At 33.0% G+C, this 276173-nt stretch overlaps 34 protein-coding genes, 1 long non-coding RNA gene and 6 pseudogenes across 108 annotated transcripts; 16 read left to right on the top strand and 25 right to left on the bottom strand.

Annotated features, from left to right (window-relative positions):
- Window positions 1-2382: 2382 nt before the first annotated feature.
- Window positions 2383-6326, top strand: LOC111286664 (putative glucuronosyltransferase PGSIP8). The gene is made up of 5 exons (XM_022876763.2): window positions 2383-2927; window positions 4771-5029; window positions 5113-5314; window positions 5420-5567; window positions 5657-6326. Exons 1-5 carry the CDS (start codon window positions 2647-2649, stop codon window positions 6195-6197), a joined length of 1431 nt encoding a protein of 476 aa, XP_022732498.1. The 5' UTR covers window positions 2383-2646; the 3' UTR covers window positions 6198-6326.
- Window positions 6327-7762: 1436 nt separating this feature from the next.
- Window positions 7763-10777, top strand: LOC111277181 (putative pectinesterase 68). The gene is made up of 5 exons (XM_022863424.2): window positions 7763-8420; window positions 8628-8817; window positions 9066-9272; window positions 9893-10131; window positions 10452-10777. The coding sequence occupies exons 1-5, from the start codon at window positions 8125-8127 to the stop codon at window positions 10606-10608; spliced, it is 1089 nt and encodes a 362-aa protein (XP_022719159.2). The 5' UTR covers window positions 7763-8124; the 3' UTR covers window positions 10609-10777.
- Window positions 10778-10852: 75 nt separating this feature from the next.
- On the bottom strand, window positions 10853-14200 carry LOC111277187 (peroxisome biogenesis protein 19-2-like). The gene is made up of 5 exons (XM_022863433.2): window positions 13899-14200; window positions 13736-13784; window positions 13211-13496; window positions 11653-11969; window positions 10853-11088 (listed from the first exon to the last, which is right to left on the bottom strand). Exons 1-5 carry the CDS (start codon window positions 13936-13938, stop codon window positions 11043-11045), a joined length of 738 nt encoding a protein of 245 aa, XP_022719168.2. The 5' UTR covers window positions 13939-14200; the 3' UTR covers window positions 10853-11042.
- A 931-nt stretch (window positions 14201-15131) lies between these two features.
- LOC111277172 (asparagine--tRNA ligase, chloroplastic/mitochondrial-like) lies at window positions 15132-20954 on the top strand. Of its 6 annotated transcripts, XM_089746073.1 has the most exons (16): window positions 15132-15629; window positions 15703-15771; window positions 15986-16096; window positions 16495-16599; window positions 16841-16978; window positions 17382-17462; window positions 17833-17910; window positions 17996-18064; window positions 18197-18271; window positions 18411-18494; window positions 18666-18752; window positions 19046-19141; window positions 19237-19311; window positions 19548-19674; window positions 19825-19886; window positions 20641-20954. In XM_089746073.1, exons 1-15 carry the CDS (start codon window positions 15147-15149, stop codon window positions 19845-19847), a joined length of 1701 nt encoding a protein of 566 aa, XP_089602199.1. In that variant the 5' UTR covers window positions 15132-15146; the 3' UTR covers window positions 19848-19886; window positions 20641-20954. The 6 variants fall into 6 exon arrangements, with proteins under 6 accessions (XP_089602199.1, XP_089602198.1, XP_089602202.1 ...); XM_022863410.2 differs by lacking the exon at window positions 19825-19886 and having other exon boundaries at window positions 15133-15629; XM_089746072.1 differs by lacking the exons at window positions 18666-18752; window positions 19825-19886.
- Window positions 20955-21257: 303 nt separating this feature from the next.
- Window positions 21258-28872, bottom strand: LOC111277159 (protein transport protein SEC16A homolog). 2 transcript variants are annotated; one of them, XM_022863399.2, is made up of 15 exons: window positions 28785-28872; window positions 28504-28663; window positions 26758-28415; window positions 26191-26511; window positions 25786-25905; window positions 25579-25701; window positions 25308-25463; window positions 24729-24854; window positions 24480-24614; window positions 23938-24065; window positions 23748-23856; window positions 23347-23670; window positions 23092-23241; window positions 22660-22958; window positions 21258-22273 (listed from the first exon to the last, which is right to left on the bottom strand). In XM_022863399.2, exons 3-15 carry the CDS (start codon window positions 28348-28350, stop codon window positions 21787-21789), a joined length of 4071 nt encoding a protein of 1356 aa, XP_022719134.2. In that variant the 5' UTR covers window positions 28351-28415; window positions 28504-28663; window positions 28785-28872; the 3' UTR covers window positions 21258-21786. The 2 variants fall into 2 exon arrangements, with proteins under 2 accessions (XP_022719134.2, XP_022719129.2); XM_022863394.2 differs by having other exon boundaries at window positions 26758-28663.
- Window positions 28873-35939: 7067 nt separating this feature from the next.
- On the bottom strand, window positions 35940-37467 carry LOC111286659 (zinc finger protein ZAT9-like). Its single transcript, XM_022876749.2, has one exon. The coding sequence runs from the start codon at window positions 37380-37382 to the stop codon at window positions 36405-36407; it is 978 nt and encodes a 325-aa protein (XP_022732484.2). The 5' UTR covers window positions 37383-37467; the 3' UTR covers window positions 35940-36404.
- Window positions 37468-39543: 2076 nt separating this feature from the next.
- Window positions 39544-42779, bottom strand: LOC111286650 (WAT1-related protein At5g47470-like; annotated as a pseudogene). The gene is made up of 8 exons (XR_016328916.1): window positions 42580-42779; window positions 42452-42469; window positions 42111-42326; window positions 41801-42018; window positions 41571-41732; window positions 41006-41157; window positions 40827-40918; window positions 39544-39726 (listed from the first exon to the last, which is right to left on the bottom strand). The product of XR_016328916.1 is annotated as a WAT1-related protein At5g47470-like (transcript).
- Window positions 42780-43336: 557 nt separating this feature from the next.
- On the top strand, window positions 43337-45463 carry LOC111286644 (Pentatricopeptide repeat (PPR) superfamily protein). Its single transcript, XM_022876723.2, has one exon. The coding sequence runs from the start codon at window positions 43337-43339 to the stop codon at window positions 45149-45151; it is 1815 nt and encodes a 604-aa protein (XP_022732458.1). The 3' UTR covers window positions 45152-45463.
- On the top strand, window positions 45397-50550 carry LOC111277141 (O-fucosyltransferase 29-like; annotated as a pseudogene). The gene is made up of 12 exons (XR_016328915.1): window positions 45397-45403; window positions 45522-45595; window positions 46318-46398; window positions 46469-46730; window positions 46855-46945; window positions 47296-47372; window positions 47607-47695; window positions 47791-47980; window positions 48509-48690; window positions 49214-49316; window positions 49434-49762; window positions 50076-50550. The product of XR_016328915.1 is annotated as an O-fucosyltransferase 29-like (transcript).
- Window positions 50551-50743: 193 nt separating this feature from the next.
- LOC111277105 (protein SWOLLEN 1-like) lies at window positions 50744-63878 on the bottom strand. 38 transcript variants are annotated; one of them, XR_016329053.1, is made up of 18 exons: window positions 63741-63878; window positions 63445-63540; window positions 60199-61913; window positions 59721-60086; window positions 59272-59385; window positions 58454-58851; window positions 57931-58255; window positions 57774-57846; window positions 57448-57500; window positions 57267-57374; window positions 55400-57183; window positions 55041-55146; window positions 54467-54647; window positions 53425-53590; window positions 53193-53308; window positions 52237-53103; window positions 51191-51284; window positions 50744-51069 (listed from the first exon to the last, which is right to left on the bottom strand). XR_016329053.1 is itself a non-coding variant. In XM_089746057.1 (18 exons), exons 3-18 carry the CDS (start codon window positions 61901-61903, stop codon window positions 51053-51055), a joined length of 6375 nt encoding a protein of 2124 aa, XP_089602183.1. In that variant the 5' UTR covers window positions 61904-61913; window positions 63445-63553; window positions 63741-63878; the 3' UTR covers window positions 50744-51052. The 38 variants fall into 38 exon arrangements, 35 of the variants coding, with proteins under 35 accessions (XP_089602183.1, XP_089602190.1, XP_089602193.1 ...); XM_089746057.1 differs by having other exon boundaries at window positions 53425-53492; window positions 63445-63553; XM_089746064.1 differs by having other exon boundaries at window positions 53425-53492; window positions 57931-58252; window positions 59739-60086; window positions 63445-63553.
- Window positions 63879-66096: 2218 nt separating this feature from the next.
- On the bottom strand, window positions 66097-71783 carry LOC111318542 (uncharacterized). The gene is made up of 11 exons (XM_089745790.1): window positions 71391-71783; window positions 70231-70303; window positions 69923-70033; window positions 69334-69450; window positions 68780-69127; window positions 68363-68685; window positions 67914-68013; window positions 67775-67834; window positions 67431-67517; window positions 66799-66939; window positions 66097-66695 (listed from the first exon to the last, which is right to left on the bottom strand). Exons 1-11 carry the CDS (start codon window positions 71531-71533, stop codon window positions 66360-66362), a joined length of 1839 nt encoding a protein of 612 aa, XP_089601916.1. The 5' UTR covers window positions 71534-71783; the 3' UTR covers window positions 66097-66359.
- A 4112-nt stretch (window positions 71784-75895) lies between these two features.
- On the top strand, window positions 75896-77124 carry LOC111318532 (putative aquaporin TIP-type pseudogene; annotated as a pseudogene).
- A 1027-nt stretch (window positions 77125-78151) lies between these two features.
- LOC111277097 (3-hydroxyisobutyryl-CoA hydrolase-like protein 1, mitochondrial) lies at window positions 78152-81886 on the top strand. 6 transcript variants are annotated; one of them, XM_089746038.1, is made up of 14 exons: window positions 78154-78530; window positions 78638-78718; window positions 78808-78876; window positions 78952-79015; window positions 79276-79355; window positions 79611-79694; window positions 79840-79924; window positions 80135-80220; window positions 80332-80450; window positions 80547-80607; window positions 80751-80849; window positions 80933-81034; window positions 81111-81152; window positions 81232-81886. In XM_089746038.1, the coding sequence occupies exons 1-14, from the start codon at window positions 78426-78428 to the stop codon at window positions 81349-81351; spliced, it is 1197 nt and encodes a 398-aa protein (XP_089602164.1). In that variant the 5' UTR covers window positions 78154-78425; the 3' UTR covers window positions 81352-81886. The 6 variants fall into 6 exon arrangements, with proteins under 6 accessions (XP_089602168.1, XP_089602164.1, XP_089602163.1 ...); XM_089746037.1 differs by having other exon boundaries at window positions 78161-78530; window positions 80329-80450; XM_089746043.1 differs by having other exon boundaries at window positions 78202-78530; window positions 78645-78718; window positions 80329-80450.
- A 2819-nt stretch (window positions 81887-84705) lies between these two features.
- LOC111286635 (VAN3-binding protein-like) lies at window positions 84706-87814 on the top strand. 2 transcript variants are annotated; one of them, XM_089746044.1, is made up of 7 exons: window positions 84706-85296; window positions 85406-85814; window positions 86202-86583; window positions 86753-86929; window positions 87049-87098; window positions 87174-87231; window positions 87367-87814. In XM_089746044.1, the coding sequence occupies exons 2-7, from the start codon at window positions 85545-85547 to the stop codon at window positions 87603-87605; spliced, it is 1176 nt and encodes a 391-aa protein (XP_089602170.1). In that variant the 5' UTR covers window positions 84706-85296; window positions 85406-85544; the 3' UTR covers window positions 87606-87814. The 2 variants fall into 2 exon arrangements, with proteins under 2 accessions (XP_089602170.1, XP_022732447.2); XM_022876712.2 differs by having other exon boundaries at window positions 84706-85814.
- A 535-nt stretch (window positions 87815-88349) lies between these two features.
- Window positions 88350-89240, top strand: LOC111286625 (uncharacterized). 2 transcript variants are annotated; one of them, XM_022876698.2, is made up of 3 exons: window positions 88350-88524; window positions 88644-88796; window positions 89030-89240. In XM_022876698.2, exons 1-2 carry the CDS (start codon window positions 88519-88521, stop codon window positions 88794-88796), a joined length of 159 nt encoding a protein of 52 aa, XP_022732433.1. In that variant the 5' UTR covers window positions 88350-88518; the 3' UTR covers window positions 89030-89240. The 2 variants fall into 2 exon arrangements, with proteins under 2 accessions (XP_022732433.1, XP_022732424.1); XM_022876689.2 differs by having other exon boundaries at window positions 88351-88524; window positions 88644-88792.
- A 135-nt stretch (window positions 89241-89375) lies between these two features.
- Window positions 89376-101407, top strand: MSH4 (MUTS-like protein 4). The gene is made up of 24 exons (XM_022863249.2): window positions 89376-91650; window positions 92289-92492; window positions 92604-92639; window positions 92737-92849; window positions 93684-93729; window positions 93938-93984; window positions 94138-94245; window positions 94495-94570; window positions 95424-95496; window positions 95631-95776; window positions 95857-95942; window positions 96383-96522; window positions 96635-96774; window positions 96875-96925; window positions 97713-97776; window positions 98470-98613; window positions 98701-98768; window positions 98943-99001; window positions 99476-99632; window positions 100263-100315; window positions 100391-100489; window positions 100597-100711; window positions 100787-100909; window positions 101170-101407. Exons 1-24 carry the CDS (start codon window positions 91585-91587, stop codon window positions 101332-101334), a joined length of 2379 nt encoding a protein of 792 aa, XP_022718984.2. The 5' UTR covers window positions 89376-91584; the 3' UTR covers window positions 101335-101407.
- Window positions 101408-101535: 128 nt separating this feature from the next.
- Window positions 101536-103257, bottom strand: LOC111277083 (large ribosomal subunit protein eL15z-like). The gene is made up of 4 exons (XM_022863236.2): window positions 103201-103257; window positions 102561-102727; window positions 102095-102292; window positions 101536-101992 (listed from the first exon to the last, which is right to left on the bottom strand). The coding sequence occupies exons 1-4, from the start codon at window positions 103202-103204 to the stop codon at window positions 101747-101749; spliced, it is 615 nt and encodes a 204-aa protein (XP_022718971.2). The 5' UTR covers window positions 103205-103257; the 3' UTR covers window positions 101536-101746.
- A 601-nt stretch (window positions 103258-103858) lies between these two features.
- Window positions 103859-111214, bottom strand: LOC111277050 (E3 ubiquitin ligase PARAQUAT TOLERANCE 3-like). Of its 2 annotated transcripts, none has more exons than XM_022863196.2 (15): window positions 110356-111214; window positions 109682-109778; window positions 109415-109496; window positions 109098-109264; window positions 108936-109012; window positions 108468-108524; window positions 108231-108387; window positions 107992-108140; window positions 107724-107888; window positions 107333-107632; window positions 106889-106927; window positions 106531-106780; window positions 106203-106322; window positions 105888-105963; window positions 103859-104684 (listed from the first exon to the last, which is right to left on the bottom strand). In XM_022863196.2, exons 1-15 carry the CDS (start codon window positions 110519-110521, stop codon window positions 104052-104054), a joined length of 2535 nt encoding a protein of 844 aa, XP_022718931.2. In that variant the 5' UTR covers window positions 110522-111214; the 3' UTR covers window positions 103859-104051. The 2 variants fall into 2 exon arrangements, with proteins under 2 accessions (XP_022718931.2, XP_022718924.2); XM_022863189.2 differs by having other exon boundaries at window positions 108468-108533; window positions 110356-111209.
- Window positions 111215-112046: 832 nt separating this feature from the next.
- LOC111277070 (uncharacterized) lies at window positions 112047-115474 on the bottom strand. Of its 2 annotated transcripts, XM_022863214.2 has the most exons (10): window positions 115271-115474; window positions 114764-114823; window positions 114610-114649; window positions 113917-114095; window positions 113731-113769; window positions 113458-113544; window positions 113224-113284; window positions 112725-112849; window positions 112375-112466; window positions 112047-112246 (listed from the first exon to the last, which is right to left on the bottom strand). In XM_022863214.2, the coding sequence occupies exons 1-10, from the start codon at window positions 115316-115318 to the stop codon at window positions 112132-112134; spliced, it is 846 nt and encodes a 281-aa protein (XP_022718949.1). In that variant the 5' UTR covers window positions 115319-115474; the 3' UTR covers window positions 112047-112131. The 2 variants fall into 2 exon arrangements, with proteins under 2 accessions (XP_022718949.1, XP_022718956.1); XM_022863221.2 differs by lacking the exon at window positions 113458-113544.
- A 2068-nt stretch (window positions 115475-117542) lies between these two features.
- On the bottom strand, window positions 117543-119033 carry LOC111286616 (transcription factor MYB114-like). The gene is made up of 3 exons (XM_022876679.2): window positions 118587-119033; window positions 118322-118451; window positions 117543-118226 (listed from the first exon to the last, which is right to left on the bottom strand). The coding sequence occupies exons 1-3, from the start codon at window positions 118720-118722 to the stop codon at window positions 117935-117937; spliced, it is 558 nt and encodes a 185-aa protein (XP_022732414.2). The 5' UTR covers window positions 118723-119033; the 3' UTR covers window positions 117543-117934.
- Window positions 119034-119730: 697 nt separating this feature from the next.
- Window positions 119731-123688, bottom strand: LOC111277047 (uncharacterized). Its single transcript, XM_022863176.2, has 4 exons — window positions 122031-123688; window positions 121068-121214; window positions 120657-120773; window positions 119731-120551 (listed from the first exon to the last, which is right to left on the bottom strand). Exons 1-4 carry the CDS (start codon window positions 123558-123560, stop codon window positions 119946-119948), a joined length of 2400 nt encoding a protein of 799 aa, XP_022718911.2. The 5' UTR covers window positions 123561-123688; the 3' UTR covers window positions 119731-119945.
- Window positions 123689-131425: 7737 nt separating this feature from the next.
- Window positions 131426-132841, bottom strand: LOC111286611 (ethylene-responsive transcription factor ERF039-like). The gene has a single exon (XM_022876666.2). It carries the CDS (start codon window positions 132260-132262, stop codon window positions 131489-131491), a length of 774 nt encoding a protein of 257 aa, XP_022732401.2. The 5' UTR covers window positions 132263-132841; the 3' UTR covers window positions 131426-131488.
- A 2606-nt stretch (window positions 132842-135447) lies between these two features.
- LOC111277031 (peroxisomal acyl-coenzyme A oxidase 1-like) lies at window positions 135448-143241 on the bottom strand. 4 transcript variants are annotated; one of them, XM_089746035.1, is made up of 15 exons: window positions 142900-143241; window positions 141761-141869; window positions 141614-141675; window positions 141173-141382; window positions 140814-140901; window positions 140572-140734; window positions 139953-140151; window positions 139520-139717; window positions 139150-139281; window positions 138743-138863; window positions 138319-138429; window positions 137935-138004; window positions 137493-137676; window positions 137162-137403; window positions 135448-135586 (listed from the first exon to the last, which is right to left on the bottom strand). In XM_089746035.1, exons 1-14 carry the CDS (start codon window positions 143035-143037, stop codon window positions 137194-137196), a joined length of 1995 nt encoding a protein of 664 aa, XP_089602161.1. In that variant the 5' UTR covers window positions 143038-143241; the 3' UTR covers window positions 135448-135586; window positions 137162-137193. The 4 variants fall into 4 exon arrangements, with proteins under 4 accessions (XP_089602161.1, XP_089602162.1, XP_022718881.1 ...); XM_089746036.1 differs by lacking the exon at window positions 135448-135586 and adding an exon at window positions 135624-135642; XM_022863146.2 differs by lacking the exon at window positions 135448-135586 and adding an exon at window positions 136976-137037.
- A 1258-nt stretch (window positions 143242-144499) lies between these two features.
- On the bottom strand, window positions 144500-146919 carry LOC111277025 (transcription factor KUA1-like). Its single transcript, XM_022863125.2, has 3 exons — window positions 146448-146919; window positions 145819-146027; window positions 144500-145286 (listed from the first exon to the last, which is right to left on the bottom strand). The coding sequence occupies exons 1-3, from the start codon at window positions 146716-146718 to the stop codon at window positions 144783-144785; spliced, it is 984 nt and encodes a 327-aa protein (XP_022718860.1). The 5' UTR covers window positions 146719-146919; the 3' UTR covers window positions 144500-144782.
- A 3083-nt stretch (window positions 146920-150002) lies between these two features.
- On the bottom strand, window positions 150003-154876 carry LOC111286587 (kihadalactone A synthase LFS-like). Of its 3 annotated transcripts, none has more exons than XM_022876627.2 (11): window positions 154494-154876; window positions 153601-153793; window positions 153182-153250; window positions 152904-152955; window positions 152397-152518; window positions 151809-151909; window positions 151673-151731; window positions 151206-151262; window positions 151041-151086; window positions 150663-150748; window positions 150003-150261 (listed from the first exon to the last, which is right to left on the bottom strand). In XM_022876627.2, exons 1-11 carry the CDS (start codon window positions 154569-154571, stop codon window positions 150171-150173), a joined length of 954 nt encoding a protein of 317 aa, XP_022732362.1. In that variant the 5' UTR covers window positions 154572-154876; the 3' UTR covers window positions 150003-150170. The 3 variants fall into 3 exon arrangements, with proteins under 3 accessions (XP_022732362.1, XP_022732379.1, XP_022732371.1); XM_022876644.2 differs by having other exon boundaries at window positions 153639-153793; window positions 154494-154811; XM_022876636.2 differs by having other exon boundaries at window positions 150669-150748; window positions 154494-154808.
- Window positions 154877-155968: 1092 nt separating this feature from the next.
- Window positions 155969-160379, bottom strand: LOC111277006 (kihadalactone A synthase LFS-like). 2 transcript variants are annotated; one of them, XM_022863093.2, is made up of 12 exons: window positions 160037-160379; window positions 159173-159292; window positions 158874-159066; window positions 158633-158698; window positions 158429-158480; window positions 157984-158105; window positions 157651-157751; window positions 157517-157575; window positions 157327-157383; window positions 157188-157233; window positions 156895-156974; window positions 155969-156336 (listed from the first exon to the last, which is right to left on the bottom strand). In XM_022863093.2, exons 2-12 carry the CDS (start codon window positions 159248-159250, stop codon window positions 156273-156275), a joined length of 918 nt encoding a protein of 305 aa, XP_022718828.2. In that variant the 5' UTR covers window positions 159251-159292; window positions 160037-160379; the 3' UTR covers window positions 155969-156272. The 2 variants fall into 2 exon arrangements, with proteins under 2 accessions (XP_022718828.2, XP_089602160.1); XM_089746034.1 differs by having other exon boundaries at window positions 159173-159268.
- Window positions 160380-162082: 1703 nt separating this feature from the next.
- LOC111286579 (kihadalactone A synthase LFS-like) lies at window positions 162083-165287 on the bottom strand. 2 transcript variants are annotated; one of them, XM_022876615.2, is made up of 11 exons: window positions 165127-165287; window positions 164738-164930; window positions 164498-164563; window positions 164329-164380; window positions 163882-164003; window positions 163589-163689; window positions 163439-163515; window positions 163255-163311; window positions 163116-163161; window positions 162741-162820; window positions 162083-162354 (listed from the first exon to the last, which is right to left on the bottom strand). In XM_022876615.2, the coding sequence occupies exons 1-11, from the start codon at window positions 165202-165204 to the stop codon at window positions 162291-162293; spliced, it is 936 nt and encodes a 311-aa protein (XP_022732350.2). In that variant the 5' UTR covers window positions 165205-165287; the 3' UTR covers window positions 162083-162290. The 2 variants fall into 2 exon arrangements, with proteins under 2 accessions (XP_022732350.2, XP_089602159.1); XM_089746033.1 differs by lacking the exons at window positions 162083-162354; window positions 163116-163161 and having other exon boundaries at window positions 163224-163311.
- A 1126-nt stretch (window positions 165288-166413) lies between these two features.
- LOC111276981 (E3 ubiquitin-protein ligase HOS1) lies at window positions 166414-172799 on the bottom strand. Of its 2 annotated transcripts, none has more exons than XM_022863024.2 (10): window positions 172562-172799; window positions 171824-172211; window positions 171473-171677; window positions 171269-171365; window positions 170487-170894; window positions 170226-170384; window positions 168689-169186; window positions 168190-168327; window positions 167215-167945; window positions 166414-167059 (listed from the first exon to the last, which is right to left on the bottom strand). In XM_022863024.2, the coding sequence occupies exons 1-10, from the start codon at window positions 172679-172681 to the stop codon at window positions 166903-166905; spliced, it is 2901 nt and encodes a 966-aa protein (XP_022718759.1). In that variant the 5' UTR covers window positions 172682-172799; the 3' UTR covers window positions 166414-166902. The 2 variants fall into 2 exon arrangements, with proteins under 2 accessions (XP_022718759.1, XP_022718749.1); XM_022863014.2 differs by having other exon boundaries at window positions 171269-171444; window positions 171543-171677.
- Window positions 172800-173191: 392 nt separating this feature from the next.
- Window positions 173192-174863, top strand: LOC111276990 (uncharacterized). 2 transcript variants are annotated; one of them, XM_089746031.1, is made up of 4 exons: window positions 173192-174140; window positions 174219-174290; window positions 174381-174425; window positions 174549-174863. In XM_089746031.1, exons 1-3 carry the CDS (start codon window positions 173538-173540, stop codon window positions 174384-174386), a joined length of 681 nt encoding a protein of 226 aa, XP_089602157.1. In that variant the 5' UTR covers window positions 173192-173537; the 3' UTR covers window positions 174387-174425; window positions 174549-174863. The 2 variants fall into 2 exon arrangements, with proteins under 2 accessions (XP_089602157.1, XP_089602158.1); XM_089746032.1 differs by lacking the exons at window positions 174219-174290; window positions 174381-174425 and having other exon boundaries at window positions 174549-174758.
- A 138-nt stretch (window positions 174864-175001) lies between these two features.
- Window positions 175002-176807, top strand: LOC149513961 (uncharacterized). Its single transcript, XR_016329049.1, has 3 exons — window positions 175002-175121; window positions 176439-176511; window positions 176669-176807. It is a non-coding gene; the product is annotated as an uncharacterized LOC149513961 (long non-coding RNA).
- A 10951-nt stretch (window positions 176808-187758) lies between these two features.
- LOC111286562 (homeobox-leucine zipper protein HAT4-like) lies at window positions 187759-189772 on the top strand. Of its 2 annotated transcripts, none has more exons than XM_022876598.2 (4): window positions 187759-188193; window positions 188482-188807; window positions 189025-189104; window positions 189191-189772. In XM_022876598.2, exons 1-4 carry the CDS (start codon window positions 188028-188030, stop codon window positions 189522-189524), a joined length of 906 nt encoding a protein of 301 aa, XP_022732333.1. In that variant the 5' UTR covers window positions 187759-188027; the 3' UTR covers window positions 189525-189772. The 2 variants fall into 2 exon arrangements, with proteins under 2 accessions (XP_022732333.1, XP_022732340.1); XM_022876605.2 differs by having other exon boundaries at window positions 187764-188193; window positions 188500-188807.
- Window positions 189773-199922: 10150 nt separating this feature from the next.
- Window positions 199923-202500, bottom strand: LOC111318523 (uncharacterized). The gene has a single exon (XM_089746030.1). The coding sequence runs from the start codon at window positions 201761-201763 to the stop codon at window positions 200120-200122; it is 1644 nt and encodes a 547-aa protein (XP_089602156.1). The 5' UTR covers window positions 201764-202500; the 3' UTR covers window positions 199923-200119.
- Window positions 202501-203412: 912 nt separating this feature from the next.
- On the top strand, window positions 203413-205978 carry LOC111276958 (pentatricopeptide repeat-containing protein At5g47360 pseudogene; annotated as a pseudogene). 2 transcript variants are annotated; one of them, XR_016329047.1, is made up of 2 exons: window positions 203413-203607; window positions 203954-205978. The product of XR_016329047.1 is annotated as a pentatricopeptide repeat-containing protein At5g47360 pseudogene, transcript variant X2 (transcript). The 2 variants fall into 2 exon arrangements; XR_016329046.1 differs by lacking the exon at window positions 203413-203607 and having other exon boundaries at window positions 203614-205978.
- A 750-nt stretch (window positions 205979-206728) lies between these two features.
- LOC111276978 (phosphatidylglycerophosphate phosphatase PTPMT1-like) lies at window positions 206729-209942 on the top strand (annotated as a pseudogene). Its single transcript, XR_016329048.1, has 6 exons — window positions 206729-207658; window positions 208374-208496; window positions 208731-208824; window positions 208985-209067; window positions 209147-209236; window positions 209366-209942. The product of XR_016329048.1 is annotated as a phosphatidylglycerophosphate phosphatase PTPMT1-like (transcript).
- Window positions 209943-210072: 130 nt separating this feature from the next.
- On the bottom strand, window positions 210073-212802 carry LOC111276969 (uncharacterized). Its single transcript, XM_089746029.1, has 2 exons — window positions 211178-212802; window positions 210073-210668 (listed from the first exon to the last, which is right to left on the bottom strand). The coding sequence occupies exon 1, from the start codon at window positions 212598-212600 to the stop codon at window positions 211374-211376; it is 1227 nt and encodes a 408-aa protein (XP_089602155.1). The 5' UTR covers window positions 212601-212802; the 3' UTR covers window positions 210073-210668; window positions 211178-211373.
- A 1104-nt stretch (window positions 212803-213906) lies between these two features.
- LOC111276906 (RING-H2 finger protein ATL22-like) lies at window positions 213907-216893 on the bottom strand. The gene is made up of 2 exons (XM_022862871.2): window positions 215229-216893; window positions 213907-214333 (listed from the first exon to the last, which is right to left on the bottom strand). Exons 1-2 carry the CDS (start codon window positions 215851-215853, stop codon window positions 214173-214175), a joined length of 786 nt encoding a protein of 261 aa, XP_022718606.2. The 5' UTR covers window positions 215854-216893; the 3' UTR covers window positions 213907-214172.
- A 139-nt stretch (window positions 216894-217032) lies between these two features.
- Window positions 217033-220037, bottom strand: LOC111276913 (deSI-like protein At4g17486). Of its 2 annotated transcripts, none has more exons than XM_022862890.2 (6): window positions 219744-220032; window positions 219574-219617; window positions 219155-219362; window positions 218378-218665; window positions 217981-218061; window positions 217033-217621 (listed from the first exon to the last, which is right to left on the bottom strand). In XM_022862890.2, the coding sequence occupies exons 3-6, from the start codon at window positions 219306-219308 to the stop codon at window positions 217476-217478; spliced, it is 669 nt and encodes a 222-aa protein (XP_022718625.1). In that variant the 5' UTR covers window positions 219309-219362; window positions 219574-219617; window positions 219744-220032; the 3' UTR covers window positions 217033-217475. The 2 variants fall into 2 exon arrangements, with proteins under 2 accessions (XP_022718625.1, XP_089602153.1); XM_089746027.1 differs by lacking the exon at window positions 217033-217621 and adding an exon at window positions 217628-217888 and having other exon boundaries at window positions 219744-220037.
- A 7444-nt stretch (window positions 220038-227481) lies between these two features.
- LOC111276884 (ethylene-responsive transcription factor 5-like) lies at window positions 227482-228769 on the bottom strand. The gene has a single exon (XM_022862824.2). It carries the CDS (start codon window positions 228621-228623, stop codon window positions 227634-227636), a length of 990 nt encoding a protein of 329 aa, XP_022718559.1. The 5' UTR covers window positions 228624-228769; the 3' UTR covers window positions 227482-227633.
- A 12413-nt stretch (window positions 228770-241182) lies between these two features.
- On the top strand, window positions 241183-242422 carry LOC111276899 (ethylene-responsive transcription factor 2-like). The gene has a single exon (XM_022862860.2). The coding sequence runs from the start codon at window positions 241408-241410 to the stop codon at window positions 242218-242220; it is 813 nt and encodes a 270-aa protein (XP_022718595.2). The 5' UTR covers window positions 241183-241407; the 3' UTR covers window positions 242221-242422.
- Window positions 242423-244215: 1793 nt separating this feature from the next.
- On the bottom strand, window positions 244216-247805 carry LOC111276887 (ubiquitin carboxyl-terminal hydrolase 3-like). 5 transcript variants are annotated; one of them, XR_016329044.1, is made up of 10 exons: window positions 247589-247746; window positions 247287-247418; window positions 247123-247161; window positions 246507-246612; window positions 246055-246113; window positions 245852-245926; window positions 245526-245574; window positions 245272-245348; window positions 244469-244746; window positions 244216-244387 (listed from the first exon to the last, which is right to left on the bottom strand). XR_016329044.1 is itself a non-coding variant. In XM_022862837.2 (10 exons), exons 1-10 carry the CDS (start codon window positions 247661-247663, stop codon window positions 244239-244241), a joined length of 849 nt encoding a protein of 282 aa, XP_022718572.2. In that variant the 5' UTR covers window positions 247664-247746; the 3' UTR covers window positions 244216-244238. The 5 variants fall into 5 exon arrangements, 3 of the variants coding, with proteins under 3 accessions (XP_022718572.2, XP_022718580.2, XP_089602152.1); XR_016329045.1 differs by having other exon boundaries at window positions 244216-244375; XM_022862837.2 differs by having other exon boundaries at window positions 244659-244746.
- A 1542-nt stretch (window positions 247806-249347) lies between these two features.
- LOC111276928 (putative enoyl-CoA hydratase 2, mitochondrial) lies at window positions 249348-252591 on the bottom strand (annotated as a pseudogene). The gene is made up of 9 exons (XR_016328914.1): window positions 252498-252591; window positions 251714-251749; window positions 251437-251606; window positions 251118-251192; window positions 250629-250719; window positions 250457-250508; window positions 250231-250326; window positions 250060-250162; window positions 249348-249674 (listed from the first exon to the last, which is right to left on the bottom strand). The product of XR_016328914.1 is annotated as a putative enoyl-CoA hydratase 2, mitochondrial (transcript).
- Between the last annotated feature and the right edge of the window lie 23582 nt (window positions 252592-276173).

The following is a 276173-nucleotide window of genomic DNA, read 5'->3' as shown; positions in this document are numbered from 1 at the left end:
TATCAAATTTTCTTTTACAAAAAATTGTAATTTAGAAAGTGGGAAAAAAATGTCAATGTTGAAATTTAAATTTTATATTTATTGATTATCATCTTTTAAATATAATTATATAAATTAATTGAATTAAGTATCAAATTCAAAATTAAATTCAAAATCGATGAGACCTTAGTTTAATAGCAAGAAAAAGGCCCTATAACCTAAAAATCCTATATTCAAGTTCCACAATGTGTGGGTTTGTTTGTTTAGTTAAATTATGTTTATTAGTTGATTATTTAAAAATGTAATAATTGATTATATGAATGTAATACCTGATTATGAATGTAATTTTAAAAAATATCAAATTTTGTTTTACAATAAAAACTTGTAATTTGGAAATAGAGAAAAAAAATATAAGTGTTGAGATTTGAATTTTATATTTATTAAATATTATTTTTTAAAAATAATTATATAAATTAATTAAATTAAATATTTAATTCAAAACAAATATAAAAAATTTTGTTGATTGTGTTCGAATAAAAAAGGTGGGCAGATTTTTGGTAATTTTATTAATTATGTATCCACTTGGAGTAATGTACACTATATTGATGTTGAAAATATAATCTTTTTTATAAAATCATACATGAGTTTAAAAGAAAAAAGGCAAGGGTGGAGGATAACGAGAGAACATTGTTTTTAATGTTGATATAAGCTTAAGCTTGGCTGATGATACAAGCAACCGAAAGCATAATCCCCCAAAGCATGGGATCTTATTTGGAATATTCTTAATTCATCTATGGTTCGACCGATAAGGGAGAGGCCACTTTTTTTTTTCTTTTAAAAAAGGAAAACCTTTTGTGTAACCAAAATGAGTGGTTATTAATTTTACATATTTTTAATAATTGATTTTAATAAATTTAAAATATGATATTAAATTATATGTTGTTAGTTTTATTTATTTTATTTATTTTTTATATTTATTAAATTTAAAAATAAAAAAATATGTGAAATATTTTTTATTTTATATTGTATAAATAGATATCTTCTTTTATATATTTATATATATATATATGTAATAGTGATATTTAGACTATCTAAATCTTCAAGTTTATATTTTTATTTCTTTCTCTTATTTTTGGAATAATTGCAATAGTTGAAATGATCATTAATAATATAGTATTCAACGAGATGATTATACAACTTTTCAATAGATCTGACTTATATTTAATTTTTTTTAATATTTAAAATTATCAAAAATTAAATTAAATTATTAAAATTAAAAATCTAACATCTTATTTTTTGTATTTAACTTTTGCAAATCACTTGTTCATAATGATAATAATAATTATTAAAAAAATACCTTTGACTTATAGTTCGATTGGCTTTCTAGGTCTTGGAGATAGACTTCTTGTACATGATGCTTGTAAAAATGATCCAAAATTTTAATTTATAGTTTATACTGCCATTGTCATCTTCTTCCATGATTGGATACAATTTGAGTTTGAGAGGAATAGCTAGGAATCAACCAAATGTGACAAGAAACATGAAGCTCGATTAGATTCTCTATTTTAAGAACGGGTAGCAAATAAAGATAAGTCTTAGAATCATATTGAATATATAAAAATTCAATATAAATTTATATTGAATTGTAAAAATTTATAATTTTATATATTATTTAAAAAATTAAATTAAATTAAAATAAATTAAAATTATTATTGCTTTTATTAATTTCGTCACATAATATGATATGTATTTTTTATTTTTATCATTCGTGATTATTTAGTTATTTTTTAAATATAAAATTTGAAAGAAACTCTCCGTATATTTAATTAAAAGATTACAGTAAACCTACCTGAGTATCTATAAATTTGAAAGTAAGATATTGAATAAAAACAGAAAGTCGACCTAATTCCTACATATAAACCTATTTTAATATTTCTAAGAATTAATTATAAATTAAAGGGATATTTGCTTTGATATCATATTAAATATTAAAATTAAAATTAATTAATTATAAATATAATAATTATTTTTATATTTATGTAAAAACTTTTCTAACTTAATAAGTTTTATAATTTTTTGAATTTATTACATAATAAATCTTCGATGTATTCGTGATAGGATTTGTTAAATAACGTAATTTCATGTTTGTTAAATCATTATTTTTTATATTCAAATTATATTTTTTTATTTGAGATTAATTGATTTTTTTATTAGACGTTTAACCGTATGTATCAAGTTGTACTAGTTGTACAACTGAGAAAATCATGACTTTCTCATCTAGTGGTTTCTCATCTAGTGGCGGCAGAAACGTTGAGGTGGACTTACTCCTCAGTTCGACCTAAAAATTGAATATTTAAAAAAAAAGGATCAAATTGAAAACGAAAATTTCCTAGATGCCCACTTGCAGTAAATTAACATTCTTTTAAACACCTCCTCTGCTTCCGTGCTTTATTCTCCCTATTTATCCACAGTTTATATGCTTTGGAAAGCTTAAAGAGTTGCCATTCAATAGAAAAATAATAATAATTTTGCTTAAGTTCCCTGTATTAAATGCTGATTATTTTCCACTTCTAAAGGCAGTTCTTGGCTGTTTTCTTTTTGGGTTTTTTTTTTTAAAATTTATTTCTTCCCTAAAACCTCAGAGATAAGGGAAAGAGAAACGAATTAATGGGTTGGAGCGGGGAGAAGCGAAAAGGGGTTGTTAAATTTTTTAGAGTCTTGTTAGTGTTGCTGGTGGTGGTGCAAACAACGGCGTTTCATGGGGTGAAGTTGAAGAAGAAGGAGCACCGGAACGCTTATGCAACGATGATGTACATGGGGACGCCAAGAGACTACGAGTTCTACGTGGCGATACGTGTCTTGATGAGATCGCTTGTTAGGCTTCAAGTGGACGCTGATCTCATCGTCATTGCCTCCCTCGACGTTCCCCTCCGTTGGGTTCGTGCCCTGTAAGTCTACGTAACATTAAAATGCTTTTCTTTTCTCCTTCCTTCAATCTTTCTTTTCTTTTTTCCAAACAATTGTAAAGGTGATTTCTTTATTCATTAAATCAGTTAAGACAAAGGAAAAAAAAAAAAAAAACAGCGGTTGTGTCTTTGGCTTATTGGTTAGAAAAATGTCATGAAAATGGGTCTCTCTGATTCTTTATGTATAGGTTTCAATCCAAAAACTCTGTCCAAAATGTGATAGGACAGTTTGCTTTTTTTTGTCTTACGAAAAAATGGTGGGTCGGTTCGGTTCAAATGATGGAAGAAATAAAATATAATTTTCTTATATTTATTTGCTTTTATATTTTTCGACTTATTTTTCACGTAACGTCTAAACTTAAAAAAGCGAAAGTTTTAAAAACAGGGATGCATTTCTGTCTTTTCCCTTTCTAATTTGTTTCTAAGAGACCATTCGTCAGCAAAATGAAGTGTATTGATCGGATAAGAAGGTGTTTTGCTTGCCGAAACTAACCCCAATAGGTATCTAAGATGTTTCCTGGTAGCAACGTCATATGGTTTACTTTGGCCGATTAAATAGTCATATTTCATCGTGTTATTTGGCTACCGTGCACTGCATATTAACATTTGAGTTAAGAATATTAAAATTTCAACCACATTAGGTAGAATCGTGCTACCTAGCGTGGTAGCAATAAGATTTTGTGAGTTTTAGGCTTCTATGAATGGAAGCGGATGGTACTAATAGTTTAGCGGGTAAAATTAATTTTGATAAAATTAAAAATAATGATAAAAATTATTATAATTATGATTGAAAATTTTTTTATATTAAACCTAAAAGTTTAAGTTAAAATTTTACGTTGTGATTAATTAACTGTATCTCATTGATTATTCGTTTAGATTTCATTATTAAATTTTTGAATCTCAATAAAAATGTAATTACATCTAAATTCACCTTTAATTTTTATGTGATTTCTTTCTATTTATTGATCAAGTCAAGTTTAATTTTTTGCATCCTTTGATTAGTTAGTGATAGAATCATAGAAACACTATGGGAAAGAGAAGGTAACCCTTCGAGATTCAAAGATAGTAGAGTAAGAATTAGGACTTGGGACTTGGGGCTAGGGGCAAAACTTAAGACATGTTATGGCATTTCACTTTATCTGTGTTTTGAATCACTCCTAAATGGATAAATGCAACAAAAAGAGAGAGAAACTGATCAGAACAGAGTTCCCCCACATAAGACACCGTCCATTATATTTTAATGGGAGGGTGGTAACTTCTCGTCCTAAATATATTTCGGGTGGGATCCAACTGAATTAATTAATCATCATTTCCCACACTCACTTTCAAGCAGCACAAGAAATGGTCTTAGATATTATATTAGTCAACTAAAAGCATGTGGGAGTAGCTTGTTTGGCGGACAATTGAAAATGACGATTATTGTTACATTATGTGGTTTCCTTTTCTTTGATCCTGTCAAAATGATTTGGAAGACTATGCCACACCGTCCACGGCCTGCTGCTAAAAGGAATAGCTGCTGGATTTATGTCACAGAAATAATAAATTAGATTATCACTGTTTATACTGAAAAAAAATAGCTGCTTAATTACCAAGCTAGTTGGTCAAACAAAAAAAAAAAATCCATTGGCTTCATACGGTGAGTGATCATTTGGTCTTTCTGGTGAAAGTATCATTCCTTTCTTTTTGACTCTTTCACAATCAATCAGTTTGCTTTGCAGTGTGTATCCGAGGATACCGGCGATATCTGTGATGCGTGTCTTGGTGAAAACAATGTTCCTTATTATAACGAAGAAAAAAAGTGACCGGTTCTGTTTTTGTGGCATAGGGAACATGAAGACGGAGCGAAGGTGGTGAGGGTGGAGAACATTAATAACCCTTACAAGGGTCAACAAAATTTTGATAAGAGATTCAAGTTAACACTGAACAAACTTTATGCCTGGGGTTTGGTGGACTATGACAGAGTGGTCATGCTTGATGCAGACAATCTCTTCCTCAGGAAAACTGATGAATTGTTCCAATGTGGGCAGTTTTGTGCAGTCTTTATCAACCCCTGTATCTTTCATACTGGCCTCTTTGTGTTGCAGGTAAAGTTTTCTTCTACATATGATTCATTTCAACGATTCACTAGTTGTTATACAACTTGTTCCTAAAAAAATTTTATCTGCAGCCATCATTAGAGGTATTCAAAGACATGATTCATCAACTGGAAACTGGTAAAGAAAACCCTGACGGTGCTGACCAGGGATTTATCGGTGGCTATTTCCCTGACTTGCTCGACCAGCCAATGTTCTATCCACCCCAAAATGGCACCGTACTTGATGGGCAATACAGACTTCCTATGGGCTATCAAATGGATGCCTCTTATTACTGTGAGTAAAATAGTGAGGATCTCATCTATGATGATTCCATTCATTGATTAATTTGAGCTACAAATCTAACTTCAGACTATCTTTGATTTTTCTGCTGGTCTCTAGATCTTAGACTTTGCTGGAGAGTTCCTTGTGGACCTAACAGTGTGATCACTTTCCCTGGTGCACTATGGTTGAAGCCATGGTATTGGTGGTCTTGGCCTGTACTGCCCCTAGGCATTCAATGGCATGAAACTCGTCGTCTAACTCTAGGGTAAGATAAAACAAAGAATAATACAACACTGACAGAGAAAAAATCTAGCCACTTTGTATAATTACTGTGAGTTTCAATTTCTTATACAGGTATGCAGCTGAGATGCCCGTTGTGATAATCCAATCGATTATTTCTCTTGGAATCATCGTGATGACACGTCTAGCACGCCCCAGCGTCACCAAACTATGTTACAGGCACTCAGACAAAAACATATCTTTGATGCAAACCGGCCTAAAGTTTATAGCAATCTGGTCAATTCTTGCAGCCTATATAGTTCCCTTCGCCATTATTCCTCGTACAATTCATCCATTAGTAGGTTGGACGTTGTATTTTCTTGGTTCAATTGCTCTTTCCTCTGTAGCAGTTCACTTATTTTTGCTGCCAGTTATTCCAGTTTTCGTTCCTTTGATTGGGATTTTTGGGTCTCTTTTGGTCATGGCATGTCCTTGGTACCCCAATGGAGTTATAAGAGCTTTAGCCGTTTTTGGCTATGCATTTTGTTGCGCTCCTATTGCTTGGGGGTCATTGGTTAAGGTCATGACACGGCTTCAGGTCTCACTTGAAAGAGAACAATTTTTCCCAAAATTAGGTGAATCTTCACCACCTTCCGGCTCTAACAAGTTGTATTGAGTTTTACCCATGATAAAATGCAAGATTCTTTTTTTTCCTGGAAAAAGAACGATATTTGACAGAATTGGTAGACTTTGGTGAAGACAGAAGGAGGTGATTGGAAAGTTCATTCAACGTTCTACAATTAAACGGATAATAGAATTTTGTGATTATAGGGTGTGCAATATTGAAGGAGAGCTAGATTCTTGTTTTTTTTTTTTTTGTCAATACAAGTTTTTGTCGTTTAATTCGTATCTTTGCCTAAATTGTTACCGGACAATAGACATGTTCTTTTCAACTGGATTTCTCCAACCAAAGCTCCAGTTTTCGTCCAAAAGAAAAATCTAGCAATTACGAAAAAGATCGTAAACATTGAATACGAACGAATAAATGTATATTTATAATTTATTCATTTATTTTTAAAAATATTCGTGTTTAGTTCTTTTTTATTAAAAAAATTATTTTATTCATTTTTATTCAATGTATTTAAATAATAAATCAATTAAATTAAAACAACTCGTTTGAACATTTTTAACTGAGTTTAACCCGCTGAAGCCCATTTGATCCGGAAAAGAAATCCGTTTGACCAATCAAAGCCCATATAGCACACCCATGTTCATCATCTAATACGAGGTGTTTTGTATATGGACGAGCAAGATCAATGTGAGACCAAATATTAAAGCAACGTGAAAAAACACTGGATTATCCCACGTTATCCACAAAGCCAATCTGCATGGCCATGATTTGAGGGCAAACATGTCCGGACCTACAATGTCTTGGAATCACAACCCTGATCAGAACGTTAGCATTTTTTTAAGTGGGTCCCAAACCTATAATCAAGCCAATCATCACCATCATCATAATCAATGACTTTTGTGGCAATTTTTTATTTGTAAGATTTCGTCACCAAATGAAGGAAAGAAAACAAACATGGCCTTACCGGAGTCTGGGCATTTTTGTCTCGAGCCTTAATCGTGGAAATATTTTGCAGTCCCAACGTTCAAAAAGAAAAACAAGTGGACACCATTAGGAACCAGTTCAAAAACAAAAATTATTTTTAGGCCAAAATTGTTAAATAAAAAAATAAATAACATGAGCCATGCCTGGACCATCATTCTTCATGCACGCCAACACCACCGGACGCTGGATAAAAGGTGACCGTTTTCTGGATAAAAGATTAAGCCTAATACTTCACAAAGAATGTTGGATTGGACAAAATTATGCTTTGTGGCGCTTTGTTTTTTTCCTTCATATGTAGTCTTGGATGCTCTTTTGCCATGTTTAAGGCAGCTCACAATTTTAGTGTAAAATTGAAAAATAATAATATTTTAAATTATGATAATTGATTTTTTTTAAAAAATCAATTGTTATATTTAATTTCATCATCATTATTATATTTTTATTTAAACATATATTTACATAATTAATTTTAATTTTATCATTATAATAATAAATATTATACTTATTTTTTATTTATTAAAATTAATTTTATCGTCCGTTCGAATAAATCCAAATCTATGCTAAGATTTATATTCGTTGGTAGGAATCCAAATTAGTAGATATAATGCAAAGCCAAAACAAAACATACGGCCCCCATATTGAGACTTGCGTATAATGCAGCCAAGAGCTACCATAAAAGCTAGCCTAGGACCGTAACAAAGCTAGCTTCAAATGTAATCCACCTCCTTTCCAAGGAACAAAAAAATGACCGTTGCAAACACCCAAATTTCATTCTCTAAACAAAGGATTGAATTCATAAATAAATAGAGATTCTTCAACTCAATTAGTTCATATGATAACCATGTCTCTCTTTCTCTTCCTTGCATTATATATATAAGATCCTGAATGCAAATCATTAATCTCAAAAAAAATCCCACATTAAAACATTCTTTACATTTGTATTTCTCTCTTTCATCGTTTCTATTCTTTTACTATTAATGCTATTTTAATGGAGTCTTTCAGTTTCTTCTTATTCTTTTACTTCTGTTTTTTATTCGTTTTTGCTTCTTTCTTCTGTCCTGCGCCGCCATTATCAGTAGCAACAAGCTTGGTCGTCAATGCAACTGCTTCTACAACTAACTCAACAGGGCACCACCATAAGTGGGTCGGACCCATCGGTTACCTGTGGATTACAGTGGACGTTAACGGGTCAGGTCATTTCCGTTCAGTCCAAGATGCTGTTGATGCAGTCCCAGAGAATAATAGAAAGAACGTTCTGATTCAAATAAGCACTGGATATTACATGTAATACTTCGTTATTTATTGCTCTGCGTTATCTTTAGCCTTCTTATAAGGAGTCTTTAAAGCATCATTATATTCTCAAACATGAAGAAAAAACATTCTTAGAAAATGCTAAACAACAATGTCAAAACATGCTTAGGAGTCTAAGCATAATTATCATTATTTTTTTTTTTTCTGAATGAGACTTGATATAGCGTGGTGGCGTTGCAGAGAGAAGGTGGTGGTGCCAGCGACAAAGCCATACATCACGTTTCAGGGCGCAGGGAGAGACGTGACGTTCATAGAGTGGCATGATCGAGCGTGTGATCGAGGGGCCAACGGCCAACAGTTGCGTACTTATCAAACTGCTTCTGTCACTGTATATGCTAATTATTTCTCCGCTAGAAATATCAGCTTCAAGGTAAATATAAAGCACCGTAGAGCTAAGAATATATACTACTACTTCAAATAATTTCTCTTAAAATTTCCCCAGCAAATCAATAAGCTGAAAGCCAAGGACAAAGTGCAAGTAGCAGAGAACTCCCTAGCAGTGGCTCTAAAAACATTAAATGTGCCCTATATTTCTATTATTAATGCTGTATGTAAATTGTATGTATTGGATTTTCTTTTGTTTTTTGAGAACCATCATTTTTGTGATTGATTCTGCAGAATACAGCACCGGCACCAATGCCAGGAATGCATGGATGGCAAGCAGTGGCGTTTCGCATATCGGGCGACAAGGCTTATTTCTCTGGCTGTGGATTCTATGGTGCACAAGACACTCTTTGTGATGATGCTGGTCGTCATTACTTCAAGGAATGTTACATTGAGGGCTCAATTGACTTCATCTTTGGAAACGGCCGGTCAATGTACAAGGTAAGAACATTTTTGTTTTGTTTCATTTTGTTTTTAGACATCTATATATCATCTACAAAAACAAAGATAAAGGGTTTGATCTCGTGACTTCTGATTGAGATTTGCAATGGAGATGATTCCAATGAACAATATGCAACATGTTCAAGTTGATAAAGGAAAATGAAAAGGACGTTGCATTATTCTATATCAAGTCTGACTCTCGTGTCCATGAAGCTAAAAAAGGAAGAGAGCTTTCTCTATCAACAAACGCTTTTGTCTGTCAGAAAGTAGCGGTATGATAAAACAGGGCTGAGAAATACCAAGTAAACAACCGTAGCAAGACTAAGCACTAAAAAGCTAGCAAATCGGGTTAAAATACTTGAGAGCCTGAATTAAAATAGTGGGGTTTGAGATTTTGTCCTTTTTCTCATTTGGTTGTTTGAAACCTCATGGCTTATGACATATCGCAAATTGACCTCTTAAGCCATCTTCATCGAATCAAAGAGCAAACAGCAGCATAATCTGTTTGAGAACCCTCTCTCTCTCCTCTCCTTTCTTTTTCTTTTATAAATTTTTTTGTCAGTGAGTATTTTAGTACAGTATTTTATGTTCACTCATGTAAGGTTTGGTTGCTTGTTCAGGATTGTGAACTGCATTCAATTGCCACTAGATTCGGATCCATTGCCGCCCACGACAGAAACTCACCTGATGAGAAGACGGGCTTTGCTTTCGTGAGGTGCAAGGTGACAGGTACTGGTCCACTTTATGTGGGCCGAGCCATGGGTCAATACTCGAGGATTGTCTATGCATACACTTACTTTGATGACCTGGTTGCTCATGGTGGCTGGGACGACTGGGACCATGTTAGCAACAAAAATAAGTATGTTCCCCTGATTCCCCTCCTATTTTAAAATGCAGACTCAATTTGATCAAATCATTTGTGGAACTCGCATTAATAGTCAAAGTTAGACAATCATCAACAGTTTCAGAATCAACAGAAAGCTGTCTTTTTTTCTCATTTTTCTGTTAGTAGGACCCAAACAAAAGGGGCAAGTTCAGGATTTGATACTCGTTAGTCAATAATCATGAGTGGATGATCCTATTACATTCAACAGTCAAGCAAACATAAAGGCACACATAACAGTAGAAATGATTGTAGTCATATTGGCCAATGCCTTTTTCTGTTTGATCCCTTTGCAGGACTGTGTTTTTTGGGGTGTATAAATGCTGGGGTCCTGGAGCTGCTGCTGTTCGTGGAGTGTCATGGGCCAGGGAACTAGATTTCGACGCCGCCCATCCGTTTCTAGTCAAAAGTTTTGTCAATGGGAGACACTGGATTGAACCATGGGACGCTTAGCCAAAGACAACATACTCTACATTCCAATTCCTTCGGCAAAATTCAATTTTCAATAAGCAATCATCTTTTTCATATCGTAATAACACAATGTTCTTTCATTCAATTGATTCTTTAAGATTTAACACATGCTTTTGCATATTGGTTCATATCTGAAAATAAAATGGTTTTATGAAGTGTTCAGTATAGTTAGCAGAAAAAATTTCAAAGAATCGCCAAGCAAATTGCACCCTGAACCTTGGTCATATAACTCATAAACCTCTTTTCCCATAATCATGCATAAGCTTAACAAGAAACTAGGTTCAAAACATTGAGCATGTAATTTCTTCAAGGATTGAATAACTTGGAAGTTAAAAGGCAAGTTACTTTATTTCCCCGAAAGGTTAAAAGAATATCCATTAAATAGAAGGAAACATAGTCTGCAACAGGATATCGCCTCACATTATACAACAGTTTTGCTGTGATTCGAGCATTTCTGGGGATCTGCAAGAGTAAAAGTGTTTGTTAGCTAAGAACACCAGGAAAATGCTCTGTATAACAAAACCAATAACAGAAAAAATTCATCCAACATTAGAAAAGGAAACTACGATCTTTAAATAAGTACATCTATGACATTGCCACCGTGAGTAATATCTCAGTCAAGCTAATTTGGAGCAGTGAAAATCCTCAAGTATCAGCTGTCGCTTTGAGGAAGTAAAATCAAGGATTGACCACTTTTTGGCTAGGAGAGCCAACCTAAAACCTAAGGCAGCCCGTTCTACCCCAGTAACATCAGACCTGAGGTCCACAGCACCATCATCATCATCCCAATATTCAGCTGATCAGCAATTCCCAACAATTATTGAACCAAACAATTGATTCCGATTTGAGTTACAGTATGGTGATCCTTTGGAAAACACTTTCCTAGGTCATTTTGTCTTGCCAAATGGCCTTTCACCAAAATTAATTTTCATAAATAAAGGACATGCAGATTAGTAGGTTGGACGAAAACCAGAATATTGCAACTGAATGGTTGGTTTAGATTGCTGCAACAGAAAAAGCACTTACAGCTGGCCAAGATTAGATAAATCAAATTCAGGAGCAATCTCTTGCACAAGATCATTTGGTGGCTGACCACATTCTTGCATTTTTTGCATGAGGTCAACAATCCTGGTGAAGTTATTAGGATCATTTTCATAAACTCCGTTAAGCTCCTTTATCAGTTCATATTGGTGGGAGTATCGTTCATATTCTTCTTTGCTCAAACTGGTTCTATGCTCTTGTAACCACTGTGGGTATCTTTCTCCAATTTCCTTCATGGGTTCATGAAGAATCTCCTTAGACAAAAGTTGTTGCATCATAATCTCCACGATGGATTCCATGTCCTTATCAAAACAAAGAAATAATTAAGTACTTATTCCCTACCATATGCTACTAATGAAACCTAAAACCTAAATAAAGTAAAACATGGCTGGGACTATGACTAACATATTAGATGATAAGATATGTTTATGAATAAAGGTATGCCGTAGATTGTTTATATGTATGTATGTATGTTTGAGACATATGCATGACCATGCAAGAAAGCATACAACAATCAGTAACTTATAATGCTACTACCTTGATGCCTCAATAGGCTATATAACTCAAACAAATTTGCAAGTTTCAGATGCAACTCAAATAGTACATGATAAGTGATAACCAATCAAAGCTATCTATTTTGAGCGTATACAACATGCCAGGCTTCCAGCCATGTCAAATTTTACTTCATCATTGGAGTGATGCATACCAAAACACAATGATTTCCTCCTTAAAACCAACCTTTTTCTTAGGGCTTTTGCAAATGCATCCTCCCTTTCAACAAAGCAACAAATGTTTATACCCCCAAAGCCCTTAAACTGAATCTCATGCAATATGTATCAACACATGCAGCACTTTGTTTCAGGTAAAGTTTCTATGCAGTAAGAGTTGGCTTCAGATGGGGTTGGGGGAGGTTTATTTCAAAGTTTTATAAATTTGAGGTACTTCACTGGTTCACTTGGAGCAGATATAGAGGACAACGACGAAAGCCATAGAATGCACATCTCAAATGCACAGAACAAAGCAGACAAGATTAAATAAAGCTGGCAAAAGCAATCTTACTACTGATCTTGTCATGTGAATTCTAAGTGTTCCTGAGAGATACCAAGCCACATTCCCCCCCCCCCCCCCCCCAAAAAAAAAAAAGAAGAAAGAAAGAAGGGAAAACGATAAACAAACTATCTTGATTATCATCTCACAACTGAAAAACAGTTGATAATTCAATGTTCAAGCCAGTAAATCTAACTAAATTAATTCCAAAACAATTAATTGGATAAAATGTTACAAGTTTGGTTCACAAATACTGGAATACAATCTCCTCCAAATATGTAATAATGTGCAAATTCCAACTTAAGGATCAACAAGCACCTGCTTCACTGGTAAAATTTAAAGCTAACGAGTCAAAACTACAACTACAGCCAAAAAACAAACTGAAGCATACAATATCTACCTGACATTCCACAATATAAAAACTACCAGAACAAACAAGTATAAGAGAGATAAACAAAGCCTTAAAAGGAACAAGAAAACATTTAAGCAAATATACCTGAGACCCAGCAAGCTCCTCAAACTGCTTGACCCAATCCTCAATCATGGCATCCTTACCAAAATCATCTCCTACAGGTTTCGACATTGATTCCAATCCTTTTACAGTCTCTCTGGTCTGTTCTCTCAGTTTATCAAGAGCCTCTGTGACATGGGACTCCCTTGAAACCTTTTGCTTTCCCTTTTTCTTGCTCGTCAAGTCAGGTAATCCCATTCCTAACCCTTGAACCCCACTTGGTAAAGAACCAGATTCTTGCTTCTTTCCTTCACCATCTCCTTCTCCTCCCCTAGTAAGCAAATATAAAGCTAAATACTCGGGAGAAATTGTAAGAAAAACTCAACCTAGGCAAAGCACCAGAATTCCTATCCAAGCTATCTAATCGAATATCTAGCTTTTGACAAAAAAAAAAAAAAGGTCAGAAAAAGGAAGGAATTTTTAGCTACATATAAAGAGAAATTTTTTAAAAAAAAGATGAAATTTGTCCATGTATACATATAAAAGTACATGTAGAGAGAAAGAGGGTACCTTTGAGGAGGAAGGGTAAGGTTGAGATTCTGGAAATCATCCAAAGCACCTGAAAAAAGGTTCAAATTTCAGAGTTTTTTTTTTTGTCCAATAAATTTCAGAGGTTTAAGAAACAGAAGATTAAGAAAAAAATAAGACAAAGATTTTAGACAGAGAAACATACTATCAAGAAGTTGGTCTAAATCATCAGAGTGGTCTGCCATTTTTTCTATCAGAAACTTCTAATCCTCTGCTTTTCTATATATAGTTAACGTTAAAGTAACGATTTTTGGTTTTGTTTTGTTTTGAGAGAATCTGGATTGAGGCGAATAAGAAGGGAAGAGCAATCAGGCGGTGCAAAGTGCAACCGACATGGGTTTTGGGTAGGATCAAGAACCAACGGTACAGATTGCTGGAAACCGTTGACCTGACATTCTGGAGTTTGTCTTTCTTAAGTTTTGTACTATGAAAATGATAAAAAGACAAACACTAGTAAATTCTAAAGTCTATCTCAAAATATCTACTTCCATTCTTTATTTCCGAACTTGGAAGGATGATAATAAATAATGATATCTTCAAAATTATTTGTTTTCTCAAAAATTATATAATTCTTTTTAGAAAATGATATTAATTTAAAATTGATTGATTTAAATTAATATAAAATTCTATATAAATTATACACGCATATTCAAATTGTTTTATGTGAGGAGCTTAATAGAAAACAAATACGTCGAAAGAGCTCAGATTTTTTAAGTAAAATTTTAATTTTAAATTTTATGAATAAAAAAATAAATATAAAATAATTTATTTATTTTAGATCTAATCTAATTTGATTTTAAACTAATCAAAATTTAAAATAATTATCGAACATTAAAAAATCTTAAATTAAAAAATATATCACTCGTCGATACATAAAACAAGTGAAATCATGTTTTGCATTAAATAAGCTTTTCAAGTAAAAAAATTTGGATGTGTATGAATAATTTATGAGATTTTACGTTAATTCAAATCAATTAATTTTAAGTTAATGATTTGTTTTATTTTTAAAAGAAATATACTCGTTTCTTTTCAAAATATTTGAAAATTATTAATTTTTATGGAGTTAAATTTTTTTATTTTAATATATTTAATATTAAAATTAATTATTTAATAAAATTAAAATTTTATGTTTTTTAATGTTAAAAATTAAAAAAAATTATGAAAAATAATTTAAAAACATAAAAAATAAAAATTTTAAATATAAAAAAAAATATAATTATGAGATACCAAAAAAAAATAGCGAAAAGAAATAGGACAAAAGAAATATATAAGTTTTTGAAAGCTCAAATTTATATTTTTAACTTTTTGGCCAATATTTATTTTTTAATTTAATAATATGTACTTATTACATTACGGGTTTTAATTAAGAAAAATAAATAAATAAACGGTCAAGATGAAGATTACGTTAAAGCCACAGCAGCAAATAAACAGCACATTCCAAGCCAAAGAAGGGGTAGCAAAAATGGCGGCGGCTGCTGCTGCTGCTGCAGCGGCTTTAGCACCGGCCGCTCCTCTCCGGTTCAAGCCCTACTCTACTCTCTGTATCCTTTCCTTCTATTCCAAAAACCTAACATCTCCTAGCCTTTTCCCGCCAATTCCTCGCCGGCCGTTCCCCTTCCACTCATCCATTCCTCGGAAACGATGCTTCCTCTCCGTTATTTCCGCAGCGCTACAGTCCGGAGAAAGGACAAAAACGGAATTCCAAGAAAAGAAAGTCGGCGAAATGAGGAATACAGTGGGCGAGTTTAGGAAGAAGCTCAAAATCGCCCACATCAAAGGAGGACCCGACGAAGGTTTGGATCGGGTCGGCCAAACTATGGTGGTTATGGGTTGGGTACGGACTCTTCGGGTTCAAAGCAGCGTTACATTCCTTGAGGTAACAATTAAATTTTTTTTTTCATTTCCTTTTGTTTTCAATTAATTAAAATTGATGATTTTATATTTTATAGGTAAATGATGGTTCATGCCTTTCAAACATGCAATGCGTGATGAATTCGGACGCTGAAGGCTACGATCAAGTACTGCCAAATCGAATAATTATGCTTATCCTTTCTTATCCATGAAATTGAATTAAAAAGTTCTTTCTTTTTTAATTTGTTTCAGTTTCTTAGCACTTTTTTATAAGTATCCAATCCCATTCGATTTACTGTGCAAAGTTAAAATCTCAAATTTTTATTTGGGATATGTCTTTGTTGATATAGTAGCCAATTATTTACGTGTTCAAGCTTGTAGGTGGAATCTGGCTTGATTTCTACTGGTGCATCTATACGGGTGCAAGGGACTTTGGTGGCTAGCCAAGGATCAAAGCAGAAAGTGGAATTGAAGGTTGAAAAGGTTGTTGTGGTATGTTAAACTCCCCCTTTTGTGTTGTTGAAAGTTTATTATTGTGATATGTAGGAGTTTATCCATCCATTTTTCCTTGAGAATTGACTCAAGCGTTCTGCATCTGCAAGCTGTTGAAGTTGCTGTAAGGAATCAGAAAATTTTTTAGTTTTTTTGGACTTAAATTTAGGAGAGAAAAAACAGTTGTTAAGTTAATAAATTTCACCCATCATGCTGCATTATACATTGTATTTCGTGATTCCTCTCCTTTGAGAAATGACAATGAGTGTGTGTATTACATTAATGTTACTGCATGTTCCTCTCTTGGGTCATTATTTGAAACTTCTCTACCAAATTAAACATGAAATTTAAACTTCTAGTAGCATCTTTGTACTAATTGCATGCATTTTTTTTGGCAGGTTGGAAAAAGTGATCCTTCCTATCCCATTCAAAAGAAAAGGGTCAGCCGAGAATTTTTGAGAACTAAAGCTCATCTTCGTCCTAGAACAAACACGTTTGGTGCGGTAGGGTTCTGCTGCTTGTCACAATCATCTCTAGTTACTGTTATATTAATTTATTTATACTGTTGCCATAATATGTGGTAGGCATTTGGTGTGAAATGGTTTGTTTACTGTGTTTCTGGTTTTCTTTTTTTTTTTTTTTTTGGTTAAATGATTGCCTTTCAAATGAGGCTATGGTAATTTTAGTTGCTTGTTTGTTTATCTATTTTGAGTGTTCTCTTTTAATTTTACAACTTCCTTATAGGTTGCACGAGTGAGGAATGCTTTGTCTTATGCAACGCATAAGTTTTTCCAAGAAAACGGTTTTGTGTGGATCTCAAGTCCTATCATTACAGCATCAGATTGTGAAGGAGCTGGTGAACAGTTCTGCGTTACTACTTTGGTATGAACCGTAGCTATAAAGACTTTATTTTCTTTTTTCCTAATAGCGATTTTGTTTTTCTTTTTAGGTTATAGTAGTTTAAATGTAGTCCATGATTCCGTATTACTTTAAACAACTTTGCATGTGTAGAGTTAAGCTCTTATTGTCTATGTATATATTTGGAACATCTAGGCTTGAAGGGAATATGTTCTTATTATATTTTCGGTTATTTTCTGGCTTTCTTATTGTATTGTTGATTCCTATCTCCTTGGAATGGTTTAGACTATACAGGTTCGTTGAGTTAAATATGTAATCTCACAGTGCATGTTAAGGTTTCAGTAAGAACTCATTATCAATTATGGTACAATCATGTTATGGCTTTTCATATATCATTATGATTCATAAAGTTTTTCTTAATTGATAGATTCCAAGCTCCAAAGAAGCCGCTGATTCTCCTCTGAGTGCCATTCCAAATACAAAGGATGGATTAATTGATTGGTCACAGGTGACATAGATTTACTTCACTTTGTTTCCAATACTACTAACTATATCTAATCCCTATTCAAAATTTTTAACCTTTAATAATTGAAAATGCTTACTTTTGCATTTCAAGGCTCTTCAAATGCAGAGAGACAGCCAACTGTATGTGGTTTTATAACTTACTTGGCTCCATCTGTCATCTGTGCAATTACTGAATTGGTTCATAAGACATTTCTCTGGAAATGTACTAGTAAACTTTTCTTGTGCTGCGATTTTGTCATTGTCTATCTGTCTTTATGTCTGAAATTACATTGGATGCTGTTTGCAACTCTAAAAAATCACTAGTGTTTTGAATGCCACTAATGTAATTCTATTGTCCTGTTTTCATGTGTCAGGATTTTTTTGGCAAACCAGCGTTCTTGACAGTTTCAGGCCAACTTAATGCTGAAACATATGCTACCGCTCTTTCGGATGTATACTTCTTCTGCTTGTTCTCATATTAATTCAAAATGGGGAGGTAACCAATTGAGAAATAACACTGTACTAATACTTTGTCAGGTGTATACATTTGGACCCACATTTCGAGCTGAAAACTCGAACACATCTAGGCACTTGGCTGAATTTTGGGTAAGCATTCTTAGTTTAGACTTGTAAATTTGTAACTTTCTATTCAACTTCACATCCTTGTCCTTTTCTTGTGCATTTGACCCTTGCCTTACTAAACATCGTCTCAGAGAACTTATTTTTCTCTTTATTTAGATGATTGAACCAGAACTTGCTTTTGCTGATCTGAATGATGACATGGCTTGTGCAACTGCATATCTCCAGTATGTAGTATGTTACTTTTCACATTTATTTTTGAATTCGTCTCTCTGTTTTCTATACAGTCAGAAGCTCATAGGCACACATTGAAATTCTTTTGTGGTACCTTTCGGAGTGAATTTGCTGTAACATATACTGTTTTCCATGAAAGGTGAGACACGTGCTTGATAATTGCAAGGAAGACATGGAATTTTTCAACACTTGGATCGAGAAAGGGATCATTAATCAACTGAATGTATGAGCTCTATGTGTATCTTAACCTTAACTTTTCTTCTGAACTAAGCTGGGTGGGGTTATTACACATTACATGATCTTCTAGATTTTGACTACCCCTTCTATTGAGTTTAACACCATTACTGGTAATGTTATTGTACTGATATGTGGGTTACTTATATTTGATTAACAGGATGTGGCTGAGAAAGACTTTGTGCAGTTGACTTATACTGATGCCATTGAACTTCTTATAAAAGCAAATAAGAAATTTGAATTTCCGGTATTGCATGTTTATTTTTTGTTCAAACCTTAATAAATATATTTTCTTGTATTACTCTTTTTTTTTTGTTAATTCATTGCTGGTTAGAGGTCAATCCCATAGTTATGATTTGAGGCTTCATTTGTTGTTGTTGTTGTTGCTGGTTAGAGGCCAAGATAACCATTTTCTGGTCATGAATATAACCATGCTTACATTTGTAAGTGTTAGCCATGCCTTTCATACATAATATTGTCATGAGCTTGTATGAATAGTTATGTCTATTGAATATTTCTGACCCTTGGTTTCTTTTGCAGGTGAAATGGGGATGTGATTTGCAAAGTGAGCATGAACGTTACATAACTGAAGAGGCATTTAATGGGTGCCCTGTTATAATCAGGGACTATCCAAAGGCATGCAATTTGTCTCTCATCACTCTTCTCTATGTTGGGATTTTTTTTGTTACCGCTGTGTTTAATGCCTGAAGTTCTTTAATGTAAATTCTCAGGAGATCAAGGCATTCTATATGCGGCAAAATGATGATGGGAAGACTGTAGCAGCGATGGATATGTTGGTACCTCGGGTAATTATTATGTTTCTTCATTTATGGTTGCCAACAAATTTGTTATGAATCATAAGTCCATATTACTATATTTTTGTCACTGTATATTCCAACGGATAAGTTTAGATGCTGTATGTGATGCTCCTTTTTTTTTATACAAACTTATGTGATGCTCTTCTATAAGAATGTTATTGTTATATTCTTTTCCTTAGTTGGCGAGTTCATTGCAGTTACTTTTCTCGTTTACATTTTGTTAGGTTGGTGAGCTCATTGGTGGAAGCCAAAGGGAAGAAAGGCTTGATTATCTGGAAAATCGTTTAGACGAGCTGAAGCTTGATAAGGATAGCTTCTGGTGGTATCTTGATCTGCAGCGTTATGGTTCAGGTTAGAGATCCTTCTCATAAACTGTTACAATAGCTGCTGTGCCCCCGAGAATAGTTCAATTTCCACAATTTACTATCCTTTTCTCTATGTAATTTCTATCTTCTTAGTCTTGTAAGTTTTTTTTTTTTTATGTGCATGAAATTAATACAGGTCACTTATCTTTGGGGTACTAAAAAGTGGTTTTGGATCACCTAGTCAACGTGCCCTTAACGGTATGGGTTAAAGGCCTTTATAAGTGGTAGGGGCAGGTCAAGAATGTCATTTTTTGGTCATGTTTAGGACAGAATACATATAGGGTTTCAACCACTCTGCATCCACATAATCTCAACACTATATTAACAGGAATTTTCGAAGTCTAAGGTGCTTAATTTTTCTTAAATGTTACCTGTTGGTTTCGTTTTCTTTTGTTGAAACAACATTTGCTTAGAATGTGTGCTAACACAGGCCATTCAATTATAGAGAAGGGGAAGGTTCCCCTAAATACTATCAAACAAGATCCAGACATGCAGGATGGTGTACGAATGTACTGTATTATATGCACACTAAGGATTACATTAACTGATGATATAGATTCAACTCTATCATTATTTTCTTGAATGGTCAAGCCCAGCAGTAACTTCACCATTCCAAAGAAAAAAAAAATTGGTAACTAGTTTTAGAATGCACCCTCCACAAAGTGCTTGAGGGCCCAGCCTGGTAATTTCTTCATGGCATTACCCAACTTGAATTTCTTTCACTCTGTCTAGATTCAGTTGCATAGCAAGGCAATATCAACTCCAACCTCTTAGACTTATATTATGGAGGGGTGGTGAACTGATTTGTATGTTGTAGAGGTGAAGTGCGAATGGAGTTGTGGAACAAAAATTATTCTCAGGGTTTTTGTGTAATGACTATTAAATTCCATTTACCATCATAAATCCTCTTTTAGGATATGGCATCATAACCTATTGATTTATCCTTTGCCAGTTCCTCATGCGGGCTTTGGACTTGGCTTTGAAAGACTAGTGCAGTTTGCCACTGGAATTGAGAATATAAGAGATGCAATACCTTTCCCAAGGACTCCTGGTTCAGCCGAATTTTAATGTTGCAGCTAATTTAGAATTTTCTCTTTTTTTTCTTTTTTTTTTTTTTTTTCTCTTTCAGCAGTTTTGAGGTTCTTTCCTTTCCTTACTCGTTACAGTTTTTATACTAAAGTCTGGAGCTCCCATCTCCGTTTGACATATATTTTTGTAAATAAAAAAAAAGGTTATATTGAAGTTTATTATATTTAAAAACTGAAATTAATTTTGTTGTAAAATAAATTGACAATAAAATTAATATATAAGTGCATTCTCATGTTTAAAACTATTATTTTATCTTGGATTATATGGAGTTATAAATGTATTGCACCATATTTTTAGTTTAGATCCAGACACGACATAAATGTGAAACTTGCAATTCGAGTTAGGTATCTTATTTGGCCAACCGCTTCCCACATTCCTCGTAATGTATCTTCTTTAGTTAGCAGAAACTCTTCGGGAAAGTGGGAACAAAAGTACTAGTAATACTCTACTTCCACAAGTTTTCTTAAATCACAAAAGCAATTGAAGGTAAAAATTCAAATTTTAGTTTCATCTGGAAAATCCAACAACTCGTTCATATATAGGCATTGCTAGCAATACAAAAGAGCAAACATCTTATTTTTGCAAATCAGTACACTATCTTTTTCCCCTCGAGGATCCCTTTGCATCTTTCTTCTAATCTTTCACCTCAAGACAATATTTCTGTTCTTCAACAAATGAACAAATGACTGTACAACGGTGCCTGCTCAGGCTTTTTTTTTTTTTTTTTTTTATAGCTTGTTTTTTAAAAAGCTTCTTGAACCCTGTGACATACAGATGAAATCTGATAATACAACTAAATAAGCAACTGAATTTCAAAATACAACTAAAGAAAGGGTAAAGAGTCCAAGAAGTTAAGCGGAAAAGAAGATAATTTTTGTTTCCAAACCAGTTATGGTGCATGCTGCCATTTTGACGTATACTTGAAAGATGCAGGAACTGGAATATCATGAGTACGGAATTTGATTGCTGGTACAAAACTTTGATATTTACATCTTGACTAACTCTTGGCTCAAAGTTCCACCTCATGTAGCTCATCCCCAAAACTACCATTCATTGGACCAGGCATAAACGAAGATGGGAATGCCTCCCCAAAAGGTCTGATTTCAGCCTTATTAGGGGGACTTAATGCATTACCAAAGTTGCTTCCACTCCATGAGGCTGTTCGTCGTGAGTGAGGTGAAAAACCATTGGCATTTGTCATAATGCCTTTCTGAGAAATATTATCCATGCTAGAGAACCTTTGCATAGTCATTGATGATGAAGGCGTGGGAGATTGATAAGACTCATTGGCATTGGATGTTGTAGGATTGTTACTAGTTGTATCTTCTTCTAGTGCATTTTCTGCTATTGCCTCCATTGTTTGTTCACTCGTTGATGCAGGTGTGGGAATAAAGAACTTTGCATTTGCAGCCACTGCAGGTTTAACAGAGGGAACAGCAGGTGATTGAAATAAGTTGGCTTGGCCACCACCACCTTGGTTGAAAGTGTCCACATACCTGTCAAGAGTTCATAATACCATAAAAAAGGGAAAACAAACGAAAAATATAAATATTATTCTCTTGGTTTCAGAAGTAACACAACAAAGACAAATAAAACATTCAAACCAAAAAATTTTTGCTAATTTCACCAATGACAGTGATCTGGGCATTTTTATATGCTTATGAATTCTCAGATGCTTTCATGGTCATTTAAATCATTATTTCTTAGCTAGTTGTTACCCTTTGCCTGGTAGGAAGCTAGTTATTACCTAAGTCTAAATATTTTCTACCTTATCTCACTTTCAACATTCTTTCCTTCTTATCCTTTTTCCACCAAGTTTGCTCCATAGCATCATTTAAATGCAACAGTGGGAATTGCAAAAAAAGTAAAACTTCAGAAGTACCTTGCTCGAACACCCATTCGTCCACGAGCAGAGAATTGATTGGAGCTGGAAGGAATAGGCGGGATCCCAGAAGCATGTTCTATTGGGGTTGGATTTCTGAATGTTGGGCTCCCATTAGGGGGAGACCCCTCCCTCTTCAATGCAGAGTTCAAGTTGTAGTCAGACATTCCATTCTGGAATGCTGCAGTGGTTGGAGGTGGTGGCAAGGCCGCTTCTTCAACTGGAGGTTCAGCACCTTCCTCCACCCATCTCTTAAGTTTTTCATCATAGTAGAATTTGTTCTTTTCACCCAGCTTAGCCTTCAGATAACAATGGAAATTAAATTAAATCAAACAATTTGTGTATCAAGAGTGATTATCCATGCTTCTTCAACAGAAAACTAGGAAAAACTAGAGCAACATGAAAATAATAACATTAAGAAAAAGGAACTACCTGTTTATCTGGGCGAGGCCTTAAGACTAACCCCACAGTCTTCTGTAAAAGCTGTGAGCCAAAACCAAAACGAGCAAAGCGAGACGCCCCAACTGAGCCCGATGATTTGCCTTGAGCAGTGGATGCTCCTGCTTCCTTTGATGAATCAACCTGACCCCATCAAATATCAGGAAGACATCATTAACTTCATTCAAGGTAAGATACACAAGCAGTTAGCAGCAAATATAGGTTCTTCAAGTGGAGATAATTGTGAACCTGTCTTGGAGTTCTGCCGAAGTCTGGCTCTGAAACACTTCTATTATGCATCGTCACTTTGCCATCAGCCCCCCTGCTTGCCCAATCACTTATAGGCTCCATTGAAGCAGAGGACATCAACGATGACATGGCCATTGTTGACTGGCTAGCTGATACTCTTGGCCCAGTTTGTTGGTGGAAAGGATCATTACCTTGAGAATTTCCATTTGATGCTGAAGGAGCAGGCGGTGGTAGACCTCCCACAACACGATGAGCCGTGCTGTCAAAAAAGTTTAGCAATTTACCAACTAATTTTGCTGGAGCCAAATTTGCAGCATATCCCCCCTGCAAGATGAAAACAAGCACGATATGATCAGAGAAAAATATTGATTGGAAGCTAAATTGAGAAGCTAAATAGTTACCTGTTGATGGATTCTTATCCTGTCCTCAAGAGAAAAAACTAATTGTTTCCAAGTTTCTACCTCAGGCGCTCGACCAGTTTTCAGAGATTTTAATACGGCTTGACAGTACCTGAACTACCATTGTCAAGTTAACAAAATTGAAGGTAAAACACGTTCAGAAATCAAATGCAAACAACTTAAATATGCTTACTTCAACGAATCTGAAACCTTTCCGACTTCAGCCAGCATGTGTGCATATATAAGCTTGTATGGCTGAAATGGTAGCAGGATAAACTGAGAGTTTCCCAATACCTTCGAATATTCATATAACTCAGTCCTCTGAGAAAAAAAAAAAAAAAAGAAAAGGTTAAAGGCATAATTGACAGGCAATATCTTAAAAATTACACATTCAGGACAAAATAAGAATCTTGACCATCCATGGACAGCCGAGACTAGGGTATTATATACAACCAGTTAAACAAGAGACACATTTACCATTGAAATAACAAATTTCATGAGGGTAATACATATGTATGTATGCGTCCATGTGTGTGTGTGTGTACTTATAGAAAGAGAGATGCTGAGAATGAATTTTCATTTACCAACCGAGAAAAAGCAACCCTCAACTACATAATGTAAATTAAAACAGTAAAGAAGTGCTTAAACGCCGGTAAACATGATAAATAGTTTTCCAGACTTCTATAAATTAGACAATGACACAATTATTAAGGGTCAAATAAATTTGTAGAGCACCTGGATAGCCTCTGGACTAGCATAGGTTCGGGGAAACTTCCAGTGATCTGCTCCAATAAGACAAAGTCTAGCACTATCTGAATATGACTCAAAGTTTGCTTCCGCAACTAAATAACAGATGTGCGCTGCAGTTATCTGAATTAAAACTCTCAAGTAAGAGCCTAGTTATAAACATCAAGATTAAGCAAATAAGCTAGAGCGTACTATCAAAATGGAAAAAAAATGAAGCTAGAGGAAACAACAATGTACCTCACTTCTTTCTTTCCAAAGACAATCTCCAAGATGAATAATTACAAGCTCATCATCTTTGGTTCTGTTTGCAGTTATTACAGCCAAATTCTCTTCCCAATCATCAAGCATGCGATCAGCCCCTAACTGCCCACAAAAAAAGACAAGCAAGGGAATTCAGTTTCCTATGGCAAAAGTATTCCTATTAAAATTATTCAAACATATGGACATCAAATGAGAAGAAACAAAATGACATATAATAGGGGCAGTAGCTAAATGAAGCATGAGTTCTCCACAACTAAGGTATTCTTCTTGTCAAAAATATTGCATGATCATTCCCAAAAAAAAAAACATACATGTAACAGAAGCATCAAAAGTGTATGAAATACAATCCCTTTAACCTATGTAATTTTTCTCATTGGTAACCACTTCACCATGCTGGCATTTTTTTTCTTAAATCTCTTACTAAAGAATCCTCAAATACACCAGAAAAATGATCAGTCCATATTAGTTGTGTTAATAAAGTAACCCTTTTCGATAGGCTCTTTTCCTTCCTGATAAATAACCATTAGAATTGAATTTCATGCACCAATGTCTCACCTGTGCATACTGTTGAGACATACCCATGCTATTAACTTTGGTGCCCGTGGAAAAAACTTCTGCTGGTTGCCCTGCAATTAGCAGGCATAATGTCCGTAAAGGAGAACCCGCTACCAGCTGATGAAGTGCCATTTGCTTCACAGTATCAACATAGAACTGCAATGAAGACAAAAAGGTTAAGAGAGAGATCACAGCTTCAGCTAAAATCTTCCTTGAACATGAAAATCAGAATAAGTCTGCAACAGACAATTCCATGAAACAGAAAACAAACCTGATCACCAAGTTGTGATGCAAGAACAAGTGCAGGTCCCCACAACTGACCTTCTTGCGCACGCTGTAGAGCCTCTTTCTTTCTACCAGACACCAGAAGATTCTGCACCTCAAAAACGGTTGCCTAAAACATACATTAAAATTAATTTAGAAAATAAGATAAACAGCATGTATTAGTGACAATTGTAAAGTATAATTGATGGCTAACCCGAATTTGTCCTTCAGAAGGCAATTGCTGCAAGCACTGGCTAAGAGCACCATAGGGTGCGTCGTTCCTCTTTGCAGATGCAAAGAGTTTAGCAACTGCTGATTCTGGATTATCAGTCTCCTATCAATATGTACATGCCAATAAGAATGAAATACAATATAACAAGCCAAAAAAACCAAAGAAGAATAACAACATTCTCATTTTGCTCTGTTAAATCTCAATAAACCTCAGAAGATCAGTTATTTCTTCAATTGTGTGCTAGAAAGCCTAAGAAAATCAAACTGAAAAAATTCCAAGACAAGCATCTTCACAAGATACAATTAGAGTTTAAAAAATGAAAAATTTAAGGAAAGTGAAAACTCATTGCTACAAAAAAAAAGTTAAAATGATAATAACAGTATTTACCTTCAACAGAGTGTCAGCACCAAAAGGAGACCGAAGTTTTCCATAATGCTGGCAAGCTATTTTAAGCAATGAGAGAAGCAGCCTCAAAACTTCACCTTTTCTGTAGTCCATGTCAGGTGATTCATAGCTGGCAATTCTGTCATCAATCCACTTGTTCAACTCTTTACTACCTACATTTCCACCAACCAATGGACCAGGGAAGGATTGCTGGCAGAGAGTATGAAAATAATCACAAGCTGCTAGTGCAGCACCAGAAACGTTTGTATTTCCATTGACAACTTCCAATAAATTGAGAACAGAGATAAAGGTGCCTACAGAATCCTTCAAACAAACACAATCATAAAACATTAGCATTTAGAAAAACAAACATTAGAGCAAAAGCATTTCATATTTAGTACCTAAACTAAATAAAGGCTTCCCTTTCTCTCAACCTTCAATCAAGAAAGATTTTCTTTGCTGGAAGTTAAAACAACAGACATAACCACAGAGAATCTATTTCTTACTTTCAATAGCTTCTGCCAAACAAAGTAGATCTTTTTATAAATGAACAAATATATAAAGTCGAACCTGGGTACCATATGACGAGTTTTGCAGAGGACTACTATCTTTCATTACTATGAGTTTTCCACCAAATCCAAAAGTAACAAGTGCATGTGGAGGACGCCCAGCAGATGATCTCCCAGTGTTGGAAGCATAAGGAAACTGCTGGCTACTCTGAAGCGGCTGCTGGGAAACATTTAGAGAATTCTGGCCTCCATAGAAATCATTTGAGAAATGCATCTGTTCATTTTGCTTCAAATTTGTCTGATTAAACTGGTGGTTGAAGTTTTCACCAGGAACAAAGCTTCTTAACCCAGTAACACCATTGGCCTCAGTATGAACCTGATTAGCATTATTGAGTGACTGGACTTCGTGCAGAGAATTATAGGATGAGTTGAAGTGACTTGCATGGTTGTTTACAGGCATATTAGAACCAAAAGATGTATCAAATTGCTGGTTTCCAGCAAAGCTTGAAACTTCATCACTTTTGGCAACAGTCCCAGGTTGCCACATATTCAAACCTGAACTGTTATAATTACCATAGGAGTCTCCCCAATTACCATGTTCACCAGGGCTTCCAAGGCCTTGTGACCCATAATTATCACCTCGTCCATATTCACTATACACACTTGAACTTTTACTTTGAGAATGTCCAACGCTAGAAGCAAATCCATTCTGATTTTGCTGATCATGACCTGGAACCGTTGACTGAACAGAGGCATTGTAGCTCTCCAACGACCTCCATTCTTGAGCAATTGTGTCATAATACCAACCAGGGTATTGAGGGTCAAAAACCATATGTTCTGGATACCCATCATTCACCTGTGAAACCTGATTCCAATTTGCCACACCCTCCGTGGCACCACTCTTCTCAGTTGTCATAGTACCTGCAACAGACTGCACTGACTGCTGCAAATAAGAAACCCCCGCTTTCACATTGGTGGTTCCACTGCCATCAACACCTGAACTCTCATAACTCCCTTGAAGGTTCCCCTCGTAACCATTCAGCTGATACCACTGACCTGTATTTGCATCATACTTCCATCCCGGATACATATTCTCCCAGTACCGAATGCTATTCAGATCTTGCACATTTCCATTATCAGCAGTAGAAGCTCCATAAACTTGGCCACCATCATGATTCTGCCCGTAACTATTAACCAAATTCTGATCTAATACACTTGTTTTCGCATTTTCATCCACATGGAAATCCCCTGTGGAATTCTCCCCTAAATCATTGAAAAAATCGGAGTATGAACCGGACCCATGCACCCCATTCTCGCTAGAATCCGCATAAAACGAATTCCACCCTACTTCCTTAACCCCAGAATTCATAGATCCACTATTCTCACTTAAATTCGGATAGAATCCAACTTCTGATCCCGCACCTTCTTCCCCATGATTATTCGTTTGCATCACACTACTATCAAACCTTGGTGAATCATTACCGTCATCATCTGCGTGTGCATTGGCCGGTGCTGCACCAGCATCCACAGCATCTTTTTCCTTTTCATCATAATTGTCAGCCTTGCCGGAACCTTCTCCGATAGTTAAATTCGCGAAGGCGCTGGCGTCGTCGAATTCGTTACCCTCCCTGGATTTACGGGCGGTAGGGCCCATGTTGTCATCATCATCATCAACTAACTTGTCGAAAAAATCTTCATCCGTCTGATCCTCCACCTGGACTGGAGGATTCGAAGCCATCGACCAAATGAGAAAAAAAAAAAACCTAACGATCTAATAACTAAAAGAAAATGCTTTACTGTAATTTACTCCGGAAAATTTCACGAAAAATAAATTAATTAAGAAATATCTTCTGAATTCGAGCTGAAACGGTTAAGCAGACATCGAGATCCAACAGATAAACGCCCGAATCAGATGAAATACAGGAACCAAACGAGCAAGATCTAGGGTTTTTGAGATCTCTGGAATCCTAAGACCAAAAATTCCGGTAAAAAATTGTTAAAAAAATTCACAAATCGAGGCAAAACATAAACTGTTAAATTAAAAAGAATAAGAGAAACCTAATGACAATAGAAACAGAAAACACTTACAGAATCAGATGGAAATTTGCAGAGATAAAATTAGAAGTGAGAAAGAAAAGCGAAGAGAGAGGGTTCGATTTCGCACCAGCCACCCAACAAGAGAGAGAGAAAAGAGAAAGAGCGAGAGATTTGTTTTTGTTATATTTTTTTTTGTTTAATTTATTATTATTTCTATTTTTCCTGATTTTTGTGTTTTTCTTTTTTAATTTTACCGCCAGATATAAGAAAGATAGTCATTATTTTTACTGCTTCCGCTCGAATTTGTTAATTAATTTTTTTGACCAATCAGTTTGTTAATTAATTACTGCTAATAATTACCGTCTATACAGTAAAAAAATTATGATCGAATCTACTTTTTGTGTTGTCCTTTTTCCTTATCTTCTCCGAAAGAAAACATGCGTGAATTTATTTATTATAAATTGTAAATTAAAAACAAAATTGATATGTAATTGTAATGAAGTGCAATTTTTTTTACCAACGAGTTATCATTGAAAAAGTATATTTATATTATATAAAATATTAAAATTTATATATTTATATTATATTTTATATAAAAAATATATATTATAATTTATATCAATATCAAAATATAAAATATTTTTTTAATTAAATCTTTAAATAATAATTATTAAAATTTTAAATTATATCATTTTTATATTTTATTTTAATATTATATTTATAATATATTATTATATTATATTTTAAATTATCAAATTTAAAAAACAATAACACTGTTATTGAATTGGCATAAAAATAAAAGGACACAAATTTTTTAAACATTTTCCCTCCAAAGTAAAATATTAATAATTAATGGTAATTGATGTTACGATCAAAGTGATTTTTTCTTTACCTTAAAAATGAAAGTTAAAAAAATTTTTTGATAATTTTCAAAAGTAAAAACTGCACTTTCAACGCCACTATAATTTAGTTCATTCTCCTTGGACACTGGTAAAAAATAAGTAAATAAATAAAATGGTTCTTGTATTTTTGCAATAATTAATCATTCGATTTGGATCTAAATTTTTTTTTTTAATCTGAACTGTCTTGGCTTGTCTTATATTGTTTTTGTTTTTTATAGCATACAAATTTGATTTTTGCGCATAAGATTTGAATATCAGTCCAAGCTCATAATTTTCAAGCCCAGTGAGCAAAAGCAATGACCCAAGCCAAAGTCCATTTTCATATTTGTCAACGCGGCAAGCCAAGGTTTACCATTTGTTCTCTGATGTGAGAATGAATAACTGCCAATTTGGCTTACTTTTTCTTGTTTGAGCGGCAGAGCTTTGGCAGTGTAATTACACTAATAAATTCATATTTTTTGATATATCCATACATATATATATATATATATAACTCTGAAATTGAACGAAAAGACTAAAAGATTTGCAAATAACACAATGTAGACATCTTGCTTAAGTAATTATCACTTTAATTTAAGTTTCCGGCATCGGTGCCTTTCATTTTTGCCGGAAATTGTCCGTTTGTCAGCAGCTAAAATGTGGACCAAATCCAATTAAACGATCATCCAAATCAATCTGCTTCACCCAGTTCAAAAACTATCACTTGTCTTTCTAATGGGTTTTTTTTTTTTTAACCTTTTTATTTCTAAATTCCAATTATTCTATCGTCTTAGTTGGGCATTGGGATTGATGAGAGCTATAAGCGTCTCATTCCTGATTCCCATGCATGTGCCTGACCAAAACAGCGGATTACGCCATCCGTTTGCAAAAAAAAATTGAGGGCCTCGAACATTTTTTTATGCACTTGGCGCTCATCTCTCAAGCCAGCATTAAGGTCTAGATTGGAAAGTTGGGCCTTCGTGCATCACATTTTTTTTTAGTTTGGGCTAGCTTCGCTTTGTACTTCCAACATATGGGAAGGGGGGGGGGGGGGGAGGAACAAAAGTTACCAGTAATAATAAATAATACAAATAGGGTCAATGAAAATTGACAAAATTGGTAAGGAGCGAATGCTAATGCATCGATGTTCGAATCTTTTTACGGTCTCTTGTCTCTTGATGATAAATGATTTATAAATTCAAAAAAATTCATAAATAAAAATTCAATAAATTTGTAAATTCTAATTAAATTAGTGATTTATTTTGATTTTACAGACGAGACAACTTTCTCTTTAAAAAGAAAAAAGAATTCATAACTTTTTCTCTTGCCTTTGAAGTGATTCAAGGTGACATTAGGACTTTCAACATCATGTCACTTTTCTATCATTATGAATTTGCTCTGAAGGAGCTATCATGTAGCCATTGTTATTGCAGTATTTATACATGGATAAATTAAATTGTTATACAATTGTTAGAGCATCTTGATTCTTGACTCGATTATATATCAAACTTTTTTCATGCAATGAAGTTGGATTGTTGAAATTTTTTTCCCTCTAGCATAGAATGAGAACCTGAGAGTGGGTTCTAGGCTGTGAAGAGTCCATAATCATGAAATTACGTTGTCAGAAACCTATCATTTGAAATTCAGCTGTCAGAATATAAATTTCTAATCAACATGCTTTAATTTGGAAACAGTGTTCTTCACAAAACCCACAAAAGTAGAATACAATAATAATTACTGCTCACCATGCTCAACCAGAACAATTTTGTTTTCTTTAAATTATAATGAGTTCAGTAATTTTGAACCTTTTATCTATGATTTAACGACCATCAAACTTTGTGGTTCTATTTGTCTAGTTGAAGTCCTATTGTTGTCAAATTGATTACGCTGCTGGAGGACACACCTACTTTTGAAGAGGCAACCACTTCCCACACCTACAAGGCAAGTGGATTGGGAATTTAAGTACTTGTAGTGTGCAAGGATGGTCTATAAACTATCATACTAAAAAGGTTTAACTCTTAATCAATACGATAGAGCAAAAAGAGGAGACCAATTTGTGCAAAACTTCTGCACATTTATTTTGAAGCCATCAATTTGTTATTGCCATGCTTAAAAAGTGGGGGCCGGCTACAAGTACATCTTCCTTCAGCTATTATTTTAGGCTTTGGTTTTAAAGTCCAAGCGGTGGATGAGCAAATAGAAGGCTGCTATGCAAAATTTAAGACTCCCAACATCGACTAACTGGATCACAATTTTGATCAACAATAAAGTCCAGAATTGATAACTAGCTAGTACTAGATAAAGGCATGTGTGGTGGAAGGTGAATAATGGGTGCTGGCTCTTTTAGCTTCTTCAAGCCTCATATCTCACATGTGAGAGGCTCAAACCCTGCTGGCAATGACTAGGTCAACAAAGTCTCTGTTTGTAACCTAAAATGGGGCATGAAATCATGGCATTTGTGGCGTGAAACAAGGTTAAAAATGCCATTAAGTTTTGCAGAAAAAAGAAGGAAAGAAAATAGTACTGCCTGGAAAAAGACTGCTGGTAAAGTTAGCAAAGACATGTTACTTACATTACAATTTACATCACCAGTATTTGTTGAAGAACAAAGGGTGGGGAATAGGAACCATATATTTAGGGTTAAGCCACAAGCTTTGACAGATGTTTCTATGCAGATGCTCTGAATAGTCAGTACAACCAAAAATAAAAGAAACCCACCTCAGTGTGCAGTTCTTTTTTACTGTTCAAAACATACTAGGGCTAAATTTAGATTCTACATAATCTATGGTGTAATATGATTGAATTTATTATATCACTAATTAAATTTAACTATTAATTTTAATAAAATTCATTTAATATAAAATTTTCATTGATTTTTTTTATTTATAATTATAATAACTTTTATTATTATTTTCAATTTTATTTAAACTAATTTTATATTCCATCCAAATATAAATGGAAGAGATCGGAAAGAAACTGTAAACATAACCAAATTCATGTAAAGCCCACATAAGGAGGTGTTTACTCCAAACTCTGGTCAGTTTAAGACTTTTAGATTTTTTTTTAATAATTTTTAATTTACCTTTAATTCTCTTTTGACATGCTCATGGACGAGCTATCTGTTAGAATTCGAAAGATCACTCGAAAATTTAAAAGAGTTTGGACATAAATATTAAATCTGTTAAAAAAATATGGATAACTAAATGAAGTTCAAAAAATAGGATCAGAGTTGGATTTCACCATTTAATACTTGAGTCCGACTTAAAAATTTTAAAAATATTTTTATTATAATATGATAAGGTCTATTTACTTTATTTTTTATAATAGACAAGATGTATTTATTTTATTACTTATAACAGAATAAAACTTAAATTTTTTATGCAAAATATTAAAATAATAATTCAATTTAAATTATATTCAACAAAATTAAATTGAATATAAATCTAAATGACTCATAAATTTAATTAAAATTAATTAAATTAATTACAAAATAAAATACAAAAAAATGAAAAAAATTCTCAATTTTAAATATTAGTGTTTTAAACGAGTTTAGACTTTATTATTACGTATAAGAACGAATTTAAACAAAAAAAAAAACCAAAAAAATCAAGTAGGGTCGGGTTTAAATTTATTTAAAATGCTAAAATACTATGTTAAGCCTAGGGTTGGCAACGGGTCAGAGCGGGGCGAGTTTTTGCTCACTCCGAACCCGACCCGACTTCATATTTGTCAAATCCGACTTTGACCAAAAAAAATTTTTTTTTTTATACTCGAACCCAATCCGACCTAAAATTAATAAAATTTTATTTTTTAAATAAAAAATATTATTTTTTTAAAATATAAAATATTTAAATATATAATTATATAAATATATATAAATAAAAAATTATTTTTATATAATATCAAGTTAAGTCAGGTCAGATTTATCTAAAATCCGAACTCGACCTCTTCTTAGCACTACTTGACGTGACCCGATTATAAACCCGATTTTCAAAAAAAAAAAAAAACTAACCCTATGAGCTCAGGTCAGGTTGAAACTCGTCGGAGATAAATTGAGTTATCCACTCTAATTAAGTTTTATTTAAATCTGACTCGACTTTACCCATAAGCAGCTTTAATTTTCTTATCATTTATCATTATGTCTACTCTACTGTAAAAATAATATGCATATAAACCTTTTTAAATTCATAATTTTTAATTATCAAATTTAATATCATATTAATTAATTTAAAGATCAGTTGACTTTGTCGTATGTAATCCATATTAATCTTATTTAATTAAACCATATGTAAATTAATGTAAACTAATTCCTTAAAACATTAATTGCCGCCAGTTTTCATTTCAGGTTCGGACCTTTGATGTATTCATAAGAACTAACGAAACGGTGGAACTATTTTATAACTCTACACAACAACTAACCTTTATTGCCATTTCTATCAAATTTTCTTTTTTTTTTTTTTAGCTTTTTTATGTAAATAAATATTTTGATAAAAAAAATAAAGCAACATAGTAGATCCCGTGGGGTCCACAGCCCTTTCTACAAGAAAAATATATTAATACGTTGACCAAAAACGTCTGCCACTTCATCCTCAGTTCAGTTATTTGCTCCCAATTTTCGTAAAGAGTGGCACGTCTCACGCTTTGCCTATTCTCAATATCAATTTACTTATTTGCCCTCTCGTGAAGGCTTGTTTACAATTATATCCCCTCTACAACTCTACGTTTGTGAAGTAACATGAATTGTTTAATTAGGTCTACCTTTTATGATTGATTTGTTGTTAAATGGGTATGATTTTTCATCGGACATTCACTTGTGATTGTGAACACGGAATAGAAAAGTTCTCCTTGCGTTACTTTCATGAATAGGAAATTACATTCTGATAATCACATTACATAAAATGGTTCCTTCCAAGAAAAAAAAAATACATAAAATGAGCCTCATGATAATTAAGGGTCAAACTCAAACATGCAATTTGATTGAAGATGCTTTTGTTGTTTTTACTAAAGTTTTGCCTATAACATATCGCCTACAATCAATACATTATAATTAATCAATTACAATTTATATTTACGTAAGTTCATCAAAATTTTATGTTAAAAAATTCATATTTATAATTCATGAGCTCTCACATAATTTTTTTTTATTATGATTAAATAATTATAAATGAAATGCGTTTAATTTAAACTTAAAAATCTAAAATATAATATAATAACATGATACGAATATAATACAAAAATAAGATACGAAAGTTACATACTTAAAATTATAATAATAATTATATATGGATTTAACAAAACAAAAAAAATATATTTTATATTTTTACATTAATAAGAATTATGATACATAATTTTTATATAAAACGTGATATAAATACATAAATTTTAATAGTTTACACAATATAAATACACGAATCATCGGATCTAATTCAAATTAACTTATTCATGTGGCTGTCTTTTTTACCTTAATTTCTTTCTTCAATTGGTCCTTTCCTTTTCATTTTGTCAATTTCTAGAGATTTCTTTTATTTTTTCTTTCGTCTATATTTACATTATAAATTTCAACATTTTTCTTGTGTGATTTTGTCCTCAAATAACATGAAAAATTATTTTTTCACATTGTAGAAAGTAGTAATAATCAGTTAACTACATGTTTGTTAACACCCGCGTATAGTGTTTAGAAGAAATTAAGTAGATGCTTTTGAAGCAAGAAAATCACATGCATGCGTCAAAGAAAGGAACTCGAAAACCATTTTTTATTGACCAAAATGACCTTCGGATTTCTTTTAGGATTTGATTAAAAAAAAAAAGGAAAATTACAGCATCAAACCAAATGCACATCATATGCATTTAATAAATCTGACTGATTCTTCTATAAGAATAGCATGGCTAATGGCACCTTCTTTTCCCTAGATATTTCGTTCATTTCAAGGCAGATGAAAATTTTACATTATCTTTTTCATGCAGGAATTCAATGGATTTTGGATCTCCTGCTGGTCATCTTCAAAGATTGATTGCCAAGACCATGGACCAAGAACTGTAAAACCCAAGTTCCAGTGATGTTCTTTGAGTCAATTCAAAGTTTCTGGTTAATTGATACTCCAAATTGGAGCAGAGAACAAAAGAGATGTAGAAAAGAAGAGCAGAGCCCATAAAATAATTATTAAATACAGTTTTTTAAAGGTATAAACAGTTTTACAGACACAGCTGGAAAACAAGAAACAGGACATGCTCACATAATTGAACACTTTGGTACTTGCAGAGACCAGTGCTTGGTCCACAAGCAAGCAGACCCTAGAAAAAAAAATGCTTTAGGCATTTTTTTTTCTTTCTGACATGGGGTACACTTGAAGTGAAATTTGATTTAAGTCATTGCTATCTGATTCCTCAACAATGGTTGCTTCGGTTAATCTACTGTTTCACCAAACAGTAATGCCATTAATACCATGACAAAATCTTGGAAGAAATGAAAAATGTACTTTAAGGGGGAAAAACACTTGCAATACTCAAAAGAGATTGAAGCGCATAACAAATTTCAGCAATTGCAAGTGTTTGAGACAAAACATTTGCGGAGTATTCAAGAAACGAATTGTGGGTCGGCAACAATGAAGAATAGAAAGAATTTAAGGAAAAAAAAAGCTACAAAAACATTCATGATTCATCTATGAATGAAGAAATATGAGCAACTACAGTAAAAAATAAACCAAGTTTAAAACAATGCGTAAAAACATTGAATGTATAGCATCAGATCCACGTGAATTCTCATAACTGCTCGATAGCCCCATCATTCAAGTTATGCATCTGATACCACACTAAACTCATCGTCTTCCATTGGAGCAGGCAAGTTTAGATCTATCAAATTGTTATTAAATTTAGTAGAATTTGCAGCAACAGCATTTGATGAAGAAGCTGCAGCAAGCAAATGAGATCTCTTGTGACCACCAAGTGCTTGTCCTGAGCCGAACACTCTGTAACAAAATGGGCACTCAAATATCTTGCTGTCTTTAGCAACAGCAGCAGCAACTTTACCTGCATTTTTAGTTTCAGAGCAAACCCTTTTATGTTCATCCAATGTGCCATAAGATCCGAATGCTTTCTTACATTTCCCACATCGATATTTCCCACGAATCTTCTTCTTGCTTAACTCATGACTCTCGTTATTCAACTCGATCTCTTCTGATTCTTCCAACAACTCAACTGATTTTTGTTCCGCAATGTTGCTTTTCCAAACATCTCTTGATAGCATCATAAGACACATAGCAACATTTTCTTCAGGTGAAGTATCCGAAACTGAACTCACAGGTTCTGGCTCTGTCGGTGACTCGACCAAACTGGGTTTCCTCAACAACTTTGGTTTCTTGATTTCGTCTGTTGTTGTATTAGTACCCACCTTCCGATTTCTCTTGGATCGTCGCCGAGTTAGGTTTCTTGACTCTGTCTCGCTTTCTCTATCTTGGACAACGGACCCAGAATCTACTACAAAAGAGAATTCAGGATCTGCAAACCTGAAACTCTTCTTGGGATTCTCTCTTAGCCCGTAAACCAAAGATTTCTCTTCAACTACTTCTCTGCTTTTCTCTTCTCCTAGTTCTTGCTCTTCACCAGATGAAGAAGATGATGAAGAAGATGAGTCAGTACGGTCACCGAGTTGGTGATGGGTCGTCGTCTTTGGGGGCAGTGGATGGTTGGCTAAGTGACCTTTCATGTGACCTCCCAAAGCTCTACCACTAGAGAACGTTCGAGCACAGAGCTTGCATTTGTGGTTCTCCATTGTCACAAAACAGAAGCAAAGCAAAGATCAAAGCTCTTTTTTTTCAAGTGGCTTCTCTCTAAATTCCTCTTTCACTCTCTAAAAAGCACGAGAAAGCAATAGCTAAAAAAAAAAAAAAAGATTGGGAACTTAAAAGAAGTAGGTGACAAGCATTCCTCCACCAAAAGACACACAACCCAAAATTATGATTATTTTAGTTATTTATAAAACATTTAAAATAATATAAAAAAACGATAATGTTGTTAGAATATAATTTTTTAAAAAAATTTTATATTTGATATACTAGTACCGTATAATAAGAGTTTGAAAGAGTTTATAATAAAAAAATGATAATATTCTTAATATATATTTAAAATAATTTATATTTAATATATTATTAATAAATTAAATAATAATAATTTATTAATAAGTAAATATCGACCCTTAAATAATATGTGTAGCAATTATACAATTTCTTGTTTGCTAATTCATTTCATTAATATTTATATGTATTTAATGAATATAATCATATCAATACATGAATTTGGAAAAAAAAAAACTTGTTATTTGACCCATTTAGGTTTTTTTTTTATCATGATATGATATTATTTTATGAATGAATTTTTAAGAGTTTAATCATAAAATGTAAACTTTAATTTCTTTAGCAATTAATGAAAATTTTATTAAAAAAATCTTTCAAATTACTTCAAATATTTAGTAAATCTTGTGGAGGGTTGAACGATCTGCGATTTTCTTTTATTTTTGAAAAAAAAAATAGTATTACCTTTTGTCAATATAGTTTTTGCTTAGTTTAACCATGCCATATGTATCAATAATATGTTAGCTTATTTGGTAAAAATTATTTTTTTAATATAAAAATTTTGATTTCGAATTTAACGGATATTTTATTTTTAAAATCACTTCAAATATAAAATTTATAATCGTTATTTTAAAATTTTTGGATATGATTATTTATCGTGATCTAAAAAGTTATATAACCTATCTATCTTAGATTTTGATTACCAAGAAAAAACTATGCCATATGCACGTTGTAAATGAATTTAATGAATGCAACAATTTTGCGCATAAAAATGGAGGGCAAGCAGCCTGTCAAATATAGATATGGCATTCTTAATTCAGTTTCTTAGGATTAATTTTATTTTTAAATCACATTTTAAGTTGAATAATGAAATAATAAAAACAATCAAGATCGGATCAAGATTAAATTTTAAGTAAACCTATCACGATTTGATTTAATATATATAATTATATTTTAATTAATTAATTAATTTTATATTTATATTAAAAATAATATTTTATATTTTAAAAATTTTTATTAATTATAAATTAAATTGAATCGAATATGATTTTATATAATATTTATTAGATAAAAAAATTAAAAATATCATCGAATTCAAATATTGTTGGCATAAAATTAAATCAAATTCAAAATGAATAAAAATTTATCAATTGTCATCCCTGATCAAATAAGCAACTTGAATTTCTTCCCATTTATTAGTGAGTAGTGACCATAACCTGGTGGTTATTGTTTAAAAGAGGGTTCTTAGCCTTTTTGCATTTAGTCGATTGCACAAGTCAAGGAAAACTGTTGGGTTTGTTGCAACGCCAGCCAGCGACGGATGGTAGCCGTATGAGACATTCATGATAATACCACGAGCCAAGAGAAGTGCCAAACCAGCAACCTCATCATTTTTATCTTTTTATAATTGATAAAAAAAATTATCTCCAAATTTATTTTTCAGATATCATAAATTAAAAATTGACCCCAATTAGACTTTTTAATTTCTCTTGCCACCCTCTCTACTATTTTATATATATTTTTTGAAAATTATGGGTCACTTATCAATTTATTAAATAATTCATTGTATTCCCAAAAAAAATTAATAATAATAAATTTATTTAATTATTCATGGATTGAACAATATCTTAAACTGATTGTTTAGAAAATAATGATATAGTTTTTTTTGGTTAATTATTTGAATAATGGTCAAAAAATGAGAAAATTTAATCTTAGTATTGAAAATATATTATAAAAGCGAAATTCTTCGGATTGAAATTGATATTAAAAGAAACCGAATTCCACTGTGTCCTAACAACTTTTACCAAATAATTTGGACTGTCTCATAGTCCAATAAACAGCTGGACATGGAAGGGCCCAAGAATATTTTACTTCCTTATTTTACCAAATCTTCCCACTGGACTGGCCCCGCTGACAACATTAACAATGGCCTCAAATTGCAAAAAAAAAAAAGAAAAAATGATAATTCTCATGCAACTCATGCATTTTTTTTTTCGCCATCAAACAACGACCGTGTCTTCACTGTCTTGGAGGTGGCCTGGGATCCTGGATATCACATTTTAAATATTAGCATAGTGAACATCAAAATAAACTTTTTTTTTAGTACTCCCTCTATTTCATTTTCTTTATTTTTTTTTTTAATTTTAGAATCATGTCATTTTTTTAAACATATAACATATTTATTTTTTTATATTTTAAAATTATATTAATTTTTTTTTGAATACAATGAATTATTTAATAAATTAAGTATACAAATCAATAAAAGTATATAAGAAGAAAAAAGGAAGCAAAGGGGAGAAGATATTGAGAAAGAAAGCATAAAAGGATCAAAGTCAAAAAAATTTTACATGTCTAGTTTGATTCTTTACATATATATATATTTCATAATTAATAATGCAAGGTGATTATTTATCTTGAAATCATATGCGAGCAATAATAATGTGATAATTAAAATATTATTGACGTAACCACTAAAATATAACATGTATATATTAAAACTCCATTGGAAATGTATTCTCGCGAAGTAGAAATTGCTAACAAAATGTTAATTAGGAATGAATTGGGAAAGGCCAATATTCATGCAAATTCGTTTTGAAAAATAGTATAAATAATTTATAATATCTGTTATTTAAAGAGGACTTCGTGATTCTTAATTTTTTTTTTTAAATAAAAAAACATTCGGAAAGGGAAAAGAAACACGATTTGAGGTTTGACAGTCCAAGACCAAGAAAAGGCAATGTGCTTGAATATGAGATCACACCAAAGTCGAAACCGCAAATAATGGAGCAAAAGTGAAGCAAAGCAAGCAAAGAATCTTTGGTGTAATTGGGTTTTTAGCTGTCTTGCTCACATGGATTAATATATACTTTTTTTCTTTCAGTCTCCAGCCTTTAGTTCACTTGTCATTTATTAGCTTGTTATAAACACGTTATTATTGGTATTAATTAAGTGATTAAAGTCGCCCCCCATTAACCAAAATGAATGATTTAATTATATCTTTCTCTAGGAATTGGTTTTGCAAGAGAATTCCTTTTCTTTGGATAGGCCTAAACTAAAACAAACTTGCTTTCTAGTAATCAAGATCAATGTGGGAACAAAGTAGATAGCATGTTAACTTAATAGAGGCTTCTTTGGAACGAACTTACTTTCCAAGCCATCCTCATCCGAGTAAACTTCTTTTCCTTTAGCCCATAAGAAGAAGTAGAGACCAGTGAACATGAGGAACATTCCAGCAAGGCTGCATTGAAAGAGGGATTCGTAGGACACTGGAAAAATTGTTTTGGAACTTAACAAGCAAATTGGTGAATCTGTAGGACACGTTTACCTTCCTAATGAAATTATTTCCCCTAAAGTAATGAAAGAGATAATGATTGTGATTACTGTTCCAATGGGGCTGAACATTGAGACAAGAACTGGTCCCTTCTTCTTCATTGCCCATCCATTGAAGCTTACACATGCTCCGCCCACAGCATCTCCCTGTGCACATCCCAAATGGGAATGAATAGATCATTGAAAAAAAGCTGCATTCAGGGTTTTCAATGTATAAAATGGTTCTGTACCTCCTGGCTTGAATTTGGTTTCATTTCACCCCCAAAACCTGCTTTTGCTTAAACGAAAATATATAAAAACTGAAAAGTAAAGCAAGAATAGATGTGCTTGCCATCATTTTATATTCAAGAAAGTTTGTTAAATCTTAGATTTCATGTGGTCTTCTATTCAAGTTCTGCCTCTCCATTTATTATCAATTGATTTCAGGTTGAATATGCAATGGGGTAATGAAATAGCAGCTTCACAGTTACTCGGAACATGGAAATTCAGTATTAATTAATTTATGTTTCATAGGAGATCATTGTATATGGGATTATTCAAAAAGGAAGAGAGTTGCATACCAGTAGAGAATAGCCAATTAGATCCCTAACGCTAACAAGGGACCAACCCCATTCCAAATCATGATCTTCGACCAACTGAACCATTGCAGTTATAATCACTCCGATCAAGGATGTTATCGCACACAAGGACATTGGAGCAGGAAAGTCACCCAAAGTTGTCGCCTGTAAAACATGACATATTAGGGAAAGAAAAAGAAAAACACCCTCCTGTATTTGTTTCTCAAGAATACCTGCAATACTACATTGCTTGAAAGAACTAGGACAGCTGCCATGAGGTACATGCAACCGATGATCTTATCTTTGTCGAAAACGACATCTGATCATCCTTGCATCTTTTGATGAGATAGTGCTCTGCATTATGCTTATTGTAAGGGCACCTAAGACACATAAGAATGTGCCTACAATCTGTACTTTACTGTATAGGCAACTTAGGGAAACTTTTTCTAACCTGCATCAGCATTGCAAAATTCATCATTGGGTTTTCATTACTAATTTGATTATGCATCTATTATAGACAAAAAGTTGTATTGAATTTATTACCTGCAAGTCCAAGCAATTATAAAGATGAGCCCTGGAGCAACGTTTGGCATGGCAGTTGCCACTGCTGGTGAAGTTAGATTAATCCCTTTGAGGAATACGGATTGGAACAGAGTTACCCCGAAAGAAAGATTAAATCCCAACATAAATGAAAATGCATTTTGTCCTTTCCAAAAATCCAGAAAACCAAAATTAAAGAACAAAGGAAAGGCATTTTCTCTTAAATATTTCAACCATATATATTAAGCTTGCATGTGTAATCCAAATATAAAAATGTAAATGAAGATTTCCCATACCCTCCAATGGAGATCAAAACCAGCTGAATTATCAACTTCAAGGTTTACTGGTTGGGCCATTTGCTCCTGCAAAATGAACATTCAACCTTCATCAAACTTAATTTCATGGCTAAGCAAACTTTAATGGAGACTCCAGAAAAAGAAAAAAAAAAAAAGATGAAGGGTACAAAAATTACTTCTCAAAATAAACTGACAAAGGGGAGATAATTATGAAGGTGGCAAGGGTGCTGAAAATAACAATGGTGAAAGGGCTAAGGCCAATGGACATAAGATAATCAAGTAAAACTGAGTTCCCTGCATAAACAAATTGCATCCTTATCAATCCTCCAATTATTGCCACATCTTCAAGCACATCTTTCTTCATGTACACCACCATTTTAGTCCCCCACTTTCACTCCTTCCAAACAGAAAAAAACAAAAAGAAAAAAAAAAAAACCCAAAAGGTTATTTGTATATAACCTTCTTTTTTCTTCCCTTTTTTTCCCTCCAAAAAAAAAAAAAAACAGAGGGTCAAACCCTTTCTTTTTTTCCCATTTTTTCTTACTTATTTTTGCATTCATTTTGTTCTTTTCTTTATTTGTTTTTGGTCACCTTTATCTCTCCTTTGGACTTAGCTAACATTAAAGAGGCTTCTCTTACCAGTCTTCTCTAGGTTATTCGGAGGTTCGTAATACAAAGGGTGGATATCTTTGTCTCTCTATTTCTCTCGTTTTATAGCTTTGTTTAATGAAAATTTTGGCTCCCAAAGATTTTATCTTTTTTTTTTTTTCTCCGAAATTCTCATGTTAGATTTTTTAGACTATTTTTAGAGCACGTATCTGGGGATTATTTCTTATTTTTAAGAACCCCATCAAGAAAAAAAAAATTGAACCAATACAATAATAGGTGCATTGAGCTGAGTGAACTCGTGTTTCCGCGTAACATTTTGAAGCTATGCAAAGAACTCTATTGAGGAGAGTACCAAAGTACCAGCCCAAACAAAGGAAGTCATATATTTCCCAATCAAATCACCTTATTAGCACAAATCTCCCCTCTCAAAGCAAAAATGCCGACGGCAAAGTTCCGAAGGAAAATTTTGAATCATGGCTCACTCTTGTTTCAGTCCTTGCCAATGGAGGGGCCGAAATGGACCTTACCTTACATAAGGCCTCGAAGATTCTCCACTCTGGCATTAAACCAAATGCCTACTCCCTAGTTCACATGGTTCGGGTCTCAACCGACCTGGGCTATGATTCCTATTGTCAACAGCTTCATTGCTACATTTTAAAATCTGGGTTTGTCTCCAATGTCTTTCTTTCTAACGCTTTGATGAGGTTTTATAGGCGAATTGACTTGCTATGTGAAGCGGGTAAGATGTTTGTTGAAATTCCTCAACCGAGTGTCATTTCTTGGAACTCTTTGATTTCTTGCTATGTTCAATCTGGGCAGTTTCGTAAAGCTTTGGGGTTGTTTATTGATCTTCAAAGGTCTGAAATTTGTGGCAATGAGTACTCATTTACCGTAGCTTTAGCTGCTTGTGGTCAGCTGGGGTTTTTGCATCTAGGCAAGTCAATTCACTCCAACATTTTGAAATTTGGCTTGGAATGTGGAATTGTTGTTGGGAATTGTTTGATTGATACGTATGGAAAATGTGGGGCTCTGGACGATGCTTTTTTGGTCTTTGATGGTATGATTGATAAGGATATTATTTCATGGAATTCTGTTTTAGCAGCATGTGCTAGAAATGGAAAGCTTGAACAAGCCTTCGATGTTTGGCGCCAAATGCCTATCCGTGATACAATATCTTACAATGAATTGATTAGTGGCATTGCTCAGTTTGGCAACATGGATGATGCAATTGGTATTTTATTTAATATGCCGAACGCAAATTCTTCTTCATGGACTTCAATTATGACGGGATATGTTAATAGAAATCAGGCATGGGAGGCTCTTCAGTTTTTCAGTAAAATGCACTGCAATGATGTTGAAATGGATGAGTTCTCATTTTCAATAATTCTAAGTGGGATTGCAGGTCTTTCAGCTTTAACATGGGGAATGTTGACCCATTGTTGTACAATAAAGTGTGGTTTGGATGCATCTATTGTTGTGGGAAGTGCTCTCATTGACATGTACTCCAAATGTGGCCTGGTTAAGAACGCTGAGTCTATGTTCCAGTCTTTGCCTAAGAAGAATTTGGTAACCTGGAATGCTATGATGTCTGGTTATGCTCACAATGGTGATTCGATGAAAGTGATCCAGCTTTTTGAGCAGCTAAAAACTGAAAAGGATTTGAAACCTGACTGGGTCACATTTCTTAATGTGTTGGCTGCAGGTTCACATAATGAGATACCACTTCAAGAGATGTATCAGCACTTCGAGTCAATGATCAATGATTATGGGATTAAACCCACCGTTGAGCATTGCTGTTCTATGATTCGGCTGATGGGTCAAGGAGGGGAGATCTGGAGAGCAGCGAGGATGATATATGAACTTGGTTTTGGATCACGTGGTGTGGTTTGGAAGGCTTTGCTTGGTGCCTGTGGAGTTTGTAAGGATTTGAAGGTTGCAATGATTGCAGCTGCAAAGATAATTGAATTGGAGGGTTACAATGATTATGTTTATGTAATGATGTCTAACATTTTTGCGCACTATCAGAAATGGACTGAGGTGAGTTTAATGCGAAGGCTCATGACAAATAAAAGAGTAATAAAAGAAGCTGGTTGTAGTTGGATTGAAATGGAAAATGTCAAGCTAAATTCATCTGTATAGAAATAGAATTGGTTTTGAATTGCTGGTTGAGTTGTTCTTAACAGAAATAGAAAAGGCTGGTTGTGTTGAATTCATCTGTATGGAAAATGTTTGTTTTCAACAGCATTAGTTGATAAATGTCGTTATTAATTTCATGATTATATACTTACAAACAGGCCATAGTAGCCCACCCCTTCTTAGGCATGTTTTTAGCTGATTCAAAACACACTTGATGTTGATTAAAAAAAAAAAAAAAAACCCAGAAAATGACTTGTAAAAGAGTCATAAATCATAATAGATTGAGTATAAGACTGGGGATTTGTAGTTTTATACTATTTTTTCTGAATTGTGGGTTCTATATTTCATGTTCCATTTCTTGTTGCCTTTGAAGATAAAGCGTCTGTGCTTATTGTTGACCCTTTTTTTGGGGTTTTCTTGTTTAATAATTCATGGCTTTGTCATATGGTTGGTTTCCTTTGATAAACGGATATTAAATTTTGAGTTACGTGCTTAATCGCATGCTTTTAATAAGGTTTTTTATATTTTTACTTTCTCCGTCTCATATTATTTATTGATTTTTATAAAATTTAAAAAATTTTAATTTTAATATATTTAATAGTAAATTTTAAATTTTTTTATAAAATTAAAGTTTCATTATTTTTAATATCAAAATAAAGAAATCATAAAATTTTTTTTAAATATAAAAAATAAAAATTTTAAATACTAAAAAAAAGACAATTTTGAAAAAAAAAAAAAGAATATAGGATGGGAGTACAATTTTTTAATTCAAATTAAATTCTTCCCGCAAATCTCTCATATGATGAACTTACTCAACTAAGTACATTATTTAATGCTATTACTAAATTGACCCTCCTCTTAACGAAAATTTCCATAACACCCTTAAACTTCCTTAAAAACCGGAATAAAGCGGAGCATCTCTTCCCATCTCTCTCTCTCTCTTATATTCTTCGATTTTTTTAATTTGCATTTATAAATAATAATTCAAAATATTAAAAACAAAAGCTTCACATTCTCTATCTCTTTTTCCTCATCTCTGTTAACGAAAAGAGAAACCGCCAAATCTGGCGCGTTTCGGAAACCTTGATGAGAGCGTTGAGCATTAGAAAGAAAGAAGGGAAACCCTGATTATTCTTCAAATTTAATCACCACATTCGTATTATTTGCAGTCATACCCTTCCCTTTCTTTCGCTCTTAGTCTTTTTTTGCTCTTTGATGATCGTTGTCGTTGGGAAGAGCGGGGGTGGCATGTGGCGTAAATAAGTGATGAAGTCGAGGGCAGAGTCGTTGTTGCTGTTGTTGAGTCCATGATGGGCGTAGCTAAGAGCGTGGAGGTTTAACGCGATATCGGCCAACCTGGCGCTGTTACAGCATCCTAACGGCAGCGTTCTAAGCAACAAGCATGTGTGTTACAGGTGGCGATCCTCTGCGACGCAGCAGAGGAAGCCGATCTCACGGTCGCTCGTCTGTGGCTTGATGCTCTTCTGCTTTGGCATGATGTCGCTCTTTACTGGACACGTGGCTTCTGATCTCGAGTGGTATTCTCAACAACTCATGAAACGAAGCCCCTATTTTCAAATTGGTAAAATGAAAAAAAAAAAAAAGCTCTTAATTTTGATTTTATTTATATGTTTAAAATGCTGAAAGTTTCTTTATTATTATTATTATTTTTTTTTGTTTTGCTGATTTTGATGCAAATGCTGTAGGATGGAAGTAACAGAGGACCGATTGATATATGGAAATCTGAATATGCAGAATACTTCTATGGATGCAGCCAAAGAAGTAGTCAATTTTCTCGTAGGTTTTTATTTTTTATTTTTAATGCATTTTGTTTATTTTTGGAAATTTTGATGTATTTAATTGATGTATAGCGTAAACTGATGCAAAGATTGTTGCTTGAGATGTTTATGTTAGTTTACTTGTTATGCAAAGTTCTCATTTTTATTATTTGGAAGCTCCAAATCAATCTTTAAGCTTTTGATTTTAGATGATGGCTGTAGCTTTAGGTTCTAATTACCTGCTGTCCTGTATCATCTGTTTCTACTTCTTAGAAAAGAAGCCATTCGACACTGTTTTCACTTCAGTTTCTCCAAACCGGTCACATAAGTTCTCTGATTCTTCATTTATGTTGATAATTTGATATCTAGATGCTATACATGAGCGATCATCAAATGGTTATTTGCTTATTGCGGCAAGTGGAGGACTGAATCAACAAAGAACAGGAGTAAGTGGAATTATTTATTCATTATGCTATATTTTTGGGTAAAAATACTAATGGAAGATCTTGCAATTGCATCAATGACAAATGTATCTTATCTATGAGTGTCTACAGAGTGCTGTTACTCCTGCATTATGTATATCGAACCTATAAGCTTTGCTTTGGTTAATTTAATTAAATTGAGTTTCGAAGGTGCCTGTGCTATCGGTTTAGGATTAATAAGTTGCTTCTGTCACCCAGATATCAGATGCTGTAGTTGTTGCACGGATTCTGAATGCAACCTTAGTGGTACCTGAGTTGGATCATAATTCCTACTGGAAGGATGATAGGTGAGTTGAATCAGCTTGTTGGAAGTTCTGCTTAATTGATATCATCCTGCTCCTCTGTTACCTTATTAACTGTATTTTTTTTTTCTGACATGCAGCGACTTTGTCAACATTTTTGATGTCAACTGGTTCATTTCTTACCTTGCAAAAGATGTTACTGTTGTCAAAAGAGTTCCGGATAAATTCATGCGATCAATGGAAAAACCTCCGTACACTATGCGTGTTCCAAGGAAATCGCCTCCAGAATATTATCTAGACCAAGTTCTGCCAATACTTAAGAGAAGGCGTGTAAGACCACTTTCAGATTCTCTAGCACTAATGCTGTATAGTTGATTGTGCATATAATTTCCACAGTTGAACTTTCTGTTTCTTTCACTCCCTCAATTGTCTATATAAATCCATAAATTGTGTATTTCTATGAAATTAAATGCATCTAATTCCACAAGTTGTCAAGACTTACAGTATCTTTGTGTCAATAAGATACTTTAAACGAAAGAGAGATGATAGAAGTTGTTAAAATGAACTTCTATTTCCTTTTAGTTGTCTGGGCCGGGAAGAAGTAATAAGCAAAGAAAATAAGAATGCCACAATTATAGTAGTTTTCATCTTTGTTTTATTTCTCCACTTTTGGAGAATCCGATTAGTAGCTTAGGAGACTTTGTATGTGACAATTTCTTCTCTCTCTCTCTCTCTCTCTCCTGGTTTTGTGGTTCAACGGAGAGAGTTTTAACAATCCTTTTTATCTTCTGATTATATATTTTCTAGGATATGGTTTTCATGTGGGAGTGCGGCAATAACACTCTAAAAATTTTGTAGGTCCTGCAACTGACAAAGTTTGATTACAGACTGGCCAACAACATTGATGAAGAGCTACAAAAGTTGCGTTGCCGGGCTAATTTTCATGCTTTAAGATTTGCAAAACCTATTCAAGAACTTGGACAGAAACTTGTCATGAGAATGCGTGAGATGGCAGAACGTTTTATTGCAGTCCACTTGAGGTTTGTTCCAAATTCTAGAAAGGTAGAATTTACTGTTTAAAAGTTATGTGCATCTTATAAGGAACTTTGACACTGTAACCTGTTGAGATGTGTCTCCTGAAATTGGTTTTTGTCAGTAATCCATGGGCACATATCTGCAATATAACACCTCATACTGGGGAATTGCACAATTACACTTATTTTAAAGTCCCTTCACATTCAGGTGGTGATCTCTAAGACTTTAAACCAGATAAGCTAGTGACAGTGTAGATTACCTTTCCCTTGAGTGCCTAATCCTCAAAATTTTGGAAATGCATCTTAACTTCGGTGAGTTTATATATACATTGTGCTGTTATGTTTGATATTGTATCAAGCAACTAGTTTCTGCATCAATGACTTCTGCAGCACTTCAATATCTGAGTGTATGTGCAATCAATAACAGTACATTGGCTCGTATGCATATGCTTAGACAGACATGTTTAAGTATGATTAAACTCTGCAAATGCATGTTTTCCTTATCTGAGTCAAACTCTTTTAATTACAGATTCGAACCTGATATGTTAGCATTTTCTGGTTGTTACTATGGTGGAGGGGACAAGGAGAGATACGAGCTTGGAGAGATACGAAAACGATGGGAAACATTACCAGTGAGATGTCATTTCTTATGACAATAAGACATGTTTTCGAATGAGAACTAATGGTTTTGTCTTTCACATCCTGTATTTATCTGGTAAAAAATTGCACTCATCCTTGTATTCATGCAGGATTTAAGTGCTGATGGAGAGAGGAGGCGAGGTAAATGTCCACTTACTCCTCATGAAGTAGGATTGTTGCTGCGGGCACTTGGTTTTGCAAATGACACGTACATTTACCTTGCATCTGGAGAAATATATGGTGGGGAAGAGACTCTGAGACCACTGAGAGAACTCTTTCCAAACTTCTATACAAAGGAGATGCTTGCTAATGAAGAGCTGAAACTTTTTCTTCCATTCTCTTCTCGCCTTGCTGCCATTGACTACATTGTTTGCGACGACAGTGATGTTTTCATCACCAATAATAATGGAAATATGGCCAAGATTCTTGCTGGTCGAAGGTGAGAAATCTAGTTATTTCTTGTATCATTGCTTATTTCTGGTACAGTCCCCTTGTCTTGCATGTATGTGCTAACTTTTAAGTTCATCCAGAAATTAATCTGTCGAATTACTTTAATGAAGATGTGATATTTGGACCACACTATGCTCTTAACCTGATCATTTGTTAATTTGCATACTTCTAACAAAGGTGTGGGCTTTTGATGGCTAATATTTACCTCTTTTGTGGGCCCTTGTGCTATTGCATATTTAGCATTGTGTTGTTTCTCTTTGGACTTTCCTCAATTCTTAATGACTGCATGTTGGGATTCAAAGGAGGTACATGGGGCACAAGAGGACCATAAGGCCAAATGCCAAGCGGCTCAGTCCCTTGTTCATGGAAAGGGATCAGATGGATTGGGATACCGTTTCCGGAGAGGTGAAGGCAGTTCAAAGAGGATTCATGGGAGAGCCAGATGAGATGAGACCAGGACGAGGTGAATTTCATGAATATCCATATTCTTGTATCTGCGAAAAACCACTCGCTGCTATTGTAGGCAACAAGAGTGGAGATCCTCAGTCAGAGGAAATCAAGGATTGAGGAAGATGAGCCAGTTTTAGGAAGAAAATTTTCCTAAGTGGAAATAACAATGCTGCATATTCTGATTTCATGACCCCAGAACATGTTTTTCCATTGATTGATGATGATCTAACATATATGCTGCCTCTGCCTGACTATAGTGCCATCTTTGTTTACGGGCGGAAAATTTGACAGAACATGCTATTTGAGTCACAAACTGCTTTTTATTCTTCTCAGTTTCTCCGGTTGGATCCCTTAAAGAATCGAATCTTTATACAGGGAATGGGAAGTTTAAGAAATTCTGACTGTTCTGGTTAAGTACGAAACCGGACGTTTGGTAGACTATATTAATTCAAGACATTGATCACAATTCATAAATCCTGATTCTGGACCCTTGCACTAATTCCATGCTTTGCACTTAAACTAGCCATGATGCAATTGGGTTTTGATCACTCGCAATAAGCCAAACGACATTGAGACGTACGTTCCATATACAAAGTTAGACAGGGTATGGCCTAGAGAGAGAGAGAGAGATCACATTAATGTAATTGTAAAAAAAACTAAAAATCAGTATAAATATCTACTGCTACATCTCAAAAGCCAAAGAAGCAATGTTCGTTCCTAAGCTTTCTCTCTATCAGAATTTACACAACCTAAACTCGTCTATGTTGGTCATATCCAATAATCCCTGAATTTCTTTAGACTGGATTCCATAGTCCCAAAAGAGCTCCACTCAACCTTGGTTATTTCCTGTTATGGTCAGACAGTTAATCGTTAATTGCCATCAGTGCACATTCGGCAGCAAACAAGGCTAAAGCACAGCAACTTCGGCTTCAAGAATACCAAGTGGTAAAAGAAAATTAACGTTCACCTCTAGTACTCCTGCTTTGAGTTTTGTGACTTTTGTCGTGCGAAACAGAAGGAATTTTCGAGATAATCAACGAGCTTTGCAGCCCTTCCAATAGCTGTGGGCAAAATACAAAATCCCATAAGCAGATCAGAGCAAAATATATGGAGCACAAACACAAACACTTCAATATAAAAAAAAATGCATAAAAATACAAGGGGTTAGTGATGATAGCAAGTTTCCTTCTTTTTGATAACATACATTACCATCATCATCATTGCACTCAGACAAGTAAAAGCTAGATAGAATATGAGAGAGGCAGACAGAAAACTCTTAGGGTTAGGGGAAAGCGTTATGATGCAGGCACAGTGAAATCCTAGAGGGAAGCAACATATCCTAGTTGAATACAGTCGGCACCAAGCATAGGTATCTCATTTGAAGAAACAAAAACAGCAAAGCATAACATTCGTAAGTTCCCATTGTCGTCCAACAATATATTCTATAAGGTTTGAAACTACTAAAGTAACATGCCCTACTAGCAGAGTTTAAAAATACCCACTAAAAACATTTAATATTTTTGCTACGTATCTGATTAACCAAATATTTTAATTGTAACTCAATATAGATTTCCTTATTTTCAATCCAATGGAAATATGGCAAAGGTTCTGCTTGTTTAGTCTCTACACTCCACAAGGATAGGATAATAATCCAACAGCTTTGCCAACCATACCACAAATTTCATTTCCTTATTCTCCAGGGGAAATGCTGTCCCTATATTCCAAGCAACCCCTAATTCCCAACTCGTACCCTAGTGAAAGTCTGAAACCAGGAATCTTAAGCAAAACATGTCATCCCCTTTCCCTTGCAAGCAAAAAAAATTTGCAAAGCATAACTCAAAGTTCACAGGTACACATGATATACAAGCAAAGAGTTCAATTAATTTTCCATAACTAAAGCAATATAATTAATATAAGAATTAATTTCATAAACTAGAAATTTGGTACTGCAATATTAAATACATAAATGATATCAACTTATCAAATGAGAAATGGCCATATCTATTTACTTACTCTTGATGTTGGCTGAATCCTCCGAATAGATCTGCGAGGTTCAACAACTTCAGAGATTGTTTTCATTGAATTGCCATTGAAAGCTTTTTCCTCCTCAATTTTAGCTAACTTCCCAGCAGCTGCTGCAAGTTTTCCTTTACTAATCCGTTCTGATTTAGCATTTGATGTAGAAATTTTCTTGGGGGGAGCATCTGATGAGAAAGCCACAGAAGAAAATAAGACAGGGCCCTCAGATGCTCCATCAGAACTTGAAAATGATCTAAACTCCTTTCCCGATATATTCTCAGCATGGCTTAAAGAATCCTTGAATTTTGACACATCTGCAGCCACATTATCATCAGGTTCCGAAACCACAGTGTTTGACAAGTTGTCCTGAGGGATAGTTCTACTAGAAATACTAGGAGGTTTTCCGGACTTGAGAACCTTAGGTTTGGATACAGCCATTCGTTTTCCCTTTGGTTCAATTTTACTTTTTGTTCCATGGAGCTCAGATCCTTGAGGCATAAAAAAATTTGTAAACTTAGCTGAATCACTTGTTTCATGAGTCTTACTTCTCTGATCTGCAACGTAATGTTTGCTTACTTCCATAAACTTTCTCTTCTTTCCTGGCTTAGGAACACCAAAAATCACTCTTGATCCTTCCTTCTTTAAACCAGTACGTATCATTCTGAGTGAAGCAGGCTTAATCTCATCACTGGTGCTTTTACCGATATTAAATATTTTTTCACTCGCAGAAAAATTCATCAATCTTGCGTCATCAGTTGTCCCAGATTCCTTAATGTCAACCCTTTTTGAAAGCTTATCTTTCCCTTTGGTCTCAACCACAGGACCACCTATCCTTGGTCGCTTTTCCTGTGGGGTGTCACCCTGAAGAAGAGATAAATGACTTAGTACAAAGAAGTAATTAAAAGTATTATCAGAGAAACATCAACCACAAGTATAAGTCAACATATCACCTCCTGGGAGGAGCCATTATTATCCCGAGAAGTGGACCACTCAACCCAACTACCATTCTTCCATATCAGAGAAGGACGAAGGAGCCATGATTTGTAAACAGATGTTTCTCCTTGAGCTGCAACAAAAGTAATAACGAAAACCATTATTCTCAAAGCATATGCTACATAGACTTTAATACTAACCACATTACAATCAAGATTGATAATAAATGTTGTACTTGGTCACTCGTACCAGGAAAATTGACAGTAAATGAAGTTTCATCTTTCTTGCTCTTCTCTGTGACAACCCCCTCCCACCAGCTGAAAGACCAATAATCGAATATTATTTCAAACACTGGTTCATTTCTTGACAATTGATGTCGAAAGAACTTCATGCAATGGATGTTGTCTTTCCCCCTCTAAACACAACAAGAAAATACAGGATGCATAGGAAATACAGAGCATTTGATTCAAAAAAGTGGTCCAAAGCCATCCACAAAAACAGGGCTTAAAATTGCCATCTTGTATGCTTATTTGTTAAGACCTTGGCTTAACATCAGTTTCTTAAAAAGTTAAATAACTTGTCAGATTAAAAAATAAATAAATTTTAGGATTCCACAACAAGATCTACATATATTTTCTAAAGGCTGGATTGTTAACTTGTTATTTATAATCACTTTTGTCATAACTAAGCACAAGCTATTTGATGGGTTTCCGAGAAATTTTCCACTGTTAACCTCTGCAAATGAAAATAATGTAGAATTATTAGTTGTATAATTTATCTAACACTAGTTACGAATGATTTTTACACATTTTTTTCACCATTGTTTCCCGTACAGCTAGTGAGACTTTAAATATGCATACAGATTCATCTTGCAGTATTTTTTAGGGCACTATGACAAATCACTAATGTTGCTAGTTTGGCTCTCTCTCTTCTAGGTGAATCATTTTTGAACAATGGCATCTGAAAAATTAAGTGCTAGAAAAATTAACTCCCTATATATATATATATATATATTTTACGATTATTTTGTCTTTGCCTCAATGAACATATCAAATCAGGAATTCATTTCATTTTTCTGGTATTCAATAAGATTAGAATACGAAATATCATAATAATGGTAGAAATTGAATTATTATTATTATTTTGATATTTTATACAAAACTCCATAAGGCTAAATGGCATTAACTCCCACACTACTTCCTCGTAATTCATACAGATTTTTTAATGCTGTCAACAGTACCATTGCTGTCCAATGCACTACAAGAAGATACAGGAAATAACAAACGCATACCTATCTTGCACCCATGCATCAACCCTATCTCCAACAGACCAGTTATATTCCCCCATGGCTGCCCTGCGTCTCTTCCTCGTTCCTTCAAATGGCATGGCCGTAATAGGACGAGCACGGCGTACCCTGGGTGCTCTATCCCCTTCAGCTTCAAGTTCCACCCATTCCTTTAGCCTATCACCATCTATAAGGCGAGCAGTCAAAACAGGTGTGTTAAGAAACCATCATGAGGCAAAACTTCTAATTTTCTCTACCAAGAAAATGATTTGACATAAGAAACCAAAAATTGCAGCATACAAGGTACGTAGACAATTACATTAGAAGAGGAAAAGACCCTCACTGTGGTGCATTTAATCATATTTTCTCTCCACAAAAGCACACATCATACAAGCAGAATTCCTGATTCATCATACAGATAATCATGCAATAATCCCCAAAGAGAAAGTGAAATTGCATACACATCAAGGAGTTTACACAAAATTTAAGTACAAGGATTTTCCAACAGATCTGCTTTACTAGCTATCAACATTCGATTGATTCAACCAAAGCATGAGCTACAATAGGTGAAATAGCTCACCCTCTGATCGAAGTTCATTGTAACACACATAAGCTTTGCCATCTTTCAAATTAATAATATCAGCCAGGAACCATGCTACTTTCAAGCCACCTCCATCTCTCAATACCTAGAAAGAGGAAATGGTAAAATTGTAAGAAAACCATATACAAATTTAGGATCAATCAAACATTTCCAACTGCAAAATTTCCCTACAGTAACTAGGACAAATGCATACAAAATTTTTCAAAAACACCACTATACCAACATATTTCCATCAAATACAAGTGCACACACATTCGAGCTTAGTAAAGTATACTAAGTAAAATATTTCGGCTAAAGATAAAAAATCTCAACCTATATTTCAAGTAAAAATCACAAACCTCAACACGGGAACCCTCCCTTATATTGTTATCCTTTAAAGTTTCCCCTGAATTTTCTTGTTCAGTCTGAGTGATCAAGGAAGGAGATCCAAACCCAATCTCAGACTCAGAAGCGACTCCCTTTGTTTTGACGATATCTGAAGCTTTGCGGCCCTTTTGTCCTTTCTTTTTCTTTCCACTTATTGCAGCAGCACCCAAAATGCCATCGGTCAACCTAGAACGATCCTCCATAGACTCCCTGGCCATCTCCCTAAGAGTAGGTGACATTCCATGGTTATCACTCTGCTTTTCCCTCTTGTCTACTGGAACCTCTTTTGGATGCTTGGCAGATGAACCAGGAAAATCACTACCACATTTGTCTATGCATTCTTTAATAGCACCATCTGGCTCAGCAGATGCTTGGGGTACTTTCCAATATGCTTCTGGACCAGTCTCTAACAATTCAGTCAATGGGAAAGCCTCACCCATAGCAACAATCTTTCCAACATGTGATACTGCTTCAGCTGCCAGCTCAGCAGCTTTAACAATGGCATCCATGTTTTCAGCTTGCTTTGAAGCAGCTGAGGCAGCTTCTACCCTCCTTCTAGCAGCTTCCCTTGCAGCAACGATAACAGAATTCGAACTAGTATTAGCATCTTCAACACTCAAGATGGATACATGAGTAGCCTTGCCAAGCTTCTTCACACCATCAGAAGAGATAGCATTAGTTGGTATAGAATTTCTGTAGCCACTTGAAACCAATGCTTCATCAGCCATCAATTTTGCTTGAAAGGCAGCATTTGAGGCAACATTAGCAGCCGCAGCTGCAGCCTTTGCAACAGCAGCAGCTGCTGCTATTGCAACAGCTGCAGAAGTCAATTTAGTTTCAATATCTGGTGCCAGCCCAGAATTTTTGTGCTTGTCCAATTGGTTCCATATTTCTTGACTGTGACTAACAGCAGCAGCAGCAAGAACAGCAGCATCCTCAGCCTGCTTCTGCGCCTCCTTGAGTTTACTAAGGGCCTCTTCAGACAGGGTAGCCCTATGATCTAAATCTCGGTCACCCTTTTTGAGATGATCAGCTGAGACAGATGTAATGAATTTATCTGTGGATGACTTGGAAATAATGGTAGCAGGTATTGCAATGGCAGCAGATGTAGATGTATGACTAGCCACAACAGTAGCCAAACAGGACTCTGTTTGAGAATGCAGTATAATCTGTCCAGGGTCCTCAGAAACCGTAGACTTTTTTCTTTTTCTTGGCTTCGGATTAGCAGAACGCTGACCAGGTGTTACTGTTTCCTTTTTTGTGTCGAGCAGGGTAGTCCCTGCAAAAACATTAGCAGGACTCCCACTTTGGACCATAGGAGCTGTGGAAACCTGCTTCATGCCAGAAGAATGAGGCACAGATGCTTCTCTCACAGGAGTCAAATTAACTGTTTCTGTGATAGGAAGCACAGGAAAATGAGCATTGCCATCAAATGCAGGTGTCTGTGGTACCCAGGGGCCACGAAAAGGGGATTGGGACATCCAAGGAGCACTATGTCCAACAAAATTCCTTATAGGTGGAGGATGCAATGAAGAAAGTGCCTGCTGATAATCCATAACTGCACCTCTCAGAATGCCACTAGGTTGAAGAGAATCACCAGAAGGTGTGGGAATACTCCACAATGGCGATGAAAGTGGGATCATTGGGTTTACAATTGTTGTTGGAGTACCCTTGCTGGTGGACCGACTAGCAGGTGATGATGTAACCTTACTCTGAAGTGCATTTTGTTTGAGTGATTGATCAGAAGTTTTAGCACCTGAACACTCAACCAAGGCACAAAGTTAACAAACAACAGAATTAGAAGAAAGTCATTCAACAATTTAAAGTCAAGAGAGATACCTATACGTGTCTGCAATGGAGTTTCAGGGGTAACAAGATGAGATTTTTGACCATGCACCCTGTCTATACATGCACGCCAGGCATTCTCCCATATGGTTCTGCCACCATCTGCAGAAAATACAAAATAGTGAGTAAACCTATATAAAAGCCCCAAGATAACATAGAGATAAGAAAACCTAACCAGGTCCTCCAAATGCCGATATCATAAATGCCTCATCTGGTGCTGTTCCTTGACTGCAGCAACATTGTTTAAAACAGTCAGATAGACATTGCTCAAATGATCAAAAGTCCTATAGTGAAATTGAAATACCAGAGCCAACTAGGGTTGAAAAATGATACCAAAGCACATCTAAAAAAATCTCAATACATGCTCCATGTATGCTAGACTGATTGTTGTTAATTTTCAATACCCAGCAGGAAAAAAAAAGAAAAGGACTCAATTTTATGCCAAAACATGTCACTGCAATACAAATACATACTAAAATGAACAAAAATTAGAAAACTTACATCAGAGCTCCATAAACAAAAATCTGAGCACGTAATTGAACTTGTTGTAAATCTGTGAAAGGCTGGTGAAAAACTGCAGATGAAGAAGCTGAGGTGTTCAAGTCTGGCAGACTAGATACTGAAGTAGAAAGAACACCAAATTGTTTCATATTACCACCTTCCATGTGTCCATAGTGCTGCATCTCATTAGATTGCATGACCTGGCCAATCCCAGCTGAACTGAGCGACAGATTACTTGTTTTATCACTTCTTTCAGAATGTCTTGCAGGAGTCGTTTCTTTGGCAGCAAGTCCCTTTTTAGCAGCTTCCTTTCCTGTGCTCTTACCACCTGCTCGCCTTGTTTTACGCTCAGGAGTTCCTTTGGAGCCACCACGCACATTCTCCCTCTCAGAAGCCAGAAGATTTGCATGACTTACCTCTTGAGCAGCCTTGGCACCCACTTTGCTTGAGCCAGAGGTTGATGGAGTTCCCTCCACGACCTTCTTGTTGCATTAACACAAAGAGTGAGAGAACAAGTGCAAGAGAGGTACAGAATAACCAGGATGAAGTAATAAAAAATAGCCCTATTTAAAACTTCTCAAAAATCTTCAGCTAGAAGATAAGAATCAGAAAATCGTTAGAGCACAAAGAGATCCACTTAATATAACCAAAAGCATCAGTTTTGTAAAACAAAATTTTACCAAGGATATTTGGTCATGTTGCATGGTAGAAAAGGGTTGCCAATTCTTGCCAGCTTCTTTTGCAGACAAATCTGGCAATGGAGGCACCTCAAAGGTGAAACTTCTGTCTCCTGGAGATGCATAATTTCCTTTTGTATCCTGAGAAATAGACTGCTCTTTGTTTGCTTCCCCATTTATGACCCCAGACACTGAAGAACTCTGATCTTTGGATCCTTTCACACCCTCCTTTTCAATTTTACTTTGTGACTGCTTGGAAGTTCTAATGACAATCGGAGAACCACAGGAAGGATTGTCAATATCAGCACTACTACTTCCACTTTCCATCATGTGAAACTTAGTTTGAGATTCAGATGAAGGCGCAGAAATAAAGGAACTATTATGAGTCTTTGCAAGATCAACTGCAACAACAAACTAGTCCATCAGAAGAATAACATGAAAAAATTTGGGAGGGGAAAGGATTAACTGATGAAATGGTCTCAAGAAAATAGAGCAATGAAAGATGCTAAGCATGCAATTGGTTTATGGACTGTACATCTCTAGAAACAAATAGACAGTTCATATATTACCCTTAATCAGGATATAACTTCACAAGCGGAAATTACAAGCAAAAGGAAATACATCCCAAGAACCTGGGCGAGAGGGGGGAGAGGTGGGAGGGGCGGCAAAGGAGAAGAAAAAAAACCAACTTTTTACCCACAGGGCAGAGAACAGACTAAGGTACAAGAATGGGGAGGGTGAAGAAGGGATTCCACCATAACAGGCTTAAAAAATCTAATTACAATTACTTAAGAAAAAAATAAAATCATAAAAAAACTCACTGTCAACATGACCACTGATCTTCTCTTCACAAACTAGTTTGGGGTCACACTCATTTGAAGTTGAAGGCACTAAATTTGTCGATGTCTTCTTGTTCTCTTGAATTGATACAGCACCTGAGGGAAATTTTTTGTTTGCTGAATTAGTCTTATGGAGTTTCCAGTATCAGAAATGCAAGGATATATGCTTCACAAAGTATAACAACAGCAGCTCATAGCCAACTGATCATCATCACAAAAATAAAATATTTCAGAAAGATCTAAAACGAGTCAAGGAAACAGCAACATAATGACAAGGTGTCGGCAAACTGTAAAACAGCCATTTACATAATATCTCCAGCTATAGCAGACTACCAAATAGAATTTGCATGCACACCCAACTGGATTAATATATAAGAAATTGCCAACAAGAATGTACTCTATTACATTCAAATTTAGGTTGAGATGATTACTAGGTAAACCAAGATCACCTGCAGCTACAGAAGAACCACTTTGAGAAATAACTTGCGCTTCAGCACCATCAGTCTCCCTCAGTGTTGACTTACAGACAACAGATGATGTTTGCATATCCTTTACAACCTTCAGTGTGACTCTAGGAAGGCCATCAGCATTGACGGTATCCTCCATTGACATAGACTGATCAATTTTCTTACAAGAGAACTGTCCACCAGTCTCACAAGGTGCATCTTTTTGGGTTTTCATTCCAGAAGTCTTCATGATTGAGAAACTTGCTTCTGAAGATGACACTTGAAGCTCTTTCTGATCAAAAACAGCACCAGCAGGAAGACCCTCACCACATGGCAAAGGAACAGAGTCCACTGTACCGCAGGAACACCAAGTTAGCACATGATCCAGGATGGGTAAAAGAAGGCAAAATGAAGGACAAAAAAAAGCTCAGTTATAAGACTTAATGCTTCAAAATATACATACCTGACTTGCTGCTGACAGCAACATCAGATTGTAAATTTGAAGCTAACTCATTTGCTGTGCCAGCTGTGCCAAAGGATGAGGAATCAACTCCCTTTATTACAGGTGGAGATCCAGCATCCCCACAATCTATGTTACTACAATCAGAAGGCAATTTGGTGTTCTGATTTGCAGCAGCTGAAACACTGTGATCACATTTATAATCATCATGTTCAGTTACTACATACTCTTCACATACTCTCATGGGTTCAGCTACCAAAGTATCGTGGGCACCTTCAGCTTCATCTTCAGCATTAGAACCTTTAACATCTCCCACTAACAACAAAGATTTCTCAGACTTGCTGCTCAAGGTTTTCGTGTCAGGGTGGAACTCACTTTCTAACAAATGCTTCTTCTCAACTGCACCACATGCTATCTGCGCCATTGAATCCATCTTTGACTCTAGACTCGTACAAATTCTAGTATCAGTATCACTGACCTCAGTTTCATGCTCCTTGAGGGTAATATCACCAACGAAGGGCATAGGTGATATTTCATGTAATTTTCCTTCAGATAAGAACATGTCTTTGAATATGCCAGTCTGCAGAGGAATTTCTACACCCAAGCCCTCACTGCACCCTTCCACCATATGGAGGTCAGAATTCCCTTTCGATATCCTATCAATATTCTCACATACAGGAGCAGTGCTATTTTCAATAGCATGTCCATCTTCCTTAGATTGCATGTCATGGGGTGAATCTGAGTCTGAGATAACAATTGCAACTGCATTTTCAGTCAAGTTCTCACCATCAATGTGAACTAGTTGGCTCAAATCAACATTTCCCCTCTCAAAACTGTCCACATTTTCATCAATTATATAATTTTTCAAATGTTTGCTATCTTGACTATCCATCAAAGCACGGCCTGCACATGTGTTTTGCACAGAGGAAATCACAGTATCAACTTGTGACCCAGAAGAAGATTTATCTTCCTGTCCCCTGTTACCCACAGATTGATCAACTGAAGCTTCCACTTGATTTTCATTAACAACAATTTGTTCACCATCTTTAGACTCATCTCTGTCAATCATAGGCAAGTCAGTATATCCAGTAATTGGATCTTTGAATGCCCCATCAACAGATGGGTCACATTCATGAGTTTGAGAAACATCTTCAACCAGAAGATCTCCTTCTACATCACCTTTCAATTCAGAAAATTTCCCTGGGATCTCACCTGTCTGTAAGGCAGGCTGTAAATCATCCCCTCCTTTAGAAAAACCACTATCTCCGTGTTTCAAACTAGGCTCCATCTGCTTTATTATGCAGCCCAGTTCATCACAGGCATCTGAATCCTTACTATTATTTTGACAAGGAATAATTTCGTCCTGTCCTACGGATTTTAATAGCATTTCAACAGATTCTGAGGAGGCTGCCTCAGACCAGACATTGTTGCGCCTAGAAATCGAACAAGGTTCTGCTTCACTTGATCTAAATGCAATCCCAGTACTACCCCGTGAAAAATCTTCAATCCACTGAGTATCTTCGCTACTTTCAATGCCGAGAAAAACTTCAGTTTCAACCAAACTATCAAATCTTATATGCCCATGAAGGTTCTCATCAAAATCAAATCTTGGGAGAGCATATGGGCGCAAAACAGGAGGAAATTTATTGTTCCCTTCACCAGCTAAATGAAGATTCTGGCTTTGGAAATCATTGTCATCATAATCCATGAGTGTATCCCTACAACAGAAAGAGTTTAGAAGAAGAAAATGGGTTGTCGAATTGTAGTTCAAATAATAGATAGATAAAGGGATCAAGCCTCTGAGTTTTAAGAGTATCCTGGTATGGTATTAATTGCATAGGAAAGGTGTAAATTTTAGAAACTTTCTCCAAACAGAACAATCCACATTAACCAGCTAACTACTTCCAGTATATTTAATACTAATTTACAGTTCAAAGAACAGTAAATTCAAATCAATTAATTAATTAATGGGAAGCATGGAAAGATGCTAACTGTTCACATTGCATAGCCCGATGTCACCACAAAAAAATGGCAACAAGAATAAATATGCAACAAGAATAAATATGCAACAAGAGTAAAAATAGATAAAACTTGGGTATGAATTCTTTTCTCTTTCCTGGTACAGCATGAAAATCTGATGAACTACATTTACAAATTTCGATGCATTCAAAGTCAATTTAAAAAAGGAAAATATCTTGCAGTAAACATGCACGAAAAAAGGAAAAAACTAACAAGTAAAACTTCATATCACATCAAGAAAGAGAAAGACCCATCTAGGATTAACTAAGTTATATAGAACTATAATTACAAAAAATATATGGGGAAAGAAAACTTATGAATTTCCATAATTCACTCCCTAGGACCCAGGAAGAGGTTAATCTGAACCTAGAATATGCCAGCACCTTGATCTTATAGTTTTTTCCAACAATGAACATGGTTTCTCTAAAAACTATTTAGTACATGGAAGTCCTGGCAACTGCTGATAAAATGTATTCATTGACTAATAAGGCTTGGAGGATTCATCTTTATGAATTACAGAAGCCAGAAAAATGTCAACTTGGTCAATTAATGCAAACTTAATGTGATAATTCAAACACAAATCAATTGAAGTTAACATTGGATCATGCTAAAAACTGAAATCTTTTGACACCAAGCAGTTGTGTTTTATCCTATACATTATGAAGTTTAAAAACTTCACAGGCAGGTGTATATAATTGCCACGTCTCCAATGTAAGGAAGTCAACATGGAAGTATTAGGTAAAGATATTTTATTAAATCGAAACTCTGGCAAGCATAAGCCCATCTGTGGAGTTTGAAAACTCCACTGGAGCATCATAAACTTATTAGTTAGTTGCACTCAGATATCAATACCACTAACTTCCAACAAAACCCTAGCTCAAACCACTAACGAGTCAACTGCGAATTCAATCAAATCACTAACTAGTCCACTGTAATTGAATTAAACACAATCTCTAGCTCAAACACATTAACTATTAGAACATTATATTGCAATAAAAGAAACTGGTATAACATAATGACTACACTCAAACTTGAAAAGTGCACAGAAGAACTTAGTTCCAATCTATTTAAGCAGAAAACCACCAAAAAATATTCTAAACTTTAAATAACACTACACTCACCACTTAAAAAGATAGATAACTGTTTTCAAGCTCTAATTAAACACGAAAAACAAAACCCTAGAAGGTCATTTGTTTTATTAAAAAACTAAGTAGGAATATGAACGGTTACCAGAGCAAGTAAGTCTAGAGACGCTACCTCCCTCCATCCGGTGAAGAAATCCCTGGCCGTTTGATCTCAACTCCTCCGTAATCGTACGTTCATCTACTGCACCACAAAACTCCAATTCATAACAACACCACTTTAACCACACCATAACAACAACAACAAGAAGGAACCAAACTTCGAACAAAGAGGAAACAAAAAAAAAAGATAAAAAGAAAAGGAAAAGGAAATTTTGTTTAAATAAAAACTAAACTAACAGAGGAGCAAACTAATTGAAGAATTAATTAGTAATTGCGACTCACCGGAATCTTGAATTCTCCGGCGGATCGAGTTAGGGTTCCGGTAAATCGAAGTAAAAGGAAGTCAGTGAAGGAATGAGAGGGAAACGTAGAGGGGGAGGACGAGAGAGAAAGAAAGGAGAGATTTTTCTGATGTGTAATAAGGAGAAGCTTTTTGGTACATTTTCCCACTAGGGAAATATAAAAACGAGTGACGGTGATCGTATTTGGAAATGGCCGCGTTCAGTTAACTCGAAAAAATGGCCATCATCTGATGGCCCTCAATGTTTTGGAATATGATACGTGGCTTGTTCTTATACGTACGATAACGAGAAATAATAATGTTATCGAGACGATTACTCTTCTTTTCTTTTGCGACAGACGAGTTCATTGCCGTTCGATTTAGTGCACGTGTATGATAATGACGGTAAAGATGGGAACTGTGACTCGTGAAATTTGAGACTAGGTTGACTGTTCTTTATTTAAAAAGTTGGAAAATCCATCGTCATATCTTGTGAGGAACAGGTGGCGGAAGAAAGTTAGGTCAGGTTAGAGGCCTTTATCTATTATATATCTACGGTCCAAATTTTCTTCTGTATTTTGTTAGCTATAGTTTAGTCCGTTGGATCAGAATACTCAGTCCAACGCTTACGGATTAGGTTATAAAAGCAACGTGACAAATATCGCCAAAGATGGTAAAAGGGGGTAAAAAGTAAAATCCGGACAGGGATGTAATTTTATTTTTAAATATGCGTCTTTTTTTTAATATTATAATTATCAAATAAAAATAAAAATTTATATAAAAGTTTATTTCTGAAAAATATAAATTTCATATAAATTTTGATTCATAGACGATTATAAACAAATTCTTGAGCAAAAGAGATTCGGAGAACAATTTGGAACGAGTAAAACAAATGACTGTTCAATTAATATTTTCGATCCTGATTTTTTTTATTAATTCAAGTGTATTTAAAAATAATAAAATAATTCATACTCAAATTTTGAGCCAGATTTTTTTTTTAAATCAAATTTTAAATTATATCGTCTCATCTCGCTTTGAACATATATAAAATACATATATTTTATACTTATTTATTTATTATATTTATATATATTATATTAATAAAATTATTATTTAATATTTTAATTTAAAATATTAATTTAATAAAAATATTATATTTATATATAATTAAAAATAACTTATATTAAAAATAATATTTTATAAATATTGTATTAAATTAAAATTATTAAATTAATTTTAAACTATATTTTATAAATATTCAAATGAATAAAAATAATATTTTAATATAAAACCAAAATCTAATCGAGTAAAGACAAGCCTGCCCAGACCCATTTGGCATACTGAACCTTCAACGTGAAGCAAATATGCAATGTTCTCCAAGTAAGGAACCCAGATTTCCGACAAAGTAGGCCACGATGGTTCCGTTCCCTGAGCGCAGCACGCAAAAAAATGGTGACCCACTTTCTTCATGAATTGAGACGGTACCTGTTTGGTTCACACCAAGAAAACAGAGTCGTACTTCGTATAATTTCAAACCCAAGAATTTAGACATTAATAAACGAGTCATGCATTTGCAGCTCTATCACACAATTTTAGCATTTTAAACCTGGATTTAGGCTGGTGAAAGTAATTGTGATAAAATTAAAAATAATAATAATTATTATTATAATTATGATTAAAATAAAAATTTTGATAAAACTTTTATATTAAATAAAATTTATTAAAATTAATATTTAAATTTAATTAATAATATAATAAATTTAATCGTATTGTATTAAAAATACAATTAAATTAAAATGAACACTTAATTTTATATATAAAATTGGACAAGTATATCACTAGATGACAATTGAACTAATCGCATCAATTTAAGTAAAAGGTAAATCAAGTTATTTGGTTTTTTTTTTTTTTTTTTTTGTAAAAAGGAATCTAGGGCCAATTAATCTTACTGTGCTACAATGACTCATTTGCGAAGTATTTAGTTGAGAAATATTCAATCTCAAATAAACACTACTACAGTATTTATTAATATAGGGTTTGATAAGAGGTGATAGTTTTAAAAATTATGATGATTTATACAAGATAATTATATCATTGTATTGGATAATGATTTTTGATCATCGAAAATAAAAAATTTATTATCTTGAAATATGATATAATTATCATTAAAAAAATAAAAAAAAATTATTACGAAATAAAATGATATGTAAAATTGACAATAATTAAATATAATAATATTTAATTTTTATAAATTATTAATTGTTAATTAAATAAAATGATTTTAAATCATCAATGATAAAATCATTTTAATGATTAGATTACCGTAATAATCTTAAAAAATAATACTACAATCAAACTCATAACATGTCGGATGCCAAAATTCAAGGGTTATTACTGTCTCAAAGCAGGATCTCACAAGAACAAAAATATAAGAGACTAATAGCTGAACTTGGTAGAACTTTTCCAAAGAAAATATCAACTCTAGATTGAGGAGAATAAGTTAAAAGAAGATCAGGATGTACAATGAAATGAACATGGAATTAAAAGTAAAGATGACCAGAAACCTCACCCCTGGCTAAAAGCTGTGTTTCATAAGCCTCATTAATTGCCTAGACTCAAATTCACACCCACCATGGTTTCTCGGTTAAGTCTTTCGAGAAAATATACCTGAATCTTGAACTATAAGGCAACCATTCAATAACCTGTGATGACTTCTTCTTGGTCTTGGATTTACCATCTATGCATTTCTGTATTGAATTTTGGAGCTTTCTGTCAACATTTTGAATAACCCAGTTCAAGAGGTCATCTGAGCTGATGGAGGCTTCTTTCGCAAACCTTTCTAGCACTCTTGGTAGAAATACTTTCTTTGATTTCTTCACAACTACATTTGCTTGAAGAAACTCTCTTTTTGCAACTTCTAACTCTTCTTTAACATTTGATGCTGTGTAAACTTTTAGCTGCAGACAGTCAGATGAACATTATGTGTAAACCCTACAGAATGGTGGTCTGAATCTTTGAAAGTCAGACTGCATTAACATGTAAAGGAGAAGTAGAAGTTACCATAGGATCAGAAAATGCTCCAGTGCAGAGTGCAAAGCAGGCAAGTGGTTGGGAATATGGAAGACCAAATTTTGAACTGATAAATTGCCTTTCTTCACCAGATTTTTTCCTCAAGGCAGTGGAGATGATGGTCTCTAGCCACTGTTATTTAAAAACAAAAGCAGATAAAATATGTGAATACCTGGAAATTGGCATTTTCCCATGCATCAAAAGAAGCTATGGTAGGTGATTTCCACTATATATGCTATTTACTATTTTTCAAGCAGTTTGAGAAATAAGAGCAAAGCCAAATGACTCTTCCTTTATGATTTTACCATGCAAGTGCTGTTTTGGGGTTCAGTGACTGATATACAAGCCAAGTGAGCAAAGGATAAGGTTACAATGGTAATAAACACCTTACACCATTTGTATCACATTATAGCCAAGAATGAGGAATTAAAAGATCATATGAAGAATGGCCGAGAAGTTGTGAGATGTTTATTAATGAATGGGAATGATGCGAAATGATTGATAGATCAGCCACCAAATTATAGTATATTGAATCAATCATAATGAGATATCAACAGACATTGCAAGATTTTGAAATATTAACCCATTTCTATATAGGCACTCTTAGAAGTGAAAAGTAATACCCTTCCAATTCGAGGTGTACGGAAGCAAAATATTGACTGCTCCATGGCATTTGCACTTATGATATGGCCACCAATGTTGTATGCAGCCTGCGCTATACAGAAAAACCAATCAGTTTGGTCGTCTAATAACCGACTCCATCAAAATGAAAGAACACTGAGATGCATCCACTCCCCCGACACATGCACACATGCATAACGAAAGGATACTGAAGATGCATCTGTGAAACAAATCATAATCTTTTAGGAAATGCCAGAAATCGGCATCACTAGAAGCAAAATGTGGTGAACAATGCCAGTGGAAAACTTGAATTTCCTAACTTCGTCTAGATAAAGAAAAGGATTACCTTGTGAAACAAGGCTAACCGTCTCAAAGAACTGTGGGGAATTCCATATGCTAAATATGCCTGCACAAGGCAAAGAGAGTTGATAAAAGTGAAAAGAAAAAGACAAAATCAATGAGATGTTAAATAAATTGAAGATTACATGCATAACAAGGGCATTGTACACATTGATCCAGAATGCAAGTTGGGCATTATATTCCATCTGACTCACTGCCACTTTTTGTAGTTGTTCCACTAGAGCTCTGAAATTGAACAAATGATGCACAAATTATGTCAGCTTTAAAGAATGTGATGAAATATAAGAGGAAACATACTGTATCTAGGTTAACAAAAATAAGGAATCATTAAACCTGAATTGGATTCGTATGACAAGAAAAAAAAAAGCAGAAGTTTTTCTTAAATTGCCCGAGCTTAGGGGAGACTTTCCACCAGGATTTTGGCTGCAATGTGCACCTTAATTTCCTCAACACACAGCAGATCCCTGTTTTTTTCTTTTCTTTCATCCTTTTCCCCATCTCTCCCTCTATCTCTATCTTATCTCTCTTTACTCAAGTAGTTATATATGTTCCTATGTATCTATAATAAACCAACCTGTATTTACTAATGGCATAAGATGCACGAGAAAATTGGCTCTTATCAGTTGATATCCATGATATTTCAACATTGGACGTGCAAGAGAAATCCTGGTCCTCTCCAACACCGCGTCTTGGAAGTACAACATTAGTTGATGACCTTGACAGTAAAGGTGATCGGTTTTTCTCAGAATTTAAAGATGTTGCAGTACAAAGCCAGCAATATACTGCTGCCATACATCTGACCATCTCCTCAGACAACTTGCTTGGACATTGGTACAGGTGATCTTTCAGTGTTCGCAGTACTGATGTTTTCTCCATCCCCTGGACCTTTTCATGAGCCTGAAAAATAAGTGAGGATAAGAAAGTCTAGACAAAACATGTATGGCATTATTATGTGACGGACCCAGCTATATGAAGCACCCATATTTCTTACCCTAACCAGGTGCGAACATGTCTTATCAAATAGAATGTCATTTTTTCCACAGAACTGTGAAGCATCAATACTTCTTGAGATTCTTTTCCCAGAGTCATTTGTGGCAACTAGAGCTTGCAAAGGTCTAAGAGGAAACTTTTTTGATGAACAAAATGCACTTGAAATGATACTCGGGTGTTTCCTTGATGTATGTTTTGCATGGGCAGGAGAAGCCTTGCCTGCGCTCTGCTCAGATGGGGGCCGACTAACACAATTGTCAAAAATACTCCTGTAGAGAGAGAGTACATGGTACTCTCGGTTGGAAACCTCTTCCTCAAGTAACTCGATCTCCGCAATCAATTCCTTTGTCTGAAATTAACCAATCAATGGTTGTCAAGTTATTTTCAAGCAGAGTGCCCTCTACATAACTCACATATGGATTTAGAAAGATGTGAAACATGTTAAAATTATTTCAAGTTTGATTAATAAAGTATTGGAGGAGAGGCCTCACCATATTTGCGGAGGATCAGTTTTCAGCAATAGCCAAGAAGTCATATTCTCAAAGGTAATGTTACCTGTGTAGCAAAATGCCTGTGTCCGGGAGATAAGGTGCTTGAAGCCCTCCCCATTGCTCTCTCAAGCATAGTTCGCATATATTTTTCTTGTTGTAAACGTAATTGCAGCAGTTCTATCTGTAAATGGGAAAGCCATGGTTATGCTGTTGCTGAAAATTATACAGCAAAGAGAACACAATACAGCCATTCGGCATTAACGAGTCATTGATGCCACTGTTTTATGTGCACATGAAGTCCCTCAGAGAATAAATAAAGGGTCATTAAAAGAGTTCACCTTCACCATACAATATTTACATAAAGTGGCTAACTCAATTCATGAATATGTACTCCCATATACTTTTCAGCCATTCAGCCAGAAACTTGAGAATCTCAAATGGCCCTCTTCCATATATGCATAATACAACACCATAATTGTTTACTGTATTCAGTATGTAGATAATTCATTTCAGTCATCTATATGAAGGAAAGCTGTGAGAACTGAAAAACAGTGTTACATATTGATTCATCCCAGCTACATTTAAATGTGAATGTGCTGTATTTACAGATCCATCATTCTCATCAAAGAAAGCATTCTAATTTCAAGGCTTACATCTTTTTCTAAAGAGGCTCGCTGGTTCAATGAAGTATTGCTGTTGCTATAAGCAGAGAAGTCATGAAGAGGACTCCGAGTCCTATAAGTCCTTGTTGATAATGGAGATGCCTGCAAATGTTCACATTTGAAAAACAATAAAGAGGTAAAACAAAGAAGAAGAAGAAGTATTCATAATTCTCACTCAACACTGCAATACAAAGCTATATATAGCTTCAATATAATGTAAGCATTGGAAAAGCTTGAAGGAAAAAAGATAACATGAAATAGCCACAACTTGGCATTGTTTAGAAATTTTATATTCTCACATGTAGTTCATTCTGCTCTTTCTTTCCAGGATGCAGAACACCACTAGAAACATCCAAATTTCTGTCAGATGCACTGAAAAAAAAGCAAGAATAGAACTTGGACGGTCAGAATGATGTTTAACTGACTGATAGTTACAATCAGTTTGTGAAAAGATTATATGCTAAAAAATTGCACTACTTAAGTTAATCAAACAAAACCTTACTATAACTTATGGCCAATAACAAGAATGGCTAATGACAAGAATTACAATTTATCAAAGCAGTAAGCACTCATTGAGGACTTCATTATTTGTTACTTCACAATCAGAGCAAAGCTCAATGAATCTTTGTAGCTGAAGCAATGGCCTAAGTGTAATTTCTGATGCTATAATTTCTAAATTATTCTGCAAAAAATTACTAAGGTAATTAGATCTAATTTTGAGTTTCATTTGCTCTTTGATGAGACTTAGCAATCAATTAGTCAGTCCCATCAGGGCAAAAAAAAAAAGGGAAATCATTCTTCTGAACCCTGCTTCAATTGTCTTGCCAGCTCAAGTCAATTGAGCCTTAGGCCAAAGTCAAGAGGGTATATCCATGGACCTATTGCACCAAATTCTAACTTATTGGATCCCAAATCTTTTACTTGCTCATCAAGTTAAAGGCAGACTATAATAGTCTAACCTTATTAAAACACCGCATTACAAGAGAAATTTGAAAAAAAAATGCAAACATTATTCAAGTACAAACAAAATAAACCCTTAAAACTCCAGAAAATTTGGCATAGTTGAAATAATTCCCATAATAACAATACTTCCAAGCAAGAAGCAGTGTCCAACATATCTAAAACACATAAACTTGAAAATAGCCCTTTCTAAAACCCAGAGACTAGCTTAGTTGGTTTATGTGGCCACCCTTAAGAGGTAGCGTTCAATAGGTCTGGTTCAAATCATAGTACTTGTAGCCCCTTCTAGTATTCTCAAATTGCGATCTCCTTTGAAAAAAAAAAAAGCCCTTTTTGTGTTTCTTTGAAAAAAAAAAAAAAGCTGCTAACACCTTTTTTTCCTTTACATATGAAGAAAAAAAGAAATCCACAAAATTCCAAGAAACTTGATTCCATTCTCAGTTGATTATTACAAACAAGTTGACATGACAACATAAGAAACTTGTAAGGTGAAGGTCACCTCTTAGAGCGCCTATGTTGAGCCTGAACATGTGAATGCGATGACCAAGAAGAATCTTCAGTCTCTTTCTTTCCTCCTCCTGCTGCTGCAACTGCACCTGCTTCTTCCTGATCTAAACGGAAATCATCCATATCCTGTGTCATCAACTCTACACACTATTCCAAACTTTCACATTCTTTAATTCAACAGCATACAATAATGATTCACTCTCATATATTATTGCTCACAAACAATCAAAGAACAAGTTTAAATGTGACAAAAATAAATAACACTCGACAAAGATTATATGATGTAATAAAAGGGGCAAGACTACAGAGATATAGTTCATCAAAAATGGGTATGTTGAAATTGAATTCAAAGAAAACTTGAATGCTCACATTTGAATATGGAATCAAGTATGAAAGAGAAAAGAATGTGAAGTAAATAGGGCAAAACTTACTCCCTCTAATGGGACCAGGTAGTTGCCTGCCTTGAATTCAATTTGATCACTGGACAGTTGTTGAGAGCATTCAATGTGAGGAGTTATTTCACCTGATCTTTTTTCTCTGTCTTTAATTTCTATCTTCAGAAAAAGTGAATTGGAAAACAAGAACTGTTGGAATTTTTGAAAATGGAAAGCTTGCAAAATCAGTGGGGTTTCTATAGCATTTGGCTACTCTCCATTAATCTTCCAATGACTGACTTCATGCGCCAGAATTCTGTTGCCAGTCAGGAAAGTAATAATAAGGTTAAAAACAACAAAACAAAAACCATGCAATAGAAATTATGTGATTCTGATAAAATTTACAGCAAGGTAATTTAATTCGGTTGCATGCTTTTTATTTATTTTTTTTGGTTTCTTTTCCTTAGCAACCTTCGAACGTTCTTAAAGTTTAAATGCCAAGCACCTAACCTTTTAGGACAAGAGGAAAGCCGGTAGATGTTCATTTCATCTAACGAATTTTGACGTATTTTAACTTTTTGCAGAGCGTGTAATATATATATATATATATAAAGTTTATATTTGATCTACTTTTAGTATATAAATTTTTTATATTGATAATGAATCAGATTATATCATGTTATTAATAATATCAATCAAATGATACTATCTTGAGTATTTTTTTTAAATATTAATTTTTGTATATTTATTTTAAGAATTAATATTTATACATTGATGCATTGGCATCATTTAATTTATTAATACTATATAATATATATATATATAAAGTTTTTTAAGTGAAGTTTGTGAAATTTTTTTATAAAAATAATTTAATAAAAATTTTAATAAAAAATTTAAATTGATAAATTGATACAACTTAATGTGAATATCAATAATATATAAAAAAATTATTAAAAATATTTGTTATAATTCAAATTTTATCGATACTTATTCAACGGTAAAAATTTTATTAACATTTTTACTAAAAATGTCTATCTAAAAATAAATATCAAATTATATTTTTTTTTTAATTTTACATATTTATTTTATATAAAGAGATTTTTCAATTTTTTAATTTTAATTTTTTATTTTAATTTTTTTAATCATTTTAATTATAAACTTAACAAACTTTATTTAAAAAACTTCATCTAAATCTTTATCGTATGTGAAATATACATAATCAAATTGACACAGAAAAGCCATTAATAGTTCAAGTTTTTACACAAGTGTGAAGAAAAAAAATATTTTTTATTATATTATATTTTTCATTTAGCATAAAATAAAAAAGATGAGAAAAGAAAAATAAGTGAATTTGTAAATTTTTTTTGTTCAAATATGAAAAAAAAAACATTAATTCAATTTAAATCAATAATTTTATTTATAATTTTATCTTTAATATTGTTTCAAACACAATGAAAGAAAAAAATTTTTCTTTCCTTTCATTCTTTTTTCTTTCGTCACATATTTCTTCTTTTGATTTTCCTTTCTTCCTACTAAATATAATGTAAAAAACAATTTAATTTGAGTATCATAGATAATGTTTATTATGTATTTGTCTTTTGTTTATATTTAAGATTATGATTAATTAGAGATTGAATATAAATCATTAAAATTAAAAATATAATTTTTAATCAACAATTTACACGATTATTAACACTTAATACATATTTAATTTAGGTACAAAGATGATCACTTATTCAAACATTCAAACTATAACTACCACAATTATAATATTTGGAAATTTAGTGCCATGAAAACATTATGCCCCTCCAATCAAGGCTAAACTCGAGAAAGACTTGGCCCTAACAAAAAATAAATGCTGGGTTTTTGCATAGTTATGACTGGGATTTAATTTATAACTATTAGAAGTGTAAGATATCTGTTTGTATTCTTAAGCTATTTAAATTTAATTTAAATAAAATTTAAATTTGATTTAGTTATTATTGAGTTGAGTTCAAGTTTGAATCGTTAAATTTATCGAGTCGAATTCGAATATTTTTATATCTGATTTGAGTAATTCACGAATTTATTCGAGTTTTTATATTTTAATTAATAAAATATCTCAAACTCAAACTCAAGTTTAAACATAAATAATTAAATTTTTATCGAATATAAGAATCAAGTTTATTTTTACACGTTAATCAAATTTAATCAAGTGAGTTTGAGTAGCTCAATTTTTATCTTGAATCTAGTTTAAATTAAAAAAAATAAAACTTGATTGAATTCAAACTGAATTTCGAATGTCAAATTTTGATTTGACTTCAAACTCGAATTTAATATTATATTAATTTAAACTCGATCGATTACACTCATATGAACCATTTTGTCTTGCTTGATTTTTTTTTTTATATTAAACAATAAATAAGTTGACAAAAGTCGGTCAGTGTTTGAACTAAGTGATTATCAGTTTCTTTTTGGGAGAACACTGTTTCATCTTTTAAAAAAAATTAAATAAATGGTTTTGAGTTTGAGACAATAACTTGAAACTGTTGAATTTGAATGTTTCTCATCTAGTTTGCAAACATTTCTTATACGTAAAATTAATTATTTATTAGTTTATTAAAAATTAAAGTAAATGATAATTTTTTATTAAAAAATTCTAAGATACCCTAACACTTGTGATAAGATTTAGTTTTAGACACAAATTACAACTGATTAAAATTAAAATAAAAAATTCTAAAAGAAAATTAATCTAATATCAAACATGATCCAATCTGAATTTTTTCAAAAACGGTGTCTGCAATGCTGATCTTCATACTTAAGAAGAAACAGACGAGAATGGACAAAAGTCAATGCAATGATATTTATACCAACAGCATTAACAGCAAAGCACCAACTTGCATTTAGTGGTAGCATTATTACAAGAAACTTGGAGTTAGATGCTGTGAATTTCAATGTAGAAAACATCATCCATTTCACCAGGAAAAATTAAGCTGAAATTTCAACAAACTTGAATATATTATTTGCATTACTTAGGTTTTATTTAGATGAATGATGAGATTAATTATGATGAGATAAAAACAGTAATAAAATTTATTATAGTTGTTATTGAAAAAAAATTATTATAATTACGGTTGAAAAAAAAATTATTAAAAAATTTATGTTGATTTTATTTTATTAGAGTTGACATTTAAATTCAACTAAAGATATGATGAACTTAATCGCTTCACACATAAAATATGGTGGGATCAAAACGGTTACTTACTTATTAAGTTTAATTAATATTTGATGCAAAAAAAAAAATGAAAATAATTCTAGCTACTTGAATTAAACAAAAATGGCTAAGCATAAAGATTATTGCATCAATCAACTTCTACAAGTGGAAAAGGATGTTATGTAAGTATTATTTATACTTTGCCATTGAACAAAAAAAAAAATTTCCAAGGAGATTTCACTATGAAAGAGGGCAATAAAAGGCATAATCCTAAAGTGTTTCTACTAGTTACCCACCTTAGACATAAAAATCAGGTTTGATAATTTAAAATATGAAATGGTGGTTTAATATGAATATTGTATATGAAAATGATATTGATTAAAATTTTAATAATTATTATATATAAGTTTATTAAAATATATTTTTTTATATTTTTATATTAATATAAATTATAATAATTAATTTTTATATAAAATATAATATTTAATATTTTACACGAATAACCAGATCACTAATAAAAATGCTGCTTCAAACCAGATTACAATAAAAATGCAATGCCATCAGACCTCTAGCAATAATGTAATGGAGCATACTTTCACGATATTCCATCACAAACCCACTAATCCTTCCTAGTTTTTAAAAGAAACCCATTGTCTATTTGTTCATTAAGTTGTTTGTCTTATTGTCATAATTCCTATAATTTATCAGAAGGCGGTTGGTAGGTTGCCAATCGGACGTGCCACTGTTGTAGGCCATAGTCGGTGCCGGCGATGAGTTTCTTTTCTTGATCTACTAGCTGCTTAGCTTTATATATATGCCTTCTTCATACAATGTAATCTCACCCAGAGAAATTGAAATGTGAGATAGGCACACGTTTCTTAGTCTTGGGCTCAGTTTTTGAGCTTTTCTACGTGTTTTTGTGAGCCAAAAATGGTGAAGTTAGCTTTCGGTAGCTTTGGTGATTCTTTCAGGGTTGGATCTCTCAAGGCATATTTGGCTGATGTCGGATCGGCTATTGCTTATGGTGAGTGTGCAAAATTAATCACCCTGGTTTAATATTGCCTTTAAAAAACTACAAGATTACGAGCAGATAAACTTTCTTAGGATGTTGTTAATCCCTAGCTATACTTTGCTAGCTAGCTAGCTAGCATTGTTGCTGCTTCCTTGTGCCCTCCTTTAAATCAACCTTGTTTGGGGGCAAAAGAATTGGTCGTGTTGACCATCAATTCAATCCCCTTTTTCCATCCATCAATCTAATCTATCCAATTTAACTTAAAGGTGTCACAATTTATTTAAAAATATTAATCTATCATTAAATTTTTAACATTTATTTATTTTATTCATGGATGAATATATTACGTGTTTAAATCACTTCTAGTTTATAACTTTTAAAATTTTAATTAACATACATATTATTTGAATTAATACTCATTTCACATTAATTTTTTACAATTTTATGTTTGCTAAACTTGGATTATTACTACTGTTGCAATATATATATATTTTTTTAATAAAAGAGATCACATATGCCCTCTTTGTTGGGCTATCCATCGCAGCCAACATCTCAGATGGCCATTTGAATCCAGCCATCATGTTTGGGCTGGCCGTTGGAGGCAACATCACCATCTTAACTGGCATTTTCTACTGGATTGCCCAATGCCTTGGCTCCGTTGTGGCTCGCCTTCTTCTCCAGTTTGTTACAAATGGACTGGTAAGGAAGAACTTAATCAAGCAATCAAAAACTTAAAACAGTTTCTAAAAAAAAAAAAATCACTGCTTTTGACTTTTGAAAATGCTTCAAAATTTATTTACTTGAATTCTTCAATGGTTTGCATCTTGCAGAGCGTCCCAGTCCACAGCTTTGCTTCAGGAATAAAGCTGTCGAAGGTCTTGTCATGGAGATTGTGATAACATTTGCCCTGGCCCACACCGTGTCTGCCACAGCAGCTGACCCCAAGAAGGGTTCTCTAGGAATAATCGCACCCATTGCAATTGGTTTCATCGTTGGTGCTAACATATTAGCCGGTGGTCCATTCAGTGGTGGTTCAATGAACCCAGCCCGTTCATTTGGACCAGCTGTCGTCAGTGGGAACTTCCCGATTAATTGGATCTATTGGGTTGGCCCACTCATTGGAGGAGGGTTGGCTGGGCTGATTTAGGTTATCTAGAAAATAAATATATTTATTAATTTATTAATTTAATTATATATTTTTATAACGTAAATAAAATATTATTTTTAAAAAATATTAACATTACTAACTTGCATAACTATTAAAATATGATTCCTAACAAAATCAAACACAATAATTTTTAATTCAAAAAATTAATGATTGGTAATCATGATTTTAAGTTACAAGTTATATAATCATCATAATAATAACATAATTTCAATTATTAAATTATCATGATAATTTAAAGAATGATATAAAAAATTAACTCAATACATTATTTATAACCTTGATTAATATTTGTTTTTGACTTTATTAAGTAATGCATGAAAAATAAAGATAAAAATATGAACTAGGAAGGAACCAAAATTTGACTTTAATGAGCAATTTCATATGTTATAAATAAGATATTCATGATTAATGTTTTGAGGAACGCACACAGATCTTCACCAAGAATGAATAACGGAAAAGGAAAACGTGGATCTAATTAGAAATTATATTCTTTTTTTTTTCTTTTTGTTGCAAAAAATGTCCACACTATATATATTTTTTTATATAAAGGGAGTTAGTTCACATTATAATCAAATTTTAATTTTATAATCACATTATAATAAAAAAATGTTGCAAAAAAATTCACATTATAATCAAAATTTAATTTTTTAAAATCTAAATCACATATTACTTTATATTATTCAAAAGAGGGAGTAATGGTCAACCGTTCGTCAAAGAGAAAATGATTATCCTTTTTCCACGAAAAAATCATTATTCACGTGGCAATTAATTAAATTATTAAAAAACCTATGATTTCAATGAAAAAAAAAAAAAAACAATTGTTTCATGTGGAGGTAGTTGATCGCGTACAAACAGCGCGACAAGTGTCTGATGTTCTAACTTTTTTATTTACTATTCTTTCCCTTTTTTTTTTTTTCATTTATTTTAGATGTTATAAATTTATATTTTATTTTTTTAATGTCTAATTTTTTATATTTTAAAATTAATTTTTATGATTTTTTTCACTTTTGATATTAAAAATTATGAAATTTGAATTTTATAAAAATTTTAAAATTTAATATTAAATATATTCAAATTAATTTTTTAATTTCGTAAAAATTAATAACCTCTAAATAATTTCGGACGCGAGGGAGTACTAATTTATAAAATCCTTGATATGCTTGTATCGCCACTTGCTACATATATCAATATAAACCATGGCGTAGCAGTATCAGAGGCAGAGGCAGAGGCAGGCAAGGCCAATTGCTCGAGAAATTTCAAAGGAAACAACAGCAAGCAAGATGCAAAGCTTCAAAAGATTGAGTCGTTCTTTTAGCAAGCATTTTCCGTCTTTTACCAGAAGCCTGTGCTCTGTCGTCAACAGCTCTAGCAATTATGACAACTTGGTGAGCTTTTGATACAATAATGGCTTTTATTTGTTGCTTACAAATTAAAAGGGAAATTAAAGCAGCAGATAACTGATAACCTACAAATTTTCCAATTTTTTTTCAAGGTATTAGTTGAAGAGAGAGCTAGTTCAAGAACTGTCATACTTAACAGACCCCATGTCCTCAATGCTCTTACTACTCCAATGGTTTTTTTGTTTTTTAACCATTTTCCCTTTTTTTTTTATCATCAAAAGTATTCATACACCATTGATGTCTTAATTTTTAAATTTATCAGGGAATTCTTCTTAATAAATTGTACAAATCCTGGGAAAGGGACCCTAATGTTGATTTTGTTGTAATCAAGGTAAGTTCACTGATTCAAGAAACTTTTTTTTTTTGGTTTTTTTGGATAAATAAACTTTTTTTTTTGTTCTTTAAGGGAAATGGCAGGGCATTTTGTTCAGGGGGAGATGTCGTTAAGCTATATCAATTAATAAATGAAGGTGAGAAAGTTTTGTTGTATGTTGCGTAATGTCTTGCACTATAGTATAATATCCATTCTACAGTAAAAAAAAAATTCTCATTTTGGCATTTGAATTTTTAATACTTCACTATGAAATTGCATGATAAATTGATAATCATATATGTTTTAAATTACTACTTGCATATCAGAATTGAAAATCATTTTCTATGATTGAAATACGGGTAGATTTGATTTTTGCTATCAGCAATCTTGTAACGTAGTTTTTGCTGTATTATTCAGGGAGAGTGGAAGAATGTAAAGAATGTTTCAGGACATTTTACAGTTTTATGTACCTTTTAGGCACATATTTGAAGCCGCATGTGAGTCTGCTATTCTTTCTTATTTAACAAGTAAACAAAGGATAATCATCAAAATCTGCAACAGCTTTCAATTGCCTGATTTTTGTCACTGGATTTTGCCCAGGAAAATTTCATTCATTTTCAGATTTGGTGACACTTAGGTCTCACCCTTCTGTTCTTCAGAAGTTAGTTTGAGGCTTGAATCTTCTCTACAACTGTTTCAGTGACTACTGTTGCTTTGAATGTTTCCTTTTAATCCTTGTTTGATGCAAACAGATAGCTATCTTGGATGGCATTACAATGGGAGGAGGTGCAGGGATTTCAGTTCATGGTTCTTATCGCGTTGCGACAGACAAGACTGTAAGTGCTGTAGATATGCACTTTTTGAATTGAATCAAACCCATTACTTCCACCAAATCAGGGAGACATCAGAGTAGAATTCTACTTTTTGACTAGAATTGGAGAGGCCATGAAAATCATTTTTAACCAGAATAGATAAATGCAGGTTTTTGGTATTCCTGAAGTTCTAATTGGTTTCCATCCGGATGCTGGGGCTTCTTATTATCTCTCACGCCTGCCAGGCTATTTAGGTAGGCTCTTAAGTTAGCACTTTGCCCATTATTGTAGTTTATAAACACTACTTTCGATAAAAAAAAATGCTTATCAGCATTTGAACTTTAGACCAACATTTTGATCCAGAGGCTTTCACACTAATGGAATATCTATACCTGAACAAACATCATAACGATTTCTAGGTAATTATAACAATTCCTTGGCTGCTACTGCATTTTTCATCACAGGGGAATATCTGGCTCTGACTGGTGATACACTTACTGGAGAAGAAATGTTTGCTTGTGGACTTGCAACTCACTATTCATTGAGCATAGTTCGTCCATTATCTTTTGAACCTTTTCCCTTGTCGACGTATAAGTATCAACTCTAATCTAGCCTGTTCATATGTTAATATTTTTCTGCTTCTTTTTGTAATAACTAGAAGCTTCAAGAAATTGAAATGCAACTCAGCAAATTAGCCACAAAAGACTTTTCTGTCGTGGAAACCTTTCTGGCTAGATATAATGATCCCAGGTGTCTAAATTCATCAAGTGTTCTTCACAGGTTTATATGCATACAACCTTTTTTTTTCCATAAATTCTCAATTCTCAACACATAGCCATGTTTCGGTTAACTACTTTGTCTGTACCGTATATTCAGGATGGAGATGCTAAACAAATGTTTTGGCCATGGCACAGTTGAGGAAATTATTAATGCTTTGGTAAGACCAACTTAATTTCCTAATAAAGGATTCCTTTAAGATAAACCTGAATCCAGATCCATAATCATTAAGTACAGCCTGTTCATCCCATCCCCAACTTCGTTTTTTGTTAGTCTAGTAGTAAAATTTTTCAAACTTTTCAGGAGGCTGAAGCAGCTAGATCAAAAGACAAATGGTGTATTTCAACCTTGAAGAAACTGAGATCAGCTCCACCTTTGAGCTTGAAGGTTTCCTTAAGATCTGTAAGCTCTGTTCCAACTCACTCTACACATAGAATTGCTCGAGTCACAGCCTAATAATGGTTGATTAACGGCCCATATAATAGATACGAGAAGGCAGGTTTCAAACTCTGGAGCAATGTCTTGCCCGCGAGTGTCGGATGACTCTTCAAGCTATCACCAGGCAGATCTCTAATGACTTCTCTGAGGTACAAACTAAAACTTTAGTTCCTTCAAAATTGGTACTGTAACTTTCTATTGATCCCCTTTTATGCACAATGTTAGGGAGTTCGGGCACGATTGGTCGATAAATGCTTTGCACCAAAGGTATTTTCCAAACTGGTAATAAATTTTTGACAAAAATTTTGCTAGTGAACAGTGAACTAACATCAGACATTGCATGCAGTGGGATCCATCCTGTCTGGAGAAAGTGTCTGAAGATATGGTTGACGAATATTTTTCTCCCCTTAACGCGTATGAGCCTGAACTAGAATTATCAGTGAACTTCCGAGAAGCTGGTCTGTAGTGTTAGTCATATATCATTTGTTAGCTGCAGTCAAGATGAGCACAGACAGGGCATTTAATTCCAATAATGCAACAGTGACCTGTTTGATCAGCGATTGTGGTTATGTACTTGAAAATTTTCCCGTGTTAAGTTCCTTAGCCTATTAAAAACTTTATTTGTCCCAATTTCCATGCGCTTGCAAATGGGGGAGAACAACTTTCTGTCACATCTTTTGCTTTGGCTATGGTGTGGGCATCGATTCCTTTGATAATGTGTGAAATAGTGGAGTTAGATCTGCTTTAGAATAATGCTGAGCTGGAAGTTGTTTTGGTCATTGGTTAAGACATGGATGGAGGCAAATAAACAGAAAAGGTCTTTGTCAGTGGATCGCTTTTTGAAAGGCGAACAAGTGGTGGATGATGACAACTTTTTTGCATCCAATTACTTTTTCAACCACATGTGCCCATTTTCTTTTCATTGATTCACTTTGACTTAGAATGCCCTATCCTAATGATCATTACTAAGCTATGTAAATTATATCAATCTTTTTAAATCATTGGACGTGTTGCATAAATTGTTATCTCTAAAAATCCTATTTTTCATTCATTTATTCATTCAATTGATAAGTATTTTTTTAATAGATTCATAAAAATTTTATAAGTGAATGAGAGATGAATGATTAAAAAATTAAAATAATAAAATTTTTTAATTCTTCTTATGAATTAAAGTTACAACTATTTATTTTTTTGGCCAAGACAACTAGATAGTTTTGTTACATTATTTTTTCGTCTTGTCATTTTTTTAAGGAGTTTTTTCGTATATCATCCGTAAATGCTTCACTTCAGTTTTATTTTTTTTCGAATTAATATTATTTAAGTTGTTTATTCCTCTTAGAATATTTCCTTTCTAAGCTTTCTTTAACTGTGCATCGGATTGATTTTACGATTTCAAAAATAAGTAATTTAAGAATCCAAAAATACAAAAATTAAATTATGAAAAATAAGATTTTGACAGAACATTTTATGTTGAGCCAATCAAACATCTCTTTAAGCTATGTTTAACTTTATGTACTTAAAATATTTTTAATTACATAATGATTGTGAATGGCAGCTCAAGGAAAACCATAGAAGTTACATGTAAGAGGTAGCTTTCAATAGCAAAAATAGATGATTAATATCTTACTATGTGTTTGTTCATTTTTATTGTTATCATGTGGTTAAAGGTAGCTTTCAAGTGGTTAAACCACCCCAGAACTTTTCCCCTCAATCAAATTGATACATCCACATCTTATATGGTGCTTTAGAAGTGGAAAGGGGAGAAAAAGAACAAAAGAGATATAATTGGCCATATCCTAACATGTTGGTGTCAAATCTATTCGAAACCCCCCCAAAGTCTTTGGGATGGATTTCTTGACAAATTTGGAAATAATAAAAAATGGGGGTCCATAAAAATCCTTCTAATGCATACGTTTTATATACTATGGTACATATTTCTTGCCATACGTGATGATCATGATTTTTATGTACAAAAGGCAAAAAAATATTAATTTCAATTTTGATTTTGTTAAGGACATTTTTAGGTTAAAAGGATAAATTGGTTTTTTTTTTTATAAGAGGTTACGAGTATACACTCAAAAATATTTTTGAATTTTGAGTCACTTGACATATAAAATATCACATCAACTTGATTACATTACTATTCTATCTCACAGATTCTTTACATTTTGCCTATAAGTAGAATTATTCAGGTACTATCAATCCAATATAATTTTTTCTTAGATTTTTATTTTATTTTTTTAAACCTTTCTTATTCTGATTTTTAACTTGAGTATTGAAATGTAAATATAAAGGATGTCCCCTATCTTTATCTTAATCACTTTCTTTATTTTTATATGATTTCGGGTTTCTTATCTTCAACTTGAAATTTAGTATCAACAGATTTATTATAAATTTTAAAAAATGAATAATTTAAATTTAAATATGTACTATTATTATTAAATCACATATTGAAGTGCATAATTTTAATTTTGAATGAATCTAAACTAGTGTTATAGATATGACGATGTGTTATTTAGCATATTTAATTTAGAATTTGCAACCTTTTCAATTATTTGGTTATGGTCTTGAACTTGGGGAGACTTTATACAGTCTGGCCTTAGTCAAATCATGCTATCAGGATAGAATATCTTTGTTCATATATCATGAAATCTTCGGGCCATTCCCCTGCCTTTTTTCAGTTCTAAAGATAAGTATAAAAGATGCCATCATGATCATCTTCACTATCCCAAAGTTTCAAACTTAAAAACAAAACCGTTTGGTAGAAACAGGGAAAGAGTAACTTGGTTATAGTTGTTGTGGTAGAACCCCCGTGAGCAGTTGCCAAAACATTGCTTGAACACATTTTTCCACTGTAAAAAAGCATTTGTTTATAGCTAGGCATATGTTTTATATATCCGAACCATTGTAAACAATTTTTCCTCATATTTTCTTCAATTTGAACTATTTTTAAATTTTTTCGAGTCTCTTTATTTTTTATTTATACTATAACTAATTAAATCTAAGTATTGTTTAGATTTAAACATTTTTTTCTATCACGGCGTACTAAATCTAATCTTTAAAACAACGTGATAAAAATTTCATCGAATCGATCATTCAAATGAATCAAGTATCTCATACAGACGGTAAAAGACAAATACAGTTATGTATATAAGAGAACTACTTAATATCGAACGTCAAAAGTTGCCGAATTTTACTTTATTTATTTGTTAGGTAGCTCTATGAAGTTGATTGACGTTTCGGTCATGATCAGGAATAGCTTGGAAGTAACATTACCACCGACTTCAATTTAGTCCTGATCAAGATGATGTCGCATATTCCAGTGTCTTGATCCTGATTTAGCATCGAAAAATCACGATAATTTGCAGATAAAATACAGATTAAGTACTGAAAAGCTTATCTTTGATTCTTTGTTAATTTCGACTTAGCAAATTGGCAATCAAAAGGAAAGCAGATTGATGAAGAGCCAACCACCGCTAGCTCTTCAAAGACAAAGTTTTGGGACCAGAGCTGAGGTTAAATAATTGGAGCTAGGTCTCGGAAGAGAAACAGACATGAACCAACCCATGTAAAATCCACGTGAACATCGTTTCTTTGTCTGGGATACCAGGTAGGCTGGCTGGGGCAATAATCAAGTTGACACGCCATTCGGTAAATTGAATCATTAATCGAGTTCCATTATTTCTAAATACAACAGATTTTTCCTTGCAAATTCTGGAAAACCAAGTTCCATTTCTAACATGGTCCATTTACGTAGGACCAGATTTGTAATGACAAGAAACCCTAGTTTCTCTCAAGATTGTTATGGCTTCAACCACACATATAACAAATTAATCGGCTCAATATAAAAACTCAAGATTCTCTTCCCAATTTACATCTGGTTTTGGAAAAGAATTTAGAAAACGGATCAAGTTTTGTTTGGTCGTTATTAGATTTAGAAACTAGCAACTATTCTCAACCATCCGATTAAGCAGATAAAACCAATGTGGCAGACATCCATGGAAGCATCAAATCCTTAAACGAACCCACCGTCCAGTCAAAGTTTCATGCAAGGCCATTGGCTACAGTTGGTCAAACACTTGCAAGACTTCCAACAAAAAAAGATGAAAAAAAAATTATTTTCTTAGTACTAAGCATGTGATCATGGATACATGCGTTTAATTGCAGGAGTCTTAAGAAACAGTCCCCCCTTCTCCAGGACAAATGACATTCTTTATGTTCCTTAAGCTAGTACTTTATTAATATATATTTTTGGGTTTCGTGGATTCTGTTTTGACAACTCCCAGTCACCTGAATTCATGGGGGGTTCAAAGCACTAGATTTTGATATCTGTTCCTGCTTACTATTATTTTGTCACTCACTGTTTTAAGGGGATCCTTCTTTATAATTATGAGTTGGCTCCGACAAGACAGTAAGTTTTGTTTATAGGACAGAACCTTTCTGGTTTTAAAAGGCAATGATTTTTTTTTTCAACTTTATATTACCTCTTTAGAATTGTTTTCTTTCATTTCATCTTACAGTCAATCAAGGACAAAAGATATCAAAAGTTTTGAAGGAGTACTATTGCTACAGGAGATTATAGCTAGGAAAATTTAGCTTTTAAATTCATCGAAAAAATGTCAAGTGTTTCCTGTTGGCTGAAAGAATCCTAAGGTAGAAATGCAAAGTGGGTTTTATTCAGCTTGGAAGACTGGTTCTTTGTTTGGGCTAGAGAACGTGGAAGGGGATGGAAAGCTGAAAGCAGCATCGTCTTTGCCATCTATTCCTCAGCCACAAACACCAAAGGAGCCTATGGAGTTTTTGTCTAGATCATGGAGTCTATCTGCATCAGAACTTTCAAAAGCACTTGCTAAGAAACAGAAACGGAAACAGTTTGAATTTGATAATAATCCAAGTTCGTTTCCAGACAACTTTATTGCACCGCAAATTGTAAGTGATCTTAATCTTAGCATCGTTTTTCCCTTTCTAAAAGCTCCATATTATACCCTTTTTCTTTTTTCCTTTTCTTCTCCGTTCCTCAGGATCCTTGAGTTTCAATGGATCAAAACTAAATTTTTGTCCTTCTTGATAGATTGTATTTGCATATTTTGACTTTTTGTTTCTTGGCCTTTCGTTAACATTGCCTTTGATGTGATAGTTCCCTGTAAGAAAGAAAGACTGGTTGTAATAGGCAATTTCTTTGAATGGTTGGCTGACGAAATTATAAGAACCCAACCGACTTCATAGATTTCTATGCTCTAATTTTTCCTTTTAACCTTTTCTTTTCTGTCTGGAAAGTACAATTGTTAAATTTTTTTTTTTCTGCTTATTTTGTAGGCAGGGAAAGTCATAAATACAATCAATGCTCGAAGAACTGGATCAATTGGGAAATGGTTTCATCACCACAAGGAGACAGGTACTAACACAGTGAAGAAGAAAGATAAGATACGAGCAGAAAATGCTCGGGTGCACTCTGCTGTTTCCGTTGCTGGACTAGCTGCAGGCTTGGCAGCAGTAGCCGCAGCTGGAAACTCCAATGGCATAGGTTCACAAATGAGCATGGCATTGGCATCTGCTACTGAACTTTTGGCATCACATTGCATTGAATTAGCTGAACTAGCCGGAGCTGATCATGACCGTGTTGCTTCAGTTGTCAAATCCGCTGTGGATATTCAAACTGCTGGTGATCTGATGACTCTCACAGCAGCAGCTGCAACAGGTATTTGCTTTATGCAGTTCTTCAAGAAATTCAAAAGCAGTTGTGCCTGAATTTCTACACCATTTTTTTTTCATCCCAAATTATTAATAAACTAATGTTATTTTTTCTTGCAATTTTATGAAATGGCTCTGAATCATAATTTGTTAAAATTTTCCTTGATCAAAATTAGCCTTGAGAGGAGAAGCAGCTTTGAGAGCAAGATTGCCAAAAGAAGCAAAGAAAAATGCTGCTATAAGTCCTTATGAGAGGAGCATGACAGAAGCTCATTGGTCTGCTGCGTTTCATTCTCAAATGAAGGAGCGGAATCCTCCTTGTGAGGGTGAACTTTTGCAACACACAAGAAAAGGTAATTCGCGTTCAAAGCTCAAGATGTCTGAAACTCATCTAGAAACAGGTTTTAGAACTATATAGAATTGATTCAGCTACGAATATTACATCTGAATCACTTGTTACTGCAATTCTCAGGTGTGTTTAGATGGAAGCGTGTCTATGTCTACATCAACAATAAATCTCAGGTAACAAAAAAACTAGATGGAAAAACAAGAAAATAATATTCAATTGCAATCTCTTACAAACGTTCCATTTGTCAGGTCAAGATTAAACTCAAAAGCAAGCATGTTGGAGGGGCATTCTCCAAGAAGAATAAATGTAAGCATTGTATTATTCTACTGTCCAATTTCGCATTAATCTAATGAATTCTCATCATTCAACTCAGTTCCTTTGCCCTTTTTCTACATTTTTTCCCTTTGTTCCCTAATATTTAAATGTCCTATCACTTACCAGGTATTGTATATGGAGTTTGCGATGAGACTTCTGCATGGCCATACAGAAAAGAAAGGGAAACTTCTGAGAATCTCTATTTTGGTCTCAAGACTGGACAAGGTCTTCTAGAGTTCAAGTGTAAAAGCAAGATTCATAAGCAGAAATGGGTTGATGGGATTCAAAATCTTCTCCGTCAAGTCAGCTATACTGAAGCAACTGAGCTTTCTCTTGAATCTTTGAGTATCAATGACTGTATATAGGAAAGAGTATAGTTTGTGCATACATACTGAATTTGGCTTTGTGACATTTTGAATTTCATACATAAACTTTCTTTCAATATGTGAGATATGCAACAAGTTCTTCCAATGTATGCTACTGAAAAGAAAACTGACAAAAATAAAATTGATAATCTTAAAATAAAAACAAAAAAAAATGTTTAAACTAGACAAAATCATCATTTTTAATGAAAAAAAGTTCTTTTTTTTGTCAAGAAAATGGTGAACCAATAAGAACTTAAGTGGCAGTTCAATTCAACAATGGGAATATGGGATGGTTAAAGACTAAAGAGAGAGGGAACCTACGGGGCAATAGAAGACGTGGATGCCATGCGCTAGAGAGGGAGAAGAAGAGGGATCTCCGGGTAAATTTGTAAGATTTGAAGGACCTCTTTGCAAATCCAACAAATTGGAGGGAGCTTGATGAGACCCTGCTTGCGAGAGTCATTTCTTAGAATCCCACTTCTTACCCACCTAAACTGGGCTTGGGTGCTTGGCGACCTGGCCTTCCCTTTTTTTGGGTATTGAAGCTCGCAGATAGACCCAAATACGACAGCGTTCGAGAAAGGCTATAGATTCAATGGATTTTATTCTAAGCATTGATTTTTTTATTTAAAAAAACTCACACATATGGACTGACACGTGTGAAAATTCTATTACATTGCAAAATCATTAACCCGCAACTAACCGCAGATGATCTGAACCTTAACTTTGTGGGTCCCCCAGTTTTAGTTCATCATCAAAAACTTACCAGACCAATCTCACAGCAGAGAATCGCGAATCCAAGAGATCCAGATTTCCCAGACTAACCGAAACCTTGTAATCTCTGTTAGTAAGTTCCTTTCTTCGTCCAGATACTTCGAACCGAAGTTACATTCAAAGGAAAGGCCTCTCAAAAATGCCAGTAAGTCTCCCTTCTTCGATTCGATCCGGATCTCAAAATTCTGATGATAAGATTTTTGTTTTTGAATTGTAAGTATCCAATTGATAGTTGATGTTGGGTTACGATTGTGTGCGGTGCAGTTGAAGGGAATGTTAGAGGTGGAACCACCGAGCCCGTTAAGATATATCATCGGAGCAGCAATCATGATGATCGGAGTGGTACTGCCCGTCGGATACATGATGTTCCGTAACAAACGCGTCCCTTCCTCTTCCTCTTACTCCAAACAGACGTAGGTGTGCCTTTACTTGAATGCTCTATTTCCATTCCCTTTAAAAGGAATAACTTTTTTTCCTCGTAATTCTAGAGTTAATTGAGATTTGACAGAAATTAAACCAGGAAATTTATCATTTAATTTTCTGCAAACTTGAATTAACTGAATTTATATAAAATTTCGACTTTGATTGGATTTGAAGAATATTTTATTGATATGGCAAACTAATATTTGTACTTTGTGTTGGCATTTCAGGAACAAAGTTTTGATATAGAGATTTTGGCGGAAGATAGAGATTTTTTTTTTATGCGAAATTGATGGGGTTACATTTTAAAGAAGGCCTTGAATGACCTGCAGATACAACAATGTAAATGAATTGTAAAACCCTCAGTTCTGTTCTATGTTTGTTGTCTTGTTTGGATATTAATTCAAGTTTATAAAAGATTACATGTGTTGTTTTTCTCAATTTTTGAGTTTTTATTAGGTTGGTAATTAGCATCATAATGTATCAATTCTATGATACTGGTTGTTTTGAAGCTAATTTGAGTTTATGAAAACCTGTTCTTTACTTCTTTCATGTGTCTTTGATTAGGTATAAATAGTCAATTAACATCTATCATGTAGCAGCCCTTCTTTTCCAGAACATCTTTCATTTTTTCTCCTTGTAGTTTCCCTCTTTCATATGGTGTATGATGAAAATGGGAGCATATCATCTATAATTACTGCACAACAATTATCCAATCACAATTTAGAATTGTATAGGTTCTAGTATGGAGCTCACATTTGTAAGTGATGAATTCATACATAATTCTTTGTTGTGATTGGACAATTGTAAGATTGTAGTTAAAAAATAGTAAGTGAAATGCTCCTGATGAAAATGGCATTTTGATTTGAATATTTGCTGTCTGTTTCATTGCAGAAAATGGCTTACATCATATTTGTGCTTTGGCTGAAGCAGTGAATATGCTTAGGTTTCTTATATTACTAGTAGTATTTGAGGTTGTGTTGGTCTTCTTATGTCTGCTTGTCTAACCAAAGAGGAATATATTTTTACACCACAGGTTAGAAAAGTACTAGTACGAAAGCAATTTAAATGATGCTTTCTTTCCAATTAATTTTCTTGGTGTTAAACTCAGTTCTGATAAGTTGCATTTATAAGAGATTGCTTGAATGATTGAATTGGCCCTTATTTGGGAGGATGTGTTTCTTGTAAAGAATGAGTAGGATCAAAAGAACATGTTACGTTACCATACTAATCTATATCGGATTATTGGTAGGACATGGTAGCACCTTTGCAGAGAGCAAATTACTTACAATTATTATATTACAATTAAACAATCATAATTTAGAATTGTGTGACAATCACACTTATAAGAGGTAGATTTTTATTTAATTATTTGTTATGATTGAACAATTAAAGGATTGCAGGTGAAATGCTCTTTTTTGTTGTGTGAACTGAATTTTGTAGATTGACAGGTCTGTATAATGGAACTAAAGAATATAGGATTGAAATTAGAATAGCATGTCATGGTTGCCACCACATTGCTTGCATCACCATTTACAATCAGGCAACCAGCATATCCTTCATAAGCTGTTGGTCCTAAGATTATTTTTCATTATTAAGGTGTACATTGCCAATGGTTCTATTTATGAGTTCAGCCCATGGTTCCTCATTGATAGCATAAGCGGACGAACAAGCAGAAAAAAGAAAAAAAGCACCAATTCTGCTCACATACTTGGACTAATCATACAACCTTTCCAGTGCTGCTCCAACTCCAACAATGGCATTCCATCCCCTAGCTTACACAACTAATGCACTTGCAACGCACTCTCATGAATCATGCCATCTTCCCAGTGCTTCTCCAACGCGAATTCTTCCCCCCGTCTAATAGAAAACATAAACTACGAAGCATCACTGTTCTTCGGTGATTTTAACGTCGGGGCTGTCGATCCCATCTTGAAAACAGACACATGGAAGTATCAGAGCAATGGAAAATGCAATCATCATAGTCTAATTAACCATACACCTGGAAGGATCAACGCGAATTCTTTCTATAGTCTCGCATTTTGAACCTGCTATTTCCGAATTCTCCAACATGATCAAGTTCGAGACAAAAACTTACTGTTTATGGCTAGCCTCTCAATTTGATCCAGAACTGCCTTGTTTTCCAGGTATAAAGCACTGCATCACGGCTCCAGCAATTTGGAGTACCTTAACTCTTTGTCTGCAATTAGAGAAAAAAGGTGCAAAGACTCCAGCTGTGGATTGCAAGATGGGTTCATCTCAGTTGCTACGGGAGTTGCAGCACAACTTTCCATCGAGAAGAGCCGGTTTGTTAGCATTGAGGAAGCCTTGGATGAACGTAGCTGTGAAGTTTTTACATAAATCATTCCTTGAAGTCCAAATTTAAGCCTCCATTATCAGAAGCCAAAATCACCATTATTGTTATTTGCTTTCTACTTTTTTATATTTCATTAGCAAACAAAATGTTTTAGTATAATAGGTTAAGCTCCAAATGAATGTGTGCGTATCCTTTTTTCTTTTTTTTTTAAAATAATTAAACAAATTTTCAATTTCTTTTTTTTTTTTTGGAAAGCCTAATTCTCGTGCATAATGATCGGCTTTAATTATAAGCCAAAACCCACCTTGTTTTTAATCTGAAATCCGTATTGCCGCCCGTTAGGTGTGCGCATGTTAACAAGGTTACGCACCGCGGTTAACGTAGTAAGGGCCCCGACCCTGTATAAATGCCACACACTTTAGCGCCCTTTTTCATTTTGGCGTTAATTTTTTTGATGCTTTAATCGAAATGGAAGACGACGCGGGAGAGAGGTCAAGCTTCGTGATCGGTCTTATTGAAAACAGAGCCAAAGAGGTAACTCCGTTTGGTTTCTGAGAAAATGCACGAAAACTGAAAAAATATTTGAGATTCTACTATTAGTGATTTTTTTTTATTACTCGCACCGAGAGATTTAAAATTTTTTTTATTGAAATAAGGTTATTTTACTGTCTTAACTTGGTAAAATATAGTTTCCACTCGGAATTTGAAAATTAAAAATAAAATCAACTTAAATATTCTCTTTCGTTCACTTTTCTGATTAGGCAAACAGGCGTCCCGACTCTTGGCGATCAAGCTTTATTTAATTCGTTTGAAATATGATATAACATGTGTTTCTTTTACGTTTATTTTCTTATTGGGTCTTTTACAAATATGCATGCCTGATTAAAGGTTCACATCACAATGAACGACTAGGTTTTATAAAATTAATGTGAGATAGTACTAAATTAGAGATTAATTAGTTGAAAAAAGAAGTTTTGCCTACAGATAATGGCAACCTTAATGGAATGAAAAGAAAAACATTATAGTAAGCAGAGTGTGATTTTACGAGTGGAAGTCGGCATTGAATCAAATATAAGAATATATTGATTTAATAAAACAATGAACTCTGCAGGATTGGATGATTATATAGCAGTGAAATTCATAATGCCTGACTAACTGCAATCACTGTACAGGTTGGAGTGGCTGCCTTCGACCTAAGATCAGCTACATTGCATCTTTCTCAATACATTGAAACCAGTAGCTCATATCAAAATACCAAAACTTTGCTGCATTTCTATGATCCCATGGTGATCATTGTTCCTCCAAACAAACTAGCTCCTGACAGCATGGTGGGAGTATCAGAACTGGTGGATCGATTTTATGCTTTGGTCAAGAAGGTGATATCACTGGATAATTAGAAAGTCTTGGTGGCGTTGTTAGCCAATTTGTTTCTGTATGGAACTTACCAGTTAATTTGATGACTTAATACCATGTATGATTCTGTGCAGGTTGTAATGGCTCGTGGTTGCTTTGATGACACCAAGGTCATACAGATACATCTCATTCTTCATTAGCATCTTTTAGTATGGGGCTGACAATTATATATCTTTTGTGGGAATTTCACTGTGGCTAAACATTCAGGGTGCAATGTTGATTAAAAATCTAGCAGCCAGAGAGCCTTCGGCTCTTGGTTTGGATACTTACTACAAGCAGTATTATCTTTGCTTGGCTTCTGCTTCTGCTACAATCAAGTGGTACTTTCATAGCTTATGCTATTTTATTTCAAAATCCAGTCATGAGAGTTGGGTTAGAATGGCCACATGTTTTGGAGTGTCTCATTTGTTTTTCAGGGTGATGTCTATGTCGGTATTACAAAAAGTCCAAGTGAGGGGAAAAAACTTGAGACTCAAGATCATTATTTATCTGTTAGTTTCCCAAGACAAAAGCAACGACCTGCATTAGTCATTACAATGCAAACTCTCCATCTTTGCCCTACAATTGAAGAAGGACTGGCATTAAGTAGACGATACCCTAAGGTGTTTTAAGGTCATTATGTTGATTGCATGCTGAAACTGGATGAGATGGATATCTTGCTATGATTAGTTTCAAGATCTGCTTGAAGCCAGAACAACCAGGTTATTTTTGCATGTTGTTGCCCTTTTGATCCAGCTCCCTATCTGTTGTGACTTGTTTAAGGCAATCTTCAATATGGAAAAATTCAGGTTAGATGGAGTTTTTAGATTTACTTGAAAATGGTGTTATTCTTTAGAGTCATGGGTTGCATAAAACTGTGTTAAAAGGGACAATTTTTCTTCATTTAAAACTTTGATTGAAAGCTACAAACTAAACATGATTACATGTTTGAATCTCTATGTAGTTTCTTTTCAGATGTTATTCAGTCATATGCTAGTTCCTGCAACTACCTTACGTGTTCTATTCTTCATGGAGCTATACACTCAGCTTTCATATTTGGAGTCTCCTTTTCTTCAAGTTTCTAATTTCATGGTGCTTCTCATTATTTTTGTATTTACTTTTGTTAAGTAATTTTATACATCTGAAACATAAGTTCAATCTGTGTAATTCCTCAGGATAGAAGCAGAGAAAGGTGTCATTGTCACAAACCATTCATTATTGGTATGTGCTTCATAAATCATAACACATACCATTGGAATGCTAGGGAAAAAACTGAGTGGATGTTCTATTACTGAAGTTAATTTAATCTCTTGGAAATAATATGTGACATCTTGAGGCAAAGTAAGAGTATTTATGATACGTTCATCCTCCTCCTCTTGCTTTGTGAACAACTACAACGTTTACCCTTTTCCTCTTGAATCTTCCCCAGGTTACTTTTAATGGATCATTTGACCACATGAACATTGATGCTACTAGGTATTGGTACTTTCTGCTTCACTTGCACCTATCAGTTGGATCAGGTTCTAGTAAAAATATTTTGCTACTACAACATATTCTAGAGCTTTACAAATATTTATATTTACTGTTTTTCTTTGTTAAAAAAGTCTTATGTTTGATTGTGGATGGCAGTGTCCAAAACTTGGAAATTATTGAACCATTTCATTCTGCACTGTGGGGCACAAGCAACAAGAAAAGAAGTCTGTTCCACATGCTCAAGACAACAAAAACTATTGGAGGGTATGTTGAGAACCGGATGAGTTGACATGTTATCTTGTGAACTGCTTCCTAACTTTTTTCTAAAGTCATCACTCATTACTTTCAGTTCAGCCCTTCCATTTATTTTTAGTCTATCCATGTGTTGGTTCACCACCTAAAAAAGTTACATTGTGGAGTATTTCAAACTTTTAATTGATTATGGGAAGCCTTTTGGATAGCACCTAATCTTTTTATTTTTATATGCAAAAAAATGTGAAACTTCTTCTCCAGGACTAGACTTCTTCGTGCCAATCTTTTGCAGCCTTTAAAAGATATTGAAACTATCCGTACTCGTCTAGATTGCCTGGTAAGTCTTGCTTTGCTTTCCATCATATTTCTCCTGTGGAGCTATGTTAACTTTTGATCTGCTCAAGAAGATTCTTTTAACATCCATAGACTTCTCCAACTTCTCCAAGAGATCTTACGGATTTTAAAATGAGTATTCTACGTAGACTAGCATGTTTTTTGCAGCATCATGGTTTCAACTGTAATCTTTCCCAAGTAGAAGCAATTATCAGGTGATAGCAAAAATACTTCTGTTGTTTGGTTTGGTAATCATTTGTGTTCTGCACAGATAAACATGTGCATGTGAGTGCTTAGATAAAAATAGATGTTATAATCTATGTTTCCAGTGAAGTACGTTAGGTCACCAGAATCTTACACATCAACCACTTGGTTGTGGTGAACGAATCCTTTATTAACCATATGGATCTGCTTGATGATGCTGCCATTATGTTTAAGGGATGTCCACAAGTGTGACGCAAGAAGCCTAAACAAAGAGCTGTATATTATTGTTTATGTTTATTACCCTTATTGTTTTAGTGTGACACTTATTCTGATGCTCAGAACTCTTAGACGTTGTAATGCTTACTTTCTTATGGCCTTCTCTGACTGGTTGATTTCCTCCCTTTGATTAATTGAATAAATTTCCAAGCCTAGAAAATTTTCCTAGTTAGGATCTTTTGAAATTTCATATTTTCTAGTTAGGATCTTTTGAAATTTTATGAAATTAGGATATTCATTTCAGTTTGTGGGACAAGGGACTCATTCTTTGTCACCTCTTGAGCTTTGGTCTTACCCTAATGTTTAAATTCATCAAGGCACAACCTACAGACATATGTTTTGGAGCAAAAGATGATCTCTTCTTTGCTTGATTTCAGGATGAGTTGATGAGCAATGAACAGCTCTTTTTTGGACTCTCTCAGGTCTTGCGTAAGTTCCCAAAGGAGACTGGTAAGCGAAATTCACCAACCCCCCCCCCCCCCCCCCCAGAAAAAAAAGAAAAAGAAAATAGATTAGTCAGTCTTCTGGAATTTTGTAGACTTATGACTACTATCTAAACTGACCTGTTCATGCTCTTCATTCAGATAGGGTACTTTGTCATTTCTGCTTCAAGCCAAAGAAAGTAACAAATGAAGTCTTAGGTGTAGACAATGCTAGAAAGAGCCAAATATTGATATCAAGCATCATTCTTCTCAAGACTGCATTAGATGCCTTGCCTTTACTGTCGAAGGTAAAGTTTCTTTTCTTCCTTTCATCAGTGGACTCCTACCACTTATTTTGATATACTGCTGGTGATTTTAAAAATTTTAGGTGCTTAAGGATGCAAAATGTTTTCTTCTTGCAAATGTTCACAAGTCTATATGTGAAAATGAGAAATATGCTGACATTAGAAAGAGGTATGTGACACATTGCCCGGAGCCGACCGCTTATAAATTCCCTGATAATATTGCTCATGCATCTGTTTTCCCCTGAGTTCTCAAGATGCTAATTAATTAGCCAAAAAAAGAATGGCAAGAATATTTTATGTCTAATGAAAACATTATGTGGGATTTGTGGCAAGTGGCGACATGTTGATCACAGATGCTCCCAAAAACTTTAAGAACTTAACAATGGAATCTTTTATGACATTCTATTCATAAATTGCAGTTTTTCCTTCTTCAGAACTTATGGTAGTTTGTTGTCATATGTCATATGGTAGACATGTTTCAGTATGTTGATGTATAGTGTTATCCTGTGCATATTTCTCATTGATATCTGGTAAATCCCATCTTCAAAGGTTAAAATAATTATATAAGCATAAAATTAAACTAATTTCTAAGGAACTTTCTTCTGTTAGAGTTGGGGAGGTGATTGATGAAGATGTGCTTCACGCACGGGTTCCTTTTGTTGCTCGCACACAGCAGTGTTTTGCTGTCAAGGCTGGAATTGATGGGCTATTGGATATTGCTCGGAGATCTTTTTGTGATACCAGCGAAGGTTCCCCCCCTTCTCTTTTCCAAATCCAATGCTGTTGCTCTCCTTTATTTCTGTCATTTGAAAATGGGTTATTTTGCCTACCACCAAAGACTATTTTATTTTGATTTGACAGCTATACATAACCTTGCAAACAATTATCGGGAAGAATACAAGCTGCCAAATCTGAAACTTCCATTTAACAATAGACAAGGTTTTTACTTTAGCATTCCACAGAAAGACATTCAGGGAAAGCTTCCCAGCAAGTTCATTCAGGTTGCCATAAGAACTTTTCTTTGTTACTTCATGTATTGATGTATATGATGATTTCCTTGGATCATCTCTGAGTTTGGTATGCTTGTGATGGAAAAATCAGGTTGTGAAACACGGGAACAATGTTCATTGCTCAACTTTGGAACTTGCTTCTGTAAGTATTATTTAATGATGCATAGTTGTGGTTTGATATTGATTCATGTTGTGATATTGAATCTGCTCACTTATCCCCCCCCCCCCCCCCCAAAAAAAAAAACCTGATATTGAATTTGCTCATTTTATGAGTAGTGGAGGTACTGCTTTAAAATATTACCTATATGCGAGTAATTTCAAGTTATAATTCTCTAGATATTGTTCTGGAGTAAACTTAGATCAAAATCTGACCTGGGGTTGTTTGAGAGTTGCACAACTACCAAGGGACTAGAGAGGAGATACATTGGGTTGCTGTAAACATCATTGAATTTGACATGCATTTCAATTCTAACTTGCTATCTTTTTCCCAAGGATAGTAATTGAGTACAGCAGTCACATTAGTATGCATAATAATGCAGGTGCGAGGAATATAAGAAAATAAAAACAATTCTTTAATATGATTACTCCAAAATCAAGTGATATCGATACATATTAACTCCACTAAGTGCAACATGTTGTAAAGTTTTTTTTTTTTTTTTTTAATTTGTAGAATAACTGTTCTTATATGATGTTTATCAACTTATCATGGCATGTGGTGTATAGTATGGATATATTCTTTACAAACATTTCTTTATGGGTTGATTGATTAGTCTATTATCAGAATAGAACGAGGGTACTGATTGATTTTGTATACTATGTAGCCAAATACATATTTGTTTGTTGATATCAGCATGCTACTTTGTTTATAATAGTTGTACATTTATCAGCCTGTCTGGGTCTTAAAAATGCTTAAATTGCATAATTTGCAGTTGAATGTCAGAAACAAATCTGCAGCTGGAGAATGCTATGTTAGAACAGAAGTTTGCTTGGAAGGTTTGTGATCAACTGCTTGGTTTCAAGATCTCTGACAAGTCTTACTTGTCAATTTGTCTCTTAATGGGGTTTTCATATGAATTCTCAGGACACCATTGATCTCATGAGCCTTTTAAGTTAAAACATTTTAAGAATTTATCAATCACTTGCTCAATGGGTCTACCTTAAATGAATTAAAACTATCAAAATTGCGTGGCATAGAAAGGTGCTTTACAATCCAACTGGTTACTGAGGGTCGACAGTGTGGATTGATCATGCAATCAAATCTTTGAAAGGCATTTTCATTTTCCAGAATAGGGTTTTTCTTATTTCTTATGCTATCTAAGACTATGCTAAAAGGCTTAAGCTGTTAACAAGTCTTCTTCACAAACTTGCACATTTTAGCATCATATTTCTTGTATTCAAGCAAGGATACAATAACATCTGCCAATTAATGTATTTGACACTGCAAATCTTGTCAGAAATAAGTGCCATTGGAATTAATTATATTGATTAGATAGATTTCATTTAACTTGTAGTCATTATTGTTTTATTGCTATAGCTTTTGAAACTACTGGATGATGATAACACAAAATACTAGAGATACATACTATCTTTTCAAAGTTTGTTTCATTTATGGTGCCTTTTCTTTGTGTTATTCAAATGTTGCAATGGTTTCATTCATTACTTATGGTAACTTTATGTGATTTGTAGCCCTAGTTGATACCATAAGAGAGGACATCTCGGTGCTCACACTTCTTGCTGAAGTTCTGTGCCTCTTGGATATGATTGTTAATTCATTTGCTCATGCAATATCAACCAAGCCTGTTGACCGATATATTAGGCCAGAATTTACTGGTAATTTCTTTGCCAATTTGTAGCATGTATTCTTTTATTCTTCCAAGTATAATTAGGATAATTTTAATGATGACTAATTGCTCACAGATTATGGCCCTCTAGGAATTGATTCTGGAAGACACCCCATCCTAGAAAGCATACACAGTGATTTTGTGGTATGTTGTTTTATATCGCAATTAGGTACTACTTTTACTGCTTATATTAGATTAATAACTTACTTTCTATAGTAATAATTACACTGCTATCATAGATTGATAACCTACTTTCTATGTCATGGATTCTTCTTAAATTTCTTTGGTGCCCTTTAAGATTTTAAACTGTTGTTTCAGCCCAACAGCATCTTTATTTCCGAAGCATCAAACATGGTGATCGTAATGGGACCAAACATGTAAGAAACTCTTTCATGGAAATTGCTCCTCGCAAATAGTTGTAAGTCGTTGTATGTACCATATTTGTTTTCAATATAACCCTTCCTATCTGCAATATAGAAAATGTAATCTTAAAAAAAAAACCTGTACTAGACAACAACTTTGTCCAAGTCATGTTTTTAACTTCAAGTGATACCTTGGAGACTAGAATTTTTTGAGTTTCCTTATACTTGTTTTCTTATCATCGACTTTAAGCCAAGTCTCATGATTGTAGTCCAGGGTAAGTCTTAATTGCACTTCTCTCTAACTATAGGTTAAAGTGTCCGCCTCAGGTCTTTGCTCATTATGTCAGTATTTTTTCTTCTCCGGAGTGCCTTTAGCTGGATATGATCAATAACGATTTCAATTTCCGATTATTATGTTAGGATAACATAGTGATTTAGATAGTACCCTGCCTTTGTTTAAAGTTTAAACGACCTATTTTCTCCATCCAGGAGCGGGAAGAGCACTTATCTTCAACAAGTGTGTCTCATTGTTATTCTTGCTCAGATTGGTTGCTATGTTCCAGCACACTTTGCTACAATTAGAGTAGTTGATCGTATATTTACAAGGATGGGCACAATGGATAATCTTGAATCAAACTCTAGTACGGTACAATTTCTGATCTTCACTGTCAAAAATGTTTAAGTCATTTTTTCATGTCGCTATCTTGTTTCTTTCCTCATGAAAAGCAAAGATATATGTTTATTATAACTGTTAAATAGAAACTTCCCTATTTATTCAGTTTTAACTTTAAAAGTCACTTAACATACTGATAAACTGTTACTATTTCAATTTTAGTCCTTACCAAGTCATATCTAAACACGTGGAAAATAGTTTTCATCTGTCTTCTCTGTTCAAGGTCAAAGAGTGCTTATAGCATGTACACTACACATTTTATCTTGATCCTGGAAATTGCTTCATTGAACTTCCTGGCATATAGATAAATTTCAGGACTGAGATTTTCCAAGAACTTAAAGTGTTTCTGGCTCTCCTAATTATACTTTTATGAATTGACTTGAGGTATGCAAACTATCATTCAGGCTTAAAAAGTTAATAGTATTTCAATGCAAAGGTTGGAAACATCTAATGAAGAGTGGAGGCAAACAAAAATGGTTTTAGAATGCATTAAGATGCTATAAGATGGAGTATCATATGGTCTAATTTATATTTTTCTAGAAATGGGCCCCATGGAGAAAATTACCATGTTATGATTCTCATCTGGTTATTTGGATGTTATAGTTTATGACAGAGATGAAAGAAACTGCTTTTATCATGCAGAATGTCTCCCAAAGGTAAGAATCTGTTCGAGGTCCTTAACACCTTGGCAAATGAACAGTATTGAAAATTATTTGACTCATTTGATATAGGAGTCTAATTGTTATGGATGAACTTGGGAGGGCTACTTCTTCCTCTGATGGATTGGCAATAGCATGGAGCTGCTGCGAACATCTGCTATCAGTCACAGCGTAACTGCACAAACTAACATCTTTTCCTATTTCCTTTCTTCCAGCAACGGTAGCAAAAGATGCTAACTTGCACAAATTAACATCTTTTTTTGCGTTATCTTCTATAGGTATACTATATTTGCTACTCATATGGAAAACTTGTCAGAACTAGCTACCATCTATCCAAATGTGAAAATTCTTCACTTCTATGTAGATATTAGAAACAGCCGCCTAGATTTTAAGGTGATATTTCCATTTTTCTTTTGCTCTAATAGAAACGCTGCTGCTTTTCCTGACTGAAACTCAGATTTTACGCAGTTTCAACTTAAGGATGGACCGAGACATGTAGCACACTATGGCCTCCTATTAGCGGAAGTGGCGGGATTACCAAGTTCAGTGATTGAAACAGCTAGAAACATCACATCAAGGATAACAGAGAAGGTAATTTCGGTCAAGTAGATACAAAAAGGATTCAGAATTTAGTAGATCTTAAGTTCCCACTTCATTTCCACTCTTTCACACAATTGAATGATGTAACAAGTGAAGCTTTAGGGCGCTTTTTGATAGCCTGTACAAGTATTTTTGTCGGCCAGTGCTTCCAAACTATTGACAGAATTTAAGTTTCATTGATTGCAATGTTTTTGTTTTGTTGATCTCTATGGCAAACAGCGCTAATTCGGCATTCTCATACTAATGTCCAGGAAGTGAACCGAATGGAAGTAAACTGCCTGCATTATAATCAAATAAAGATGGCATACCATGTTGCTCAACGACTAATATGCTTAAAGTACTCCAACCAAGACGAGGACTCTATCCGACAGGCTTTGCAAAGTCTCAAAGAGAGCTACATTGATGGAAGACTATAGAGCTGTGATTTTTTTTCAATTACTCATAGCCTAAACAGTAATGGAAAATAAAATTGTATTCCAGGACATGCCCTTCAACGTAAGTTTAGATCCCAAGCCAAAGGCAGAGTTTACGCTTTTCCCAGTTAACAAGTTAATAGGCTATGATTAGCAAAATCACCAATTACTCAAAACAGATCTGAAATCAGAAAGGAGAACATATGGCCACCAAACTAGGCAGTTGATAAGCACGTAGTTATAAATTCATAAATTCAGATCTCAAACAAAAATAAATTTGATGTAAACTTAAAGACTCCATTTTTCAAACTTAAATAAACTTGCAAAAATTTCAGTCTCCAAAATGTCAAACTCAAGATGATGAATTCCAAAATCCACAAGCGAAGCATTAGTAAGTCCAAAAAACCCACTAAAATCAGCGGTAGCGACGAAGGGAAAGGGTGTTGTTTCTCTTCCAGGTAGCCCTGCGAGAAGGCCGATTCTTGTGGTGCAAGTGACCCTTTCCATGCAGGCCCCTGTTTTTCTTACCAGCAGATGTGAGTCCTCGAAGCTCCCTATGCTTGTGAACAGGATTACAGATCCAGTTAATTCTTGGGTCATTGCGGATAGCATTGTGTGCAACATCAACCAGGATAACCTCAAAGTACTTGTAAGTAGAATCCTACAAGACCAAATGCCACAGAAATGGTGAGCCGTTTCCAAATCAGGAAAACCCAATACATATTTAAGTGACAAACCAGAACATTTAGCAAGTCCTACAAACCTCATTGATCCAGTATGAGTTAACAACTCTGAGACCACCCAACTTTCGACCAGCACGCTCCTCTGCAACAGACCGCTTGCTGCGCTGGAACTTCAATTGGGTGACACCCTGGTTTGTGGGCTTACCATAGACAATACCCTTGGGAACAGGCCTCTTACGACCACCCCTTCTAACTCGGACACGATAAACTACATAACCCTGGAAAAGGAGTGCACAAACTTGTGAGATACAAACATTTAAAAAGAAAATACTTGCATATATAAAAAGCAAAATATGGGCAGAAACCATTTTATTTTAGAATAAAAAAACCCCTAGAAATAACAAATGGCACTTGCAAACGATTAATTGTCTTGATTAAAGCAAATCAAGTGTTAACGCTAACATTCTTGCTATATTCTTTGGAATGAAAAGGAAAGAGAACAGCTAACTAAAACAAGCTCTCACAAACTGCCGAATTGGACATTACCTGCTTGGCCTTGTAACCCAAGCGGCGTGCCTTGTCAGGACGAGTAGGGTGGTTGACCCTAACAATTGATGGGTGCTGACGGTATTCCCAGCACCTCACCCTCTGTAAAAACCTCATTACATCCGACTGCTTCTTCCTCCATAGCTCCGACACGTACTTGTAAGCCCCTACATTCAATCATCCCATTAAAGGTAACCCCCAGTATAATTGAAAGCAACAGTTCAGCAAGACGGGCTTTTCTCAACTGCAATGATCCTATTTTTAAGCCATAGAAATCCATATCTTTTCTACAAAATTCACCCCACAAAAAAAAATTTTCTGGCACTTGAAAAACAAAAGCTGAATACTTTGTTCCAAAGAATATGAAAAACTTACAACTTAAAAATCTGAAAAAAAAAAACCTAAAATAAACAAAAAAAATCTGTTGAAGTGTTCAAACAAAGATAATTACTAACAAAAAAATTAAAATCTCAAATGATTCGACTTATTTCAAAAACATAGAAAAAAGAAAAAGAGCCCCTCCGTAGAAATGTGAAAATACTAAGTGAAACCCAGAAGGAAAGTACTTGAGAGAAAAAGAAAGAAACGATCTGTAGCTTAAATCGGTAAAGAGAGAGAGAGAGAGAGTTTGAAAAAGTACCCATTAGCTAGCTGCGTGGAGAGTGGCTAGGGTTTTCACTTACAGAAGAAGAGAGCTGAGGCTAAGGTTTCGGGTAAAATAACCTTATATAAAGGATGAGCCTGATTGGACACTCCAAATCTGGGCGGTCCATTTTCTTGGCGATGCTTGGACTAAGAGAGACAAAATCATCACCAGGCCCATTACTTAAAATATGGGCTGCTTTTGAATAGCCAGTTGGCCCAAACAAGTGCTTAACTAAAATACTTTAGGACTAAGTCAGTTTCTGTTCTTCGTTTCATAATTATGTGTTCTTTTCATATTTTAATAAAAAATTGCGAACAAAGTAAATTATTTTTTAATAAAATAATTTAATGAAATCAGAATTTATTATTATAATTAATCAATAAAAATTAATAAAAATATAAACTTTTACCCCTCAAAAGTTTAACATATATTTGTGCCTCGATATATATTCTAGATATTATAAATAAATTAAATTTATTCTACTAATTATTTTTGAAAGAATTGAAATTATATATTAAGATGAAACTAAGTAATTGATAAGTCTCTTTAAGTTCATTAACATTTTCATTTTACTCTTGGGATTAAGGATTTGGTAAAGTTAAATAGAGAAAGAAAGGTTTCTGATGGTACGTAGGGAAGAATCAAAACAGAATTCGAAAAAAATATTTTTAAATAATTATTATTAAAAATACAAAGTAAAAAAATTTTTTGTATCCTCTCTCCATATAATTACTCACATCAGGCGTATAATTGTGCATAATTGTGCATAATTGTGCAACAGTATGCGATAACTCGTCGAGAGGATATGCCGCTGCAGCAAGCAACGATATAGCCTCTTTTATGCACTATCTATGTTTAATATAGCCGCTACGCTCTTGTTCCCTGGATCTTCTCGAGTGCCGCGGTTCTTCTGCCCACTCGGCTGATGGAGATGGTGACGATGACTCGTACCTTGAGGGCTTCCTTTTGAAATGTCTATCATCATCACTACACTCGTAATCTACAGCATTGCTACTAATTCTCTTCCTACTACCCGCACTAGTAGCAGAAACTGCTTTCCGAGCTGCTGAAGTAGTCTTGTAGTCATCATTGTATCCATTGGTAGACGGCTTGTGATGTCCAGAAGATGCAGGTGCATCAGAAGAGAGCTTGCGTTTCTTGCTGAGTTCTTCTGGAAAGCTAACGCGGGAAAAGACGCTAGCCTTTTGCTTCTTATCCATTGCCGCTGCAGTAGTCGGTGAAGCAACCTTGGTGACAGTTTCAGAGGCAAGCTTGGAAGACTCAAATCGATGGTGATGATGATGGCGGTCACGGTCACGATCATCATAGTCATGATCTCGTTCATAATGCTGGTCAGCTTTTCTCTTTGAAGGAGGTGCTTCATGATCCCATAAGGTGCGGCCTGGTGAGGTCCTCTCTGATCGGTGCCGAAGATGTTCATGGCGATGCTCACCACCAGCGAATTGTGGGATAGGCTTCTGCAACAAACATAATTGAAATGAACGTGTTAAATGTATTCCATTGCATTGGACATCAAATGAGTAACTAAAAAAACTAGTCCTAAAAAGTATATCTCTACTTTTTGAAAAACATATTTCCCGTTATTTAGTTTCTTCCTCTCAATTTTTGACTACCATCTACCCATATCATAAAACGACCGTCTTATTCTTCTCATGTCACTGGCATTGGACACAAGCAAAAGAACTCTTTATTTTTCTTTCCAATAAAACAAGAATCTTCTAGTAGTGTTTAATGAATGGCTACCATAAACATACATCCCTGTTACATTTACATTGATTTTAAGGATAGAAATGGAACAGCAAAATGCCAGAGCTACTTGGTAGATGAAGAAACTAGAGGAGCAGGAGACGGAATAATAGATAGCAAGTACTGAATGATTCCAAATTATTTTTTAGAAATACTTGAAAATCAGCAAAGAATAAACACAGACAAACAGGATGAACTAGAGAACTTCAATCAGCATCTTCATAAGCCAAGCTTACATCTAACTATATGAGAATGAGAATGAATTGGATATTTTCATTTTTTCCCTTTGTTGTCTTTGTGGAGATGATTCGGTTCAAACCCCAATTAAGATTTGGCACCATTAACCAAAGACCTCAGTATGGATTCAAAGTTTCAAGTATATCACTTCATTACAAACTCAATCAAAACAAATGGCAGAAACGGTCTTGAAGAAAAAAAGATGGTACACGTAACATGGTATCACAAGGCTGCAAAATGCCACAAATACAATGCTTAAACTGGTGCAACTCTGACCAACACTAATCGTTTATCCTTTTTCAATGTAAACCACCATAAAATTTTGCAAAAAAATAAAAAAGGTAGAAATTTCAGAACCTTACAACAGGTAGGGAGTAAAAAAGGCTGTCAGAAAATTTCACGTTTATACTCTTCTTTTGACTTATGTCAATAAGTGGAATCATTTATGTGCCTTAATAAAAATAAAAATGTAAGACTTAAGAACATTCACTGAAAATCAATGAATCCCAATTTTTTGAACCTATTGACACTGACAAAATAAAATCTTTACCCTACCAGAAAATGTTGTAATCTACAAATCACTATGCCCTAGCCAAATGGTTGCCAGATATCATGTTGTAGACCTGCCATCATAAACCAAAAGAACAAAAGAAAACTAGGAAAATAAAGATACATACAGATTTTGACTTCAGTGATGAAACATTACCACTGCTGCCCACTTCTCTACCAAATTCCCAATTTCTAGAGAACTCCCTGCAACAATTTTAGAAATAGTAAATGAACCATTTAATCATGTGAAGTCCATATACATAAATAATAGAAACATATTATCTTAATCCCATAGAAAGCCTTTTTCAGGGACCTCAGGACTTTCATGCACTATGACCCAGGGAATAGCCAAATGACTAGAAATGCTTCCCAGGTCAATGGAAAGTAGTCCAATTGAATAATTATTTTCTACTAAGATTAGAATGAGAAAGTAAATTCAGTACCTTTCACCTCGTCTCTCATTTTCACACTTCCTCCTCAAATCAGCTTGCCGAGCCTCAAATTCCTCTCTGCTCATGGTAGGTGGGACAACATTCATACCCATTCCAAAAACAGCAAGATCGCTACAAAGCATTCAATTCAATAATCCAATCAAAGCTAGTGAGACCATGGACGTCCAGGTATCATCAACTTGCATATGAAGTCATAAGCTCATTGATATTGAACCCAATAATACTTTCAAATAAGACAAAAATGCCATGCAAACACTCAAGCAACAGAAATGCCACTGTTATAACATAGCATAAGCTATTTAAGAAATGTTACACATACCTCTGAGGTGGGACAGGAGGAAACATGTAACCTTGAGCACCGAAAGGATCTAGAGGCATGACACCTCCAAATGGCATATCCAATGGACCTAGTCCATAGCCCCCTACATAGGGCATCACACTAGCATAAGGTCCCAAAAACCCATCCATCCCAGGCTGCATACCAGTCCAGTAAGGATTACAGGCCAAGGGACCCATAGACATCATATAGTTGTCAGCTGGAAGATCCTGAGGGGTTTTCCACTGCAAGTCTAGAAGGCAAAAAGAATATGATTCAGGTTAAGCATTCCTAATGATTTTATGAAACTCACATGTAGTTTGCACCAGCGCCAAATACGAAAACAGGACTGTAGACCTACCATTTGCTGGCAAACGAACCGTCTTTTTCTTTTTCTTTCCTGTAGAAGTAAAGCATCAAAATAAACCCTCAATCCATTTTTTTTCCTGATTTCCACTAAAGAAAGAATACTAACATCCATCCAACTCAAGAGTTCAAGATGAAACAGGAAAGAAGATGACATAAAAGTTTACTGACTGAAGAATTTATGTTCTTAATAGACACACCATATTATTACTTTCAAAAAGAACACAGGAAATATCTCCTCGGCACAATCTTCCAAGAACAGGAATGGTACTGAGGCTGACATGGAACAAGATAGCCCCACCCCAAGCATTTTCCACCCAGGTTTGAACCTTAAATGTTACCACTTTTGAGAGGAGATCGGTACCAATATTCTTAAAGGTTGTCTTTCAACCCTACCAAACCAACATAAACAATAAATTAAGAAACAAATAATCATTACCTGCCTCTCCAGAAGCCACCTTCTGTTGCACTTGTTCCTCTGCAAGTGGGGCACTCCCTTGTGATGCGGTTTCTTTCACACTCATTGACTCCAATGTAGCCGCACATGCATCAACTGGTTTAGCAATCTTGACTTTCTCCAAGACTTGTCGTGGGGGAATAGCTACCTTCACTTCATTAGCTTTATCCTTCACATCAGGACTTTCTTCCTTAGCAGATACTGGCTTCTGCTCTCCCTTAGATGCAGAAGATGTAGTAGGAGATGGAATTTTTGGCTGTGGACATCGAGCAGATTCCATATCTAAATTTGAAAGACATGACAAACAAATAATGATTCTTACATCATAGACATCATTGAAAAATTTATATCATTATGTCAATGGTTGATGAACCTTGAACTTGAAAAGTGCTTCCAGCATTGTCAACACTGCTGTTACCAGACTCCAAAATACGATTAATTGTATCTCTTAGGGTCTTATTTGGCAGAAGATCATCGGCGAGTATGTTTGTCGCTCCACATATGCACATTGAGTTTGAGATAATGTGGTCCCTTATGCCTGAGTTACATTTTGTTAAAGTGAGCTTCAACATGCATAAACAAAATCATCAGAAGGGAAAAAGAACCAGAAGATGCATGGAATAAGTAGCTATAAAACTCACATTTATCACAAAAACTCTTAAAACAACATTTGCTAGTTAGAACAGCATCTTTCATCACTTCCTTGCACAATGGGCAATGGAGTTCAGGTGGAAGGTCACCAACAGAACGAGTGGAAGGTAAGCCCTCAATTTCTTTCTCAAAAGCAGCCCTGTTGGAAACAAAAATTTCAATTTTCAAGCATAACAACTAATTCCCCACAAGCATAGACAAAACCAAACTTATAAGACAAAACAGTTACTCATTGGGCTTCAGAACTGCAACTGCTCCACTTGGCAATGCATAAGAGCCATCTGGAGTAGTCATTAGCATCGACTTTGGAATGCCAGTTGGAGGCTTCACCCTTTTAATATCATAGTTTGGATCGCCGTTTGTGGGGCAATGCTGAATAAAATGCCCTACATGACAAATTCCATAATAAGCACAAGTTTGCTAAAAAGTATATCTCTAGGAAATGAAGAAAGTTTTATCAACATACCAGGCACCTTACAGCGGTGACAAACATAACCCTGAGGAGGTGTTTTGCGCTCCAATCCTAATCGACCTCAATGAGAAAAAGATAAACTTCAGCTCCATATACAATTTCTGGAGTACAATTAAAGGAATGAAATGTCCCACAAAATTTCAAATCCCACTGATCTAAAATGAGAATAAATGGCCATCATTCTTTAAAGCACACACGTTTACACAAAAAAAAAAATCATTACATGTTAAAGCAACAAAGAAGTGACAGTTCAAACGTCAATAAATTTACAAGAGCATAGACCACTCACATGCACACATACATAAACACTAAGAAATTACACCACTACCATCAAATGAAAACGCAAAGAGGCACATTTATACTGCAATACTAGGCAGCAGAAAAAGACCAAACTTCAATGATCTAGAGATTTAAACAATGATAAACAACGCAATAAAAACAAAAAGGGCATAAGAGAATCACCAAAACCACGCCCTCCCATCCTTCCACCCATACCCCTTCCAAAGCCTCTACCAGGTCCAAAACCATCCGCACCTTGGCTGTGAATCCAAAATAACTAAAATCATTAAGAATGAAAATTGCATCAATATAACAAAAAAGAAAAGAAAATAGCAGTCATCTCACCGCTGCCAGTCCAAGGCAGGAGTATCAATTAAAGCCTTAATCTTGGTGTCCTCGTCAGCTTTGTTAGTAGGGGGAGCATCAGGAAGTGGATTGCTTGAATGCAGTGGCAGTGTTTCAGGGATTGAATATAAATCATTCCCAAATTCATCCCATTCGGAATCTTCAGGCTACAAGTATAAAATCACGCTTAATATTATGTTTCTATTGTTTCTCTTTACCGATAGATACAACATTCCTCAAATGCACAACAGTGGACACTAGTAGCATGAAGAGAAGCCAATTTTAATCAAGGAAAATATGTCAGGAACAAAGCTTACATATTTTGGGACAGATGAATCAGCATCCAGGAAATCAGTCTTTTCTGGTTGTGCATTTTCAGTCTCATTTTCCACCTTAGGCCTGTGATGCATAACAAAGGCCAAACTCAAAACCATTATCAAAATTCGTCTCACAATAGCAGGCCATACAAGCCAGAACTGATAAAGTTCATGCAGTTAACCGAACCCTTCATACTTCTTTTTTTAACAAGTTCACTAAAATTAAAATATTTGAGCGGTTAGGTATATAAAGGATTGAGATAATACTCTTGAGCAGCAACAATGGGAATGCGAGGCCTTCCAGGAACCCGGCAAATTAATACAGAAGTATTTTTTGGGATTAACATTGCTTCATCAAGATATTCTGAAATTGAAAAGGGAGTGTAAGTCTATAAAACACTACAAAGAGACTAATCCATGAACGACAAACAATCACTAAATTACGAACTTTACTTCCAGTCAAGAAACGAAGTGGACGAATACAGAGGTCAATGAGAATTCCAACAAAAAGTTAGATTTGGCCATACTCCTAACTGACATTTTTATGCTATATTTAATTAAAAATTAGAATCACCTCCCTGAAACAAACAGATTTTTCTGTCAACTTGGTTAGCATCTAAGTATCCAAGTAAACATTTAACTACCCGACTTTTTAAACGTAGAAACCCACCTCTACACACTCAAAAGTACAGAAAGCTAGTCAAGTTTAGAACCACCTATACGAGAGAAGCTACACTCATATAAGACTCTACTGAGGGAACCATTGTCTCAAAAACCCAGTGGAAGGATATATAACAACCAAATTAGAAAGCTTAAAACCCATGAATATTAAGTAGTTAAAAACATTACTAAACGCAACATCTGCTCCCATAAACTTAGTTAAGCCACTTAGCATTTAATTAACATATTACATATCTACCAAACAAAGAGCAAAGACCAACCTTCATTAGTTTGGGCATTAGTAACAATGAGGTCGAAGTCCGTACCCCTGCCCAAGTGCTTTGATTCAAATATTTTTTCTTTCAAAGTACCAACGCTTATAAACGGACCATCCATGGAAATTGAATCAAAATCTCTTGCACTCTTAAACTTGTAATAAACAGCCATTTTTTTCCTTTCTTTTCCACTTAATAATAATAATAATAATGAACACAACAAAAAAAAAAAAAAATACTGTAATGAACTTATTTATTGGCCGTCCAAAAAAATAGGCCAGATATTCACTAAAAAAGAAACCAAATATAAGCAGTACAATTTTTTTTTCTTATTCTAAGAGAAACCGAACCAAACTCGCGATTCTTCTCCGATGCAAAATCCGAAGCTCTCTCTTCAGGAAATTAATTTTGAGAGTTTCTCCAGATGTATTCAAGGAATCAAAGATATTTTCAAATTTATCAGCGAAACCAGATGTTTCGGAATATATTAGGGCAAATCACAAGGAATTATGAAAAAGCCCCTTGGTCAAAGATCATCAAATTCAAGCGAACTCTTCGATTAAAAATTTCGCTCCGAATTAATCAATTCTCCGCCGATCCAGGTCTTCTAAAACTCGAACCAAAAATAAATCTTCAGGAAGCAATCCAACCAATGATCGATCTTTAAAGAAAAACTCGGCAACTTCGAAGGTTGAGATTCTGATATGAAGAAATCGAAAAAAGAATATTAAAATTTGGGAGAACCTCGATCAAAAATTGGAGAGACTTAAAGGATTAGCGATCATCGTGAATCCGTAGGGTTAGGGTTTGGAGAGGTTTCGAAAAGACAGAGCTGTGGGAATTTAGGAAGAGGCTCTAAAAAACCAGTTTGTTACCCGAATTCTGTTTTGCTATCTATAGTACCAGTTCGTTGCACGGGCACCGCCATATGTCCCGCACGTGCGGTCCAGGTTCTGGTCTAATATAATTTTCCACGTAGATTACCAAGAAAAAAAAAGCAATAACATGATCGAATCATAAAAGTCTTTCATCAGTATTAATCTATGAAGCAACGATTGGTGTTAATTGGATAAACAATTTCAATAACCATTAAAATTAAATAATTTGATTACTTGTTTTAATATTCTTAAAAATTAAAGTGAGATTTTATTTTAATTTTATTGAATTTTATGATTATATTTTTAATTTCATTGATTTGTTATCTACGATAACAAAATTAAAGTATTTCACAATATATTCTGTTAATGTAAATGATAAAATATTTTCAAAAGAATTTTACTCTATTAATAAATGACAAACTCCAATTAATTTAGTTATTTTACATTTAAAAAATCAACAAAATTTATGGGAACTAACGACAATGACGAAATTCAACATTGCTTATAATAAACTACAAATATGACTTTAATCCGTATATTATTTATAAATCACTCAACTAATGAAAAAAGGACGATTGTGATAGAACTTTCTATAATTAAAATATCAATTTGTAAAATTAATGGTTAGTTTTTCATTTTTTTTTTAATGCAGGGATTGATACGTACTACACCATTACCCTTGAACAAATTGACGGTACCCAGAATTCCCAGCATCGAGCATTCCCAATCAAAACAAAAGAATTTTTAGATACCCAAAATTTCTTTTCTTTGAAGAACTTAATGTTTAAGTTTCAGAAAAAAACAATAGTACGCAAACACTTTGACCTACTTAAACTAGGTTTAAGAAAAGGAAAAAAAAGAATCGTACATTGGTTAAATAGAAGTTAAAGATGGAAAGGCATTTTCAGACATCGGTCAATATTAATGAAGATACAATCACCACATATGCTAGAAAAAAGAATATGGCTATCTGAACGAAAAACTTTGGATTTTCCCTCATGTTTGGAGATGTAACTGCCCTGCAAGCCAGAATCCATTCATTTTGTTTAAACCTTTGTACTGGAGGAAATGGATAATAGATGACAGTGGAAAGTGAAACAAGATTCAGAAAGTGTTTTGTGGAATTCATGCTGCAGCCAGATATTACCTAGCGATTCGCTGTGAAAATCGATGAAATGGCAAACTCTGGATGAATACAATACCGGGTCCCGTTAGAACAGCTGTCACCAAATTGTCACCCTGCAATTTCACAACCAAGAACCTAAAAAATTACTAGGCCATATGTAAGCAATAAGGCAGTCATCAGCATCAAATTAAGTCTAAGAAGCAATGTAGATGAGATGATAGAAGTAGGATAATCAACCAAGTGCTACTCAGTGTGCTCATAATAGAGTTTCACATGAGGCATCTTAAACAAGCCCCAAATTTTAATCTTAACATACCGCTCAACCACCATTACATCAAGAGAGTACAAAAATCTAACTGAAAGCAACTTACCCCAAAGACCGCTCGTCTCATTGGACCATTATATTTGATTTGGACATCGATGGAAGCAGTAAGGGCCACAATACATGACATATCAACCGCCAATACCTCACCCACCTCGAGATTTTTCTGCACAACTAGCAAAAGAAAGAAACCCACAGAATTCCAATGATCAGTTTACCTAGGGAAATCAATAACATTTTTCTGTAGCCAGCAAATGGAATATGGAACATGTTACCAATGATTGGTTGAGCAATAAGGAAAGAGTTTTTCTTGTTTTAATTTTCCTGGGAGCGAAGGAGAGAACAAAAAGATCATAAAACATGCTCTTATATGACCTCTAAAAACAAGCATTTGGGTTTACATAGAATAACTAAGTATAGCATGGTACTCAGCTTGAGACATATCATGAAACCAGAAGGCAAGAAAAAAGTTCTAAAAAATTTGGTGGTATCCCTTAAATCCAAGTAACTGTAACAAAAGATTAAAGGATGTATAAGACAAAAGATACCAGATCCACCAGCAATAATAAATGCAAGCCCCTGACCAGATAACTTCTGCCTCAGAAATCCCTGTTATGCCAGCACCATGTATATCACATACACAGATAAAACAGCTTAAAGAACATGGAGAAATAAACCAAAGAAACAGAAATATGTATCAGAAAAAGATCTTTGAATGCAAATTGAGTATGAATCTAAGAGAAGAAGGACAAATGAGAAAAATTAAGTTATTATTATGTCACCTCTACACCAGTTACGGCATTCCGTGGCCGCTGATCAACTGTATTATTGACCTTCACATCATTGATGGAGCAAAGAAATGCATCTGGCTACAAACAAGTTTACGAGATGACATAAAGATTCCGGCAAATGGAATGAAAAACAAGTTAATTCTACAGCAAAAATGAATTTCCATGCAGTTATCAGAATTCTCGACTTCAAATGAGCAGTACAAAGAATGGTAACTAATGGTTAAGGGAAAGAAAAGGAGAATGGCCAATGAACAAGTCAGCTACCTGACATAAAAGCTCTCCACCAAACATTGCTAAATCAATCTGTCAAAATAAACATGAACCAGGAACAAGATGAAACTCATGTTTAGTCATAACAAAATAAAAATTCAGGGATCATGAAGTACCCAAACTTGACATACACTATAAATAAATCAATTTATTGATGTTTGGTAAGTTGGAAACACCAACCGGAAGAATCCTTGCAAGAGAAGGTGCAGCAACTCCAACAAATCCATCATTTGGACCAGGATTGCGAAGAGCAATACTAGTTACATTCTTGCCAAAAAGCCACTGCCACATGCCTACCTCGTTTTCAGGGACATAAGTGTTTTCCATTTCAATGGACCCAGACATGAAGCACATAGAGCCTACATTTGTTACATTTCATATCAATTTTGCATGAATAGAAGTCTACAAGATAAAAACCATAACTAACAGAATGCAGCGAGCCAATCATCTTATTGATTAAGCAGTTCTCCTTCAGCAGAGGATCTAATTCATAGAAGTTTAATAATCGCAATGATAAGAAACAACAACAGGATAGGGATAAGTAAAGTAGCTTCTCCATTTTATTGAACTTTAGACACTTCTCGCCACTATTTGTACCACAATATATTCTTGGCAATAGAAAACTGTAGCATTTCAAATTTTAGAATACAGGGCTCAACTTCAAGCAACTAACAATCTACATATCATAGCATCTAGAAAGCCTCATTTCCATTCATATTTTTACCATGAGATATAACTGCATAATCACCAAAACACTAAAACTACAATGAAGGCCTACATCATGGAAGCATCAAGTCCCTAATTCTGACAAAACATAAAATAATAGTAGCATTAACCCAACCAAGGAATATTACAGAGAGCAAATCAACCTACCAGGTTTTGCGATAACCTTTTCTTGAGGCTTCAGCATTATCTGGTAAACGAAAGAATAAATACCAAGATTAAAAAAGAAAAGGTTTCACAATCATAAGCATGGTATCATAGGTGTAAATTCAAAGAAAAAATCTTGATAAAAGCTTGGAAGTACCTGAACTATTTGAGCCTCACCACCCAATATTTGAAATGGGATCAGGGCATCTTGCTGACTCTACACGATTTTATAGCAACAAGAGATTATTATGAAGATATATACACACATTCTGAGACATTTATACTACACAAGATTAACATTCTAATTTCAACTAATTTCCATTGTAAAAGCTGACAAAATATTTGCTGTTTCCTGAATTCGGCACTTACACTAGCTACTCTAACAGTTTGATCACCGCAGTCTCAAGACTATACAATACAAATTGATTATAAACAAATCGATTTCAAGAGAAATTGAGTCAAAGTCAACTCTATAAGAAAATCCCAATTACAATTCGTATTGTAACAGATCAAATGCCAAAGTAAAGACTAAAATCAATTAAAATTTCACGCCAATCGCCAGCAAAAAAGGTTCAATTTCCTTCCAATTTTACCTCAATTTTCTCATGAAACAACAGAAAATCAGTGAAAGAGTGAAAAAAGCTTCGAAAAAAAAAGAAGTTACCTGATAAACGTAAGGTTGAAAAGGTGTAGAAAAAAAAGGGGCGGCCATGGAGAGATCTCGAATTTGAAATTAAATCCTTCGATTTCAACGTTGTAATCAGAGTTCTACGCTTTAATCACTCATTCATAAGGGGAAAATTAAAATAACTAAAAAGATTAAACAGATTGTTGAAAATTGTTTGCTTTTCTTTTGTTCTTATCGTGGTGGGCGGTCTGAGATTAAATAGGTGGAGATTTAAATTACGGAATTAACCTTGACAATCTCTTTTTTGTCTTCGGGTGATTTGGCGAGATCGAGATGTTACTCGGCGGCTTTTTAGTCATTTAAATTTTCGAGGCGTGGAGCTAGCGGTGACATGGCGTTGTGTTATTGGTTGAATTGCAAGTCTCGACGTGTTCGAGAATGGTCAGTCAATTTTATCACAGAGGTGGCGACGTCGTTTCGATGTCCCCGACTAATGAATAAAATAAAGATAGAAGATTACGAATTACGATTTTTTAAGAAAAATTGTTAATAATTTGGTTTTAAATAAATTAATTGATCGAATTAATTTAATTTAATTAATCAATTAATTATGAAATTAAATTGATTTTAAAAAATTATTTAAAAATGTTTTGATTTTTAATTATTTTGATTGAAAATTCAAATTAATTGAATTAATAAAAACTTTAATTAAAATATAATAAAATTTATATTAAAAAATTTAAAATATATAAAATTATTCATGTCATTTCACACTAGCATGATCGTTACCGTCGCCCTCGCTATTTCCCTCCATTCAAACCTTTCCTCTCCCCCCAAACATCGATTAGAAACAAGTCCTGCTTGTATTCAATGTTTTCTTCTGTATTTAGCCATCAAACACCATAACAAGACCCCCTGTATCAATGATAAGCAGCGATTCCAAAGCAAATAGCTAGCAAAACATGGATATCATATCACTATTTTCGGTAACATTCAATTTCAATGACAAGACCATGGATATTTTTCTTTATCCTGAAGGCAACCCCTTGCACTCATTCGGAACAAGTACCAGGGAGACCTGTGAAGTTATGGCGCACAAGTTAAACATGTACATTGTTTGAGTACTTTGGAGCAAGACATTTCTGTTCTCGAATCATACTGTCGGGCTCGGAAGATTGGTTGAAACAGTCTGCAACTTCTGTTTTTCACTCTATGTTTCACCCTGATCTTGCTTCGTTGACTTGAACCGAATTATGAATGCGTACTGTCTTCAAATGATTACAATTTGCTTTCTAATAGATAATGCCCATCAATTCCAAGTATTTGCTTAATGCATTCAACTTGTTGCCATACTCTTCTAAATCCATGCATCTTTATCATTCTTTTCATTAATGTAACAGATTTGGTGTTCATCATATTATAGGTTTTCATAGTTATAAATGCTTCCAATTTCCCAACACATGAACTTCACCATTTTTTTTGGTTCAAAATTTCAACTTGGCACCAAGCTTTCGCATACTCTTGATTCCGAGAGGGAAAAGTTCTTCAGTGAAAAGCATCGTTTATCCGAATAGGGAAGTTTTGGTTTTGGGCAGATAACTGTTTGATTTTAGGTACTGCATTTTGTTTCCTTTCCAATTCGTTTTTCTTCTCCCCTAAAACAACATATATATATATATATATATATATATTCATAGCACTTACTGTGAGAAAAGAGATTTAATAACGTTTTGATTTTTTTTTGGAATTGATATCAGTTGATTTGATATATTATTTAAGATTTTTTAGTTTATAATAAATAAATTTATATATATATGAATTTTTATATAATAATACTATTAATAATATAAAAAATAAATATGTAAGACCTTCAAATATCAAGTAAATAAATTTAAAAGTATAAAAATAATTTTATTAATTTATTATGATATTTTTAAACACTTAATTTAATTATATAATATTTGAATGAGTATTTTTTTAATATAAAAATAAAAATAAAAAGATAAAAAAAAATTAACCTTGGTTTAGAATTATGAGCACAAATTTTTTTTTTTAAAGATTAAAATAAATATGAACCTTTATCTGAAAAATAAGATATAAAAAACAAGAATTATTCTAAAAAAAATAGAGAGATGGTAACTCAAGTCTTAACTTTTAAGAATTTTATTTTATCTTTTAATTTTTATTAGGTTAAAAATATTAAAAATTAAATTAAAAATTAAAAACAATATTTTACATCGCATACTAACAAAAATGATTAATAAACTAAAATTTTTCGAAATCAACTTAAGTCAAAGAAAACAATTGCTATAATCCGATATCAAATCTAATCCAAAATCTTCTTTGAATATACTGCATTTTCACATAATTGAGAGTGTCGGCCGACCATATGGAAATGAGATCAACAGCCTTGAGCTGTTGGCTGTCAAATAGGAAACTGGATTTCTTACACAGTGAATAGAATCTAAGTATCTAACGCTAACTGACCTCGACTATTCGTTTTTTGAATAACTTTGACGTTGACCCATCGGAACCTTGGCCTCAAATTTCTGCTGGCAACCCATGAATGTTACCGAGCAACGCATCCGACAAACATTTGGCTACAGCCAAGAATATGCAGCAAATTAGAGCAATTTTGATTCAAACATCTCTTTATTTATTTTTCAGAGGAAACAGGCTTATTACAAACTTAAATAATTGCTATGGATCGTCATGATCATCAAGTTGAAGAAATTTATTCACCCATTCCAACCCAAAGCAACCTTGAGTTGAAAAGTCAAAGAACTCGTTTTCATCAAAGCTAAGTTCAAAGTTGTCATCACTTCCTCTGGCTACCTCTTCTTCCATCTGGACTGTTTCCCAAGACTTCTGGGGCACAGTTTGTTCTGTTTTTCGTTCCTTCTGGTTTATTTTCTTGCTCAAATGTGAATTCCAGTAGTTCTTGATTTCATTGTCTGTTCGCCCTGGAAGTCTTCCAGCAATCAAAGACCATCTGTACCAACATTTAAATGCTTTGCATCAATGCTCAGCATTCCCTTTTATCACTAAAAAAAATAAAGGAAAAGACCAGTAATATATGATAGAAACCTGTTCCCGAGCAGTTTGTGAAGCCTAAGAATTAAGTCTTCTTCTTCACTTGATATGTTGCCTCTCTTGATGTTGGGTCTCAAGTAGTTCAACCATCTCAATCTGCAACTTTTGCCGCAGCGATTCAAACCTATACAAGGAAGCAGTGAAACCGGTAAATTCCAATGCTCCAAAAAATGGAAGAAAATGAAAATTGTAGCTTCTCTTTGGGTTAAAAGAAACTACAAGCTTAAGAGAGCTATGTAGAATAGAGAACACAATTAACCTGATTTAATTGCGATTGTTTTCCATCTCTTTGCACCATGAATCTCAATATATTCAGCCAATTTTGTATCTTCCTCAGCTGTCCATGCACCTTTGTTCATAACCCTTTTACTCACTCCATCCTTCTTGGGAGCCATTTGCCACAGTGAGAAGAGACAGACAGAGAAAAAGCTAGGGAGTAACGGTGATTGCTCAACAAGGAGAGGTCAAGAGTATTATAAAACATGGAGAGCCTGGCGTTAGTGAAATATAGGTTTAAATTAGAATGGTCAGTATACTGAGTCCATCCATCTACCCTTCCTGAGAAAGCCAAAGACACAAGCCCTCAACTACCAGTTCTATTTAGACTTTATGTTACCATTGGCAGTGCCAACCCTCTCTATTTATTGAAAATGCTCTGCTATTTTTTCCTGATTCATGCCCTTGAAATGAATGAGAAGAATAATAATAATAAAATAAGTTGGATTCTAATATTTATACAAATTCACTTTCACTTGGTCAGCTGATCATGGCTTTCAGATTCCTGCTCACATGTTGATAAAATTAATGCAGTGACTGATGCGTGAAAATGACAGGCACCAAGTGGACCAACACCATAACAAAATCCAGGTCGTGGGGAACTCGGGATTAGTGTTCTTCCCTTGTAAAATAGAGATCTACTGTTATGTCGGCCTCCAAGTGCGACCAACAACAGAATTTTGACCAACCAATCTCCTATAGCAGGCAGTTGCCCAATTCACGAGACACTCAAAAGACTAACGTTCGTCGGCCCTTTTTTTCCCTTACATCATACTCTTCGGTTATAATTACAGTAAAATAAAATTAAGTTTATTTGCATGTAATAAAAAAATTAAAGATTGAAATTTTGTATATTAAAGGTTGATGATATATTTAGTTATTAAGCTTATTTTATTCAAAAATTTGAAAGATTATTCTTTTACAATTTAAATAATAATAATTTATGTATAAAACGTTATCAAACTTAAAAAATATTAAGAAAGTCAAATTCAAGCTCTAATTATGGGACAGATAATAATTCTTTTATTTTTCAAGTAGCACTTTTCATTTTTCCATCTTTTGTGATCTTTATTATTTTCTTGAGTTAAGATACGTTACATGATAACTTTATTTACTAACTATAGATGTAAGATGTAAAAATATATATTATTTACAGTTGTAAGCCTCAAATTCAATTACAATTGTCTTAGTGGGAAAAATAAACTAAACATAAATGAATGGTGAGAAAAGGCAAGGCCAAGGAAACCAACCTTGCGAGGAAAAAGGAAAAAGAAAAAATGAGCTTTTTTTTTTCTCTGGTTTTATGTACCATTTGTCCCTATTCTTGCGATTCATTTACATATCAATGAAACAATCCAAAAGCTTTCTTCAATACACTAAATACAACAGATAGGAATAACACCATCACAACTTTCTTGTAAGCCAACACCCTAAGATTTACCCTTAAACCACGTTTTCTCATTAATCTCGTCGTTGTTGTACCCATCATTAGAAGCCATGAACCAATTAAGCAAAGCAGAGTTTTCATGGTCTCTCTAGCTCCCCTAATGTTTGCTGCATCACCTGGGACATCCACATAGAACCACTTAGAACCCACATCACTAATTTCTCGGCGGTTTAAGCCAAGGCTTTCATTCAACCAACTAGATAACCAGATAAGTAACTTTGCAAGCCATGCCACCTCGTCATTGGAGATTGGGCGCTTCATCCAGTCACCCTTGTATGTGATATTAGCTAATGTTAGGTTGCCAACTCTTCTGGGCTTGAAGATTTCATCACGGAAGTGCAGAGGCTGTCTCAGTTCAGGTGAAATAGGAATTGGCTTCACCGCAGAGCCACCAAACAAACAGCCCAATTTTGCTTTCAATGAATCTATTAACTGAAGGCCGCGTGCGAGATTATAGCCAGAAATTGCTTGCAACTCAGCTTCTGCACGCAATATAAACAACTGCAAGACAGAACCATTGCCAATGAATGAGAACAAATGCTGTGATAGATTAAAAAAAGCACAACCACAAGCTTTTCAATTACAAATACTAAAAGCTACAAAAACCTGAAGTAGTTGTTGTCCCCCATCTTCCCCTTCACCAAAGAGTTGCAGATCTTTGTTCCGGTTGTCATGCAAGAAAGATCCATCGGCATCACTTTCACGTAAGCCACCCTCCCAGTCCTATTGTCACCAACAAAAGAAATCAATGAAGTGCAATGTGATGCTGAGAAAGTTGATCAATCATGCAGATGCTCAGTCTCATCAAATGTTGGAGAGTGGCCAGAGAACCACCTTAGAAACCATTGAGAAACGATAAGTGAAATTTAAAAAAAAAAAAAAAAGAACTTCTACTTAACATTAGGTTCAATGCCGAGCAGCAGTTCATTTCATCAACTTCAGAAAACATTTGAACCCTTATTTGCTTACCCTGATAGACAAAAGCAAGAGAGTAGAGAGATTCAGAACACAATTTACCTGCAACTGTTCACGAATTGAAGGAACATATCTATACAAGCTATTGAGTGTTGATTTGCTTGAAACAGCTTGTTTAGAATGAAAAATAGCGTTCACATTCTTTATCAGCTCAATCAGCTCTTTAGAGGATGTCAACAGGCTTATAACCTGCAAAAACAAGATAAAGAATGAAGAAAATCTTTTAAAAAAAAAAAAAGATAAGTACAGAATATAGAAGACAATATTCTACCATAAAATCAAAGAAAATCCAGGTAAAGGTACCAAATGCACCATGACTACTCTTTCCTCATTTCAGCCCAATACTTCTTCATACCTACACCTTAAGATGCAGTGTTGAAAGCCTATAAAAGGATACTTGACCATGATTGAAAATGATAAAAAAAATCTATGCAGTCACAATAAGCCATGAACCGGATATCCTAACCCTGCATGAAATACCATAACCCTGTCTATAATCTATTGATCTTATATAGATTGTAAATTTCCTCTAAACATGATGAGACCAACACAAAAAATTTATCTTCATCCAGATTACCCTTCTTCAAACACTCATACAATCTCTGGCCCAGTTCTGGAAAAACTGCACCAACCCACATTTAGTTGGCCACTAGAGAGCCCCAATACACCTGCATTCCCCCACAAGTAAAGGCTATAATGTTCCTTTCCAGAAACTCAGAACCAATATATATATATATATATATATTCTAAGTCTTTTAGATAACCTCAAAACAATCCTAATCATGGACTTTACTTGTTAGGATCAGACTGCAAGCAGATTTTTTGGCTATTAAATAAGGAAATTCCATATCTTAGATTTTTTCTTTGCTAGATCATTGATTCCATACCTTAGATTTTTTCTTTGCTAGATCATTGATATTAGATTACAAGTATTTACAACAGCAAGAAAAACACACAGAAAAGTCACTTGACCAAAGTGAAAATAGTCACAGTTAAGAAACAAACCTTCAATAGCATCTGGATTATTACTTCTGGATCTGTATGAAGGAACTTGTGTGCGAATCCAATAAAATGCATAACCAGTGAAGTGTAGTATAGATAATTAGACAAAACATAGCCTTGCCATAATGAAGAATATCCAGAAGCTTGAGACTGTGGTTCCTGCTTCCTCAAATCTTTACTTGATCCATTCATAATCTCACCAAGCTCTGCAAAATCATCCAAGCTGATTGTCCAAGGCTCCATAAAACTAACCCATACAGAGAACACCTGTGATGCATTCTTGATTGACGTTCCCACGGGACAAAACAAGAATGTTCTCAATATAAACCTATACAATGGCCTCTGTATCCACAAGTTCCAAGAACCAACAAAACATGCACAAGGTGACACAGAAACAGCGTCCCTTGACCTACCACTATCAAAACAACCAGAAGCCCTCCTGCATGGACTTCCATCATAATCAATACGGTCAAACCCATCCATGCCTATGACCGAGCTCAAATTCACGTACTTTACAAACAACTTCACCACCTCACCCAACCCGCTTGTTGGTGGGGTCTCTCCCAACATTGACCTAAACGGAATCGACACACCAAACGATTTGCATACATTATCGGGCAAGGGCGAAAAATCATTATCAACCAACCAATAATGCACCAAAACATTGACCAAAAACTCAGCACAAAATATAACCGAACCATCACACTTCAAAGAGTAATTCAAAATTGAACTACGATAAGGTTGGTGAGCACCCAAATCAAATATAGGCACAAATGCACGAAGATACGCATATAAAAGCAGTATATAAAGATTACCCTCAAATTTTTGCTCCATTTCACGCTTATTTGACCCTGAAAAACCCCGAATTGAGTGTGCCCAATTCTCTAACCTAAACTTCTTGCTTCTTTTTACAGAATTCGAGTCCAAGTTCTCGCTGTTTCCTTTACAAATGGGATAATAAGCGAACCAAAACATATAATATTCGAAAACATTCACTTGAATTTGACAAAAAGGGCCCTTAACTGAATCTTCTTTGACTTTACCATTAAACAAAGGGCACAAAACGGATAAAACCCGGCAATCTTTGTAGTTGGATAGCATGAATCGGACCCACTTCGGGAGCCGTTCAACTGGGAACATGAATTTGACGAGGGAATGTCGATCAACAGATGAGATTGAGTTCATTAAAGTTCCATTTGGGGAAAGAAGGCAGAGGATTTTGGAGGATAAATCCGAGCAGTTAGATTGGGAAGCAAGTTCGATCCAGCCGTTGGAGTGGGGATGCTGGGGTTTTTGGGGCGATGGAGGTGGGGGTAGTGACGTGGCGTCATCGAAGCCGAAGAGTTTGCAGATTAGGGTAGGGAATGCGATGGAGAAGAAATGGCGAGATTGATCAGGTGTGTGCGAGTGTAGGAAGGAGTCGACATAGGCGCAGATGGCGGATATTTGGGAGGGAGTGGTGGAGGCGAGTATTGCCGAGGCGAGGTCTTGGGATTGGGAAAGGGAATCGACAGTGTACGAGTGAGGGAGCATCGTAAAGTTTTACGAATGCGATAGCACCAAAAACAAAAGAAAGGGATTAGGGTTTTTGCTTGGAAAGAAGCGAAGAGAGAAACGGGAAGGGTTTTGGCCCCATGAGATGAGAGACAGAGGGGTTTAAATGAAAAGAGAAGCGAATGTGGCGCCTTTTTGACGGGGGAAGGGTGAGGGTTACGTGGCAACGGATTAAGGTTTTTAATCATGAAGATTGCGAGGCCTATTTCCAAATATACGGGCCAGGTGCTTCATGTTTGATGACTATACCTTTTTTTAGATAAAATAATTAAAAAGATTCTAAAATAAAATTTTAATAATTATTTAAAATTTTTAAAATTTTATTATAATTAAATTTAAATTTATTTATTTCCAAGTTAATCCTTTAAATATTTATTTTCATTCAATTAAACCTTTAATTAAATAAAAATAATTAATCATTTTTTTAACAATGACTTATTCGATAAAATAAGTGCTTGAGATTTAATTGAATGAAAAAAATAAAAATTTAAATGATTATTGAAATTTAATTAAATATGTTTTTTTACTCATTTGACTTCTTAATTATAATTTTATATAATTATTTAATTATAATAAAAAATTATTTATAAATATATTATTTATAAATGTAGGTTACACAAAGTTTTAATAGATTTTTGTATGATTATAAATTATAATTAATTAATTATATTGTAATGATCATTAATGATCTGTTTTCATTGCATGATAATATTTTTTATTATTTTATAATTTTGATAAAATGGACAATAATTATGAGGTTTTGCCATATTGATAGTTATTTTTATATAAAATAATTCAAATATCATGCCATGATCTTGTCTCTACTTAAATTTTATTAGTAATCTTTAAAAAAAATTATTTTCAGTAAGCTAAATATTTATAGTTTTCTCTAAAGATATGTGAATTGTGTTAAAATTGGTTTTTGAATAAACCCAATTAATGAAAAAGTTAGGCAATCCAATCATTTTCATCGAAAGTAATTTATTTTTTATTTTTGTTAATTTTTATATAATCAAATGTAATTGATTTTTTTTTTTTATAATTGAGAATCAAGACAGTTAAAAATTAAAATTTTATTATTAAATTAACTTATAAGATGAAAAAAAAGCACGAAATAAAGTTAATTTATTTTGTTATAGAAAATTAAAATGTTTTGGCCAATTAAATTAGGACCTCGTTTAGTATTGTTATTAACCGTTCAAATATTAGTTGTAACTCAAACGTAATATTAAATAATAAAAAATTTTAGTTTTTTTTATTTAAAAGTTTGATTTTTTAATCCAAATAAAAAAATTCTTCAAAAAATGTTTATTAGTAAAAAAATACATTTGAGATAAAAAATAATTTAATGTCTTTATATTTTTAATTTTTTAAAAATATTTTAATTACTCACAACACTATTTTACACTTATATCAAACATTTAAAATTTTTAATTATATCTTTTAAGTATATATTTTTTTCAACCGAAAAAATAATAGTATTAAACTAATATTTTTTTGTCTAAAATTTTTTTGTGTTTGATAGTTACTTTAAATCTTAATTAATTAAAAATTAAATCGAATTAAATCTTATAAAAAAATAAATTATTTCAAACTTATTTTTTCATTCATAAAACTTAAAATTAAAATTTTATTTAAAAAAATTAAAATTTTTTTATCACTCGAACCTAGGGTTGACATCGAGTCGGATTCGGAATAGGTTTTGCTCGCCTCTAATCTGATATTACCCGAAATTTTTTTTTCATACCCAATCTCGATCCGATATTATATAAATTGTACCCACCCGATCCAACCCGAAATTAATAAAATATTATTTTTTAAATATATAATATTATTTTTTAAATATAAATATTTAAAAATATCATTATATAAATATATATAAATAAATAATTAAATAATTAATTAAAAAATAATTTTTTATATAATATCAGATCAGACTTACTTAAAATCCGACCTTGATCCTATCTCGATTGTTTTATAATTTTATCCGATCTAAAATTTGAATTAAAAAAAAATGACCTCGTAAAATCATATCGAATCAAAATACATCGAGAACGGATTAAATTACCGTACCTGCTCGAACCAACTAATACTAAGTTAACGTTCAACAAACTAAAATAAATTCCACGGCCGAATATACTTTGCCCTTTTGCTTTAATCGTTTTTGGGCTCTGAGTTCAAGATTCCAAATGATAGTCAGGTCCCAATAAACAATTTATAGGGCCAACCACTTAATGACATTTTCAGTCTTATTGGGCCACCAAACAATATTATAACCTCGTCCAAATCAAATCTACTACTTTCGTCTCCGGTTTACTCCTTTATTTATTTATTTTTTATAAATATTTTGGGTTAATAACACTTGTCGTACAACGCTGTTAAAGAGTTGCAGTAACAGAAAATACAAAAATAAAATTTTAATATCTAATTAATTTTTTTTAAAAAAATATTATATTAAAAAATAATAATTCAGAAGTCAAATAGGTATTATCCGAAATTTTTTTGTTAAGATAGGTTGTGTTGTTGGAAGTGGTTGGGAAATAGTAAATAAAGGACATTGTTAATCAATTAATTATCCTCTTGTTCTCAAACCTTGGTTTGTGACATTTCTCGTTCTTCACTATATTTGATAAACCCTTGTCCTAATAAAACCACAACATTTGCAACTCAGTTATAAAAATTCTTCTCCAATCAAGAGAATTATTACAAAGCAATATCATGGGATGTTTGGATAGGATTCAAAATCTTAAACGGTTTTTGATTGGACTAAAAGGGTTATCATCAAAAAATATACTAAATGATTAGTTCACTTATGATTTGATGAAAAATGGATTTTTTTAATCGAAATTTTATTCAACTAAAAATATCATATAATTAAATATGATATAATCATATCTCTTATTAAATCGAATATTGTAAGTTTACGTCATTTTTTTATTTAAATTGATTAAAAGATTTTGTGACACTAAAAAATACATTTGGATTAAATTTAATTGTTTAATCGAATTCTCAAATAAATTATTAATCAATTTCGAATCAAGAATCCTTTTATTTTCTTAATTCATATAATATATGATTAAACTTTCTCATGATTCATGAATGAAGGTTAACATAAAATAGCATGTCGACCTCCATTTATAGAATCTCCTATATTTGGCTTTGAAAAAGAAAAGAAAAGAATCTCCTATATTTGGCCTTGAAAAGAAAAGAAAAGAAGAAGAGCGTATATAATAAGTTAAGAACAAGATCAAAATTATAGTTACTTGAGAAATTTCATAGTCATAGGTCAAGATCATGATGCCCCATCGATGCTGTACAATCCGCGTGTATCATCTGCAGTTCCCAAATATTTTACAAAGCAAAAAAACAAAAATAAAAACAAAAACCCCAAAACTTTGAAGAGCACGCGATTGAATTTAATCATCTCATCCATGAAGAAAGTGGTCCAAAAATACATCAGTTGATCATAGAAACTTGAAAAAAGAAAAAAAAAAAAAAAAAAAAAAAAGAGTGCCGGCCCTTTTCTTGCTATCATTGTCACATTGTTAAAATGCTCATTTGTAGTGAAACGGGAAATGAGAAGGACATTGTGGCTGTGCAGAGCTGATGATGTTTTTTTCTATATATATAAATATATATATATATATATTATATACACTTTTTTATTTAAGACTTAAATACAAAATATTTATATTGAATTTTTACGGCCTTTTATTTGTAAATAATTTATAAATTCAAAAAATTTCAAAAAAAAAAAAATCCGTAAATCTTCTCATAAATTGACGAATTATCCTAACTTTGAAGATAATATAATTTTTCCTCCTAAACTTTAATGAAAAAAGAAAAAAAAAAACTACACCCCTTCCATTATTAAGTGTTCCCAGAGCAGCTACTTCTGGCAGCCGCCTGCCTCATTGCATTTGAAAGAAAGGAAGGAGATTTTTTTGTTTGTGGGTATGAGAAAAAGACGAGGGCTCAACTTTTGTTCTTATGGATTTGTAATGGAATATTGGAAGGGGATTTTCTTTCAATATTTTTCTTTTAATTTCCTTTTACAGTTGGTTGATGAGTGATAACATAGAAATCTACAACAAAAAAAAAAAAAAAAAAAAAAAACTTAGGATCTAATTCTAGATGCCATGGCTTAACTACACTAATAACAAAAATGTTGACTCTTATTATTATAGTGGTACCATTTGCCTTGAGCAAATTTTTTTTTAGATATATTTTTTATTGATAAAATTAATAAATTCATCGATAAATTTAATATATATATATATTAAAAAAAAAAAAAAAAAAAACTCCTGAATCGTTGACTACACATATTCTGGCTTGTCTTCCAAGTTTAGGGTTGTGGTAAAGAGAGACCCATCATCATCATCTTTCTCTTTCTTTCTCATTCTTTTCCACTTTTTTTTTTATTTACCTCTGCATATAAATATTTTTTCTTTTCTGATCTTCCCTTGCTTTAATTCCCTTTTTTGTCTGACACCCACTGATCTAAATCTTCAAAAATAAAGAAGAAGAGAAAGAGAAAAATAATGAAAAAAAAAAAAAGAGACGTGCATGTTTAGATTCATGCAATTGATTCCTACTTCTAATCATATTAAAAGTATATATTTTATAATTATCTTTATTCAATCTTATTAGCTAATCATATATTTTCATCTGATTAATTATAATGTAAGATGCTTTATTCCAATCTAACCTTGTCTGTCACTATTATTAGCCAACTGATCAACCACAGGCATAATAATAATAATAAAATTAAAAAAATTAATATATACATATCCCTCAAGTGTGTTAATAAGTGGTAATTACGTAATATTTTATTTTTGATTGTATTAAAATATTTGTTTATAAAATTGCAATTGGTGCACATTTTTATGATTAATTGCATTATTAAAGAGAAAAGAATTCTAAAATTAAAATTGGCATATATATAGAAATTAATAAATGGATATCGAGTTCAACGTCCAATTTTTTTTGTCCAATTTTGCAACTTTGATCCAACTAACATTAATCTTTGAAGCTTTTATAATTAAAGGCCCCATTAAATATAGTTAATTATAATGTGATGATCTGTAAATATTTAATTTTAATTATTTTTTACTTCAAAAAAATTTTAATTATTTCTTTATATGTATGGTAACAAAGTATAGTTTTAAGGTATTCAAAATAGGATGGGCAATGGCAATTTCAATTAATTACGCTTTAATTATCTTTTTTTAAGTCAAAATCATTTGAACCCTTAGAGATTTACATTATCAATAGCCAATGAATTATTTATTTATTTATTTAATTTTCTTTTCAAATGAATTTAATTATGGCTTAGACCTATCAAGAAATTAAACAAATCACAAACTTTTAATTATAAGACAGCCCAATTTACTCAATCACAGTTGTAGTTGATAAACAAACAAAGATCAATGATGAATGATGAAATGCATGTGTCTTTATTTTATGACCTAAGATTAGGGTTTCTATAAGTTTAGGATAATTGAAACCATACACAAAGTTTTTTTTTTTTAAATGTTTTTCAAAAAGAATCTATGTTTCTGAGAAGAAATTAGCTGGAATGTTAAAAAGAGAAGTAAACTATGTGCGTAAGAAGCATAATGATAATAATAAAATGGATAAGTCAATGTCAATCTGAATCTTTACCCAAAAAAAAATCAATTTAAACAATTTAAAACTTTTCCACATTAGAACATTGATTATTTCGACTTGAGAAAGAATTAATTAATTAATTAATTATGTTATGTCACTTTTAAAACATAGCATGCTTTTGTCACACTCCGACAAGTCCCTTTCTCTTGTGCATTTTATTTTTCTACTTTTTTGAACAATACGACGTAGTTTTTGTATATATAATTTTGGTATAATTTAGACAATTTGTATGTTATGTTATCTGCAAAATTTTTATTTCAGTGCACCAAGTCAAGTCATTGTATGGGTCCAATTATTAGAAATTAGAACCATGAATATGTTTATAAAACTATATAAAAAATAATGGGAGTTGTTAAAGTTAGTTGCCTCTTTCTTTAAAGTATAATTTACTCATATTCATGTATTCAAAAAAATAATGTATATTTTAATTCTCAATTACAAATTTAGATATGATTATGTATTTGAAGCTTCCTCTAAAGAAATAATATGATTTTGTTATTAATTTCTCTTGTACTATCTTATACATGTTCAATCCCTCTCTTTGTTGTTCAATGGTCTCCAATTAAATGTGGTCAAGATTCCATGAATGATTATGTTTTAGGTGAATCCATGGAAATATGTGGACTTATTTTTATTGTTAAGATCAATATAAAGCAAATTATTGAATTGGGACCTTGATAATGACTGATTAATCATTTGTATCTCCATTAATTTTTTTTAGTAAAACTTTTTGCTCATTTTTTTTCTTGAATTGTTTTTATTAGAAATCAATGTTGATTTGAGCACCCCTTAATCTTGAAGGAAAATTTTACTTAAATCTATAAAAAATTATATATATATATATTTATCTCAATTATCAAGATCAAAACATTTTTGAAATTAATACAATATAGCCTCATGAGAAAAGAAAAAAGATGTGGTTTTTCTTGACCTTTCTTATAGACAAGAACAAGGCTAAGGCAGATATTGATGGAGATGGAGAAGTGACCCTATGAGTTATGAAAAAGATGATAAAGATAAGACCAAAATTGCCACTTAACCTTTGGTGATACAGCTAATGTAATTATTAAATGGGTTGTTGTTGTTTTTGTCTTCCAATCAAAGAAAAGAAAAAAAAAGAATTAGATTTCTTAGCTCTATGATATTAAAATGGTGGGGGCTAAGGCCAAAGTTGACTGAAGGCTTATTGTAGCAAAGCAAGATTATCAAAATGTAGGCACTTGTTTTTGGAAATCCTTTCTGTAATAACACCATCTTTCTTTCTTATAAAAGTCCCATTTGAGATGAAACAATCGATTTTTTATGTTTTTAAAGCAAGAATTTGTGAGCTTTTGCCCCTTCTTTTCCGAACTTTAAACCCATAAATGGATGTTCCAAATCTGTTCCTTTGATGTCTTTAATCAGGTGAAGAAGGGAAAGATCAATGTTTCTAGATGCGTTTTTCTTTCTCACATGGAGCATCAGCTTTAAATTATTTTAATAATTAGTGTATTTAATAAACAAACAAAAGAATTCATCAGCACATGATGTAATTCTTTGATGCTGTGTCGTATACTTGTTTCTAAATTTAGCATGGTTGGTGAATTCTGACTCAAATATGTCTCATATGTATCCTCTGCATTATGATGCTCAAAAATTGGGAAAAAAAGTACAGTACTGTAAGAACTCCAACCTTATAATCTATACCTTGTTTCTAGCAATTTATGTAGACAATTGTCAAGTTACAACATCAACCGAAAGCCAAGTAAATAGAGAAGATCAGGCCATTTAAAGTGCATAGAACTTGATCGATCTACAATGTTCATTTTGACTTAAAATCACGGAGGGTAAAGCTCCCCTGTTATCTTGAACATGGCGATTTTGGTATGGAGGAACAGTGACCTGTCAGTTAATATAATTCCAGGGTGGGATGTTGGGTAGTAAGATTTCAAATCTAACTTTGAATTCCATCTTGTCTTCAAGCAAATTGATTTTGTTGGTGTAAATTGAAGAAAAGTGGACTTCCTAGTGACTAATGTTCTAAGCCTGGGAAGCTTCAAATATTACAGGCAAGTTGGGATTTGGTCGCTCTTCTCTAACTCTCTCCAGCAGCGTTGTTAGAATTAAAACTCTATTTTTCAAAAAAAAAAAAGAAGAAAATACTGGTTCACTCTTAATATGAGAACTACGTCAGATTGGCAGCAGTTATCAAAATTTTCATTAAGAAAAAAGAGATATTACAAGGTAGATTCACGTATTCATTTTGCATAAAAACAATCAATGTTAGGATAATAATTAGATTCCACACAACTTAACAAGTGTTCCCAAAGGCGAGGCTCCTCGTATCTAAACCCATTTTCAACAGGATCATCAGTTGCAGCCAGCTGCCATGACAATGAGCCCCAGAACTCATCAATCTGATGGTTCATGTCCAGCAAAAGATCTGGAAGGTCAATAAATGCATCATCATTACTGATTGAAGGTGAGCTTGAAGACTCTGGAGTGTCATGAGATGTGACTATGCTTCCTGGAGAACGTGGAACCATTTGATCGATCTGGCTCAACTCTTCTTCAAATTGATGGCTTTTCGTGTTGCTTAAGGCAGCTGCTTTAGCAGCAGCAGCTTGGATATCCTTTGGTGATGCACTAACTGGACGGGGAAGCTCATGAGCTATCTCAGGGAAATTAAGATAAGCTGACTTGCCTTTAATCGCAAGTGCTGCTACATCATGCGCTCGAGCTGCCATTTCAGCTGTAGGAAATGTGCCTAGCCAAATTCTTGACTTCTTCCTCGGTTCCCTGATTTCAGATACCCATTTGCCCCATTGACGCATTCTCACTCCCCTATATGTTGGATGTTTCCCCTCAATTTCACCAATTTTAACCTTTCTCTTGCTTTCATTTGCAACTTTTACTTCCTGAAATTTCTTGGACTTGAATTCTGTCGACTCATTTGCCAGAGGGGATGAAGAGTAAGCATCCAGTGGCTCTTCCATGGTGGATATTCTTTTGGAGTAGTTGGAGAAAGGCATTGTTTGTAGGAGAAGAAGAAGAAGAAGAAGCTGAGATAGCTTCTTATAATTGCTTGACACATTATACAGTTAAGAAAAAGTGTATTCAAGGCAATGGGGCCTAATTAGGCAAAAGAAGATGTACAATTTGGTTACTTTGTTACCCCAAATTAATTTTGAATAATGCACGTTTTTGGCTTTATCTAGCTATCCCTGTTAACGAGTTTTACTTGAAGGATTAAAGCAATTTCAATTTCCAATTTGCTCATCTTAGTCTAAAGTTGATATTTTAGAAGTTTAGTTGAGGTATTGCTTGTGGTCCAACAATATCTGCTTTTTGGGCAAAACTTTTGTAAATTCAAGCCATTCATTTCACTTGAAAACTGGCATCGATCCATGTAGGATAACATATTGGTATTAAACTTAACATATTTGGCCTATTAAACATGACATATGTAGGATAAAGACAAGGGGTGTTTAGGTTTATATTCCCACAGAGACAAACTAATTTTTTTTTTCCAAAAAATTTTAGAAATAGAGAAAGTTATTCCATCTTTTTAAGTTAAGCCAAGTCACTAACCCACAAAAAAATTTACAAATTTTTTTTTACAAGAACATTTCAAACTTACAGATCGTCTACTGATAGGGATCTGTAGGGGTTTGATTTAGGTATTTTGCATTCAGTTCTTAAACCTTAATCACTTAAGTCAATTTCTATCAACATTTTTACTTAACTAATCTCTGCATGATTTAATTGGTTATTAAGAACATCATCTATAAATGTTTATGACATTGTTTTAGTTGTTGAAGAACATCAAAGGGGCATTAACAATATAGTGCCAATCTTTTGCCTTTGATATATTTCAAAGTTCTATTTGTTATTTTTAATTTTAAAAATTATTAAAAAAAAATAATTTCAATAATTAAGATTCAATTTTTTTATCATTTTAAATATAAAAATTAAAATTTTTGATATATTACTTTTTAATTATTTAATTACTAATATGATTTTAACTTTTGTTGAATTTGCTAATAATTAAATTAAGTTTAACAATGTTAAAACAAATAAAGAAAGTACCAAACTAATCTTAAGAGCCTTTTTTCTTTTGCTTGATTCATTGAAATTTATGTATTCTAGAAAATGAATGAACAGTTGAAACTTGACATTTTTTAATGTTTTAATAATGCTTAGCAGCCCCAAATAAAAGGTTGCTAGTTGATTTTGAGTGCAAGAAAAATCATAAATCGAATATAATATTCATATATTTATGTTTGGGTAACAAGAAAATATAGAAGAAGACAAGAATGATGCAGGAAATACTATCATCACCTTACCCACTTCATATAAATTTTTAATTGGTGCCCCCTAAATCTAATAAATAATATGTGATCCTCTCATTGATCTAAACCCAACCTACACAATTTTAAATATCTTTATTTTTTTATTAAAAGAATAAATTTTTGAATTTTAACTTTCTTAATAAAAATTTGATTTCACTCAAATTCTTAAAAATCCAGAACCAAAGATCTGTATTTAATCATATATAACAAGAATTTAAGATTAATTTGTTTACTTTTTTTTTCTCAAAAGTTTATGATAAATAAAATCGCAAGTGAAAATGAACGAATTGGAAAAGAGATTACCCTTCAACCTCTGATCAGCAACAACAACTACAAGAACGTGCTTGATTATAATTAATTTTAACATCAGGGATTCTGGGGGATGCCAAAAATTTGCAGAAGGGCTAACCTCAGACATGAACTTAATTGTATGAGGGAGAAGTTTCAGAAGTGCAAATCCCACCAGATATATATGCTGTTTGTGTAGATGATAACGGAATTTAAGAGCAACAGTGACAATCAGCACAGCAGGCGAACTGCATTGAAGTTTGGTGTCTTTTCTTTGAAGTTACATAGAATGTCTTTCTCATTTCTTGTCGGACTTGGAACAATAAAAAGCAAATGGTAATAGCGACAGTTCTCAATTTCCCTCCTTCCAATTTTTTTCTTTTTTTTTTTTTTTTTTAAAAGGAAAGAAATAGATTGAATGGTGGACATACATGCCTGAAGAATGTTCTTGTGTGAGCCTCATATTTTATCATTCCAAAGGAAAGATCTGTACTACCTTGAAATAAATTCCAGGATGTTATCTTCGACAATGGGGAAATATTATCATCTGTTTGAGCATGATTAAGAATTCTATTTCTATTGGGAATGTTTATCTACTCAAGACTTCTGGTATAACTTTGATGGATGGTTTTACAAGTTCCATGGGCATGCATGCAGCAGCGCAAGCTTTTAGCCATGATTTTCCGCCATGTAAAACTTACTGCTGACGACGGTGGAGTTCAGCCAATTTAATTTGACTACTTCCCCCCCCCCCCTCCTCCTTTTTTTCTTTAAAGTGAAGTTAATTTGACTACAATGATGAGTAAGGTAATTTTTTTTATTATTTATTGTGGTAAAAGCAAAATTGAACTTACTTTCTTAGTGAGTCCAGCTGCATCAGGGTGTGCACTGCCAGCTGGTTTTTAACTTTTTTTTAGAGGTTTTTAGCTCTATGTTCCTTTCCACATTTCCCTTGCATTCCAGAAATCTGAACATTCATTGAACTTTGATGCTTGCTAGGTGATGCACAGGAAGCTACAGTTTGAAGTTAAGAATCTAGACCCATGGTAATTCTTACATTAAAAAAGAAAAAGCCTTGGATAGTAGAATACAATCGTTAGATTAATGAATATGCAAATGTCGACCGGGAATTTAGCAGTGGTTTGTCCATTCAAAAACAGGGATAAAGTGTCACAACTCAGAAATTGGGGGAAGGAAGGGATTGTTGCGAAGTTGAATTTCGTTTTTCCCATAGCAGTCAATCATACAAATATATGCACTTCTTTTTTTTTGGAATAAAAAGATTTGGGTCTTTAACATTCTAGTTTCTAGCCCTGGAGCACCACAGGCACCTGGCTTGTTTTAACCATCTGGAGGTCCTTAGATGCACCTGGGATTGCCTCATGTCTTCTCCAAAAGACCTAGTCCAGCAAGCACAACCTCTCTTTCGCTTGTCCCTCCTTAAGAGAGACCTAGGAAAAACAATGGCTGCCCTTGTGCACATCACCAGATCCACAGGGCTCCTTCTAACTGCAATGATTAACCAGTTAACAAGGAGAAACATCGGGCAGCAATGGCAGGTAGGTTTCCTCCTCAGGATCAAAATGTGATGCACATCGTCGGCAGACAATCTGGTAAATCACTGATCTGATGTAACAGCATCGCTATCTTTTGCTTGATGAAATAGCAAAGTTAGGCCTATGGGCGACCTCAAGAAACAAAACATGATGAGCATTGCTGAAAATACATGGAGAAGCTGATGAATTTGCAAGGACATTTATACCCGAAAGCTTCTGCAGAAATTGAAATGCATAATTGACAAGTATATGGATGATGCGTCATTCTTATCTGGAAACAGTGTCTCACAATCACTGCTGATTAGATTCTTCCAAAAACACAAATGACAGGTTTAATCTTAATATAAAACAACTAAACGATCTCTGTTTTCAACATATGTTACCAAAAACAAAAGGAAATTCTTACTGTTTTATTCTATGACAGCTCATATCATGGTATGAACAATAGCAATTAGCAGAAACTAAGTATGGAAAGTCAAACGAATTGCAATTTTGGGTTGTTGGTAGCCTGAGAAAAGATAGAGTAATTGCAAGTTCAGGGATCGGTTGGTAACGTTTCCGTTTTGCATTTTCTGTTTTTAGCTTTCGTTTTAGATTTTTTAAAAATTGAAAACAAAAATATGTTTCGTAAGTTATTTTTTATTTTTTGTTTTTGAAAACTGAAAACAAAATTTTAAAACTTTTTTGAAATTATTGATAATAAAAAAAAATAGTGTTTTCAAATTTTTAGAAACAATTTTGGTACTGTAAGCGCACATGTACTGTTCACCCGTTCAACTACAGTGCCGCTACAATTCATAAGTGATGTTAAGTTGGGAGTATTAATCAATTAACGTTTAACATTATTATTCCATACGCAAATTATTTGGAGCACCCAAAAGTTGTAAAAGTCTATGCACATTTATATTTACATTTAATGGTTAAAATATACATATTTTTATAATACTGTAAAGGGTATTTTTGGACTTCATTTAGACTTACCCTATGTTTAAAAAAAAGGAAGAAAAATGGAAAAAAAAAACTTAAGGAAAAAAGAAGATTAAATTTTTTTTATTATATTTGATATGAAAACACATAACAATACCCAACGATCCCTAATCTATTGTCATTCTCAATGGAGGATAAAGCACAACTTTTGTAACAATCAGATCATTGCTATAATTTATATTTATCTTTATCAAGCTGTAGTTTGCGCCACAAAGAAGGCAGATGCACAAAAGATGCTCAAAATCAAATTCATCCAATGGCCAAAAACCATGAAGCAAAAGTTTAATTCAAAGACTTTGGAATTTCTATCCTTCTCTGTTATGACATTATGACATAGCAAACTAATTAAGAATTTGTTGCATGCTATAGATGCGACATGCACACACCTATTAAAAAACATGGATTCATGAGTATTATATATTAAAAGAAAGAGTTCATGAACATTCACTTGATGGGAACAAACATGAGACCAGAAATAGCATACAAAATATATACATGTTCATAGTGAATTTGAGACTAAAGAAATGTTGTATCAAAACTTACCTCAAAGCAAAAACCAGAATTTGGAAACTAAAGATACTGATTAACTAGATTAACGAAAATAACCACTGTCGTTAATGAAACCTGTATTATGATAAGTGATGCCATTAGTTACAAAAGTAAACTAATGATTTTATATCCTTCTTCATCGATATTGTGGTATAAACTAATTGATAACCGCACCCAAAAGAGAGTTTCAAATTCAAACCTAGTATACAGTTGACATGTTGATTGGGTTTTTTAGAGTCTTGCAGTACGAATATGTTGCTTCAATATTGGCCGAATGTACTCATGGTAACCATCTGGCACATCGGTATCATTCAAAGGATCCTTCCATGCTCCCTCATAGAGTTTTTGATACACATTTCCGTCATAGCAACCAAGATCCGAGCCAAGGTAGTGGTCAGTGTAATTGAATGCATCAACAAGGGCAATAGCATTTGGACGGACCTGAGAAAAAAATGAGATCAGAACTATTGGATTATAGCAGCCTTTCAAGCTGACCAACATGTTAACTAAACCGGATTATTGAAACAAACCTGGGAGTACAATAACCTCAGCTGTTCATTTGCTAGTGCACCTTGCTTGGGGGTAATGCAGCCAGTGGTGACAAAATCACCAAGATGTTTGTGTAAAAGATACAAAGCATATACGTTGCAGAGGATCTCCAACTGTCTTTTCACTCCCTTTCCTGGTATGTCTTGTTGCAGTTTCTCAACAAACCTGAAAATGAAGTTTCTTAGAAATCTTTTCAGAAACAAAAGCAGCCAAGAATAAATGGATCCCATTCAACTTCTGTAGCCAATTCCTTAAAAATTGCCATGAAATTTAAAATTTTATGAGGGATTAGAGTTTGGCTCCTTCCATTAAAAACACCAATCATTTCATACGACTTTATGCAGAGCATCCCAATAAGAAACCTCATTAATCATTAATTTTGTGTCCCCAACATTCTGAGTGGATAAGACTGTGGAAGCTTACTTGGAAACAACAATTAACTGACAATGAGCAACTGCAGCCTCAACCAAATCAGCTGAGAGTTCAGCAAAACCTAAAGAGAAACAGATAGTGTAGAATCACATCAAGCTTATGGACATCAATAACTTCAACAAAGAGGCTATTGCACAACCTTTGCCATAAATCGTTGGAACTATTTTTTGCCTATCATAACAAAATGATGTTCATTGAAAACTCATTCAAAGTTTAAATTATGACTTAGAGTATGCCAAATTTTATGGTAAGAATTGAGAGCATGACCATCTACTAGAGGACCATACAAGAGTTAACTTTGTTGAGTAACATGTCAAGAAAAAATTACTGACAAAAGAGATCTCTCATTCCTCAATCAAGGTAGAGAGGACATACCCTCTTCTGGATTTGAAAATTTGCTAAGGTTCGTTGCACAGGAAACAGACATCCTAGCAGCCCTCGCTTCAAACGCTTCCAATATTACACTAGGCTTTAACCAATCCTCAGCTGCAAGCCAACACAAGGAATGAAATTATTATATTGCGATTTACCTAAATCGATAATAATTTGTCAATGAGCTGATGTAAGATTAGCACCATGTACACCAATCTATAAGTTGACAACAATTTGAGGATAAAACTGAATTAAGCTCAAAATTGCTTAGAAATCAGTAAGGACGAGCCAACCTACTTATACAAACTGGGCAAATCCTAATTAATGTTTGAAAAAATGCAATTTTCAATCTTCCAAGACATGAAAATTTTAAAAGCAAATACAACATGTAACCAAGCTCAAGAGAAGAAAAATGTATAACAGATACCCCTTTCAACTTCACAACAGCATTGCATGAGGTGTTCTGCTCGTCCCATGTAAGCTGTTGTCCCAACAGGCTTCTTTCCAGACCCCAGCTGGGAAAAAGTCTTCATTAGAAACCTTGCAACCTATAGAAACGTTTACACTTACTTTGTCAATAGATGATACTCAGCATTATTATCAACACAACATCTAAGGATTTTAGGTTCATTCCCTATTTTCAATTGTGATATCCCTTTCATCTTCTTTACTATTGGTCAAAGATTCTTAGAACAGATCACAAGACATGCTACTCTATACTCAGATTAAGTCTCCATTAAAACATTGGAATTCATCCCCTACCATCTAAAGAACAAAATGAAGATGACAAAAGGCCTCAAAAATAAAAGTGATAATATTTCTCATTTGACACACCTGTAAAAGCAGCACAATATTGTCTCCTTCATAAGTACAGTTAGGGGCATAAACTGCAAATAACTCAGGAAGCCCACTGCTAGAAAGATAACCATGACCACCACATAATTTTCGGCATTCTTCAATCCCATCCTGCAACCATATTTATTATAGTCAAGCTCAAAGCATTAAAAAAAAAAAAAGAAAAGAAAAAAGTAAAAACAAGGTGCTATGACTGTTATTTCGTAATGACTGCCAAAATTTTTTAAAAGAGAGACCAGTATGCCATGAAAATGGGATACAAGCACTATTATACAAAATAACCAGCCAACCAAAATAATTAATATATTTACAAGAAGGAAGAGTGGTAAATGTTAGTAAAGTGACATACTAAAGTTTCAGAAGTAGTAATAGATTTTAACCCTGCAGTACATGCATGAGCTTCAGATAATGTGGAGAAATCATTGGCTTGCAATCTTTGGGTCACATCAGCATACAGCCATGTCAGCCACTCACCAACAAATCTGAAAGCATAGGCAGAAGCAAGCAAAGGAAAGAGTCTACTTTGCTGAGTTCTATAGTCAATCACCTGAAATAAATTAATAAATAAATGTAAAAGCATCAGATGCATCAGCCTTCAGCACATGCAAAATTAATTCTGAAAATTCAGCAGCAGCAAATCACAGACTCTTGAACACAATTATTTGAAAAGTTTCTAAGTGAAAGAGAACGCCATTAGAAGTGATCAATAAATATTGCTATATATGGCAGTCCATACTTGAAACAACATGTGTATGTGTATAAGATCCAAAAGACAACAGTACCTGTGTCTCCGGACCACCATTCTGTGAACCAAATTGTCTGCGTACAGCACTATACCTTGTTGCAATACAAACTGCTCTTGATAAAGCACCAGAAGCATTGGATACAATTTTTTGTCGGACATTGACCATAGTACCATAAACCAGCTGGGTAGGAACATCAGAATGCATATATTTCCCTTCTCTTGTAACCTGTGAATCACTGAGACATTTGGAGAGGAAAAAGAAAAGCAAACTTCAGAACAGTCAACTTGTTTATCCACGAAAATCATGCTATAGGAGTGACACTTGAACCTTGGTTATAAGTTTTTGGCTTCTTTTGGGAGGTTTTCTTCTATCAAGGAAAGAAATTTTATAAATGTCACATTTCTGAGCAGTCTAAAACTTCCCCGGGGTTAAGCGAAGTAACATAAACTTTTGCATCTAGCTATCTTCACTCAAGACAACCGCTCATTACAGAATCATCCAAGAAAGACTTATTCAGAAGATACTTCCCACCATGCAATTCTAAATTTATTGGTTACCTTAAATTCCCTCCACAAGATGGTTGACCAGAGAAACATCAAATAACAGGTGAGATAAAAGAGACAAAGATGTAGAGAGGCATGGTTAAAGAACATACCGCATTAGCATTTGGTTCCTTGGAATGCGCACATGATCAAATCTCAGAACACCGTTGTCCATGCTGTTATATGCTCCACTTCCAAATTTCATTCCAATATCACCGACTGTTATGCCAGGAAGAGGTGAGTGATCATCCAAACTACGCAGCTGGACAATAAAACCTGAAACAAAAAAAAGGAATTTTTGAATTAATATCTGAAATACCAGCTAAAAAGTTAAGTTTATGCATTTGGCACTTACCATGCACTCCATGGTCTTTTCCATCTGTTATAAGACGAGCATAAACCACAGCATGTGTGGATACCTTACCCAATCCACCAGGCCACCACTATTAATGACAAAAACCCCATTAGGGAATGTCAAGTCAAGAAAATACACGTAGATCAATATAAAATTAAAACCTTTCATAAAGAATATAAAGTACTTATAACAAAACTACACATTGCACACAAGAGAAAAAGAAAAGAGGACTTGAGGGTGTCTTAGCCAAAAAACATTGAGAATGAAAAAGCACCTCTCATGAAACATTGCTTAGAATGACGTAATTAATCAATATCAAAAAAAGAATTAGCTAAAGGGTTGTTAACCATTTTACTCACTTTGCTTGAAGTCAATGTGGGACTATGAATGACAAATTCATCAGTCTGAGGATCAAATGTTGCAGTAGTCTCAAGCCCTTGGACATTGGAGCCATGACCAAGTTCAGTTTGTGCATAGCATCCAATTATTTGCATCTTATATGCCATTGGCAGCCACTTCTCTTGCTGCTCCTCAGTTCCTTGTCCTTTAATAGCAGGTATAAACATTCCCTATCAAGAAAATATAGGTTAGGAGGTTAAGAAAACACTTCAAAGCCCTTTTTAAAGTATTTCAAACCCAGAAATGAGCACAAAGAGACCATCATTTAATATTAAATTTGGCAAACTAATGAAGTTAACCAAGGTATGTTGCATTTTCCAAACATTTATATTGCTTAGCATAGAAGTGGCATATAAAATTGTTGGAAAGCTTACAAACAGAAAAAGAAAATTAGAACTTACCCAGTGAAGATCTGTGAAAGCAGGCTGATCCACATAAAATCTTAATTTATAGGCCTCATCTTCTGTTATAAGAAGATTTTAGTATTACTCAGATATCTAAGGGAAAAGTCAATTTAGAAGAAGAAGAGAAACCACTTGAAAACAAACCAGAGAGACGAAGCTCAATTATCCGCTTCCATGCATGAGCAGCTTTTCTCAAAGTATCTTTAAACAAGTCCTTCCTTGTTAGCATAGTTCTATTATCCTTTCGAAAGACCTTGTGAAAATAGCAACAAGAATATTAAAGAATGACAGTAAAATGCCAAAATGAAAAGTGGCTCTAGTCCTTTAGGTCATTGGAGGGAAAAATTAGATATCTTGAATATCAAGGACAAAAAGCAAAAGAGAGAATTACAACAAGATCACTGGCACAGGCAGAAAAATAATAGCCCCTCCACCAGGTGAAAGAAACCTGTAAATTATATCTTTCCTTCATTTCACTTTCCAATTATGCCAATTCCTTGCAACTACCAATCACCAAAACTCAGTAATCAAAAAATCCAAGCACAACTCAAGGTAAATTATGAAATTTCCTCAAGCTTTCTTTTCCCTAGAGTTAAAACTTAAAACTTAACTCTTCTACTCCTCGCCACATCTCAAGAATTAATAAGACTTAAGTGACAAACAGAAACAAAGGAACTTGAAATTATGATACAGATAAAAGTTATAACAAGTTCAAGGAACAAAACAAGAAATCATTATTCGTTGTCTGGTAGCTGAAAAGCCTTAAGAACATCATGTTTCATGATATTTTAACATCCAAAATGCTGTTGCATATTTAACAGACAAATAGAGTACTGAATCTAAGACACCAAACAAATATTGGATTTCTTCCTACATTTTCGTGAGAAACAAACAGTAAAATACATCTTATTATAAGAGATTATGGTAAACAATATCTTGTCAATCCAATTAGGAACAAGACACCAAAGTCCAAACATTAGCTTCAATCTTTTCCCACATATCTTGTCAAACCAATTAGGAATAAGACACCAAAGTCCAAACATTAGCTTCAAAAATTTCCCACATGTGCTCGGGAAGCAAACAGAAAGAAAATTAGGAAATTCATCGATAAAAGTTCAGGAATTTCAAAACATAATAAATTCAATAATTTCAAGTTACGATAATCAAAACTCTGAAGATTGCCTAAACATTAACTTGGCTTTCATATACTTTTCGCTGCCATGTTTTAGGTAAAAAGAAATCGAAAGGAAAAAAATGATAAATTAAAAAAAAAAACAGATTACCGGATCACTTGCGACGAGACGAGCAACTCGATCATTGATTTCATAGTCGTGACGTGAACCAGCCCAAACGATCTTCATCTCTTCCACATCGAACTCCGCCTTGCTCCTCTCTTCCGCGTGGTAATCCAAAGCCGCCATTTTTTCTCGATTCAAATCCAAATTTCAAAAAAGAGCAAATTTAAAAAAAAAAAAAAAAGGGAATTTGTGTTTTGATTTTGGTTATGCCAAAAAGAAATTGAAAGAAACTAAGAAATAAGGCAAAGCAAATCGGAATGGCCAAATTTGGTATAAATAAATTGGATATTACGATAGAGCTTGTTGAAATTAATGTTGACGTTTTGTATCAATGTCCTTCTTGAACAACATTTTATTTTACTTTTTTTTTCCTTTTTCTTTTTTTTTTTTTAAGCCGACTTAGAAAAAAAAAAAAAAAACCGTGATTCGAGATTCAAAAGTCAATGTTTTTATAGAAGGAGAAAGTAGTTTTTGACCACGTTTTACAGCATCATTTGAATTTGGAAATATATATGATCGTACACCGACCATTAAATTGCATTTTTTTATACAGTACGATGAACCTGAAATTTTATATATTACTTTTCCGTCCTTTTTTAAAAAATTTTTTGGAATATTTTAAAATTTTATTCTTAATTTCTACATTTTTATTTTTATATTTTTTAAGTTTTTAATTTTTTAACATTAAAAATAATGAAATTTTAATTTCATAAAAATTTTAATATTAAATATATTAAAATTAATTTTTTTTAATTTCAAAAATTAATAATACTGAAATAATTTGAGACAGTAAAATTTATTGAATTGAAACATAGAACTTTTAACATATAGTAGTAATTTTTTTTATATACTTGCTATCTCCTTAGCGTATAGTCATAGCTTTGCTGACATACTGAATTGGTTTTTGTTCTGGAGGATAAAGGTTGGGCTTTTTAGACGGGCCCTCCACGACTACAAAATTGGTTATAGGCAATGATAGTCTTAATGGCACGAGGGGCTCTTTGGGGTTACCCATTTTCATGGATGGGCTACCATAACAAACTTCTTTCTTTTCCATTTAGCCATTCATTCTTCTACGACAACCCAAATCTAACCTTCCAACCGCTCTGCAAATTATACTTGATACAACTCAACATTACCTTTATCCAAATATCATGAGAAAACTCTCATTAGGCATTAGAGCCAAAACTAACATCAATTAAGACCCGGAGACACAGACCAAACCCAACAAAACCGGGTTCCAAGGCAACTGCATGCTCTGCAATGGCCAAGAGCTTGCAGCAGAATGAATTTCCTCACCCACATCCATACATTTGGTTTCTTCCAATGTGTTGCATATTAAATGATAACGCAAGGCATTTTTTTGTTGTTGTGTGATGTGATTCTTGAATTGGAGACACGAAAGAGCTCATCCTCAGCAGGTGTGATAGAAATGGAGAGAGGGGAAAGGAGGGTGCATTGGAGATGGAACAGAGTGCAGGAAGAGGGGACATGGATTCCCAGTCACAGTTCCATCTTACTGCTTATTGATGAATGCACACCGATGTTCGAAGAATACAAGAAAAGTACTCAACAGTTGCACAACTTTGAGCTAATGTACAGCATTAGCTATATTAGGCAAATCAATACCAACAAACTGTTAAAAGATTCGAATAATTTCTAACAAGATGCTGCAGCCTAAGCTAAGCATTGAATTAAGTTACTGAAAAACAGAAAAACAAACTTATTGAGTTGATCGCACAAAAGAAATATATAACTAAACCCAAACCAGACTTCACATTATTAGTCTTAGTCTTCTATTAACAATAACCTGTACTGCTCATAAACCCTGAGCTAACCTAAGACCTAAATTTCAGATAAAGTTGATCTTAAACCGCATGGATTGGGCTCCCACTTGAATTCATGCTTGAATTACCAGAAGCAGGATTGGCATGGAACGCAGACTGCCTGGATGAACCATCAAGTTTTAATGAAAGAGAGGACGGACCACTATCACCAATAGATTCTCCCAAGCTCAATTTTGACATTCCCACCAGTTCATCAACATTGATTGGGCTCTTTGAATGTACTGCTGTTGGCTTGAGTACTTCATGTGTGTCCTTCTTGGTTGGTTCTGTGTTATAACCCATCCAATATGGAAATGAAAATGGAATGAATGGTGAGAAGTAAGCAGGATATACCACTGGGTAACAGGATTGTGAGCTCTCCAGCTTTGGAGGAACAGTTTCCCCATCATTCGAGTTGTTGGAATCCATTGATTCATCTTCTTCATCCAATGGAGGAGGAATAGGCAACTGGTCATTGCTCTGTGTTTCAGCCTGTGAATGGTTTGCAGAGAACAAATCCTGTGATACCATTGGAGTGTCGCCTGACTGCAAGAATGGGAAGGAGAAAAAGATCTCTTAGACAACTAGAAAGGGGGCAAACGGGATGGATACACAATGTTTACCAGCTTTGGATGCAATTTTAATGTATCCCTAAAAACAAGTCCACTGAAGAATATTAATATGAGCATTGTAGGTATATTGGTATAAGCCTATTATCTCTAAAAGAACTAGGCTAGAATAACTATACACACCAAAAAACCGCATTAAAATAGGAACAACTGCAGCTTCACATTTTGATATGAGTATAAAACAAAGTATTTCTTCTGAAAATAATATTCTTTAGACAAATGAAGTGAACTAATGATAAATTCTGACAATGATAAAGTAAAATCTTCACAGGCAAAGAAATGAATCTCAAGGGCATGCCCATCTTAGTCATATCTATGTAGGTAATTTCTTAATGGTTAAAAGTAGTTAGAGGTTCAAATAATCACTCAAAACTACCGCGTCAAATTTGGTATTCATACAGGTAAGATATGACAATCAGGTTATCATTTGCAGAGAAAAGGTTACTAACTTCATCTGCTACGATATCAAAGAGGCTGGAACGTCTTTTCCTCCTAGAAAAATTGGACTGCCTGATGAAATATTTTTGAGCATGGCTAGCTACTTGAGTAGGAGTCCTTGATATAACATAATTGCGTGAGATTCCACGCCAATCACCTTTCCCAAGCTTCTGCAGACCAAGAAGAAACATCCTATGCTCCTCTTCCGTCCAAGGAACACCTATAAAACAAATCATAACTCAATTCTAGAATTGCAGAAAGCAAACCCTTGCTTACTATACTATTGCTTAGACAAATCATTGAAGAAAATAATCACCTAGCCATTACTATACCATGTAAATTCTACCATTGTTCACTGCCTTCTAGTCTTCTCAGTGTCTATGATCAACTTTCAAGAGGTTATTCCAAAACATAAAAATAAAATAAAAAAAAGTGAAAATTTGGTAAAAATCTTACGTGTTCACTGTACCAAAAAAAGAATACACCAAAGCTTAAGCCAAAGCAAATACTTTAAGTGTTTGGAACATTTCCTTATATCACTTATAGAATTTACTCTAATTACCCACCGAATAAAAACTTAAAACAATATAAAGCAAATAAATTTAAGGAAAATCAAATTAATTCTTAAAAAAAATGAAACCTTTTTTCCTTTCGCGACTCGAAGACGACCCGGGGACAAAATCCTCAGAAGCATAACCGTCAGCGTGATCCGGACCCTCACCGGGGGAGCCCGACCCGTTCCCGTTATGCGGGCCAGAATTCGACCCAGAGTATTGGCTTAAGTTACCCATGCTGGCGCTCTTCCGAATCGACCCGTCAGTCAACCGGACTCCGAAAAGCTTGACCCCTCGGTTCGGGCAGGTCCGAGAGTTGTGACCGTTGTGGCTGCAATGCGAGCAGCGACGAGTCATTTTTCTAGGCCGGGTAGGTTCGTCTTGGATCAGATCAGACGGGAAAGTAAAGAGATAGATGCGAATCGGATCTTTGATAATCCAGATCCGAACCGCATGAGAGTCGGGGCTTCGCTTTTGAAGAACAAAAAGAAAATTTTTATTTGGCTCCTCCCTCTGGCTGTGTTAGCAGATGGGAGAGAGAGACAGAAAGAGAGAGACAATATCTATTTATCATGTTTTTATTACAGAGAAAATAAATGATCTGGTGCTTCGCGGTTTTACTAGGAGACAAGAACATCTTGGATTTTTAGCCGTTGATCTGGTCAAAAGAGTGGGACACCAACATGCGTATGGTATGGGGAGTTGACTTCAAGTCTTCGACGTCAGTCCGTCCATTCTTTATCCAATTTTTCCTTTTTTCTTTAACAATAAATTTTAGTCCTATGTTGTCTCTAAATTTTAAAATAAAAAAATTTTAGCAAGTATTATCCAAAAAAGAGAATTAAGATCTAAGGTTTGAATTATATTATTTTTATTTGATTTTTTGCCAAAAAAAAAACCTTTTTCATTACGTAATCAGAGAAAAAAAAACATGTTTACTTCTTTATTAAGTGAAGGTAAAGTACCTTTAAGCTTGATGTGGATAAACATCTTTGTTTGCCGACAAGAGGATAAAAAAATGTTGATTAATATGACAAAAAATAAAGAGTATAATTATTTTTAAAATATGATATATATATATAATAAGTTTACAATTTAAATATGGATTTATAATTTTTTTTGAATAAATTCATAAGTAATTAGATTATCTAATCTAAAATATATTTAAGTTAGATGTGGATAAATATCTTTGTTTGCTTATAAGAGGAAAAAATATTGATTAATATGACATAAAAAAAGAATATAATTATTTTTAAAATATGATATACATATATAATAAGTTTTAAATTTAAATACGAATTTATAATTTTTTATAATAAATTTAAAATTAAATAAATTATTCAATCTCTTACATCTTAAATAATAATTATTACAATTTATATATTTAAGATGACTTGAGCAAAAAATTATAAATTGGATTCGAACTCAATGCTACTTACATTAAGAAAAATAATCTTATCAATTAAATTAATCTCCTGTTAGTAAATTCTATAATTTTTGTTATTATCTATTGCATTCTCTATCATAAAAAAATGGATAAAAAATAAATATTTATAACAAATAATTAAAAAAAATTACGTTAAAGGGATTTAATGATGTAAAATAGAAGTTCAAACTTGTAAGTTTGAGGTATGAAAATTGTCCAAAGTATGAACAAAAGGACTATGATTTATGGTTGATGCACCAAATATTGTTTGATGCAAATTTAAGATATAACAATATATTATTACAAAAAATATATATATTAAAGCATTACTTAAAAAAAAAAAAACAATACATGTACACCCAATTTAGCAGCTGGGTGATGATTCTTTGTTTAGGAAAGATTCAACATATTGCTTTCAAATCTTGTTAAAGTTCACATTGGAAGGCAAAATTTTTTATTAGTATATGTCTGCTTAAAAATAAATAAATAAAAGATATTATTGATTTAATACAATGACATTTTGAGTTGTCATATAAAATAAAACAAAAAAATGAATTTAATTAATTTATATAATTATTATAAAAAAATATTTAATAATTTTAAATTTTAACACTTGTCAATTTTTTTTTTTAGTCGGTAAATTACAATTTTTTTTGTAAAAAATATTAAAGATATTAAAAAGGATAGAATAAAGTATCGATAGTTTACGTTGGTATTAATAAAATATTACTGCTGATTTTGTAAATAATTTTTAAAAAGTTACTGCATAATGAAAGAAAGTTTTGATATGACGCGTGTACGGCGAGTGACGTTATTGGGGACAAAAATAATCGTGGTCAAGATAAAAAGGTTGTAAGATCATGTGGACCGTACACGTGGAAATCGATTCCAATTACGACGTGTGGAATTTTCTAGCATATAATGGGGTATAGGGTAGTTAAGTTATCGTCCGAAAGAAAAGTACTTAATATACAATGCTTTTATTCACTTTATCCAAAGCCATAGACATTTTATCAAGAGCATTTAAAATTATATATATCTATTTGTGGACCCCATCAAAGGAAAATCGTACTGGTAATCTTTTGTGGGCCCATGTTATCATCAGACGGCTCAGACTTTTGGAACGAAGTAATGTGATTCAAGTTCAACAGATAAATCTCCAATATCTTTGTCGGTGTGTTTCCATTGAGATGGCATGCGTAAGAATCCAATCAAACGTGGAAATAGGGGACATCATGTAATGGGTCCACGTGATCATCAGCCTACGACGTACGGTCATGATTTAATTTCAGCCACAAAAGTTTTCCATTGTTCATTTCTCGTACATCGTTTTGATTGGCATTTTCTCGTCTGACCTTCTTCGGTTTTTCATCTGTAACATCCTAGGTTTTTCCTACCCAGAGGAAGGAAATTTATAAACTTTATTGGCTGACACGTGTCAACTAAATAATTATTCCAACTTCGAAGTAACTGGTTGGCACTTCGATCTTCACAAGTTTCTCACCTTTTTTTATCCTACATGGCTGACAGAGATGGTCTTTCTGGAGTGCTATCCTGGGCCAGACACAGAACAAGTCTTAAGGCTTCGTTTGGATGCAATCGCACCTACGATGAAGTGCAATTGACACCCAAAAATTCATTGGACATCTATTTGAATGTCATGATCCAACACGATTTGAAGCAATTTTCTCGAGCCATACCTCCGTCTAGCAATTGAACGTTTTAGGTTCCGTGAAAATCTCTTCATCTCATCACAACTCTTTCTTCCAATCATATCACTGCTCTTTCTGTTTTTCTCGTCTGTTCAACAATTAATTTCATCATCCATACGGTGCATTCTGGGCATGAGACAGAGCCAGTTGGTAAGAATGCAAGGATCATACGTTAATATAAAAATAAATTTTTAAATTTTTAATTATTTATTAATTTTATAAATAATTTAAAATATTTATTATTTATCAAATTTAATTTAATATTTTTAATAATCATTTATTCTATCACTATATCAATATTGTAACGATTGCATCATAATACATATTTAAATCATTAATTTTCATCTACAATTATAATATTTAATTTTATTATTACAATAATTAATTTCACTTTTATTATTATTTTCAATTTCACTGTCCATATAAATGAACCTTAAACCTCACTTTCATGAGCTTTTATTGGATGGGATTCGGATCTAATCTTATAATGTACAGGGAGAACAACCAAGAACAGAAGAATAAATATAATTGGATGCATTTTTGGTGGCAAAGCACAAAAGCAAGTTTCTTTTGTTTCACTTGAAGATCAAGTATGTATGAGTCTATCAACAGTCATTGTTCCTACATTATTGAGGCGCTCCATAACTGTGAAGGATTACTAATTGTAGCTGTTAAATGTTAATCCGATGATTTTCAGCAGAAGCCGTAGCTGCAAGTCTGAAGCGCTCTTCCAGGTAGTCTGAGCTACGGATAGGTGGAAATCTGCATGTTAAAATAAAAAGAAGTTATCTCATCTCCCATGTCGTGGAGATTCTTGTGGAATAAAACGTGAAACATTCTTTGCTCCGACTAGACATGAAACAGAGCTCAACCAATCTTTTTTAAGCTCCAATGCAGGTGGATTATTCAAGTTAGAGAGGTGCCATCATCTTTCTTAAAGTGGCCACAAGTGGTAAAGGGCAAATAACAAAACAATGCATATCATGTTTGCCAATGAACTGTATTGTAACCAACAACTTCATATGAACATTTCGGTTATCGGTATAAAACGTTAGGAATACGCATATAAATACAAAACAAGCTGAACGTCATTGATATTCTACTAGACGGGTTGTTTTAACCATAACCAAGACCATTAACACGAGCTGGAGTACTGGTTTTACCTATACCTTGGGGGACAAGACTCACTGCAGCAACTCTCCAAGCATTCCACTATACAGTCTTTGTTGGGTTCTACAAAGAATGCTACCTGAAATGTTGCATTATAAAACTTTTAAGACCAAGAAAGACCTTCCTCAATTGAAATATGCGGATATCAGAATCTAATGGAGACTTTGGATATCAAAAGAATGTGATAGCATATCAGAATCATGAACAGATAACACCTTCATACGACGCTGGCCAAAATTAAAAGAATAGTCAACAAAATATTTCAAACATAAAGTTTTCATGAAAGATGTGCAAAATTATTCCCGAACCACTTGAGATGTGATAACACAAGAAACGACAGTAAAAGTAAACAGGTAAAGGAAAATGTTTACAGAGTAGCGTTCTTCTCCTGTTAGCATCACTCGGTGCATTGTTGACCTAGAAATAAGTGACACATATCAGAGGGAGATAAATTAGAAATGCCATTATAAAAACATTTCACAAACCCTCCAAGAGAAGCACCAAAAGGTATTCAAGATAACAGGCAACCAAATTACCGGAACAAACAATTAGTCCACCTCTCCATCATGTCCCCGATGTTAACGATGAATGCCCTGCAGATTCAGATCCAATGTTCAGAGGCTGGATATGGCAAGTATAGGTATGGGTTCATCTTTGGATTTGGAAGAACCAAATAGAAGTTATTATCAATTCTTATGGTGTAGAAAATCAGCAAAGATAAAGCGACAGGCAACAACATAAAGGTACTAATTGCAATCTAAATTTATTTTTGAAGCTCCACACACGCTTATAGTATTTTAATTCACAAGAAGCACAACCACATCTAGTTCACTATTTCCATTACAGATTATCAACATTTTTGTTTTGCTATCGGAATGGATATCAATCTTTACCCAAACCAGCTTTATTTTTTATATTTTCCGTTGGGAGTGGGTTGAAAGGTGGGAATAAAGAATTAAATCAGACTTCTCTTTAAATGAAAATTGTATCATCATTTGCTCACCCACTCATGCTTGGCACATCCTCCCAAACTTGTGGTTGCTTGGATTTCTCCCTGCAAACCTGTTAGCACTAAGATGAAAACATGTGGTATCGAAATACAACATTTAAGGGTTGCAAATTACAAACAAGAAACATGCCTGAAGCCCTGGAACACCATCAGTCAGCAGAAGAGTGAGCATTCCATAATCCGAATGTGCAGAAGCACCATATACTCCTTCCCTGGAAGAGTCCACGTCCCCTAATATCAAAAGAGGCATATTGTCATATTTTTAGAGTTTTTATGACATGGAACTTTTCACCATCTGTTTTTTATATATCATTTTGTCCTCAAAATATTTTAATTGATCAAAGAAATTGTGGAAGAAAATTTTGTATTGGTGACAGCAAGCAATAACTCATGACTGACGCTTGCATTTTGTGCCAAAAAAACCATCAAAATTGAAACAGTAAAAGATCAGGATATAATGAAAAACACAAATTTTAACTTCATATTTCCACTAAATGCACCAAGTCCATGAAAATTGACACAGTAAAGGATTCTGACAAAGAGTGTAAAATTTGAGTTCTACGAACAAGATAAAATGGAAAATCTTGTTAAATACATACATGTATAAGGCCAAATATTTATTAAGAAAGGTATAAAGTATAAGAAAGCCCGAAAAACAATAACATAGTTCACTTCAGTAGATGGAGAGATATAAAGAAGACAAGCAATGCCACTAAACCTGGATAGTGTAACAAGCGCAAAAATGCCATTGGTTCATTCAATGCTCCCAATTTTTGAAAGAAATCTTCATCCAAGTTCAAAGCCAGGGCAACCAAAGAAATTAACTTCATCCCAGCAGACCTGAAGCAGCAAATCTAGTATTATGTAAAACTTGCAGAGTCTTTCCGTATGTGGAATAATGCCCTATAGGCAGGACTATCTCATATAATTTTCCGACCAATGTAAATTGTAAATCACAAAACTAATTTTGAATGGCAAAACACCATGATCTTTGCAGGGGCTGATGGGGGAATATGTAAAATAGCAAGCATAATTTTCAATTAAGGAAGAAACACTTGTTGAAAGGAAAATATTGATAGAACTGAGATGATTGAATTCATCAGTATGCATCTAAGCTATAAATTATCAAACAGCACCCCTCTAAACTTAGAATTATCATTTATCAATTTTTGTTCCCATCTGCAAACCATAAATTCCAACATGGAAATTAACAGTAGGGACTCACAATACTTTTTCATAGTAAGCCTCCATTGTGCTTCTCCAAGATGGCAGATCTTCTGAAATTCCCAAGCAAAAAAAAAAAAAAAGAAGTATCGCTGTCTTTAAGTTTTATCTGAAGAAATTATTTATACAATACAAAAAGATGAAAACAAAAATGAATCAAGAAAGTTAGGAAAATGATCACAACAAAGTTCTTATGGTTCACAACTGCAACACAATAGCATTAAACATAAATATAACAGTCTAACAATCAGAAAGCACTCATAACCTTACATCACATACCTTCAGAAGGCCATTGATTCTGGTGATTTTCAGCTAATGTGCCAACATAGAAGCCTTCTTTAGAGTCACCTGCTTTCAACCAGCCAAAAGTGATAGATTGTTACCCCAAATTTCAATTTCAATTAGACTTAATTACATACTATAAACCACTGATTAAGAAAGCAAAGAGACATCTTGTATATGCCATAATTACTTCTGCTTGATGGGTGGATCAAATTGATGGATCACATCCAGGGGATAAAATAAAAATTCAAGATTAAAAGCAATGAGAATTTGGATTGGCAATCAAAATTCATCTTTGGTTTGTTTATTCAGATAGTGTTGACTATTTCATAATACCTCACATCCATCTCGTTGCCATGAGTGCTGAACGGAACTTAAACAAGAAAGCAGAAAAAAAAAAGATCAAGCCAAAATACCTTTGGCTTTTAAACTATTATCGAGTTTCTCATCATACATTTCTGTATAACCTCTGTGATTCTTGACAGCAAACTTTTTCTTCTCTTCAACTGGGAGTGAGAAAAACTTCTTACTCTGCTCAAAAACTTTCTTAAGCAGTTCTTCCTCCACACCATGATTTACAAGATAAAAAAAACCAAGGTCCAAGCATGCCTGAGATACAATTCCCAAATTAAGACTTTGAACCCTCTTAATCCTTCTGAAGCATATTCTTAAAAATCAGCATGAAAGGACTGGAAATGAACATGATTGTGAAGGCTGAATTTGGATAATCTATCAGCCTTAATTGCTTCGTTTTCCATAGAAATAACTCAAAGGCAGACACTTCAGTAGACTATTCTTGCTACAAAATAAATCAAGCATATGGGTACATTTGCAGCAATGTGAAAACAGCAAACCTATAAGAAAAATACAGAACAATGGATACTGACGCATGCGGGGTGATTGGCTGGCTGTCACTCTCATTACATAACTGAAATTTTGCTTAATTTAAAAGCAAACACTATTGCAGTTAGAGCTTAGATGAACAAATATTCATATTTAACGGTGGGGTTCTGTTGTTTCTCGATTCCTAAATTGAGGAAGTTACAAGTACAATCATAAACATAATCAAATATTACCAACCAACCAACACATAACCGGACAAATCCAACATAAAATTAAACCAAACCCAGGACTTAAAAACCTAGAATCAAGATTTCTGGACCTCCTCTTTGCAACTAGAACAAGAACTCGTTAGCAAGTTGCAACACAGCTTTTACTTTAATCATAAAACATTGAACAATAATAAATATAAACATAAACCCAAAGTGCAACCGCCAAAAGATTGAAGAAAGAGCAAAACATTATTAACCTGGCGGATAGAGTTGGCAGTGGAGACACGATCTTCTGAGGACAAGTCAATGATGGGGAGTTGAATAGCTTTAGACATGTTCTTTTGGTTTAATTTAGTTTAGTTTGCCCTGATCTGACCAGGAAGCTTTGGAACTGTTCAGTTGTTGCAGTTTACTTTTATATTCAACTGATAAGAGTCTGGCAGTGGTTTTGTCGTGTTTGATTGCTTGATGGTTGGCATTCTTCTCTAAAAATGAAAAAACTGCCAAGGAGAAAAAACAATTCAATGAAAATGATTTTGTACCTATGAACTCAAAGATTTTTATGGACGTGTTTTTATGAATTATGAATTGGTACACTTTTAATTAATCAACTCCAAATTTAATGATTTTTATTTAGGATGTTCCATCAAATTTAATTTTTAACTTTAAATATGTATAATTTTATTATTATAATTTTTAATTCAATTAAAAATCTATATACCCTGTATAAAAAGAATCCTAAGGGTTCTTAATCTGCCATATCCGTCATTCGTTTTTTTAGGTTGTTGTATCCCACAGTTTCTTTCTCCTGCAACTCAATATCCTCAGCAAAATGGTTAGAAGATTCTCCACTTTTAATCAAATTCTTCTTCACAAGCATCTTCACTTTTTCCATCTTTTTTTTACTTCTTTAACCATCTCTACAGATTCAACATTTCTATCATCTAGCTCCCAGCTAACTATTTCTCCCATGTGAACATTTTTAGCCATTTCTTCCTCAATCTTCGCTTCTACAATAAAGCTTTCCGGTTTTTGTGAAGCCTTCTGGTTTTTGTGAGGTGGGGTTGCACTATTTAAATTTGAAGTTACATATATTTTTTGGCTTTTTTTTTCAAGGTATTATTTCATTAATGATGCAAAAATGCTTTATTTTGATTGAGAAATTTGTGATCCGTTTTTTACTAATTGGATTCGCTTTTGAATTAAGGGTTTTTTTTTTTTTTGTTATATATATATATCGATTGAGGTGTGAATTATGTTTTTTATTTTTTGTTTAAATATATAATTCATCCCAAATTCTTGATATTTGCGTTGTGAGAATGCAATTTTGAAAATTTTAGCTTAATTGTGTTTTGCATGTTACTTTAATTTTAAACGTAACTTTTTTAATTAAATTCAATTTAATTTGAAAATATTTTATATTAATCAAGAGTACATTTTAATTTTAAAATACATTTAAAAATATAAAAATATTTTTTTACAAAAAAATTACAGCTTAAGATAAACAAATGAATTGTAAATGTTGAGATTTTAATTTAATTTATATGAATCAATTTAATTAAATTTTAATTTAAAAAATAAATAAAATAATTTTAACATAACAATAAACCTAATTTAAGAGTGGACTATGCTTAAGCTTTAGTTTTAGAAAAATAACTAGGTTTGGCATGGTTCTATCCATATTCCTTGATACACCATACATAAATTAAAAAGTTAATAATAAAAATATATATTTTAGAATAATTTAAATTTTGATTATTTTTATTCAACTTAGAAAACACACTTGATAAAATTGCATATAGTAAAAATAGTTGTAAAATGTAGCAAAGAATACATAGCACAAGCAAAGTAGATATTCTAGTTCCATTTCTTCCATTTTTTTTATTTCATAAGTCTGATTATTATAGCATCTGAGGCCCCTGAACCTCTCTTTAGCTGTGAAGTATTGATTGCAATGTTAGTAATTTCTTTAGCAGCAGAGAGCTTGGCACAACCAGATGTAGCATACAATCCGTGAAAATGATGCATGACTTTAACTACGAGCCATACGTAAGTCTAACACGCTCTTCCAGGTAGTCCAATGAACGGATGGGTGGAAATCTGCAGGCAAGAATAAAAATGTGTTACCTCCATTGATGATATATAATACAACAATAAATTAAGTCTTGTATCTCATAATTCTATGATCGACTGTATGAAATATCAAAAAAAAAAAAATTATGTTAGGTCGTGATTTTGTTTTTTTATACTACTCATTTCTATAAAAACCAATATTTTCGTATACTTCTTTTAACCCTCGTATCAAAAACAATCTCCCTTTATGATATATGCATAACACAAAAGAGATCTTATTTTCGTTCCAATTGTATTATATGACACCCACGAAACTAAAGAAGAGTGTGCATGAGTGTGAATGTTTGATCTGAGATTGTTAAAGACCGAGCAAGAGTGCTCATAAATTTGTTTGTGTTTGCGATTGATTTGATTGTTATCTAATTGTTGTCTTTATATGAATGATTTATAGTTCTTTGGATGTACAGTTAAGATATGCCCATAAATTATCTAAATAAGATGAGCTGATCAATATTCTATTTGATCGGTTGTTTTAACCATAACCAAAACATAAACATAAAGCTAGAGTTCTATTTGTATCAATACCTTGGGGGAGAAGACTCACTGCAACAGCTTTCCAAGCATTCCACTAAACAGTCTTTGTTGGGATTTATGAAGAATCCCACCTGAAATGTCGCAAAGTAATTATAAAGCTTTCAGAACAGAGAAAGGCCTCCATCAAATAATCAGATCATGAACAGATTGATAACATTCAACAAAATGTTTTTAACATAATTGAATTTTCCACAAATGATTTGCAAACTGTTATTGTTAACCACTTGAGACCTGATGAAGCAAGAAACGGCAATGGAAGTAAACAGGAAAGGGTGAATCATTACAGAGTAGCGTTCTTGTCCTGGTGGCAGCACCCTGTGCAGTGTTGACCTACAAATGGATGACACAAATTAAAGGAGATACACAAAAAGTGAGATTATCATTTTACAAACCCCCAACAGAAGCATAAAAAAGCTATTTTACCGGAACAAACAATTGGTCCACCTCTCCATCATGTCCCCAATGTTAACAATGAATGCCCTGCAGATTCATATCCAATGTTCAGATGTTGGATTTGGCAAGATATAACTCTGTGGTTTCCCCCTTTTTTTCTTTGGGAGTGAGTTGAAAAGTATTCTGCTTACATGAACAATCTGCCATCATTAATACTCACCCACTCATACTTGGCACATCCTCCCAAATCTGTGGTTGCTTGGACTTCTCCCTGCAAACCTGTTAGCACAAAGGTGAGATGTTGGATTGAAATCGAAATTTAATGTTTGTATATTACTTTGACAAGGAACATGCCTGAAGCCCTGGAACACCATCGGTCACCAGAAGAGTGATCATTCCATAATCTGAATGAGCAGAAGCACCATATATATCTTCACCAGACGACTCTAAGTCCCCTATCAACAAAATCAAGAGGCACATTTTCATATTTTTAATGTTTTATGGCTCTGAACATCTAATCATCTGCTTTTTTATCTATATTCTACACTAGAATGGAAAGTTTTGTCGAAAATTTACAAGTGTACTGCCAAAAAAAAATTTAATGAAGAAAATGAACAAAAAAAAAAGGCTCCATAAAAACTTCATATCAATCAATGACTTAAAAGAAGACAATTAGTGCTACTATACCTGGATAGTGTAATAGGCGGATAAACGCAAATGGTTCATTCAGTGCACCCACTTTTTCAAAGAAATCTTCATCCAATTTCAAAGCCAGGGCAATTAAAGAAATTAATTTAGTCCCAGCAGACCTGAGAAGCAAATCTAGCACACCATGTAAATCCTAACAGTCTTAAAAGCTGTATGGAAATTCTCAAATACTTGTGCCAGTAGAATCATGTCCCATGGGCAGAGGTATCTGAATCTCATGGTGGAAAATGTTCCAAGCAACTTATATTTGAATTCAAAACTTAAAAGTAAGTTTTGAGCTGGGATGACTACGCATCTAAGCTTTGTATTATAAAAAAAATCAATGAGCAAACCTCCAATCTCAAAATGAATGTTTGGAAATTTTATTCTCATCTGTAAAGTTAAACCATAAGTGCCAAAATGAAAATTAACAGTAGGGACTCACAGCACTTTTTTATAGTAAGTTTCCATTGTGCTTCTCCAAGATGGCAGATCTTCTGAAATTTCCATCCAGAGTATAACTTAAAATTTTTTTGATATGAATAAATTATTTATACAAGATAAAAAAAAGGTGAAGATAAAGGATGAATCAAGAAATTTGGGACAACTACTAGAAGATGTTTTACATAAGATAACCATATATAGATACCTTCTAAAGGCCATTGGTTGAGGTGATCAGCTAGTGGACCGATGTAGAAACTTTCTTTAGAGTCACCTGTTTCCCAACCAGTCAAAAGTGATCAAACTGACCCCAATTCCAATGGGTCCTCACAAAAGAGGGAATGAACAAAAATTTCACAATCAAAAGCATAAAATCTCACATCAAATTCGTTGACATAATCATTGAACAGGCAACTTAGGAAAAAAAGATAAAGAAGAAATCAAAGTACCTTCAGCACTTGAAGAAGTATCAAGCTTTTCAGCATACAGTGCTGTATAACCTCTGTGATTCTTTCTAGAAAATTTCATCTTCTCTTCAATTGGGAGTGAAAAAAACTTGGAACATTGCTCAAAAACTTTTTTAAGCAATTCTTCCTCCACCCCGTGATTCACAAGGTAAAAGAAACCATGCTCCACGCACGCCTGTTGACAAAAGTGTTTTTAGGAAAACAAAAGAGCGAAGTCGCAACTACCTAAAACATTGAACAAAGACCAAAGACAATTAGTATGCAAAAGGCTAAAGAAGAACCTGACGGATAGAGTTGGCGATGGAGAGGCGATCTGGTGACGACAAGTCAATGATGGGGAGATGAAGAGCTTCAGACATTGCTTTATTTTTCGGTTTCTGCTGTAAACAACTTGCTTTGATCTGAGTAAAGACTTTTGCAAGTGTTTCATGTTTCTTTTATTTATATAAAATAACTGATAATTTAATCTTCAAGTTGTCAATAGACTATCATATATCATATCTTATTTGGAAGGTCTTAATTTTACATTGATCATTATTTATAATAACTTTAAAACTATATTTATGAAGCATCTTTTTAATATAAAATTATAAAATATTTGAATCAAAATAAATAATATTTTACTTATTAAATATGAATTCCATAACTTATATGAACAAGGACAATATGAATCATGTTTTTTCACCTTTAACTTTTATATACATAAAAGAAAACGTTACTTCAAATAAATCTGCGGTTTTAATTTTTAATTTTTTTAAAAAATATAAAATATTTTAAAGAAATTTCAATTTCTTATGTTTCAAAAAAGAAAATTTCCATTAATACAAGTTTAGTAAGAAATCAAGGAAATCTGTAAAAAAGGAACATATTACACTAAATACTCGATCAATTTTAATTCCTCAACTAAATATTATCAATTAACCAACACATAACTGAACAAATCCAACATAAAATTAAGTTAAACCCAGGATTTAAATCTAGAATCAAGATTTCTGGAGCTCCTCTTTGCAACTAGGACAAGAAGTCGTTTGCAAGTTGCAACACAGCTTTTACTTTGATCATAAAACATTGAACAGTAATAAACATAAACATAAACCCAAAGTGCAACTGCCAAAAGATTGAAGGAAGGGCAAATCATTATAAACCTGGCGGATAGAGTTGGCAGTGGAGACGCGATCTTCTGAGGACAAGTCGATGGGAAGTTGAATAGCTTTAGACACGTTCTTTTGGTTTAATTTAGTTTAGTTGCTCTGAACTGACCAGGAAGCTTTGGAACTGTTCAGTTGTTACCGTTTACTTGTATATTCAACTTTCAATTGACAAGATTCCGGTAGTGATCGTGTTGTGCCTTGAAAGTCCTGACCTTTTTCAATAAAAATCTAAATCATATCTTGCTATGGAATATACGAAAAAAAGATACGGCTGTGTTTGATTGCTTGATGTTGCTACTTTTCTCTAAAAAAGAAAAAATTATCTACGAGAGAAGAAAATTCAATGAAAAAGATTTGTACATTTGAACTTAAAGATCTTTATGGGCTTTTTTTTTTTATTTTTTATTAATTGGTACACTTTTAATTATAAAATCAACTCCAAATTTATTGATTTTTATTTAGGATGATCCATCAAATTTAATTTTTAACTTTAAACATTATAGTTTTATCATTTTAATTTTTAATTCAATTAAAAAATAATTAACAATAAACGTATTAACATGCCAAATTTGAAACTACTCATAAATTTGAAGTACTAATTACATTCGACTTGAGTTTTAGAGGTGATTTTTTAAGTTCAATTCAATTTAAAAAATATTTTATATTAATAAATAGTATATTTTAATTAAATTTTAATTTTAAAATAAGTTTAAAAAATAAAAATATTTTTTTATAAAGAATGTCACATTTTAAAATAATGAAATGAATTGTAATAGTTGAGATTCAAAATTTTAATTTATTGGATATTATTTTTTAAAAATAATTATAAAAATTAATTAAATTAAAATTTAATTTTAAAAAATATAAAAATATTTTTAATATAATAATAAACCTAGTGGAGCTTTAGTTTTAGAAGTATCAACTTGGTTTGGCATGTTTCTATTGTATTCATATATATGGATACATCTAAGGTTGGTATCGGGTCAGGTTTGGAGTGGGTTTTGCTCGTCCCGAACTTAATCTAATTTAATGCTTTAATAAATTTGAATCCGATCCTATTCGAAATTTTTTTTGTTTTTTCATATTCCAATCTGACATCGATCAAATATTACATAAATCATACCCAATCAGACTTGAAATTAATAAAATATTATTTTTTAAAATATAAATATTTAAAAATATCATTATATAAATATATATAAATAAAAAATTAAAAAATTAATTAAAAATAATTTTTTATATAATATTGAGTCGGATTGGATCGAATTTGCTTAAAACCCGAATCCAATCCGACCTGAAACTCGAATTTAAAAAAAAAAACATTTGCCTCAAAGGGTTGGGTCGAAACCTGTCAGGGACGGATTGGATTGCCGTCCCTATATACATCATACATATACTTAAAAGTTAATAATAAAAAATATTTCAAAGAGAAATAAAAAATATATATTAGAATAGTTTAACTGTTGATTTTTTTTATTAAAATTAGAAAATACACTTGATAAAATTGCACATACTAAAAAATAAATGATAAATTTAATATATGATCTAAATAAAATAATAAATTTAAATCTTATTTTAAAAAATCTTTTTGTTGGGTCACCAATGAGAAGACAACTGCATTAATATTTAACGGATTAGATAATCTTATATATCTTTTTAAATCTTTTTATTCATTAAATCAAGAAGTTGAAAATGTATCCTTGGTATTTTCCATTGAGCTTGTCGCAATTCCAGCTTTACTAGTTTCTTATCAAAGTTCCCTAAACATGGTGGACAATTATTCAACTACAGTCATCTATTGTGTAGCAGTTACCAAAATATTATGTAATCATTGCTTATTAGTAATGGATCTCAAATTTTTGTGATTGAATAATTGTATTATGACTACAATAATTGTAATTCTTCTGTAAATTTTGTTTAACGATAATTAATTCTTTTTTTTTTAATAATTAAAAAAAATATTATTTCATATCAATACAATGAATTTATCTTATTTTTTGAAAATACCTCTTAAAAATAGTTGCAAATTATAGCGAAGAATTCATAGCACAAGCAAACTAGATATTCTATTTCCGTTTCTTCCATTTCTTTTTTTATTTCATAAGACTGATTATTATAGTATCTGAGGGCTCTAAGCCTCTCTTTAGCTGTGAAGTATTGATTGCAATGTTAGCAATTTGTTTAACAGCAGAGAGCTTGGCACAACCAGATGTAGCATACAATCCGTGAAAATGAGGCATGACTTCAACTACAAGCGATATGCAAGACTAAGACGCTCTTCCAGGTAGTCCAACAAACGGATGGGTGGAAATCTGCAGGTAGGAATAAAAATGCGTTTATGTCCATTGATGATATATACAACAACATCAAATTAAGCCTTATATCTTATAACTTTGGGATTTTATAGAATTGGATGTACGACACCCACGAGACTAAATAAGAACGTCCATAAGAGTAAATGTTTAACATGAGATTATTAAAGACAAGAGTGCTCATAAATTTGTTTGGTTTTGGGATTGATTTGATTGTTATCTAATTGTTGTCTTTATGTGAATGATTTATTGTTCTTTGGATATACAGTTAGGATGAGCCCATAAATTATCTAAATGAGATGAACTGATCAATATTCTATTTGATAGGTTGTTTTAACCATAACCAAAACATAAACATAAAGCTAAAGTTCCAGTTGTATCAATACCTTGGGGGAGAAGACTCACTGCAACAGCTTTCCAAGCATTCCACTATAATGTCTTTGTTGGGATTCATGAAAAATGCAACCTGAAATGTTGCATAGTTATTATAAAGCTTTCAGAACAAAGAAAGGCCTGCCTCAATTGAAGAGTGTTAGAATAAACAAATGTGCAATGACTAGAGACTTTGGACTGAAATCTGATGAGAGTGACACTTGGTCCCCATCAAATAATCAGATCATGAACAGATAACATTCAACAAAATATTTCTTAACATAATTGAATTTTCCATAAATGATGTGCAAATTATTATTGTTAACCACTCGAGACCTGATGACACAAGAAACGACAATGGAAGTAAACAGGAAAGGGTGAATCATTACAGAGTAGCGTTCTTGTCCTGGTGGCAGCACCCTGTGCAGTGTTGACCTATAAATGGATGAGACAAATTAGAGGAGATACACAGAAAGTGACATTATCATTGTACAAACCTCCAACAGAAGCAGAAAAAAGCCATTTTACCGGAACAAACAATTTGTCCACCTCTCCATCATGTCCCCAATGTTAACAATGAATGCCCTGCAGATTCATATCCAATGTTCAGATGCTGGATTTGGCAAGATATGACTCTGTGGTTTCCCTTTTTTTTTTCTTTAGAAATGGGTTGAAAGGTGAGATATGAAAGGTGAGATATAACTCTGTTTACATGAACAATCTGCCATCGCTAATCATGCTTGGCACATCCTCCCAAACCTGCGGTTGCTTGGATTTCTCCCTACAAACCTGTTAGCACAAAGGAGAGATGTTGGATTGAAATCAAAATTTAACGTTTGCATATTATTGACATGGAACATGCCTGAAGCCCTGGAACACCATCAGTCACTAGAAGAGTCATCATTCCAAAATCTGAATGAGCAGAAGCACCATAAATTTCTTCACCAGAAGACTCCAAGTCCCCTAACATCAAAATCAAGAGGCACATTTCATATTTTTAAGGTTTTATGGTCTGAACATCTGCTTATATTATCTATTTTCTTCACTAGAATGGAAAGTTTTGTTGAATATATACAAGTGTAATGGCAAAAAAAGGCTCCATAAAAACTTCAAATCAATCAATGACTTAAAAGAAGACAATTAGTGCTACTATACCTGGATAGTGTAATAGGCGGATAAACGCATATGGTTCATTCAGTGCACCCCTTTTTTCAAAGAAATCTTCATCCAATTTCAAAGCCAGGGCAATTAAGGAAATTAATTTAGTCCCAGCAGACCTGAGAAGCAAATCTAGCACACAATGTAAATCTTGCATTCATTCAATTCTACAAGCTGTAATTCTGAAATACTTGTGCCAGTAGAATAATGTCCTATGGGCGGAGCTATCTAAATCTCATAGTGGAAAATGTTCCAAGCAACTTAGATTTGAATTCAAAACTCAAAAGCTAGTTTTGAACTGGAATGACTAGGCATCTAAGCTTGTATTATAAAAAAAATTAAATATCAATGAGCAAATCTCCAATCTCAAAGTGATAGTTTGGGAATTTTATTCTCATCTGTAAATCATAAGTGCCAACATGAAAATTAACAGTAGGGACTCACAGCACTTTTTTATGATAAGTCTCCATTGTGCTTCTCCAAGATGGCAGATCTTCTGAAATTTCCATCAGAGTATAACTCGGTTAAATTTTTTTGATATGAAGAAATTATTTATACAAGACAAAAAATAAGTTGAAAATAAATTCTGTATAAGATAACCACATATAGATACCTTCTAAAGGCCATTGGTTGAGGTGATCGGCTAGTGGACCAACATAGAAACCTTCGTTAGTGTCACCTATTTTCCAACCAGTCAAAAGTGGTCAAAATAACCCCCAATTCCAATGGATCCTCACAAACAGATGATGAACAAAAATTTCAAAATAAAAAGCATAAAACCTCACATTAAATTCGATGACATGATCATTGAACAGGCAACTTAGGAAAAAAGATGAAGAAGAAATCAAAATACCTTTGGCATTTGAAGAAGAATCAAGCTTTTGAGCATACAGTGCTGTATAACCTCTGTAATTCTTTACAGAAAGTTTCATCTTTTCTTCAATTGGGAGTGAAAAAAACTTGGAACTTTGCTCAAAAACTTTCTTAAGCAATTCTTCCTCCACCCCATGATTCACGAGGTAAAAGAAACCATGTTCAATGCACGCCTGTTTACAACAAGTTGAGAACTCATAATTTAAAGCAAATTTTATTGCACTTGGAAGTTACACATTATACCAAAAAAAAAAGATTTGTTTTGCTTCTTAAAACAGTTTCTTCAGCACAACAAAAGAGCGAAACTGCAACTACCTAAACATTGAACAAAGGCCACAGACATTAACTTGCAAAAGGCTAAAGAAGAACCTGACGGATAGAGTTGGCGATGGAGAGGCGATCTGGTGAGGACAAGTCAACGATGGGTAGTTGAAGAGCTTCAGGCATTTTTTTTTTCGTTTCTGCTGCAACAACTTGCTTTGGTCCAAGTAAAGAGTTTTATAGCTGTTTCATGCTGACAAATTATGTAATTTATCTTCACAAATCAAGTTAAGACGATGACATATATTTTTTAATATATATTTAAAAAAAAAATTAAATATTAAATAAAATATGTATTATCATTTTAATTTCACTTATAAAATTAAAAAATTATATTATTAATATATTAAATTATTAATTTTAAATTATCATATAACATATTATATTTATTTCACATTTGTAATATTTTAATTTTACATTGGTTGTCGTGGCTAAATGAATAAGAGCTTTGAACCTATCATATCAATTTCACGTTGAGTGTTACGGTATATGTATAAGAACTTTGACCCTACATTTATAAAGCATCTTTATGATATAAAATTATAAGACATTTGAATAAAATAAAAATGTTTGCGTGTTTAATACGGGTCTCCATAACTTTTATAAATAAGGACAATATGGATAAGATCTTTTCAGCCTAACTTTTATAAACATAGAGGATAATGTTACTTCAAATAAATTTCCAGTTTTTATTTTCATTTTTTTAAAAAATAAAAAATATTTTTTAAAATTTCAATTTCTTATGTTTCAAAATGTAAAAATATAAAATGTGAGATAACATTTATTTGATCACATGATGATTTTTTATTTGACCTTGACAGTTATATTAAAAGAAAAATTTTATATGAAATTTTATAAGTGAAATTTGTGAATTTTTTTTATTAAAAATAAATAAATTAAAATTAAAATCAAAATCAATAAATTAAAAGATCTCGTTATATAAATCAAACGTATAAAATTTAAAAATATTTTTAATAAAAATATTAATAAAATTTTCATTGTTAAATAAATATAGATCTATTTCAAATTATAATCAATATTTTTAGTAACTTTTTATATATTATTAATTTTCATATTGTATTTTATCAATCTATTGATTTAAATTTTTTATTAAAATTTTTATTTACTCATTTCTAATAAAAAATTTCATAAACTTCACTTATAAATTTTATCCTGCATTAAATAGAAAATGAGAGAAAAGATAACCTCAAAAATGTTAAATTAAAAAAAATCACAAGAGGTGTTTACCTTTAAAATATTCAAATGTAAATATAAACTGACAATGATGCATATCATCTACCTAAGAACATATAATTGCATGTGTAATGATAAGAATTTTATCAAAAAGAAAATTTCCATTAATACAAGTTTGGTAAGAAATCAAGGAAATCTTTAAATAAGGAACATATTACACCGAATAGTCGATCAATTTTAATTCCTCAACTAAATATGGGAAAGTTTCGATTACAGCTCGACAAACTAAGAACTATCAAAATGTTGCGTTGAGCTAACTTCTTAACAAAAATGAGGGGCTCTTTGATGAATCGATCCCCTTTAATTATAAAAAATCTTTGTTTCATCAACTTGATATCAAGAAGACAACCACATCTGAGTCGGTCATATATGCGAATTATAATCCAGTATGAGGCAGGGTTTTACCTTTTCCCCCATGAAAGCTTTGAAACACAAGCAACGCTACTCTCACCCCAAATTTAACCTCAAATTTACAGGGTTGCAACTTGTAACGCTTCGGGCTCATTCTTGTGGAAGGACATAAATATATTCAGGTAACAGAATGGTGAAATACGTTGGCAACAAGATCTTTCATCTTCGGGTTAATCTCCTCCCAAGTCCCCTCATGGGGGTGGCACCAACTTCTTTGGTTTTGTTTGGACTCTGCTCTTCCTCGTCACTTGTTTCATCAGATCTCCATCTCAGCCCCCCATTTGCATTTCTGTCCTCAAAAGACCTCTCTCCAAGGCTGCAAATATGCCAAATAAGGAAAAAAAAGTGACAAGATGATAAAATAAAATTTTACCCTATCTGTCGTTATGGAGACATTTAGAACCATATAGAGAGAATAACATGACAGATGCAGAGGAAAGAGAGAATAAGAGAAGAAATCAAAATCTTTACCTCCAAGAGTCATTCATTAAGTCTTCTGTAGGAAGAACATTCATATGTCCGTCACCCCTATCTGATTGGCCCCTCTTACCAGAAATATTAGGACGCAAGGTATTTGCAGAACCTTTAAACAAACCAAATTTACTGTTAGGTGTGGATGAAGGGTTAGCTGTTAGCCTTCGGGAATGTGGAGTATTTGTATTGCGGACTTGGTTAACAAAACCATTTTGCTCGCCCTCTAAAATGATTTTATCGTATTGTTTTTCTTGTAGGTGTCTGTTTGGAAGTTCTCTTGATGAACTCCAACTGATTCCATTTAAAGGTGTAGCATATGTAGAACTTACACCATGAATTCCAGGACTTGAGACGTCCTCAAACTTTAAGTTTTTGCCAACTTCAACATTCGATATTCTTGCTGCATCTGCAAATAACTTCCCCTGGAAAATTAATGAAGATCCATGGTTAACAGCTGCAACACGAGAATTGTTGACAGACCCACCCAATATTTTAGGAACTTCAAAAACTGCTGGTCTCAAAGGAGTAGCCATATGGTCTGGTCGTAGAATAATAGAATCAGAAGTGGAGGGGACTAACAAACTGGCAGATTTTGGTTCTTGCACTTCAGAAAGACCAGATCTTGCTGGCGTTTCATCCTCTTGAACAGAAGCAACCACTATATCAGACAATGTTCCAGTCTTTACTTGTTGCTGCAGGCCTTCTGGCAGCAATTCTATACCTTTATCCTATTGAAGAAAAAGAAAGCAAGTCAGTAGATTCGTTATTAAATACTATTTGCTACCAGTGCACTTCAAACTTCACTAAGCATGGAAAAGAAATTCACTCTTAAGTTAGTTAATCAGACAAGACGAACTTCATAACCATAAAGATTAAGAACCCCCACACTCCACTCCCCCCCCCCCCCCAAAAAAAAAAAAGATAAAAATGACAGCAGCAATGAGAATATCCTCAAAAGTTCAAACCACTTACAACCAATTCTTTTCTCCATTGTCGTTGTGATTCCATCATGGAAAGAACTTCTTCATTGACAGAGTCAGTTGAAATGAAGTCTTTCTCCAAGCTCCAAAGTTTAAGATTGACTTGATATGCCTCAACATATCGATAGCGCTGGATTAGTAACAGAACATGAGTACATAAGCTCAGATAATACACTGATAAAAATTATTCCAATTATTAAAACATGGTCATAATCATCCATTTAACCTGAAAAGCAGTCCTAGAAGTGATGTCGGAATCCATTAGATCAGCCAAAAATGAGAATTATAGAGCATCTAACAGTTGAAAATGTGGATCATAATAACAATTTAAGGTATAAACATAGGCCAAGTAGCCAAAAATATACAGCATCCATGAGCCCAAACCTAGATGTTACACCATTCCATGCAGTACTTATCGAGATATTAATTTAAAATGACATAAGAGTCAAGATTATATCCCTTCATTGATCTTTCCCAGTTCAGTAAGTTACCTGAAGATAGAATACAACAAGGAGACTTCCCATGGTAGTTGAGGGGTTAACAGCTGCATAATCTAACAGGCATTTGTGGATATACTTCTCCTCATCAGCATTCCATGGTAGCTCTATTATTCGATCTACCACATTCCTCCGAATACATAAACAACAAAATTCAGTGACCAATACTTCTATCCAGTCCATCCAGGACCTGCATTCACCTTTCAGATCATCAAATGCATCCCCACTTGGTCCATACTTGAACTTCGTTTCCCGGACTTTGGTACAGAGCATTCGCTGATATGCAAATGCTTCGGTCAGAAGCCCACGCTCCACTTTCACACGAATAATAGTGACAGCCTCACTAAGCAAAACCAACCGTGATCCATCATCACGACCAGACCAACATAACACCAGGTGAGCTGCCTCAGGATTGTGCCTTTCTAATAGAACTTGCACAATCTTAGGATGAGATGCTGGGCCAGAGATCTCTGGAAGAAGTTGATAAGATTCCTAAGAAATATGATTTAGTGAAAAATAATCAGAAAATGGAATTATATTAAGAGTGAGCAAGTACAGCCGGAAGGACAGAAAAGAGTTCTTTCCTGTCATCCCTAAAATCAACAAGCACCGTGATTCCACACAAGACAAATTACAATTGGCCACAATAATATGGTTAAACAATTAATTTGGGTTCTTTAAACTCAAAATATTTCTTTTGTATTTTGAGGAGAGTGGAATTGGCAGAACTATATTAATTCACTAAGATATTAGTCTATTAGAACTCACAATAAAAAAAAAAAAAAAGAAATGACCAATTATTCAGGGTGAAAACAAAAGAAACTAATATGGACAGAATTAGTGGTCAAACAATAAAGATAATACCAATTAGTTTGAGCTATAACCAGCTATAGTAAATCCACTGCACCGTAACAACAATATGCAATATTCAAGCCTTATCAGTACAGGTACAGTTTACATCAAAGCTTCCACATGCATGTTAGAATAGAAATCCATTTGGTATTATACTGCAAAAGTCACTTTCCTAAACAAGCTAGAAACTCACATATCAAACTATTTAATTAGTAGGTAGTGAGTAGGGAAGGCAAAAAAATCCGTACCCGACGGGTTCCGGTCCGACCCGATTTTTTAGGGTCGGTTTTTTTTTTTTGAAAATCGGGGGTCGGGTAGGGTAGCATGAAGACAAAGTCGGGGTCGGGTTTTAGGCAAACCCGACCCTACCCGACCCAATATTTATATAAAAATAATTTTTTTAATTAATTTTTTAATTATATATATATATTTATATAATGATATTTTTAAATATTTATATTTAAAAAATAATATTTTATTAATTTCGGGTCGGGTCGGGTTCGGGGCGAGCAAAACCCGACCCGATGCCAACCCTAGTAGTGAGTGGCAGAGAAGTTAAAGTAGCAAATGGTATAAGCAAAAGTTTATACAATTAATTTGAAGAACAAATGGTGCCTTGACAGCAAGCAAAAATGGGCATTTAGACTCAACAATCTTTTATAATAGATAGAGAAATTACCAGTAAAGCCTCATCTGAGTGATCATCCAGAAGACAGAAAGTGAAGGATTCGAGTAATGAATGCCTGCTTATACCGAAGGAGGCTGCAAAGTCATCCACGATATGTCTCCATTCTTCTTCAGGCCTACTCCAATGCCGATCGAACAGGAAATATACAAACTGCATCTCAGTTAAGAAAATTAAAGGAATTTGCCTAACTGAAAACATGTCCAATCAACAGACGAACCCTAAATGAAATTCATTTCAAAAAGAAAAGGATACAATTCCTTGCTTTGCAACCACCAAATCAGAACTACAACGTAGAAAGAGGATGTCCACAGCAGCTTGAAGACTTTCAAATGGATAACATCCTGTCATTCCCTCTATTTTAGACCGAATAAAGGACAAGGCTCCATTCTTTTGCAAAAATGCAAAATCTGACTCTTCTCCTATCTCCTGGTCATATGCCTGCTCTATGTCAAGATTTGCCAGTGCATCTTCAATGAAAAGAGAGCCACCCTGTCCAGTGGAGTCGGCGGAGTGATGTAACACATCAGGTGGCCATGCACGCGAAATTGCAGCTGATTTCCTTTCACGAACAAGATTACACCAGGATGTGAAATTAGCATGACGGGACCTCACATGTTCCAAGAATTGGTGCCTTATACACCATATTGTGATCTCAAGATGCTGAAAATTTAGAACAAATATTGTCAGAAAGCATTGATTATTGCATGATTGGGAAAGCATATAACATCTATAAAGTCTACTCAGCCAACCTTTCTTCATTTGTATAGTGAAATGCTAAAATGAATATTTTAGTGAAACTAATGACACAATGATGTGCAGTATTCAAAGACAAAAGGTGCACTTGCAACCAGAAGTTCAGATAAGTGCAATGATCAAATGACAGTGATTAAATTTCTCACAAACTGCTAATTCCATTTGCTGTTATTTTCTATTTAGTTGGTTTTCAAGATTGCAGGTTCTGAGAGTTTGCTACAAACATACTGCTCTTAAAATAAGCTAAACTATGGTAAAACATTCGCTTAATTGAATCAAACCTGCTTTGTCTTCAATATACTCTCTTGAAGGTTGCGCAAGTCATGGAGTTGTGCTGAAAGACGACCTTTGAAAGATGACTCCAAAACTTCAAGTACACTGGATAAACCAGCCAGATGTACAGAAAACTTTATAAGCAAACTTACCCTATTTTTCATCTCTTCTACCTCAAGATAATCTGACAAAAACAGTTAGGGAACACCCACCACACATGGTATAGGCAAAATACCAAAAGAGTGAAGTTCTCAAAGCATTTCACAAAAACTTTAAGGATACATATCCCTTGAAGTTCTCTTGCCATGTTTTGAAATGTCCGCTTGACCCAATCCTTGACAACCTTCTCATCCAGCAACAAAGCAGTGACAGCATCACTGGAAACAGCACTTTCATCCATACATATATCAGTAACATCTGTTTTTCTCTGTTAAAGGAAACACGAATTTCTAACAAAGGACCAAGACATCAGTATTTGGGGCATGTTATTAAAAAATAAACAAATCAATATGTCCTAAAAAGCTAAAACTTGAGCAAAAAAAAAAAAAACAGCTAAAGGATACAATGGCAAACCAAAGAAATCAAGTTATTGTCCAAGGCTACATCAAAAAAAGAATGAAGACGTTGAACATCAGCAGTCAGTCGATAATCTCTATCTTCGTTATCTTGAAACCTCTCATCGCATCTTCTAGAAATTAGGCCAGCATCTATGCACTCATCATAAAGGCGAAGTCTATTATTACCACTTTTTGTCAATGGGATTCTACAAATGGGACAAAGATCACACCGTTGACTACACTCAGTACATAAAGATGCATGTCCACACGAGCTCAACACATACTGTACATAACGTCCACAGCTTCTTAAGTCTCTAGTTGCTCGACAGTACTCAATTTTCGCCTCATTGAATAACTCGCTAAGGTCGATAGATGCTAAGTGTTCCAAAGCCTCCTGAAATTCAAATTAGAACCTAATATAATTTACCATAGTATAAATCTCCGACCAACGGTACTCTCAAGCTACATAGTAATGCATTCTACCATTACATACTAAGCCCATGATTCATCTCAACTTAATTTAAATAATAATAATAATTAATTGAATCTAAAACCCTATTATTTTCCCAAAAAAAAAAAAAACAAAGTTTCTAAGAGAATCAATTATATGCAAGCAAATGTGAACTTAATTCCTTATTACAGTAACATTATAAAGCAGCAAAAATTTTAAAACTAATTTAAAAAATAAAACCCTAAGTAACATAAAGGACTAGGGTTTTGCAGTTGGCGGTTAGGGGAGGGCACCCGAACGGCTCGGCTACTGAAGTTGGGGTGAAGAGACGGAGGAGCTACGGATCTAAAGGAGCGTCCGTTACTTGCGTTGCTAGACGGGAAAATCAGACCGTTGATTTCGGGTTTCTCCATTTTGTTTTCAGTTGGGTAAAGGATTTGCCTGGGAAACTAAAGAGGAAATATTGAAGAGTAGAGTTTGAAAGTGTTCAAGGGCTTAGGGGTAACTGAGCGGAAAATTGTTCTGAGGGACAGAAATGTTTTTGAATTGAAGATGTAAATGCCAGTTTGGATTCCCAATCATGGCTACGGGAGGAGAATATTGGGCTTGGGTCCAGCTGAGACGGATCGGGTAGCTCAAGCCCACTAGTTTTGATTGTATCGATGATTGAATCAGCCCACAAAGAAATAAACAATCATTAAAAATAATTATTTTCCTACCCAACAAAATTACGCAAATTTTTTTTTTGAAAATATTAAAAAAAGAAAATAATTTTTTTTAGAAAAATTGACAAGCCGACCGCGTTGAAACCAGACTAAGTCGATACACGCCGTTGGTAGGTCCGATCTCTACTTTATTTTTCTTTATCAATTTTTTTTTGTTTTAAATCAATGTGAAAAAAAAAGGTACAATGAAAAGGAATTATTTATTCAAGTTACATTTAATTGCTGTGAAAGTTCAACACCGGAATAGAATTTTCTTTCCAGTAGGTAAATATATAACAGATCAAGGCTAAAAAAGTCATAACAGAAAATAAACCCCTTGGGTGATCCCGCTTTTGTATAAGTGACCTACGCAAAAACAAAAAAAAAGAAAAAGCTGTTATTCAACAAATATAGTTTGGTGTTTCTTCTTCCTCGGCTGCTCTTCTTTGCTCCGCCACTACCACCACCGCGTGCTGTCTCTCTATCTCTTAATTTGTAGGCTTGAAGAAGAGTCGTCGTTCATGTGTCGTTGCTTTTTATGTTGGTTTTCGTTTTATGAGTTTTGATGGCAACTGCACCAGTAAAGTCACAACCTTTACACAACTTCAACTTTCCGTTTCTGAAATGGGGGACCCATGGAGGTGGTAGTTCTTCAACGGCCAGCACCGACCATCGCCGTTCTCCTGAATCCGACTCGGACCACGACCGTCTCCGTCCGACGCGTGTTGGGTCACGATCCACCCGCATTCACCGCTTATCCTTCCCTCCTCCACCAAATCCCATAAAACTAAGCCACCGCGAAGAAGGTGAACAACAACAAGAAGAAAAGTCTTTGAAGCTGCGAAAAAATGAAGCTGAAGAAGAAGAGGAAGAGGAGGAGGAGACGGTGCAGAGACCGTGGAATTTGAGGCCGAGGAAGGTGGTGATGGAGACGTCGACGGCGGTAGCTACAGCAGTGGCGGAAAAGATGAGTGAAATGACGGCGCCAAAATCGATGAGATTAAGGGGTTTGGCTGAAAATGGAGGGGTTGTAGAAAAGAAAGAAAAAAAGAAGTTTTGGATTGCTTTATCAAGGGAAGAGATTGAAGAAGATATCTTTGTGATGACAGGATCAAGGCCCTCCAGAAGGCCCAAAAAAAGGCCCAAGAATATTCAGAAACAGCTTGATGTAAGAGCAAATAGTTCTGGGTTTTTGTTTTTGATCTTGTGATAAGCTTTTAATCTGTTTCTTTTTTGGGGTTTTTAGAATGTTTTTCCTGGGTTATGGTTGGTTGGTACAACGGCCGATGCTTACCGTGTTGCTGATGCACCTGTTAAGGTTTTTTTCCTCAATCTAAATTTTCATGTGAACTCCTTTGGCTTTAGGATTTTCTAATAACTGAGAATTTTTTAACTTTTTTTTATGTAGAAATAGATCTGCTTTTATATGCTTCACAGATTTCCAGATAATAAGGTTGTCTCTGAATTCTTAACTTTTGTGTGTTTTAAACTTTTAATGTTGTTTTTACTTTTTTGGGGGAGTTTTTCAGTATTTTCTTACTCTGCAGCTAAAATTGTTTGGTGATGGTGCTTGCAGGGGATGGCTTCGGAAATCTAAGCTTTGTAAGATATGGCACATTGAGACCTCAAATTTTTTAGGTATATTAAAAATATGATGTTTGTAAAGGAAAAGGAAAAGTATGAGAAAAGATATTTAATTTCTTTTATGTTTTTATTTTGTGTCCTGCAAATTGTAGAGTAGGGATAGAGTTTTAGTGGGTTTATATATTGATGGTAGTCTTTTTAATACATCAAATGTGAACAGAAATATGGATGAAACAGAAAGAATTTCTTTCTAGGTTTTTCATTTCAGTATGCCGAATTGATATTCAAATTCTGGGATATTTTGTTATTTTTGGTTTCCGGATTGGTATTCCAATTCTGGGATATTCTGTTGTTTTTGGTTTTGTTAATTTTCTAATATGTTGATTGCTTACAATGTTTGACAGGCTTCCCTACATTGGTGGGGGGCAGAGTTTCAAGCTGTGTAGTTAATTTTCAATACCTAATCCGATACTTGATTTATTATTGAAGGCACTGTATACTTCCTTCATCTGGAAGAGATCTTCCTCTACTCATTTGAGCTTCATCAAGAGGAGTACCTGATAAGGTTTAAAATTAGTTGATTGCAGTTTTTTACTCCTTTTTTTTCACTGCATATGATATAGTCTTTGTAGCCCTATTCACTAGCTTGTCTTACAAAATTTGAGATCTTAGCATAGGGAAATTTCCTTTTGCCGTCTATTCATTTTGATTTTACAAAATTTCATGGCACTTCACAGGATAATTCTTTATATCACTTAACAATTTCCATAGCCTTGTTAAGACTCTCTGCTTGTGCTTCATATGTAGGATCTTTTAGGCCCTTGTATGACAGATAATATTACTGGTAATAATAATGTAGAATTGGGCGTTAGTACCCACTGGAGTTTAAAATTTAAATATCATCTCAATTGTCTGTCTTAGAAGTTAGAGTGTATAGGCTTTTGTAATTGTTGATGGCAGCTAGTTAGTTTTCCACAGAACTTGTTTCAAATTAAGAGTGTAGGCAGCTGATTATTATTATGCCTTCTTCTTATTCCTGTCCGTTTCCCTGAGTACTATTTTTGGTTAATCTGAATTCTGGTTTTATACCAGTTACCTTTCTGCTTATTTGGTATTTGAGCAGGATGCCCCCCCACTCCCCTTTGTTTTTATAAATAATTAAAGGGGGGTAACTTGGAGCTAAGGATTTTATGTCAACTTTCCCCCTCCCAAAAAAAAAAAAAAGAATTATGCAATTTTTTCATCAACAACTGTTAAAAATGCCAATTTTACTTTCCTTAAATTGTTCTTTTTGTTTGATTTGGTTCTGAATTCGTCTGTGAAACTTTTGTAGCCAAAGCAATATAATTCTGTCATATATTTTTGCTCAAATTCTTTTACTCTATTTGATTGTGACTTGATTACTGGCAAGAAACCTTTGTTTTGCATCTTAATATCTTATAGTTAATAAATTATAAGCATAGTCATTACTGGTTACCAGAAAAATGATCTCTTTTATAAAGTTGGAAGTGGTTATCTGATTGATATAATCTCATCAAACCCGGTATCTATGCTGTTTTTGCATGAATAATTATAAGCTTATAGTGATACAACTGTCTATTTAAAAGATTACATACATCTTAGTTTCTGATCTCCATTTCTTTCCAAGATTGACTTATTTCCTGTTAATCTTCATTCACTGCTGACGAAAACTGAAAAGGTTCATGAACAAGTTAGGGTCCTGCTATACTCTGTAGTGTTTATTTTCCAAGTATAGATGTCATCGATTCCATGGAATCCAGGCTAATTGTGACATTTGGCATTAACTTATGGACATGTCTTTTTACTTGGAATTATAGGTTGGCATTATCTTATGGACATGTGTTTTTACTTGAAATTATAGGTTTAGTTTCCAGTCTTAGGAAGACATGGGCAGTCAGGATAGGAAAGCCTCTTTGGCAGCATTCCAATTCATGGTAAAGATGTATAATTTCTTGCTTGTGAAAGTGTTAATATATGCTAATTTTAACACAAGTGTGAGCTCGATGGAAAAGCCTTTTTCGTTTCCTCAATTTCCTCCTGAAATTATAGAAGAGCTTTTTGCTAATTACAGTTTTCGTTTTCTCCATACAGAAACTTGGCACATTTTTCTCAACACTTGCCACCAAAATAAGTCTTTTTACAAGTATTGTGAACAGCAAAGGGAAATAGAACATTATCAACCACAAATTTAAAAGAATTTGCAGGTGAAGTATTAAACTATCCATGTCACCTATTTCTTTTTTCTCTTAAAAGAGAATAAAGAGAAATTTTAGGTCATGGTAGTTAGGTCTGTTCTTTCCTGGTGAAAGTGATATAACCTTTAAAAAACCCATGGTGTGTGAGCAGATATTTCAAGTGTTGCCATGATTTCTTTTCAATCTCCTCTCACCTGTCAATCTTATTTTCAATGACGAAGAGGGGTCCACCATCCTCTCAATTTACTCGACTCTAACTCTCTTATTTTCAGCTCCTTACGCTCTCAATAGTTTCCTTTTTAATGCATTAATGACTCAGGTTTTGTTGCTTTTGAATGGTCAATAGACTTAATCAAAATCAATGATCTTTTTTGGAGCAAGCAAGGATGAATTTGGTCGAGGACTTCTCTGACAAAAGCCCGGACCTTTTTGTTTACTCCTTAATTTTAGATTTTGGGGTTTAATAATCCAAAATTACTGCATATAAAGTTGAAAACTTTTTGTTCTGATAGTAGAAGAAATGATGATTTTGCACCCAAATCTTGATTTTCGCCTATCCTTTCTTGAAACCACAGGCTGCCATGAAAGAGTGTAGGACTAAACCAATAATTCAGTACATATTATTAGCAAGCTCATGGCATGGGGAGACAAAATTAAAAAAAAAGAAAAGAAAAGAAAAAGAATGATGAGCAATATTCCGGGGGCTTTTTATTGATTTGCAGTTATTACAACAAATGTTATGAGATGACAAATATGAGTTAGAAGTCCATGAAAAACAACTCTCTTGTAAAAGGTGCCTTACCACACTTTGGTAATAACAATGGAAATGGCACCAATCCCATGTAAAACTGTCCTTGTGAACAGAACTAGCTTAAGTTTGAGCTGGCCTCGTTTTAGAAACTCTAAACTTGGGCTCTTCTTTTAAGATCGAGCTCGGTCCAAAGCCTCAGTTTCTTGGTTCCCTTCCTATATATGATACTTAAAAAGAGTTTGAACTAATTAAGCTGTATCTAAGACTGAGTGTGCGTTTTATGATTGGATCCTAAGTGATCTCATCCTTAAAGCTTTAGCTTGGTTTGTTTATTGAATAAAATGAGAGTTCCTTACTTGATGTACAGTTTATTATATTATCTTTCAAAAGCATATGAATTTCTTCTATAATTGTGCTTTTCCGTCTAACATTATCAAAACTGATGCTCATTGACTGTACACTAGGAAAAAGGGATGCCATATGTGACGAAAAAAGGTGGGTAAATTTCACTTTCAGCATTGAATATTCTTTAATGAACTCTGAAGTAAACAATTACAAAAGTCAAAAATGTAATAAGCTGTGTGTCAAGTGGATTTGTGGTCAAATAAACCTTTTGATAGTTGGAAATAGTAAAAGGTAGAATAGCACAGGATTTATCATTGGGCACATGTGAGGTGGGAAGCGAAGTCGACGGCTAGGTTTCTAATTTAATGTTCAAGTTTAGGACTCTTTTGGGCTTATTTTAGAACGTTATCGATCCATTGTCAAACAATGTAATCAAACCATCAAACTCTGAGCCATTAGCCCATTACATGTAAGAGGAACCCAAAAAAAAAAATTCCATTTAAGTGAACAACACAAGTAATGGGCTAATGGATTTTCAGCCATCAAATCCCAACCACCTGAAGCATATCCAAGATTTTAGTGAGGATACAAGTAATGGGCTAATGGATTTTCAGCCATCAAATCCCAACCACCTGAAGCATATCCAAGATTTTAGTGAGGATTTGGATTCATTGTATTTTTAACGTGAGATAATTGAATTTATCGTATTATCAATTAGATTTAAGTATAAATTTTAATGAAGTTTATTTAACGTAAATTTTTTTATGAATTAATTTTTTAATCGTAATTATAATAATAATAATTATTATTTTTAATATTATTGAAATTAATTTCATCGTTCGTTCAAATGGACGCTTGGACATAATTTCAAGCTCTTTTTTGAGCTAAAAGTTGCATCGATGTTGGATTGGCACAGCTAAAAGGAAAAAAGCACATAATACCTGGCTGCAGCACGTGCATGGGTTTGATTCCAAACTAGTACAATCAAAGCTCCTTCGTAAGGTTAATGTCTTTCCATGCACGTGCATGTGTCATTTCTCTGTAAAATTTTTTCTCCTGTATTTCAGAAGAATTTGAGCTCTTTATATCAACAAAAGGGAGCACTGAAAAAAAATTGTTGGTTTGTGTTAAAAGCCATTTTAGGAAAGTAATGCACACTAGTGAAAATGGCGATTAAATGCAGGAAAAGGAATCCCAGGAAAAACAATGCTGTTATTTCTAAAGGTTCACAAAAAATTTAACAAGATTTCATTAAATAAAGCTTTCCCCCAAATTGAGCTTCTTATTTGATTAAAAAAAAAAAAAAAAAGTCATACCAATGTGGGTACCCTGAACCAACAATTAATGATCTCTTTAAATAGAGCTTTTCTGAGTTGTGTTGAAAGTTGAATTCAGATGTCACTCTGAACAAAAAAAAGAAAAAAGGAAAAAAGCTTTTGCCAGCTTAAACACTGTCGTATCAATTTTTAATACTACAAGTAGACCACGTTCTTCCCCAATTTGAGCTTCTTATTTTATTCCAATGCCATAGGGAACATGCTCACTTCGAAAAGATAGTGATCAGCAAAGGGTTGTTTACAACCAAGCAAAAATTTTTCTTGCTCATAATCATTATTAAGATTATTATTTTATAAGGGATTTGCATGGATTTGTGGGTGATATATATTTTTTAATCTTCAAGTGGATTCACATAAAAAAAAAAAAAGTGATCCTCTTGTAATACTATCATGGAAAACAACTTTCATTAATTATCGAAAATTAAATATTAAGTTTGTGGGATATCCTTTTTTTTAAATAATTATATTAATAAATTAAATTTTATAATTAATTAATTTTAAGTTAATAATAGTCTTCATATATATTAACTATTTTTAAATGATTAAATTACCATGTGCCATCATATTCTTTTGTCATTTCCGATTATACTGCAAGTCCGCCCACCCAACATGCTGCCCAGCCCACCCAACATGCTGCCATCCTCCAAGCTATTTAGATTCTTTGAAATTACAAGCATTACCCTTAACGTCGCACCTGAAAACTTATTTTAAAATTGTCGATAAAGGATGGATATGTCATTTTACTTAATCCGTACATCAACACGTGCATTCCAACTCGAGTTTTAAACATCGATTAACTGAAAAACCGATTAATCACATGGTGACCAGCTCACCCGGTCAACTTGAACGACATGCAGGGCCCACTAACTGCTCCAAACAAGAATAATTTTTAAAAAACGAAAAAAAAAAAAAAACAAAAGCAAAGCTGGCTTTACGGTTTAAACTTTAAACCACTTTCTTATTGAGGGTTTCACATGCACGTGTGAGGAATCACATGATCAACAGCTGGGATTCGTTGAAGATCATCGGATGGGTGGGAGAAGTTCGTGCTTCTGGTCACCGAGGGAGCCGGTAAAGAAGGTGGGAGCTAAGGGAAATAATGAGGCAAATGATATAGGTTTGACCGTTGAATGCGATCCAGCAAATCAGAGTTAACTTTGACCGGAAGTGCATTTGTGGGTAAACAACATACACGTGTGCTCTGCTGTGTGTCTGTTGCATGACAATTCGTGCGCCACGTAGAATCCACATGAGTGGCAATAATGGAGGCGCAACTCAATTATTTATAATAAATTTCTCACTAATAATTTTTTTTTTTTGCAAAAGAGGGTTAGTGTAGGAGAACGATGAGTCAAATTTACGTCTATATTACTTTCAATTCGTTTCTTAATCATTAAGTTAAAAAAAAAGTCATTAATAATATTTATTTTTATTTTATCATTATGGTATATCATATTTTAGGCTTTAGAAAAAACAAAAAAAAAAAAGATTTTTCCAAAACTAATATTTATTTTAAAAATTCAGTTAATATATGCTTATAAATGCTGATTAAAAATAATATATACTTAAGCTTAATGTCAAACTTTGCATGTAATTTAGGGATAATGATAATACTTATGATCTAAGCAAAGTTGCGAATCTTTGAAAATCCTAACCACTAAATCTTGTTTCCTTTACAATTAGTGATAGAAAAATTGTTTTTCAATTGTGTCACGAATCCTCTAATCATGAAATCAATTAAAGAAAATATTCCTTAAACAACGTTGTCTCTAAAGTACAATAATTGTTAATTAGAAATTTAAATTGACAGAAAGATATCATCATGCAAGGTTTCTTTTGTATATTTAAATCAAAAAGAGAGAACTTTAATGGGTAGGAAATTGATTCTCATATAGTATTTTCATCCAATTAGTACAGATAAAAGACTAACGTATCTTTAATTTTTTAATTATTTTAATATATTTTAAGAAGTAAGTGTCATTTTATTAACTTTATTTGTAAAATTTAAAAAATTTGATATAAGTTTTGAAATAAATTCTCATTAAATAAACGTGAGATTGAGTGCAAAAGAAAAATAAAAAAAGCATTACCTTTTTTTTTTTTTTTTTACGTTGGATTTGATTTTGATTAATTTAATTCTGTTTTGCAAGCGATTTAAACTAAAGTAGTTGAAGTTAACAAGCAAAAGATTTTTTTTACCTTGAAAAGGAATTAAAGAGAAGTTTTTGCTGATAAATTATAGTTTAATTAACTTCTAAATTTATAATAATTTGGAGTTAAATAAAAAATTCAAGCACATGAGAATGAGATCTCTATAAAGGTTTTGAACTTATCAATCATGCTTATATATAACAATTAATTAGGAAAATTATTAATTAGATTCGTTTACAAATATTGTCCAAACCCACCTGCACGATAGGGCAACCAAAAACAATGTGCCATGAATTAGGGTTTGGTTTGTAACATCAAAATCACATAGAAAAAATAACATAAGTTAATTATATGATCAGTCCATACAACTAACATCAAATAACAAAATTAATTAATTAAAATTTTATAAGAAATTGATAGATAAATTGTGTCTTCAAAATAAACCAATCCTTCAGTTCCTTTGTCCTACGAAATTTTTTGACAATGGTCCAAATATATATAGATTTTATGTCAAAATTTTCAGTGTGTTGTCTCAATGTATTAATAAAAATAAAAAATTGCAACATTTATTATCTTCTTCATCTCATTTGAGCAATGGATGACAAACGAAGGAATGAGAGCCTATCCTTTGAATTTAGATACTGATAATTAACCGGGGGGGGGGGGGGTATCGGCTAGCTAGCTGGTACCAAAAGATCAAACAAACAAAAGATTGAGAATCGATATGATGAGGACATGATTAAGACTCTGGAGTCGTAAATTTTGAGTTCGAATCTAAGTTATAATCCAAAAAAAAGGGGACCCAATAAAAAATAAAGCTGAGATTCCAAGTAATCGTGCTATACAAATCATTGAACAATTAACATTTGGAATGATTTTGCATTAAAAAGGACAAGGACAGCATTGTAATGAATTGTGATCTCAACTAACTTGATTATTTGAGAACAGCAACCTGAGGGGTGGGGATCTTGTTCACGTGAGAATCACATGGAACAGGTTTGAAAGATTCTTGCGAGATAGGGAAGGTGCAAGGGGTCCCCATTGATAAGATCGATGGATAATGAAAATACCATTTATGAATGGTCTGAGTGTCTTTGATCCTTTGGGAAAATTGGGAGCAAGGCCATACAACATCAAAAAGAAAATGACTTGGATTTTGGGATATTTCACTTTGATACCAAAAGATTTTCACGCATTTGAGTTTGTCAATTTCTTCTAGGCTACAACAGAAAAATAAATTGTCTCGTTGCCATGCCATATCTATCGAGATTTGTTCATTTCATTTTAATCAGTTGTCGATTTTTTTTTTTTATTTCAGTTTCTTTTATGCTAAGCGTGTTGTCGGTAGAGTTGAGAATAGAAAATAAGAAAGTTTGTCATTTTTTATTCTTATTCAAAAATAAATTATTTTAAATCGACAAGAAAAAGTTAGATAAATAAGTATATTTACAAAATTATTCATCATTTTTAAATTTTAACTTGTTATGCTAACTTACTAATGTTTTAATTGTAAATTAATATATTTTTTATTTTTTATTTTCATTTTTAACTCTATCAAATAATGAATGTAAAAAAAAAAAAATTACATTTTGTTTCAAACTTTCATATTTCCTAGTTCCTACCAAGCACAACAATGAAAGAAATATGTTTTTTTTTTTTGTTTTATTTTTTATCCACTCTATCAAGCAAGGCTTAAATGTGGGTATACTATGTCTGTGCGTGTCTTACAGTGACAAACAATGCATGTTCATGAAATAGATTGAGAAAGGAAAAGCCTAATAAAATGTAAAAATGAAACAATTTCACGTGCATATCACGTGGTGGAATGAGGCTCGTACGGGCAAGATCAAAGAGGAGACGAATAAGGGGGTCCCAAACCTTAAAATAAAAAAAGCAAGGACCACCCACGATGGTGTATTGTCGGGTTGTGCATAGTAGATCCACAAATGAAGGATCCTCAATAATGGGGGACCCCTGGGACTGCTTTCACGCACTTCCCTGCAGGACAGACTCAATCATCACCCGACATCATGTCAGGGCCCTCCTTCGTTTCTTCCAAGGTCCCACTTTCACTGATTTAATCACCACACATACACTCTTTTCCCAGCCGCCTGATGCATTTGGATAATACGATGGAGGGTTTTTGATTTTCTGATGTTGTTGCGCGTGCTGATATTGGGGGTGCTAGATTTGGAATTCTTTTTTCTTCGGGGGTAAATTAAACCAAACGAAAGTTTCCTTAAATCAGTACCCCACGTTAGTCCTCAGTCGTTAGCTCGGGGAAGGATCACGGTCACGGATGGTTTTCCCAAGCCACACTAATAATTGATTGTTTAATAGAATCTCTTTTTATTTATGATTTGAAGGCTTACCATATTTAATGTTGATCCTTTCCCCTTTTTTTTTTCATTAAAGTTTTATAATATAAGAAATTACCAAATATATTATTAGTATAATTTTTTTAATTTAAAAAACAAAAAATTAATTAGAAAAAGTAAAATATATATTATCATATTATTTTTTTGTGAAATTAAAATATTCTACTAATAATATATTAAATTATTTTTCTTATAATATTTAACATTAAAGACAATATCACTATCACCAGCACAAAATAGCAAATAGTAATGATATTATTCAACTAAAATAATGAAAATAATATAATCCTTTTAAATAAAATTTTTTTATATATTTTTTTGGATAGACGAATTCTTATTACATAGAATTGTCATTTTGACACTGAATTTCTAAAGATTTAATGTTAAAATTATATTTTTGATATGTCTAAAATTTCTATTATCTATTATTCAATTGAATTAATAGTAAAAGATAATAATTTTTTATTTAAAGATATTAATATAATCACTTAGACTTAATGAAAATAATTAAATGTAAGGGTGTTTAAAGAATCTCTCTTTCAAAATTCACGGTTTTGGTTCAAGTTTAAACTATTGTTTGTGCAAATTGAAAAAAAAAATTGTAGTATAAACATAGGCAAAGGATCTAATCATTCAAAGTCTATATTATTGCTAGAGGGCTAGAGCTAAGCTAGAATGGAGAAAGTTCAAAATGCTTGCATTGACAATTATTATGTCTCTTAGTGAAACATGTACATGCATAAAATACAAAGTGACATGTGGTTATCATTGAAACAGAAAGGCGAGGTGAGTGAGTTTTTTTTCCATGTTGGAAAGCAATATTTGCCGTTGATTGCATCGACAGCAATTGACATGAAAAAAATTGTCCCCTTCCCTAGAAAGTGCTGGTTAATTTGTCTAATATAAAAAAAATAAAAAACAAATGGTGTACTCCATCTTACCATTCAAGCATGGACCGTCATTTCCATCATAAAACTTTGATTATTGGTACAGTTTTTAACCACATGAGCGAATTTTGGGTAATTTTAGTCCGAAACAAAGGCGTTCGTGTAATGTCGATGATATCGTCGGCTATGGTACTACGATGCTGGCTAGGGACAAAGTTGCATGGAAACCTGGAGATAGAGATAGGCCAATTGCGATACAGATTGGCTCAAAATTAACGGTACCCAGGGTGGAATCCCATGCGAAAGTCAAGGCGCGTGAATATAAGACTACGGAGGTGAAGTGGTGAGTGGGGGGGGACGGTGGAATAAAGGAGGGAAATGGAAGCGTGTGGAGGAAGGGAGGGTTTAGTGGGTTTCAAATGATTGTGAGGGATTGAGCTGTCGGGGCGAAAAGAGACAAAGCGACACTCACGACCGTGTGGATAGAAGGCAAGGGAGGATGGGGGCCACAGAGCACGTGTCTCCAGGCAAGACATATTGGTCCACGTGAGTTAGGAGAGGTTTGCTGTTCCACGATTTCCCTTGCCCTCATTTCTCGCTCCCCCCTTCACCCCACGTGAAGTCCACTCTCTCTTGTCCCCTTTTCTATTTCTCTCTCTCAGCCCACGCACATATTTCATCTTTCCTTTCCTTTTGGCTTCTTACTCGACATGGCTATCTCACTCAGCCAATCAGTCAATTCACTTGGGTACCAGCCAAATTTAATTAAAGCCATTAATAAAACAAGAAAATTTATGTAAGCAATAAACACATAATAAAATACAAATTTATATCGTATTTAAAATGAATTTGCTTATAAAAATTATCACATAAAATAAATACGTCCTTAAGCATTGTAAACATTGCCTATTTCCTTTTATAAATGATAAATCATGAGAAAATCTCAAAATAAATAATTGGTGTTACGTTGATCGTGACGAAGCCGATGAGATCACAGCCACCAAGCCGCATGACAAGTTACATACACAATTACTAAGGACCACTTCCACCTCCTGGGCTTCAAACCAACGCCCTGTTCCTTTCGTCACCATCACGCTTCATCTTCAACGATTTCAAGTTTCCATCAATCAGACCATTTGTTCATAGCGAGCGTGTAACCTATGCTCCAAGATGCGCATCAGACAACATCCGAAAAAAGTAACGAAAGCGTTTTTTATTAAAAAAAAGGTTAAACTCCGTTGACGTGGTATGCTTGGTAGATTTTTGAAAATTGATGAATTAAAAATTAAGAAAAAAAAAAACAGATTTCTTTTTGGCGAGAGAAAAAAACAAAAAAAAGAGAGAGAGATTCACTTACATTGTAAGGGGGCGTTTGGTAACCCCACTTTGGCCCCTCGCCTCGTGGCAATCAATCAAGAGGTGAGATTTTTCAAAAGATAAGGAGGTTGGTGTGGGTCCTACTTTGATAACCCAAAAAATAAAAATTAAAAATTGATCTGTCTCGTTCCAATCATCACCATCCACTCGTAATTTGATGCTTGTCCAAAGCATCGGTGGCTTTGGTTCCCTATTATATACAGCACAAGATAACAGGGTCCCACAAGTGGGGTTGATCAGCACTGTTGATTGTGATTCGAGGTGGAATCAGGGCCGTTGGTTGCGAGGCAGCAAGGAAGGACATGGAGAGTGAGGTGTTCAGGTGGGCCAGTTTTGAATGCAGAACATGCATTTCCTGGTCTGCCTGGTTGGGATTCGGAGACAATTAATCAGAGAAAATCTTGTTGCATTTAATTTTCCGTTGGTTTGGCCTCGCAAAAGTATTCAGCATTAATTATAGAGTATAAATATCAGTTTTACAAACCATTTATATGTATAGCAATTTGATTTTATCAAATTTTCCATTATTTTCGCCAACACAACGTGTATGATAGGAGAGAACGTAGCTTACAATCATTAAAAAAAATAGAAGAAGAAAGCATGTAGATTACGTATGTCTTTTGTATTTAAAAATTATAAAAGGCTTTCCTCTCATTTTGACTTAGAGAAAAATTAGTTACCATGCAATTAAAGCATGGTTTTTAAATTTCCTAAATTTGTTCTTGTCAAAGTTGTGAATCATGTCTTGATGATGCATATTGTTTTGTCAAAAATATAACTTGTCATTCCCAATTGAAATGGAAGTTAATACAAGTTTGGTTGTACATTAGGTAAGCAATCCTTCTTCCAATAAATTTTAGAAAATCATTGCCGTATCTTTTTCCTTGCATAATTTACTCAATTGGTAGCTTAGAACAAGTAATTTTATCATTAATTCCTTTTAAAATTATGTTTCTCTTTTCACCTCTTTTGCATCATTGAGTATGTAATTATTTGAGACATGACAGCACGACAAAATTTCTTAATAACTTTCATAAAATTAAGCTACTAAAATTGATACAATCAATAAAGATTAAATACTTTTTTAATAAGATATAAATTTGATTTTGTTGTTACTCTTTTTTATAAATAGTTTATAAACTTAACATAAATTTTAGACTTGTGATATCTTAATCTTGAAATGAAATGGATTATCTTGTTTCACCCCAATTTTTATGTAAAGAAAATTCATAAAATTAAATTTCAATCTTAATGGGTCAAAGTATAAAAAAGGAAAATACTCCCTCTGTCATTTTTTTATCCATATTTTTTTGAAATATTTCAAAATCCTATTTTTAAAATATTTAAAATTCTTATTTTTTATATTTAAAAATATTTTTTATGATTTTTTACTTTTTGATATTAAAAATTTTGAAACTTTAATTTTATAAAAAAAATTTAAATTTTAGTATTAAATATATTAAAATTAATTTTTCTATACTTCTTAAAAATTTATATTTCCCAAATAATTTGAGACGAGAGAATAATAAAAAATAATAAATTTTGAGGGTCTAACTAGAATGATGCTATTGCTAATTTATAAACAAAAGGGGAAATTTGTGAATAGCACATTAAGTTTTCTAGAAGGTAAACTCCCAAACAAAATGTAGAAACAATAGATGAAAAGGAAGTTTTGCCATTAACCATGGTTAAGGTTAAAAGTAAAGAAAGAGGGAGAGAAAGGCAAAAGAAAAAGGAGCAGAGGTAGGTATTATTTTGGGGAGCAAAAGCCATGATTGAGATAATTGGCCTCCTGACAACAAGTCATGATTGAACTTACGCACCACTCTCTCGTATTCTCTGCTTTCTATATAATGCCTTATTCCCTCTTCTTGCATATCCATCAGCTTTCAACTCTTTCTCTCTCGTAAACTCCCCAAGCCCAAATCGTTTCCTACCTCTTCTGTCTGTCTTTTATCTCGTCCTTGTTCACACCAGAGGATCTAAGCTACTAGAAGAGAAGAAGCTGTGTTTGGGGAAAGAGAAAATAATGATGGTGGGAAAAGAAGATCTGGGTTTGAGTCTGAGCTTGAGTTTCCCTCAGAATCACCACTCTCTACAGCTAAATCTAAGGCCCTCTCTGGCTAATTCTTGCTCTTCTCCTTCTGGTTTAACCCATCAGAAACCCTCATGGAACGATGCCTCTGCTCCTTCAGGTATGTTTCTTGTGGCACTGTGTTTACATGGACAAAACCTTTCAGATTTATTTTTTTTTGGTTTTCCGATAAGCAAACGAAGCCTAAACGAATCAATTTCTTTTCTTTTCTTTTTTTAATGCTTTGCTATCAAATTTTCCCTTTTAAATTCAACCCAACTAAAAAAAAATTATTACTTTCTTTGTTGCTTTTTTCATGTTTCAAGTAGCTTTTTTGACAATCGTTTTCACTTGCACTTTCTTATGTTCACATGCAAAAGCCTCTAAATCTGCTACTTTCTCTGAAAAGTATGGTCTTTGCATGCAGATCCAAACTCAGAATCTTTCCGGGCCGAGACTAGATCATTTCTTAGAGGAATCGACGTGAACAGATTGCCATCTACGGTCGATTGTGAAGAAGAAGCTGGAGTTTCATCTCCAAACAGCACGATATCGAGTGTGAGTGGAAAAAGGAGCGAAAGAGAAGGTAATGGAGATGAGCTTGAGATTGAAAGAGCTTGTTCTCGTGGCATCAGTGACGAAGAAGATGGTGACACAAGAAAAAAGCTTAGACTCTCAAAAGATCAGTCTGCTATTCTTGAAGAAAGCTTCAAAGAACACAACACTCTTAACCCAGTAAGTAATTTGAACAGAAACTTTGATATGAAAATTACTGTTTGGCTGCTAAGAAATGGATAAAAAGTCAAAATGGAAAATTTAGTCTACTGGGTCGTTGCGTTTGACTTGTTTGAGGGTGTAAGATAACTATTTTCTTAGTAACCAAACAGAAAATACTTAGGATGGCATTTAAGTAATTATACTGATAAACTGATAATATTTACTGTCTTTGCAGAAGCAGAAGTTGGCCTTGGCTAAGCAGCTGGGATTGCGACCCAGGCAAGTAGAAGTGTGGTTCCAAAACAGAAGGGCAAGGTAAGAGATTTACAAATTTAATCGACAATTTTGTCCTTTTGGTGAAACATTATTTACTAAATATGGGACTGTAATTCTTTTTGCAGGACCAAGCTTAAGCAAACTGAGGTTGATTGTGAGTTCCTAAAGAGATGCTGTGAGAATCTGACGGTGGAAAACAGGCGGTTGCAGAAGGAAGTTCATGAGCTGAGAGCACTGAAACTTTCCCCGCAGTTTTACATGCAAATGACCCCTCCTACCACACTTACCATGTGTCCATCATGTGAGAGGGTGGCGGTCCCACTCAACGCATCATCCACCGTTGATCCACGTTTCCGTCAGCTGGCCCAAACCCACCACAGGCCCATCCAAATCAATCCTTGGGCCCCAGCTACCCCCAGCCCTCATGGACCGCCTGATGCTCTTCGTCCTCGATCGTAATTATAACCAATGCAAAATGGCATTTTGATGAATGGAAAAGACATCATACGTACGGAGAACAGTATTGCAGCGTTCCAATCCCATGTTCAAAGTCTTAGGTCTAAGATATGGTGGTTAGAATGTGATTTTGATGGGTCCCTATGTTTTGTATTATTGGACCCATCTAATCTTTTTTTCTTACCAAGGTTAACATATTTAATTAGTTTAATTTTTGGTGTTAATTACTGATGCTAATTACAAATTTACGACTTTGGGTGTAAAGTGCAATGTCTAATTATTAAATTTGACTAAAGCTTTAAACTAAATTTTGTGCTCCAAATTCCAATTTCCAGTTACAAGGAATCACTCCTTTTGTTTTTTCCTTTATAATTTAGGGTATTGGGATTGCGTGGGGACAATTAGACCTGTTTTTGAGTATAGGTTTTGTATTTTAATTGTGAACATCGTCCTAATTTTAGGGGTCTTTGGCAAGCATTTTAACATGGTGTTTGACAAACAACATTCTTTAATCATGTCTAAAGCTATTTTGTCTAATAAAGTATGATGAAAGGTAATCTAAAACGTGGGAATGAAGAAAGAGATTATTCTAGGGAGAATAAAGACTAAATCCTTGAATCAAAATTACACGTATATATAGTTATTTAATTCAACATCAAATGTTTTAATTCGTATAAATAAAAATCGAACGATATCGATGTAAGATTTATTTCAATAGTAAAATAGGTGTGCATATTATATGTGGTTAAATTGCTCACATATAAAAACTATCATAAACAAACATGATGTGGAATATGATGTGGAGTTAATTTATCTACGTGTAACGATAGCCTAGGTAAGATTTTGTTTGTTTTTCAAGTTTTTTTTTTTTTGTGTTTTTTTATCCTTTTTATCTGTAATAACATAAGGCAGCTTCAGTTTAAGGTTTTTTTTTCATTTTTTTCTCATTTTTCATCGTAAAGTGAGAAATTTTTTTTTTGAAATAACATCTGAACATAATATTTTCTTTAAATATCAATTCATGATATTTTCTTCAAATATCAATTCAACTAGTAGCATTAATTCAAGGTTGGTATAAATTTTGAGTTTTTTCTCATGCTCTGATATAAATACGTATAAGTTAATTTTAGCTAATTATCCTGTAAAATGAGACTTTGAAGGAGAACCTTGTTTTTGTTATTGCAATATAAAGGTAGCTAGGTGAACTTTATAGACGAATAGCAATCTGATAGAAGATTTTATAGATGCCTACATTGTTCGATAAATTTATTGATATTTCTTTGGTGTTTTTGTTGGTATTCGTTTCTTGATTTTTTTTAGTGTGATTGTAGGCTAGTAAATTTATTATTTTTTTGGTGTTTTGCTGGAATTTATTTGCTGATATTTCTTTGGTTTGATTGTAGGGTACTATTTATGGATTTTATTTATGATATGATCCTAAAATTTCTAAAAGAGCAAAAGAAATTATTCTGAAGTTGAAAAAAAGAGAATTTTTTTTTATAATCATGTTCAAAGTTTGAAATATAAAGTTTTAAAGTGAAAGAAAAATGTTGTTGAAGCTGATGTTATCACAAAAATATGCAGTTGAGGATAAAAGTTAGTTTTTTTAGGTTGAAATTGAAAAAAAAATAATAAAATTACTGGTTGTGGATATGGTAGAGATGGCAACTGAAGAATAATTTGGCTTATCTCATTCTTTTTTATACTTGTACTTTATGTAATCTTTTTCAATGCAAAAAAAATCTAAAATTTAACTTATATGCTTAATAGTGGGCTAGGATTGTTATGAGGGTCTGTAAATATTTGTTAAAACTCTTATTATATCAATGACAATTGAATCAATGTTATTAGCTGTGAATTATGTTTCTTCATGTTATTAGCTATAAAAATATGATTTAGTGCAATATATTCAACTTGCAATATGCAATTAGAAAATAATTTGAGGCAATTTGATAATAAAAGCAATCTTATAACAAAGTAATTTGATAAATGTCAACAAAAAATGTTCTTACACAACATTCAGTACAAAAAGCATTCATCCAACAGAAGCTGAATAGAAAGTATTCTTACAACATTAACAAAAAAAAAAGTTAACATCGACAGCGAGCATCAATAATCAATAGAACAGAATATCAACTTTTTAGATTTTTTGTCTCTCTTTATTTTTTTAGAAGCAAGAACTTGACTTTTTTTAGTACCAATTATATTCTTAACAACCTTCCTCTTGCTTCTGTTTATCCCAACTACTATCACTTTCTTACTTTTCAATCCAGGTTGTTGAATAACATTTATCATGTTATAATAGGTAATATTTAAGGAAATAAAATAAAAAATATATATTTGGTAATGAATCGATCACATTTAAGATTTGTCTCCTTATTTCTAAGTATATATATAATCCATAACCTTGTAAGACTTTTATCTTGCTTCGGGTGACAACTCCGACATTGTGCTTATTATTGTAACTTTCAATGCTATTTGCTAAAATTGCTCTTTTTCCAGTGATTGTTGTAGCAGAGTTGGACTTTGATAAAAGACTTATTTTTTCACCAGTCATCCCATAAAGTTTTTTATCCTCATTTATAAAACATTTTTCAATAGATCTTGTCGACTTTTTAGGCTTCAGTTTTGCATTTTCAATGGCAACATAAGCAATAACATTAATTAGATTTGAAACTTTTGTGAAACTGAAATGGAAAGTAGATCTGAAACTGGAGTTAAAACTGAAATGGAAGCTAGATATGAAATTGGATTTGTTTAAGCTAGATTTGAAACTGGATTTAAGGTTTGTGTAGATTCAGTTACAGTTGCGGATGTAAAACCATTGATATTAGCTGAAACAGATGCAGATGGACAATTAGATTTGGATGCAAAGGCAGAAACTTATGTAAAAGCACCATAAGCAATAGCTAAAATAGTAGCATGATTTCTTAGATTGTGTGTAGCTTTAATATGATCTATAATGTTTGATGCACCTTGATCCATGTTTTAATCTCTATATCTGAGCACATGATAATTCCGTTGTCATGGATAAGATAATAAAGTTGAATTAATGGGTTAGGGCACTTTAACAAGAAAAGATCCATAATAGTACAATTTTTATAATACTAAATAAAAATAAAATAGAATGAAATTACCTGATTACCTACCATAGGATAACCTCTTTTGTTATGGTTTGATTGATGAGATAGTTTACATGTCATTATCATGCCCTTTTTAGACAGATTTATTGAATTGTTTGATTTTTTTTTTGACTCATCATGATCTTTTTTTCTATTAGTTTTGGGTCTGCCTAGCATTTTTCTAAACTTTAGGGGTAGAACATTATCTTTTATCCTTGGTTTGGCCCAATATTTTCTCCTAGGTATAGGTTGCAAATAATTATTACAAGATTACAGGTACACTTCCTTATGATACCAACTAGATGTAAAATCTTTAATATTTTCACCTAAATCTCTAATTGCACATATGGTATATGCAGATGGGATATCAAAAAGTTGATATATTCTACAATTATATATTTTTTCATCAAGCTAGAAAATGGACCTATCTATACCCATATATATTTCATATTCATTATCTTTATTAAATGTAACTATACATTATGATGTTATAGCTGCATTTTTTTTATCACTTTTATAATGTTAGGACTAATCACACCTTTTCACTTAGAGCATTTTTTCCTTTTCTTCCCAAATCCTACCATCAGAGATCTTTTTATGTCTTAAATAAAAAAGTCATTGATTTTTTCTTTGCCTCTAGTAATGTCCTATTGAATGTTTCACAAAAGTTATTGTCAACCAACTCACAACTAGAGTCTATGTTGAAAAAGGCTTTACACCATTGCTAAGGTGAGGCACATTAGTATAATCTCATAAAAGTCTAAACTCATTCTTATAGTTGGTAATAACTTTATCAACTACATCTTTTTTAGCCCTTTTTATCATGCTAATATTCATTTCTGTATCAAACTCATTTCTAATTAATTACTGTACTTTTGCATTCTTAATGAAAGGATCATTCATAAATCTATTTATGTACAACTCAACCAAAACAGCTTGACTCATCCTTGGGTTTTTGAAAATTTTGTTGCATTTATGATTTTTATTGTAAGTTTTCACTTAAAATGATTGCAACCTTTTGTCATATGCTGCATAAATTACTTAAGGATATTGTTTTGCTGTACACTTACCTTTAACAAAATTCTTATAATTCTTTGCCTAAATGATACCTTTATTTATCCTAATAGACAGTAAGAACATAGCATATTTAAATTATTTTGAATTATCAAACAACATACCTAATTCAATATAAGAATTTTTGCATTGGCATCATACACTAGAAATTTACTTTCCATTCTAATAGCATCATCAACCATTTTATCCTCATCATTAATAGGCTTACCATACTCATCATAGTCATAATACTCATTTTGATATCCGTCATCAACATTTTCATTGACTGGTGAGGTTGAATCTGGTTTCATCTTTGGGTCATCTTCTTCACTACTATTTTTATTAGTTGTATCTTTAATTTTTACCCCAGCCATGTCTTCATTTTTTACCCGTGTTGTCATTTTCGCCATAACCACATATTCATTTCCTACTATATCTTTATCTTCTACCCTTGTTGCTTTAACATCATCTTTAATTCCTACCCTTACTGCCTTACCTACATCTTCATTCTTTACCATTGCTTCCTCGATCATCTTTTCAATTCATATCTTTCATTCCCTATTGCCTTACTTACATATTGATTTTCTATCCTTTCATTCCTTATTACATCAATTACATGTTAATTTCTACCTCGTTCATTCCTAATTACCTCAACTATATCTTATACTTCAGGTCCTATTAATAACTCAAGAGCTGAAATAGCTTCATTTATACCATGTACTATATACACATCAACTACATCTGGATCTATCATATACCTAATCATATTAAGAGTGCTTCTATTAGCATTTACTATAATCAGGTCATCGATTAATGTTTTTTCAGGTTTTAAATATAATATCTCACTAATACTCATATACTCAGTCTCATTATAAATGTCTAATAACTCAAAATAAGATATCTTATTAGGATCAATTGTCAATTCATCTACTATTTTATTTATATACATTAGATTATGACCATTACCAACAAAAGCCTTAGCATAGTAAAATCGTAGAATACAATAATCAAAACTCATACTGAAAAATAAAAAAAATTAAATTTTATCACAATAAACCCTAAATTCTTACAATAACAGTTGATAAATGCTATAAGAATCATTTTCATCAAAAATTTGTGATATAAGGTTATAAGGAATCCTAAATTCTTGATAATGAAAATTACAATTAGTTTAATTATGTATGTCTCGTACATTGTTATTTAATTTTTGTTATAATCTTTTACTTTGTTCTAAAATTTCAGTTATAAGCTTTTACTTTGTTATAACCAAGGGTCTTTTTTTGAAATGCAATTTTGTTTTATAATAGGTTTTTTATGTACACATTCTGGCTCAAAAGTTTTGTATATTTTTTTGTGTTATTTTGTTCTTAAAATTAGAATTCACATGATTGATTTGATGCTATCATTTGGTAATGTTTTTGACAAAATAATTTATAAAGTGGACAAAAGGTTGTGATCTACTTATACTTAAGCTTGGTTACCTTTTATACTTAACCCTATTTATAATTCTAGTTGCCATGAATTGTTATTTTTTTGTATGAAATAACATTTATTTTTATATTGATTAACTAGCTTCACTTATGCTATAAATTAAGACAACAATGATGGGTGATCATTTATACTAGCACCAACGAAGATATAAGTGATGGGTAAGAATCAAAAGACTATATAAACAATTATGTCTAAACAGAATATGCCTAAATAGCAAAAAAACCTAACTATAAATTCGAGTAATTAAGAATAACAGTAGAAAATCCAAACTATAATTTCAGGCAATTAAGAATAGTAGAAAACCTTAAATATTATTTTGAGCAATTAAGAACAACAACAGAAAATCTCAAATATAAATTTGAACAATTAAGAACAATAATAAAAAACTTTAACTATAAATTTGAACAATTAAGAATAATAACAAAAAATCATAAATCAGAATATGCTTAAGAATGAAGAATTACAGAAAACCCTAAACCAAAATATGCCTAACTTAAAAAAAAAACAAAAAACCCTCTACTGCAAAATGGCTAACTATGAAAAACAACAAAACCCAAAATATGCGTACATATTATTCACCATATTATTCATCTTACACAAATTTAATAAAAAAATAACAACTAATCTTTCAAATTTTTAAAGCTTAAACGATTGAACTTTAAAAAGAATCAATTCTTAAAGTGTAATCGATTGAACTGAATATTGGTTAGCCTAAAATAGGGTTTAAAAAAAATGCTTACCTTGTAGAAATTAACGAATGAAATTGAATAAGTGAATGAAATAATTTGTCTGAGTGATTAAGGTTAAGGGTGTTTGGGATTTTTTAGTTTTTTATGATTTGGGATAAATGTAATTTTTTTAGCTAAAAAACTTTTTTTTTTTTTTTTTCAGAATTGTAATAAAAAAATCTGAATTATCAAGAATTTACCTAATCAGTTGTTTCTATTATTTTTACATGTTATAACGACGCATAACATGCACAGCTCTTTTACCATTGAAATAAATTTTATATTGTTATAAGTCGATAATATTTGATCCTGAATTGAGTAATTATCCAAATGTTTGATCTTGATTTGAGTATTTAGCCAATAATAAAGTATTTAGTTACTTTAAAGAGATTGAAATTAAATCACTTTAACTTAATTTAAAGTTTCATGTAATTAGATGTTGATGATTGTCACCTTCCAAGTAATTTTTTTATCCACTTAATTGAGGGTAAGACTGATGGGGGTTCAAAATTTACATATTTTATTAAAATTTTTAATCACTAAATAAAAACCTGAAGACATTTTTTAAGTAATTTTTTATGCATGGAAGATAGCTTGTAATTGAAATGACAAGCACCATGGTTTTTTCCTTCTTCTGTTTGGGTCAGCGAAATTGAAAATTCTTCTCAGATATATCAGCTATATAAGCTATGAGCCTTTGAGTATGACTGGCATGTGTGATCAGCTTCCCTATAATCGATTGATGCTGTAAACAGCATCACAAGTGAACATTTAACTTTTTAACAATTGACAAGCTACCGACCTTATATTCTCCCTGTCCTAACATTGCATAGTTCAATCGGAATTTCACCCTGCTCCTTGTATGAGTGTTTTCTCCATGTATAATAATAAGGTAAATAATGTAGGATTTGCTTGTTGAAAGGGTAGTCCATAGCTTCCATTGTTTTTTCCCCGTTTATCAGAAAGCTATGGAAGAACAGTAGATTCACACGTTCAACTTGTTTTTAACTGTGGAGCAGATAAAAATATCCACCATTTGGATGGGACTCCTTTAGCATCTTGCAAATAAGCCTTAGGGAAAAGAGAATCTAGGATAATAAAAGGGAGGGACATGCCACACCATCTTCCTTCCCCCCTAAGAATTCAGATACACTGAAACCATTTATACTTGTCGGTATCACCAATTAATTCCCTGGTCCTATAAATACAGTGGATTGTCTTAAAATATCTCCAGGTACTACAATATTGTGTAACGTCCCAGTGTGTAATAAGAGTCGGCACAATTTTAGATCGTTTTGATTGTCTGCTTGATTCAACAGAGATTTGAGTGCCTTGGGGAATATGTTGAATGAGTTTTTGGTCATCAATCTGTTGAGACTATTGCTTTAGAATATGCCATAGAATACATTTTATGGCTTTGGGAATTTGTATAGACGCGCTCGTTCCAGAAAAGCAAATTTCTTTGGGCACAAGTGGCTATGGAGAGTTGGAAACAACCATTGTGTTGCAGGAACTATAAACCTGAATATTCATTTTGACAAAAGCGTGTCGAGCCAAAAATTCAGGCTTCATCAAGCACTTTGGTTTCCAGAAACAGAAGTTGCTCTGTAGAGAAGAACTATACGGTCGATATTCCACGTTTGCTACTACTGTTACATGTGAGGTGTTGAATTTGAACTCTGACCTCCCAAAAGGTGTGAAACAGGTCTCTAAGTTCCAATATTTTGTGGATGTTGGAAGGGAGATTTTAGGGTTTCAAGGTCCATTAAGAAGGAAAGCCCAAAAAAGCAGAAGTATCATTCAATTATTAGCTGAAATTCAATTGGGTCAATCCGGCCCACTTTTCCAATGCTTAAAGCCTTACATCCACATTAAAAGCGGGCCAGCTTGAATTTACAGAATCCTTCTGAGTGTTTTTGGGGGTCCTGTTCTGACTGAGGGTACACTTGGCTCGGAATAAAGTAGGGTTGTGCAGCATTGAAGGTAGGGTTGGCATCAGGTCGGTTTTGCGTCGGGTTTTACGTCGGGTTTTGCTCGCTCCGAACTCGATTCGATTTAATGCTTAAAAAATTCGAATCCGATTTTATCCAAAATTTTTTTTATTTTTTTATATCTGAATCCGACCCGACACTATATAAATCGTATCCGACCCGATCCGGTCCAAAATTAATAAAATATTATTTTTAAAATATAAATATTTAAAAATATCATTATATAAATATATATAATTAAAAAATTAAAAAATTAATTAAAAATTATTTTTATATATATATATCGGGTCGAGTAGGATCGGGTTTGCCTAAAACCCGATCCCGACTTTATCTTCATGCTACCTGATCCCGACTTTATCTTCATGCTACCCGATCCGACTCCTGATTTTCAAAAAAAAAAAATCGACCATAAAAAATCAGGTCACATCAAAACCATAAGATACGAATTTTTTTGCCTTCCCTAATTGAAGGAAATCCCTTTATTTCACATCAAACTTTTACTTTGAGCTGTGGCTTAGACTGTGAAGTGATTAACAAAATTGATAATATGTGAAAACAAAAAATAAAAGAATAAAAAATAATTTTTATGATGTTTGATTTATCAATTATTGAAATGGAATATAATAAAAAATATTATTAATACATTTAGTTAATTTAGAAAATATTGTTTGAATAGGTTAAAATATTATTTTATTTTTATTAAATTAATTATAATTTTTATAAACTAATATTAATCATAATTAATTAATAAAAATAATTATTATTAACTCTTTTTCTTTTATTATTAATTATTATTTAATAAAAATAAATTATTAAAAACAAAATTAATCATAATTAAATAATAATTATTAGTTATTAAAATAAAAAATAATAAAAAATTTCTAATTTTTTTCCCTCTTTCCCCTCTTTCTCTTCCCCCCCCCCCCCCCGCCCATTTCTTCCTCGTTTCTCTTCCTCACTCTAAAAACCTGAGACTGTCTCTCTAGAATGTCACCGGTCTCCACCCCCACCCGAAAGAAATCAACCACAACAATTGGCAGGAAAATGATGGAGACATTTGGAAAATATAATAAACATGTAAGGGTAAAATCGTCCTAAAAAGTGCTACCTATTCCTTGCCTCCGAGCGATAGCCATTCTGAGGGGAGAGCTCGGAATGGATATTCCGCGTTTTTGAAGAAAGGACTTGGAACTGCCATTTCGTAAATTAATGATTCTTTGAACCAACGCATCGCAAAAGATATCCAAAAACTTATATAAGCTTCGCATTCTTTGCTTTTGAAAGAATATATGCTTTGCTTAGGCTTGAGACAAGTTGGGTATTATCATGAAAAACAGAATAAAGAGTATAGGTTTGGTAGTTTGTACTCATACTGGTTGATGTGCATAATCCAGCAGTTTTAGTTTGCCCAATTTCATCATTTCCCAATGTTCATCGTCCTGCAGAATTGGTTTGCTTTCGGCCCTGATGAAGTTAATGTGTTAATTGGCAGATTTCGAAGAGAGTTATTGTTCCAAAATTTTATGTGAATAACTGATTCTGGTTACATGAAGTAACAAACCATGGAACTCGAAACAGGACAGCTTTTGAATTATTGACCAATCTTTCCATGTAACAGAAGCTAGCCTTCAGTGAGTTGTGCTAATATACCGGTATCTTTTGGCTTAGGAATGTGGCTGTTATTAGAGTGGATGGGAGAAGATCAGCCGGGCTTCGAGGATAAGTGATTCTTGGCAGCCTAATTCTAATTGCCTTCTAAAGGTTTCAAGGACGACATGACAACCAAGGGTGGCACTTGTAATTGAACACGAACTGTCTTTCAAAAATCAACATAAAGTGGGTGTCGTGATAAATTTCCATGGAGGATTTCGGAGAGGAAATGCTATATGTTCTGTGATCATCAGCTGGTTGAGCAGCTGATAATCTGAATCCAGACTAGGTATAAAATGCATTGAAAAAAAAGATTATTTTAACTATTCAAACACAACAATGCAGGGATGCAATAACCAACAAGTTGAAGAGTAGAAATAATTCTCCATTGTAGTTGCAGGTTACATAAAAGTAAAACCAACAGTATCTCTGTATACCATGACCTTAAATTCAAAAAGGCCATTAAATCAGGTAAAGCTAGAAGCAGAAGAAAAGGAAAAAAAGGAGTGTAAACACCGAATACAATTCATCCTGTGAAAACTCTAAGGCTTGTCTCTTCAGCTTTACCTTGTAGAGTTTCTCTTCATCTGGCCACTCGATCTCTTAATACAATCGATCCTCTGAAGCCTGATCTGTTCCCTTACTTTGGCTATGAACTCATCTGCCTTCTTGTCTACATCAGAACCTCCATCTATGCCGCTGCTTGGACTAGCTTCCTCATTGTTTGAGCTTCTTTCATTGCTTGAAACAAAGGAAGTTTCACCAATTTCCTCTTCGTCACTCTCCGAGTCATTATCAGTAGTTTCAACCACCAACTTTTCAACAAATTCTTGTTTCTCTTCCTGCGGAAATTCCATGAAAGTTGGCTTTGGCATAAAACTGACACTTTCACGGTTCAGCCTCTCAGTCCTTAATGATGTTTGATCAAACCTCCCTCCCTTGCCATTGATCCCATTTTCAGTTTCACCATCTTTCCTTGTTCCACTAAGCGAATCACCCGGCCGAATCATCCTACCTGACTTTCCCTTGGGCAAGCCATTGCCATAGTTCCCTTGTTTCCCCATAAATGCGTCTCCCCTGCTTCCATTCAAGTCATTTGGTTTGCTAGCAAAGTTCCAAGGCAAATCCTCATCAAAGGAAACCTCATCATCCGTCAAGGTAGAAATTGGCTTCAATGATGATGATTTGTGGATCATTGCTGGGGGTGGAGGAGGAGGTGGTGGTGGGGGAGGAGACCTGTAAATGCTCTTTTTCCTCACTAGATCTTCTGCACTCTTGGCTTGTGCTTCCGTTGACAAAGAAGAAGGAGATAACTTCTTTGGCGACGACAGAGGTGGTGAATGGGACAACTTTGGTGAAGAAGACATGGAACTGGATCGAGACAAAACAGTAGTTTGGGACCTAAATGACCGAGATTCAAGCCTATTGAATTCAGATTCAATATCTTCCTTCACTTCCAGTCTTCCAGATCTTGAGCGCCATGGAATTGGTGAGGGAAGAACAATATTATTCTCATTCAACTTCACCAAAGTTTCCTGATCCAATCTTCCCAATTCCCCATTTGTACCTTTATTTGAAAACCTTTTGGAACTCAAACTAGAATTTGACCTACTGAGAGACCTAGCATTTTCACTATTTTCCTTAATTGTCTCAAGACTATTTGCGTCCAAAACACGAGATTTCAAGCTCCTAACAGGCAATAACAAAGGCTTTTCCGCTATTCTAGTACTAGAACTTCCCCGTTCATCAAGAACAGCTTGTTCTTTCGCTACAACAACAGGAGGTTCATTCCTATAGTATCGGCTACTCCAAGTCCGGACCTTGCTTTCATCAGACCCGGATAAGTTTTCAACTTCATCATCGAAAACTGATGAGACCTGAAGGAATCTAGACACGAAAGACTGTACATTATCAAACTTGGATTGGTTATTATTAATTTCTTTCTCTGTTTCATCATTTCGTCGGCTAAAAAGCCCGTAAGAAACTGCTATGCCAACGAATAGAAGGTGCAGAAGCTCCCAGCTTCCGTTGAGTACAGTTTGGTTGATGAATTCAGGTGCTTGTGTGGGAAAAACTGGGATTATAACCAAGAAAATTATGACTATGATAGCTTTGTAAAGGATATGAGTATAGTACTTACTCGGGTTCGCTTGGTTGTGTTCCTTTACTAGTTGCTGCTGTTTGATATAGGAGTCTGTATCTGCCATTGAAGAGGAGAAAATGAAAAATATAGAGAAAAAAGGAAGAGGAGAGGGTTCTTCTTTGGGTTATAGCTTCGTTTGTGCTAAAGAATATGGAGATGAAGAAGAAGATTAAGAGAAGACTTAGGGGTTAGGGAAAAGTGGAGAAAGAGGAAAGGCAGAGAGAGTTTGTGGGAGAAGTGAGCATATTTGAAGCTAAGCATTGGTTACTTTTCAAGTTTTTAGCGTTTCTTTAAGCAAATGACAGAATAGCCTCGTTCCCCCTTTCTTTCAGTTAGTGCTTTTCTTGTATTTTATCAGATATATTATCCCAAGAAATTCTTTGTTAATGTAGTAATTAAACCATGGGAAAAGATAAAAAAATGGAGTCAGCCATGAATTTCAGAAGATGCAAAATTAGAGAGGAAAAAACAAAGAAAAAAGAATCAGAATGGGGATTAGAGATAGGGCAAAGGGCAGCCAGGTTGCGTCTAGATGGCCAGGATTCTTCTTTTGGACTGCGTACGCTAGCTTTTCTTTTTGTGGAGGTCATAAGAAAAAAAACTTCAAGAATTAGAAGGGAATGCTTTTCTTTAGTCTGTCAACTCAATTCATTCTTACATTCTGCATTCATTCAATTCCTATATCTGGACCTGATATTTAGATGCTCTTCAGGGCCACGCAGTGGCTTTGGATATCCTTTAATTTAATGAAAAGTGAAGAAGATAGAAGGAAGAAGAAACTGGTCTTCCCTGGCAAGTCATTTCTTCATCATCACTTCATCAGCATATTTGGAGATAGAACAATGATTCTGTCCAAATAATAGAACAACTCTAAGCAACACTATATTCTATTTGTGTGAAGCCAAGAACTGGTTCAACCATTTTGTTGTTTCTTTGCTTTCATATTACTGGCTTTCTCAACATTTTTGGCTGAATAAATCAAGGGAGAAGGCTGAGTCATGATTCATGGATTTGTAGTAATCAAACCTCATCCAACGTTTTAATTAAACATACCATGAACAAAATTCTATGACTTGTCGATCAAACAATGGGGTAGCCTTTTTCAATATAAAGATTTAAGAGATTATAAATCCTCATTAACTGAGGGTGATAATAAGGTATCCTTCTTTTCTCTAATTTGTGGCCGAAAGTGAAATACTTTGGAAAGATTTGTAGGCAACGGATCTGATTCCATATGCCTTTTTGGTAAAAAAAAAAAAAATCATTTTACCAATTCCTATTTGTAATTGAAACGGATCAAAGTTGAGTAGCACGAGTCATGGAATTAATCTCGTTCTTTAATTTTATTGGAATTGATGATTAAAAAATTTTATATTAGTGTAAATAAAATTCCCTGATATATTTATAAAATAATTATTTAATTCGTTATTATTATCTTATTCAAATTTTTAATATGAACATATATATATATATAAATACTTATGGTGATAATATTTGATCAAATAATTATAACGGTAATAACACGATACATCATTATAATTAATACTATTAGTTCATGTAAATGATTTAATATATAAATATTATAATTTTTTAAGAAAATATTTTATAGGGAAGGATTTTTGACCCATTCCTGAATTACAAATTCTAATTTTTTTTTAATTTCATATACTTAAAGTCCAAATAAGGAAAATGCACGAAATATTTAAGAACTGAGCCCTTTGGTCACAGGAACAAAAAAAAAAAAAAAACCTTTTCCTCTACTATGCAGGAGAAAATCATAAAACGTCAAGGTTGCCCGGCAAGGAGTTGACCCGGCAGTAGTCAGCCGTGTTAGAGCTTCGAACGACCCATTACATCCTCATTCTCCCAAAAACTCAGCCAACTTCATTCACGAACAATCTCTGTCAGGTAAGATTTTGCCCCCATTTTTTGTTCTAGCATTGGGGTTTAACCAACATCTACATTTGCAAAAACCCTAAATTCCCCCCTTTCTCAAAAATCATGGCAATTGTTTCACTCTCGCGCTTCATTTCACTCTCAATTCACCGAAAACCAACCAAAGTTTTCACTTTTCAATTCAGCACAGCCTCTTATGTAGACAAATTCTGCACTCTTTTACAGAAAAAACAAAGCAACGTAGAGAAAACCCTAGCTTTAGTCAATGCCAAACTGGACTCAAATTGTGTGTGTCTAGTGTTAGAAAGATGCTCCTTTGATATGTCTCAAATGGGTCTGAGGTTTTTTATATGGGCAGGTCTTCAATCAAATTATAGGCACAGTTCTTATACGTATAGCAAAGCTTGTGAATTTTTGAAAATTAAGCAAAACCCATTTCTTGTTTTGGATGTTATTGAAGCATACAAGGTGGAAGAGTGTTTGGTTAATGTTAAAATGTTTAAGGTTGTTTTGAATTTGTGTAGAGAAGCTAGGATTGCTGATGAAGCTTTGTCAGTATTGAGGAAAATGCCTGAATTTAATTTACGTGCGGATACAACTGCTTACAATGTGGTTATCAGATTGTTTTGTGAGAAAGGGGATATGGATATGGCTGATAAGTTGATGAAAGAGATTGGTTTGATTGATCTTTATCCTGATATCATAACGTATTTGGCAATGATCAAGGGGTTCTGTAATGCTGGTAGATTGGAGGATGCTTGCGGGTTGTTTCAGGCTATGAGGGTGCATGGGTGTTTTCCAAATGCTGTGTTGTATTCTGCGCTTCTTGAGGGTATTTGTAGGTATGGGAGTACGGAGAAGGCGTTGGAATTTTTGGGGCAGATGGAGAAAGAAGGTGGGAGTTGTACTGCAAATGTTATCACATATACATCTGTGATTAAAAGCTTTTGTGAGAAGGGTCAGACAATGGAGGCATTGAGAATTTTGGATAGAATGGGAGCTCGTGGGTGTACTCCTAATCGTGTAACAGTTATTACTTTGATAAAAGGGCTTTGTGCTGAGGGACATGTTGACGAAGCTTATAAGTTGATTGATAAAGTTGTTGCTGGAGGTGCTGTTTCAAACGGTGATTGCTATAGTTCTCTTGTGGTGTCTTTGATTAGGATTAATAGACTTGATGAGGCAGAGAAGCTCTTTAGGAAGATGTTAGCAAGTGGGGCTAAACCTGATAGCATTGCATGTAGTATCATGATTAGGGAGATCTGTAATGAGGGGCGAGTGCTAGATGGTTTTTTCTTATATGATGAAATTGAGCGGATGCGATACTTATCTTCCATTGACTCTGATATCTATTCTATTCTTTTGGTTGGCCTTTGTCAGCAAAACCATTTGGTTGAAGCTGCCAAGCTTGCTAGGTTAATGCTTGAAAAAAAAATTCACTTGAAAGCTCCTTATGTTGACAAAATTGTTGAACATCTGAAAAACTCTGGAGATGAGGAGCTAGTTACTCAGCTCAGTAGAATTGGAAAATGACATTCTCAAACAACTGTTTATATGCCTTGGCGGGCCTTCTTTTTAGTTAAAAGGGGCTGTTTGATAAATTGGTAATCAAAGAGGAATAAGATTTTTAGCATTTTGCTTTTCCTCTTACGATACATTGCTACAACCAAGGATTCCTATAATCCTCAATACAAGTAAGCAACTTGGAAGTGTATGATGGTCCTTTTAATGGAAGTGCAGGATTTTATTCAGGATGGTCCTGGTTTGATATTAAATATTATCTTGCATAATTGCAAGCCTCTTCTTTTGATCTTCATAAGGGGTTAAAATCTCAATTTATGCTATTAATCTTTCTCTTATTGATCAGCCTAACAGGTGTATCCTGAAGGCCGAAGTGATTTGTAAAAGGATGCTACCTTGCTAAGTAAAGGCACAGTTGCATGTCAGATTGCAAGAGGACTTCATAACGCCATCTGGTAGAGATCTTTGTTAGTCTAGCCTAAATAACTTTTCCATCTGGTGATCTTTCGTGTGGTTTGCGAGCTTTATTCCTCCTGGGGAGCAAAAAAGAGAAAACAAATTCAGGGTTATCAAAATCTATGAAAGTGGCCATCATGGCTAGTCCCTGGAAAGAGTGAACATACTCCCCAATTGAATGTACTCGTTTGGAATTTGCAATGCATCAAAAGCCTGGTGTTCTGTTTTCTTCTTGACAAATCCTCGGAGAATCCTTTTCTCATTGTCTTTTTGTTGTACTCAGTAAGCAAATTTGTTTTCAAGCTGCTATCACTTTAGGTTCTTAGAGATGCTGAAATGTTCAAGTTTCTGTTGGCAGAGCTACTTTCCTCACATGAATGCATAGTTCATTAGTTCTTGTCATTTATTTCAACAGCATAATTTCCATGTGCTTTTCTGATCAGATGGGCTGAAATGAATTTCTTTCAATGATGCTTGCTTTAATTCCATGCTCTTGTCATTGTTTTCTCTTGGGTACGACCTGGATACATTATTTAAGGTTGGGTTTTTGTTCCCCTTGGGTATGCAAGTTATATCCTTTAAATTTAAATAATAATTTCTTAAAAAACAAAACAAAAAAATTTGTAAATAAAGAAGCTCTTGTATCAGTTGTGTACATACTTGTACAAGAAATGTAATAATTTTTTTTTTTAATTTTTTATGGTCGTTAGTCATTTTACCTTCGTGCTTACAATTTTTGCGACATGAATGTTTCGTTGGCTCTTTGTTCTTTGTTTAATTACAAGGAAAGTGATGAAATTGCTACAATGAATTTTCAGCAATTCTTTCTTGTCTTCGGCTTAAAAGTCATTTATGTATTTCTATCCAAAAAGAAAAAAAAAACCACTCACGTATGTATGTCATTTTCATTGAAAGATAAAATGTCAAGGTGGTGTTTCTTTTTAAGATTATAATATTTATCCTGGAAATATAATTATATTAGTCAATTAATATAATTAAAAAATAAAAAATGAATAGTATGAATGATTAACTGTCACGTAATTTATTTATAAAGTACTAAATTTTTAATATACGAGATTAATTAATTTTTAGTTAGTTAAGATTGTGATTTTCACCCAGAAAAAGATCCTGATAATTATATTTTTGGGTGGTGATTAAGTTATTTACTTGTTAATATGATTGAATTATATAAAATCAACTTGTCGTTGCCATTTTTGTCGGCAATTCCCATACAGCTAAACCTCCAAACTCAGATAAACACGTGTCATCCCTTTACCCAGTTTTCACGAACTCGCTCCAAATCATTCACCGTCACTGTATCTCTGCTTCATGCAGAAATTAGTTTTCTCATCTTCGTATTTTTTTACTTCGGTTTTTCGGTTTGAAAGTTTTTTAGAGCAAAATGCGGACGAGTGGAAAGCAGGCTATCTTCTCTCCACGATTTCCAACAAAAATTTTTAAAAATTTCTGGGTTTGCGTTTCCAAAAGCACAAAATTTTATTTCCCGATCCCCAATTCCCATCAATCGATCACCTTTTGGTTAAACAACATCATCTCCGGCTTGTTCCCACCGTCCGATCGACCCTCTTTTTCGAAATATGATGGTGATTTCATTGAGAAATCATAACCCAGTGATTCCCAAGTCAATTTCTATCGATTTCATATGCAGTTCCATTTCCTGTTCAAATTCCGAGCTTTAGGATTTGTGTTTGAAAAGGAATGTAAAGATTTCATTTTTTGGGTTTCTTTTTTCTGCCTTAATCAAATTGTGAAAATTGTGTAAATTGGGTAATTAGGGTTTTTAATTTTGTGCATATTTGTTTTATTTCTGTTGAATTCTGGGGCTATGTATATTGAGGAATTGAAGGTAGGGGAAGGGTTGGTGAGAGCTGGAGAAGAAGCAGAAAATAAGAGTTGTTATGGAAGTAGTGAGGTTTTGGGTATCGAAAGAAACGTTTTGGAATAGAATGCGAAAAGGGTCTTGATAGGTGCAGGAGCTCGTGCACTGTTTTACCCGACCTTGCTTTACAATGTTGTTAGAAACAAGATTCAGCTTGAGTTCCGGTGGTGGGATAGAGTTGATGAGGTATAAGTTACGCGCGTGCCTTGTTCATTTGAAGTAATTGGTGTTGTTGGTGATGCGGTTTTATTATGTGTTTACTTTTATTTTGTTTTTGGTAAGTGCTTGTTAGTTAAAGCTTGCTTGGATATGCAATGTGAATTTCAGTAGTTGGGAATGTGCTGCATTTTCAGATGATAGATCTATTGTCTTTTTGTCTAAATTGTTCAGGTTATTAGCTATATTTGTGTCGAATACGTGGGTGACTGCATGTTTATACGTACTGGCATTGACATCATCATGCAATTTGTTATTGCACACGAGTTTCTTTTGTGGTAATATAGGATATTGTCTTGGTTGATGTTTATGCTCGCTGGCATTCACATAAATTAGATTCTCATTTAAAAGAGTATGGTAGTACGTTGTTTTTTTTTTCAATTAATCTGGCTAATTTTGCTATTTTTTGCTCAAAATTTCTATCAGTTTTTGAAGTGCAAGCCTTTATTTATCCTCATATTGTGGATGCATATGGTGTTGCAGAATGCTTAATGTCACACTCACTCTCTCCTAATAATCTTTGCCTTTTAACCTTTCCCTTTTTTTTTTTTTTTTTTAATTCAGTTGGTGGATTCACGTTCATATGAAAGCTCTGAGAGTCATGTTTGTGGAGAATCTATTTTGCAATCTGCTCTTCTTATGGTTAACAGTTGTCTTAGAAGTTCTAACATGTTTATATTTCCAGTTTATACTATAAGGTGCTGTTCCATTCCCTACTGACGTTCCAAGGTTAAAGGAGATTGGTGTTTGCGGAGTGATCACACTTAATGAACCTTACGAGACTTTGGTTCCAACATCTCTTTATCAAGTGGGCATTCTGTTCTAGTTTATATACATTATACATTATACAATTTTTTCTACTTTGTAAGACTTTGTATCTTTGTTTTTTGAATGTTGTCTCTTTTTCCCTAGTTTCTGATTTTTTAGACTGAAAAATTCCATTTAATTATGCTGTTAATCTTTTTTCTGTTTAACTTTGTCTACCTTGGATCCTTTGATTGTTGCCAAAGTTGTTAATTTGCTTTCTACAATTTTATGCTAGAACCATGGCATTAACCATTTGGTGATCCCTACAAGAGACTACTTCTTTGCACCATCATTGACATCAATATGCCAAGCTATTGATTTCATTCATCGTAAGTGTTCCCTGAGGGGTTTGGTTATTTTGGTCAAACTTATCTGCCACTGACCTTTTTCTTACAAAAATTAAAGCATAGTTCAAATGTTTGTGCATACTTTTGTATTTAATTTTCCCTTGCTGAAATGTTCCCTGATTTTCAATTTATTTTTCTCAAGAAAATGCATCTCATGGGCAAACTACATTTGTCCACTGTAAAGCTGGTCGTGGCTGCAGTACAACCATTGTATTGTGTTATTTGGTTAGTGTCATGTAAAGAAGTGTAGGTCATATTACTTATTGATTTTAGATGCATTGATGTGAATTTTGGTTTTACATAGGTATATTATAAGCAGATGACACCTGTTGTGGCATATGATTATGTGAGGTTTATCCGGCCAAGAGTGCTTTTAGCCTCTTCCCAATGGCAGGTATAATGTCTTGGGTCTCACTTTCTGCAATCAAGTTCAGGAATTATGAATCCATACTTCTCTGTTTTAATAGTAACCTGAATTTGGAACAATGGGTTTGATCTATATCTTTCTTTATTGCAATTGCAGGCTGTTCAGGAGTTCTACTATCTTAAAGTGAGAATGGTTAGTTTCCACAGCCGCATGACAGATATAATTTTAAAACTTCAGACTTGGCACCTTCATGAGACCTTGTGGCTTTTGATGACGGTTCGTAGTAGTGGTAACTGAAGCTGATCTTGATGGATATGACCAAAGTCTTGAATCAGATGCGATGGGAAGTACATTATGGGCAGATCCAAGTGTGGTTTATCGAGTTAGAGTTGCTGGTCAAGCAGCACTGGCAAGAATATCATGCTTGTGGCTACGTTGCCAAGCGCACCAAAAGATTTCAGAACAGAAACTTGCTAGGGGAAGCAGCTGCCTGGGAAGTACTATTAGTGTGGATATGCATGTCTACTGAAAACCGCAATTACAACACTAGATGTTGGAGGTGTCTGTCCTCTCTTAACATCTCACGTACATAAAATGTGAATAATGTTTCTTTTGGCTGAAACTAGAGAAACTACGTTTTTCTTCCCTTGTAAATTGAGTTGTTCTTTCTTATGAATAAAACAAAAGGTAGAGCATAACTGCTCGAGGATCAAGCGTATATATTCTCATTATATGGAAGTATTGTTCGTAACCTAACAAAGTGCTTGTCTGGGTTTGGGATCCTTACCTGCGCGGAATGACTGCGTTTGGATTAGTTATCGACTCTTGAGCACTGAGGTTTCATTTAAGATGAGCAATGTCTTGCCACACTAGCAAAGAAAATTACTACTAGCAAAGAGTGGCAGTCTTGCCACTTATGTTGTTAAGTCATGTCGTTGAAAATGTCAGTGCTCACACAATGGATCAAACAAATGAAAAAGGAAGTTCCAAATCCTAAAATAAAACTCTGCTTGCAAATATATATATATATATATATATATATATATATATATATATATATTCGTGGTATGCTCAATCACCCTTGCCAGCCTTTACCAGAAACTTGATACATATGTCACGGCAGACTCAAGACAGACCGGCAGCCAGCCCTTCCGAAGTTGAAGCTTCAGTTGGATGCTTATTCTCTTTCTCGTAGTGATGTAGCTGATAAGTGCGCAGGAAACGATCTACCTTAAGTTGTTTTAGTTCCCGTGTTAATTGGTTCTAGTTTCGCCTCAAGCTGCTGTAACATTGCTCGATGATACTTAATTTCTACTTTCAAAGGCTTTTTCTCTGCCATAAGCCCTGCAATCTTATTATCTATCCTTGCAATGGTGGCATCTATTGTAGAATTCTCCTCATCCTTGGAAATGGCTCTGCCGGTACTCTGGACCTCTGAAATAGTTAAGGGTGGTAATAGCTGACAGAAAACAAAATATTCATTAAGACTGGATTATCTAATCATGGTACGACATCCCTTCATAAACCATTTAAGTTTTAACCCGAAACCAAGTTTAGTAAATTAGAGGAAAAAGATGCCGAATATAATAGAAGCAAATTTCTAAATCCAGTATTAATCTCCTTCTTAGTTGTAGAACTTGTAATTCATCTAAAATTCTCATTCAAATAACCTACAGAAAATTTCATCGCACAAGATAGAATGATCAAGACAGTATTCAATATCAGTATTCATATAACATAAGAGCAAAGTGCAAAAACTTGCATGTATTTCTCAACATTTAAAAGGAGCTTGATACCAATGGCCAAAAAAGAAGAAAAAAAACTTCAAACCCAAAACTGGATATTCGTCAAGAAATATGTCAACTTATATGTAGTTCTACCATTGAAGACAGTATGCTTTCCTAAATTTCTGGAGAACTAAATTCAAACTTCGGCTTCAATTATGCAGAAATGAGAAAGTAAATATACCTCGGACATCACGCATCGAACCTCAGCAATAAATTTGCATTCTTCACAATAATAAACTGATTCAATTTTGTATCTTTTTTCCTCACAAATATCACAATAAAATTCATCATCTGAGTTATATTTATCTTCTGGTTCATTCAATTCAAATTCCAAAGGAGATATTGTAAGGTTAATGGATGTAAATGGCATTTGTGTTTTATTGTTTTTGGGGCTGAAGGGTGGCAGTAGAGACGCATATTGAATTTACACGCCACACATCGAAAGTAGCAGTTTTGGGCCCTCTGATAACAAATGCGGCATTGAGATGGTTACGTGTTTTGTCAAAAAAATTGAGTAAGTGTGAGTGACCTTCATACTTTAACAAGAAAGGTGAGAGCTTAGGCTTAGAACAATTGATATGAAGGTTAAAGTCACACTTGGCACAGCGGTAGACCAGCAGAAACCTGTCATGCCTTCCGCAGCATGCAGGACACCAAAAAGTAGGATGAGCAGGATCCGGAAGGAGGGGCGACAGGTAGAGAGGGTGTAGCGGATGAAAGGGATAATGAATTTCTTGTGGAATCTCAGAAGCACATGATGTGTGCAAAAAGAAGAAGCATCTTCCACAACCAAAACAGGGACCTAAGCAATTGTCTCCACATGCTCTGCACCAAACTTCACTGCCAAATTCCATGTTTTCACGGAGTGCTAGTGGATGCTGGTGGGCAAAATGTTGAATCTTATTGGCACCTTTGGACTCTACAGTGGGAAGTAAGGCGCATTTGACATCTAGTTGGAAATCACACTTTCCGCAGCTAAAGGCCAAGCCTGAGCTCTCTTCAGCACAACCTCTACACCTGTAACGTCCATATGTGAGCAGAATGAGAGGGCATGATGGGTGGAAGAAATGACTGATCTGTCGTGGAATGTTGATCATGCATGAATTATGGAGGAAAAAGTTGCATTTCTCACAACCATAGGCAGAATAATTAGAGCTGCCGGAGCAGAGCTTCTCACATATACGGCACAGAACTTCTATATCTTTCTTCTGTTCAACAAGTGTTAATGGATGCCAGTGAGTGAAATGATGAATAAGCTCTTCCCCTTCCGATTTTATGGTGGGCCGTTGGGCGCATTTAACATGCATATCGAAATCACACCTTGTACATCGATAGCTGAAACCAGAGCCGTCTTCGAAACAAGCATTGCATTTATAGGAATAGGATCTAATTGTGAGGAAAAGAGGGCATGGGTGAAAGAAATTTTGGATCTCTTGTGGAAGATCGGCGCAGGATTTATGAAGGTAAAACTTGCAATCACTGCATCCATAGATCGGACCAGGTAAACCTTTGTGACATCCCGAACAGACAACTCCATCCTTGACCTCCTCCTCCCCAGTGAGCATCAAGTGATGCCTATGGAGAAAATGATGAATTTGATCCATCTTTCTTTGCTTCTACAATCCAAAATTCGACACGAAAAAAAGATAGTGGGAAACACCAGAGCTTTAAAAGAGGAATGAGATTGTCACACAAAAGGAAGATTAACATTGATGAAGAACAAGATTCTGAATAGGGCAGAGAGGTCACTAAAGTTAAAAGCGTACGACTGTACGTAGGGATTCTTTACCCTCTCTCTTTAATTAATTAAAGTTTTAGGCTTTGGATTTTTAGGTGGCTATCGAGCCCATTAACATTATTATTAATACTATTAAATACTGTCAAGTAAGCCTATTTGAAAAAAAAAAAAAAAAACAAAATAATCAAGAATAAAGAAGGATCCTACTGTTTGAAGGCGTTTGCTTAAGGAAAATCTGATATATATATATATATATATATATATTTTTAGCTTATAATTCTCAATATTTGATTTTTAAGGTTAATTTTAGATTTCAAATATTATCAAAAAGTTTTGAAATTAAAATTTTATTTTTTTATTTTTTAAAAATTTTAAAGAAAATTTGTTTACTTTATATTTGCTTGAATAAATCGTTCTATTTTACTTTTTGAAAACCAACGTATAAAACGAAACTTAATTTTGATTTTTTATTTACAAACTTAATATTAAAAACAAATAATATAAATATTGCATTAGTTGGAAACTTTAGCATAGTATTTGATTACTCTTCTTTTTTTTAAATATCAAATATGATATTTTAGGAAACCAAATGGAGTAAATGTAAATAATATTTTTTTGAATTTCTTTTAATACAATGACGATGTTTTTATAAACAAAATATATTATTTGAATTTTTTTTTTATATTTTTTCACTCAAATATTATATTTGAAGATTTTAAAAAGTAATAATTATGATTATTTACGTAAACCAATCGCCACCAAAAAAAATTGATGTGAGTTTTTATGTTAATATATGGTATTTGAAAAATTTTACAAACGAAATTAATATGATAATATATATTTTAAAATTGAAACAATTTGTTTGTGTTTAAGCTTGAAAGCTAAAAAAAATTTGTTTGAGCCTAAACTTGTGCTTCTATTACATTAAATATTAATAAAAATAATTATAGTAAGTAGTATTATAATCTCTACAATTTTACAAGGAGCATTATGTTCTCTACGATTTTAAAATAATTTTTTTTTTTTATATATATATATACCATATAATCTTGATATGAATTAGCATCTGCTTTGTCCTCGAATATTCCTTGCGCTTTTCTTAAAAAAATAATAATAATAATAACAAAGTGCTTGAACAAAGACTAAATAAAAGCAAGTCCCCTTTCCATGATAGTGGATGATCAAAGTGAGATAAAATGAAAAAACAGCACTCCCTTCATTTCACAATCATCATATAAATTGAGTTTGGGCTTATATATTTTCGACATCTTTACGGAAACACTATATGACAGCACAAAATTGTCCAAATATCAAAGAAAGTGGGAAACCCCCACAAAGTTAAAAAAAAATGACAGTGCAAGGGAAAAAAAAGTACTGTTGCCAACGACTATAATTTACTCTGAAAACTCAATTGGCATGGTCATATATGATAATCATTTTAGCAGCTTTGATGCTTCAGGGATTTCTGTTGTGCTAGTAAATCCTCGATAAATTGATTTTCTTTTTGCCCTCCATGTGAATCCAGTATCCTGGTATAAAGGATCTTCATGCTTATCAGCATTGCCGCCGCAGCTAAAACAATCATGCCTGCTACCAGGACTGCAATAATTGAACCATGGAATCAGTAAACATGATTTCTACAACCAGCATTAAGAGTTTTTTTGTGCCATTTCTTGGCACTTGTTCACAAACATAAATAAGTGGAGATATCATGGTGATAAATAATGTTTGACCGATTCACGTAGGCCATCACCCAGCAGCTCAGACTTTTCAAAAAGAAATTGAATCTCTCACCAGCACCTCCCTAAAAAAAATAAAGGATAAAGACAAAGAAGAACTAACAGGGGCCTCTGCAATAAGGCCATTTGTCTGCTGCTGAGCCACCTAGACTCGGTTTTAAATTTATTTTTTTTTGGGTTAGTCATGTTATTATAGATTCTAATGTAATCTTTTAATTCAACATCAGAATGGGGAAATTAATCAAAATGTTAATGACCATATAAATATATATATCAGTGTTTTATTGTCTTGCACTGATCTCATTAGGAGTAATAGTTTCAATGGAGAAACAAAAATATAAATATAAATAAATAAAACTTTCCTACCCTATGAACTGAGAAGAAAACAATATCAATGTTAAAGTAAAAGCTTGAAAGAATGGTCACTATGCGTGAATTAATTAATGGTATAATAAGCTTACAACATCTCATATAAAGGTTGGAAAAATGAAGTCAATCAATTTCATGTTTGCTGTGCACAAATTTGTTTATTACAATTGAACAATTGAACACTTGAAATATTGATTCTGGAGTTGCTGATGATTGCCCTACTATTTTGACATTTAAGCAGACTTGAAAATAATTAGATTTTCATCTATTAATTGCCTTTTTTTCTTAATTCGTTGCGTCAGGGTCAACATATTAGAGCAGAGAAAGCAGAAGCTAAAAATGCCAATCTATGTATTACATTGAGGGAAAAAAATATGAGAATTTACCCTTTTTCTGTGCTGAATCCAGCCACCCTGTTTTAGGCTGGGAGCCAGAGTCTTCACGTTCAGGCAACTTCCAAGTTAGCCCCAGACCGAAGCTACTGTCAGAAAGATAAGAACTGTACGCAAATGGAATTGCAACAGTTTTTATTGGCCTGCAAGAGTCCGGCACAGGAACAGGAGATTCTATGGTGTAAACATGATGTTGAGAACCACTTAAACATGGGATTTTTGTGATAGTAGGGCCAAGCGAAGCTGAACAATTGAAGTATGTATAGTTCTTCACAACATAGTAGTAATGGAATGGAGTGAGGGAAAGATTGAGATTTAGAAATACTTCATGGACACAAGTTTTGGGGTCAAGAAGATTTAGTTTCCTTGTTTCATAAGAAATGGATTTGACAACCAAGTCACCATAAGATGGGAAGTGAATCATGGTGGAGTTATTTCTGCAGAAAAGATCAAAACCGTGGTCACCACAGTCTTGGGACTGATGGGTTTTTAGTCTGAAAGGGGACCTGATATCGAAACCACCTTGACCACGTTTTGCAGGTGGACAGCTGACCTCAAAAGCCTCAGTACTTGAAAGAACTAAAGAGAGAAGGAGAATGAAGAATACAGAAGTATCCATTGTTTACAATGCCAAAGACACAAAAGATAGAATCAGGCTTGCTAATGCTTGGTCAAGTTTCTTATTCAGTTGTATGATTAAAACCCAAACTTTAAATGGTTTTTACACACAGGGTGACTCCATTCTCCAAATCCTGATAGACCACCAAGTCAATGAGGCTTGACCGGCTCTTAAGCAATTAAATCAGATTTTTTATTCCTTTTCTCTTTATTTTTAACCCTTTTTGCTAGAAACTATTGAGCAAGAAATTCGACTTGACATAAAAGAATGGTTTCTTCCATGTTTTAACTTTCTTTTGCAGTCAAGATTGTTAAGTGGGCAGGAAACTTCAGTTGGGAAGTTAGGAATTAAAAAAAGATTTCTATTGGTAGTTGGGGCCAACTGATCAATGAACACCGTCTATAAATTCCTCTAGATTGTGGAAATTGCCGTCTTACTTTTCAAATTTGTGGACCATTATAGCCTGTTCGCTGGTCTTTTTCTGCTGGACTTGGCTTTTATTCTCCCTCTCAATACTCCAGAAGCTGCCTAGCTTTCAAAAGCTGCTCGAATGAATGTGATTCACGAGTCTTTTTCCCTTTTAAAGTACATTTCTTTCGTGTTAGTTTCATCATTGAATGTTTGTGATGACTTCTCCAACACTTCAGGAATCATCCTCGTTAAATATTCCACGTTACTTATTTGTTTTCCCTTTAGTTCCAGCATTACGCAATCATAGGCGACATGGAGAAAAGACCAAGTTGCTCCAGATACAAGCGGAATATATGGCTACTGAAATTCTTCAGAATCAGTGGTGCGTAAAGCGAAAAAGACGTTTGTTGTTTGTTATGAACCGTAGGATATGGGTTAAAGAATAAGTTACAACTTCCACGGAATTAGTTTAGTTATTGTTTTTATCTTTATCAAATTAAAGAAAAGACCAAGTTCGGAATAAGAAACAAGAGGGACAGGCTGGCTTCTGGCTTCTTTACCTAGCTTAGTGAATAACTGGCTTCATACAGACAAGATACAAAACAAAACATAGATCACATCCTAACCAAGTCAACTTCAGCTTGGCACAATGCTGTCAATTATAAACCTTGGGTTTAGAATCCATTTCATCCAAACAATGCAGATTAAAGTAATGACAGCTGGAGAACTCTTCATCCCTTCCGGCTGTACAAGCAAATAACAACAAAATTCAAACTTTCTGCTTCAACCAAACCTAGAAGCAAAAAGAAATCTTCTGTTTGACGAATGAAAGATGTCAGAATACAATAATTTTCTCACAAGGAGATGAAGGAAATACAACTAATAATACAGATCCGAGAATTTAGCCAGGATGCACAACATTCAAGGAGTGCTACATTACAAAAACATGGGAATTCTTCCAACCTAATGGCATCTAGTAACAACCCATGACTTCGAGGGTCATACTGTAACAACTCTAAATCTATGCATCGTAGTAAAGGAATAAGTTGGAGCATGATCATACATTTTTGAATAAAAATGAAGTCAACAGCGTCCTCACTGTACCTTGAAGAGCTCTGACATATACTCAGATGCATTTGAGACCATAGGTTAGAAGAAAAAAATAAACAGAAAGACCCACAAATGAAACAAATTACAGTTGGGAGGAAAAATCATAAGAGTTCTTTTGCAAGCTTCACTGGTCTTTCTTTGAGAAATGCAACATCACTATGTGGTGTAGTCAGCAGATGATGATCTGCATCCTCTTCTTCACTCTCTGCCATTAAAGATGTTGCAGCAGAATCTGATCTCTCATCATCTGCATTGGAAAAGATGAGAAAGTGATGGTGATAAGAAATTAACAAATTTAAAGATAAGCATGCATAGCCCCACAGAATAATTTTCTGTGCGCGATTTATCCCATTACAAATAGAATGCAATTTTTCACATGGTTATTCGCAGCCCAAGTTAGCAGAACAGCTCCAATGTTCTCAGGATCCAGAAAACTAGGTGCAAAGGCATTGTCAGAATTCATAATGGAAGTAACCAAGCTTCTGAACCTTTCGCAAGCCAGTTATAAATTCATCTATTAAAGCAGTACGGTTTAATAAATATAAGATTGGTGAAAGTTGTAAAAATATGATAAATCTTTGAGATATGTTGCAAGAAGAAGCTTACCAGAATATGCTGGATGATCAGGAAGATGTCGAACTGCAGTAACCTGAATGCTTTCTGGAAGTAGACAGTTACAAAATGAACCTGAAACTTCAAAAACTTCATTGATCAGATAAAGTGAATTGCATGGACTATACAATCCACACTTACATATCCTAGAAGTGTTAGGAGCAACTTCATCCCATCCTTCAAAATCCTTCATAAAATGAGAAGAAATTAACTATCCAGACAATCAGGAACTAGCATTAATATTTAATGCAATATCAAACAATGAAAGATACTTTTATAACCACACTATATGAATATGCAAACTACAGCCACTTAAAGCCATCTTATTAAGTAATTGAGTACGATAAAGCTTCTTGGATAACATTAACATGAAAATAGACAGTTTTCTCACCTAGTCGTGCCAGCCTATTTACCCATCCAGGAATAGACTTTCCAGTTAGCTGCATGCACACTTCATCAGTGAAATGGTTGCAATTCTTGGCAATCAAATGATATGTGTCCCCATGGTATTTTTGAGAAAGCTGTTCCATAAATAACCGAAATTCTGATCGAGACATGTTAGTGCTACCCAATAATACTGATCTTCTGAAGAAGAAACCAGGACAACTTCTTGGTTCCACTTCAAACACCCCACTTGTAGGGTACTCATGTGCTCCAAAGCCATACTCCAAACCATGTGCTGATTAGCAAAGGAACAATAGGTTAATGCCACAGAAACATTGAAAATAAAAGGGCAGGCAAAAATCAAAGATTAGCATTTTTTAGTAAATAACAAATCATAACAATATGGGCAATATGGACAAACTTTATAAAACATTGATGATAATTGATAACAAACCGAGATTAATTAATGCCATCAAGGTAAAGATTTAAGTACCTCTAAATGAGAATTAACTTGCATAAAATGTTTGGAGACATTAATGAACCATTAGATCCCAGTTCTATTTATTCTTTTAAGAGTTTTGAAATAAAAAAAAAACCATATTATATCCTGCTATGTCTGTTTTTAAAAAGCTATTTATCAAATAACTAAACTTAGTGTCAGAAACTAGCAATGCTAATCAACTTAATACTCAAGACACATTATCCACATCTGAGCAGCAAAAAATGAAGTTACATAGGAAAAAAAAGAACAAACACCCCAATTAACATAAAGGAGAAATGATACCTTCAATCCCCGAATGGAATATCCCAAGTCCGAACCAGTAAAGGTAGTTATTTATAGGTGCGAGGTCATATACATTGAGATACAACAAAGCACGATTGTTTCCACCATTACTCTGCCCCGTTGTAACACTTGAATTTGATGGAAACAACCACATTGTCACCTTAAAATCTAACCTTGATTCTTCAATCTATATCACAAGCTCTTCATCCTTTGGCATTAAACCAAGAAAAAAATTATGCGTTGTAACATAAGGAGTCAAAATTCACTTAGTATACAAATAACTCTCTACTACTCAGCATAATATCATAAAACTAGAAATTGAAGCAGATAAACCCAGAAAGAAGAAATTCCCAAAAACCAATTTTGGTTACAAAGCAAAACAAACGAAAAGAAACAGCTTTAAGTGTTGGGATTTTTACCAATTTGAGTAAATTAAGAGGCAGAGGAATTAACTTTCGCTTTCCTGGAAACCCGAACAGAAAATACGAGAAAATTAGGTAACTAAAATTTCCAAATTAACCAAGTGAAAGACAGCAATAAATCCAAAACAACAAAATCTTAGGGAAAAAATTGAAGCTTTGTAGCTTACCTATGAAGTGGAGACCAAGCAAGCTTAAAGGAAACAGCTTAGGGGCAGAGAGCAAATCAAAGAAGGACTTTTCAGGTAACTCAATTCAAGCAACTCTCTTGTTCTCTTTAGAAAGAGAAAAAAAAAATGCAGGAATCATGAAATATCATTCTTCGGAATTAAGAATTTAGAACATCATTGTCTTCACGTCTTGTCTCTTAATCTAATCTGTTAATCAGTCTTTGCCATTTGATCTCTGGTTTGTTGGCTTTTTGGTTTTCAGAGTTTTTAGCCAAACTTTTAATGGTTTATTTAATTTATTGGGCTGTAAAGGACGCTTTTTCCCCATTTTTTAATTAAAGAAAAGCGGAAAATTAGGTTTTTTTTTTTATAAAGAATTCAATAATTCAGCTTTATATAAGTAAAAAAATTACTGTCACTCCAAGAGTCCAGCACTTGTATTTTTTTTTATAATTATTATAGAGTGATTTGTTTTTGGAAAGGTTATGATATTTATAATTTAAAAAAAAATAAACTCTGCTCTCATGTTCATGCATTTGTATAGATAGTTCAAATAAGTCAACATGGCATGACTGTCCAAATGTAACTATGTAGGCAAGAAAAAGGAAATAAATTAGTTTTATAGTTTTATTTATTTAAATTAATAAATGCATCTGTGTTTTACCAAAAAAAATCATATCTTTTTTACCTTAATTTTCATTGAAAATTTTGGTTAACTAAAATCGAAAAATAAAAAAATGTTAACAGATACACGTCATACAGTTATTAACGGTCCAAATCTTCTCACTTTCTAACCTAAAGTAATGGTCTTTTTTTTTTTTATCTCTTGTAATTCAATGTGAAGTGGTACTAATAAATTGTCACCATATTTTGGCCATCAATACAGAATTTTGTATGTGAAATGTGACAATGCCAAAACTTCACTATAGAAAATTTGGGAAACAAGAATTTGCAGATGTTTAACTACCAACCATGTTTAATTCTGTTAACAGAAAATAATTATAGATTTTTGTAGCTTTATACCTAACATAATTTTTTAAAGTATAGCAATGCCAATAAATTCCAAGCTAAAATTGGCATGATTTTGGGTTTTTCCTTTGGACATGGAAATAATATTTTATTAACTAAAGAATGAAATCTCTGAAATTTTACCCTGGAAAGCAACAAGGATTATAGTAATTGCCTGCAAGTGACCAAAGGAAATTCATGACAGCCACAATCATGGAAGAAAATATCATCGACTTAATTGAAATCAGCTATAAGTATGTAGCAAAATCTGATTTGAAAAGCATTACGGCTGCACTTGACGAGACCACTAATTTTGTCTCAAAGTGAAGAACCATGACCCACCAGATTGCAATGTCTGAACGACATTGGATGAACATACCACACATGGCTGGCATTGTCTTGCTTCTGCTTCTTAACTTGAATCACCTCTGCGGGCATTCAAAGGCTTAGCCGGCCATAGTTTTTCAGGTTTGACTGATCGCCAAGCTGTTCATAAGGTTGGTTCCATCCCATGCCAGATCTTAAGCCAAAAGGCCGACGATAGTATAACAAATATAAACATTCATCGGCATGGGCATATTCAATTTTCAATGCAAATACCTAGCCATTATGTTGTTTTCAGATTATCATCTCAGAATTAAGATAAAGTTTTCATTTTCCAGCTTGATCACATGTGAAATATGGGCTCAAAAGATAGGGGAAAGCAACTTTAATTCTGAAATCTTCTAATTTCAGTCAATCTAGTGAAATTAAGATTACATATAGTGGTCCATAAAAGTATTCTTTCTTAAATTTTTATCCACATAAAAATGCCAAAAAATTCCATCAACGAAAGGAAACAAGAACATCCAAGCAAAGAAAATGGAGGGCAGGAAACAAAATGACAGAAAGTTATAGGCTACAAGAAAAAATAAAAGCCCAAATCACCATTTGATGTGAAATTCATGCCCAAATATCTTTACGTTTTTGAAAGCCAAGATACTGAACCTTTAAGATCTCCTATTGTCAAGAAAACAGTGTGGGAACTGGGAAGAGGCCTGAAACTACGATTCGAGTGTCTTAGATTGTGAAATATGGGCTGAAAATGGGTTGTCTTTCATATTCAAGGCAGTCATTTGGGCTTAGAGATTAGGCCTAAGCCCTATGATATAAAGGAAAAGACTTACAGCCCCAATAATCATCATTTCCTTTTAATTTAACCACTTGAATCAAGTTCATGTGCCAATGGAGCCAATACCGATCTGTTGATTATCCAGTTTGACTTGTTTATTGATTTTTTTCTTCTAATAAATACATGAAATTTCATAAAAAAAAAAAAAGATTCATGCGACAGAAATTTCATCTATGGGTCAAGTCCCTCTAATTATACAAGGTAAAGTATGAAACCAAACTTAATATATAGTTTTTTGTTGATATGTATATTGGAAACTTTGCATCATTGGATGGATGAATAAGAATGAGAGATTGCAAAAGTACTTGATTAGATGTGCACACACAAACACATTCTATCAAATAAGCCAAAAATAGATGGGCTTCTTGGACCAAAAATATACATGTGGATAAAATAAGACCAAAGAGTAGTCATAACTAATCTCATGCATGATCAATATAACAGCTCTATATATAGTCAATGCGTGGTCATTTTAACAAATTAACCAAACTTTTCAAATTGACTATTACAGTTTTTAAGCCTTGACGTTGAATGTCAATGGTCAGATAGGACATGACCAAATTTTAACCTAAACAGAATACATGTATGCATGTGTCATAGATCTAAAAAAAAATCTTGAATCATACATCAAACATAATAGGAGGGTACTGAAGTATAAAAAGATTCACACAATTTTTTTCTTGTGAGACACTTTTTATAGGATAAAATCGTGATGCTAGAGGGGTCAGAACGAATAATATCTCTCAAATGTGTGAATCGTGATAGATAGATTGATCTGGGATGTCGAATGAATGTATATCCGAATTTTAAAATCGTACTAATTCAAAATTTAAATCTCGATCCGTGACACATGCATGCAATTTATAAGGAAGATATTGTTTACCAGGACTGGTCATCAGGGAAGACTTAAATTTATCGTGAGGAAATTGAATGGTAAGGATAGTTCTAATACAAAATAATGAGAACTTTTTTGACTGCCAATTATTTTTAGTAATTCGTATTTGAGGGTGCCACGCGATAATATGATATATAAAGTGTTTTAACGAACGGACTTTTTATGAAAATTCAAAATAATCTTTAAACAAATTGAAATCATGAGTCAAAATATAAAGTTTTTAACTCTATTTATTATTGCATTCACTATTCATAATAGTGTCTCATTCATTAGGAAAATTTGATGGTTATAATTCTTTTATGAAAGCACATATAGAAGGGTGCTGACCATCGGGATAGTTTATACTTCTTTAGAGGAAAGATGTAGCATTTTATTATCCTTAATTGTCAATTAATCTTATCACATAAAAATTGATGTTAATTCCAAAGAGAAAGAGATGTCCAGATCTTCTTCCTTTAGTTGCAAACCAAAATTACCACAAACCACCACTAGATCATAATTGAAAACCCCGAAGTTAATTCAAAAAAAAAATCATCCCTTTCTAAAACATTAAACCCACATGTCTAATTTGACGACTTACGTATGGAACAGATGACAGCTATATTTGACAAAGGTGAAATTCAAGAGAAAGGGCATTTGCTTAACTTGCAGTTGGGTCAACCAAAAGATGCAACCGATAAGCAGGCCTGGCAGAGATCTGACGCCATCAAAATTCAAAGGCGAAAATAGTAGTCAAACAAAATGATCATGTCATTTCGTGTACATTAAATAAAACGGTCCCAACACACCATTACAAATATTGTCTTGTCTTTAAGTGTTGCAAAAAAGTCAGATGAAAAGAACTAGTCCTTCGAGGGAAGACCCAGGATGCAAGAGGACAGAGGTGACTTCGACTACTTATGGTTAAAGAATATGGGATTCTTGGATCGTGGTTTCTTGGATGGTTTAAAGAATATGGGATTCTTGGATCGTGGTTTCTTGGATGGTTTAGGAAGCTGTTCATTAATTAATTGATGCATTCAAACCTGAGAGAATTAAAGCAGTTTGTTTAATGTTTAATGTTGTTTTTTTTTGGGGCAAAAATCACGGTTGATATCTTTTGGTGGTATTAGTTTGGTTTCAACATTCAACCAAAGAGATCAGTTTGCTTAATTATATTTAAGGTCAGGTTCAAAGAAAAAAATTATCCAAATCCAAAAGGATTAGAGAGCTTAATTCTAAGTTTCCTTTTAATATTGTATGTACCTCCAATCTTTCCCTTCTGGATTTTATTTTATTCTCGATGGAAATTAGGGTAAGTGAAGCCGGCTGTCTTTTTGCTTCAAAGGGTAAGAAACAAGTTGAAAGAAAGTGTGCAAAAACCTAATATCAATCTAATGAAAACCTTGTAAGAGCAATACTCCAATTTAACTTCAAATATCTCATGAGTGGCAGCATTAATTCCAAATGATAATAAATGGTAATTGCCAACAACGAGATAAAATCAAAATTTAATCTTTTAATAATATAATCTTTAACTTTTTGATTTAATGATCAAAAAAATTTTTAAAAAAATATCAAGACTGAAATTCAATCCCAACCTTCCCAAAACAAAATCTTTTAACAATTTGAAATAACAAAAAAAAAATTAATACTTTGAAATTATAAACGAGTTAAAATTATCATGTTTGAAAATATTTTCAATAATGTCAAAAAATCGATCATCGAATCATTTGACGATAAAAGATTAAATACTTCGTTTCAATAATCAAAGTTAATCTATGACAGTTTGAAATACCGAAAAAATGATGAATTGGTAATCTAAAATCAACAACGAGTGAAATTGGTCGTGTTTGAAAACATCTACCATAAATGCTCCATTCAAAACAGTTTGAGGAGTGGACTTTTACCCCCACAATTAAACTCTTAACTTTCTGCCTGTATAATCTACCTCCATTTCATAATTAAGCATGTTCCATGGGGCTGTCAAGTCAAGAATTTTGAATCTTAAGCATCGGCGCCAAATCTGCCATCATATTTTTCGTAACAATTTTTTTTCAACGCTATTATAACCTTTAAGCTGAATATTAATTTTCAATCAACGCCGGTCTAAATTTTATGCTAGTAGTATTTGTTTCATACTAGTCAGGAAATTAAGTACTTTTCCACTTTATATCATCTTTTTTACCAACAAAATTAATATCCTTCCTCTCTTTTTTATACCAAAAAAATATCGCAATTTAAAAATAAATTAAAAAAATTACATTTACGAGAACTAGGATTAAATTTCAAAGATGCGAATTCCTTTTTAAATGTAATTGTATGAAAATAAGCCTTAGATTCAAATTAATATCCTTTACCGGTCGTTTGCTAACTTAATTTTCAGCCCAGCGTCAAAATTGTCAAGGCCAGTTATACGCCAATTAAATTACATTTACACTCGGTTGACAATTACTCTTTAGTTTATATCATTAAGGACATAGTTTATATTTTTGAAAGATACATCACATGCAAGTTTTGGAAATTCAAAATTCTATAAATTTTATTGTAGTCAAAACCACGGACCAAAAGTTTTTTTCTTTTTCAATAACATTAATGGAGATGATGGCAATTACTAGTGGAGGTTTTTTTTTTTTTTTATGGTAATAATTTTGACTATGAATTAATGTAAATTAGAACTTAGAAAAAGGAATATAGTTATATTTAGCAAAGGCTATAAACTAGCTCTTAGTTTTTGTTGGAATCATTATGTGATGCACTATTATCCCAAATTAATTTCTAATTAAAATATTGTCTTCAACTTTAGCTGGAATATTTCTTTTTTTTTTTCATTGTTACAAGTAGAAAATTTATGACCAATTTTTCATTAAAAAAAAAAAGGAAATTTATGTATCTTGTTAGCTATAATCATTCAAAATATAATTAATTTGATTTGAATTCAAAATTTAATTCAAATTCTAATGCTTTTAATTTTTTTTATTTTTAAATCACAATCTTATTTGTAAAAAAAATAATTGATTTACTTCAAAATTTAAATAAATTTTTGATAAAAATGTTTACTCCAAATTAATTACTTGAGTATATTTAGTTCATTTGTCCTTAATAAATAAGAGAATATGTGAAAGTTGATGCATTTTTTTAATTATATATAACAAAAATAACTCTTTGATATCTCATAAATTTTAACCGTATTTTCAAAAATAAATATAAAAAACCGTGATTGTGAAAATTAATTTTTCAAAATTAAAATAAAAATTCGTGACTGAAAAAATTAATGAATAAATTAAAACTTTACCCCAAAATATGAAGAGACATTTTTGAAGCAAGGTGGGGGTGGAGTCAATAATTTCGGCATAGTTGCAGAGGGTGACATAGGCACATACTGATACTGAGATACAATCAGAGGCTCTATTCTTGAAAGTTAATACATCGCAATCTTAATTTAGCATACTTTCTTGCACGTAACCTTCCTAAAACAATTCAATCACCTTTTTCTCTCTAATTTTATACTTTTTTCCTATATATCGAATTGATTGTTCACATTTGATTTTCACGAAATTTTAAAAATAATTTAAATATATTATATTAAAATTTATTTCTTATAAAATTAATGTACCGTGCTTTTTAATGTCGAAATATAAAAAATCATGAAAATAAAATTAAAGTATAAAAATAATATAATTAAGATTAGGTGTTAAAAAATAAAAAAAGGACAGTTTTTTTATATTAAGAAAATAAAAATGAATAAAAATGAGACGAGTTTCATTTTCAGTTTTCACAATTAGTTTTTTAGTTTTCCCCATTATTGTTTAAAAATGAACTTAAATTATTTTAATATAGTGATTTTAGTAAAATAATAATCTATTTAATATGTGAATTATTGAATTTTATTTGATTTATTAGATATATGTTTATACATAGTGTCTCCATGTAAATTGTAATCTTATAAAAGAAAAAAAAAAGTTTGTATAACATATAATTTGTTTATATTGTGTTCTAATTAGTAGTATTTATTTAACTTTGTTACATCTAAAAGCTAGTAAAAGGAAAAGAAAATTTCATATTCTATTAGAAATAAGCAAATAGTTAAAGGGCTTTGCTCACAAATGCGACATTTTTAATATTAGTTAATATTATTTAAAATAATGATTTTTCTATTAAATGTAAAAGTTAAGTTAATATTATTTATAATAATAATTTTCTATTAAATGTAAAAATTAATAAATTTATTGATGATTTTCGATGAAAAATATTAACTTACATATTATTTATAATAATAATTTTCTATTAAATGTAAAAATTAATAATTTTATTGATGATTTTTGATGAAAAATATTAACTTATATAGCAACATTAAAGAAATATCAGTAGCATGCTTGTTAACAAAATTCATAATCAAATATATCACATACCCAAATATAACTGTTGCATACAAAACTAAAATTTTTATTTTAATTATTCATAAAAAAATAATTCATATTTGTTTTATATCCGATGTATTAAAAATAATCATAATTTTGAAAATAAAAAAAAATTTCTACTGATTTTATAAATTTGGATAGATTCAAGCTAAATTTATCAAGATTCACACATTCTATAAAAGTGAAAAAAAAAAAAAAACAATAATAGTGTGATCTAAAATTTTAATTTTAATAATTAGAATTTAATTTCTAACATGCCACATATGAAAAATGTAAAAAATAATTTATTCAAGTAAATTGAAATTGAATCCAATAAAAATCCTTGCCTAATTCTAAAAACAATTCAACTATATATTAAACCCAAAGAAATCCACGTCACCCATAACCCGCCACTTCAAACCGACACATTCTCATCATCATATAACCATGACTTGGGGAAAGCCTAACGGCGGGTGTGGTGATAACGGCGACAGTGGTGGAACGTTAAAAACCCCCTTCACGTCGTTATCCCAATCCAAAAAGCATTTCCAATTTGACGGCGTCAAAGGAACATCACCGTTATCTCTCGATTTCGTGACGTCATTATTGTCTCTCTTCACCGCCTTCACTTGTCTCTCTTCTCCTTCGCGGTCATCACTGCTCCGTTTCCTCTCTCCGTCGACGGTGTGTGCATCCAACCTACCGGCTTCAAGAGGGAAATTAAGAATCGCTTTCGAGCCACGGAGCTTAAACGCGGTTCGGTCGTAAGCCTTTGCGGCTTCGATGGCAGTGTCAAAGGTTCCTAACCAGATCCGGGAACCTCTTCGGTTTGGATCTCGGATCTCCGCGGCGAACTTCCCCCATGGACGTTGTCTGACACCTCTATAATGCCTCTTGTTTTCGGATTTTGAATTCTTCGGCTCCGCCTGAGTTAAATCCGGTTTGCCGAACTGAATCCATTCCACTTTATGCGGTAACGAGATATTAAGCGACGGTTTTCGGTTCTCAGAGCTTGAATTCGAAGAAACTTGAGGTTTTTCCAGTGAAAGTTCAACGATTTGAGGTTTGACTACAAATTCGGAAGTACCGGCGTTCGAAGAGAGGCACTTAGGTGTCGTGAGATCGATGATTTGAGGTTTCGACTCAAATTCGAAAACATCACTTCCGTTTGACTGGAACAAATTGGGAGAGAATCTAAAGAAATCATCATCGTTAAGGCAATCAAAATTGGATACTGTAAGAGACGATTCAGAGCTCGAAGTTTGCGAGTACAGAGACTCAGATTGAGAGGTCGAAATTTCCGGTTTTGGCTCAGTTATCCATTGATTTTCACCGGAAAAACTCCCCAATCCCACGGGAGAAAATTCATCAAGTAAATATTGTTCGATATAATAAAGCGCGCTAGACACTTCACTGCTTGTTTCCATAACCAAAAATGAAAGGAAAAAGAAAATTCAGAGTTTAAAATTACAAAAGAGCAAAGGATTTTGGAATTGTGTGTTTGAATTGAAGAAGAGAGGATTTTCAAAGTTTTTGCTTGAGAGTGGAAGGGAAGAGTGAAAGGTATTTATCGGCTACAAGGAAGGTTGAATCTGAAGACTTTTCAAACTTTTCAACGAAGCCTGGACGAAGGAAGGAGGAAGCAACATGTTTTTCCACTGTGCAAAGGTAAATATTACCGTCGGATTCATTGAAAATTTAAGTCAAACTGAGGATCAGACGGCTGATGGTTGAGATAATTTATGTTTTCTCTCTTTTGTTGCTTTCTTGTTGCTTGCACTTCTTGGCTGGTTCTCAAAAAGGTGGTGCTTTGGATAAAAATTTAGAAAATAACTATTTTAATGATTACATTAAAGAATTAAAAAGTAAGAAAAGACAAAATAAAAAGACATAAATATTGATTGAATTGATAAAGAATAAATATTTTATTTTAAATAAAAAATTTAAAATTTATTGTTACTATTTTATATTAGTTAATAATATATAAGTTTATTGTAAGTTTTCATTGAAGTTTACATATTTCTTTACTATGAAATATTTCATCTCTCTTCATTTAATTTTTTTTACAAAAAATTATTATTACCAAAAAAATTAGATGACATAAGATGTTTAACTTTAGAATGTTAAAATTGATTATTCCTACTTTACGTGCAAGCAAAGGAGAAGGCTTTTTTAGGTTGGAAATGGAAGGTTTCTTCTATTTTCTTAGGTGATACCATCCAATTTACATTTTAGGGTAAGGCTTTTTAAGACTCAAGCGTGGTGTGTATGAGTATCTTACTAGCTTTTGATCTGGTCGAAATGGTGTGTGAACGTAAACATTATTTACATATTTTCTCATCTCTTTCTTGTTAAATGCTGATATGTTCAAATTCAAACCCAAATTATTTTAAATAAACTGAAATTTTAGCATTCTTTTCCTTGGTTTTGAGGGAAGAAAACTGTAAGTTTCTTGATCATTTTCTTGCTTAAATTTTATCCAAGAAGTAGTATACAAGGATTAAAAATGGTGGCCGAACAAGCATAATAATAACAGACAGGACAAGCATAATAATAACATATTGAGAATGAAGACAATCATAAACCCCGATGCAATCAAGTAAAATCACAAAAGACAACATGGGTTTTGTTTGTTCTTTTTCTTTCTTTTATTATTATTATTATTGCTAGGTCTGCAAAGAAAAAAAAATTCTTTTCCCTCCTTCTTTGGTGTTTATTGGGTTTTCTGTTGGCTAGGTCATCCATACATCAATGCTTGTTTTGTTGACATCTCATCTGATGACTGATGTAATCAAACTTTAGTGGAGTAGTTGGCCTGATGAATAAATGTTTGGGTGAGAAGTAGTCAATTTGCAGAGTTTTGTATTACTGGTTCCTGGCCTCAGACTCTCTCAACCACTCTAATTTTTTAATAAGATAAAAGCATGTGTCTAGAAAAACTTCATTAAAAACTTCATAAGAGCCTTTTTTCAAACCTAAACAAAGCAAGTGGATTAATGGAAGATAAATCACTGCGTTGAAATGATCATGATGGTTTAGACGTCATTGCTTAAAGATTTGGGAGAATGATACACATAGTGAATATAGTATATGATCGATTGCATTCATTCATTAAATCTAGAAACATTTATCTGGCCTTATAGATAAGTATGAAACGTCCGTTTTTCCCTTTCTTTTTTTACAAATGAAATGTTTTTATCAATGGTAAGTGCTCCTTTTAATTACTACGTCTTTAAGATGGGACATAATTCATTATAAATTTCTTAATCTTTTTTATGCCAATCAGCAAATAGGTATAATCTATTTTGCGTGGACAGAGGTTCAAGTTGCGTCTCCAGTTCCTTCAGCCATAAAAAAACACGCCAATGGTATATTTTCTTCTCTTAATTGATGATTTAAATCTTGGAAATTTGCTCAAAGTTTTGATGAGGTGTAAACTGATTAAATGCGTGCTTGGCCTTTCTTGACTCAGTTTGGGGTAGTTTCTTTCACTATTGTTGCTCTATTAAAACTTCAATATGTAGGCCATAGAAATTAGGTGTGCAGTCCTTGATATAATGAATGAATAACCTCATTCCAAGTGTCCTTTTTACTAGGTCATACACTGCTTTAACATTTTTTTTCCCTAGATCTTAAACTAGAGATTTCTTTGGTCTAAAATCCTTTTTCAAGTGTAATTGTTTAGACTGTTTTCACTTCTCTAACGTAAAGTGTGTTATCATAATGTTTAGATTAAGGGATCTATCGTTAGATATTGATTTAAAAAAATCATCATTAATTTTTTTATCTAAATACGATTGATCAATTAAAAAATCTATTCTTTTAAAAAACACATAAACCTAAAGATCTCTAAAACAATAAGTTCAAATTTATTAATCAGAATATGATTCGAGAATACGGTTACGTGTGAGGAAGTTATAGCTCTCTCACAATGCCCATAGAAAGATGGTACTATTTTAATTTTGTGTTATTCAATAAGCCTTAAAATTTATCAAGTAATTAATTATTAAAATTATTCTCAATTGACTCTAATACTTTTAGCAAAAAATTAAAAAAACTTTCTCATATGTAAGGAGACTACTGTTTTACTTACAGAGACTCTATCGTCGGATTATTTAACATTAAAAAAATTTTAAAAAGAAAAGAAATAAAATGAAAAAAAAATAATGATTCAGCTTTAGATATAAATCTTTTTCTCTTCAAAAACTCATTGCTTTTGTACCAAAAAAATTGATACTTTCAATTTTTCTTTAAAATAATTTTTTTTAAAGGAAAATTGGTACTTCTAATTTTTCATCAAAATATTTTTTAGAAAATTATTTTAAAAAAAAATTGATACTTTCAACTTTTTTTCGAAAATATTTTTTAGAAAACTTATTTTCAAGGAAAATTGATACTTTCAACTTTTTTTTAAAAATATATTTTTTTGAAATTTTATTTTAAAAAAATCATTTTAAAAAAATAAAATAAAATAAAAATAAAATAAAGAATACTAAATAATTCTAATCTAATCAATAAATAATAATAATAATAATAAAGAAATAATAATAATAATAATAAATAAGAAAAAAAACCTTTGGAACGGCTCCGCTCAAGATAGAAATCACGGCTTAGGTGACGCGGCTTGGTGGCTCGGCTCGGCTTAAAAGGTCGGCTGAGGCACGGGTCGAACCTGGGTTAGAAGCAGGTTGACGCTACAGGTCAGGTCGTCCGAATGGGAACGGGCGGATTCTGAGGTTTTCTTAAGCGCAAAACGACGTCGTTTTTCGGTATTATAAAAAGCTCCAACTTCTATTTCTTTCGTAGACTACCTCTCATCCTTCTCTCTCTTCCTCTCAGTTTTCTCCTCATTTTCTTTACCCGCGAAGAACACCGGTGGAATTCTCACCAGAAATTGGGTTTTTCCATAGGAAACTAAGTTTTTGGCCGGAATACTCACCAGAAAACTTGAATTTCGTCGGATTCTGAAAAATTTTCAAAATTTTTTCAAAAAAAACTCTACAAAAAAAATTTAAAAAATTTCCTAAAAGTTTTAAACGGCCTTTAACACTACTTTTGCCTTTGATTTCACCTCTTTGTGATTTTTTGCCATCTGTGTGTCTTGGGTTTTGTTTCAACACCTATTTATAGAGATTGATCAGAAAAATTTCTTATCAATTCTAATTCCCTCTGGGATTAGGATTCATTCTTTGAATCCAATCCAAATTCTTTTAACCCCTGATTTATGATAGAAAACTCCTTTTAGAACTGAAAATTATGTATATAAGATGATAATTAAAACAAAATTCAGAATAGATAAATAAAAAAATAGATAAATATAAAAATATACATTAATAGATAAGTAATAAAAAATAATATTAATGGATAACTAATAAAAATATATATTATTAGATAAATATATATATATAAATAATAAAAATAAAAATAATATTTAATAAATTTAAATTTAAATTTAAATATTTATTATTATTTTTTCATGTTCTCATTTTATGACTTTATAACAAAATTTATCCTTCCGTCTTAAATTATTTAAACGGTATTGATTTTTATAGAGTTTAAAAAAATTTTAACTTTAATTATTTAATATTAAAATTAAAATTTTTTATAAAATTAAAAATTCATGATTTTTAATGTCAAAAAATAAAAAATATATAAAATATAATTTTAAACTATAAAAAAATAAAAATTTTAGATGTTAAAATAAATAAATAAATAAATAAGACAGAAGGAGTAATTCTTGATTCATCGTGAGAGAACTGACGGTTTGAAAAGAATATGTAAGTTCCATTATTTTCATCAATCTTTACCTTCCAGAAGCGAGTCAAAGACTGAGGCTGCACTCACACGCCATCAATTTATAATTTTAGATTAATTTCCATGGTTTTTTTTCCCCTTTTTAAAAATTTTTTTTAATTGATAATAAAAGGTCAACCTTCAACAACCTTCAACAAATTTAATTTTTTAGATTGTTTTCACTTCTCAAACGTAAAGTGTGTAAAAAAGAAAAAGAAGACAGAAAAGAACTTCATGCATTATCTTGTGCTATGTCTTTTCTGACTTTTAGTTTTTCTCATTATAATGCTCAAACCTTACCTTTCGTTCTTAGTGAAAAGGGTTTTTCTTTTCTTTTTATTTTGGATAGCAAAGCTAACGTCAAATCTTTTTGGATTCAAATTCCCATTTACTCCTAGCCCACTTGACTTAAACTTAGTCTGACAGTTGGACGTGAAGAAAGTGCTACTCTCTTGCTAGGAAACAACAATTAGTTACTCTGGATTTCATGAATATGGTCTGACTTTAATTTCTTCATGACGCCAGCATGCTTGCGGTAACAGATATTAGAAAGACAAAATACAACCTTGCAAGGTTTCTTTAGTGGTTAAACTAAATCATGACTAGTCTTGTTTTGCTCAGCAAACTTAATTTAGTGTGGAAAACTTCCCTGAATTACTTTGGCAGAGTATAGCTCAATTTTATATTCGTTGCAAACAATTACAAACACGAACATCGACTTGTGCAAGCATTTTCTGCTGTTTGGCCTATTTAGTAGCATGCAAATTTTGAGTTAGAGGAGCGCATGAGCACTAGGTGGAACTGCTCAAGTAATGGTAACTACAGGACATTATGTTCTAGAAGAACAGAAAAACTGTGGAGAATTAGTGGAAAATCCACAAGCAATAAGGTTATAGGTAGGGATTGAACCATTTTTTGTGTTGTACGAAGAAAGCATAGTTAATGATACTATGTTCAAGAACCAAAGAGAGAAAAGAAAAAAAGAAGAAGTTAATTTTGCATTGTGATCAGCTTATGATCACCGTGAATTTAATGACAGCTTTTGGTATATCATTATAAGCTTGTCCTTAATATTCTTTTTTTAGGAGCAAGCCCACGTCATCATCTCCATGTCTTCCATGCAACAACAGTTACTTGGAAACACTGAGATTGAGATGCAAAAGGCAGTGTAAAATTGTGCAAGTAAGCGAAATGGGAAGGGAAGCAATCATGGAAAAGGTTGATCTTGATCCCTAAGGCAGTAACTTTTCATTGAGATTCTTTTCCACACTAGTAGGTTCTTACTATTGGAAACTTTTCCACAGACTATAATTAAAATTGCAAATCAGGCAAATTGTTGAAGAAAAAGAGATTCCTTTCCAATTTCATCTCTTAATAGTTGAAGTTTGAATTTTCAGAAGAAGCTGGTTGTCCTTTAAATGTTTCTTTTAATTCATGAATACTATATATAGTTGCAGTCCTAGTATGTCAGTGGCATTTTGTTGGCACATCCCAGGGCCTATGCATATTTCAAGAAGCTTAATTCTGCTAATTCCTGACTTCTCAACATAAGTTTAATGGCATCACATTAGAGCATTCTTTAGGTTGGGTTTCTAATATATATATATGGAGTTTAGATGGAGCTCACAAAAATGGTAATCCAAGTCTTTCATACCATTCTTTCAACCATTTTGCACTTCATAATCATTTTTCGCGTTGTAATATTTGTGGCCACTTTTTGCAGATTATGGTATTAATAATTATAGCAAAACTTTGCCATTAAGTGATAGATATCTACATTTTTAACTAAAATTTAAGAAGCTTAGGGATTTTGTGTATCTTCCAGAAGCAGAGAAATCCACCCATAGGATTGAAGTTACAATGTTTGTCTTCCCCCTTTTTGCTTTTGAAATTTATGGCATGCCAATTGTCAGAAAAATCAACAGCAGCCTCCCTTCATTTGCAGCTAAACCGCTGAATAGGAAACCCTGTGATAGTTGGGATTTTCACATTCAAGTGTTGCTTTGTGTATTCATGTAATGACCCTTTTATTCTTCCTTGTGCCTCGTGATTAATAGGAATTGTATTCATTTTCCATGGATACTAACAAAAGTATGGAAAATTGAGGTTGATAGTGCTCACTTAGGGCCTTGCCGACAATCAGGATTCAGCTTTCAGCATCAGAGATTTCAAAGTGATCAGCTGCAGTGAAAGAAGGAGGCCTACTGTGATATAACACGATCAACATTTAAAAGAAATTGTTATTACTGGTTTTGTTCTTTTCCTCTTAATTTCTACTTATAGAGCATCATTATCGTTAGCCCATGTCGCTATACGGTTTCTACTTATATTTGTTGCAAAATAAATAAATGGAAATGAAAGATTTTGGTGGGATTGCGTACATAAGAAGAATGGTTTTACTATCACTGACTTTCCTGGAAATCATGAAAGACAAGCTTCAAATGTTAGAAGCAGAGTGGCAGATGCTGTTGATTCATAGGAAACTTGAGGCCTAATTGCTCCCCACTTTAAACCAATCCAAGCATTGATTTGTACAGTTGCTTCCACATACTCTGAATTCTGAAATTGGTAAGTAAATTCCCAAATCATGATGATATCTATGGAAATTTCTCCTTTTTGGATTATGAAATCTCTGGCGTTTGTTACTGATTTATTTCCTAACTTTTGCTATCAAAATTTAAGACAAGACTATAGATTTTATGTATCCTTAACATGCCATAAATTCTGGTGACAGGATATCAAAATTTATTGTGGGGGAGTTCTTTTCTTTAATAAAAGGTCTGAAAAACCCAGATCAATTGAATTCTTCCTAATAGTTCATTTATGTTTCTCTCTTCTTCACATCTAGATTATGAAAAGAAGGAGAACAAATGGACATGCCCTGTTGAAATAGTATGAGTTTTAAGAATCAAGGTTTTTAGTAGATTGTCATCAACAAATTTTTCTGCGGAATTATCAGCAACATCAATGGATAACTCCACTAGTTGTATTGCCTTGTTAAAGACAAGGAAATGGTCAGAAAAATGCAAACCATGTGTGGCATTCCACATTGGGAAATTTTAAAGATTTGCTATGATCAAAATTTGTAATATATTTTTTATAAGATAAAATTATGAAATTTTTGGATCAAAATAAATAATATTTTACAAATTAAGTGTGGGTTTTCAAAAAATGGCCTAACCAAATTAAAATGCAAAACATGGCCTAACCAAATTTAAGAGTGTATCAAGTCGAACCAAGTTGATATTTAAAGAAGCATGAGTTTAAACATGATTCAAAATTTATTATTTGATACTCGATTTAAATTTGATCGAATTTTAATTTTTAAATTTGAATTCAATTTGAAATAAATGTCTGAGTTAGTCGAATTCACTTTATTAAAGTTGTATATCAAATAAAAAATGAATTTGATTCACATGCTTGACTTCAAATTTAATTATTTGTATTCAAATTGAAATTCGATTTCATATATACAAGTAAATAATAATTTTTTAATTAAAATATTAAAAAATATATATTAAAATTTATAAGTTTGATTAAATTCATCAACTACTCGAATTGGATATTATGATATTAAATTTTGATTCACTCAATAAATCAATTTGTTCAAACTTAAACTTAATTTAATAATAATTAATTTATATTTAAAATTTATCTTAATTAAGTCCCAATAATTTATGAGCACTTTTACATTATTCAGAGCCCCAACTGAATTGCAGGTATGGATAAGCGGTGTTTTTCTAGAAACAAAAGTCGAACAGTTTCATTTTATATATGGTTGAAATGTCACTTTCCCAAATCCGAACGCATTCTAAATGAAGGGAAAGGGTTTAAATACAAATTGTCTATCCTTCAATTTTGCGTAACATTTTTTTGGTTTCACATTCGAGTATGACAATATAAATTTTTCATTTATGTATAAAACTTGGTGCCTATTTTCCAATTCTTCTTTAACTAGGGATAGGAATATAAATTAATAGAATTTTCGATAAATTATACGTAAATATGTTAAGTTTTTATTTATTTATATTTATTTATTAAATTTAATAAATGATTTTAAATAATATTTTTATATTTATTTATTAAACAAACCAAATACCAATAAAAATCTATTTAATTTGTTTATGTTCATAAATAAATTTATTTAAAATTTATTATTTGTTTATTATTCATTTGCTGTTCGTTTATAATAATTTTAACAAAATTATATTTTTATCTTTAATTCTAATCATGCTTTAAGATTCGTTTATTTTCGTTTGGGTTTATTTATATTCATTTAGAATTTATTTGTTTAAATTTATTTAATTATGATCTGTTTATTATTTATGAATATATTCATTTATATATATTAGTGAACATATTTATTTAATATTCATGAATAAGCTTTTTTAATTTAATTGAACCGAATACAAACCTTTTACCATTTAAACAAATCAAACTTAAAAAAAAAATAATTTTTTTATCAAACACGAATTGAATCTGCATATATTAAAAATAAATGAATAAATCATAAATATAAATTTATTCGTTTATATTCAATTCATTTACAATTATATCTCCAACTAGTTAACTGATAATAATATTTTGATTTTTAACTATTCAACCTAATGGTCAAGTCAATCTTAAAAGGACATCAAGGTTGAGTTTTTCTCTCTCTCCTTTTATGTAAGGTTCAGCCCCCTTGAATGTCAAAAAAAGATAATAATATTTTGTCAATGATTTTCCAAAAATCACAATTTAAAGTACTCTATTAGATAAAATAATTGACCATTAATGTGAGCATTATTATATAATAATTTCAAAAATAATATAACTTAAATAAAAAAACACTGGTAAGTCATCTGCAAAGTTGTAATCTCTTATTAAGAGTGAATAAAAATTCGATTTAATGTGTCAAATTTGATGAGGTTTATTAAATAAAAAAATTATAAATTAGATTAGATTGAACTAGACCAATATTTAAATCAATTTTGAGTGTTAATTTTGTTATTTCAAAAATTTTTGCAAGTAAAGAATTTTAAATTTTAAATTTTTTTTATCTTTGCATTAGATACCCTAATCAAGGGTATGTTTTGTTAAAATTTTAACATATTTAATACTTATTTAATATAAAAACAAGTATCTTTTTATTCAACAACAAAAGCTTCTTGAGCTGCGTGCAATACATTATTTCTCCTAACCGATTCAAGTATTTAATACTAAATATTCTCTCATTGAACCGGCCGGTTGATAGAAACTTCCATCGGTTCAATCTTCAATTTAATTTTTTTATTCATTGCGTTTAATAACCTATTGTAGCATTTTAAATGTATTTTTGGGGCATGCACGTGCAAATGCATCATCATGTTGATAAAGATAATTAATATATAGTATAAATTATTATTTCAGGATTATCATCTCTGTCGTCACTTATCCTCATGGTTTGAAAATTGAGCTTAGTAAAGCAGGAAAATGTTGAGAATATTAACACATGGTCACGTGTCTCGCACGTGAATTGTGAATAATTTATTTTTAAAAAAATTATTACTAATTATTGCATAAATTATTTACAATTATTAAAGTTGGCTTTGCCTCCCAACGCATGGTTTTGATTTCGTTGTAAAGGAAGTACTATTACTAAAAATGTAATGCACCTGTTAAGATATTTATTTAATTAAAAAAAATTACATATATGAACTCATTATCAACGAATTTGCATCGATCAATAAAAATAATGATTTAAAAATTAAAGCACCAACCCCAAGCCGCAAAAATTCAGACCATAGATTCGATCCAGATGCTTTAATTAATCTTTCTTTACTTAATATATTGTCAATCATCATTAGAAGCCTTAATATGATATAAAAATTATATATTTGATTGTAAATAATTTAAAGAATTTGCAATTTGATGATTGAATACAAAAATTTAAGGCGAAAAATTTTGATTAGAATTCCATTCAACAAAAATTCTTTACGTATAAAAAAAATTACGTAGGAAAATAAAGCAAGGGAAGGTCCCATGCACCATCGTATTACGCACGTGTAGAAATAAAACTTTTTTTTTTTGTTTTCATCGAAGTTATATACTATCTTTATCCCATTTTATTTGTTTTTGGTTATTTTTTTTATTAAAAAGTTATTTTTAAATATTATATTAAAATAAAATTTAAAAATATGTTTTGTAAAATTTAAAACTCAAAATTTACAAATTTTATTTATAAAAATATTTTAATTTATAACTTCATTAAAAATAATTATAAAATTAAATTAATTTGACTCCAAAAAGTAATACATGATAATTATTTTAAGACAGGGAGTAATAATATTATTTTCTAAGACAACGAAGGCTGCAGTTTTTGTCCATTTTGAGAGAAAATTTGGTGACTCAAACATTGCGGTGGAAACGCACACGTGCTGAACGTTGGATCGTTGTGACCAGATACCGTGCTGCAACCTTTTTTTTTTGCCAATAATAGAAAGCGGACTTTTCCTCAGTCAAAGTCGTATATGACCAACGATGGTCAATTTCAAAGCTTCTGCATCCCATTGTTTGAATATGTGGCTGGCAGTTGCTCAAAGGAAAGGATTTCCCATTCTTAGACCATATGAATTTGGATGTATGGTATCTAGCTTGGCTGACTGCTCTTTACATAACATTATCCATATCCTTGAAAGTGTAACATTGAAGATAAAGATATATTTATAATGAAAAAGTAAAGAGTAACATATAACAAAAATCAAATTAAAAATATTTTAAAAATAAAAATTTAAATATATTAAAAACTTATTCAGATAAATAGTAAGATTAATTTTAATAAAATTTATTATAATTACAATTTTAAAAAATTTATTTTAAACGAATTTTATTGAAATTAATATTTAAATTCAATAGATGATATTGTGAACTTAATTATACTGCATTAATAAAATTCAAACCTCAAATAAATTGATATAAAAAAAATTTTAAATGATCATCTTATAAAAGAGGAATAAAGGGGGAAATTAAGATTTGAGTCTTGCAAAATGATCACAATTCACAACAATAAAGTTGGTGAGAGAAGTTATAATTTCAGTCTCATACTTGATTAATCGAGTTTGTATCAAAGGAATTAAAGTTGAAAAATTAATCTTACCTTCCTCTTATTCGCTCACTATTATGGGAGAAAAATTCAAAAGAATTTAATCTCAAAGTTGTTACATGGTGTCATATATATAACTAAGCACTCATAACCAAACATAAATGCTTTTATAAGTTTGTCTTTTTCACAGCTTCTCACATGACAAACGAGGTTAGTGAACAGACTATGTACTATTGAATACAAATACAAATATATATGTAATTAATGCTGCAAATCTTATGAGGGTAATCCAATTAAAAGGATTCTAATAAAAGAAAGCAAAATTAAATTAAAAAAAAATGACGAAGTGCAATCCAAGTAGATTTTTCAGAAGGTAAAAAGGGGTTAACAGAGAATGTTTAGTTAAGTGTAGCACTATAAAACTCACCTTCCTTGAAGGAACGTTAAAGAAAAGAAAAAAAAGGGAAATTGCAAATTGAGGGATAGTGGGTGCCACCGCATCTTTAATGGACTATTGACTTTGTGCAAGACTTATCCGAAGGTCACTACATCTTTTACATTAATTTTTTTCGTACATGTCTAGAACCAATGAATCCGTTTTGGACAAGAAAACTCTCAATCTTGTCTTCTTCATCCTCTTGCCTGCCAATTCCTCAGCCAGTATTACTGTTTCTCGGTATTTTCCCACATTGTCTTAATTTGTTTCCTTTATTATTTATATATAATTTTGTATTTTTTATTAAATACATAAAAATATAAAAAAATATATTTTTTGATTTTATTAAAATCATATATTGTATTAAAATTTTAAACATATGTTTAAGCAAGAGAAAATGAAGGAAAAAAACATTGTTACGTCAAGAAAAAAATAAGAGAGAAAAAAGAAGGTTGGAAAATTAAAAGACATGGAAAGAAAATGAAAGGCAAAAAAAAGAAATTGCAATTTCAATGAAATTAAACTCAGCGATTTTCAACAGGACAACTAGAACAAGTGGATAACAGACAAGCAACATTTTGCTGCTGTCAACAGATGACGTCATCCCATTTCAATATCCAAAATATAAATCACGTGTCTAAAATGAAATTGCGAAGAAACTCATTCCCTATAATAAAAACAAAATTAGAAATAAAAAATAAAACAACCGCCCCACCATTATTATTAATTTAAAAAAGTAAACAAAAATCCAAACCGAAAATTCTGCCGGCTTAAGTGCATGTATCTAATTTCCCTATATAACCCCAATTTCCCTAAGCCACGTAAGGATTCAGACTCCAAATCCCTCAGAATTCCTCAAAATAACAATCTTCCCTGAAAATTTTGAGATTTCAAATTACAAAAAAGCTAAACAGTTTTCGTTATGGAAATGTACCCAAGTACGAATGATTCCGAGTTAGTGATGCTGGACTCAATTCGGCGACACTTACTTGGCGAGTCATCAGACTTCCGACTCGCTGCTTCAACTGATTGTACCAACGCGGCTCCCCCTATGTTTTGCAGGAGCTCAAGCTTTAGTCGATTGTATACTTGTTTGACTGAAACCTGGGGTGACCTCCCACTCAAAGAAAACGATTCCGAAGACATGCTCGTTTTCGGATTCCTCCGCGATGCTTTAACTGTCGGCTGGGTCCCATCCGATAACTCTTCCTCGAATATCCCGCCGATTAAATCGGAGCCGAAAGAGGTTTTAATAGAGACACCGGTGAAAAGAGAAAGTACGGAGGCGGCGACAACGGCGGTTCCCGCTGTGGTTCCTGCCAAAGGGAAGCATTATCGGGGAGTTAGGCAAAGGCCGTGGGGGAAGTTCGCTGCTGAGATTAGGGACCCGGCTAAAAATGGGGCGCGGGTTTGGTTAGGTACTTTTGAGACTGCTGAGGATGCGGCTTTGGCTTATGATAAAGCAGCTTACAGGATGCGTGGCTCGAGAGCTTTGTTGAATTTTCCATTGAGGGTGAATTCCGGGGAGCCTGACCCGGTGAGGGTAACGTCAAAGAGGGCATCACCGGAGCCGTCTTCGTCCTCTGGCTCAGAGAACGGATCGCCGAAAAGGAGGAGAAAGGTGGCTGCCTCGGCTCCGGCTGTTGCTCAAGCCGGGTTAGATATGGGTTCAGAAGCGGAAGTTAAGCATCAAGTTGGATCGTGTACACATGGCCAACAGTTATTAGTCAATTAATGGTGCCGCGGTATTGAATCAATGAAAGCACAAATCAGCTTATGGACATCCCTCAATTTAAAAAGATTAAAAAAAAAAATGAGGAGTTGAAATTTATTTCAAGTTGAGAGATTGTTAGGCTTTGTGAATACAAAGGACTTGTTATTATTTCATTGAAGTTTTGTTGAATGGGGATTTTTTTTTGTTGTTTTGTTTTTACAAATGATGTTAACATTGTGCTTTGAATGGACAAAAATGTGAATATTCCCATAAAAATTTAAATTATTATTAAAATTTGTGAAAAAAATTAGGATTGGAGTTTGAATTAAAAAGAATCAAAATCTTAAAGCGTGTTAATGCTACCCAGCTAATCCCTAATTGGTGGGAACTTAATTTTTAATCAATGGGATTTTTGCGTGACAAGCAACTTTTGTTTAGTATAAATCAGTAATAATGGTAAAAAAGTGTTAATTTACCTCAAAATTAAAGTTCGAAAAATGATATATGAAACGAAATTCAAAAATTGGAAATCAGGTGACAGACAATGATACTAGTTATATAACTAATTGCAATGTGAAAGTCAATTATTATGTGTTTGTAATTGTATCTCTATTCCATTTGGATTTGAATAAACGATAAAAGGTTTTCAATTGATTTTTAAATTTCATTTAATCCATTTTTTAAAATCGATCAAAATAAATTTATGAAAATCTTATTTAATAGATTCAATGTGAAATTATCTTTTTATATTCTTTTATTATTTAATAATTTAACTCAATCATATATGAAATATTTTTTGTAAATTTCAAAAATAAAGTTATTATGTGGAGAAAGTTAAAGGCATGTTTGTGTACTTTCTATAAAAGGAAAATAACCCTTGCATGTTTGGAAATACTTTTTATTATTACAAACAGTGTGGTGAGAAGCATTTTCTGCTGCAACGTTTTGGGTCTTTTGGCAGCAATTAAATTACGAGACATCGCTTTCAAAAAATAAAGAGGGCGCCTTAGCTACACATTTGCGTGTGGTACCTTTGCAAATTGCAGCTCACAAAACGAAACCACATCCAGCTGGCCTGGTCCATAATAAAACCACCAGAACCAGCTGGTTCGGCCTAGAAGAACATCCTCACGTGACACCTTTTCACATGTCTTTTTATTTTTCTTATCTTGGATCCGTCTTAACCATTTTTTTTCTTTTCATGTTTGGTGAGAAGTTTATTTCAAGTACAAATCCAAACCGAAATTTCAAGATTAAAGACGGTTGAACAAAGCAAATTAAACTTGAATTGTAACTTCAAGATTCTCAAAAGTTATCAAAGACTTATGAACCAAGTCATAATTAATGACGCCAAAAGGGTCTCAATCTTGTGTAAAATGAAGGCAAAGTCATAAACACATGTAAAACAACATTAAAACACAATTGAAAAGTCCATTCTTGCTTATATCATTTCAAAGTTTTAGTATAAATAATATAAACATATACGTCGTGTAGCGAATAGCGTAAGAAATTAAACACTTGGGGGCAAAAGAAAACAGATGCTTGGAGATTTGGTGTTGTGAGGTCAGCCTCAAGGAACAGCTACGGTAGATAGTTGTATGATCAGATCAGATCAGATCAGATTAATCATCAATGTAGTGAGTAGCAGGTTTATCCAATCTAGTCGCTTTTTGACATTGAAAATTTGACTTTTGATTTTGTGGACATTTCAAACTTTTCTTTTGGAAAGTTATTGCTTTCACATTGAGTTTAAATTCAAAAGCATGAAACAATAAATAAGACATGTTTGTAGTTGTAGGGGATTTTCTTTTGCTAGATTGCTGACTTACATGATTGTTCATGATGAAAAAAACGATTAATAATATTTGGACTTTTTTTTTTTTTTGTGAAATGAAATTTGGGTCTGAACAGAAAAAAGCTTAGGTGGGAATGTTTGTACTTTTCTACGTGGATTTAATCAGATGAAATTTTGTTGATTTAAGGACTGAACAATACTAGATGTTAACATGTTGTATCTAGATGTTCAAAAGACAGAAATACTAACAGATTGGGCTTATCATTAACGTCGAAGGAAGACTAGATGTAGTTGTAGCAGGCAACAATGAGGCAGCCATTGCGGACAAGTACAGACTTAGGAAATGGGTAATGATAGCCTTCTGATGCATCCAAGATGATCCTGCAAACAGGCCTACAATAAAGATGGTGACGACTGACGCAAGATGTTCTAGCCATAGTGAAACTGAATCATGCAATACAATAAGTTTCTTACCATGCAGGGTTCTACAACAAATCATCAGATAGGATTGTTTGCTACAGGCAACAGATACATCTGTTTGGGCTATACCCACATGCACATGATGAAAGGCATATACAGATGCACTATGTCAAGGTGACTGAACATTTAGAATCTAATCAGTTTGAAGGAAATTGATGACACTACTTGCCATCTTAAAATGCACCTGCCACTTTCTTAGAGAGTGCAATAACATTGAAGTTGAGTGACTCGGGATATTTCTGGATCATGCCCCTTATGACTTTCGCTGCATCCTGTTGTAACAGAAAATTATAGCAATTAGTCCTAATGATTAGCACATCATGCAAACATTTATCACCGAAAATTAAGGAAAATAGCCAGTAGAATGCTGAAACCCGAGCATTCACAGTACACTTGGAGAGCCAACAAAGTCCAATCACAAGGCTGAAACACTCCAAAACGTTTTGAGCAACTCAGCTTCGTACAAACACAAAAACAGACAGACAGAGGGAGTTTGAGATGGATTGTGAAAGTTGAAGCTGATGCTTCAAACTAAAACGAATTCTACCACTTGAAATTCCCCAAACCCCAAGCTGAAAGAGATATAGATGAGCTACCTTCTTCCACTTTCAACTTTCTCAAGGCACAACAGCCAATAACTAAGATAAAAGGGATAAAAACATCCCTCTACGAACACCAAACCACTTGCATTTCTTAAAAGTTAAAATATTTCTCATAAATTGTCTTTTTGACAGCCAAATATATGTCAAAAGGAGAATCATAAGAAGAAAAATAGAGTTTTAACTGCCAACACAAACCTGCAATAAGCTACTTGGTGAGGATGCGCCATGTGATATGGGTCCTGACTTGCTTCCATCAAGCTCATAAAGTTCTCCTACATTAACGAGAAGAAAAAAAATTAAGATCAAAGCACCAAAAACTACATTTAAGATATTTCAAAAGCATCTCATACCAAAGCAATAGAGATTGTCTTTTCCTTTCATTTTGGCTTCTGTATATTCTGAAATGAGAGAGAGAGAGAGAGAGAGAGAGAGAGAGAGAGAGTACGTACCATCAACACATGTGAAGCACGTAAAATGAGCGTCCACATTGTTTGAAGCCTGCCAAGAAAAAATGGTAAGACAGAACAAAGGAAATGGGATTAGACAAAAAAAAAAGTATTAGTCCTCAGCATCGAAAGGACTCATCAATAAAGTAGCTCAGCTCAGCCTTGCCATACTATATTTCTCAAAAAAAAAAAAAAAAAAAAAAAAAAAAAAAAAAAAAAAAAACCTTGAAATGCTGTATTATGCACATCTGTATCCTACCTAGCTTTCAACATGTTAAATTTTACATCAGAATCAAGTAGAAGAAAAAAAATACTTATAATAGATTTACCTCTGTTTCACCAGCTGTAGCTGCTACAGAGTGAGCAACTTCCATTTCTCTGTCTTTCTCAAGAAATGCTGCACGCTATAGAAGCATATAACAATTTGAAGTCAGTAATGAGGAATCACAAAACATGCAGGCAAAAAACCCACACATGTGAATGCAGAGAGAGAGAGAGAGAGAAGAAGAAGAAGAAGGATAAGAAGTAGAACCTCCAATGGATCCATGCTTGCAGTAGATTTAAAAAACCTATCTAGAAATGATTCCTCTTCTGGAAAAAAGATAATGAAAAAAAGATGTTGGATGTGTTTCACAAAATAGGCTAATAACTACCAAATACCCTTTAGTTCAGTTCTCAAAGCAAGCAAGATCCTAGCATAATTTGCTAAAGAAGATCACAATGAAATATGGTTCCTCGTTCTGAAGACAGAAAAAAGGGAAGAAAAAAAAAGGCCCGTTCATGGGTACAGCATATGTCTTAATTACCATTCTTCCAACAACTATTATTCCAACCAATGGCAGCATGCAAGCTGACATGTTACAATTAAACTGACACATGTAAAAATTACAACGCATTACTAAGTACGCCCTGTAAACATTTTTAACATAAATATGAAAATAACCATTACTCATCAATAATTGATGAATATTAGAGCCAACTTACGAAGTTTGATTTCTGAAGTGATATTTCCAACACCATGAAGAAGCCCAATTGTTCCACAAGCATTTCCCACAGTTTGTTTCATGAAATAAACTTTGCTGCTAGCATCCTACAGCCAAAACAAAAAAGGAGAAAAATTTTTAATTGGATCATACAAAGTTCTGAAACATGACAGAATTTCCATTTTTTTGCTACTGCATCTATTCTTTTTGGTTTAGGAAAGTTAAAAAGGAGAAATGGAGATTTTGAACTTAAGTTTTGCATTCTCTTAAGAGTGATTTTCCTTTTCCCTTTTCAATTGTACCCCTTGTACTAGGTTATTTGATGAGCTCCATCATCCAATATGAGTAGTTAGTCTCATCCACCAAGTAATTCACAATTATGAATGCTACCCACACAAACTATAGAAATGTGGGGTTGACAAGGAGGATATATGGAGCAACTAAGAGTTCTTTTACACCAAGAAGAATCATATCTAGCAATCGTAAGGCAGAACTACGCGCAAGTTTCAACAATTTAAGTTACAATTGTTATTATGGTCTAAACATTTCTGATCAATCTTCACAACACTCTAACGCAAAACACAAAAAAAAAAAAAAAAGAACAGCATTGCACTTACTCTTTTCTCATTATCCTGCTGCAATCTCTCTTCTTCAGTCTGAAAACATTCAAACCATACAAACAGACAACTTCTATTATGTGTATCAGTTAAGTTAATTTTTAAGATACGGCCCAACAAGGCGACTAATGCTGGAAAGAAATAAAGTTTGCAGTTGAACACACCTGAGAAGTTATTGGAAAAAGAAAAAGGACAGCAAGAACAGGCTGTGGCACCATTGCTAAGAGTTCATCCTCCAAGCCATAAACATCGCAGCACTCTGCCTCATCCTCCGGAAGACCCAGACCCCAAAGAAACTGGAGAATACCAATGTTACCATTTTCAAGGAATTAAAACAAAATATTACTATTAGCACAGACTCATAACAATCAATTTGTTTCAAAACTTAATAGTATAATCTAAAGATCTTATGATAAGTAAAAATTCAATTTTCATATAAAAAAATGAAAAGAAAAATGAAAAGCACCTGGTTCATGACTTCGGGGTTAGCTTCGAGAGGAAGCCATCTCTTAGCAGAAGGGATTTCGTCCGGAGTTGCCATTTTGCCTTTTTTCTTTTCTTTTTCTAGGAATGGGATTTTAATATTTTTGTCTCTTACTTTATTTATAGGTTTTGGCTGGGATTTAAATCAGATGAAAGTGATATGAAACTTCTTTTTAACCGCACTGTGAAACTGAAACGCCGCGGTGAATAGTAGCAGGAAACGCAAATAGTGTCCGTTTATTTGTGACGAGGAAAACATAAAGGCTTGGGCTCTTGATGGGCCCATTATAATCGAAGTCAGAAAAAGGCCAAGGTTCTTGATCGGCCCATTTTCTAGACCGTCGTCCAAACCTTTTTACATTGGTGATTGATTCATTCTGGTTGGGCGACAGAAAGAAATTCTCATTGTGCTAGAATGCTTGAATGACACTGAATCCTTAAAACCAAATCAATAGTTTGCATGTATCAAATGCAATCATGAGTAGAGAGTAAGTGCAGGAACAACAATAGTTGTCGTAGAAAGTTAAATCAATCGAGCCACTCCCCATTTGATCTCCATCTGAACCGTTTCCAAGTGAGGGCAAGTACTGCAGTGCATATTCCATTGGGATGTGAAAGTCATTGATGTCAGTAACATCTTTCTGTGTCAGTTCCTTACCAAATAACAATTGATATGACATCCTGCCGCTGCTGCATCTGCTTCTAGTTCCGATACTGGAGTTTGAACTTCCTACCATACCTTTTCTTGAGTCTGATCTGACTCCCTCTCCCCCTAATATAGACTTGTTTGAATAAGAGAAAAGAGTTGGTGAAAAAACCATTGGGTTGCTGCCAATTATAAAGAGGAATCACTTCCAGAATAGCAAGTTACAAGTCCAACACACAAAGGATTGGCTATGGTAATTAACTGTAGACTAGAAAAATCATCAAACGTGATTCTGTTATGGCAGCTATCACTGAATTCCCTATCATGACCTTCAGACATTAACAAGAATGGAAAGCTTCTAAAATGATCTTTCACGACATTATAATTGAAAAAATAAAAGAGTTATTACAAGTTGTTGCTCAACTGTCACAGCCTTTTGCATTGTTGACAAAGATAAACTAAAGAGCTATCCATCTAAGCAGAATCATAATGAACTCCATTGTCATCTGAATCAGTTAATTCATGCAAAATTATCAAAATTCTCGCCCAGGAAATAGAGGACAAAGTTACTAATTAACGACTTGTAGCCTTTAATTCTTGAAGCCAAAGTTCGTACTTATAATACAAACATGACAATTTTGTAAACTACCTTTATGATGAAAGCCAAAAATACCTTAATGACATAATGTGATAAACCGGTAGAACTGGAACTTCAATCACTTTATATGTTCATTTCCTTCTTTTGACACAACATTTCTCTCTTCCTAATTTGGAAACAAACACGCTTTTGTTCAATCTACTTGCCAGTAATGTTAGAACCCGACATTGGGATTTGTCAGAATTTCAACATTGTCATATTAACTGCTATAGGAGACCATCTTCAGCATTCATCAATATCACAATATATTGCACACTAGCACATTAACTGTATTTCGTTAAAAATAGGTGTAAAATGGATAAAAGCTCAAGTAAAAGTAAGGTTTTGAAAAGTGAGGATTTAGATTCGATCTCTGAAACAACTACCATAGTGAACAAGGCTGCTTAGCATACAGAAAATTTAAACAACCATAGAATTAACTTTGGCATACAAGGTTAATGTAATTTATTTTTGTCATTTTAATTACTATAAAGAGTTCATCCAACATATAGACTTCTCAAAGGCCCAAATTTAAAACAAATTGAAAACTATTATCAGTCATAAACTTGTCTGAAACCTGTTATTTAGTAAGAGTCTGGGTCTTTCTTCTTATTCACCAGTATATCTTGGCTTCCGCTTCTCGACAAATGCTGCTAAGCCTTCCAAGCGATCTTTTGTATTCAAATGCCGTTCATAGCACTCTTCTTCTAAATCCAAAGCCGAAGCCATATCTCTCTCAAGCCCCTCGTTTATAGCTCTTGTTGCCATCCTCATTGCTATTGGACCCTATTAAGAACATGTTAATTTGAATATTAAAGAATTTGTATGGGGTAACACAGTTATTTTTTTCCAATAAAATAAGAGGTAAGCATCATCAATGAACATCAATGCAACCCAAAGAGATCCTTTAACCAGTAGCTACTAAAGTTAAAGAGATGCTCTGAACTCTTCTTTAAAATTAATAACAAGGGAGAGCAATAAGAGGAACAAAATTAAATTAACAGCAATCTAGCAACAGAAAAGAAAAAAAAAAAGCAATAAACTACCCAATGCAATAACACATTGGAGTTGCAGACCTTTCATTTCCGGATATATAATATGAATGAACTTGGAAAAGAATATACCAAATGAACTTCCAAGCAAGAAAATTTTGAAAATGCGTAAATTTTACCTTCTGATTTATTTCACGAGCAATTTCTAAGGCTTTGGGATGAGCTTCCCCGGCAGGAACACAGTAATTGACAAGACCTGAATATCACAGGCATTGTTCAGTACTTGACTAGGACAGGCAGAGAACATAGGAGGGGAAAAAAACAGCACATTGGCATGCATAACCATAGACAATGCATCCCTGCCACCAATTCTCCGACCAGTAAAAATAAGTTCCTTCGCTATTGATTTTCCAACCAATCTAGGAAGTCTGTGAGTCCCACCTGCACTGTTAAATATATGGCCAATTAGCTATCACCTTACAGATTTTACTCAAAAAATAATAATAATAATAAAATAAAAGAACTGATCAAGTAATAAATATAATGTATAATACTGAAACAAGAGTTAGCACATACCCAGGAATTATGGCAAGTCCTGTTTCAGGCAATCCCAATAATGCATTTTCCCCTAAGCAATTTTAGAGGAGAATCCATTATAAACAATTTTAAGGAAAAAATAAGACCATGTAACCAATCACTTCAGAAGCAAATAAAACTAATTATGAAATGATTAAAAATATAAGACTACCACAGATCCTACGATCACATGACAGAGCCATTTCAAGTCCTCCACCCAATGCTGCACCTTCAATAACAGCAATAGTAGGAATATGAAGTTCCTGAACTAAAGAAATTGTAGTCCAATGTAAGCAAACAATCTAAAAGAAGGCCATTAAGTGAAAAGTATAACAGCATTAGTTAAGAAGAACATTTTAAAGTCTAGGGGCATTATCCAGTTAATGGTAATCTTGCAAGCAACACTTTATGCAACAATGTTGAAGGATTGGACCCCAGGCCCTGCTTTAGGAGGAACACTATTGGGAAATGAGACGATATGTTTTACATGCATATCAAAGACAACTAACCAATACTTCTGTGTATTTCAATGTTTAAAAATGTATACATCTATAGTTAGTTTACGCATTACTAACGTATCATGCTCATATAATTTCAACATCAACGCGATAACAGGGCAACCAACCATCATAAAGCATGTTGGGATATGATAAGGACTAACCTCTAATAATGAGAAAGTGGATCGCAAGTAGTTGATATATGAATGGACCTCAGAAGCAGTCATCTTCTTTCGTTCCTGCCAATCAAAGGCCATGAAAACTATAAGATTAACATCTAATGACAACATATGGAACTCAAAATATCTTGACACGTTTAACCCTTTAATATCATTTCCAAACAAGTAATTTCCTCATCAATACTTCTAATAATAACGACACCATCAGTTGAAAATTGAAATAAAGTAAAAAAAAAAAAAAACTCAATTTCCATAAAAAAATTTAGACTTTTTTAACTTTCAACAACTAAAGAAAGCGAATTACCTTTAAATCAGCGCCAGCACAGAAAACCTTGGGAACTGAGCTGGAGATCATAACTACGTGAGAGGAGGAATCTCTATCGATAGCTTCGAAGGCATGGCGCAAGCCTCTCAACGTATCAATCCCAATTGCATTTTTGGCTTCAGGCCTATCCAAATTAAAGTCAGTAATTCCTGCCAATTTTGTACTTAAAATTTAGTTTTTCAGATTTCTTGAACAAAACATTAAAACGTCAACAGTCGGATGCTTTGTTGAAATTTTCTTAAAAGGAAAACAATACCGGAATCGGAGTCAGAGAGACGGTGGAGATTTGTTTCTGATCGAGTGCAAATTTTGCATCGTTAAGCGGCAGAGAATGGCGAGATGGAGACGAAACGCACCGCTTCAATTTAATACATCGAATGAAACCAACATCGAATATTTTATAATATTTATTTGTGATGCATTTGTTATGGATATTATTTTTTATTTTATCATATAAATTAAATGATAAAAATATAGTTTATGAATAAATATATGTTTATAATATTGAGGATCCATCACAAACCTTTATTTATGCAAAAGCATGTTAAAGGGAAAATGACACATGATCTAAAGATAAATGAGACTTTTTCGTAAGACAGTTAAAGCAAGCTGAGTGAGATTCATGTTGAACAAAAAAAGTTCACAAAAATATAATAAAAAAATAATAAATTAAAAATTTATATATTTTTTGAATAAGTTATATTTTATTTATCTAAAAGAAGTAGTAAATTGTCACAATTCATTGACACCAAACAATTAATGTACTATTCTAGCCTTCTGCCTATTAACAATCAAATCATATTTTAATTATTATGTAATATAATTGTAATTATATTTTAAGCATTACATAAATTTTTATTGATTAAGTTAGCAGCAATCAAATAAAATTCATGTAATTGAGTTGACAATTAAGATCATACATTTGTTCTTTTGTTCTTTCTTTATTCTTGAATAATTTGTAATTCATTTCTCTCCGTATCATATATGGTACATATAAGCATTCCAAGCAATGTGTAATATTATTGATATCAATGCCTTGCCTTTCATCCTTGTCGTTGCCCATTTCAATTCTTCAATCCACTTCCCAAATCCTCTATCAATCCTACATGACTGCAGTATCGTTCTACACACCATTTTTGCATATTCATAGCAAAAAAAATATGATCCTTGGATTCCCTTTCATGTTGACATAGGTAACACCTTTCATTCACCTCCACTCCTTAATTTCTCAACCAATATTTTGTTGGAAGCTTGTTATAGTCATCAATGCAATCATTGAGTGTTTTAGGATATGATACTAAAACCATATTAATTTATGCCACTCAACCTTCCTTTGTTTAGCTTTTAACTCATTCTAGACTATTGCAACAAATAGCCATTGCCAGGGACATACCACACTTCAACACAATTTTCCTGTTTGATGAATTTATGTGTAGTAGATCTAAGTTTAAGTAGTTTCCTTCAACTTGCCGTATTACGCTACAACTTACTATAAGAGTTTATATTTGATACACTTTTAGTATATAAATTTTACACACTATTAGTAAATTAAATTATGCTATCTCATTAATAATCAAATATAAATTTTTACTAGTCTTTAAGATAAATACACAAAACTTGATTTAAAAAAAAATAATGATGTGGCACCATTTGATTTACTGACAATATATATAATTTATACTCTCATAAATTAAACTTTTCAAAAGCAATTAAGTATGTGGACTCATATTCATGTTGGATTGTTTTAAATTTAAGGCAGTCTAGGTTGACTAATTTTTAGGTTAACGTAGGGTTAATTCAAAACATTTTATTGATTTTAGGTTTGATGCAATATATTTGCTATCTAAGTTGATTCAATTCATATTTTTGATTTTTTAAATCAATTTACAATATTGGATTAGGTGAGTTAAGTAAAATTTTGAAATATTGATAAATTAATTTGTGCTTCATTTTACTTTGCAAGGGAATGATAATCAAGTTCTGAGTTTAGACCAAATCATTTCATGTTTTTGTAATGGATTTTTTCACGATTGCGAATCAAGTTGATTGATTAATATTTCAAGCATATCAACCAAGGTAACACAAGTTTTGTGACATAATTTTTATTTTCTCCTTGACATTTCTCTAATAACAATGATTAAAAATCTACTATATAAAAAATAATAGATAAAAATTTTCAAATTCAGAATATGTCTTTAAATAAAAGAAATTTTCAAAGGGTTTAAATGTAAAAAACAAATCATAAAATGATTTTCACCAAACACCAATTATACATACTGTAGACACCCTATTTTATCCGAGGTTCTTTGTCAATAGAGACTAATCTAAGTTCGGGTATAGAAAATTTTATTCATTTTTATTTTAGATTTTTTTATTTTTATATTTATCATTTTTATTTTTTTTATGGTCTATCTATTGTTTAATTTTTTCTTCTTTCTCCATTATCTGATTAATTTAAAAAAAAAAATTTGAAAGAATGAGATTAGGATTGGTGCTAATCTTTTGATTTGGATGTTAATTAGAATTGAATTGAAATTCTATCAGTATGAATCTATATATCAACAATGAATACATAGAAAAAAAAAGGGGAATGCATTGTTACGATTGCATCAAGAAGTAAGCCCAAAGTTGGCAGCTTGTGCAATTGATTTATCCTCTCCCTATCCTGATTCTGCCCTTGGTTTTGAAGCTGTCTGCCAACTTGTTGCATCAGCTTTTGCTTATTGGCCTATATATGGTTGGACTCTTGGCCTTTTCCGCTCAACTCTTGCCAGTGTTCAAACTACTTCATCACTAGCCTTGGGTCCAAAGGAGATCTGCAGTTTACTTTGTCTTTTGATTATCTTGTTGACGAGGAAATTACAGGAAGCTAAGGAGCAGTAACAGGAGGAAAAATCTAGAGATCAGAAACAGACAAAAAAAATCAAGAAGGAATCATAGAGAGAAGCGCACAAAGGATACTATCATTCGCTCGAAACTCAACGTTCGCAATCAAGAAACAGGAGAGAGAATCCATTTAGGGAGAAAGATGAAGGATTGGCTTGCACTTTGACCAGTTACTTGCGTGAAGAAGACCTGACTGGCGGCTGCTGTTCAGTATTCAGACTTGATCTGAATGCAATTTCACCCAATAGCTTGAATTCTTTTGTATTTGAGCCACGTTTGCAAATTAATCCTAATGATGGCGGCATGGCATCAAATCATGAACAAGGGTATGTAATTGCAAATCCATAGGGGTTTTCTAAATTCTTCGCCAGATTCAGCTTATGAAGGCTGAATGCAGTGTGAGCTCATTTCTATGAGCTTTCCAACATTTTTGGGCTAAAATTCAAGGCTTAAAGTCTGGTATTTTTCTTCTATATTTTTTATTTGTTGATAATTTATTCTATTATGTGCATATTTATATTTTTAAGATTAGATACGAAAAATAGTAAATTTTTATAAAATTTTTAAGTGAGAAATTTTATTTAAATTTGGCTCAAATGATGAAATAATTTAAATGAAATTTCAATACAAGTAATTGTATTCTTTTTCAAATAAAAATTTGGATTGAAAATATTTGATAATTATCCAATGATGAGATTCTTGGAAACTTCAAATGGTAAATTTCTAAGAAATCTCTAGGTGAGAAATTTTCTCTAAATTTGGCCCAAATGGTAGAATGATTTAGATGAAATTTCAATACAAGTAATTGTGTTCTTTTCCAAATAAAAATTTAGATTGAAAATATTTGATAATTATCTAAAGATGAGATTCATAGAAATTTCAGATGGTAAATTTCTAAGAAATCTCTAGGTGAGAAATTTTATCTAAATTTGACCCAAATGGTGGAATAATTTAGATGAAATTTCAATAAAAATAATTGTCATATTATTTTCTTTCCAAGAAAAAAAAATAGAAAAAGAAAATTTCTAAATAGACCTAAATGGTGGAAATTCTAGAAATTCAAAAGAGAAAATATTTCTAATTTGACCCAAATGGTGGAATAATTAGATTTATTTTCAACAAAAAATGGTAATAATAAAAAATAATAAATAAATCTTTTTTCGATGACGGAGCCTCTTTAAGAAATCAAATGAGATTCTTGAATACTCTTGAGGTGAGAAAGAATTTTTTTTAGAGTACTACCAGATTGATGGAGAATCTTAAAAATTGTTTCTAATATTTAACATAAAATTTGAAGCCATTAGATTCTAAATCCTAGGATAAATTTGAAATAATATGGTACCATCCTTTGGATAGGCATGTGGGGGTGCTATAACCTTCCCCATATGTAATCGAACTCTTGAACCTTGTGCTGGTTAATAGATCCGAACCTATTCTTTTAGGGACCCTTAGTCAAACTTAGGAGTTTCTTAAAAGGATAGATTCTTTAGGTGGCCAATCGCACCTAGATAAAAAAGATTGGTAGCAACTTCTTCAAGCTAATGTCTAGCCATAGATCTCCGGATCTAGACGTTATGACACAAACTACAATAAAAATTCTGTAGACACCCATTTTTATTTTTTATTTTTATTTATTGATTTATTTTTTTTTTTGAATCAAGTTGTTTTACGGATAAACTAATAAGAAAATAAATAAAAGCAGAGTTTTAATCCTAGTAAAATGCTAGGATTAAAACTTTAAAATTTGAAACTAGAATCAATCTGGAGGGGTTTTTGAAAAAACAAGGATAAATAGATTAGGATTTTGATTTTCAAATCATCGTGTAATCTGTGAATGAAGGCCTATATAAGAGTCATCAATCACACAGAGCAGGGGGACACAGAGAAAAATGAGAGAAAAAAGAAGTACTCAGAATCAAATTTTTTTAGTAGAAGGTTCTTAGGGAAATTGGTGGTTTTAATTGGTTTTTTTACAATTTTTCTAAATTTTCTAGAAATTTCTGGAATCCAATGAATTTTTAGGTGAAAATTCAAGTTTTTCAGTGACTTTCCAATGAAAACCTTAGTTTTCGACGATAAAACCAAAAAATCGATGATTTTTTTGGTGACATTCAATGAAAAATGACGACAAAAAATCGTCTAAAAAGAGAAACAAAAAAGAAGAGAGAGAAAAGAAGTAAAACATCTGAAAAAAAAATCAGTGCCTTTTATAGCACTTAAAAACAACGTCGTTTTGAGCTAAAAGGAAGCAAGATCCGCGTGTTTCACTTTGGTCGACCCGACCCGTGTCGCTGATCCAAAAGCCCGATCCTATCATATGAACCATCAAGTTGGGCCGTATTTCAAGTTGTTTCAATCGTTTGTGTTTTTGGAGCCACGCTTCTGTCATGCCTAGTCAAGCCACGCCAAGATTTTTTTTTAATCTTATTTATTTGTTCATTTATTGTTTATCTATTAATATGATTGTGTGTTTTTTTTTTTTGCTTATTTATCTATGGATTAAATTGAAATCATTTATTCATTTAATTAAACATTTTTTAATTTTCACTAATCTCCTTAAAATAAAAATTTTAAAAAAATATTTTTGAAGAAAAGTTGAAAGTATCAATTTTTCTTGAAAATAAAAATTTAAAAAATATTTTTGAGGAAATGTTGAAATTATCAATTTTTCTTAAAAATAAAAACTTCAAAAAAATGTTTTTGAGGAAAAATTGAAAGTATCAATTTTTCTTAAAATAAAAACTTTAAAAAATTATTTTTGAGAAAAAGTTGAAAATATTAATTTTTCTTGAAAATAAAATTTTCAAAAAAGCATTTTTGAGAAAAAATTGAAAGTATCAATTTTTCTTGAAAATAAAGATTTCAAAAAGGGATTTTTGAGGAAAAGTTAAAAATGTCAATTTTTCTTGAAAATAAAATTATAAAAAAGAACATTTTTAAGGAAAAGTTGAAAGTATCAATTTTCATTGAAAATAAAATTTTCAAGAAAAATATTTTTGAGAAAAAGTTGAAAGTATCAATTTTCCTTAAAAATAAAGATTTCAAAAAGGGATTTTTGAGAAAAAGTTGAAAGTATCAATTTTCATTAAAAATAAAATTTCAAAAAAATGTTTTTAAGGAAAAGTTGAAAGTATCATTTTCTTTGAAAATAAAGATTGAAAATAAAATTTTCAAAAAAGTGTTTTTGAGGAAAAATTGAAAGTATCAATTTTTCTTGAAAATAAAGATTTTAAAAAGGGATTTTTGAGGAGAAATTGAAAGTATCAATTTTTCTTGAAAATAAAATTAAAAAAATTTTTTTTGAAGGAAAGTTGAAAGTATCAATTTTCCTTGAAAATAAAGATTTTCAAAAGGGATTTTTGAGGAAAAGTTGAAAGTATCAATTTTTTTATATATATAAAAAGCATGGGTTTTTTTCTTATAAAACAATATAATAAAAAAGAGCTCTATAAAAAATTGAAGTATTATTTTTTTTTCTTGAAAATTTTTTAATGTTAAATAATCCGATGATAGAGCTTCTGTAAGAGAAACAATAGTTTTCTTGTATACTTTTGAGCTGAGGAGATTTTTTTAATTTTTTGTCAAAAGTATTGGAATCAATTAAGAATAATTTTTAATAATTAATTACCTGGTAAAGTTTTTAAGGATTAATGGATAATACTAAATCGAGCTGGTACCATCTTTCGTAGGCATTGTGGGGGTGCTATAACTTTCCTTACATGTAACAGTACTCCCAGACCTAGTTCTAGTTTCATAGACATTAAATTTACCTTTAAAAGATACCTAAGTCAGACTTAAGATTTCTTTTTAAAAAAGACAGATTTAGTCAGGTAGCCAATCACACCTAAATAAAAAAAATTGGTGGCGACTCCTTAAGTTAATGTCTAACGATAGATCCACGGATCTAAACTTTATGACAGTTTGATGACTCCACTAGGGACATGTCGAGAGTCAAGCTAGCAAATAAATTTATGTTATCTAAAAGCCTAATAAAATTAAACTTTTTGTAAAGATTTTTCATTCGTTCATTCTAATTATTTATTTTGCATTTAATGTCATTCATATACATGTGCATGACATGAGCTCTGTACCCGAGCTCCGTCTCTTTAGGGGGAAGTAAAGTACATTTTCTTTTGTGATGTTTTAATTCCTTCGTAGTGACTAACGAAATACTCATCAAATTGAACCTGTTTTGCTTGCAGCTTGTAATGGGTGAAGATTGGGGTGCCTTACTAGTCTATGATGGACGATGATGTAAGGAGCAATTTGAGAACCTTTATATTTTCAACCTTTAAACCACATATAATGAATCTTAGAAATGCCTAACCTATAGATGGAGCCATCTCATTCCCTTTAGAATTAACCAAAAACTTAGGATTCATTCTTTTATTGTGTATGATGTTCTAATTTAGTTATTTATATGTTTTTTCTTATCCAGTGTACTAACTGTCTCTCTTATTCATTTTTGCATGATTCACACTCATATCTTAAAGTTACATAAAGAATATTTGCTTAAAGAGATAGTCTTCAACAAAGAGTTTTTCATGGACTCCATAGAATGACTAGTCTGCTCTTCATCTGTATTAGCTCCTTGCGAGTCACCAAAAGAGGTAAAGGTTCAGTAAAAAAAGATCAAATAAAAAGAGAGGGATTGTTTAACCATTAGTTATGCTTCTACCTTATCTTACAAAACATCCATCCTCTTCAAATAAAACAATCTAGAGGATTTGGTCGATATATGGAAGAAAATGACTCCATCAAGACAAGAGGAGTTTTTCCAGAGACATGGACATATAGCACACCTTTTTGCAGTGAATGTTGAGAGTCAACTAATTAAAGTTGTAGTGTAATTTTGGTTCCTTCATACAAGTGTTTCATCTTTAATAAAGTTGATATGACACCAATCATCGAAGAATATTCAACTTTGTTTGGTTTGCACCTTAAGGCCCCTGATAAGATATATGTCAAGAAACACAAATTACGATTTTGTAAGAATCTAATACATTTGATGGAGATAAACAAGGAGATTGTGGATTTTCATACAAAGAAAAAATAAGAATAGGTTTGCTTACCTTGAAAGTTTTTTTATGATTTTTTAGTACAACATGCCGACGAAGAGCGAGGGTTAGACCTGTTTGCCTTAGCCATATACGAAATGATGATTTTTTTGAAAGTTTTTGGTTATATTGAAATAACAGTGGTTGACTTCTTCGAAAGTGTGATCAATGGCTGCAACCCTTTAATATGATATTGGCAGAAACCATTAGATCATTGAGTTATTGTTGCCAGAATGGAGGGCGTTTCATGGGTTATATATAACTATTATATTTATGGATGAAAAACCACTTTTAGTGTAAAAGAAGTGCATTCTCAAAGCTTTATTTTCATAATCGAGCTCCAAGTAAAGAATTATGTGAAAAGTGAGTGGCCAAAATAAAAGTTTAAAAAAGAATAGATAGCTTTTTTACAAAAACTGACAAGTACCGAGGTGAGATGGTTAGTCCCATGGATAAATCATAAACCCATGCTATATTAGTATGGAAATAACACTATGGTCCCACTTCTGGGTTTATAGGAAATAACAAGTTATGCACCACTTCTAGTAAGAAGACAGTTTGGGGTAAAACAGTTCATTCCCATGACACATAAGCTTCATCAATTAGATTTTTCTTACAACGAGCCAAAAGCATTTTAGAGGATGAACAATGTGATTAAAGCATGGAAAAACCCCCGCAAGGTGAGTCCTAGACCATTCACTGATAAGGTCACTCATGGGTATTTGGTCTAGAGAGCAAGACGAGGATAAGAAGTGGTATTCACTCTTGAAGGTTTTCGATAATCAACAGAAAAAATGCTTGAAGAAACACCATTAGAATTAGAACTTGTGAAGAAAGAATTCGAGACCGAAAAAGATAAGCTAAAGCAAAAGATTCAAAAACTTTGAGAGAAGAGAGATCAATGGAAAGATAAAGCTGAAAAACATAAAGCTAAAGTTTACAAGATTGCTAAAGAATGTGATACAATTGTTAAAGACCTAGCAGAGCTACACCAAGAACATAAGAGGTTGTGTGTGAAAGTGAAAGCCAAGGAAATAACAATTACTAAGTTGACTAACGAGAATAAGCGATTGAAGCAAGAATATGCTAAGTTGAAAAAAGAAAATATCCAAGTACAGACAAAAAATAACATGTTAAACAGTTACCTAAGCAGGTTAAGACAAAGGTTCAATGAACAAGAAGACTATATTGCTGCATTGGTTAGAGAGCATAGAGAGTTATCATACCAAGTATGGTATGGTAAAAGGGAAAATCTGGGAAAACAAAGGTATATCGAGCACTTAACAACCAAAATTTGCAAAAGGGTATGTAAGGCAAGAGAAATGGTCAAACAGATAAAAACATTGAAGCGAGTGGTGGCCCCAATAGGAAAACATGGATAGCACTTGTTGAATTTCATTGAAGAAGCAAAAAACTAGAATGAACAGATTAAACGATTCTATAGTTATAACTATAGGATGATAAATTCTATCTAAATAAGGTTCTTGGAATAAATGAAATCTTTTGGTTAAACACTGTCTTAAGGCAAATGTTTTTGTATGCATTCATTTTCATTCATTACATTTAACAAAATAACCATCTTAGGCTTTCATGATATAGTCATATAAACTCGCTAATTATGAGATATGGTATTAAAGGTTCAAAGATAGCTCGACCGTCGGCAAATTTAAGCCAACCTGCATTTCACCTATATAATACTCGATTGCGAGCAAGATAAATAGAACAGGAATAAAATACCTATATGGATAAGATCAAGAAGGTTCAGGAAGAGATAAAAAAGGAGTTGACCAAAATGATGAAAATGTTGAAAAAATTGGATAAGGGTAAAATAATAGAAGAGACCCCTAATCCAAATGAAAGATAAGATATTATGGATTTTTTATACCCTCCTGGGTTCGGTCCAAATCAAGGCCAATCTTCTCAAGAGACACAAGCCTCACACATACCATTTTCTGAGGCATATGCTTATACTTATCTTGAGGTACCATACCATAGTTACGCTAACCCCACCTTTGGGGTAAAGAAAGTAGACCCAATTGAGGTCTTTGATTTTGATGACTTTAAGGAGAAGGAAAGGTTGAAAGTAAAAACTTCTAAGGTCATAGAAAAGTCAAGCTTTCAATAGAAAATGAATATTTTATAGGAGATAGGTTGGGCCATTAAAGGTATTGATTATTTTGGCTCTATGGACGTAGCCTAATTGTGTTTAGTCCCAGATATGGTCATCCCACCGAAGTTTAAAGTCCTTGAATTTGAAAAATATAATGGGACTAAATGCCCGGTAACCCACGTTACCATGTATTGCCACAAAATAGTCGTCCATGCTCATTATGAGAAATTATTGATGCATGTCTTTCAAGATAGCCTTACAGGCTCTGCGATGAGATAGTATGTGCAATTAGATCGAGCTTATATCTGATCCTGAAATGATTTGGCAAAAACATTTGTAACCCAATATAGACACATAATGGACTTAGCATCTAACCGTCTCTCTTTACAAAGTATGGAGAAGAAAACCATAAAAAGTTTCAAGTAATACACTCAAAGATGGAGAGATGTTGCTTCTCAAGTCTAACCATCCCTCGTAGAGAAAGAGGTAACAATGCTTTTTATCAATTCTCTCAAGTCCTCATATTATGAAGATTAATAGAAAATGCTACAAAAAATTTTATCGATATGGTTATATCAGGTGAAATGATTGAAAATACCATTAAAAATGACAAATTAGCTAGAACGACAAATTAGATGGAGGAGATGTAATAGTGTAAAAAAAAGTGGACTATCCAAGAAGAAGGAAGAAGAAGCTTATGCTATGAGTTATAAAGGCCAACAGTTTAGAAGTTATGTTTTTTTTTATAACCAGCCTATGTATCTAGCCCAAGTTACCACTACCCACTACCTATTTCAACCATCATACCAACAGGTTTATTGACCTATGCTTCAACCACAACCACTCACTCACTTATACAACTCATTTTCATACCTTAAGCAAGATTTACCCCTAAACCAAATACCTAACCAAGCAACTCAAAAGGATCATGAAACAATTCAAGAAAAGATCACATTTAACCTAATCCCCATGGCCTATGCAGACTTACTCCCATAGTTCGTGAAAAAAAATTTAATAGCTTGTGTCCTTGTAGATCCCATGAAACCACTTTTCCCTAAATGGTATGATCCAACTGCTCATTATGATTATCACATGGGGTTGTAAGTCATTCTACAAAGAACTGTATCTCTTTAAAATATAAGGTGTAGAACTTGATAAAAAAAAGTCCGATAAGCTTTGAAGAAAAGGGGCACCTAATATGAATGGTAACCCTCTGCCAACCCATACTAAGGTAACAATTAATGTCATAAATAAGGATCAAGCCAACCAAATAAAAAAGAGAGTGAATAAGATTAAAAACCCTCTAGCTAAGGTGTTTGATGCCTTGTTTGAGGCAGAGATGCTATACCTAGAGGACCCTTGTACCTACCATAGAGAATATAATCCAACCCAAATGTGTAAATACCATAAGGGAGCCATGACGCATTCGATCAAAAATTATGATAAGTTTCACCAAATTTTACAACAATTGATGGACTCGTTCCAAGTTGAGTTCTACGAAGACGAGGGAGGCTCAAGATATACAAAGATATCCACCACCGAGTAGGTTTCAAAGCCTAACCTAAAATCAGTGACAATATATTACAAAAAGCCAAAGCCAGTGGAAAGTTAACCCATCTCTAAGTCGGTATTAACTTTTAAAATTCCTAGTCCCTTCTCGTACTAGAGTAATAAGATGGTACTATAAAAATACAACAGTGATGTTGTAACGACAGGTGAAGGAGATATGTCAAGTAACTCTGATACAAAAAATATAATTGGGATGGATGGTATGACTAAAAGCGAAAGGTGTTACTCTTCAGAAATGTTAGAGAATGCCAATAAAGAGAAAACAAAAGTTAAAAAGAAAGAACGAAATAAAAAAGATCCTATGGCAGAACTTAGTTAAGATTACCAGAAACCCATCTATGAAAAAGAGGCTTGTGAATTCCTAAGGTTAATCAAGCATAGCGAGTATAGTGTTGTGGAACAACTGAACAAAATGCCAGTCAAAATCTTACTTTTATCACTTTTTTTGAATTCAGAGCCTCACCATAATGCTTTATTGAAGTTTTAAATTAGACATATGTATTTCATAATATATCTGTGGAATACGTAGATAACTTTATAAGAAATTTGATGGCTTCAAACTATATTACTTTTAATGATAGTAAGATCTTTTCAAAAGGGAAAAAAAGTACTAAAACTCTTTATATTACAGTTAGATGTAAGAGCCACAAAATGGCAAAGATTCTTATTAACAATGGCTCTATGATTAATGTGATGCCTATGTCCATCATGTCAAGAGGATAAGATTTACTTGTGACCCAGCTAACAAATACCCCATATGTAAAAGTCATAGATAAAGCTATAGAGTATTCTTATAGATCTTTTGAGCTGATTAATGTAACTTATATCGATAAAAGATCTAGGTTATATGTACCATAATTGTCAGCCATGACCAAAATAGTTGTTAAGTAGACGATTGAAAAAAGGATGACATTCTGAAAGAGGACTAGAAAAGAAATAACAAGGAATTTAGAAGCTACTGGCTATGAACAACAACCGGAAGAGATTTGGCTTAAGGTATAAGCCTACCAAGGTGGATAAAAAAAAGCTGATGAAAAGTAAGAAAGAAAAAAAGATGGCTGAACTTAAATGACAAGAGCTAGAGTTAGAAAAAATGATTATTCTTTATCTTTATGATACCTTTCGATCAGGGGAATGTATTTATCCTGGAGATGATAACTGGGATGTAGGGTTAAAAGAACCTTTTTTTGAACTTACTATTTAAATGGTGGAAGGAGAAGCATTTGATAGTTAAGATAAATAGTTGTTGGTGTATCCAACCCCACAAGGTTCAGAGTTGAAGAATTGGAAGATCATTAAGCTACTTATTGTCCTTGAATCTTTCCAAAAGTAATGTAGTGAATAAAATTCCTATACTTTTATCCAAAAGTACTAAGATTTATTTTTTTTTATATAGGCCATTCATTCATTTCAATAAAAGATCGATGTGATGCATTTTCATTTCTTCTGTCCATTCTTTTTCATTCCATACATCTTGTCGACATTTTTTTTTTCTCACTTACTCTCAGGTACCCAGATAATAAATATAAAGATAATCATGATAGTAACCTAGGGTTTGACTTTAAAAACCCAATATATATTGGTGAACTTGATCATGGAGAAGACTTGGATAAGGACACTTTACCTCCTGATCTAATGAAATTTATAGGATAAGAGAAGAAACCAATTGAATCTCACTTGAAAAATACAAAATTAATAAATCTGAGAGATGATAATAATAAAAAAGAGGTTAAAATAGGCACGTCATTACCCTTAAATGATAGGTAGAGGTTAAAAGAGTTGTTTTGTGAATATGTGGACGTCTTTATGTGGTTTTACTAAGACATGCTTAGGTTTACTATTGAAATTATAGAGCATAAGCTACTTTTAAAGCTAGAGTGTAAGTCGGTGTAATAGAAATTAAGATGTATGAAGCCTGAAATGTTATTGAAGATAAAAAAAAAAAAGTAAAAAAACACTTTGATGCAAATTTCTTAGAGGTGACTAAATATCCAAAATGGGTAGTGAACATAGTCTCAGTACTAAAAAAAAGATGAAAAAGTTTGAATGTGTGTTGATTATCATGATTTGAATAGGGCAAACCCAAAAGATAACTTTTCTTTGCTTTATATTGACACTTTAGTAGACAACATGGTCAAACATTCCATATTTTCTTTTATGGATAGATTTTTAGGATATAATCAAATCAGGATGGCTAAGGATGACATGGAGAAAACTATTTTTGTAACTATGTAGGGAACATTTTGCTACAAAGTGATACCTTTTGGGTTAAAAAATACTAAGGCCACTTACCAAAGAGCTATGGTAACTCTCTTTCACGATATGATGTATAAAAAAAATAGAGGTGTATGTGAATGATATGTTGCAAAATCTAAGGAAAGAGAAGATCATGTTGCCAACCTCCTAAAATTATTTGAGAGATTAAAGAAATTTTAGCTTAAATTGAATCCATCTAAATGCACTTTTGGGGCTAAGACAGGGAAGCTATTTGGTTTTGTAGTCAGCGAAAGAGGAATAAAGGTTGATTTTGATAAAATCTGGGCTATCCAAGATCTATCACCTTCATGCACACCAAAGAAGGTACGAGGATTCCTGGGAAGGTTGAATTATATATCTTGATTCATTTCTTAGCTCACTCTTAAATGTGATCCTATTTTCAAACTCCTATTGTTGAACTTTGAACATAATAAAAAAATTTTAATTATTATTATTATTATTATTATTATTCTTTGTTCTAGAAAGTTAAAAAAAAAAGTCAAAAAGTTTCATAAAGAAAAAAAAAGAAAACAAAAAATCTTCAACTTCAATTCAAAAATCAATTTTGCTTAAAATTGGAATACAATTAAATCCCAAGGATCAAGCAATCTTGTAGGTTGAATTTGTTTAATGACAGATTTGATCTTTAGTGTTAAATCCCTAAAAAATCTATTAAAAATTTAAATCAATATCACATTCACATTAGGGAGCATGTATGAAATTTGAAAGGATTATGAGTTTAAGTTTTTTTGGATGTTGGAAGTATTATTGGAGTTTTGTTAGGATTTTTAGGTTTTGAGTCCTAGGAATTCAAGGTTAGGTATTTGAAATTGATTTGGAGATTTTGAGAATAGTTTAGGGTTTTATTTAGGGTTTGTGGATTCTGTTGGAATTTTTGGTTCTTGGGTTTGGGTAGTTTCTGGGATTCTTTGACAATTTTGAAAATTTTTTTGAGCATTTAAAAGTTTTTTGGGTTCCTGGGCTAGTATTGAAGTTTTTTGGGATTTTTTGGTTTTCTGAGTTTTTGGGAAATCTAGGTTTTTTGGGTTTTGATTGAATTTTAAAGTTAAGTTTTGAATTTTTTGATGAAATACTGTCATAACATATAAATTCAAAAATCTATAGCTAGACTTAACAAATGGAGTAGCCACCAATCTTTTTTATCTAAGTGTAATTTGTCACTTAAGGAATCTATCTTTTTAAGGAGCTCCTAAGCTTGATTAAGGATCCCTAAAAAAATAAGTTTGGGTCTACTAACCAGAACAGGGTTTGAGAATTTGGTTACATGTGAAAAAATTATAGCACCCCACATGCCTATTCGAAGAATTGTACCATATTATTTCAAATTTATCATAAGGTCTTAAGTCTAATAGTTTCAAATTTTATGTTAAATATTAAAAATAATTTTTAAGATTCTCCATCAATCTGGTAGAACTCTTTAAAAAATATTTTCTTACCTCAAGAGTATTTAAGAATCCCATTTGATTTTTTGAAGAGGCTCTATCAGCAGAAAAAAATTTACTTAGTATTCTTTTTTTGTTAAAAATATATCTAATTATTTCACCATTTGGGCCAAATTAGAAATATTTTTTTTGTTTAATTTCTAAACTTTTCACCATTTGTGCTTATTTAGAAAAATTCTCTTTTTTAGTTAGATTTCTAAATTTTTCACCATTTGGGTCAATTTAGAAATATTTTCTCTTTTTCAAAATTTCTAAATTTTTCACCATTTAGGCCTATTTAGAAATTCTCTCTTTTTTTTTGGTTGGATTTCCAAATTTTTCACTATTTTGGTCAATTTAAAAATATTTTCTCTTTATTTTTTTTTGTCTTCGGAAGGAAAATAATATGACAATTATTTTTTATTGAAATTTCATTTAAATTCTTCCACCATTTGGGACAAATTTAAAGAAATTTCTCACCTAGAGATTTCTTAAGAATTTACCATTTGAAATTTTTAAGAATCTCATCATTGAAAATTATCAAATATTTTCAACCAAATTTTATTTTTTTTATTTTTTTACTTTTTTTTGGATTGAAAATAAATATTAATTATTGTTATTAAAATTTTATCTAAATTATTCTATTATTTGGGGTAAATTTAGACAAAATTTCTCACTTAGGAATTTTATAAAAATTTATCATTTAAAATTTCTATAAATTTCATCATTGGATAATTAATATTTATTCCCAAAATTTTTATTATTTTTTACTTTTTTTAATTTTTTCCTAAATTTAATCATGAAAAAAATACTAAGGAAAATATTATATAAAATAAATAAATAAATACCAAAGTAAAACCAAAAAATGGCTCGGCTGGCCGTTGAAATTCGGCTCGACTCGGCTTGACTCAGCTTAGCAGCAGGGTTTATGGAGTGGGTTGAAGCAGGTCAACCCTACGGGTTAGGTCGCCCGAATAGAAAACGCGTAGATCTTAGATCTTCTTAAACGCCAAAACGGCATTGTTTTGGTGATACTATAAAATGTCAAGTTTCAGCCCTCTCCCTCAGATTTTTTCTTCCCTCTCTTTTTCTTTTCCCTTTTTTTTCTCTCTCTCTCTCTATTCGAATGAACTCCGATTAAATCCTTCATCGAATTCTGGAAAACATAGTCAAAATCTAGGTTGGGTCATCGAATGGCAGCCAAAAAATTCAATCAATGTCGAAATCTTCTAGCATATTCTGGGAAGCCCATTGGAAAATTCAATCGACGTCGAAAAACTCACAGGAAAATTCAACCAACGCTGAAAAATTCATCGAAAACTAGAATTTTTCCAGAAATTTTCCAGATTTCTTCTAAAAAACCCCATTTGTTTTTTAAACCCAAAAATCTTTAAAAAATTTTTTACAACCTTCTGCTTGTTGTGTTTTCTGGCTTTTACTCTCTTATTTTCTATGTGTTTTTTTTTTTTTTTGTGTTTTTCTTTGGCATATGATCAGTGGGTATTTATAAAGTTTAATTAAAAGAATTCCTTATTAACTCTATAACTCCCACTTTGATAATAATTCGACCTTATCCCATAGAAATATAATTCAACCACGATTCTGCCACTAGTCCAATTCATGGCAGAACTTTCTTTTTTTTTTTATCACTTAAAAAAAACTAATAATAAATCTAACAAAATAAGAATACAAAAAAATAGACAAATCAATAAAAAAAAAAAAACAAAGATTAATAATTAGCCTAATAAAACCAAAAAAATAATAAAATAAATAAAAAGTAAAATAATGGCCAATTTGGCCTAATAACTTGGGCCCTATTGTGATGGGCCCAATGGGTTTGGGCTCAAACCAAATAGAATGTCTACAGCTACCTTTCTTGCACATTTTTTGTAAAACAGAAATTGTGTAAAAATGTAAACACCCAATTAAGACTCAACTCGACACTTCTCTTTTTTTTTTTTTGAAAAAGTAAACAAAGCACATCTAAACAGAGGCTCAATGACTTTTGAAAATAAATTAAGCTTCTCTAAACAGAGGCATCACAACTTTTGAAAAAGTAAATTGCTCATCCAAACAGAAACACCACAACTTTAGAAAAATAAAATGCTCCTTTAAACAGAGGTACCACAACTTTGAAAAATAAATTGCTCCTCTAAATAGAGGCACCGTAACTTTGACAAAATAAATTGCTCATCTAAATAGAAGCATCACAACTTTGAAAAATAAAATGCTCCTCTAAACAGAGACACCAAACTTTAAAAAATAAAAAGATCATTAACAATCATGTCCAGAAGAGTCATGGATCATGTTTGATGAAAACTCAAAGATTTACAATTTGAGTTTGAAATTCAAAGGTTCAGATTCGTAAAAACCTTTCAACTTCACAAGAATTCATTGAAATTTGATTCTCAAAATTTTAGTTTCACAAGAATCCAAATTTGCAAGATTTCAAGATTCGTATTTGCAAATTGCAAGAGTTGTATCCATATTCAAAAAGTCTCATTTGAATTTTGGAGATTCACATCCAAAAAGTTTAAGCTTTTTCGTTCGAACTTTGAAGATTCACATCCAAAAGTTTAAAACTTTTCATTCTAGTTCGAAGATTCACATCTGACAAACTTTAAGGTTTCACACTTCAAATATTCTTATTTGAAACTCAAAGATTCTCATTTGAGTTCCAAGACTTCATATTCAAAATTCAAAGACTCTCATTTGAGAACTCAAAAATTCTCATCAAGAGATTCATAAATTTATTTTCAAGTGACTCAAAATTGTACATGCAATGAATGTCATGATCAATAATACAAATGTTTTCTCAATGATGCAAATGCAACAATCTAGTTTTCACAATGCCAAATTCTTAACCATGTTTATTGCATAATGCAAATGCATATCCAAACCAAAGTTTTAAACATTCTCCAAAAAATAATGCCAATGTAATGCATGTAATGCAGATATCAATGTCATAAAATTCTAATCAAAATGTGGTAATATGGTCCTCAAGACTCCATCATCTCACGTTTTTTCCTTGTTTAGCTTCTCAACACTTTGGAACAAGTTTCATCAACCGATCATCATTATTTTCATTACTTGATCACCATTTATAGGTTTCTCAGCATTAACAATTCTAGAACAAGTTTCATCCATTGCCCCATATCATTTAATCACAACTCATAGGCTCCTCAATACTAGTATTTCAGAATGAATTATGTTCATCACTTGATCACCATTCACAAGCTTTTTAGCACTAGCCATTTCAGAATGAATTTTATCCACTAATTCATATTATTTTCATTATTTGACCATAACTTCACAGGCTATGTTGACCAATTCATCCCCATATTCATCACTTGATTATATCATCTTTTCAAATTTTACCCTCTCTTTATCACCAGATTTATCATATGGTCACACCATGCATTCTTTCAAATCATCCTTTTAGGTTTTTGCACTTTTTTCATTTTTTTCCCTTATCATCTTGGATTTTCTTTCAAAGGAATGTAAGACTCTTTTATGCACATTGTCATTCATTCATCATCATTTCAAATTATGACAAACATAATGTATTCATACATTTTCTCAATTTATTTTGGGTATACAATAGTAAGGGAGCACAAGAGGAATTAGGAGAAAGGTAATCAATGAGGAACAAGTTTGGCATAAAAACAATTGGGCAAAGGATCAAATTCATATCATGTTCTTGGGAATGGTATTGAATAAATGGAGTAACAATAATGAATACTCAAACAATTCTTAACATTAAACCAGAATTTTTTTTCAAAAACTCGTTCCATTTACTTTTCAAAATCACATTTAGCTTATTAAACTTTGCTCTAGCTTTGAGAAATCTTCAAATGCCTTAATCTTCCATATACTACAGCTATACGTCAAACTTCTAGCTCATATTTTTTTACCCAAATCACCCTTTTTGAGTTTTTAATTCGAGTTTTCTTTTTCTCTCATTTTCATTTTTTTTTCATTCTTTCATTTTCTTTTCATTTTTTTTCTTTCATTTTTATCTATTTCTTTCATTTTTTCCCTTTTTTTTCTTTTTTTGTTTTTTTGTTTTATTTTTTCCATCCATTAGTGGTATCTCTCACACTTCAATCTCTAAAATAATGTAACGGTTCCATTGTTTCATCATGAGCATATCTTAGTCCAACATATGATCATTCAATTCGAGCATTCACACTTGATCCAAATGAACTTTTAAAGGTTGTAATGTAATCCATGGTGAAGGGTCATGAAAGAAATGGGTAAAATAGGCTCAAAACATGTGTTTAAAGGGTTCAAAACCAAATGATCATTTTTCATTATTTGAAACAACTTGGTATTTTACCCTTTTCCACTTTATTTCACTATTTTTTCCCTTTTTCATCCATTTCTCACACAAAAACTCTCATTACTTTACCCCAAATCATGTATGGCATTCATTTTTTTTTCATTTTGCTCTTTTTTTGGCTATTTTTAAGAACTTTTATGATCTTTTGCCATTTTTTTTTCCAAAAATTACACCTTAATGTGGAGAGTGATCCTTGGTCATGATTCTTTTAGAAAAAAAATTATAATAGGCTCAAAGGGATAGCAATGAATAGTTTTTCAAATGGTAAAAGAAATATGATCATTTTTCATCTCAAATATGAATGCTTCTTTTGAACATCATCTATTGAACAAAAATAAGCTCATGGATCTTCACACATCTTTAAGATATATCTATTTCACATCTACTTGTAACTGGCTTTTTTTTGCATAAATGATCTCCTCAAATCAATGTGAATGAGTTCTCAAAATTAAATTTTAGAATTATTGTTATCATTGTCTAAACATTCATCATTTAGAATTTGAAAATGGGAATAAAAAGATATGGCAAATAGCAAAGCATGGAATAATGACTTGTATGAAAGAAAAAATGTAATGAAATGCATCAACTTGTCTTTTATTGAAATGATAACAAGTGAAATCCTATTGCATACAAAAAATCCTAATATTACTCTAAAAGAAATCTTAAAATGACAAGAAACTTTCAACCAGTCTTATTTTCATTCTCTAAAATTATGCCCTTATGTAATAAGGTAAAGGATCTTTATTGACATCTTACCCTCTGATTCACTGTAACTTTTCAAGCCTTTTCGGATCAACGTGTTTTTGATTCTCACTTAAAATATTGACATTATGATTAGATAATGGATTGCCATTAACATTAGATGTTGTTGCTTCTCTTTGATCAAAACTTATAATTCCATCATTGATCAATCATTGCACCTTATATTTTAAAGTAATGCAATTTTTAATGGAATGACTAGCAATTTCATAATGGTAGTCACAGTGGGTTGTAAAATCATACCACTTGGGATAGGGTGGCTTAAGCGCTCCACATGGCTAGGTGTAATTAAGTGGTTATAGTAGAGCTCTCGGTATAATTTCGTATAAGTCATAAGAATTGGGTCAAATATGAATTTTTCTCGAGTAATTCATTGCTCTCGTGAATCACTTGTTAGGTTAACAGGATGAATCTGAGGTCTTGTAGGTGGTTGGATGTTAAAGTCATATACGAGAGCTTGAGAGTTAAAACCAGGCTAGTATATGGATGAGTAAGATAGCAATGAGGCTGGTTGGTATGGGTAAGATGAGGTATTGTTCACAGCAAGAGAGTATAGAAAGTAACCTTGTGGATAAGGTTGATATCCCTTAAACTATTTATCAAAGTTCACAGTTTGAGCTTCAGTCTCTTTCTTCTCTAACACTTTCTTGGTTTTTCATCCTTTCAACTTATCATTTTTAATAGCATTTTAAATGATTTCACCTGAGATCATCATGTCAGTAAAATTTTTATGGCATTCCCTATTATCTTTTCATAATAAAAAGATTTCAAGGTGCTAACAAACAACACTGTGGTCTCTTTCTTAGTCAAAGGAGGCTACACTTGAAAAGTAATATCCCTCCACCTTTAGGCATACTCTTTAAATAATTCAGTCATTTTTTTCTATATTCTGTAAAAAAAGACGATCTAAGGCTAAGTCTATGATATACCAATACTAACTAATGAAGTCATGGGCCATATCACTCCAAGAATGAATACGGGTCTTGTCTAACTGGACATACCACCAAGCAGTAAAGCCCATAAGACTATCTTGAAACATATGCACTAATAGTTTTTCATTATTAGCATAGGCTACCATCTTTCTACAGTATATGGTAATGTAGGTCTTCGGACACTTTGTATCATCATACTTCTCAAACTCTGGTACCTTAAACTTCGAAGGAATAACCATATCTGAGACTAAACAAAGTCCAGCACCATTCATAAAACCATAAAAATCAATTTTTTCCACTGCTCGTAGCCTTTCTTCCAACATACTAATCTTTCAGTCAACTTTCGAGTCCCTCAATGACTCACCTTTTTTTATTTTAACTTTTCGTTATCCTTTGGATCATCCAAATTAGGGACCTAAACTGATTTTACTATCTTTTTTATAAAGATAGGATTTACATAACTCTGATATTATCCAGAGTTTGAAGTTGATGATATTCCAAGGCATGTGTATCCTATAGGATAAATAAATTACTATGGTAGTGGACCTTGTGCTGGTTGGGCTTGATATGACCCAAAACTAAGAGGATACAATAGGTCATCCACCTCTTATGAGGGATGGTCTTGTTGGCTAGTACTTTTTTTATACTTTTTCCCTTGTTTAACTTGTTAAAAGCCTTCAAAATCTTATTCAACTCTTCTTCTAACTTTTTTTGAGCTTTCTCTATTCTCTTAAGATGATTAGAATTTTCTTGTTTCATCTATCTGGCTCGAGCCCTTGTATTGTATGAGTAAATGAGGTTCTTGCTTAGTGGAGCTATCCTTGAACCTTAAGCACCATAATTATGATAAAAAAATGTTATGCTTTATGCATGATATGTTGATATATGAATGAAATATACATTTTTATGTATGAGATAAAAATAATATAAATGCAGAATGTCACATATGACAATGAAAATGATGCATAATGATGCATGATATGGTAATGCAAATGCTAATTGAAAAATGTAAAAGCACAAAGTCAAACACATAAGATAGTTAGATATATCACATAAACTGTTCCCTATTATGTCCTAATTTTAGGTTAAGTCTATCAATGGGTAAGAAGGGCTATATCCTAAGGCTGGCATCTTAAGTGTACACTATATGCTGGGTTAGGTGACTTTGATCACTAAAGGTTTCCAAATTGTTTCTTACATCATAGTCCATCATAGACTAGTAAAACAGTCTAATCATTGCCCATCACAGGCTACCAATGAAAAGTATTCAATTTGAGTGGGAGTATTTCACTAGCCATTGCGAAAATTATCATCTCATGAAAGTATAGGTACTTTATTCCCTCTTAAAAGGGACAGAGTCTGGGTATAGAACTCATATAATGTATATGATAATGTGTGTGAAGAAACATATGGGTTTCATGCCTCAAAAATAAAAGAAAAAAAAAGACACAAAAATGTTAGTAAACAAATAACACAAATTATTACAATTTAAAATCATTAGACCTAAGGATAGGATAAATTCAAAATTATGGCTTAACTTTCTAGAGCATCCATAGTGGAGTTGCCAAACTATCATAACATATAGATTGGAAAATCTATAGCTAGACTTAACAAATGGAGTCGCCACCAATCTTTTTTATCTAGGTGTGATTGGCTACCTAAGAAATATATCCTTTTAAGGAGCTCCTAAGCTTGATTAAGGGTCCCTAAAAAAATAGCTTCGGGTCTACTAACCAAAATAGAGTTCAAGAATTCGATTACATGTGAGAAAGGTTATAGCACCCTCACATGCCCATCCGAAGGATGGTACCATATTATTTCAAATTTATCATAAGGTCTTGAGTCTAATGGTTTCAAATTTTATGTTAAATATTGAAAATACTTTTTAAGATTTTTCATCAATTTGGTAGAACTTTTATAAAAAATACTTCATCACCTCAAGAATATTCAAGAATCTCATTTGATTCCTTAAAGAGGCTCCGTCATCGAAAAAAATTTATTTATTATTCTTTTTTTTTGTTGAAAATATATCTAATTATTTCAACATTTGGGCCAAATTAGAAATATTTTTTTTAATTTCTAAATTTTTCACCATTTATGCCTATTTAGAAATTCTTTCTTTTTTAGTTGGATTTCTAAATTTTCCACAATTTAGGTCAATTTAGAAATATTTTCTCATTTTCGAAATTTCTAAATTTTTCACCATTTAGGCCTATTTAGAAATTCTCTCTTTTTTTTGTTTGATTTCTAAATTTTTCACCATTTGGTTCAATTTAGAAATATTTTCTCTTTATTTATTTTTTTGTCATCGAAAGGAAAATAATATGATAATTATTTTTTATTAAAATTTCATTTAAATTCTTCCACTATTTGAGACAAATTTAAAGAAATTTCTCACCAAGAGATTTCTTAAGAATTTATCATTTGAAATTTTTAAGAATTTTATCATTGGATAATTATCAAATATTTTCAACCAAATTTTATTTTTTTTATTTTTTTGCCTTTTTGGATTGAAAATAAATATTATTTATTGTTATTAAAACTTTATCTAAATTATTCCACCATTTGGAATAAATTTAGACAAAATTTCTCACCTAGGAATTTTATAAAAATTTACCATTTGAAATTTCTATAAATTCCATCATTGGATAATTAATATTTATTCTTAAAATTTTTATTATTTTTTACTTTTTTTAATTTTTTCCTAAATTTAATCATGGAAAAAAATGCTAAAAAAATCTAAGAAAAATACTAAGGAAAATACTAAATAAAATAAATAAAAAATACTAAAAAAAAACCAAAAAATGGCTCGGTTGGCGGTTGAAATTCAGCTCGGCTTAAGACATAGATAACGGTTCGAAGACGCAACTCAAGATGAAATCGGCTCAACTCGGCTCAGCTCAACAGCAAGATCTATGGAGTGAGTTAAAGCGGGTTAACGCTATGGGTCGAGTTACCCGAATGTAAAATGCATGGATCCTAGGTCTTTTTAAATGCCAAAACAACATCATTTTGGTGATGCTATAAAAGGTCAAGTTTCAGCCTTTCTCCTCAAATTTCTTCTTTCCCTTCTCTCTCTTCCCCCTTCTTTTCTCTCTATCTTTCTCTACCCAAATGAACTTCGGTTGAATCCTTCACTGGATTCTGGAAAACGTCACTAGAATCTGGGTTGGGTCACCGAACAGTCACAAAAAAATTTAACCGATGCCAGAATCTTCTACCAAATTCTAGGAAGCTCACTGAAAAAGTTAACCAATACCAAAAAACGCACAAAAAAATTCAGTCAGCACCGAAAAATTCATCAAAAACTAGAATTTTTTCAAAAATTTGGATTTTTTAGATTTCTTCCAAAAAACCCCCTTT

The sequence above is a fragment of the Durio zibethinus genome, chromosome 17 (assembly GCF_047325235.1).
Source record: "Durio zibethinus cultivar Kanyao isolate XHJ-2024 chromosome 17, ASM4732523v1, whole genome shotgun sequence".
In the NCBI taxonomy this organism is placed as follows: domain Eukaryota; kingdom Viridiplantae; phylum Streptophyta; class Magnoliopsida; order Malvales; family Malvaceae; genus Durio; species Durio zibethinus.
This window is presented reverse-complemented; position numbering and strand designations above follow the sequence as displayed.

What these genes read in the sequence shown, in the direction of transcription:
- LOC111276981 (XM_022863014.2), bottom strand. Translation starts at nt 172,681, where the DNA reads ATGGAGAAACCCGAAATCAACGGTCTGATTTTCCCGTCTAGCAACGCA. An exon ending in GTATATTGAAGACAAAGCAG is followed by an intron (nt 170,895 to 171,268) that starts GTTTGATTCAAT and finishes CTAAATTTTCAG; the next exon opens with CATCTTGAGATCACAATATG. An exon ending in AATGGAGAAAAGAATTGGTT is followed by an intron (nt 167,946 to 168,189) that starts GTAAGTGGTTTG and finishes TTTCTTCAATAG; the next exon opens with GATAAAGGTATAGAATTGCT.
- MSH4 (XM_022863249.2), top strand. Translation starts at nt 91,585, where the DNA reads ATGGAAGACGACGCGGGAGAGAGGTCAAGCTTCGTGATCGGTCTTATT. An exon ending in ACAACAAAAACTATTGGAGG is followed by an intron (nt 94,246 to 94,494) that starts GTATGTTGAGAA and finishes CTTCTTCTCCAG; the next exon opens with GACTAGACTTCTTCGTGCCA. An exon ending in TATGCTGACATTAGAAAGAG is followed by an intron (nt 95,943 to 96,382) that starts GTATGTGACACA and finishes TTCTTCTGTTAG; the next exon opens with AGTTGGGGAGGTGATTGATG.
- LOC111277006 (XM_022863093.2), bottom strand. Translation starts at nt 159,250, where the DNA reads ATGTCTGAAGCTCTTCATCTCCCCATCATTGACTTGTCGTCACCAGAT. An exon ending in CAGGACAAGAACGCTACTCT is followed by an intron (nt 156,975 to 157,187) that starts GTAATGATTCAC and finishes GCGACATTTCAG; the next exon opens with GTGGGATTCTTCATAAATCC. An exon ending in AGTGAGTCTTCTCCCCCAAG is followed by an intron (nt 156,337 to 156,894) that starts GTATTGATACAA and finishes TCTTGCCTGCAG; the next exon opens with ATTTCCACCCATCCGTTCAT.
- LOC111277159 (XM_022863394.2), bottom strand. Translation starts at nt 28,434, where the DNA reads ATGGCTTCGAATCCTCCAGTCCAGGTGGAGGATCAGACGGATGAAGAT. An exon ending in GTGCTGACACTCTGTTGAAG is followed by an intron (nt 25,906 to 26,190) that starts GTAAATACTGTT and finishes ACATATTGATAG; the next exon opens with GAGACTGATAATCCAGAATC. An exon ending in TTTGGAAAGAAAGAAGTGAG is followed by an intron (nt 24,615 to 24,728) that starts GTACATTGTTGT and finishes GTTTTAATTCAG; the next exon opens with ATAACTGCAGCGCACATCTG.
- LOC111286635 (XM_089746044.1), top strand. Translation starts at nt 85,545, where the DNA reads ATGCAAAGTGGGTTTTATTCAGCTTGGAAGACTGGTTCTTTGTTTGGG. An exon ending in TTTGCAACACACAAGAAAAG is followed by an intron (nt 86,930 to 87,048) that starts GTAATTCGCGTT and finishes TGCAATTCTCAG; the next exon opens with GTGTGTTTAGATGGAAGCGT. An exon ending in ATTCTCCAAGAAGAATAAAT is followed by an intron (nt 87,232 to 87,366) that starts GTAAGCATTGTA and finishes ATCACTTACCAG; the next exon opens with GTATTGTATATGGAGTTTGC.
- LOC111277047 (XM_022863176.2), bottom strand. Translation starts at nt 123,560, where the DNA reads ATGCTCCCTCACTCGTACACTGTCGATTCCCTTTCCCAATCCCAAGAC. An exon ending in TAATCCAGATGCTATTGAAG is followed by an intron (nt 121,215 to 122,030) that starts GTTTGTTTCTTA and finishes TTGTTTTTGCAG; the next exon opens with GTTATAAGCCTGTTGACATC. An exon ending in GGGGACAACAACTACTTCAG is followed by an intron (nt 120,552 to 120,656) that starts GTTTTTGTAGCT and finishes TCTGTCTTGCAG; the next exon opens with TTGTTTATATTGCGTGCAGA.
- LOC111277187 (XM_022863433.2), bottom strand. Translation starts at nt 13,938, where the DNA reads ATGGCAGACCACTCTGATGATTTAGACCAACTTCTTGATA. An exon ending in AGGAGCTTGCTGGGTCTCAG is followed by an intron (nt 11,970 to 13,210) that starts GTATATTTGCTT and finishes TGTTTTGATAAG; the next exon opens with GACATGGAATCCATCGTGGA. An exon ending in TTATCTAATCTTGGCCAGCT is followed by an intron (nt 11,089 to 11,652) that starts GTAAGTGCTTTT and finishes TTACTCTTGCAG; the next exon opens with ATCCCCAGAAATGCTCGAAT.
- LOC111277031 (XM_089746035.1), bottom strand. Translation starts at nt 143,037, where the DNA reads ATGGCGGCTTTGGATTACCACGCGGAAGAGAGGAGCAAGGCGGAGTTC. An exon ending in CTTTCACAGATCTTCACTGG is followed by an intron (nt 141,383 to 141,613) that starts GTAAGTTCTAAT and finishes TTTTCTTGATAG; the next exon opens with GGAATGTTTATACCTGCTAT. An exon ending in AAAAGACCATGGAGTGCATG is followed by an intron (nt 140,735 to 140,813) that starts GTAAGTGCCAAA and finishes TTTTTGTTTCAG; the next exon opens with GTTTTATTGTCCAGCTGCGT.
- LOC111286611 (XM_022876666.2), bottom strand. Translation starts at nt 132,262, where the DNA reads ATGCCTTTCTCCAACTACTCCAAAAGAATATCCACCATGGAAGAGCCA.
- LOC111277181 (XM_022863424.2), top strand. Translation starts at nt 8,125, where the DNA reads ATGGAGTCTTTCAGTTTCTTCTTATTCTTTTACTTCTGTTTTTTATTC. An exon ending in ATAAGCACTGGATATTACAT is followed by an intron (nt 8,421 to 8,627) that starts GTAATACTTCGT and finishes GTGGCGTTGCAG; the next exon opens with AGAGAAGGTGGTGGTGCCAG. An exon ending in CTAGAAATATCAGCTTCAAG is followed by an intron (nt 8,818 to 9,065) that starts GTAAATATAAAG and finishes TTGATTCTGCAG; the next exon opens with AATACAGCACCGGCACCAAT.
- LOC111286664 (XM_022876763.2), top strand. Translation starts at nt 2,647, where the DNA reads ATGGGTTGGAGCGGGGAGAAGCGAAAAGGGGTTGTTAAATTTTTTAGA. An exon ending in AATGGATGCCTCTTATTACT is followed by an intron (nt 5,315 to 5,419) that starts GTGAGTAAAATA and finishes GCTGGTCTCTAG; the next exon opens with ATCTTAGACTTTGCTGGAGA. An exon ending in ACTCGTCGTCTAACTCTAGG is followed by an intron (nt 5,568 to 5,656) that starts GTAAGATAAAAC and finishes TTTCTTATACAG; the next exon opens with GTATGCAGCTGAGATGCCCG.
- LOC111286616 (XM_022876679.2), bottom strand. Translation starts at nt 118,722, where the DNA reads ATGGCTCCCAAGAAGGATGGAGTGAGTAAAAGGGTTATGAACAAAGGT. An exon ending in AACAATCGCAATTAAATCAG is followed by an intron (nt 118,452 to 118,586) that starts GTTAATTGTGTT and finishes TTCCTTGTATAG; the next exon opens with GTTTGAATCGCTGCGGCAAA. An exon ending in CACAAACTGCTCGGGAACAG is followed by an intron (nt 118,227 to 118,321) that starts GTTTCTATCATA and finishes ATGTTGGTACAG; the next exon opens with ATGGTCTTTGATTGCTGGAA.
- LOC111276884 (XM_022862824.2), bottom strand. Translation starts at nt 228,623, where the DNA reads ATGGAAACAAGCAGTGAAGTGTCTAGCGCGCTTTATTATATCGAACAA.
- LOC111286644 (XM_022876723.2), top strand. Translation starts at nt 43,337, where the DNA reads ATGCAAAGAACTCTATTGAGGAGAGTACCAAAGTACCAGCCCAAACAA.
- LOC111276913 (XM_022862890.2), bottom strand. Translation starts at nt 219,308, where the DNA reads ATGTGGTTGTTTCCATCAAATTCAAGTGTTACAACGGGGCAGAGTAAT. An exon ending in AAATAGGCTGGCACGACTAG is followed by an intron (nt 218,062 to 218,377) that starts GTGAGAAAACTG and finishes TTGAAGTTTCAG; the next exon opens with GTTCATTTTGTAACTGTCTA. An exon ending in TGATCATCCAGCATATTCTG is followed by an intron (nt 217,622 to 217,980) that starts GTAAGCTTCTTC and finishes TTTCCAATGCAG; the next exon opens with ATGATGAGAGATCAGATTCT.
- LOC111277070 (XM_022863214.2), bottom strand. Translation starts at nt 115,318, where the DNA reads ATGGCCGCCCCTTTTTTTTCTACACCTTTTCAACCTTACGTTTATCAG. An exon ending in GTGGAGAGCTTTTATGTCAG is followed by an intron (nt 113,545 to 113,730) that starts GTAGCTGACTTG and finishes ACTTGTTTGTAG; the next exon opens with CCAGATGCATTTCTTTGCTC. An exon ending in ATGCCGTAACTGGTGTAGAG is followed by an intron (nt 113,285 to 113,457) that starts GTGACATAATAA and finishes CTGGCATAACAG; the next exon opens with GGATTTCTGAGGCAGAAGTT.
- LOC111276990 (XM_089746031.1), top strand. Translation starts at nt 173,538, where the DNA reads ATGGCAACTGCACCAGTAAAGTCACAACCTTTACACAACTTCAACTTT. An exon ending in ATATTCAGAAACAGCTTGAT is followed by an intron (nt 174,141 to 174,218) that starts GTAAGAGCAAAT and finishes TGGGGTTTTTAG; the next exon opens with AATGTTTTTCCTGGGTTATG.
- LOC111286562 (XM_022876598.2), top strand. Translation starts at nt 188,028, where the DNA reads ATGATGGTGGGAAAAGAAGATCTGGGTTTGAGTCTGAGCTTGAGTTTC. An exon ending in CGATGCCTCTGCTCCTTCAG is followed by an intron (nt 188,194 to 188,481) that starts GTATGTTTCTTG and finishes TTCTCTGAAAAG; the next exon opens with TATGGTCTTTGCATGCAGAT. An exon ending in TTCCAAAACAGAAGGGCAAG is followed by an intron (nt 189,105 to 189,190) that starts GTAAGAGATTTA and finishes TTCTTTTTGCAG; the next exon opens with GACCAAGCTTAAGCAAACTG.
- LOC111277025 (XM_022863125.2), bottom strand. Translation starts at nt 146,718, where the DNA reads ATGACTCGTCGCTGCTCGCATTGCAGCCACAACGGTCACAACTCTCGG. An exon ending in GAGTCGCGAAAGGAAAAAAG is followed by an intron (nt 146,028 to 146,447) that starts GTTTCATTTTTT and finishes TTTGTTTTATAG; the next exon opens with GTGTTCCTTGGACGGAAGAG. An exon ending in TTGATATCGTAGCAGATGAA is followed by an intron (nt 145,287 to 145,818) that starts GTTAGTAACCTT and finishes CCATTCTTGCAG; the next exon opens with TCAGGCGACACTCCAATGGT.
- LOC111286579 (XM_022876615.2), bottom strand. Translation starts at nt 165,204, where the DNA reads ATGCCTGAAGCTCTTCAACTACCCATCGTTGACTTGTCCTCACCAGAT. An exon ending in CAACCAATGGCCTTTAGAAG is followed by an intron (nt 164,381 to 164,497) that starts GTATCTATATGT and finishes TGGAAATTTCAG; the next exon opens with AAGATCTGCCATCTTGGAGA. An exon ending in ACTTATCATAAAAAAGTGCT is followed by an intron (nt 164,004 to 164,328) that starts GTGAGTCCCTAC and finishes TTTGCTTCTCAG; the next exon opens with GTCTGCTGGGACTAAATTAA.
- LOC111276887 (XM_022862837.2), bottom strand. Translation starts at nt 247,663, where the DNA reads ATGGCAACTCCGGACGAAATCCCTTCTGCTAAGAGATGGCTTCCTCTC. An exon ending in CTACAGCTGGTGAAACAGAG is followed by an intron (nt 245,575 to 245,851) that starts GTAAATCTATTA and finishes TTTTCTTGGCAG; the next exon opens with GCTTCAAACAATGTGGACGC. An exon ending in ACTCTCTAAGAAAGTGGCAG is followed by an intron (nt 244,388 to 244,658) that starts GTGCATTTTAAG and finishes TCTTTATTGTAG; the next exon opens with GCCTGTTTGCAGGATCATCT.
- LOC111276899 (XM_022862860.2), top strand. Translation starts at nt 241,408, where the DNA reads ATGGAAATGTACCCAAGTACGAATGATTCCGAGTTAGTGATGCTGGAC.
- LOC111286587 (XM_022876627.2), bottom strand. Translation starts at nt 154,571, where the DNA reads ATGTCTAAAGCTATTCAACTCCCCATCATTGACTTGTCCTCAGAAGAT. An exon ending in CTGCCAACTCTATCCGCCAG is followed by an intron (nt 153,794 to 154,493) that starts GTTAATAATGTT and finishes ATTGTATCTCAG; the next exon opens with GCATGCTTGGACCTTGGTTT. An exon ending in GCTTACTATGAAAAAGTATT is followed by an intron (nt 152,519 to 152,903) that starts GTGAGTCCCTAC and finishes TTGCTGCTTCAG; the next exon opens with GTCTGCTGGGATGAAGTTAA.
- LOC111277105 (XM_022863284.2), bottom strand. Translation starts at nt 61,903, where the DNA reads ATGGATTATGATGACAATGATTTCCAAAGCCAGAATCTTCATTTAGCT. An exon ending in TGCTGTCAGCAGCAAGTCAG is followed by an intron (nt 60,087 to 60,198) that starts GTATGTATATTT and finishes CCTGCGGTACAG; the next exon opens with TGGACTCTGTTCCTTTGCCA. An exon ending in GGGAGGGTTCCCGTGTTGAG is followed by an intron (nt 55,147 to 55,399) that starts GTTTGTGATTTT and finishes TCCTCTTTCTAG; the next exon opens with GTATTGAGAGATGGAGGTGG.
- LOC111276969 (XM_089746029.1), bottom strand. Translation starts at nt 212,600, where the DNA reads ATGGATCAAATTCATCATTTTCTCCATAGGCATCACTTGATGCTCACT.
- LOC111277050 (XM_022863189.2), bottom strand. Translation starts at nt 110,521, where the DNA reads ATGGCTGTTTATTACAAGTTTAAGAGTGCAAGAGATTTTGATTCAATT. An exon ending in CCTGCCTTGGACTGGCAGCG is followed by an intron (nt 109,013 to 109,097) that starts GTGAGATGACTG and finishes TTGGATTCACAG; the next exon opens with CCAAGGTGCGGATGGTTTTG. An exon ending in GATGGGAGGGCGTGGTTTTG is followed by an intron (nt 108,534 to 108,935) that starts GTGATTCTCTTA and finishes TTTCTCATTGAG; the next exon opens with GTCGATTAGGATTGGAGCGC.
- LOC111276906 (XM_022862871.2), bottom strand. Translation starts at nt 215,853, where the DNA reads ATGGATACTTCTGTATTCTTCATTCTCCTTCTCTCTTTAGTTCTTTCA. An exon ending in GGATTCAGCACAGAAAAAGG is followed by an intron (nt 214,334 to 215,228) that starts GTAAATTCTCAT and finishes CAATTATTGCAG; the next exon opens with TCCTGGTAGCAGGCATGATT.
- LOC111277083 (XM_022863236.2), bottom strand. An exon ending in TGGGTTACAAGGCCAAGCAG is followed by an intron (nt 102,293 to 102,560) that starts GTAATGTCCAAT and finishes CTCCTTTTCCAG; the next exon opens with GGTTATGTAGTTTATCGTGT. An exon ending in ACTCATACTGGATCAATGAG is followed by an intron (nt 101,993 to 102,094) that starts GTTTGTAGGACT and finishes TTGGTCTTGTAG; the next exon opens with GATTCTACTTACAAGTACTT.
- LOC111318542 (XM_089745790.1), bottom strand. Translation starts at nt 71,533, where the DNA reads ATGACACAGGATATGGATGATTTCCGTTTAGATCAGGAAGAAGCAGGT. An exon ending in CAACATAGGCGCTCTAAGAG is followed by an intron (nt 70,304 to 71,390) that starts GTGACCTTCACC and finishes CTTTTTTTTCAG; the next exon opens with TGCATCTGACAGAAATTTGG. An exon ending in TATGCCATTAGTAAATACAG is followed by an intron (nt 68,014 to 68,362) that starts GTTGGTTTATTA and finishes GTTCAATTTCAG; the next exon opens with AGCTCTAGTGGAACAACTAC.
- LOC111277097 (XM_089746037.1), top strand. Translation starts at nt 78,426, where the DNA reads ATGCAAAGCTTCAAAAGATTGAGTCGTTCTTTTAGCAAGCATTTTCCG. An exon ending in ATGCTCTTACTACTCCAATG is followed by an intron (nt 78,719 to 78,807) that starts GTTTTTTTGTTT and finishes TAAATTTATCAG; the next exon opens with GGAATTCTTCTTAATAAATT. An exon ending in TGAAGGTTTCCTTAAGATCT is followed by an intron (nt 80,850 to 80,932) that starts GTAAGCTCTGTT and finishes CCCATATAATAG; the next exon opens with ATACGAGAAGGCAGGTTTCA.
- LOC111277172 (XM_022863410.2), top strand. Translation starts at nt 15,147, where the DNA reads ATGAAGATTACGTTAAAGCCACAGCAGCAAATAAACAGCACATTCCAA. An exon ending in ATGCTACCGCTCTTTCGGAT is followed by an intron (nt 17,911 to 17,995) that starts GTATACTTCTTC and finishes ATACTTTGTCAG; the next exon opens with GTGTATACATTTGGACCCAC. An exon ending in ATAAGAAATTTGAATTTCCG is followed by an intron (nt 18,753 to 19,045) that starts GTATTGCATGTT and finishes TTTCTTTTGCAG; the next exon opens with GTGAAATGGGGATGTGATTT.
- LOC111286659 (XM_022876749.2), bottom strand. Translation starts at nt 37,382, where the DNA reads ATGGAGAACCACAAATGCAAGCTCTGTGCTCGAACGTTCTCTAGTGGT.
- LOC111318523 (XM_089746030.1), bottom strand. Translation starts at nt 201,763, where the DNA reads ATGGCAGATACAGACTCCTATATCAAACAGCAGCAACTAGTAAAGGAA.